Source organism: Lepisma saccharinum, assembly GCF_977018435.1.
Source record: "Lepisma saccharinum chromosome 12 unlocalized genomic scaffold, izLepSacc3.1 SUPER_12_unloc_1, whole genome shotgun sequence".
In the NCBI taxonomy this organism is placed as follows: Eukaryota; Metazoa; Arthropoda; class Insecta; order Zygentoma; family Lepismatidae; genus Lepisma; species Lepisma saccharinum.
Window position 1 is genome coordinate 15,952,868 of NW_028142891.1, and position 206,673 is coordinate 16,159,540.

General features: G+C 38.4%; 2 protein-coding genes across 3 annotated transcripts; both read left to right on the plus strand.

The window, feature by feature from the left end:
* The first annotated feature begins 43,145 nt into the window (after positions 1-43,145).
* On the plus strand, positions 43,146-201,374 carry Rab6 (RAS oncogene family member Rab6). Of its 2 annotated transcripts, none has more exons than XM_083115782.1 (7): positions 43,146-43,358; positions 55,798-55,856; positions 121,645-121,698; positions 133,465-133,570; positions 142,732-142,937; positions 150,129-150,195; positions 180,886-201,374. In XM_083115782.1, exons 1-7 carry the CDS (start codon positions 43,289-43,291, stop codon positions 180,954-180,956), a joined length of 633 nt encoding a protein of 210 aa, XP_082971908.1. In that variant the 5' UTR covers positions 43,146-43,288; the 3' UTR covers positions 180,957-201,374. The 2 variants fall into 2 exon arrangements, with proteins under 2 accessions (XP_082971908.1, XP_082971909.1); XM_083115783.1 differs by lacking the exon at positions 180,886-201,374 and adding an exon at positions 155,600-157,254.
* A 517-nt stretch (positions 201,375-201,891) lies between these two features.
* Positions 201,892-202,443, plus strand: LOC145982190 (histone-lysine N-methyltransferase SETMAR-like). Its single transcript, XM_083115756.1, has one exon. The coding sequence runs from the start codon at positions 201,892-201,894 to the stop codon at positions 202,441-202,443; it is 552 nt and encodes a 183-aa protein (XP_082971882.1).
* The last annotated feature ends 4,230 nt before the right edge of the window (positions 202,444-206,673 follow it).

The following is a 206,673-nucleotide window of genomic DNA, read 5'->3' on the forward strand; positions in this document are numbered from 1 at the left end:
CTGCCCGAGGTAGATTCAGAGATTGATACCAAGGTTGTTTTGTACCGATATTCGCATTCCACTTGTAGGTTGTTGTGGTTTGGATTTCATGGGTACACCATTCATCTTATTCATGTTGTATTTTCATTTTTACTCGGGGGAGCAAGTCTGTATAAGGTAATCGTAAGGGAGTTGCGTGTACAAGTGACCGAGCTTGTTTTGCGTAGGTATCTACTAAATCTTGGGATTTGTTTTGATTGGTATGGGCCTTAATGTAGGTGAAGGTCACTTTCTGTCCCCGTTTTCGAAGTCGTAACGCTGCACTTTGAATAAGATAAGGAAAGATAGTAAGTTTGTGGGCTGCGTTGCCAGCTCTGGACAACGTTTGGAGCACGCTCAGGGCGTCTGTCAGGATAAGAGACTGTGGAATGCCCGATGTTAGGATATGAAGTAATGCTCTATAAATTGCGTAGCATTCCGCCGAAAAAATTGACGCGTCGGGAGGTAGTTTAAATTGTCTAATGATATTCGTGGACGGAATATAAAATGCAGAACCGACATCGGTATCGTCTTTTGATCCGTCCGTATATATTAGTGTAGCCTCCGGCCATCTTTCTTGATAATTTCCATGTGCCCCGCGGTCGACGTAGTAGAGATCTAGGTTTGGCTCTATGGGGATTTTTAGTTGATATATAAGTGGGTGATCATGGGTAAAGGACAGCTGGTATGCCTCGGTATCTATAAAATAACAGTATAAGAAAAAATATCGGGGGTTGGAATGATCGATGCTCTTTTCGATCTCCCATTGTCGTTGGATGGCGAATTCTATTGCTCTCGAGATATACACTCACATTAGGACTTGAAGGCATTAATCCGAGACAAGTCTGTCTTTGCAATATATCCAACGAATTCAGAAGTTTTATATTCGCCCCGCCATGTACTGGGGCTGCGTAATCGTATAGGGAACGAAAGCAATTTTTATAAAATAGTAACATGATGTATGGATGACTCCCCCACTTAGTGGTGGCTATACTTCGTAATATGTTAATAATTTTTTGTCCCTTTGCTTTGAGGTATGCTAGGTGAGGTCTCCACGTTAATTTTCTGTCAAAAACAACTCCGAGATATTTATAGGATTCTACAAGAGGTATGTTTTGTATACGTGAGATATTGTTGGGATAGGAAAAGGGTTGTCGAGAATTGAAAATTATTATGTTAGATTTGGGGGGTGAAAAAGTTAGTCCTATACTCCAGAGATTGTCCCGAAGTACTGTGATAGCTCGGTTTAGAGCCAGTATGCCTTGGGTGGCGTCCGATGTTTGTTTATAACAGCATAAATCATCTGCATATTGTAATATTTTAAAATCAGCGAGATCTAAGTGGTGTGATGTGTTGAGTATCCCTGTGGGATTCCGGTTCGAACTTTGCGGGTCCCGTCTACTCGATCGTCGAACCAAAAGACAAGATTTCGTTCATTATATAAGTTCCATATGATATTAACCACCGAAGGGTGGATCTGTAATTGTTCTAAGACATTGCAGAGTATTGGTATATGAACAGAATCGTATGCTTTCTCTATATCTGTGAACAGGCTAAAACAATAATCTTTAGGTATCTGACTATTTTGAATTGCTACAGTTAGTGTGGATACGGCATCCTGACTGCCATAATTGATCCGGAATCCCATTTGGGTTGGGGGGAAAAACTGTTGTTTTTCGAGGGCCCAGTTTATTCGATATTGTAAGGTTTTTTCAAAAAGTTTAGTTATTACCGGAATTAAGACAATGGGGCGATACGAGTGTGCGTTGTTGCGGGGTTTGGATGGTTTGAGGATAGGAATTACGATATGGTTGTTCCAAGTTGATGGGATAATACCTGTATGGTATATTTCATTATATATTCTGACAATGGTTTGAAGACCTTCTTCCGGCAAGTGGCGAAGGACGTCATATGTGATGCCGTCATATCCCGGTGCGGTATTTTTGAGTGAGTCCAGAGTATTGATGAGTTCTAATGCGGTTACCGCAGGAAAGTCATCTGTGAATGAGGCATGTAATCTTTCGTCGTGTTTGTAACCAAAGCTAACCGAAGAGGGTGTTAAGAGAGAAATGAAGTCATTTTCCCAGGTTCGGTCAATCGTTTTTACCTTACTTTGGGTTGGTTTACGAAGGGTATTAAATTTGTGCCAGATGGAGCTTAGACTGTCACTGCGATCTAATGTGTTGCAAAAATGTTGCCATGCTGCTCTCTTCGCCTGGAGATATATTTTTTTGGCTTTCGCTTGCAAGCGTTTTAGTTCAAGCAAATTAGCACGAGTGCGGTATCGTTCATATGTGCGAAGTTGATATCTTTTCCTGATTTTGATGGTTTCGCATTCTCGCGTCCACCAACTGATGGATGGATATCTGGGCGAGGGACGAAAGCGGGTGCGTGTTGCACTGTAATCCATGGCGACCGTGATCGTGTCGATGAGATTATCGTAAGCTACATGGATATTTCGGAATGATAAGATTGGTATATATATCCTTGTGAACGTGTCTTTGAACGCCTCCCAGTTAATGGAAGCCTTAGTCCATCTCCTCACTGGGGGAGTCTGCCTGTTTGTCAAGTTTGAGTGTCGGGACGGAGAATGACGTCTGATTAATAAAATGGGTGCGTGATCGCTGCCCCGTAAGTCTTCTTCTTTATCCCACGAGAACTGGGTGAATATTTCCGGGGACGTTATCGTCAGATCTATGCAAGAGGGGTGATTCCCGTTTAGAGGGAAGTGGGTGGGGGTTCCATCATTACTGATGATGAGATTGTTCTCGGTAATCCATGTGTCTAGTACTTTACCGAGTCTGTCATCATGTGGGTTTCCCCACGTTGAATGATGCCCGTTAAAGTCACCTAGTAAGGCAATAGGTCCCGGAACGTGTTCTCTCAGTTCTTGGAGGTCCCTTGAGCTTATGCGTTGGGAGTTGGGATGGGAGGGAACGTATATCGATATTACCGTGAAAGTTCGGAGGAATATGGAAGCGCGAATGGCTACAATTTCTGCTTGAAAATCTTGTACTAGTCTTATGTCATTCGGAATCGGTACCTCTGTATGTTGTATTTGTTCATGTACAAATATGACAGTTCCCCTATTGGTGGTTGGGGTACCGTATAAATTATAATGCGCAAGGCGATATTTTTCATGTTTGGTACCCTTAACTTCCTGTAAACAGAGAATTTGGGGTTGATATTCGGCAATTAAGTCTATCAGTTCCAATTTTCTTGCAGAGAAACTATTGACATTCCATTGAACGATTATTTCCATTTCCGGTATCTGTTGGAAACCTGGTTCCGTCAAGGTGTGGCTTCTAGTATCGCCAGAAGGTTGGATGTTAAGGCTTGGATTTGATGTATTAATTGAATTCGACGGTGGTTATTTGTTGTGTCCCGCACTGCGTCCCACAGATTGGGAATTATTGCTAATATCGAGTTGTAAATTTGAGTTTGATCCCTTGTTATTTGTGCAGAGGTTGAGGGTTGTGAGGACCCTTTTGTGGTTAACCGAACCGGGGTGGTTCGATGTTGTATCGGCAATGGTGGGGGGGCATTGGGAAACGCCCGTTTCCCCACCGGCAAGGATGCACAAATATCTGCCTCTGTGGCTGAGCTACTAGATGAATAGTTGCGAGTTTGTTTGCGCATAGGATTATGCGGTTTCTTGTTCCGGGGTTTGTGGTGCGAGTCATATTCTGGTTGTACGAAGGTAGTTAGGGGTTCAGGCGTATGGGCTGGAGGGGCGAGGATAGCTTGTCGGAAGGACTGGCGTCTCGCGTTTATGGGTAAGGCAGGTTTCGTAGGGGTGTTAGGGGTCGGCGTTTTTAGTAACGGGTATGCCTGGGGGTCGTGTAACGAGTGCAGCACTTCTGCTTTAGTTATTGGCGCAATGTATGTTCCTTGAATTCTGTGCTTAGCCTCAAAAAATGATATGTTGTCGATTGCCATACGGTTTTGGATGTCAGTTGCCTCTTGCCATTTGGTACAGGTTTTGTCATTGGCTGAATGGGCCTGTTTGCAGTTAATGCATTTGGGACCTGTGAGACATGGTCCTTCATGTCGGTCCGACCCACAATGTCCACAAATTGCTCGAGATCTGCATTGGCTCGCTGTGTGATTATAACGCAGGCAATTTTTGCATTGTAAAACAGGGCGAATTCGGGGTTTCACCTCTTTGATTTCGCGATTCAAGATAACAAATTCTGGGAGTCGAGTGCCGCTGAAGGTGACACAGATAACTCGGGCATCTTCGAGATGGAAGGATCCATCGTCCTCCCAAATCTTCTTTTTTTGTCGTGTCACACTCAGTATCCGAATTGGACCCGAGTCCAAGCCTTCGATGATGTCGTCTTCTGTGATATCCAATGCAACACCAAAAATTAGCCCTTCTCTTTGAATAAGTGAGAGGGGTACGAGAGCAGTAACCGCCAACTTCGCGAGAGTGGTTGTATTCTCAACAAAGTGATTGGCATCCTGGCCCGAGGAAAAGGTGACACGTACGCGGTTTTTCCCGCACTGTTCGACAAGTTCCACCGGGATGTCGTTTTTCCTAAAAAAATTTCCTAGACTGCCGCCATTCAAATGGCTAATGTGCTGGGCATGTGGAGTGCCTTCTAGGAGGACCACGTACGGTCCTGGGTGGTCAGTGGGGTAAGTATGTTGTGTCGCAATCATATCAGCAGTTTTGCGGGATTTGACGTTAGCTACACTCTCGCGTTCAACAGAACTTGAGTCGCAAAGTCTTTTCCCATTGCCCTTATCATGACAGTCTGGAATATGGATGTCATCGCAAAAGGAAGCACCAGGGTTATCCCCGAGCTGAGCATTGGGCTCTAAGTCCATGAAATGGTTTGATTCGGTCATGTTAGATGGGGTATTAATACACTAATACACGGTTTAGAAAGTCTGCGAGGGTGGGAGAGAGTAGTTTTCGCCCTCGAGGGGCGTTGTCTATTTCTCCGAATCTGCGGTATGGTATAGCTGTCCTTAGAAAGTCTACTCAGAAATAATAACACTTACAATAAAGTCCGGGTCCACTTATTCGGCAGATCGTACTCACTATTCACGAGGTATGAGGATAGACTTCCAGCAGCTATCGTGGTTCGCGAGCGACCGGTAAACCTCACTACGCCAAGCAAACGAGTGTACAAAACCAGAGCACGCAGCACACGAGCGGTGCACACTTGCGATCTGTGCTTGCTTTTCATTTGTTAAAAAAATGGACGTCGGAAGTCGATCAGCTGGCAGTTGTGGTTCTTCCATTGTGTGGAAATGTAAGTAAACAAGTTTTTAAAATAGTATGTAATTTTATTTATTGGTTTTATTCATATGTGCGTGGTTTCTTTCTTCTATAGTGAGAAGTGTTTAAAAGTGAGAAAACAATTTCTTTTTCCGCGATCGTAAACCATGTTGCGGAATGTGTGAAAATTAATTTGAAAGAGCAAATTTCTTTCATATTTCTATAATTAATAACGTGCTGTGTTATATAAACTGCACACCGAGTCATGTGTGTGTTGTTCACGGAAAACAAGAGTGGCACATACAGTCGATGTTTGATAATTTTAGTTTCAAAGCAACTTTTGTTGCATTCCTCACTTGTGCTGGCGCTGCAGTCGAAGTGCAGTTCGAAAGCTTTCCGCTTCCAGGCTTCAAGAGCGCACTGCGAGTATGCTCTCGAAGTATGCTCGCTTCAAGTATGGTCTTGCAGCTTTCGGACTCCCCATTCCCCATCTGTGGATTGCTGTTGATCAACAGAAAATGAGAACTCTAGTGCATTTTAGTTGCATATAGAACCACTTATACATGTCAAACCATGTTATTTAATGTAACATTTAAAGTGCATTCAGGTGGTAGAGCAGCCTAAGGCTGAACCTCGCCCGCTAAATAAAGGAATTATTATTATTATTATTAAAAGAATTAGAAAAGCGTGGTCCAAAAAGCAGTGGCGAGCCCAAGGGATAGTTTGTGGGTTTCATAACGCCCCATTTGGCCCAGTATTAAAAAAAAAAGACAAAGGCAGGAAAATATGGCAAAATGAGGGCTGACTACTATAATAATATACATAACCCTGGCCATTTTTTGTTCTGTAATTCCAAGTAAAAACTTCCAGCGACAAAGTTGTGGAGAAAATAATGAAATTATTTTTTATAACCACTCAAAGGTTCCCAGAAATATTGATATTACTTCCATGCATTTGGAGTTTCTTTTTAACCCGAACCGCGCGCGAAGTAAGGAGACGTTGTCTGGCCATCTTGAGCCGACTCACCGCAGCATTCCGGCTATCACCACCAAGTTTTCGAGTTGTAATTTTATTTCCATTCAGTAAAAATATGAACTTCATGCAGTTTGTTATAATAGAATTGAAATTACTTAAATTTAATAATTGACAATTATTTCCAATGCTGCTGTTGTGAGCAACATTAGTGCTGTCGCAAATACACGTTGTTTTCGTTTACATTACTGTCGACATTAATACTGAAATGAAGATCACCTTTCAGTTTCCAACGTACACATAAATTCATAGACACCATATTAACCTTTGAAAGGCTTTCCAACACGTGACAAAATATGGGGCTTCAAGATAGAAATATGACATGCCTTGCTTGAGTCATTCACGTCTTATCAGTTCACGTGGGCCATAACTCATTTGTTTGTTTGGGTTGCAAGTTGAATTTAACCCATGTGCCAGGTTCCCCTTACTTGAGTGAGAGATCTACTTTGGTCTGTTTAGACTTTTTCCCTCTCCCGAAAAAGTGTTTTCAGTTGTGTGAGCTCTCAGTGATTTTTACTTTTTTAAGTGATTTCTGAAGTGTCATATTCGTGCATTACACTCGCGTGTGTAGTGATCGCAATGGATCATAGTAAAAAGGGTAACTGTAACGTTCACAGTATAATATTAATATTAATAATTACATATAATTATCATTATATATACAAAATATGTAACACCTTCATTGTGAAGGAAGGTCATCATTTCCCGGCGACATGAGCTAGCGCTGTATTGGCAACACTGTGCGGTTTCTCCATAAGCGCCGTTGTGTCTTCTGAACGTGAAAACGACTCCAGCATAGAATAGTTGCTACTAGTGTGCAGCGCATGATGAATATTATGCTAACACTATGTATTGCATGTTTTGTTTTCTGGTAGGCAGTTCTTGATTTTTCATTATAGCCCCCCCCCCCCCCCGTTTTAAAACCTAATTCTTTCTTTTTACTTGTGATACAATATAAAATTTGTTTCTCGTGATCTAATCCCGTGTCTCTCAACTACCGGGCCCTGGCGTCAATTATGCCGGGCCGCGAGAGGTTCTCCTAAAGTTTGCGACTTGCAGCCCGAGTTGGCAAACACCTGGAAAGATTAACTTTCGTTGGGGGTCACCAGCGATAAGAGGAAATCCAGAGCTGCCGAGAAATTGAAACCAGTGAGAGGGAACTGTCACCCGTGCAGCTTCCAAATTAGAATTTTAGAAGTTGCGTTTTTCTGTAAATTGAGCCGGAAGGTTGCAGCCCGAGCTGGCAATCACCTGGAAAGATTACCTTTACCTAGAGTTTGAGTTCGACTGCGATAAGACGAAATCCTTTCGTGACAATGGCGGTGAGCGACCAAACAATATAACGTTGCTTCCTGCCTCCAAATTTGTAGGTTGACGGACAGGCACCAGGGCCGGATTAACCTATGGGCAACTGAGGCAATTGCCCCGGGGGCCCCACCAAAAGGAAGCTATGAAGGGCCTCCACCAAAAAATATTTTAACCAGCTGGCCATGTTTGTGAAAAATTACATAAGAAGTTGTATTTTCAAAATAAAAAAATAATAAAAACTTCAATATTGTCGTATGTCTACACTCTTCCGGATCCAATTGTAGCACAGCTCTCAGTCGATCTGTTTGTAGATATCTGAAGCTCAGTATACTTTATACCATGGATTGATTTGGCTGTGGTGTGGAAATAAGGCACAGTTATTCAAACAATCAATTCTCAGATACGATTAAGATAATAAATAATCCTACGAAGTACATAACTTTTTTTTTAATAACATCAAAAATGAAAATTAGTGAAAAAACAGGCTTCGTGCTGCCATGGGACAGGATCGCTTATCCAATCTTTGTTTATTAAGCATTGAACATGAACTACTTCGTGAATTCGACTTTGATGTTATAGTAGATGGATTTTCGACGAAAAAGGCAAGAAAAGTGTGTCTACTAAGTGTTAAGCCTTTGGGAATTTTCTTGAAGAAAGTGTAGTTACTACAATTTCCACAATAAACTTGTTGGTAATTGTCCAGTAGATGGAGCGTGCATATGTCGTGACATATTTACTCTTAATTGTAAATAATATCATGTCTAATAAATTATGTACGTAAGTACAGTCTACTGCTCAGTTCTCTGTTTCCGTCTGAACCCCCTTAGTATTTACTATATATTGTAGTTACGGTGTTAACTCTACATATTATACTGTAGACATTTAGACGCAGAATTTTACTGCTGTAACTTTATTTTACTGCGCTATTCTCCCTGCAAACCTATCTGCGATATGTTCGATTGTGATTGACTACTGATTCTAAAATCAGGTCTACCATTTCAACTGCTGAAAATTGGTGGTTAACATATTGAGCTAATAAAGCTCCTAGTAAAAAATAATAAAAAAATAGGGGCACCCACAAAACATTTTGCCCAGGGGCCTCCACAAACCTTAATACGGCCCTGACAGGCACCACGGTTTGTAACGGTCGGGTTGACTATTACTGGTTTTGGTAATATGTTAATTAATTGCTGGCCAACTACAATGTGTAGGGTTAAGTAATATGTTTCCATGAGCGTACTTTTATGTTATTATTGCATGCAAGTGTATGTGCTTATTGGATTGTGCTTTGCTAGATGTTAGATTCCCCTGTTTTTTACCTCCCCGGTTGGGGGAGCTAGCAGTCTTTCAAAAGACCGTTGTAGTGGAATTTTCCAACGCTACGGGGTCCACATCCACGGACGTTTACCCCTACTATAAAAAAGGGCCAGTGGACTTTAGAAAAAAAAAAAGTGTTTCCCCATTGATCGACGAAAGAGGAACGTCTCCTCAAGTTTAGTCCACTTATGGTGGCTAAACTGGGTATAATAATGTAGCATCTGGTTATGCCAAGTCCCCTTTTAGAAAAGGCTTTGAATATGTGGATATTTCCGTATTGAATAATTGATGCCCAAAAGAAGGAGTGAAGTCGTAAGGAAATGCATTTGTAATGAACGGAATATCATTTAAGCTGAGGGTAGGCCCGCAGAGATAGTTATGCTAACTCTGCGGTAAAGGAAGTGCCGATGGTTATGCCATAGGTGCGCAATTATATTGATTTAGAGATTTGGTAATTTGGTCTATGCAGACACACATGGAAACGCTATGTAAAATATGTATATATATACATAACTACGTATAATCAACCAATATATCCTACTAGAATGTTATGATTCAGAGAACTACGGTACTATCCATTTTACAAGTTGTATATTCACTTTCTGTACATGTGTAAACGAACCAGGGACATAAAATATAAATTGTTATGTGAAACCCCCCCTTTTGTAATTCCGGCGCAAATATAATCTGCTCGCTTGGCAACCAGGGGGAGGTGAAAGGAGAGATTGAGGGATTAGAGTAGGAAGAAATCCAGAGGGCCGGATAGAAGAGAGGGATAGGGTGGGGGCGAACTTTCACAGCTTAAACATTATCATTCGTTCTATCTGTGTGTATTTATGTATTTCTTAGTAAAGTATGAAGTTAAAGGTAAATATAAAGTTTCCTGTGCATATAGCACCGTGCTATGAAAGGACATTTAGGGATGTGGGGGTATGGCCCCCACGCATTCTCGATCTCGGCCATTTTGGAGATGATGTAATTAGCACCATGCAAAGGCCGCCTTTACACCCAAGGTTTCCCCCAGGAACTCATTGATTTGAGGCTCGGTTAGCCCCAGAGCCGCTCTATGCTGGTACGTACAAGGCTGGAAAATTCCATCCTTATATAACCCACCCGGGGAATCGAACCAGGCCCTCCCGCGTGGCAGACATTCCGACTATTTTTTTTTACATATAAATTAAAATTATTATGATTTGCTTTTATTTTACTTCGCTTCTTGTGCCACTCTTGGCTAATTTGCGAAGATGGGGATGAGTGATGATGATGAAATTGATGAATGGACACTCACAAACATTCATGCCCAGGCCGGGATTCGAACCCGGGACCCCTGGCGTTGTAGCGCGATGTGCTAACCACTCCGCCACGGGGGGCCTTTTTACATATAAAAGGAAGACCACTAAGCAGCATCCTTTCCCACGCATCATACTCTTATAATTAATTTCAAATCTCTTTTTCATTCATTGAGGTCTTCCCCGATGATGCTGTGTTAGCAAGGACGCCTTATAATCAAGGGGTCCCGGGTTCGATTCCCGGTGGGGGCACATAGAGGTTCTGATCCCACTTTAAACTGTTGGTCCAGTCCCGATCAGGCTTACTGTGCATAAAGTGGACTTAAAACACCAACTCAATCAATCTTTTTCGTTCAGGACAGACGAACACGAACATCCATGTCCGAACCGGGGTTCCAATCCGGAACCCCTGTTCCAACTAGACCGCCGCGAGTCATTTGAACTTAAAACGAATTGTTTATCTTCGTTTTCGCAATAAAGCCCCTCACACGGAACTGGATTTCTAGTAGGAATGCCCGAGTTAGCGCTGAACTAACTTTCTAGGTAGCAATCATGGCCGCCTGCTTGACTGGTTTGGAGGAATAGGACATGTTCTAATTGCTACTTGCTTTCCTCGACTGGATTCTGTGGAACAGCCAATCAGAGCAAAGTTTCGCCATGTGAAGATAATCTGTGAGTGTGCAAAGGAGCGTTTTTGTCTGTGGTTTCCGAGTGTTACTCCAGCAATGTATAACGTATACAGCATGAAAGGCGCGTTGAGTTACACCATCTATGCTGAGTGCACGGTGTTTACATTTGAAACAACTAAAATATTCTTCCATACGTGTACAGTAAGCGTTGTAAAGTATGTATTTATGCAGCGCCATTGTTTTGTACCTAATAACGTTTTATACGAGACGTTATTCCTCTCGGTTGAATAGTTATCGGCTTTTAAAAATGTGAAGTGATACATTGTTTACATCTCACGCGGCCGCCATTACAACTTCCCTCGTATGGGAACAAAAGTCTATCGACAAGTACGCTGATAAGTATCGTGTGAGGCCAAAACTAGCAATTGGTAGCCAGTCCAGCGCCAACTAGGGCAAACCTACTGGAAATCCAGTTCCGCGTGATGCGGGCTTAAGAATTCTCCCTTCTGGAAATCATCAGGGGGAGAATTTCTTAGTGCAAGGATGTTGGAAGGATGGCCTTTCGTTCGTGGTTCACCAGCGATAAGAGGAAATCCAGTGTTGGTGAGCAATGAAAGCGGGGGCAGTCGCTCCATCTGCCTCCAAATTAGAATTTTTACGGTTCGGCTTTTATCGAGTTACAACCGGAAGGGTGAAGTGACTTGCAGCCCGAGCTGGCAACAACCTGTAAAGGCAGCCATTTATTCGGTCGGGTTTCTTCTGCGAGATAACACGAAATGCTTTCGTGACATTGTTGGTGAGCGATTGTTGCTTCCCGCCTCCAAATTTGGAGGTTGACTAACGGCCACCACCATCAATTTAGTTTGCGCAGGAAATTTCATTAACAAAATATTGAAGTGGAAATATCCTGATTAACTGGAATTTTTCGCTGTCCGAAATGGAACATAAAAATCAGCACTTATCAAATTAATTTGAACATATTGACCAGAGGAAACTAAAAGATTAAATTAGATGCAGCCGTTCTCAACCAATAATTCAAATTTAATATTGGTCAACAAGGATAGACAATACCCACTATCATTATTCAATAACTTATTTATTTATTAAATTCCAGGGGTACATATTTATTAACGTACAAAGTTTAAATTAATTATAAATCTAGTTACGAATAAAATTATTGGAATCGTGGCATCGACTTTTTAAAAACGAATTTACCAGGCCGCGCGTTCACGATGCTTCCAACAGGCTCAAAAGGGCTCTGCGTAGGGTAACTTTAATTCTGACCACCCGGTTATGGTTAGCAGATTCTAATTCTAATTTCCCTGTTCAATATGTCCTCAGCAACATAGGCGGATTTAGAAAGTTTTCCTGGGAGGGTGTGACGATTTTTCTACGCGAACTTGGTTTTTAAGTATAATGTTAAATTCCGCGTCAAAACTCCTCACAGTCTCCTCATACTTCCGGTACGCTTCGCGTCTGTGTTTTCAATCCTACTTAATTGTTTGACCGATAGAGGTCACTAGTGGCTTTCCCTGCTTCACGAACTCGATCGACGAAAACGGCAGTCCCGTTTCAGCTCGTGAGTCGCGATGAATTCGTTGGTGTGACGTCATTTTGGTTTCGAGAGAAGTAGCGCCTCCTGGAACTCAGTGCTTCTCTCTATCGACGATCACAATTTGCAGCACGACGCAAAATTAAGTTCTTCGAACATTACGAGGAAATGTTGCGTTGTTCACGTATAGTGCTGGTTACGACTGAGAAGTGTTGGAATTCTTCGAAAGGAAACGTCAAAATAAAAGGATGGTAATTGGGAATTCTGAGGATGATTGACCATTTTGACCGAACGTAACTTTCATTGGTTCGTCTAACGCAGCCCGAAGTATGGAAAATGGATGGATCAGTTGCTGAGAAGGAAGGACACGAGGGAAAAGAGGACAATACCGTTCAAGGTGCTTGAAAACGACCAATTGGATGACGTTCCCCTGTTTCTATAGATGCCGAGGATTTGCCCAAGTTAACTGATGTGAACAGTTACCCAACGAACTGAGGTATGTACTCTACGTCTCCCTTTTTATAAGTGAACTGTGAATGCGTGTTGTTTTGGACGAGAACGTCAATCTCCCCAGTTTTTCTTCTCTTTTGCGGGCGCGTAATAATTGATTCAAGAAAGTAACGTACGACGCTCGCGAGAAAGAATTGTACGTAAAAAAATTACGGATTCAGTTTTTGTATGATTGGGCGTTGTAACGGAGAAAGAAAGGAACGCTTGGACACCCCCCCCCCCTTTGTATAAAAGAGAAAAAAGAGACAAGCCGCTCAATTAGAATCACGTAATCGCAAGCTGGTAAATGCGGTTAATTTGACTGCAGACTAAATCACGAGCTGAGATAACTTTGGCGAAAGCGTATCGGATGGGCCTAATTAGAGCACCAAATAAATTAATGTGTCAAATGAACGTTTTTTTGGATGTTTGGAATTGATGAATGAGTTGTGTTAAAAAAAAAATGCAATTGTAGATTGACTTTAAAGTATTTTAATTAATTGCATATATTACGTCATTTGTAGTTACCGGATGTGTTGTAGTTTTATTATCTTGTTATTTGCCGGTAACACAGAATTGTTGACCCACCTTCAAGTCACTTATTGTTATATGTTGAATGGAATAATTTGTTACGAATGATATTATGTATATGATGTTCTTGAAAACGCCGGCCATTCTCCGTTGCGAGGTTCGAGCGTAATAAATTTTGACTAAAGTCGTAAATTGAACTAAGTGTACGTAATTATCCCTTGTAACGTCAAACTAGAGTCTTAGTTCTATTTTTGTAAAAAACGAGACGGGAAATCATACTCACACGGACGAGCGGTTGCATTCATTGAGTGAGGAAAGAATTAAATTCGATTTCAGCTTTCTTTTTTTTTTACGTGTATCGTTCCGACCACGTTTTCTTTTGTCAAGTTGGTTCTCAGTAGAGACTGAGGTGACAGTCCAAAATACTTGTCATTAGCCTCAACAAAACCCCTGACTATTGTAACTGATTGGTTTGGTTTTTTTTGTTATCGTGCGTGTAATTGAATTTCCACGGACCTTTACGCATTCCTCCCAAATATCTTGACTACTTTGTTACGCACGCAACCATCAGGGTACAAAGTTTTTGGTAGCAGATCTGGTTTTGTATACTTACCTTTTCTGCTTTACGTGTTAAACGTAAAAAAAAACATTGGATTCACCCCCTTTTTTTAACAAATTTTTTCCCCCCCACCCCCCCTTCTAGAAACTTTTTGTTCCCTTTTCGTGGACTTCTGGTCGTGTAACATTTGGGAGAGCTAGTTCGTTTCACAAAAGTCTGCAGTCGATTATATATATATATATATATATATATATATATATATATATATTTTCATATCTATATTTCCTTATGTTGCAGTTCAGTATTGTTACCACGTATGTGTTAGGACCAGTTACCCTTTTGTTTTGGTTGTTTACCCTTTTGAATTGGGGAAAAATTTCCCGAGTAGTTTCCACCATGTCAGCTCCTCTACATGGCCATTTGTATGGATCGTCGACCTTCCCATTTCCGCCTGTAAATATACAACCTTCCCCCTTTCAGCAGACCCCGCACTTTCATACACCCAGAGAACTTTTCTTACCCCCCGACTATTCACATGTTACGAACCATATTAGATATTCCGCAGCAATAGAACTTCTACAAGCTTTACCGCATACTGATGGTTCAGACCCTGACCAATTGTTTCATTTTTTGCTAACCATATATAAAACCTTTAAACTTAATCTTTTGGATTTAGAATCCTTATTGTTAATGGCGTTTTCATCCACTATGGGACTACTTCGGGAAGTTTGGTACAATTCTCTTATTGAGAAATTTCCATGGCCAACGTTCACACGAGTTATTTGGTATCGTTTGGTTCCCTTTTCCAAATTGCAGATCTTGCTGAACAAATATCTACTACGTCCTCAGAGAACTGATGAATTTCTTTCTAGCTATTTGCATGAAATTTTTGACACTTTTCACATATTACCCATTGATTGGACCGAATCAAGTCTTTTGGAATCGGTCCTGCTGAATTTACAGGATGCCACCCGTCTACTTTTAATGGGTTTTACTCGGCCCACTTCTATAGTCAATTTTATAAGTTTATCTAGAGAAATATGGCCTATGGAACTACGTCGTGTAGAGCAACAAGCGGAGGAATACACCTCACACTCGGGTGCCTCACCGCCAACCCCGTTGCTTGCCTCTGTAGAACATCCACTACCAACTAGACCTGCATTCCCTTCTCCTACCCCCCTTTCAGAAACCTTTGATACGTCGGACGATTTTCCTTCTTACGCGGTTCCACGGACTAGTGTTACTTTACCGAATCCTTTGTTTTCACATTTGGGCACTCAACAAGTTTCGGTACCAGCGGCTACCACCTTAACGCATATTGAACACCCTTTGACTATTATTGAAACAGCTGTGCCGATTATCAATGCCACCTTGAATTTTACACCGAGTCGCATTCTTCTCGATTCGGGAAGTTCCGTGTCCTTGATTGCGAGGGGATTTTTGGCCAGCTTACGCCCCAGACCCCCCGTTTGTAAATACACTACTCGTACGTTACAAACGGTCAATAGTCAGGCCATACGCCTTGACACAAGTGTGGTATTGACCTTGAAGCTACAGGGTTTGTCCTGGAAATGGAATTTTTGGATTTCAGAAAATTTACCCTTTCCTGTTATCCTTGGGTCAGATTTTTTTTCCTATTCCAAGGGCACTATTTCCTTTGAACATTTACTCGTTTCTTTTCCCAATTCCCCTGATCCCATTTCTTTCGCCTCGTCCGTACCTCCCACCACGCCACACCAGGCACGGTCTCCCGAAGATGATGACCCTCCTCATTTGGTTGAGGTTCCCTCTAACATAACAAGTTTATTACATGAATATGATGATGTGGTCACAGAACGTGTTGGCAGTTGTACACTGGAACCAGTGTCTATTCCTTTAATCACTAATGTTCCCTTCCGTTCTAAGCCCTTTCAGTTAAACCCTACACAAACGGCCATTTTACGTCAACAAATTCAAGAGTTGATGCATCAGAATATCATAGAGGCATGCGCCTCTTCTTACGCATCCCCTTGTTTCCTTGTTGATAAGAAGGATGGTGGACATCGCCTGGTATGTAGTTATAAGCACTTAAATAGACTCATCGCCTATGACAACTTTCCACAAAGCCGTATTGATTTGATATTTCAACATTTACAATCGGCTCGGGTATTTTCTTGCTTGGATCTCTGTCAAAGTTTCCATCAGATAAGGTTAGATGAGCCCAGTAAAGACTTAACGGCGTTTGTCACCTCTTTCGGTCAATACCGGTATACCAGGGTTCCCTTTGGTATCAATCTGGGTACTCAACTTTTGACACGTGCCTTAGATAAAATTTTGGGTCCATTTAAATTTAAATTCCTGGTTACATATGCCGATGACGTCTTGATCTTTAGTCCGGATGAGGAAACTCACCTCCAACATCTTCAATTGGTCCTTCAGGCATTTCGAGAAGCGGGGTTAACTGTCAATCCCATTAAGTCCAAATGGATGCAAAGGGAAGTCAAATACTTAGGATACATTTTACGTGAGGGACAACTTGTCTTAGACCCCGACCGTATATCCGCGATTCAGGACATACCCCCCCCCCTAAGAACCTTAAAGCTGTCCAGCGTATTCTTGGATTATTGGGGTACTATTCCCGCTTCATTCCATCATATTCGGAGTTGACTTCTTTTCTTACAGATAAAAAGAAAAAGGGCATAGCCTTCGTATGGTCAGAGAGTGACCAACAACAATTTGATCACCTTAAGCAGGTTTTTCTTGAACATACGGTTTTAGCTTTACCGGACTTTTCTAAGGAATTTGTCCTCCAATGTGACGCTTCGGGATTGGCATTAGTGGCTACTCTTAATCAACGCATGCCTGATGGGTCTTTACGCCCTATTGCTTTTGCTTCCCGTAAGCGGACCGATATAGAACGTCGACAATCCATATACGAGGCCGAATGTTGCGCGATCGTTTATGGATTCAAAAAGTTCGAGACTTATTTAACAGAAAAGCATTTTACTCTTCAGACCGATAATCAGGCTCTTTCCTGGCTTCTACGACACCCTGAGCAATATGGCAAATTTGGGCGATGGTTGCTGTACCTGTCGCGATTTTCGTATTCTGTCGAGCATATCGCCTCTCGACTTAATCCTGTTGCCGATTGTCTGTCACGAATGTACTCACCTGAGGAATTCCAGGTTTCTCCCTTACCTGTTACCTCTATTGCTTGCGCGGCACCTAAATTCCAAATTATCCCCTTTAGTAAATCCGATATTCTTGATCTTCAACAAAAAGATTCTAATTTACAACCAATAGTTGAACAATTACGTGCAGGACAAAAATATAAACATTATGCTCTGTATCATGACTTACTTGTTTGGCAACCCCCACGCTCTACAGCTTCCTTAGTTGTTGTACCCCACACTCTTCAACATCTGATTTGCCGCTATTATCACGATATGCCTATGGGAGGTTCACATTTGGGTATTCAAAAGTGTACTAAGAAAATAATGTCAGTCTTTTGGTGGCCATCCTGTGTTCAAGATATTAAAGCATATGTCAAGTCTTGTGATACTTGTCAAAAGGCTAAATTGGCCATACGAAAGCCACCGGGGTTCTTGTCATCCGAGATTATAAAACATCCTTGGCGACGCCTATATATTGATCTTGTTGGTCCTCTTGTGCGTTCGTCAAAGGGTCACTCTTATATTCTAGTAGTGGTGGATGCCTTTTCAAAATGGGTTTCTCTTTATCCTCTTCGGGGACCCACATCAAATCAGATAGTGGAAAAGCTTCGCTCTTTATTTCTTGTGTTTGGGGCTCCTTGCGAACTGGTGTCGGATAATGCTTCTTATTTTCGATCCCGTCACTTTAATTCCTTTTTGTTTGAATCTCGGGTGAAACATATTTATACCAGCTCCTATTACCCTAATCCTTCATTGGCGGAAAGATTCATTCGCAATCTCAAGGCCTCCTTGATAGCGTATCATTCGGATGACCACACCAAATGGGACGTCCATTTACATGCTATTTCCTTTGCGTTTAATACCGCAGTACAGGAGAGCATTCAAACTACACCTTCACAAATAATGTTCGGACGAGACATTGATGGCCCTATGATTTTTTTTTGGGAATTCACATCTGATTCCGACTTGGCCGGTCCTCCTTCGGCCGACCGCGCAAAATGCTGGGCTCAAGCTTTTCATCACCTACAAAAGTCTTGGGCTACTCGGCGGGATCGATATGACCCTAAAAGGCAGCCTTCTTCAGTTAAAGTAGGATATATGGTTCTCTATAAAACCTACCCTCAGAGTAAGGCCTTCCAGAACATCACCGCCAAACTCCAACAACGATGGGCTGGTCCTGCCAAAGTGTTTAAGCTTTTAGGTCCAGTAACGGTTCTCTTGGTCGATCCCGAAACTGAGGTTTTTCTTCGCAAGGTTCACATATCACATCTTAAACCTTATTATATTCGGGACGATCCTCCACCTGATATTGACTTGTCCGATACACAACTAGCTTCTGTCTTGCATCCTATGGAAGGAAGGAATTTAAATCGCCCCCTGCGTCAACCTCAGTCTCTATACTGCAATTTTTGCCACAGAAGTGGACATTCCACGTCTCACTGCCGCCGTCGTCCCTCTCAGCATGATTACAATTCTCGTAATCCGACTGTTCCAAGGTAACTGATGCATTCACATTCACATGTATGGTATGGTATCAAAGTGTTTATATGTACTAGAACGTTAAGGTTTTCTAATGCAAGTGTACTATTTATATCTTTGTTTATTACTATGTGTTCATTCACTGTTTTGTATTCTTACTTGGGGTATGTTATAACATTTATTCATTGATCCTTATCAAGTAAAGCCAACTATGATTCATTACTCCAGTTACAATTTAACTTTATTGAATAATTTTGAATTCTTATCTCTATACCTGTTTGACAGTATATGTACATTTTGGGGTTGTTTGTTTCAAATGCATTGTAATTGGTGCTCTTATTCCTCGCTGTATTCCTTTCCTCCTTTTGGTTTCCTCTCCTCTTTCCTATCCTTTTGTTTTTTCTTCTATTTTTCTCTTCTAATGTATTCCTTTTTTTTCTTTTCATGGTTTTTGAGGAAATCCACAATTATATACCATCTTGGAATAAGTGGAATTGAGGCATCATAGGATGATTACTTATCCCCGTACAACAACATGTACATATATCCGTCTACTTCGCAAATATCTTCGACCTGTTAGTGCATATCCGATCGTTTTTTTCCTCAGTGTCAGCCCCCCCTCAAAATTAAGTGCTACGTATCGCATATCCTTATTCTTATTTTGCAGCATGCAAATTTGTGCGCCTAATTATAGACTTATTAGCGCCTATTGTTATTATGTGTTGTAAAAATTTTGATATTATGTATTTTCTCATTCTTAAAGTGTTAAATGTTTTATACGATTTGTTCGCTCCCATTTTTTAGATTGCAATCGATCATTCACTTCCATTTCTTACATCATTGTTATGGTATTTATTACGGTATTTATCTAATGTATTTCAATTATTGCAATTATTAATCTCTATGTTGTCGACTGCCTTTTTCAGAGATTAACTAGTCTCTCAGGTAATAATTCCTCTAGGCAGTCAGGTGTTGGTGCCAAAATTGAGTGTGTTTTGACTTATTTATTGTCAGCTTTACATGTTTTTTCAACAAGGTCAATATAGGTTATTTCATATTTATATATATATAAATGTTTTAATGCCTAGGGGTTGTTTCTAATTGGTGCTCTTGCGATACTAGAGGTTAGGTTTTGTGACCATTCTGAGCCCTATTGGTGTTCTCATTTTTTGCCAGGCAGGGGAGTTTGTGACGATTTTTCTACGCGAACTTGGTTTTTAAGTATAATGTTAAATTCCGCGTCAAAACTCCTCAGTCTCCTCATACTTCCGGTACGCTTCGCGTCTGTGTTTTCAATCCTACTTAATTGTTTGACCGATAGAGGTCACTAGTGGCTTTCCCTGCTTCACGAACTCGATCGACGAAAACGGCAGTCCCGTTTCAGCTCGTGAGTCGCGATGAATTCGTTGGTGTGACGTCATTTTGGTTTCGAGAGAAGTAGCGGCTCCTGGAACTCAGTGCTTCTCTCTATCGACGATCACAATTTGCAGCACGACGCAAAATTAAGTTCTTCGAACATTACGAGGAAATGTTGCGTTGTTCACGTATAGTGCTGGTTACGACTGAGAAGTGTTGGAATTCTTCGAAAGGAAACGTCAAAATACAAGGATGGTAATTGGGAATTCTGAGGATGATTGACCATTTTGACCGAACGTAACTTTCATTGGTTCGTCTAACGCAGCCCGAAGTATGGAAAATGGATGGATCAGTTGCTGAGAAGGAAGGACACGAGGGAAAAGAGGACAATACCGTTCAAGGTGCTTGAAAACGACCAATTGGATGACGTTCCCCTGTTTCTATAGATGCCGAGGATTTGCCCAAGTTAACTGATGTGAACAGTTACCCAACGAACTGAGGTATGTACTCTACGTCTCCCTTTTTATAAGTGAACTGTGAATGCGTGTTGTTTTGGACGAGAACGTCAATCTCCCCAGTTTTTCTTCTCTTTTGCGGGCGCGTAATAATTGATTCAAGAAAGTAACGTACGACGCTCGCGAGAAAGAATTGTACGTAAAAAAATTACGGATTCAGTTTTTGTATGATTGGGCGTTGTAACGGAGAAAGAAAGGAACGCTTGGACACCCCCCCCCCTTTGTATAAAAGAGAAAAAAGAGACAAGCCGCTCAATTAGAATCACGTAATCGCAAGCTGGTAAATGCGGTTAATTTGACTGCAGACTAAATCACGAGCTGAGATAACTTTGGCGAAAGCGTATCGGATGGGCCTAATTAGAGCACCAAATAAATTAATGTGTCAAATGAACGTTTTTTTGGATGTTTGGAATTGATGAATGAGTTGTGTTAAAAAAAAATGCAATTGTAGATTGGCTTTAAAGTATTTTAATTAATTGCATATATTACGTCATTTGTAGTTACCGGATGTGTTGTAGTTTTATTATCTTGTTATTTGCCGGTAACACAGAATTGTTGACCCACCTTCAAGTCACTTATTGTTATATGTTGAATGGAATAATTTGTTACGAATGATATTATGTATATGATGTTCTTGAAAACGCCGGCCATTCTCCGTTGCGAGGTTCGAGCGTAATAAATTTTGACTAAAGTCGTAAATTGAACTAAGTGTACGTAATTATCCCTTGTAACGTCAAACTAGAGTCTTAGTTCTATTTTTGTAAAAAACGAGACGGGAAATCATACTCACACGGACGAGCGGTTGCATTCATTGAGTGAGGAAAGAATTAAATTCGATTTCAGCTTTCTTTTTTTTTTACGTGTATCGTTCCGACCACGTTTTCTTTTGTCAAGTTGGTTCTCAGTAGAGACTGAGGTGACAGTCCAAAATACTTGTCATTAGCCTCAACAAAACCCCTGACTATTGTAACTGATTGGTTTGGTTTTTTTTGTTATCGTGCGTGTAATTGAATTTCCACGGACCTTTACGCATTCCTCCCAAATATCTTGACTACTTTGTTACGCACGCAACCATCAGGTTACAAGGGGCACATCATATACTGTAAGGATATAAGACAACTTTGGGAATATGATGTGCAGATTTTCTAGACATTAAATAATAAAAAAAATACAGGGTGTATCATAAGTAATAGCGCAAACTGACACAGTTGAAAGTACAAGATAATAGAAGCAACGAAGTCTCAGTAATCATGGGTCCGCAAACGAGCCGTTTTCGAGATGATTGCGAATGTATGGTTACAAGCCGCCACTGACTTCATTGTTTGTAAACGTCGTCCTAGTTGGTAAAATGCTAATAATGCAGTAAGAAAAGTCATTACAGATCTCATTGCTTTTATTGAACATTGTACTTACTTTAATAAACGTTAATATGTTACAATTACTGTACACTCGTACCTGTTAAAGGAGGTGTTCAAAGTGTCGTCCTTGCATCTGGATGCAATACTCTACGCGATTCCTCATTGAGTTTCGAATTATTTCGAGCACCCCCGCTTCATTTCGGAATTGGTCACAAGCATGTACAATTCTCTGTATTGATTGTATCCATCCTGTTTGATTACAACGCCACCTATAGGAAATGTTATGTTTTGTAAACAAAGAGCAAACCTCGGAACGCGCAAGGAGTAAAGCACTCGCTGTTTACAAAATGCAATCAGTGACGGCTTCCAACCACACATTCGCACACATTATTAGCATTTTTCAAACTAGGACGACGTTTACAAACAATGAAGTCAGTGGCGGCTTGTAACCACACATTCGCGATTATCTCGAAAACGGCTCCTTTGCAGATCCGTGTTTACTGAGACTTTTTTGCTTCTATTATCTTGTACTTTCATCTGTGTCAGTTTGCGCTATTACTTATGATACACCCTGTATAATATTCACAAGACAATTAGGAGAGTTAGATTTATGTCCAGTTTGTGGTCAGATAAACTAATCGAGTCTGGATCTTCAAAATGGAATCTGAACCACTGCGCAATGTAATGCCACCAGAATTCCCCTTGATCACAAGCTGAGATTATAAGTAGTTTTTTGTGAAATGGAAGTAGTTCTACGTTCAATTATAGTAACAATGGTTATACGAGTAGAAAGAGAGACGAGTGTGAGATTTCATTTTATGAGGATGGATTGATTGATTTGTTTTATTTTTACTTGGCTTTCATACCACTTTGGCTAATTGCAAAGATGAGGATGAGTCTTGATATGATGAAGTTCATGAAGGGACACACATGAATATTCTCGCCCAGACCGGGATTCGAATCCTGAACCCGTGGCGTCGTAGTGCGCTGTGCTAACCAATCCAGCACGGTGGGCGGGTCATTTTTTTCAGGAGAAACTGTCACAAACTTTGGAAATATTTGACCCAGGATACTTTATTTTTGTGGCATCAGTTAATCAGTTACCTTTATTGCCTTGTAGTTAACAAGTCCCGTGTTTCATTTCCAGTGCATGTGCACTTATATACATATACACTTTCTATAATACTTAGTCATTCCTTTTGGATAGGGGACCGGTCACCGCCCCTATACTAAATCCGCCAATCCGATGTATGTAGGTCTACACCACACAAGCACACGCGCACAGAGGTAAATACTACTGTACAGGGGGGGGGGGGATTTATAAAATTTTGTTCCTATGCTATGATCTGTTTTGGGCCCTGCCGATATTATTATTATTATTATCGTCATCCGTTTTGATATCATGGTACCTCACTTCCGCTTTCTTATTAATAACACTTGTGAACTTTAAAATATAGGCACAGCTGATTAAAAATTGTTCATTTAACTTCTATGAAACAATACACTTAGATTTAACAAGGGAACACTAGCCTAAAACTGTTTCCTTCTGGCTTTCATGACAGCAAACTGATGAATGAGAGACTCAAAGTAAATTCCTTGCAGGACATCAGCATTCGCTTTGAAGGATGCCAAAGTAGAGTGCGCGTCAAATCTCCTGCATATAGCGATAGCCAATAACAGCGTACTGCAGCGGTGCCATGTCGAAATCTCACACGGAAAAGAGACAGCGTGGTTGAGCGAAACGCCTTGTCACGGAGAGCACGGCAACGCCGCACGTCTGTGATTCGCTGGTGCTGTTCAGCCGTTCAAGGCCATATGCAGGAGATTTGACGCGCACTATAGAAAGTCTGCTCCCCGACTCTGAGTCTCTGACGGCAGGTTTAGATTCTCTTTAGAACAACGAGCGACCGTTCTCCTAGGCATTTTATGGTATAATACAAACGTTCTCAGAGCAATGTCCAGGTTTGGGAAAAACACTGTTAAATGTTTTTCCCAAACAAGATTTAGATAGCCACCCGCCGAATTCACTTCATATTTTGAACCCTCCCCTCCCCAGGACTTGCTGCCCCTTGGCTAACATACCTAATGAGTAATGACAAATCCCTCCAGGGAAATACAGAGGCCAGGCAAACACAGAGCAAGAGCAACGAAGAAGTGGCAGAGATACAGAATAGAAAGAGAAAGAAAAATAAATGGGAAAAAGAGGAAGAAATATAGAAGCAAGAGAGATAGATAGAGGAGGAGCGAGAGAAAGAAAGGTGTAGAGAAGCGAGAAAGGGAGAGAAGGGAAAGAAATAGCAAAGCGCGCGAGAGAGATAACGGGGAAAAGAGCGAATCGAGCGAGATATAGAGAGAGAGAAGGAGAGAGGGGGACAGAAGGTAAAGAGATAATCGAGCTACAAGGAGAGAGAGAGAGAATGAGGGAGAGGAAGGGTGAGAGGAAGGTGAAAGAGACAACGGGAAAAGGAGAATCGAGCTAAAAGGAGAGAGAGAGAGACAGAGAGAAATAAAGGGAAAAAAAGAATTGAGCGAAAGAGTGTGGTAGATAGAGAGAGGAGAAATGGCAAAGCGAAAGGAATAGAGAGAGAGAGAAACGAAAAATAGCAATGCGAAAGGGAGAGAGAGGAGAAATAGTAAACCAAAAGGGAGAGAAAGAGATTCAAAGAGATGAGAAATAGCAAAGTGTGAGAGAGAGAGAAAGAGAGAGAATAAATAGTAAAGCGAAAGGGAGAGAGAGAGAGAGGGGGGGGAGAAATATCAAAGCGAAAGGGAGAGAGAGAGAGAGAGAGAGAGAGGTTAAATAGTAAAGCGAATGGGAAAGAGAGGAGATATAGTAAAGCGAAAGAGAGAGAGAGGAGAAACAGCAAAGCAAAGGAGAGATGGACAGAGAGAGGAGAAATATCAAAGCGAAAGGCAGAGAGAGAGAGAGGAGAAATAGGAAAGAGGAAGGGATAGAGAGGGAGAGAAAGAAAGAGAGGACAAAAAGCAAAGCGAGAAAGAGAGAGAGAGAGAGAAAGCGAAATCGAGAGAGAGAGAAAGAGAGTTGAAATAGTAAAGCGAAAGGGAGAAAGGGTGGGAGAGACAGAGAGATAGAGACAAGAAATAGCAAAGCGAAAGGGAGAGAAAAGGAAAATAAGAGGATGAAGCTAGAAGGACAAAGAGAGATAGAGTAAGAAATAGCAAAGCAAGTGAGAGAGGGGGAGAGAGAGAGAGAGAGAGAGAGAGAGAGAGAGAGAAAGGGAAGAAAGAGAATCGAGCTTGAAAGAAAGTAATCTAAGAGAGGAGAGAGAAATAGATAAAGAAACGATAGATAGAAAGAGAGATATATATAGAAGAAAGAGAGGCTTGCAGAGACAAAGAAATGGAGTTAGCAGAATCCGATAAGAGTGAAAGAATATAGATGAAACAGACAGAAACACGAAAGTGAGAAAAGAAAGGAACACTAGAAAGAAGATAGAAGAAAGTAATAGACAAAAGAGTTACAAAAAAAGGGAGGGAGAAAGAAGTAGCAATTTTTCCCTATTCCAAGGGTAGTTATGTAATGATGTGAAGGGACGCCCACAACAGTAGCAAAAAGACGTTGCTTTTAGTTTTGTTATTAATAACTGAATTACGGTACAGTGGGATCCATGAGTATTGCCGTGCAAATTGTCCATGACTATTTTCATTATTTTTTCTCTTACATCCTAGATGTTTTTAACCGATGGATTTTTATGTATGCTGATGCAGAAGTTGTCAACAGCTTGTTTTGAGTTTTCTTTTAATTCTTGAAGCTCTTATTGGGTCAAATAAAGTGCACGAACATGGTGATGGATCCCACTGTACATACAGATCATTGTATTTTTTTCTCAGTAAAATGTATTTTCTTGTTATTTAGCTTTCGTGTATTTCTAACTCTGGCTGCAGGCAAGTATCCAGAAATTCTTCTGGGGGGGGGTTTAAACAACATCCTTTTGAGGGGTAGAGATAGAACCTCACAAACGGGCTTTAGGCAACGAAAGTTTACATTCTCCTTGTAGACAAGGCTTAGAATTAAGAGGCCATGGGGAACAACTGTCCCCTGATTCCTCGCCACTGTTTAAGGCTGCCATTTTTATCAGAACGTGAATTCGGGACTTTTTTCTCTCTCGACTCCTCTGGTATTAATGCACTAACATTGTATGTACCGAAGCCATCTCAGTACGTGAATGTTTGTCGTCGTCAGTATACCCCGAATTTTTATGTAATATCAAACTACAAAATATGTACATAAATATGTAAAAATAATTGATAAAATATGTACTTAAATATTTATTATCAAAAGGATATGTAGCTAAATATGTAGTATCAAAGACTATGTAATAAATATTAATGATAATCGAGTATCCAAGCAATTTCAAAAATTCTGCTAGATATATATTTTATTTGAACATATTCAACATATTTTTATGGACAAAAGTTGTTTAAATTAAAACTTATATAAAATTTATAAACTTCAAAAAGAATAGCAAAGTGTACATATTTAAGAAACTAATTTTGTCAACTATTAATAACTTTTGACATAGGAAATTATTGTATAATATGTAAATATGTAAGAGAAGCATCTACAGAAAGAACAATCGAATGATAATACATAGCTACATTTGTACAAGGGAACATATTACGAGTAACTTGCTACGTGCAGAATAGTTTCTTGTCTAAACATAAACCTAACCTAAACCTAAAATCGAAAGGAAAATATGTAACCAGAAAAAAATGGGGAAAAGAAACTCCAGCATCTTTCGATAAATAACACTTCAAGCATTGCTTTTTTTTTTTTTTTTTTTTGTCTTCAGCCTGTCTTACGACTAGCCAGTGAATATTAGGTGAACTATGCATCTCATTGATTAGAAAATATGACATCACATGGGCTACAAATTTTCTTCATATTTCAGAGATCGAAAATATAGGAACTGGAAAAAAAATACCGAAATGTATTGTTTTATATAAAGTAAATTAACAAATATGTAACATAAAATTTATGCAAAATCATGTCAGTTATGTAATTCGTTGACATATAACGGTCAAATCTTGAGTAAAAGTTAATTGATCTAATTGCCCGTTATTAAGAATTAATTACAATAGGTAATATTAAAATCCGTCGCGAATAAAGATGTCTACCAAATACTTTATCTAAAGCGAGCTTGCTCAATCACAGTTTTTCGCCCGAATCCTGATTTTACATGCATTGATATGGAAAATAACAGGAAAAGAGGAACTTCTAAACTACTGGACCGAATTGGATGAGATTTTAACCAGCGGAAGACCACATTATGAAAGTACAGATTCCAGAATTTCAGCATAATCAGAACCGAACTACGGGAGTAATAAATTATTAAAGATCCAACACTGTATACAATGCAATAGGGCATCCCGTAGAGAGAGCCCTCGCTGGACGTGCGAGCCACAATAGCGGAGGAGTTAGCTTAATCTCTGCACGAAGGGCTGCTAGCAGAGGTCAAGGAACGGCATTAGCACAGACCAGGATGGGAGGACAACGGTCAAAGTACCAAAAACAATAAATAGACACCTAAACACAGAGGCTAGAGCGTCACCACGTTCAAATCTAGCATAAAAGAAATGTCGGGGATAGCCAGAACACAGTTTTGCCAAGACTCGACACCGGAGTGTGAGCTACGCGCGACCTAGCTCCGATTCGCGACCAGACCCGTGATCTGAACTTGTCTTTTTTAAAACGAGTGATTGTTTAAAGCCATGGAGTAGAGCAAAGTAGACCCAGGAGGTCGTTTCCCCTCGCCGTCAACGCATCCGTGTACATATGTATGGTTATGTGAGAATAACACCAGACACGTCCACCTGTGTCAATCGTCCGGAACAACGTCCTAAGTTAGTAGAAGTTAATAATAATTGATAGCAAAGTTAATACCGAAGTGCATAACAGCCAATACCAAAGTTAATAACATTTAATATCCATGTGAAACCGCGAATGGCTCATTACGTATGTTCGTCTCAACGCCTAAACCATGTATCTCTACGTACGAGTGACAGCGAAGGACTGACCTACAACTGCGCTAGCTTTCGTATGGAGTCGACAGTGTACGAGTACCGTCATGGACGTGCCAACGAAGTGAACGTGTGATGCCGATGATGCCATATGGAACTGCCGTGTGATCCACTTTCGCCGACCAGGATAACCGCGAAGTACACCTTCTAAAACTGTAGGACCACTTTCATCGTACCCAGATCAGAGGGAATGCAGCGAAGGTAAGAACAACCATGCGTGTGTGTGAGAGATGACACCAACCTACCGTGAATCTGCGTAAATCATTGCATAACTTAACTCAGTGCTATGACATAACTAAACCTCGCGACAGGTTAACCTTGCAGCAACTTTTCGCATATATAGACCCAAAAGTGCGCGCAGAAAATAGTTCCGCTTCAATACTGAGGATTTTCTCACTGTCTGTGATATGAACAGCTTGGCGGTTAAGGAGAGACTGGCACGGGGATGCTGAGTGCAGTTTTAGAGTGGATTGATACATAAAACCTGCTGCAAACTTAACCTGTCGCGGGGTATAGACATCCTTATTCCGGCGGACAAGATCAACGTTATAGAACAAAGTATAAGTTAACAGCCAAACAATAGTTAATTGAAATATATTTGTACCTCCAGAAAAGGGTTCGCACAAAGAACAATTAATCGCATTACACTTAAAAACCCAAAACAGTAACTTGTAAAAGGCAATGTAGCCAAGAAATCACATGAGTATCGTCAAAGTATTAATTAATTTAACATTTGTAATTGTAAACTGGTCTGAGACCTCCACGCTATAACAGGTGACGGCGGAACAGTGTGGGAGGGAGACCAGCAGTCGGTAGGTAAGCCAAGGCCCGCCAAGGTGCTGTAGAGCTGTGGGGTTATGTTATGTTAATTGTAATATTGTCCCAATATGCCATGGAATGTGTGTATGAATGAACGAGAGAGTGAGAGAGGGCAAGATGTACTGTTTATTTATCTGTGTTTTGATATATGTTGTCACGTGCCAGTTTCACACGACACAATGAAAGTTGCAAGTAAGAAGTTTCTCGAGAGCGACGACAGATGGCAGCACGCCATATAAAGAGGATCAGAGCTCATTGTGAAAACTTGGAGCGGAGAAGAGGGATTATATATATTATAGTAAATTGAGAAATATATAAAAGAAGAGTTCAAATACTATAATAGAAGTAAATAGAATGATGTATATAGTAATTTAAAAGAATTAAGAATATAGCCGCATATGAAATTTATTAAGCGAGCAAATTAATTCAGAAATGTATCTCAATTTCTTTTTGATTCTCTGACGAGGAGAACATCGTCAGCTTTTGCATTTGTCCGTTCCCCGGTGGCGCTGTGGTCAATTAGACGCCCTGAAGCACTTTACGGTTGCGCTTCTTTTTTTTTAGTCGCACTGGGCCATTGGCAGCGCTTGTTATTAGCGATCCTGGTTATTCCCCTTTGGTCGTTACATAGGAGGTGGCGCTAGTGTCAGTTTAGTCGACCCTACTCCTTTATATAAGTATAGCTTGTATCGTTTGCCAAAGAAACGGGGAAAGGGAAAAGAAAACATATATAGGGCATAAAGAAAAGGAAACGAGACGACGCAACTAGATTTCTTATATATAGAAGAAATAATAAAAGAAGTCTTTTCCATAATCAAAGAAGAAGAAGCTTATCTCTATAATCAAAAGAAGAAGAAGCCTATTCGATAATCAAAAGGAAAAGAAGAAGAAGCCTTTTCCATAATCAAAGAAGAAAAGAAGAAGAAGCTTTTTCCATAATTAAAGAAGAAGAAGAAGCTTATTTCCATAATCAAAAGAAGAAGAAGCATTTTCCATAATCAAAGAAGAAGAAGCCTATTCTATAATCAAGAGAGAAAAGAAGAAGAAGCCTTTCCATAATTACGAAGAGAAAGAAGAAGATTTCTTTTCAAGAAGAATGTAACCGATGTAAATTTTCGATATATTTCAATGTCGCTATATATTTTTCTCTGTATTTTGTATAGTTCTCAGAATATAGATCCGCATTTAACTATATCCTCTTGGCTATAAAACGCTTTCTTATTTGGAATTCTCAAACAAAGAACCCACCCCCCTGAGATTAAGATATCTGTAGCCGTGGTAAAGAACATTTAAGTACGTACCCACAGAGGGCGTAGCAATGTGTATATTTTGAATCACCGTAGTACTATGTCACGTCATTTCAGGTGCTTGAAAACAAATCCTCCTAGGTTTATTCTTAGTAGCTCCAACTGTAGGCACTTATCCTGACCGTTTTATAATACAGGTGATGGTTTAATTAGAGTGACAGGTGTGTCACGGTAAGCGATTCTGTGTTATTTTGTTGTTTAATTTTGCATTGAAAAGAGTCGTATCACAGACATTTTTGTGTTCAAGGTATGTATCTAGAAAGGAATAGAACATGTAATTACATACATACCAGGGCTCTAATGACCAGGGGTCAAAACAACTATGGGGTCTGTGAGTGGAAGCTGTTATTATGTCAAATAAAGATTAAGGGCCAGTTTTTCAATGTCCTGTTAATCTTTCTGTTAACTAACTGCCAGTTGGAGATAACAGCCAGTCTTAACCAGCACCGGGTTTTTAGTAACTACCAGTTAACTAAACCATGGTTCGTTCTCCGAAACAGTGTGTTGGCAATTCTGAAGCACGGAAATTACAGGAAATCGACCTGCGCGCCATCTGTTACTATAGTTTCAAACCGCGTCGCCCGCCACACAGCCTGGCGTTTAAATGTAGAACTACAAGCATGCCGCGCTCGAAAGCACGTTATTCGCGATTAAAATTAACCGATATGCCATCTGCCGGGATTTTCAGGAAGTACTCTAAGGGCCGGTTTTTCAATGTTCAGTTAAGGTTCATGTTAGCACGTAACTGGAAGTTAGTGAAAATTTCGGTTTTTCAATGTACAGTTAGCTCGTAACTGGAACTCTGGTGGCGATTATCTTTACTGGTGCTTCTTCTTGCAGTTACCAGCCTAACTGGAAGTTGCGAAGCAACATGGATGCCTCGTGCAGCTATCGAAGTTCCACACTCGCAACTTCAATGTCAGATTAAACAAGATATGATTCATAAAACTGTCAAATTGGTACAGAAAAAGACTTGTTTTGTTTGGCAGAGCTTACCAACGTCCATGCAAATATGGAAATTAAGCAGCGTAGTTGCTAGAATTCGCTTGGCAAGGTTGTGTTAGAGAATTTGTGGCCAGGATATCCGGTCTACTAGGCGTAATAATCTCTCATCGGTAATTTGGTGTAGCGGTTAGCGGCACCACCTTTGGGAGCGTGTTGTGTTTTGTAATACGAGTTCGAGTCCTGGTCAAAGGTATTTTTTTTTCTTGTCAATTATTTATTACGTGTGTTCAATTCACGCTTTATTCTTGAATGATCTTCTCGGATAAATATTACAGTAAATTTTAAAATTATTTTTACTCGTACCTTCATATTTTTAGAAGTTTAGAAAGCATGCTTGCTATTAACATGTTGTTTTCTCGCTCAACAACATGCATAGACAGGTACAAAGCATGCAGTCAAATGTACAATATTTACATATTAATAATAATAATAATGTTTATATCAACAAACCGTTATTATTAATGTCTCGACTTTCGAGTTCTTCACGTTTCTTCTACAAGAAAGTATGTGCGCTTGCGCCTCATAACATTGGAATTGGCCTTTATTAGAAGAAAACCAAATTTGTAGTGTTGTTTTTCGTTAATATATTTCGTAAGCATACAAAATGGATGCGCTGCCATTGTTCATATCGTTTCACAATGCAATAACGTGCTTTCGACCACGGCGTGCTTGTAGTTCTACATTTAAACGCCAGGCTGTGCGCCAGTCGACGCGGTTTGAAACTATACTAACAGATGGCGCGCAGATCGATTTCCTGTAATTTCCGTGCTTCAGAATTGCCAACACACTGTTGCGGAGAACGAACCATGGTTTAGTTAATTGGCAGTTACTTTCACATTGAAAAACCCGGTGCTGGTTAAGACTGGCTGTTATCTCCAACTGGCAGTTAGTTAACAGAAAGATTAACAGGACATTGAAAAACTGGCCCTAAGGCTGTGTCCGAAAGCTGCAAGACCATACTTGAAGCGAGCATACTTCGAGAGCATACTCGCAGTGCGGTCTTGAAGCCTGGAAGCGGAAAGCTTTCGAACTGCACTTCGACTGCAGCGCCAACACAAGTGAGGAATGCAACAAAAGTTGCTTCGAAACTAAAATTATCAAACATCGACTGTTGCCACTCTTGTTTTCCGTGAACAACACACACATGACTCGGCGTGCAGTTTATATAACACAGCACGTTATTAATTATAGAAATATGAAAGAAATTTGCTCTTTCAAATTAATTTTCACACATTCCGCAACATGGTTTACGATCGCGGGAAAAGAAATTGTTTTCTCACTTTTAAACACCTTCTCACTATAGAAGAAAGAAACCACGCATATATGAATAAAACCAATAAATAAAATTACATAGTATTTTAAAAACTTGTTTACTTACATTTCCACACAATGGAAGAACTACAACTACCAGCTGATTGACTTCAGACGTCCATTTTTTTAACAAATGAAAAGCAAGCACAGATCGCAATTGTGCACCGCTCGTGTGCTGCGTCCTCTGGTCTTGTACACTCGTTTGCTTGGCGCTTTCGAACTGCACTAGGTGACGTCACTTCCGTCAAGACTGTACTTCAAGTATGTACTTTGTACCTTTTGGACACAGCCTCAGTAGGATACGTTGTGTTGAAGTCGTTTAAAGCATGGTGAATATGCGAGAAAGTAAGGTCTACTGTTCAGTTTTTTTTTATCTAAATAGTTTTTTGGGTCAGAACAAATTAAAAGTTTTCATGTGTTTCCACCCCGTGGAATCAACAAAATGAAATTTGTTAATAAATCAGGGAAAACGTAATTGACAGAAGATTGGTATGGGGGATATAACACTGTAATTCGGCAAGGAAATTACGAAGAATGCACGAGTCTGCTTACTTTATTTATCGAAAGATAAATATATATTTCCATGAAAGTAAAGTTTTAAATTGTACTTTATAAATAAAGCTTTTTTTTCGAAAAATCATGAAGCGTCTTAACCAATGCGTCCATGTATTACCGGTGTTACGTATGTGTGAAATTTGGAGCAGGTGCAAGTCGATTGAGAGGGAAGATGAAAATAGTTTGAGAATGAATTAATGTCAAATGTAACCAGAAAAAAAGTGGACATGCTAATGTTACTGTTTCATTCAGTACGATGTCCTTTTTCAGTGAGTATAGCCTGGTCATGAAATCGTGAATATTATTATTAAACCAGCCTTTCTCTTTCGAGAAAGAACTGCAACTATATGTTCGCAATTTTCTCCTGTCCCAGCTTGTCAAGTACAGGTCAATTTCAATTCCTTTATTTTCAAATAATTTCCGAGAACCCCAGTTACATGACGTGCAGATGATACGGCACTGCTTTGGACAACCAGTGCGTATACATAGTTTGGTCTGCATTTTCCGTGTTATTTTTGCCTATCATAATTAAATGCTTCGTTCTCAGTACAGCTTCACGTTTGTTAGAGTACCTGGAATTCACATCGCATTCGCAATATTTAAAAATAATGCGTAATTTAAACGTTTTCTACCATACCAGTCATGCCATCACGCTGCTCTTTTGTACTACTGCTGAATGTAAACAAAGATCTATCCTACTTAGAGCGGCCATATTGGAAGCGACACTAGCGCTCAGGTGGTAATTTTAATCGCGAATTGCATTTTGAAACGATAGGAACAATGGCTGCGCATCCATTTTGTATGCTTACGAAATAAATTAACGAAAGACAGCACTACAAATTTGGTTTTATTCTAATAAAGGCCAATTCCACGTGTTATGAGGCGCGAACGCAGATACTTTCTTGTAGAAGAAGCGTGAAGAACTCGAAAGTCGAGTCATTAATAATACCTCTTTGTTGATACAAACACTATTATTATTATTAATATGTAAATATTGTACATTTGACTGCATGCTTTGTACCTCCCTATGCATGTTGTTGAGCGAAAAAAACATGATGTTAATAGTAAGCATGCTTTCTAAAAATAATTTTAAAATTTACTCTAATATTTATCCGACAAGATCATTCAACAATAAAGCGTGAATTAAATGCAACACAAGTAATAAATAATTGACAAGAAAAAAATACCCTTGACCAGGACTCGAACTCGTATTACAAATCACAACACGCTCCGAAAGGTGGTGCGCCAACCACTACACCAAATTACGGATTGGAGATTGTCCCGCCTAGTAGACCAGATATCCTGGCCACAAATTCTCTAAGGGCCGTTTTTTCAATGTTCAGTTAAGGTTCATGTTAGCACGTAACTGGAAGTTAGTGAAAATTTCTGTTTTTCAATGTACAGTTAGCTCGTAACTGGAACTCTGGTGGCGATTATCTTTACTGGTGCTTCTTCTTGCAGTTACCAGCCTAACTGCAAGTTACGAGGCAACATGGATGCCTCGTGCAACTATCGAAGTTCCACACTCGCAAATTCACTGTCAGATTAAACAAGATATGATTCATAAAACTTTTAAATTGGTACAGAAAAAGACTCGTTTTGTTTGGCAGAGCTTACCAACATCCATGCAAATATGGAAATTAAGCAGCATAGTTGTTGAATTCGTTTGGTAAGGTTGTGTTAGAGAATTTGTAGTCACGATATCCGGTCTACTAGGCGGGACAATCTTCAGTCGGTAATTTGGTGTAGGGGTTAGCGGTACCACCTTTCGGAGCGTGTTGTGTTTTGTAATTCGAGTTCGAGTCCTGGTCACGGGTATTTTTTTTTCTTGTCAATTATTTATTACGTGTGTTGCATTTTATTCACGCTTTATTGTTGAATGATCTTCTCGGATTAATATTAGAGTAAAGTTTAAAATTATTTTTACTCGTACCTTCATATTTTTGGAAGTTTAGAAAGCATGCTTACTATTAACATCATGTTTTTTCGCTCAACAACATACATACATAGAGAGATACAAAGCATGCGGTCAAATGTACAAGATTTACATATTAATAATAATAATAGTGTTTATATCAACAAACCGTTATTATTAATGTCTCGACTTTCGAGTTCTTCACGCTTCTTCTACAAGAAAGTATCTGTGCTTGCGCCTCATAACATCATTTCCCCCCACGTGGAATTGGCCTTTATTAGAAGAAAACCAAATTTGTAGTGCTGTCTTTCGTTAATTTATTTCGTAAGCATACAAAATGGATGCGCAGCCATTGTTCCTAATATCGTTTCACAATGCAATAGAGTGCTTTCGAGCGCGGCGTGCTTGTAGTTCTATATTTAAACGCCAGGCTTCTAATAAAGGCCAATTCCACGTGGGGGGAAATGATGTTATGAGGCGCAAGCACAGATACTTTCTTGTAGAAGAAGCGTGAAGAACTCGAAAGTCGAGACATTAATAATAACGGTTTGTTGATATAAACACTATTATTATTATTAATATGTAAATATTGTACATTTGACTGCATGCTTTGTACCTCTCTATGCATGTTGTTGAGCGAAAAAACATGATGTTAATAGTAAGCATGCTTTCTAAACTTCTAAAAATATGAAGGTACGAGTAGAAATAATTTTAAAATTTACTCTAATATTTATCCGAGAAAATCATTCAACAATAAAGGGTGAATTAAATGCAACACACGTAATAAATAATTGACAAGAAAAAAAAGTACCCTTGACCAGGACTCGAACTCGTATTACAAAACACAACACGCTCCGAAAGGTGGTGCCGCTAACAACTACACCAAATTACCGATTGGAGATTGTCCCGCCTAGTAGACCAGATATCTTGGCCACAAATTCTCTAACACAACCTTACCAAGCGAATTCTAGCAACTACGCTGCTTAATTTCCACATGTGCATGGACGTTGGTAAGCTCTGCCAAACAAAACAAGTATTTTTCTGTACCAATTTAAAAGTTTTATGAATCATATCTTGTTTAATCTGACAGTGAAGTTGCGAGTGTGGAACTTCGATAGCTGCACGAGGCATCCATGTTGCCTCGTAACTTCCAGTTAGGCTGGTAACTGCAAGAAGAAGTACCAGTAAAGATAATCGCCACCAGAGTTCCAGTTACGAGCTAACTGTTCATTGAAAAACAGAAATTTTCACTAACTTCCAATGGACATTTCCACTTTGACATGAAAAACGTTTTAAATCCATTCATTTTACAGATAATGACACAAACATGAGATGTGCAAAATATCTCGGCGATATTTGTTTCGGTTCTCGAGAAACACGCCTTCAAACACCGCTGAAATTCACCTCCTACGTCACAGATTTGAAAACGTTCTCTCCACAGACAGGAGGTCCTCTGACGTCATCACTTAGAAATGCGTGGAGGCGGGGCTTCTGCTCGTCCCGACAACTTAGCATGAGCCGCGGAAGCGACAGAAAATTCACTTGTTACTGTGTAAAACAAGTATCTTACAACTTCCAGTGCAAAAGTCTGTGCTCCATTTCTTGGAGATGAATTATGCCCTAGCAGTATAGTAGTATTTACTATAATTCAGCCACTCGGTAGAGGGTTTTCCCATTAGGGTGACAAAACAAACCTTGTAACAGTCAATGGCTGAACACGTGAACAGCCTTGTTCATTGCGAATATATAGGTTAGTTCTGACTGGCAAGAACTTAATGTTATAGGAATGCCTTTTCTGGAATTACAATTATTTTCGTCATAATGTTTTCTTCACAAATTTTAAGATAATACTTTTAGAACACACTGGTTTACACGCCAATTTCTGCAATATAAGAGTTGATACCGTATAAAAAGGTACGGTGAGTTTTTAAATTTCATGACAGTTTTCTTCAGTTAATATATATTGCAATTTTTTTTTTAGCCTACTTTTACGTCGCTTTTCCGTTCACTTTGTTTAACCGCAACGATGAGAATGCATGGTTAATTTATTATGTATCATCTCTAACATCACATTTCTTCCCACTTTTGGCTAATCGCTACAATGAAGATGAATAACTACAAGCAGTATTGGAAGTCGGGGTGCAGGAGTACAACCCCCCCCCCACACACACACTACCACCAACTGCACAATCTAAGTATCACCCAAGCTACCATGATAAGAGACGAACTTTTTCTTCTGACCCATCTCATTTCGAAAACATTCACTTGTCCCATCTCCTTTTATGAGACGAGACGGAACATGCCTCGTCTCGTGAGCAACACTAACATTAACAATAGAAGCATCCCCCTAGCTGTCCCCAAAGTCTCGAGCAAACATCCTCCCATGTAACAATTTATAGTTCAATGAAATGTCACTCACAAGGAAACAGTCATGCCCAGGTCGAGAGTCAAACCTGGAACATGCGACTTCCTCAGATAAATCATGAATTTTGTGTATAATAATTACAACGCCAGTTCATTCCTGGTAATTCTGAATCTGCAGTTTGGTTTGCATATATAAGCAGGATAATATATAGTTTTCGAGGGCGGTACCGTCGAAACGAGGAGTCAAAATAAAAATAATAAAAAAAATATTAAGAAAGTTTTTTGTATTTATAATGATAAGCCTTTGTATACGTTGTTAATTCTATATTTTTCTAGACTTAGACGAGAACGAGAATTGCCCTCCCAAACCGAGACGGATGTTTATAAATTGAGACGGGACTGTCAATGAGACATTTACAAATAAACACGAGACAGACATTTACAACTCTCAACGAGAACGAGACCAAGGCTGCCATGTCTCGTCTCGATAAGATCCTTAGTGGTGAAGTTGTGAACCAACCAATTAATGCGTTCGGGGTAACGAGATGAGGCGGCTTTTTTCGCAGTACAAAATTCAAAATAATTATATCGTACCATTTCAGTATGGGATATTGTTATACACATGGACGTATATATAGTTCACCGGGGGGGGGGGATGGATCAACTTTTGGTATGATTAGGGTTGCTTTATTTCGTAAGTGAAAATCCAGGACACTGCTGGCCGGAAGCTTGTTGGGGAGCATGGGGGGAGGGGATGTTGGACCCGACAAAGTTGTGTGTTTGTAGTCACGAAGTCACGCTACTTAGTATTGATACTTTTCTGTTCATCTTGTGTCACTACGTTTTTAAGAACCAAATTTCTTTCATATGATTCGAGGGGGAAAAAATAACTGATTTGACAGTCTCAATGCAGTTTCGTATCGCAGAAATTTCGAAACTATCAGGAAATTGTGCAGATATTGGTCTGCAGTCCCATCTGGTGTGTGGAATTACGAAATTTCCTTCCCATCCGTATCCCGTCCTATACGTCTCTAATTTAAGAGAATGAAACAAGCCCGAAGGAATTTTTTATGAACAAGCGGATAGAACAAGCAAACTGGTAATTTTAGTGAACCAAAAAATGAGGGGGTTGGATCCGTTGAATCCCCCTTAAATACGCCCATGGTTATACACATTATTTCCTTGTAATAATTATACATAAACTAAGTATAGATATGTACTGTGCAACTAATGTAATCTTCTCAGTGTATTTTCTCTTATCTGCACAAAAATATTTGATCATAATTTGCGCAACAGAAATGAAACACAAACTGAAATTGCTTTATGGAAAAGAAAGTTAAATAGGCTTTATAAATAAAGTGAAGAATGTGAAAATTCCTATTTTGCACTACATAGGTTACGGTAAATATCGATAAATATAAGTTTAAAAAATATTTTTGAGTGTCTGGTCAGCAACCAATTTTATAAGCAATATTTTTTCGCATGGCCTGAGAACACACACGCAGCTGAACCCTTTCATTTATCTTGCACGTGAGCAGCACGGATATTTCATAGAAGAATGATCATTACAAAGCATAGCTTTCCTTTCTCCTATCGCTCCTTCTTCCATTATTTAAATCGGTACAGATTTGTAAAACTGCTGCACGTGTTCGCTCACCGTGGGCTACCCATCCGGAACTGGACGCTCGAAGCAGACGACAAACGATCTCTCCCTAAGGAGTGACGTAGTAACATGGCGGCGGCGTGTTTTCAGCGCAACGCCAGGCTCGCAACTTTGGAAGTCTCGTTTCTGCCTTAAACTGGACGCAGAGAAACGCGAGAACTTGCAGGGGTAATTTTTCCAGGGTGTAGTTTTTTAAAATTGTTATAAAAAAAATTGAGTGGAAATGTCCATTACGTGCTAACATGAACCTTAACTGAACATTGAAAAAACGGCCCTAACACAACCTTACCAAGCGAATTCTAGCAACTACGCTGTTTAATTTCCATATTTGCATGGACGTTGGTAAGCTCTGCCAAACAAAACAAGTCTTTTTCTGTACCAATTTAAAAATTTTATGAATCATATCTTGTTTAATCTGACAGTGAAGTTGCGAGTGTGGAACTTCGATAGCTGCACGAGGCTTCCATGTTGCCTCGTAACTTCCAGTTAGGCTGGAAACTGCAAGAAGAAGCACCAGTAAAGATAATCGCCACCAGAGTTCCAGTTACGAGCTAACTGTACATTGAAAAACCGAAATTTTCACTAACTTCCAGTTACGTGCTAACATGAACCTTAACTGAACATTGAAAAAACGGCCCTTAGGCTGCTTGCTTGCTTGGTTTCATTAATGGCCTTCACCTGTTCAGTTAGGCTGGTAACTACAAGAAGAAGTACCAGTAAAGATAATCACCACCAGAGTTCCAGTTACGAGCTAACCGTACATTGAAAAACCGAAATTTTCACTAACTTCCAGTTACGTGCTAACATGAACCTTAACTGGACATTGAAAAACCGGCCCTTAATCACAAAACCATAACGCAACTGCCAAAACACATAATCCGCTGCGATGTACACATAACCAAATTACGAACGAGGACAACATTACATTTCTAACATTCAGTACCAAACCTATATGTAGATCGGTTTTATTTGACGCCAGGAAAGCGCATAGCCGCCATGTTTGCGGACAATGGACATTTCCACTCAATTTTTTTTTACAACAATTTTAAAAATTACACCCTGGAAAAATGACCCCTGCAAGTTCTCGCGTTTCTTTGCGTCGAGTTTAAGGCAGAAACGAGACTTCCAAAGTTGCGAGGCTAGCGTTGCCCTGAAAACACGACGCCGCCATGTTACTACGTCACTCCTTAGGGAGAGCTCGTTTGTCGTCTGCTTCGAGCGTCCATTTCCGGATGGGTAGCCCACGGTGAACGAACACGTGCAGCAGTTTTACAAACCTTTACCGATTTAAATACTGGAAGAAGGAGCTATAGGAGAAAGGAAAGCTATGCTATGTAATGATCATTCTTCTATGAAATATCCGTGCTGCTCACGTGCAAGGTAAATGGAAGGGTTCAGCTGCGTGTGTGTTCTCAGACCATGCGAAAAATATTGCTTATAAAATTGGTTGCTGACCAGACACTCAAAAATATTTTTTAAACTTATATTTATCGATATTTACCGTAACCTATGTAGTGCAAAATAGGAATTTTCACATTCTTCACTTTATTTATAAAGCCTATTTAACTTTCTTTTCCATAAAGCAATTTCAGTTTGTGTTCCATTTCTGTTGCGCAAATTATGATTTTTGTGCAGATAAGAGAAAATACACTGAGAAGATTACATTAGTTGCACAGTACATATCTATACTTAGTTTATGTATAATTATTACAAGGAAATAATGTGTATAACCATGGGCGTATTTAAGAGGGATTCAACGGGTCCAACCCCCCTCTTTTTTTTGGTTCACTAAAATTACCAGTTTCCTTGTTCTATCCGCTTGTTTATAAAAAATTCCTTCGGACTTATTTCATTCTCTTAAATTAGAGACGTATAGGACGGGATACGGATGGGAAGGAAATTTCGTAATTCCACACACCAGATGGGACTGCAGACCAATATCTTCAATTTCCTGATAGTTTCGGAATTTCTGCAATAAAAAACTGCATTGAGACTGTCAAATCAGTTATTTTCCCCCCCTCGAACCCCTCGAATCATATTAAAGAAATTTGGTTCTTAAAAACGTAGTGACACAAGATGAACAGAAAAGTATCAATACTAAGTAGCATGACTTCGTGACTACAAACCCACAACTTTGTCGGGTCCAACATCCCCTCCCCCCATGCTCCCCAACAAGCTTCCGGCCAGCAGTGTCCTGGATTTTCACTTACGAAATAAAGCAACCCTAATCATACCAAAAGTTGATCCACCCCCCCCCCCCGGTGAACTATATATACGTCCATGTGTATAACAATATCCCATACTGAAATGGTACGATATAATTATTTTGAATTTTGTACTGCGAAAAAAGCCGCCTCATCTTCGTTACCCCGAACGCATTAATTGGTTGGTTCACAACTTCACCTCTAAGGATCCTATCGAGACACGGCAGCCTTGGTCTCATTCTCCTTGAGAGTTGTAAATGTCTGTCTCGTGTTTATTTGTAAATGTCTCATTGACAGTCTCGTCTCAATTTATAAACATCCGTCTTGGTTTGGGAGGGCAATTCTCGTTCTCGTCTCAAGTCTAGAAAAATATAGAATTAACAACGTATGCAAAGGCTTATCATTATAAATACAAAAAAAAAACCTTTCTTAATATTTTTTTTTTTTTACTCCTCGTTTCGACGGTACAGCCCTCGAAAACTAAATATTATCCTGCTTGTATATGCAAACCAAACTGCAGATTCAGAATTACCAGGAATGAACTGGCGTTGTAATTATTATACACAAAATTCATGATTTATCTGAGGAAGTAGCATGTTCAAGGTTTGACTCTCGACCTGGGCATGACTGTTTCCTTGTGAGTGACATTTCATTGAACTGGAAATTGTTACATGGGAGGATGTTTGCTCGAGACTTTGGGGACAGCTAGGGGGATGCTTCTATTGTTAATGTTAGTGTTGCTCATGAGACGAGACATTTTCCGTCTCGTCTCATAAAAGGAGATGGGACAAGTGAATGTTTTCGAAATGAGATGGGACAGAAGAAAAATTTCGTCTCTTATCATGGCAGGTTGGGTGATACTTAGATTGTGCTTTTTGGTGGTGGTAGTGTGTGTGTGGGTGAGGGGGTGTCCTCCTGCACCCCGACTTCGAATACTGCTTGTAGTCATTCATCTTCATTGTAGCGATTAGCCAAAAGTGGGAAGAAATGTGATGTTAGAGATGATACATAATAAATCAACCATGCGTTGTCATCGTTGCGGTTAAAGTGAACGGAAAAGCGACGTAAAAGTAGGCTAAATACAACAATTTGCAATATATATATTAACTGAAGAAAACTGTCATTTACTGCATGAAATTTAAAAACTCGCCGTACCTTTTTATACCGTACCACCTCTTATATTGCAGAAATTGGCGTGTAAACCAGTGTGTTCTAAAAGTATTATCTTAAAATTTGTGAAGTAAATATTATGACGATAATAATTGTAATTCCAGAAAAGGCATTCCTATAACATTAAGTTCTTGCCAGTCAGAACTAACCTATGTATTCGCAATGAACAAGGCTGTTCACGTGTTCAGCCATTGACTGTTACAAGGTTTGCTTTGTCACCCTAATGGGAAAACCCTCTACCGAGTGGCTGAATTATAGTAAATACTATACTGCTAGGGCATAATTCATTTCCAAGAAATGGAGCACAGACTTTTGCACTGGAAGTTGTAAGATACTTGTTTTACACAGTAACAAGTTAATATGCTGTCGCTTCAGCGGCTCATGCTAAGTCGACGGAACGAGCAGAAGCCCCGCGTGCTTGCATTTCTAAGTGATGACGTCAGAGGACCTCCTGTCTGTGGAGAGGACGTTTTCAAATGCGTGACGTAGGAGGTGAATTTCAGCGGTGTTTGAAGGCGTGTTTCTCGAGAACCGAAACAAATATCGCCGAGATATTTTGCACATCTCATGTTTGTGTCATTATCTGTAAAATGAATGGATTTAAAACGTCTTTTATGTCAAAGTGGAAATGTCCATTTTATTTGTCTTTTGCAAGAAAATATCAACCAGGCAGCGTTCGTTACATCTGCATCAACTGCACGTTTGCTTTATATCACAAATGTCCGTGTTATTATTTCCCAAAGTTTATTCGAGAAAAGGACGGGAATTTTCTTTTCCTTTTCCATCGCGGTACGTACAAACTTTTCGGGATCCCTCACTCTCCTACTTTACTTTATTTGCGAATTCGATTATTGTTGATTCTGTCAAATGTCGGTAATACTCCTTTATCGCCAAACGTGACTCAGTTCATATTATATTGCCATCTGTCGGCAAGTTACATAACTAACGGGCACTGACGTCACATCCACATCCACTATCGGAATGGGATCGAGATTCATAACGTGGCGGAGCTAATGTCGTAGGAGTGGCAGTGAATGTGGTGTCGATGAAGTTACTGTGACATATTATTTCACGTGAATTATTGTATTGTTTTAATTACATATTCTGTAAAAGAACATCATGTCTTCGTCAGGGGATTTTGGAAATCCATTGCGGAAGTTCAAATTGGTGTTCCTAGGAGAACAGAGTGGTGAGTTCAACACACATTGGAGTGTATTGACACTTATTGTAATTCGGCGAATTGCATTTATTTACTCCCTTAATGATAAAAGTCATTTCCATTCTTTAAGGTACTTCGAATATCATATATATTATTGTGGATGAGTTTGTGGTAACTTGGTACAGTGGTTGTAACGTGAAAAACCGTTACAATGACATGAGAAGACATTATGACCTGGTTCCTCCGAGTCTTGTGGATATATACTTTTCATTTATTTATGTTCTTCCTTGCCCTAGAAGATAAATGGAACATCAGCTAATCATTTTCTTAAACCTTTTTCTCGTTTTGTAGTTTTAAAGTAAAGTAATTTGTACCAATACAACATTTTACTGAGCATGTCCAGTTTTCGTCTGTTTTGAGCTGATCTTAACGTCATTATTGTTGTTAGTGAATTTCGTAAAGTTTTATTTATATGGGGGAAATAAAAAACGTCAAAGTGTTGGAGTGGAACAATTTCATTCCTTTCAGGATTGCTAGTTGTAAGTGCCGGTACCAGCCCTCATCTATAAACGGCACATAAGCACTTTTGATTTTCACAGAAAACCGAGAGTAAATTATCAGGAATATTTTGGTAATGCAAAAGTGGTGGTATTTTAGCATGAATACATAAGAACATTAAAAAAATGTATAAAATGCACATACTATATTAGTTTCATTACAGAAAACAGTATTTTTGCTGCTTAATCCCTTACTGGGGATGAGTATTGACTTTATTGGACTGTTTTTAAGAAGATGTAATAGATCCAACAGTACAGTCAATTGCATACAATTTTTTTATCGTCATTTGATCTTCCAGAGAGATTTAGAGTAGATACACTTCATATTCATCCGTGACTTGTGAACATCAATACTTTGTAATAGGCCTTTTGACATTTACCAGATGGGAAAAGTACTCTTTATGCTTATGTTTTCCGGCAGTTCATAACAACTGCTAGTAAACTCACTAGATATTGGCATAAATCTTTGTAGGTATCATTTTTTTTTGTTTGTTTCTTCACTTGTAGGGTAATCAGGGGTAGATCAAACTAAAAATATGGCAACCCTGAAGAAGCTCAACCGGTAACAACATGAACAACTATGCAATACATTCTAATATATGGTTGACTCAACATTCTGCTGGCAGCAGTGGAAAAGTGTGTAATGTGTTTATTATTCTGATTGATTCACATGATGCTTGAAACACACAAACAAAAACACATACTGTACTCATTAAAGAAAAATAATAATGGTAATGGGAATTTCCTTGAGGCAAGTCTTGTTTGGGCCACATTCCGATTGTTTAACTCTGATTTCATCATGGAACAAAGTTTTTTTCATGGTTCGACTTCTATCTATGACTGTGACACACACTTCGGAGCTTTAGTGATTTACTTACTGCATGTTTGCCAGAGAATGGATTTCCACTTTCATTACTCCTTTGATTCTCTTCTTGCAATCAGCCATTTGTTTACTGTTATCTATGTTTTGGATTGCTGCTGCCATTGGGGCTGGTGACTGATCATACCCCCCTCGAAAATTCCAATTTTTTTCTTTCCAATCTGCACATTTAAATGTTTTAAGGTGCCTGAAAGTGATTTAAACATGCGGAAATCATAAATAAGTGAGATATTTATCCACACCAATGTGACCATGGTACGTTGAATTCTTCGCATCCTGGACCACTTTCGCCACTTATTTGAAGAAATTTTCGTCATACACTCAAGAAATCAACGGCAGATATCGAAGGATAACGCGTAATTACCATCACCAGGAAAAAAAGTAAATTTTCAAAAATAACTTTTGCTACACTTCACACATTTCTTGTCCTTAGCAACGCACGAATGTACACACAGGCTCTATATTGGAGAAATCGTAAATTTGAAATCTTGCAGAGCGATGTAACTACATGTTTGGTAGCACACTTTCCACTTGCGATGTTCACTTCAATGATATTTATGCTAAGAGAAACAAATTAACAGGCCTAACCTAACAACATAGGCATTCCTTGTGTGCATGATGTCATAAATTATACCACATAAAGTCACCAATTACTCGCTTATAGTGCATTTCCGCACACTAAAAACAACAAGAAACGTTCATATGAATAACAATATTTCCAACCCACTAAAATTGTTCAAGTTTTTCACAGGGGTAGGGAGGTCACATCTGTGTGGTGCAAAGATGTTTCATAGTTAAGTTAGGCAAGTCAGGTTTAGGGCACTAAATTATTTTGTGGTTGGGTTAGGAGGGACAGGCTTATGGCTCTTAGCATTACAATAATTTTCCTGAATGCTTTCAACATCTCATGTTCATGCTGGTCTCGGGCACAACACCCCTTCATGTTGGCAGTAGTCTGCAGATAGATTTTTCGGTAACAGTTCGTTATATCGGAGACACATTTCTTCATTTTTACAGAAGAAACTACTTACAGAAATGAGTTTCTCTAAGGTTTCCAACGTTCGTTGAGGTATTTTCTTTCATCGTGGAATGTATTTCACTGGGAAATCATGTATTTTTCAAGAGAAATATCTCACCAACGCACAAGTGCCATTGCTTTTGCTACGTGAAACGGATGCTTTATACGTTTGATGACGTAACCCCCTGTCAGTGTTTCCAACCCCCCCTTTTTTTAACTATGCTTGCCTAGCCAAACCTAACCTAACCTTATCGGAAATGGTTCGTGGGGCTACCCGTGCATAATGTATAATTTGCACACGTGACGAACATGATAGTAGGTTTTTTTTGTTGATGAAGGGTGGAAACACTGCATACCTACAACACTAGTCAACCTCTGCCCGCCATATTGTGTGTTACGGAAGCGAAAAGAGAAATAACAAAAACTACTCTCTATGTGAAAAATTGTGTAAAAAGCATAATAGCATCTTGAACTATATTCCGCAATACACAATTGGTAAGTAAGAACCTAAACACAAAATTTCCAATTTTAATGTATCTCCGATATAACAAACTGTTACCGAATTTTCATCCCGTAGAGAAAGAGAGAGAGAGGTGGAATGGAAGAGTGCCTTGTCAATGGGAAGCGGGGATGTTTGCATAAGGTACCTTTTACAACTTATTTTCGCCTGTAAATAGGACTTTTTGGAACTGCAAACAATGCTAACTAATTTCAGCACAATCATTACCATCAATTTTGTGGTATTTTCTCTTTCTTCTATGAATGAAAAATGCGATTCATGGATGCTTGCATAAGGTACTTTTTATGTCATCTTTTCATCAGTAAATTGTACTTTTTGGAACTCCAAACCGATTCTTCTTTCTATCTTTTCCTCTCTATCTCTCTCTTCTCCAAGGTTCAAATTTACAACAACAATAATTTCAATTATGCAGTACTTCTTTCGGTTCTGATATTTTATGATTTCTTTCAAATTCTCCTAGCAGAAAGACTAATTATCGTAGAATTTTGGAAATCATTGTCACATGAAATTTGAATCTTCCTTAAAGTAATGAGAACTGTTTGGATTTTGAAAAAGAGTTATTTATGTTGAAAAAAAAAACAATAACTACTTATAAATTACCTTACGCAAGCATGCACGCTTCCCATGGACAATGTATTTTACATTGACAAGCGACTGTAAGTATCGTAGACTAGTGGGAACCTTAGTAGAATGCATTGAAGGACTTTATTTTAATACTAAGAGAACCAAACCTGGCCTGCCTAACCTAACTACGAAAGCATATATTGAATAAATCTTAAGTAATCGCTAAGGCTCCACAGTATGTGGTAACAGATGTAAGTAAATCAAACCATGTTAAAATTGCATTCGGAGCATGATGAGATCGCAATATAACAAAAGGTACTTCGGCCTTTCTTTCTCACGAAACTTTGGAGAACAAAAAAAAACATTAAACATTCGGAACAGTTACTCAATCATGATTATTAATACTGTTTTCTGATCAACCCATTTCTATAGACTGTTTATAGAATGCTTAGTTGCATATCAAAAGAAGTGCTTGTGACTGCCTGCATAGGTTCATAGAAGTTAGGGAATTTTCGTGATCTAAAGTGCTGTGTCAAAAGGTTCAACAGTCTTGTTATTGAAGAGTTTTCTCTGGCAATCAGCCACGTGATTTCCGGATAGGCTGAAGTGGGAGGGGTCCAGTGTAGGTAGAGTGCAATCAGGTGACGTTTCTTTGACCTCTGCACTCCCAGTCGACTATCCTGTTGTCTGTTGAGGTTTTCCTTTTCCCCGTGAATGGCTATTGCTTCTTTGATGAGACGGTCGAAGTAATTTGGTGATTTATTGATAATAAAAGCTCGGAAATTGATAATAAAAGCTCGGAAATCTGGAAATCACCTGGCTGATTGCCTGAGAAAACCTCTCCAATATTCGCCACCAGGAAAGCTCCAAGAATTATTTCAGTTTTGTAATTGCCCTTCGATTTAAGGCATGTATTGTTTATCCCATATATTGGGGGATTTCCCAGTTATGCTTTATTTCATCGTGATTGCATCTGTGCACCTCTGACCCTGCAAGCATTCTCCTAATATGATCATCTGTCATTTCCAGTATGAAGGAAACAACTAGTAAATGTTCAATAATGTCCGGGAGAAAATGATAGTGTGTGGTTGTAATTTCCTTATACTCAAACTGCAGTGGCAAGGGATATTGAAAAAATGTTACCAGGTGTCATATTTATTTAGAGTTTAATTATAATGACACTTTTTACAGCAAGGTTGATTTAAATCACTGATTAAAAAAAAATCACTTGATTTAAATTGCTTTAAAGAAATAATTTATAGAATAATGTACATAAGGATTTTGTAGATATCAGACTCACTTTTGGTAAATGTACATTAATCTGGTAATCATTTAATAGAGTTTATTTGCCTCTAAGAGAGGAAACAAAATATATGTACTAATGGGGTGAAGCTCATATGAAAGGAAATGTAATATGTAGAGGCATGCATATTTGGTTTTTGACGAAAACACGAAATGTGGAATATCACATTGTAATGCAAATTTTCATGTTTCCTACTCTGTTTTGTCACAAAATCATGACGTTTAGAGTTTATTTACCGACACTTTCTGAAGTAAGAATTATTCTGTGAGTAATGAAATTCATGGAAATTTGATTAATTCTGCTGTAAATATTTGAGAAGCAAAAATGGACCCCTTTATACAGGAATAAACTTAATATTCTGGTAATGACATAAATGTGCTATTAGAAATAAACCTTGCACAATCCGAGTGGTAAGCACATCGCGCTGGGACACCAAGGGTGCCGGGTTCGAATCCCGTTCGGGCTTGGTTGTTTGTGAATGTCCATTCATCAATTTCATCACTCATCCCCATCTTCGCAATTAGCCAAGAGGCACAAAACGCGAAGTAAAGTAAACTAAACCAATCAATAAATCCGTGCACAAGAGCTTTCAAGTACTGGTGGACCACAAATTTGGTGAACTGAACTGTGAATTTCACGGGCTCTTTCTTTCATATGCTAGGCCAAACATCCAGAATTTAGTGAAAAATTCAAGAAGGTTCTGTTACATTCTGGAGGGTTCCAGATTGTTGCAGAACATTTCCATGGTTCCAAATTTGTTCAAAAAATGGATTTAAAAAAACATTCAAGAAGCAAAATGCCGTGCTCCCCTTTTCAGGATATGTAGTACCCTAAGATATACAACTCCTGTAATATTTTTAGATAAACAATTTTTTTTAAAAAAATGTTTATTTTTTAATTGCTGTTCCAATGTTAGTTTTGGAGATATTATTTGTTTATTTGGGACCCTAACCAATCAATTTGTATAGCCTCCCCGATGGCACAGTGGTAGCGTTCTTGCCTTGTAATCAAGGGGTCCTGGGTTCGATACCTGGTGGAGGCACATGGCATAGTGGTTCGGATCCCACTTTAAACTGTAGGTCCAGTCCCGATTAGCCTTACTGTGCATAAAGTGGACTTAACACAATAATTCAATCAATCACTTTGTACCATGTTGTATATTTCTGTGTACCATTTATGTTCTGTATTTTTAACATAATCTTGTAGACAACTACAGGTTTTTCATGTGAATTCCCCCATTTCTCTGATTGATGTTTTCCCTATCCATTCAGATGACCTCCGTGGCAGAGTGGTTAGCACACTGTATTACCATCCCAGGGGTCCTGGATTCTAATCCTGTCCTGGGTGTGCTTGAGTGTCCCTTCATCAATTTTCAGCTCATCGACAATCATCCTCATCTTTGCAATTAGCCTTAAGTGCCAGATAAGCGAAATAATATAAACCAAATTAATCAATCAACCAACCCTGTCCATCCTTTCTTTTAACCCCATATGTGGGTAATTTTAAATATTAACACTTCTTGACTCTTCAACTTCTATACTCAAAGAAGATAAATTACTCCTTTTTGCTGCTTACAGCCATTGTGGAAAATGCAAGAAGACAGGTTTGAATCCCGGTCTGGGATTGGGTGCTCTTTTTTGAGTGTGTTAATCTATCATCAATAGGGAGTGGATTTTTACGTGCTAAATATATCTAAAATGTAATATTTTTTTTATGTTCTAAAAACAGTGGAAATGTGTGGCTAGAAGTCAGATATTTTCATTCAAATTTATATCTTACAAATAGATGGATGCTTACCAGTGACAGCAGGACATTAGTTGCATTCGGTTGATTACGAAGGTCACTGAATGTTTTGAGAATCGACAACAATAAGCCAACACAACACCCTGCTGGTGTTTCTATATTTAGGTTGGCATTTCAATAGCAAACTCTGCAAGTTTCAACTTGCTCCAACAATGGGCTGAGTCAGCATGATAGTTTACACAGCAGCAGTTGAGGTTTCATTTTGAGCAAGGATGGATCTGAAACGAGAGCATTTCCACGCTATGGTTTTTTATGATTTCAAAGTTGGTTTAGGTAAGAGTGAGTGTCGTGAAACTGTGCAGAATTTAAGAGAGGAAGGGACTCCCTTGAAGATGAAGATCGTTCAGGGTGGCTTGCAACACCCACGACAGATGAAAATGTGGCAAAAGTTGAACAAATGTTGAAAGAAGATCAACGATGTACATATTTGCAGATTCATACAAACTTAAATATGGGATCGGCAGCAGTTAGACAGATCCTAGATAAAAAAATTAACGTCGGGAACATTGCAGTCACTGGATGCCCCACAACCTCAGAAATGAGCAGGAAAGGACACGAGTGGATTGGTGCCAGGAAATGTTGTACAAATACAGTGGAGGAATATAAACTAATATTTTAACATCATAACAGGTAAGGAAAGCGGGATATACCAAATATGATCCTGAAACGAAGCAGCAGTCATCAGTCTGGGTCTTCTCAGGGGAGGATCCTCCAACAAGAGTGGAGAGATCAAGAAGTGTTGACAAAAGATGATCTCTGCTAGGGGGCACATTGTGACAGTTCCACTTGAAGAACAAAAAGCAGTCACTGCAAGATGGTACACAAAATGTCTGCCCAAAGTGTTCGATGCGTTTAGGAGGAACAGTCCAAAGACAGGCCTGTGTGGAATCATGCTGCAACATGACAATGCCTCTGCTCACACCGCAAGAGAGACAACAGATTTTCTAAAAGTAAAAAAAATTACACCATCCCCCTTACAGCCCAGATCTGGCCCCATGTGATTTTTTTTTCTTTTTCCTAAAAAGAAAGAAAACATTTGTGGTCGTCGATTTGACTCACCTGAAGCTGCGGTTTCTGCTTATGAACAGTGACTTCGTAGCATGCCGAATGTCGTTCAGCATTCAAAAAGTGGTTTGAATGGGTGACACATTGTACCTAGGTATAGTGTGGTGGAGAGTACTTTGAGAAGATGTAATGGAAATATTTTTATTTTCATTTTAAGGCTTCCATTCTCAAAACTTTTCAGAGTGACCCTCGTACAATGAGCAACGAAGTACATTTTCATATTGATCAATGACCTGTATTGTAAAATGACTTTTCCACATAACACGTTGCCAGACATGCATATGAAGTGGGGGAAGTGCACATGCATTTGAAGTGCAGGAAGCCATGCACACGTACACCGAAACCGAATGGAGGCACATGGTGGTGTGTATCCTACATACTTTAAACTGTAGGTCAGTAGTTCAGCAGCTCCATTGTAGGTGCAGCCTCCTCAATGGCTCAGTGTAGCGTCGTCGCCTTGTAATCAAGGGATCCCGGGTTCGATACCCAGTGGAAGCACAGTGGTTCGGATTCTACTTTAAGCTGTAGGTTCAGTCCCGATTAGCCTGACTGTGCAGAAAGTGGACTTAAAACATCAACTCAAACCTTTCTAAGTGCTGTAGTAGTGACAAGTGTGTTCTAGAGTCTCGAATAGGATAGTAATTTACTGCTTATTTTGCCTATTTTATGTATTATCTCTGAAATATGCATTTACATAAAGTAATCAGAAACTTTATTATGTCTGGGCTGCCTAAAAATATGAAGCTTCATTTTATGGAATTTCCCTAGAAATATGTGTTTTATGTGCTAAAGGTAAAATTATGCATTTTTATGTGAAATAAGACTTCGCAGATTACATTGCAACGATGTGGCTGGCTCCTAGCGAGTATGGTCGACTTCTGAAGTGAGAAAAATGTCCATTTTTACCTAAAAATCCACTCCCTAATCATAACTTATTAGCCAAAATGTGATTAATGGTTATTATATAGAGGGCAGTGGTAATTCATTGTTGAGTCATCTGCTCACATACCACGTGAACAGTGTTCGTGTATCAAAATAGCCATTCTTCAATGGAGAAATGTCAGAGAATGCCACAGGGAGCTGGGGACACCGTGGGAAAGTGCCCTACTGTAGTATGCGCCTTTTTTCTTGTAATGGTAAAATACACTGTAACGTATACACACACTGGCATAATGCTGTCTTTAAGGATATTTTGCTCCCTTCCCTATCCTACATATGATACACATTGTTCATACATTCCACAGTACCATACACTGTCTTCCATTTGTATATTTCGGATTTTAGTGCTCGTCCCATCTCATGAAAGAAAATAGTTGCCATAACTTATGCCCCGGTCCTCATAGCTAGCTAGCAGTGTGCCAATGTGGAAGCAGTGTCTCCATCTCATGGTGATAATGACACATTAAATACTTTGGATATTCGGAGGAGTGACATCTCATGGAAGAAAAATGAAAGAAGCATATCTGTAGCTTGTGATATGCAGCATGTCCCAAAATGATTATCGGTGTTTCATAGTCATTTAATTTACAAGGACAAAGCTTATATGGGAGTAAACAACTCAACAAGTTTACATATTGTACCTTAAAAATGTTCAGTGTGAGGAGAGAGCACCTTTCGTGACACGGCACACACACATCCAGTAATCCGATGCTTTCGTTTGACACACTTGCACGTCCAGAACTCTTTGCTTTGCAGACACATTCAGTTGTTTGAAACTTATTAAACAATCGACGAATGTTATCGGACGGAGGATCACTTCCAAATTGCTAAACTGAAACAGGAGAACCACACCTTGCAAATTCAGTGGCACAAAAGAGCCTCTGCACGGGAGTCTCCATCTTGTAATGTACCTCCACCGCTGTGACTGATGGGAAATTAATGAAGGGTAGCAAACTTCCACAGTTGTTCTTGTTGTTCATGTATAATATAAGCATTCACCTTTGTTTGTTGCACTATTCCAACCACTTGAAACCCTGATAATAATTTTGGGACATGCTGTATTAACCATAGAATGTCTAGGATTGATGTAGATACGAGGTGTGGCTAGAAAAAAAACGGATTGATGTTGCTGTCGAGAAACGACAAGCAAGTCAAGGTCAAGCGGTGCATGAGTGTATAACGTGATATCCTGCCTATCGACTGTGTAATTTCCCAGGGTGCGCGGTGCTCAGTTCCGCTGTAGCTTGTGGACGAAGTGAACCGTACAACTGTGCTCCGTCGGAAAAATGTTAAGTGTGAAAGTGGAACAGTGTATCAATGTGAAGTTTCTTATGAAACTATGAAAAAATCTGCCACAAAAACTTATGTTTTGTTGAAGGAAGTGTACGGAGATGAGTGTTTATCACGCTCTCAATTGTTTGAGTGGTTTCAAAGGTTTAGAGAGGGACGAGAAGTGATCGCGGACGACTCGCATCCTGGACGGCCTTGCACGTCAAAAACAGTATCAAACATTGCAAATGTCGGTGAATTGATTCGAATTGGGTACCCGAAGGTCAAACTGTCAACCAACATTATTTCATTACTGTGCTGATGACCCTTCGTGAGCGAGTAAGAAGATGACGACCTGATTTGTGGAAAAGCAAGTCATGGATTCTTCATCAGGACAATGCTCCTGTTCACACGGCATTGTCAGTCAAGGCTTTTTTGGCCATGTATGGAATCCGAATGTTAGAGCATCCATCCTATTGGCCGGATCTTGCTCCGTGCGACTTTTCTTATTCCCAAAGGTCAAATCAGCACTGAAAGGAAACAGATTTACGACCGTAGAATCTGTGAAAACAAAAGCGACAGAGGTCATGAACATGGTTTCAGAAAATGATTTCCAGCAATGGAAGATTCGTATGGAGCGGTGTATCGATAGTGCAGGGGAGTACTTTGAAGGGGGTAATGTTCGTATTGTACAAAATAACCAATAAAAGATTTTGTAGCAACAGTCCGGTTTTTTTCTAGCCACACCTCGTAAGTTGTCATGATGGATATATCCATACCTACTTAAAGGGTTGAAAGGGTAATGTTTTGTGTATAGATCTAGCTAGAAATGTAGTTATTCATGGTTTTGATTTGTTTTGAATGACTTTATTCAATTTCTATGTGTAGGATTTTAGTAGTAACATCTTTCGAATATTTCTTTGCTTGTATTGCATAATAGTTTTTGGGTCCATAAATACCATTTTATATATGTACTGTACACAAAATGTGCCAAGTTTTTGTACCTAAATCGTGATATTTTTTTCACTCTACTAATGCCAAGTCAATAATTAATTCTTTGTACAGGTATGTATTGAAATTGGATTTTGCTTCAACATAAGTATGTGAAATATTCAAGTTATGTAATAATTTATCAAGATAACAGTTATTTGAGTGATAAGCTGAGGAATTAAACTAGACAACGTTCCATATTTTTTATCATCTTTTGCAAGTTATATTTCTTTTCGTATCTTGACAGTGGTGTTCTAAAAAATGTTCCAACTGGCTAAATTAGGGTTAGACAAATACAGGGTGCCCAGTCACCATGTCACCTGCAAATCTTTTACCTGGTGCCTCAATTCTCAAATTTGTGTTGTAAAAAATTTATATATTAAAATATTTCCAGTTTGCTTATGAAAATTTGTTACTTTTTTTTTAAAAAAAGAAAAGAGTACAGTACATGTTTTTTTAAAATATTTTTTTGTGTTTCCTTTATCATTAAATCAGGATAATAAACATACCATTATAAATTTTTGCACTGTTTTAAAATCTGCAGCAATATGATAGTGTCTGTCGGTCATATATTAGAATGTATGCTTGTGCTGTCAGCAGTTGAGCCTTCTTTAGGAAGGCCTCTCCAGTGCAAGAATTAATTAGTTTTGATCCGATTTTGTATTAATAAATTAAATGTTTCAAGGTCAAGTTTCAAAATATGTGGCTTTATCTAAATTGGATTTATGGCTTTTCTTAGCCCATATTTGCAATAATAATAATAATAATAATCTAGCTTCTGAGGAAAAGGGGCTGCCACTTAGGTGATTTATTTCTATTTTTTTCCTAGCCCTGGTCTAAACTGATTTTTATCACTCTGTACAAGAACCTACACTCTGTCCTGGGACTCTGTGGAGTAACTCCAAAGGGCTCAACCAATGAGTTCACAAGAGGGGAACTGGGTGCTTTGAGGGATAAATGTGGCTCCAGCAACACGCACTGCTTTTCTCCACCCTTGCGTTCTCCCATTCTCTACTGTAATCAAGGGGTCCCGGTTGAGGCACATTGTGGTTCGGATCTCACTTTAAACTGTAGGTCCAGTCCCTATTAGCCTTACGTGCATAAAGTGGACTTAAAACACCAAATCAATCAATCAGTCTACTGTTACACATGGGCTTCTTCGCAGATTCTCGAGACAAGTGTAAGCTATCATGCTAATAAGATGCAAGTCAGTGTTTGATCTAATTCTGATATCTGTCATTGAGTTGTTGATATAGCAATGGTTTGGGAGAAGAAAACATATTTTTATACCTAATTATTTAATAATGTTGGTGCAATGACATTAATCTTTTTCATGTATGTTTTGTGATGAGAAAAAAATTGGGCTCCCGGTTCAAAATTAACTTGTGCATTAATTTTGTATGCACTTCATCCGCTAGATATATGCATTAAAACGTAGATCTATGTTAGGAAAAAGATTAACTCAAATGTGTCAAAGTAATAAACATACATTTATTAAATACAAAACACTTCCTAAAGTTTTCTAGTAATTCATTCATTGATCAAATTTCTTTCTTTTCAGTTGGCAAAACCTCCTTGATAACAAGGTTTATGTACGACAGTTTTGACAACACATACCAAGTAAGTACTTATATTTAAGAAGAATATATGTACAAGCTGTATTTAAAAAAAGGGCCAATCGATTGTATCATACAAGAAACATGCCGCAACACTGTATTAGTGGTTACATACACGTACATATCCACTTCATTTTTCAATAGTAACCATTATTTTCTAAGCACTTGTGGTACTGTGGTATAAGCTTTTTTATACCCTCTGCATTGAAGTTCACTGCCTGGGAGTTCAGCCCTTCCAACACTGCCGTTTTCAGCAGCTTAGTTTTCTTCAAATCATTGAGACGCATGCCACTTTTTGATTTGCAGGAAGATGTAATGGTCACTAGGTGCAAGGTCCGGACTGTAAGGAAGTGATCAAAAAGTTTCCATCTGAACCTCTAAATTGTCTGGAGGATCAAGGCAGCAATGTAATGTTGTCGTGGATCAGAACAGTTCTTGAGCACATCATTCCACATCGTCAGTTTTATATGGCACATCTTAGTTTCGATAATGTTTCACAGTATGCTCGTGATGTGATTGTTTTCCCTGGCTCCATGAAATTCACCAAAAGAATACCTTGTAGGTCCCAGAAAGCAGTCGCCATAAAGTTTTGTGCAGATGGAGTTTGAACTTTTTCGCCTTTGGTGGGTGTGAACGCAAGACACCATTTTTCAACTTTTGCTTTACATTATGCTCGGAGCATACACTTCACACAATTCTCAGTAAATTTTGTCAGCATTTTGAACTTGGCATTGAGAAATCGAATCACATTGTTATTATCAACTGGCGGGATTGTGTAGTTGCACAGCTATTTTAACATGATCTAAACTCTCAGGAAAATCAATAGCAGAGTGGCGTAAATATGATTGCTGGATCTCCAATGGAATAGTTGATGTTACTGGGCAGACACGATCCGATCACTGTTGCAAGTCATCACTTTTTATGAATAATCATCTTTTTTTTTTTTTTTTAAAAAAAAAGCACCTTGTAGTCTTGATTATTATTAATTTTGCATTAAGTTATGGACACTCAAAGTGGTTCAAGTGACCCTTCAGTAAAGTAAGTGTGGACTACTTTCAAAGGAGATATATTTTTGTTTGTGTACAACAACAGATGTACATTTTCCTTGAAACAGTGTTCAAAATTAGCAGTCTATGAAATGCCAGTGTAACCTATTTTTGGTGAAAATACAGTTCTGGTCCTTATACACAGAACTGTATTTTGATGCCCTAGGCAGGATTATATGTCCCCCATATTGTGTGTCTACAATCTTTTCCCATTGACTTTGTTTTAACCTATGACATTTTCAAGTTCATTTTTTTATTTGTTATTTTACACATAAAGTTGAAATTGAATTTAAAATACCGGGTTGTTTTTTATAAGCATTAATTTATCAGAGTTTGCTTCAAATATTCAAGAATTGCATTAGAATATTAAAATGCTTGTCATGCATTCATCAAATACAGTTTTCTGGCACAATATGGGTGTAAAATATATGGAAATTTAGATTTTTGCAAACCCAGTGAATATCAAAACGTGGGAAAAGTATGTGCCGGTATCGGTAAATAAAATCCTACTGGTACATCGATATCAGTCAGCCCTATGAAAATGTTATGTTACACCCTTTTAGCCTGCTTGCAAAATATATCATAATGTAATTACTAATATCAACTATTGCAGAAATGGAACGCATTTCTATCAATGGCAACCTATCTTTTAGCCATTTTGGGCTCTCTTTATTCTTTATATTGGCAATGTACATCCCACTAATAAAGCTCTCCCTGTCAGTGACTTTGACATTTATACAGTGCATTCAATTTAAAAGCGGTACGTAAGGTATATTTTAGTCTTGTTTTTGTTGTTGTCGTCCGTTATGTTATGTTGCTGTCCGTGAGACAGGGTCTGTATGTAACGTGAAACACCGACGTAGGAGGACTGTACTAACACAAGAGGCAGTGACTAATGTTAATGAAATAATGACAAGATCTCCCCACAAACCTTTACGACACCTAAGCCAGGAGATGCAAATGTCTGTAGGATCAGCCCATACAGCAGTGAGGAAAATGTCGAAATTATATCCATATCGAATTCAAGTTTTTCAAGAATTAAAACAAATTGACTACCCTAATCTTGTACACTACTGTCAATGGTTGGACTTCATTGGGAATGACATCACTGTGTTGGACTACGTGTTCTTTTCCGATGAAGCATGGTTTCACCTGAATGGTTACTTGTCTTTACAAAATTACCGAACATGGAGCTCTGAAAATCCCCATCTTTTCGTGGACTCCCCCCTCCACCCTCAGAAAGTTGGTGTCTGATGTACCATATCCAGGCAGTGAGTGGTAGGGCCCATTTTTTTTTAAAAACACAATAGTGAAATTTACCAAAACATTATAATGCAGTTTGTTGCAATGTTGGAACCAGAGGAACGTCAGAGCTGGTTTGAGCAGGACGTTGCAACTTCACATACTTCCAATGAGACTATGGCTATGTTAAGAGATTTCTTTGGACTCAGGATTATTTCAAAGGGACTATGGCCGGCCAGATCCTCAGATCTTTCCAGTCCGGACTACTTCTTGCGGGGGGGTTTTGAAGCAAAAAGTATACAGGCAGAATCCACGCACCTTAGAGGATCTGAGGCACCACATCACTGAGGAAATTAGGAGTATAACTGTAGATGTCCTCCATAATGTTGCAAGAAATATGGAAAAACGTGTTAACATGTGTATTCAAGAACAAGGTCATCATTTTCAACATTTGCTTTAAGAATCTTACTTGTATATTTTGTATATTGTATATTTGTGCTCCATACCACTTTTAAATTGAACGCACTCTAGAAGAATCCCTTTTCAGCCTTTCAGGCCTGGTTGCTATTCAGTTCTAAAATAAATTTTTCTTTAACATTTCGAGTTTGCTTATGGAAATTTTCCATTACCTGTTTTTTTCTAATATAACGACTACAGTGTGTGTTTTTTAATGTTTTTGTGTCTTCTGTATGACATGTATCATTAAATCAGAATAATAAACATTACATTATAAATTATATCTGACTGCCACACGGGAGACCCGGGGTGGGTGATCGTAGGTCAGAATTTTTCCAGCCTTGTCCATGCATAAAGTGGCTCTGGGGTTCAATCAGCCTCAAATCAATGCGTATCTGGAGACAACCGTGCGGTGTAAAGGCTGCCGGAGCATGATGCTGATCACATCACCTCCAAAATGGCCTAGATTGATAAAGTGTTTTGCCCTACCACACATATACGTATGTGCCTTATTGGCACGGTGAACATTACCTTACATTTTACCTATTATAATTTTTTCACTGACTGTTGCTATCCGAATTTTAAAATCTGCGGCCATATGGTAGAGTCTGCCATATATTATAATTAGAGGCCAGCATAGTCTGCATTTTACCTACCCACTGCCCGCTTGCCCGTGAGGACAGGTATACCTGCTAGCCTGCCCACGGCAACGAGTCGACTTGCGTCTTTACCCGGGTTCTTCGTCTTCCAGGCGCTCTGCGCTTACAAGGTAACTGGGCATTCAACAAGACCTGCTGGAAGGAAACAGCCCTCCGGCAGCGTGTCGCTCCAGGTGTTTCATCACCACGTGGACAGCTTCAGCCAGTGTTGCCTACTTACGTAGCTCGTAAATCCTACGAGGTCCTAGGAGGAGCTCTCTCCTCCAAGGAGAATTTATATACTTAGCGATTTCAGTTCAGCGTAAGCAGTTTTATTGCCAGGAAATGCACGCAGTATTACAGCTTCATTTATTTAAATGAATGATCGAGCAAACAAAAATCTCCTCACTGAAAACTAATTGCTTTTCATTGCATGGTGCAACCAGAGGGGGTAGGGTGCATTGCTCACAACCTTGGACGGAAATTAAGTCTAGCGGAGGGGCAAGGGTGGGGGTCAAACATTAAAGTACAAGAAAAAACAGACTAGCAGAATTTAAGAGTAGCAGGGCTAAAGGGTACTCAAGATGGAATTAATTTTCATATTTTTCTTGCATTTTCCTTCCAGACGGCCAAGGGCACCTGCAGAGGGGGAATGGAGGGGTAATTGCAACCCCTTGATTTCAAATTTTATGAAAGTAGAAATATATTATAAAATATTATCCAGTCTCATCAAGTTCAATGCCGTAGCAAAGGGGTTGCGGGAGTCGGCCCTGAGCGCCGAACGATCTAAGTGAGAAAAGTTTTAAAACAGAGAATGCTATGGCGGCCCGTGATATTATTTGCTATTAATGTTGGTTTGTTACGAGTTGGATGAATTGATTATGTAATACGTCGCTCCATGTGAAAAGAAAATATTGTAGATGGAAATTTTACATGCCATATGTCTGTACATTCGGCATGCATTTATCATGCACTTTCTTTCTTTCAAAAACAGTTTGTGTGCTTGTTTTCCATTATTAGCTAATGTGAAATTGACGTGTTGAAAAAAAAAATATTTCTAATCCTCTGTTTCAACACAAATGCACGTGAGAACCGACTTCTATCCCCTTTTTGCGTGATTAATGAGGATTATAATGCCTTTCATGCTACTTTATTACTATTATTGTGATTGTTGTTGTTGGCACGTTTATCCAAGTACTTGCCCTCCCCCCCAAACGAGGGTAACGGCAATGCCCCTGGCTGGCTACGGCCCTGGTGTTCGCAGTAGAACAGTGTGTTGTTCGACTCGCGACCTCAGCGTTGAACGTGACATGTTTCAGTCCTGTCCTATATCACTATATATACGTATATTGGTTGTTTACGACATATACTTATGGATCCTGTGCCACGGAAAACCTATTTGAATGTGTGTGTGTGGGGGGGGGGGTAGCAACATTCGTAAATCTCATTTCATTGGTGATGTGGCTTACGAAGCTTCGAGTTCCCTTTTTTAAGTAGTGCAAATCTGTTGCAGTTGGCAACACTGCAGAACGGTGTGGGCCCGGTGCAGTTTCTACTCGAAGCAACTACGTCATGTAGAGGGAGGGGTCTGCAGTTGATGGAAAGAACGAACTGAGACCTACTAGGTATCGTAAGACTGCGGGTACCCGCCGGGTCTACAATGCCTGCCAGGAACGATCTGTGCAGGTGGGCATACAAGCTGCTCAAGCGAGGGTGTTGCGCAGGTTGCATGGCATTTCAGGAGCGATGTCTCGCGAACGGGTCTGCTCCAGGTCTTGTGCAGGCCTTTAATTATAATGTATTTCTTTAGGAAGGCCACTCCACTCCGAATTATTTAATCCAATTTTGTATTAATTAATGAATTAGTATTTTTAAGTCAAAAAGTTTCGAAATTTGTAGCTCTATCTAAGGTGGATTCATGGCTTTCCTAGCCCTTATTTGAAAGGAAGGAGAGAGAGAGAGAGCGAGAGCGCGCGCGCTGGCAAATGAAACCCAGATATGCTCACTTTATGTAGAGAAGTTTGACATATTTAATGTTTTGTGATGCACATTGCATTCTTATATACACTGCAAGTACTGTCAATACTTCGTGTGACCACCTTTGGCTCTTTTCGAGCCCATTTTAATCACTGCTTGTGTACAATTGCTTTAGCACACTGTATTTCTAAACTTAAAACCACGTGGTGTATGACATTACATGTTGCTCCGTAGATACAAATAAAGAACACCCTTACAACATTCAGAATATATATTATTTCCTTTGTTATAACCAAACAAATAGCATAAATAACATGGTAAACATTGTGCGTATTGTTCCTGGCATTTTTGTGAATGTGCGAAGAATCGTGTTGCCACCTATTCTTGGGGGACAGTAAAAGAAAGGATTGTGGGAAACAAGATTATATAATAATAATATCATCTTTATTAGAACTGGCGTGTTTCGCCCTCTAGCGCCATTCTTACAATCTTACAACATGCCCTTGTCTGGGAGATTAATACAATAATAAATAAAGAATAAAGGGTATATTATATCGAAGCAGATAAACAGTTTAATCATATAAAAAGTTATTACAATCGTCAAATATATTTACTTAGAACACTTTCAAAACAAAGAAATGTTCTTAATTTTTACAATGAGTCCAATAATTTGGTCAAGACTGTATAATTAGATGACAAAACTTCATAAGGCACCTGAACTCAATATGGCCTACGTAAGTTTTGCAATTGTTTCTAATGGTGTACAAAGTCAGGAAGGTAAAACTAATCACAAGATTCAAAACTGGGAACATTTCTGGACGTTTAGTGAAAATTGGAGTCAGTTCCAAATAATAACATGGGGCAGGAAAGATTTTCTTAAAAGTAACGTTTAGGCCATATTGGGTACATGTGTACCCAGTATGGCCTAGTAATATATTTTGTTCTTTCACATCAAGAAATGCAACATAAGTTGTAAAGGAAGTACCACAATGTTACTTTTGTAGATAGATAAGTATACTGATACACTTACATTTTTATATAACAGATATTTACATAACCAGATAATGAGATTACACAAAGAAATAACATCGTTTACAGACAAATATGCTTCCGTTTCCCCGTTTGTTTAATAGCAGGACAAACATTTTTTTTCTTTTTGTGCAATGACTGAATCAAAATAAATGTCAATATTGAGTTTGAAAGTGCAGTGCATAGACTTGTAACTTGCATGATTTTTTTTTCTGTTACGAGCCTCCCCGATGGCGCAGTGGTAGCGTCGTCGACTTGTAATCAAGGGGTTCCGGGTTCGATACCCGGTGGAGGCACATAGTGGTTCGGATCCCACTTTAAACTGTAGGTCCAGTCCCAATTAGCCTTTCTGAGCATAAAGTGGACTTTAAACACCAACTCAATCAATTTTTTCTGTTATGCATTTTCGTAATTGATATTATGTGACGCTCAAAATGTAGGACATTTATGATATTTTTCAAATTCCTCCCTGACGCCGGACATAAAGCTAAAATGTAGGACATGTCCGGGAAAAACCGGACGTCTGGTAACCCTAGACTGTTGAGTGTTGTTTCATTATTTCATCTTATCACTATTCATCCTTATCTTTGCAATTGGCCAATAGTGGCTGGAAAGCGAAGTAAAAGAAACCAATCGATCAATCAAAAATTCGTCCTCCATTTGTCGGTGTGAAGATTGATTGTCGTTTTTTACTACTTAATTGCGCATTACACGGAATTTTTAAGTTAACATAAGAGCAAAAACATTGTAATGCACGTTTTATGTTTTTGTAATACACAGCATTCGCTACGATACTCGGCGGCAAGCGGCCCGGCATCAGAGCTTGTCTTTTCCGGTGAACGGGGTCCGCGACAGACGCTAGGGTCGGCTATTAAAATTACAGTTTTCATATTGTGTACTAACCTTGACTACAGAAGGTGTTGAAAATGATGTCCCTCTGCTGCAACACATTCCTGGCACCTCCGAAGGAAATTGGCATTTACACGTGCAAGTGCGTCTACTGTAATTCTTCCGATTTCTCGTACAACACTCTTTTAACTCACGGATAGTGTGCGAATCGAACTTTTTAAAGAGGTTTAATATAGTGGTCCTATGTGGAACGGGAACACCAGGAAATTTCGTTGCAAAACGTCGTCGCACTTCTCCACAATTAGTCTTTCCGAAGTAACACTCGACATGATAAATCCTTTGTTGTAATGTCAACTTTTGTGGTGCCATATTAAGCCACAATATTCAACACACGGACACGACACAACACAACTTCCGAGGGAGGATTATACTGGTGCCAGTCTGCAACATCAACAGAAAGGGAAAGAGAGCGAAAAGAACAGACTGTAGCGTGCGACTGTCGCGGACCCCGTTCACCGGGAAAGACAAGCCCTGACGCCGGGCCGCTTGCCTCCGAGTCTCGTAGCGAATGTCAGGGATATTATTCTCTACACGGTGCAGATAGCCAACCACCGTGGCGGAGTGGTTAGCGCTAGGTACAGCCACATAATCCTGATAACGGATTTTTTATTATCCGATATTCGGATGCAACGGATAGTCCTTATATTCCGGATAGTAGATATTTGATGAAGAATTTGTAGAAATTCCGTAGTGAAGTACCAATAAAAGAATATGTGGATAGCCCATGAAACGGATAAAGGATAAAACTCCGGACAATGCACACATTCGGATATCAGGACATTTAGGATAATCCGAATATGCGGGTAAAGGCTCGCATCCGAACAGAAAATTATCCGATGTCTGGATAATTTATCCGAATTTGGCCATCCCTAGGTTACACAGCCTAAAATGCCAGGGGTCCCGGGTTCTAATCGGCCTGGACATGGACGCCCGGAAGATTTTATCGAATGGGGTGGGGTTGGGGGAGACCCATACACAAACGCAATCGCGAACACACACACCATGGTGCACGCATGCACGTAATACTTCACATGCAACTAAACTATTATTTCCCCACATTACATAAATAGATATAAATGAACGGATGATAATATTAGATATGTGGGGGAAATATTATTTATTACAAAATCAAATAATACGACAGATGTAAACATAAATGAAAATCTGCGAGGATTATTTGCTGCTGCCAACAATTGTTTCGAAGGCAACATATTGTTGACATCATATTTGCGACACCAGGGCTGACTTCATAAGGAATTAGTGTGCTAAGAGCATAGCAGAGTTCGCAGTTGTTGCTTACTTGGATCTGCGTAAAAAACACACCAGCAAAAGTAAAGAATACAAGAGATGCAGGTAGCCGTGGCGGAGTGGTTAGCACATCTCTCTACGACGCTGGGGGTCCCGGGTTCGAATCCCGGCCTGGGCAGGAGTGTTCTTTGTGAGTGCTAGAATTGCATATCGTCACTCATCCTCATCTACCCGATTAAGCAAATTAAAATAAACCAATCAGCAGTGCTCGAAAAATTTTCTTCAAAGCTAGGCGCCAGTTCTGAAAATCAGGCACCATGAAACTACCTACTAGCAATTGTGAATACTACAGAGTGTTTCAAAAGTCGCACAACCCAAACTTTGAAAATGTATATCATGAAAACCGTAAGAGGTATTTACACCAGGTTTTCTCCACTAAACTAATCATGTACGCTATCACTGGGTTAATAAATTCATGATAGGATGTATCCAAATAAAAGCAATTGCATTATTTTTTAAAAAATATTGTTAATTTGCTGAAAACATCTGAGAATTGATTTTCAACAATATATACAAACGTAGAAATTTTCAGCGAAAAATGCAGGACTCGAAGACGGGTCTCTGATATACCGTGACATTGCGTGCGTGCGAGAAATGCATTAACATCTCTACGCGGGGAGGAACCAATGTCGAAGTCTGCTGTGTTTCAAAGGCAACAGATCCCGTTGCGGTAGCACTGTCAGAGAAGATTCCACGCAGGTAAACCAGCGATTGCGAAAGATCAGGCGAGGCCAGGCCTGCTCAGTAGCTCAATGGTTAGAGAAATCGTACGGTATACAAGAGACCCAGGTTCGAGTCCTGGTCGAGCCTGCATTTTTCGCTGAAAATTTCTACGCAGTACATCTTCTGTGTGTGCCTAATCGTCAATAATAATAATAACAACTCTTAACAATTTGTGGGATCATTTGTTGGTGTTTGACTAGTCGTAAAACAGTTGCTTTGTGAGGTACAGCAGAAGCAGGGGAATTTTCTTGGAAAAACCTCTTGTATGCGAGTGTAAGAATGAGTAATAAAATACTCTTCAGCAATGCACACGCGCTGCTCCAAAGAATACGCCATGCTGAATCAATTAAAAGAACAGGCATAGTAGCGTCGAAAGAAGCGAAGAGAATTCAGTGTAACCAGTGGCAGACTAGGATCCTCTCAAGAGTCCAATTTCGGCCCAAAATTGATTTTTCACGTAAATGTATAGCCAATACTGAGGCACATGTGGCGTGCGTCTGTTGACAATATTTCGACCTGCTAGCATTGCCATATATGTCCTAAAAATGACACTTTTTCACTCAACCCATAAAATCGCCAATAAAAAAAACATCAAATGTTGCACATGACGAATATTTAATATTTTGATTAAAAAAAATCATTTGCTAACTTACGCTGTACTGCAATTTGAACTTAGAATCATCAAAATTTCGTACGTATTACAGGAAAAGATCACAGTCGCCATGGCAACCTGGCGACCGGGATTTTTCGAGCCCTGCCAATCAGTGAATTGATATGAATCAACAAAATCAGTGAATCAATCGTATATCAATGAGAGGATTTTACTTTACAAGTAATCAGTGTTAAGTGTCAGTATTGCGTGAAAAATAAGGAAATGTTGACTTTTAAAAATGTACTTTCGCTAGCGTTACAGCCATAAAAAGTCAAGGTGTGGGGGGTAGGGGGCAACTGCCCCTCTTGCCGTGCCCTGTGGGCGTCCAGTTTCATCATATCATCACTCATCCTCATCTTCTCGATTAGTCAAAAGTGGCAGAAAAGCGAAGTAAAATATAACAAATCAATCAATGAATGTACACGGTGCTCTTCTTAGAAATTTACAATTCAAGCTGGCAACAGGTGTGTGTCTGTGCTAGATATTGCCAACGGTGTTATTACTTTTTCCTCTTTCCTCCTGCCCCCTTGTTTTCAAAACAGTCGTATGTTGTCGCGAAGACCAGAGATATGAAGCACTGTGCAGCACAGTTGACGCAAAATATATCAGCGTCTTATCACTTGGAAAGCGTTCTCGTTCCACTTGCAGGTTTTTTTTTTTAATTTTAACGATCAGCGTACATACAATATACAAGGGTTGTTCGAAATGTAATGGCCGTAATTTTTTATGTTGAGAACTGTTTATTCAAAATTAAATTCACTCAGCAAAGTTACATGTTTCAGCTACATGTTATTTTTTTTTTTACAAATTGTCCGTTCAGTTCTACGGCCTTGCACCATTTTAGAACGAGGACATGTAGCAGCTGTCCCTATACCAGGTCCTCTCTCATTCCCTTAGTCCCCCCCCCCCTGGGCCTAACCTGTTTCTGTTATGACCAATTGTACCCAGCATAACTCCTTTATATTTTATAGCGGGTGTTAGGACTTTTGACTCATCCTGTACATAGAAAACCACCTTTATGAGTATGATGTTAAGTTCTTGACTAGCAAATACCTCACAACAAGGCGTCAAACAAAGAAAAGAACCTCATGAATTGGCACGCACACGAGATGTACTATGTAAAAATTAAAGCGAAAAATGCAGGCTCGACCAGGACTTGAACCCGGATCTCTAGTTTACCGCGCCATTGCTCTACCACTGAGCTACCGAGCCGGCCTGGCTTTGTCTGATTTTTCGCTGTTTTATGTGTGTGGAGTTGTCTCTGACTTGCTAATAATACGCTTGCCTCTCCTAACCTAACAAAATATGCATTATTAGTCTAAAAAATATTCGTTTGTCTCCTCTAGAAAATATCCGTGCATCCCGTCTCGTCTCGAAGACAAAACGAGATATCACGTCTCAAAAGTAATTCAGGATGTCATGCCAACCAAGTTAAAAGTCTGAGACATCACAAATTGTTATTCCAGAAAATGGGTTAAACCGTAAAACATTTGTTAATCAGAAGGACTTTCATATTTAAAATACAATTCGTTGATGACTGATGGCTAGGCAGTTTTATGAAATCTGCCCTGTTGTTTTTCTGGCTTCCAACCACTGTTTGCCACCATCCGTGCCAGAGTGGTTATCGCAGCGCGTTACGACGTCACGGGTCCCGGGTTCAAATCCATGTGGACTAGGGTATTATTTGTGAGGATCCCCTTATCAATTTGTGAGCTGACTTCCATGCAGGAGACGCGGGTTGGGTGATCTAAAATCGGATTTTTTTCCAGCTCACCCAACCTCGAATCAATGTGTACCTGGAAAAGGGGGGGGGGTTTGTAGGCGGCCAGAGCGTGGTGCTGATCACATTACATCCAAATTGTACGAGATTCCTTTACATGTCTCTCATACCTTCAGCATATCATCACTCATTCTCATGTTCGCAATTAAGCGCAGTTGCCTTGTAATCAAGGGGTCCCGGGTTCGATTCCCGGTGGAGGTCATAGTGGTTCGGATCCCACTTTAAACTGTAGGTCCAGTCCCGATTAGCCTTACTGTGCATGAAGTGGACTCAAAACACGAAGTCAACCAATCATGTTCGCAATTAGCCGAAAGTGGCAGAAAAGCGAAGTAAAATAAATTAATCAATCAAACGAACCATTCTTTATCCATCGTACACTTAGGGAGCTTTCAGACCAAAACTTCAGGCAACAAGACACATGGGGGTTTGCACCGAAGTGCGATGGCTTGTAATCAAGGGGTCCCGGGCTCGATACCCGATGGAAGCACTTCGTGGTTCAGATCCCACTTTAAACTATAGGCCCAGTCCCGATTTGCCATACTGTGCATAAAGTGGATTTAAAACGTCAACGCACCAAAGTGCAAGTAAACTTGCAAACACTCATCGCGTTTGCGCGATCAAGAATCCGAGACAACAGAGACTCGATATTCAGAAAACGGTACAATTCGAGCGAGAAGCGACACGTGCAGCTTGTTGTGTCGCTTCGGTTCAAAAGTTATCATGTAAGTAAAGGAAATTTCACACCGAAGCGACATGCAACACGTTGACTTCACACCGAAGCGACAAGCGATACGAGCACCTTCAGTTTATGCAAAGCATTAACCGCGCATGCACATACCACGGATCGAGGCGACACGTAGCACGGTATTGAGAAAACGACACGTGTCGCTTCGGTGTCATTTCTCCGTACAAGAGATTTCAGACGAGCGACACGCCAAAAGTCGTTTGGGAACAAGCCAACAAACAGCAACAATCCACACCGCTAATTCATGACAAGCCGCACAAGCCTGCGTTCGATTGATGAAATCCTTAAGCGACTCATGCTCTTGTTTCTTCAGTGTGAAATCTCCCTAATGGAGCTCTCAGACCGAAGCAACGCGCGACAAGATGATTTTGCACCGAAGTGACAAGCGGCACAAGACTTTATTCTACAGGTAAGCATTCACCGCGCATGCACTATCAACAGACCAAGGCGACACTGAGGAAACAGCCCAGTCTGAGCGACAAGCGACACGTGCAGCTTCTTACGGTTAAAATATTTTCATAAGTTCGCATTCAAAGAACTTATCGTGGACAGATCTCTGTCACAATATTTTTACACAAACATAGATACCTGAATACTATCACAACATAAAATTATTAATCTTGAATAAATTGAAAAATGAGTTTCCAATGAAAATCGTGATTAATTTAGTCTCGTCTCGAATTGTAAAAACCCTGTACTGTCTCGTTTTTGAGAAGAGGCGGGGAGTGTCTCGTTTTGTGAGCAACACTAAAACTTAGTGACGGGAACTCGACCAGTTTTGCGGTACAGGAAGGATCCTGGGCTCCCGAAAGGGGGGCGGGCACGGGGACATTTCCCCCCCCCCCTGAGATATCTCCGCAAAGACAATGTTATATGATAGGTCATGTTTTATTATAAATAATACTGCTTTCTGTGAATTACAGGCTGTAAGTTACGGCAATTACTGCCATGTCTAACAAAGTCAGGAAAGAACGTTTTCTTCACATTAGAGCCACCTTGACTGTCGTGAATAGAATTGTGTATGTTGTGTAAAGTTATTCACTTTGACCCACGTACTTGAGCAAAGCGCATTTTTCTTTGTCAAGCCATAACACTGAGTTATGGGAAATTGTTATTTTTTTATGTGTACAAGAGTTAAAATAATAACCCGTGCCTAAACAGCTCGCGTTGGCCAGGGCCTACGTCCAGTTTGCCGGCCTCACTCCCACCTGCGAGATCATCCAACCAGTTACAGGATGAAGTGTGGTCAGCACGACGAACCCCCAGTCTTTGTTGTAGGTCTCCGTGACCGGGTTACGCTACTCACTCGTAGCTCCCCAATGTCCTCACGGTAGTGGGTGGACACCAGTCCCATACACAGGCCGAAATCTCAGGAGAAAGAAGTTGTTGTCGTTAACCCCCCCCCCCCCCCAGGAGACTCGAACAAGCGCGCGTCCCGAAGCCAGAGCTCAAAGTTTACGCCTAAAGGCGGACATACATTAACGTAAAATACGTCGAGGTCATTACATTTTGCACGCAACATAGGAATCCGACAGTATTTGTGGACCTCCGGATGGTACGCAAAGTAATTTTCGTTACGCACCCCCGTAATTTTCCTACGGTTCAAAAGTTAAGGAGGTGTTAACTTTCTGCGTCCTTTGTAGAAAGCAGGTAGTACGGGACTACGTGAGCTTGCGTTTGGAAGAATTGGTCTCCGAGGGAAGGGTGTATGGATGAAAATGTACGTTGCAGTGTATTTCTCGGCAACCTGGCATAACCTACTTGCGTAAATACGCAGCGGATTTACGTCGCGTTATTTACGCAGGTGTATGGCCCGCTTTAGAACTAATAGGAGTGTGCGGGATTCCGAAAAGTCGCTATGACATTGTTTTCCGTTAGCTTATTCGCTTTGCCCGAGCCTCCCTTACCAATACGCTTGTGCCTTGGATGTTGCCACCATGGCACAGCGAATGATCTATCAATGATTCGAGGTGATTTATTTCATCCGATTTAATGAAGTGTGAGTAACCGAAAGAAGCAAACTGTGGATACGCGTACGTGAGAGTTGTGTTGTTCAGGTAGAAGTGCCTGTGAAAGTATGAAAGAGTGACTTCGCAGTAAATAACTTCTGCAAGATGACAGGTGTAAGATTGAAGCGAAGCAATCGACATACTTAAACGTGTTACCTCGTCTTTTCTTGGAAATAACCCAAGTAGCGTAAGCGGCATATGCTTAATCAACATAAAGATGAGTAATACGGTTGTTACATGCTTGACGGAATTTGCTCATATCAACGGGTTAATCAGCACACGTCCATAGGACTACTATACAGTGTGCTTTAAAAGTCGTACAGGATTCTAAAAAGCTGTAACTTGAAATAGGTTTATCCCGGGTTCGATACCCGATGGAGGCACTTAGTGGTTCGGATCCCACTTTTAAACTGTAGGTCCAGTCCCAATTAGCCTTACTGTGCATAAAGTGGACTTAAAACACCAACTCAATCAATCAATTTAAATAGGTTTATTACAAGAAAATAGGTTTTTTTACACACAGGGAAATCTAAAATTTTGTTCTGCCCACACTGCGGAATGACGTGTGTGTTGCCGCGCTTTCCAGAGACTGGTGCACCAAAAATGACATCAAATTCTGTGAAATCCCGAAAGCTTCATAATGAAACAAATGAACGCTAAATTCGGAATGCGCACGCATATTCGCGTTTAATAGGAAAAGGTCACTGATGGTGATTAAATCACAATAGATATTTCATGAATATTTTATATTATTTTGAAAAAATATCGAATATTACGAATGGAGGCTTTCCTGTGTGTTGCAGCAGAAGACGGACGCATGTTTTGATGCATCAGCATACTTTATTTCACTTTGCATGCAAGTGAAGCAGCAGCACTATTTAAAATGTGGACAGTTTGTCTGCATCCAGTTTATTCGCCCTCAGTGCAACAAAATCCCCGTGACATTCCGTACTGTCAGGTTTGGAAAATTTGTTTTTTTATAAAACAAATATTTTTTTTTGTTTTAAACAAATAAAACGTTTAAAACATAATCCAAGAAAACTTATTTTCTAAGAATTATGATTAATATGGAATCTCTTAATCATCCAAGGCCGGACTATTGTCCTATTATATAGTAAATGCTTGAATAACTTCCTAAAATACATATTTATGTTAGTCTTGAATCTCGCATGTAGGCTGTTCGAGAAGCTTCAACTAATCCACAGTTGCCAGGCCCCACTTAGTCGGTAGCTACTACCATACACAAACTACTGGTATAACTTGACAAGTTTAAAAACAAGATGCTGCAATCTATTGTTTGCGCACCTCGCATCACATTTCCCCACTCCATTGTCTGCGGCGACTTTGGTTCGCAGTGTTGCAAACTGGAGGGAGCGGAATCGTCTGAGAATTTTCAGCGAAATTTGAATGTGAAAGGCATGAATTAGTATCCCCTCACCTACGCTACCTATTGATTACGCTAAATTCTAAATACATTTTGATATTTTCCCTTTAAGCCTTAAATGAATTAAGTTATATTAGGGATATTTCTTACCAGCATAAGAAATGTATGAAATAAAACGATAGAAAAATGAAAAATATATAAACGATAGAACTGAGCTCACCTTCTAAATGTTTTCCAGTTTTCCTTCTTCAGCTTCACTCTCCCACTCATCCGAGTCTGTGTCTAACAATGAATCTGTGTCCCGTGTCTGAATCGGCTTCAGCAAGTGTGTTGCCCACGGGACGAGACGGAACAGGCTTTTAAAAATTCGAGACGAGACGAGATTGATCATGTGTCCCGAGACTAACGAATATTTTCGAGACGAGACAGCATTTCACAGTCTCGTCTCGTGGGCAACACTAATCTACACGCTCGTCCATAAGTCCATCTCTTTCAAAGTAACAATCTTGCAGCCAAGAGTAAAGAGCATGAACATTTCAATGCTTTAGAAAAGAGCACAGGCAAACGTGTTATCAGATTGCCTTCTCGTGGTGATTGTTGTACGATAAACAAAGGAACCACCACCCCACTCGGGTTTTTTTTTTTAAAAAAAACAAAAAAAAACTGGCCACTGCTCGATGTCGCATTCAGAAAATGAAGTCACTCGCCCTGTAGTTTTTCTTCGTTATAAACCTTAACGCACGTGCGTAATACTACAGTTTACGATCGGCACACCGCACGCATTTTCAAAGGCCGGATTAAATCAAATGAACCACTGATATAATAGGAGCCTGCATGCACCGTCACGCTAAACAGTGAAAATTGTTTGTCATATTTATTTTAGCTTAATTTTGCTGAGTTGGCACCACTGGTACTCTCAACGCCAGACCAGTGAGTAGAAGAGTGGTGGGGAGGATGACGTAATAGGAAGTGCTCCGCAGCGATCTGCGCATATCGGGACTTGTCAGGCTATAGCTACTCTATTTTTTAAAATATATTATTACTTTATCGTGAATGCAACTAAATATTGACTTTAACAACTATGTGTAGTATCTTAAGAGAGGAACAAAACTGTTTCTTCCACATAGTATTCAATTTTAAAAATGTTATAATCGCTTGTAAAGAAACAACATAGGCAGGTGTTTTAAACACAGCCCACGGCGGGTATTCATCACGATATATTTCTTTGTTGATTGATGTAAATTTTCAGTCACTGAACAGATGTCTATGCATAATGAACAGAATGACACGCATTGAATTAAAAGGCAAAGTTACAAAACATCAAATAACCAGAAACTATCAAACATCAAGTATCAAAATGTGCTGTAAACAAGTCTGAAAAAACATGTTTAAAACACTTTGTTTTAATTTTTTTAAACATTTGTTAAAAAAACAAAGCCGTGTGTTTTAAACGTTTAAAACACTTTTGTTTTAAACATGCCAACCCAGCTACTGTAGCCTACAGAACGGATATCATGCATCAGAATAAGTTTCCAAGCAGCCGGCGCAATTTTGATTCACCAGCCGCACCAGCTCTTGAGGCCGGTGTAAAATGATGACGTCATAGTTTAACCTGATGAAAGCTTTGGTGCGCCCTGGTGAAATATGAAACTCCGAAGCCTGCGATGAAATCTGAAAAGCGCCCTAAGTGATTCCAAGATGGCGTGGATGGAGGAAAAAGAGTATCCAAACCTTGGCCCGCAAAGTCACCAGACCTTGCAATTACTGGCTGTGGGGACATGTCAAGACCCAGATCTTGACGACCTGAAGATCAAGACACGTGATGTGATTCCCAACATTCCGGACGAGAACCGTCAGAATGCAATTCTCAGATTCAAACGAAGATTGAAAGAGTATTTGGACGTGAATGGTGCCCAGCTGGAGATGTGGCGATGAACCAAGCCACATCAAACATTAATTTTAAAGTTTCCTCTGTGTAACTAACAATATTTCGTTCTGATAAACCTATTGCTTTAAAACTTATAGGTTTTGACAATCCTGCAGGACTGTTTTCGTCCAAGATTTTCCGGGGCAATCCCGGAATGGTTTCATTTGTTCCGGTGTAGTGTTGCCCAGTAGACTAGACATTTCCCTTCTCGTGTCAAAACGAGACGAGATAGATCTTTTCAAATTTGAGACGATAATAAATGTTCGTGAAAAGTCCCGTCTTGTCTCGAAAGTCTGGAAAAGATACAAACAAAATATTTTATCAGTTGCAAATGCTTGTTTCCTTGGAAACCAAGACCAGGGCTTACTACGTCTAAAGAAGGGCATCCTACAAAGAGTAGTGAATGAATGCCTAACTTAATGCTCTTTCAAAACACACCGGCATTTCCAATTTGTCAGTTTATTGAAGGTTAATAATTTTATGTTGGGATAGTACTTCAGAAACAAGTGCAATACCGATTGAGATATCGGTATAGGTGTAGTATGTCTCCACACTGGAAGAAGAAGAAAGACAATAAGTGTAGTATGTCTCCACATTTGCATAGGTAGGAAGTTCTTCATTTCTGTATGTTTTGTTTATTTTACTTTCACGTAGGTTAGGTTAGGAGTGTTCAGTGAACACTGCAAATCAGAAAACTGACTGAATCAGGACTTTTAGAAGAATGATGAAAATGTTTCCAAAGAACATGACTAAGAGGAGACTTCCAAAACATGACTTAGAAAAGTTATCACCAGTGAACACTCATAACCTAACCTTACATACGTGAAAGTAAAATAAAGAAAACATACAATGATTAAATGTGGAGACATACTACACCTATACCTCAGATATCTATATTTGTGAAGAATATTGTGATAGAGATATCTATATTTGTGAAAAGATTGTGATAGAGAACGGTCCTCGACAAGTTCTTTGAATGGGCAGTTTAAAGCCGGAATCACACGGAACTGGATTTCCAGTAGGAATGCCCTAGTTGGCGCTGGACTGGCTACCCATTTGCTAGTTTTCTCCTCACATGATACTTGTTGCCGTACTTGTCGATAGACTTTTGTTTTCATAAGACATTCCACAGAGCAGACAATCTGTAAAGATGGACGAGCAATTTGAAGAATGTTGTAGGAGAATTACTGCATTTATTAAAAATTAAAAAGGAAAAGTATGGACTGGAAATAGGTTCGAAAAAAATATGGTAATCAATGCGTACCGAACAATCTTTTTTATGAACTCGGGTATGCTTATTCATACATGAGAATCTCAGGTTTCATTCACACACACATACAAAGTTAATTCACTTGTAATAATAAGGATATTCATGTTCAGCTAATCGTATTTCACATCTCATCGCTTTGCATAAATACCTAAATATTAATGAACTGAACACGAATGCACTACACGTCATCTCTTTAATTTTTTTTTAATCGAGAAACTGAGTGACTAAACCACAGACAAACTCACAGATTATCTTCACATGACCAAACTTTGCTCTGATTAGCTGTTCCACAGAATCCAGTCGAGGAAAGCAAGTAGTCAAGCAGGCGGCCATGATTGCTACCTAGAATGTTAGTTCAGCGCCAACTCGGGCATTCCTACTTGAAATCCAGTTCCGTGTCCTATTCCTCCAAACCAGTCAAGCAGCCAGCCAGGCAGCCATCACATCCGAGCAGGTAGCCAGTTCAGCGCCAACTAACTGGATATCCAGTTCCGTGTGATTCGGCCTTAATACATATTGTAAACTATACGAAGAAAACGGGCTTTGCTTTGAATTTTTTTTTATTGGTTTATCCTTTTGAAAGTAGATATGTAACACCCTTGGAAACACTTTATGGAGCTTTTTATGGAAAGAGATGTTTAACAATGGTAAGATCAAGAAATCCTTTCCTTTGTTCGAATTTAAAGAAAACAATCCATTTTCAAAGCGTCGAAGTTGGTTGTACAGAAAGAAATTTAGTTCAAGGGGGAAAACATTTGAAAACTTCAGAGAATTGAAGACTAAAATTGGTAAACGCTGTAAGTGCCACAATAATTCAAACACAGTTTTCCACTTTAAACTGTGAAATGTGCCATGCTTTATAATGTGGTAAACGTGAAAAGTGGCTGGTAGCCCTCTAAGTAGTTCAAAGGGCGTGTAAAGAGGTCACTAGTGTGAACGTTCTTACGGGCTGATGTGCGGAACGATGCGATTTCCCAACACTTTCGCTTTTGGCACTTACAACGTTTACCACTTTTAGTCCCCAATTATGCTAAAAAAGAGCATGCACCTAAAGAACTTTCAGATCGAAGCTACATGAGACACGTGTCTCTTGGAGACAAATCTTCAGTGACGCAACATTTCAGACCGAAGTGACACGGCAAGCTGCACGTGTCGCTCGGTCGGTTGTTCGCGCATGCGCGGTGAATGCTTTTTTTATGAGTATAGGAGTCAGTGTCGCGTGACGCTTCGGTCCGAAAGGAAGCTTTCAGACCGAAGTGGCAATCAACAGGCGACAAGAGGCACTGGGGCTGCAGCCCTACGCACTGTAAAAGAAGAGTATTTACCATCGTTTAAAGGCGCATATTTTTTGGTGTCTGTGTGTTTATAAATGTAACTTAATTGTATGAGAAACAGTTTAGATCCCATCACTTATGCAATACGGAGCATAGTTTAAGAATACGCATCAATCTTGCTTTATCATCAGGTTGGCAACGTAGGCCTGCTGTTCCTTTCTTGAAGTGTTTACAGTCAACTGGTGATGCAATTTAAGACGAGGTTAGATGTAGATTATTGTGAAGGTCAGATGCAGAAAAAAAGTTACAAGTCCAAATATTTGGCACCAAGAAAGAATTGTAGGTAGCCTATGCCCCGTTGTTATGCATATAAAGGTAAAAAAAAGGTAAAGTGTTCCCCTGTGCATAGCACCACGCCATGAAGGCGTATAGGGGGTGTGGGGGTAACGCCCCACACTTGTTATGCATATTCATGCATGAATCATATACAGCGTGTATCGTAATAGAGTAAACAATTTTTCGTGTGTTATTAAAAAATATCCGAAACACAACAATACAATTTGGTGCATAACAATGAGAAACTCCAAGTTTTATTTTCATGCACAAGACTTTTAAACACGGTCATTCTGGCGCTGTTAAAGAAAATTGCGACTTTCGCAGGTCCCCAGACCTAGACTTCTGCATTTGGGGCTTTGTGAAGGACAAAGCCTATGTGCCACCTATGCCGCAGAATGTACAACAGCTAGAGGAGAGAATAAGACGAGGAGTTTTTGGGAAAAGTGTGGCAAGAACTCGAAATTCGATGGGAGCCGCATTGAACATTTGTAGACATTCATAGAAACTTGAAGTGTTTTTGATTGGTACATAACAAATATCATTGTTGTATTCCATATAGTTTAGTCGAAATAAATTCTTAGTTGTTTACTCTATTGTGATACACCCTGTACATAAACTACTTCCAAATTTTATATCCAACAACCACTACTAAAATAGTATTTTACGTCTATGCGCATGGGCGTCGGGAGGGGGGAGGGTCGAACGGGTCGGTGACATCGTTCATTTAAAGATACAACAAAGCCGAAAGTTTGTTACCCTTATTGTTAAGAACAGAAGTAAAGTTAATTTAGTTAGTATTCGAACAGAAAAATCAAAGTAAAAATGCATTGCATCGAAAACATCGAGTGAAAAATATAGGAACATGATTATATTCTACCATTTCATCCAAAGAACAAATGGTTCCACAGTTTTCAAAATTCTAATAACACTAGGGAACATGATTTTTGCCCCCGTGAAAGTAATGACTGTTTCTAATGTGTTTTGTAGTGTAGTAAGCGAAACTAATCCTCAAATTTCTCCTACACGTAAAAATTTTTCATAATGTCAATTTTTAATAAAATAAAATTTAAGGTATAAGGTATATGAACATTGGAAAATAAGGCTAGATGTTTACCTCGAAAAGAAAGGGAAAGAATTACTTCATTCGAAAAGTTATGTAAATTTATATATGTATAAGAGACCGGTACACCACAGCGAGGAACTACCAGTTCCAAAACCCCCCACGCACATAGATTGTGCAAGCACCAGATGAAGATATGCAGACGAGCCGTCAACATCAATCGACGTAGAATACCATTGTGACGAACAATGCAGGATGAGCTAAGTGATCTAATACGCGATTTAAATTTGGGAAAAAAAGAACCAGAGATCCTTGGTTCAAGGCTTCAGCAGTGGAAACTCCTTGCGAAAGACACAAAAATTTTAATTTTATCGAAACCGTCACGAACAGTTTTCCAAGTATTTCACAATGAAAGAAAATATGTGCTTCTGTGTAGATATAGTTTCCTTAATGAATGAGTTCGGTGTTCGACATTCAGTACCCGATTGGAGACTGTTCAAAGACTACACAAAATTAAGTATGAAAGCTGTATTGCTGCATAATGACAATGTTTTACCATCAATTTCTTTATTCCATGCTCTAAATACGAAGGAAACATACGAAACAATGTCTGCTTTGTTAGCAGCTGTAAGTTATAATAAATATGAATGGGAAATCTGTGCTGATCTCAAGGTTATTGCCTTGCTCACAGGATTACAGGGAGGTTTTACGAAACATTGCTGCTTTTTGTGCCTATGGGACAGTCGCGACACAAGTCGTCATTTTGTAGTTAAAGATTGGGGAATCAGGGATGAATACCAAATTGGAGAAAAAATGTGGAATATGTGTTGATCCAAAGAAGATTCTCCTCCCACCACTATCTATTGTATTTTATATTATATTATGCCTATAATTTTATAGATGTATTCTAAATGTACATGTACAATGTGACAATTCCAAACTTTTGTAAAGTTGAATGGATGCTAATAAATAAATCAATCAATCAATCACTACATATTAAATTAGGATTGATGAAGAACTTCGTGAAAGCCTTGAATAAATATGGCAGTGGATTTCTTTACCTCCAAGACCTTTTCTAGAACTAGACAACAAGCAAAATTCAAGGAAAGTATTTTTGTGGGGCCACAAATTACAAAACTCCTGAAAGACAATTTTTTTTTAATCAAAGCTCCAAGACGTCGAGCTGGCAGCGTGGCGTTTCTTCAAAGCTGTGGTGAATGGATTCCTGGGAAACAAAATAGAAGAGAACTATGAATTTCTAGTTTCAGAGCTACTGAGGTGTTACCAAGAAATGGGTTGCCGAATGCCTTTAAAAATTCATCTTCTACATTCTCATCTTGAATATCTTGAATATTTTCCACAGAATTTAGGTGATGTAAGTGATAAACAGGGGGAAAGGTTCCATCAGGACATTTCTGACATGGAACGTTGTTACAAAGGATGATGGGACCCAGCCATGTTAGGGGATTACTGTTGGAATACGAAACGAGAAAGTAACACTGAATATAAGAGACGTTCATTGAAAGGTAGACATTTTTTATCTATTCTCAAGTAAACGTATGCTTTTGTATTGTTCAAATTTCCTTATCTGTAGCAAGCTAATTACTTTTGACTAGTGGCTGATTACTAATTTCCTTATAAAATGATACTTTATATTATTTACATGTACTTACATGATGTGCAATTCATGGCTCTGTACATTTGTTACGCATATTTCCATGTATACTGAAATCTACCTGTAAAAATAAAATCTTGCGTGTTAGAGCACTTTTTTTGTTATTTTTGAATTCAGCACACTTGTTTCCATAAGAGGCAACTTATTTCGCTCTGGAGGCAAAAAAAAAAATATTTCATTTGTTCCCTAGTGTAATTACAGTTGTAGGTGAGATGCCACACAACAAATTTTATATAAAAAAAAATCCCCCTAACATTTAAAGCCTTTCCTTGAACGCTACGTGCTAAAAGCTAAAGTTAATATCAAAATGCATTTCAGATACTAACTGCATAAAATGCAAAATAAATAATAGAAAATAGTTGTACTGATATTGACTCGTTTGGTGAATCGAGTCTCCCCATTTATATAATAATAATAAATTATTTCGAATAAAATTAATTTTCGTTAGTTTACAATATTTATTATTGTATAATAACATTTATAACCGTGGTAATGATATTTATTATTTTTCTAGTATTCAACATTTATCATTTGCCCGACCCCCCCTGCAAAAATTTCTGGCGACGCCCATGTCTATGCGTTGGGCCTATTGTCTTCTTAATGAAGGAACTTCTTGTTTCCTTCCGTCACTTATTCTCCCGTTTCTTTTACAACAGGGAAGTAATACTACTTTCGTCGTCCTCACAGGAACACTCAACAACTTCTCTTTTTGAGAGAGAAACGACAACTAGCTATGCAATGGAAGATCTTGAACTTGGCGTGTGGAATACTTTTCTCTTAAAATATTATCCAGTTGTACCTTGTAAAGTAGAGCGAGTTTTTTCCGAGATGAAAATATTCTTGCCGAAAACCTGCTTCAAGGTTGAAAATCATGTTGGAATCAAGTGCAATCATGATCTCTAAGGAATGCAATTTTTCTTCCAGTTATGAAACAGCAGTGTATAAAGTAAACATGCTAAATCGTATGAACAAAAAGCTGTTTAGGCCTGCCCGATAGTGTAGTGGTAACGTCGTCGCCTTGTAATGAAGGGATCCCGGGTTCGATACCCGGTGGAGGCACGTAGTGGTTCGGATCCCACTTTAAACTGTAGATCCAGTCCGTATTAGCCTACCTGTGCATAAAGTGGAATTAAGACGACAATCAATCAAGCAAGCAAATAGCTGTTTACATGAGTTTTTACGGTAACTGAAAGAAAACATTTAATAAAAGTAAATTGTTTTTCTAAAGTGCATATTTGGGGTGTAAGGGGTGACCTTCCACGTAGTACACCCAAATGTCAACCTCACTTCCACGTCAGTACACCCTGGACTGAAGACTAACGAGGCTCTGGCGACTGGCCCCATGGCCAGTATAATTTTGTTTGTATTGTCCTGTTGTTTTATCCTTATTTGTGCTGAGTGGAACCTTTACAGCCTCAGGTTTTAACGAAAGTCAGAACATTTTAATATTTTATGATTTTAGTTTTGCAACGATAGAGTTGTTATATGTAACGATAAGGGGCTGGACCCCATATAATGTGACGGGTGCAAAATAGCCTTAGTGTTGACGCACCCACAATTTTAAATTCAAATCAAATCTAAAGTGCATATTTAATTTCATATTTTCCACTTTTTAGTGCATATTTTAAGTTCATAACATTCAGGGATCACATTTATTTCAAACACAATTGCACGTAATTTCCTGATTATGTCCGAAACTACTTTGAGGGTGCTAAAAAATTTTGTTTCGTACAGGCGGGGGAGAGGTTATAATTTCCTTTTTAAGAAAATAGTCATATTTTCTTGTATATTTTCTTGTAGTTATTTTTTAAATAAACGATACTTGGCTTAAAAGGGGGGCTTCTACAAACTTCATCAAACAGATATTATACGATAATCGTTGCAGCTTTGCACAATGGCTAGATGCTGACTAGCTCCAAAACACATGGCGATACAGACTCTTCACCCTAAGAAGATAATGGTGACTGTTTGGTGGTGTCTGCAGGTATTCTTCACTATTCGTTCTTGAAAACTGGTGAAACAATGAATATTGAGAATTTCTGCACCCAGCTGGAGGAAATGCATGAAAAATAACGAGTTAAGGAGCCTAGATTGATCAACAGAAATTAAGTTTTATTGCTTCACGACAACGCGAGGCCCCATGTGGGAAGGACAACAGTGCAAAAACTATCTCCTATCTCCGGTATCTCTGGAGCAGGCGAACGAAAACAAGTATCTGCGCAAGTAGTGACGCGAGACGGCTCCATGAGTGAACACGTGAGAGGGAACGGAATTGCGTGGAGGGGGAAAGCGACTGCAGTTAGCAACCTTCCAAGTAGCGTGTACTGCTTCGCTCTGCCCACTCGATTTCCTCCCATGCTCTGACGTTATACTCAGCTTGCACTGTGAGAGACTTCCGCATCCACCATACTCACCAGATCTCTCGCCAAACGACTACGACTTTCTAAAGCATTTGGAGCATTAATTGGCGGAGGAGCAGCTGTCAAAATCGCCTTTGAGGAGTTTCTTCAGTCCAGAACATCGAACTTTTGCGAAACTGGCATTAATGATCGTTGGGAGAAGTGTATAGCATCGAACGGTGCCTATTTTCATTAAGAAAAGTTCCTTTCAACCAAAGAGCCTCCCATATGGCGCAGTGGTAGCGTTGTAATCAAGGGGTCCCGGGTTCGATTCCAGGTGGAGGCACATAGTGGTGCTGATCCCACTTTAAACTGTAGGTTCAGTTCCGATTAGCCTTACTGTGCATAAAGTAGACTTAAAACACTAAATCAATCAATCAATCCTTTCAACCAAGTTACTGTTTAAAGTTTCACTACCAAATCCAACATTTCATGTGCAACCACCTGATATTAGGGCTAAGCCTATACCACTTTGAACAGATATTCTCACCGATTCCCGCCGATACCGATATTTGATAATTGCAATTATTAAAATTTGTTCAAGATATTGATTAATATTAGTGAGTGAATATTTCACTCCCATTATAAACATCAATTACCAATTTAAAAAATAGACCAGAATATAAAAATACCTATTATGCAATTATACAAACAGTACAGAATCAATGTAAACTTCAAAATTGGCATAACTTCCAGAATAAGACTCCGCGATAGTGTTGCGTGGTATTTTTTCGAACAATCAAAATACCGGAAAGTATCGGCCGCTATCGGTAAATAAGATCCAACCAATACTCTCCAATACCGATACATTATCTCGGCCCTAGGAAATACACTATGTGGAAGAAAGTCCTTGGACACCCCGGTTTCAACTCTGAAACGAACTCCTCATGGAAGAGAGAATACAGACGGGTATATATTAGGGATGGCCAGATCCGGATCCGGTTGGTTCGGGATCCTAAATTTTTTCGGATCCGGATCCGCGGATCCGGTACTTTCGGATCCGGATCAAGAACTTTCGGATCCGGATCCAAAAGTTTTGGATCCGGATACGGAAATTTCGGATCCGAATCCGTCTTGCCATCCCACATGCGCTTCTTTGGAAAGTAAGAATGTGCTTATAACATATTGTTACCTGCTAATATACATATATATATATAATATACATACACACACACACACACACACACACACACACACACACACACACACACACACACACACACACACATATCTATATATATATATATATAATATATATACATAGTGTGTGTGCGCGCGTGCGCGATTTGTAATTAATTAATATACTTACAAGGGAGGTCTAAGTCTCCCCCTCCGATTTCCATGAAACTTGGCAGGTGTATAGAGCCCCCCCCCCCTCAAGTGTCAAGATGAGGAGGAATTGAAGTGGTGATCTGACCCCGAAATCACGTAAATATGGCATAGGAAGAAACAGGGGGCATAGGGCCTCTCTATACACCTATCAAATTTCATGGGAATCTGAGGGGGACACAGGGGTTAGATGATCCCCACGTCAATTTGTCCTCATCTTGACATTTGAGGCGGGTTTTGCCCCCTAAAACAGTTTTTTAGCCGAAACAAAAAAACACGTATTTCTTCCTTTTGGCCCCTCTATACACCTGCGAAGTTTCATGAAAATCGAAGAGGGACACAGGGGTCAGATCCTCACTTCAATTTGTCCTCATCTTGACATTTGAGGGGGTTTTGCCCCCTAAAACCGTTTTTTAGCTGAAACAAAAAACCACTTATTTCTTCCATTGGGCCCCACTATACGCCTGCCAAGTTTCATGGAAATCGGAGGGGGACACTTAGATAACCTCCCTTGTTAGTCTTACACTTTGTAATTATATAACACTGCATATATTATAATGTTTTATTTTAATTTGTAAAACTGTAAGTAGAACAACTGTATAATTTTTGTATAACATTTCTATCTTGTTATATGTGTTAAAGGTTTCATCCTGGAATGGAATGTCTCACATTTATGTGTGTTTTCATTTCAAATACATTCGAATAAATACATATTCGTTTCAATGGCATTTACAAAATCACCTCTGACATTTTATGTTAAACAAGTAAGATTATTTTTGTGCACGAGTGTGTTAGCCGATGCGTAGCAAAGTATTTTAGTAACAACACTTGAAAAAAAATTATTGTAGGACTAACTAATGAAAAATTTGTTTGTAATCGAAGATCATAATACCTTTTAAGGTGTGGTAATATTATAATGGGATTGAGATACGAAACTCTCGGATCCGGATCCGGAATTTTCGGATCCGGATCCGAAATTTTCGGACCCGGATCCAGATCCGAAATTTTCGAATCCGGATCCAGATCCGGAACTTTCGGATCCGGATCCGTTTGGCCATTCCTAGTATATATACGGCAGCAAGAGGCTTCTCAGATCAATCGCTGATGAATTGACGGACAGGAAAGAGCTCACCATGTTTGAAAGAGGGATCATAGTAGGCTGCTCCATAGGAGGTATGAGTATACGCGACAGGTCCCTAAATCAACTGTAGATTTTGTCATCAAGACACTGCAGCAATGCACCACGAAATTGGACGACCGGGACAAGCGAGTGCTGAAGAGTTTATATATATATTGATGACAAAATCTACAGTTGATTTAGGGACCTGTGTATATATATATATACCGTTTCGACCAAGACACTTCTGAAGGAGGCCCATGCGCTCGGTTACCATGGTTGAGCCGCTGCCCACAAACCCCTGATAACAAAAACAATGAACGGCAGAGACTACGCTGGTGTAAAGAGCGGAGAAATTGGATGGTGGAGCAATGGCGGAAGGTCCTATGGAGCGATGAATCACGCTTCACACTGTTTGGAAGAGATGGGAGATTACCCGGAGAACGTTGTTACCCGAGTGTGTAGTGCCCACAGTGAAATATGGTGGTGGCGGCATCACGTTCTGGGGTTGTTTCAGCTGGCATGGCGTGGGTCCACTGGTACCGGTGTATGGCCACATGACGTCTGCGTCCTACCGAGATATTCTCGACAACCCCATGCTCCCCACGTTGTGGCGTTTCTATGGAAACAAAGAATGTGTGTTCCAGGACGATAATGCGACTTGTCATGTTTCAAGTAGGGATGGCCAAACGGATCCGGATCCGAAAATTTCGGATCTGGATCCGGATCCGATGGCTTCGTATCTCAATCCCATTATAATATTACCACACCTTAAAAGGTATTATGATCTTCGATTACAAACAAATTTTTCATTAGTTAGTCCTACAAGAATTTTTTCAAGTGTTGTTCCTAAAATACTTTGCTACGCATCGGCTAACACACTCGTGCACAAAAATAATCTTACTTGTATAACATAAAATGTCAGAGGTGATTTTGTAAATGCCATTGAAACGAATATGTATTCATTCGAATGTATTGGAAATGGAAACACACATAAATGTGAGACATTCCATTCCAGGATGAACCCTTTAACACATTTAACAAGATAGAAATATTATACAAAAATTATACAATTGTTCTACAGTCACAGTTTTACAAATTAAAATAAAACATTATAATATATGCAGTGTTATATAATTACAAAGTGTAAGACTAACAAGGGAGGTTATCGAAGTGTCCCCCTCCGATTTCCATGAAACTTGGCAGGCGTATAGTGGGGCCCAAAGGAAGAAATACGTGTTTTTTTTTGTTTTGTTTCAGCTAAAAAACTGTTTTAGGGTGCAAAACCCACTCAATTGTCAAGATGAGGACAAATTGAAGTGGGGATCTGACCCCTGTCTCCCACTCCGATTTCCATGAAACTTGGCAGGTGTGTGTATAAACGGGCCCAAATGAAGAAGTACGTGTTTTTTGTTTCGGCTAAAAATATGTTCTAGGGGCAACCTCCCCTCAAATGTCAAAATGAGGACAAATTGACGTGGGGATCTGACCCCTGTGTTCCCCTCCGATTTCCATGAAACGTGCCAGGTGTATAGAGGGGCCCAAAGGAAGAAATACGTGTTTTTTTTGTTCGGCTAAAAAACTGTTTTAGGGGGCAAAACCCGCCTCAAATGTCAAGATGAGGACAAATTGACGTGGGGATCATCTGACCCCTGTGTCCCCCTCCGATTCCCATGAAATTTGACAGGTGTATAGAGAGGCCCTATGCCCCCTGTTTCTTCCTATGCCATATTTACGTGGTTTCGGGGTCAGATCCACACTTCAATTTCTCCTCATCTTGACATTTGAGGGGGCGGGGGCTCTATACACCTGCCAAGTTTCATGGAAATCGGAGGGGGAGACTTAGACCTCCCTTGTAAGTGTATTAATTAATTACAAATCGCGCACGCGCGCACACACACTATATATATGTGTGTATGTATGTATATTATATATATATATATATATATATATATATATATATATATATATATATATATATATATATATATATATAAGGTAGATGTGCGCAATTTCGCCACGTTAAGCTTTGAACGACCGTTACAAATTCCTGATAAGTATGATGATAACGTCTGTACTGGAAATTGATAGATTATATGTTACGGTATGTGTGGAAAAAAATCACGTTCATGCGCTATTAATCAGGTACTTCAAAAGACAAAAGAAAAAAACCTTGCAACTGGCGAAATTGCATACACCCTGTACACAATTTTGCCACCCACTGTAAACAGAGGGGACAGGACAAACCGCGCTACAAAACAAACATATTTTCACCCCATGAATATAATGAAAAAAGTATAGATAGTAATGACATACATAATATACAGGGTGGGCCAAAAGTCCCTTATCACCCCTTGTAAAAATCGTTTTATTGGAAATTGATGAATAACAACCATGTGTGACCACATTAGGCCTAGGGGGAAGTCATAAGGGGGGGTGCCATTGACGGCGGCCATCTTGGATACAAGTCCAGTTTTGTAAATAGGAAGGTAGGCATGCGATACATGGCGAAATTGCAAGCACTTCCAATGACTACACAAATGGGGTGAAAATATGACTCTCAATGTATACGACACAACACTACACATATCATTGTAGGCAGAAAGCGTTCGTCTTCACAATGCAATACTTGCTACATAGCTTCGAACCCTCCTTCCTGGACAAAAGGACCGCACTTTGTTGCTCTCGATCTTATAACAACGCTACGTCTCGCACACACAATGGCTTTTCCGTCTAGCTCCTCCCCATCAAAATGAGACAAAACACGATCAGCGTGCGCTACCTACCTATATACTAGCACCATCTGCCGACTTAGGCCGACGTGTTGGGAAATACAGGTATCTGGCAGAATTGAAAACATGGCGAAATTGCGCACACCCACCTTATATATATACATATTAGCAGGTAACAATATGTTATAAGCACATTCTTACTTTCCAAAGAAGCGCATGTGGGATGGCAAAACGGATCCGAAAAATTTTAGGATCCGGAACCGCCAGGATCCGGATCTGGCCATCCCTAGTTTCCAGGGCTACCATGGAGTGATATGTAGAAAATAATGTCACCCGACAGGATTGGCCTGCTCAGAGCCCTGACCTCAACCCTATGGAACATCTGTGGGACGAACTGGAGCGCCGATTGAGGTCGCGATCGCCTCGCCTTTCTACACTTCCAGAGTTGGTGACTGTACAGCAGGAGGGATGGCGGAATATCCCACTCAGAGTACTACACGACCTTATGGCCAGTTTACCACGATGAGTGGCTGCTGTTATCGCTGCCAAAGGCGGACCGACCTCCTATTGATTGCAAGAAAACTGATGGTATCCGCTGACTTGTGGCGTCCAATAACTTTCTTCCACATAGTGTATTAGGGATAGGCTGGACTTTCCCCTAAATTTCGATGGTTTTTTACTGCAATTCGGTGTTATTTTCGCCGTTTAGCGCAAAATTCGGTGTTATTAATTTAAAATCTGTGTTATTTTTACTGTTTCTTCTATGCTTAAGATTGTTACATTAGACATAATTCAGTTTTAATGACAAAAAAGTTATGGCTTACGATTCTGAGAAATGACAAAATTTCTTCCATTTGAAGAACTATTTCATTTCATCAGACACTAAATATGAAATGTTTATAAAATGATAACACCCAAATCTTTAAACACAATCATACAGATCACATTTCCCTAACAATGCCCAAAAATCCCTCTGCGACCTCAAAATACCGTGTTGTGTACGCACACGTACACCTCTTCTCCCCGAAACACAACAGGTGCATCTCCCTCAATTTTTCCCGTTCCCACAAAATTTCCCTTCTGGGAATATTCCCCGACAGAATTCTATTTCAGGACAACGTTAAACACTGTCAGCCATGTCCGCGCCAAACTGCAATAAATGAGGCGTGACCTTCGCTTTTGAATCGAACTGTCACCAGCTAGACTACACATAACAGATCTAATAGCGCTTCAGGTAGTTGTTTTTTTTTTTAAATAGAAGTAGTGTTATTCCCAGTTCATAGTCCACATTTTGCGGTTTTTTTTTCACGTTAAAGTGCAAAATTCGGTGTTATTCTGAAAAAAAAAAAAGGCATATTTCGCGGTTCCTAAATACCGAAAACATGCCTCCTTTACCTACCCAAATGCATTTTAGCCTTTACTCGTACTTTGGCGGATTCTTGGACCATCGAAAATAAGGTGCTACCCGTAATTTGGCTCAAAAGTCGACCATGCAGCTGATTACAGAATTCCTGTTTTTTATTATCTTGATACTTTTCTGTTGTCTGAAACACTTACAGTGGGTTAAACGAAGCTTTGGCACGTCATGTAAATGCACCCCCTCCCCTCCGACTCCAAAGTTACGTATGAAAGTTGGCGCGAATTTTAAATTCGTACTTATTTGACAAAAAATGATGTTATAACTCGTAGACTATTTGACCAATTTACTTCGGGTAACTTTTGTTTTGCAGCTAAAAATCAGGGCATGCAACCGTGCAGAAATCAAAACGCCAAAACCAATAAGAGGGGTTGGGTGGGCCGCAGCCCCCAACTTTCAATGAAAATATCATATAAATGGGGAGTTTGCCCCCCTCTTCCCCCGCTATTTTTGGAAGGGGACGCAAACTTTAGCCTTATCAAAGAATGGTCCTTTCTAAACCGAATTAAAGTCATTTCATATTCTTGGGTGCATTACATTATCGAATATGTGAAACACACTCCCCATTTTTATGATTTTTTCATTGAAAGTTGGGGGCCGCGGCCCACCCAACACCTCTTATTGGCTTTAGCATTTTGATTTCTGCACGGTTGCATGCCCTGATGTTTTAGCTGCAAAACAAAAGTTACCCGAAGGAAATTGGTCAAATAGTCTGAGAGTTATAACATTTTTTGTGAAGTAAGTGTACGAATTTAAAATTCGCGCCAAAGGCCTGGGCGAAACCGGGGCTACTTTCTGACGACCCCCTCGGCAGAGTAAAGGTTAAACACTTTATTTTGGTTTCCTCAACTTTTCGGTGTTATCGTTAAAACGAGAACTTCACATCCCTAGGGATAGCCTCAATATCTGGATAACGGATACCCGGATTTCAAGTTATTCGATATGCGTTTCTGATGCAATCGATAACATGAATATGCGATTGGTATTACCAATATCCAGATATCCGAATATTCAGATAATCTATGTTTGCAGATTGCTATTTACTTTTCTAAGTTCACTAAGTTATTCTGGTAAGAATGGTGTCTGAAATTAAAGAAATAATACCAAATAAAGGTTCGAGATTTACCACATTGAAAAATAAGCAAACGTTATAAATACTGAACTTAGTAATGCAGAGATCTTTTTTTTCATAAAAAAGGTAAGTATTTAAGGAATATGCCGAGAATCCGTAAACTGATAAACGAACAGTTTGGATGAACGGTTGGTTGAGAATCAGTATGGAAGATAAATAATATGAATAAAAGAATGTGCTGAGAGGCCGTAAAACAGACAAACGTTGAAACTGTCCAGATAATTGACACATTTGGATATTTAGAATAATCCAAATATCCGGTTCATTTGGTTACTAGAATATCCGATATCTAGAATCAGGCCGGACTTGGTATTGCCTTGTAAACAGGCTTTCGCCCCGCGTTCTTGAGGCTTGTACAAAAAGAATAAGAAAGAAAATAAAAAATATGGATGAGTTGAGTTGGTGTTTTAAGTCCACTTTATGTACAGTAAGGCTAATCGGGACTGGACCTACAGTTTAAAGTATGATCCGAATCACTTGTGCCTTCACGGGGTATCGAACCCGTGACCCCTTGATTACAAGGCGACGACGCTACCACTGCGCCATCGGGGAGGCCCCAAAATATGGATGAAAGAGGCTACTTCCGCAGGCAATAAAACTACAACATTCGTCTGATTTTAGAATATACGCCCTGTTAAATAAGCTATGAGTAAAATAATTTCTTGTTGTATCGAATCTATGATTGCTGTTGGTGTTACGAGTTTTAATAAAACTCTGAAGTGAGTGTTGATGCTTGCACTAGGCAACAATGAACAGTGAACGTAGAAGAATGGAAGAAGCTTTTCCAGGTTAAGACGATAAAAATGTACCTCCGAACCACCATGTCACAAAAACGATTATCGAGACTGGCTTTATTATCCATTGAGGTCCCGGGTTCGAATCCCGACCTAGGCATGGGTGTTTGTGAGTGTCCTTTCAACATATCACCCATTCCCATCTTCGCGATTATGCCCTATTCCGGGAATCTCTGGAGCAAGGCCACGCATAAAGGTAGAGAAGGGGAGAAAGTGAGTGGGAGGAGCGGAGCAGTACACGCCGCTGCAAATGACTGGTAGCTGCAGTCGCTTTTCCCCCTCTATGCAATCCCGTTCCCTCGCATCTGTTCATAGGTCGATCCTTGTAGAATCACTGGTTGCGCAGAGACTTGCTACCGTTCGTTCGCTCCACCGATTCGTGGGGCAGAGAAGGGAAAAGAATCCAATCAATATTATCTACAGAGAACACTGGTTCAGCTTTGGACTATTCAAAAGTCGTGAGCGAATTCGGCTCCAGGAAAAGTAGACAAAGGCATTTTTTTGGGCGATTGAAAGTCGAAGTCCTGATTCGAACGTAGTTCAACATATTTGACACAGCTCTTGAGGACGCCGACAGGACATGTATCTGGTATGGAGCCAGCGCCTCTTTTTCTGAAGAGCGCTGTTTGTCACTTTTACTTGCAGTGTTCAGACCTCCATTCATTTACTGCGACGTTATACTCCATAGGTCTCTACATTGTATAAGAAAATAGCACAACCTAGATAACCGGAACCCCACGTTATGAAATCTCTAAACATCTCATTTACTTCACGTGGACTTGACGAGAGCTGTCAGTTCCTAAAACGGACGATGTTGGTAGGAAAGATTTGAGGGGAGGATGTACTGGGCTCCAGGTGGACTTACTTAAGGCGAGGAGGGACAATTTCCCCTAGGTCTTTCTCGCTCGGGCAGCTGCCGATGACTGTTGCCAACTTTGCTCTTTTGGAGCCAGATCTGGCTCTTTCATGCACTCGTTTGGCTGTGAACTGTGGCACCCGCCCTCTGCCCCACTTGATGCCACCACTGGCTCCGGCCCATAAAGACCAACTTTTGCCATGAGTGTACATTTTGCACGTGACGTGATATTCTTATATAGGCTGCGTCACCCACACCCTCTTACGTCCCCAGCTACTTTTATAAAGCGCCGTGGTGGCTAAGATGAAAATGAGAATATTGTTATACGGAAATCCTTTATTTTCTATTTCATATGAGCATCAATGATTTATTGATATGGGTGATGCCGTCAAATCTAGGCGGTGAAAACTAAAAATAAATGGCCATCACTTAAAGCTAACGGTAATAGCAACGCCCCTACCCCTCTGACACCTAAAACTACCCTAGGAGGCACTTTATGCAACCTTCGTTAATATAGCTCGTTGAAAGTCATCTTTAGCTCTATTAATGGTGAAATGTATCTCTTTTATGCACATCAGGTTTGGCAACACTGCCAGGATGAGGCAAGGAGAAAAGCATTAGGTTTATGCGACCATTATTTTATTCGTTCTCATGAGAATATCAAACATCCAATGACGTACATGGACGGAAATGGACACGTTGAACTATGTCATAGTAGAAGGAAAAGTCGAAACTCCCATTTGATTAGCCGTAACTTAAAGTTGAAGTTGATTCCCCATAAGGAATACATGGGATTCTGTAAATACTTATTAATCATATTTTTCAAAGATCGTGTCGAGCTTACTAATCAACTTGAAAAAGTTTCCACTGGCAACATGGAAAGAAATTCATACTCTCCCGCATACTAAATTTTTTTTTAAATAGCAGTGCCCAATCCGACGATATTGAAATAAATGCACAACTAGTGCGTAATTGTCCCTCCTCGCCTTAACGTATGGTTGTCAAAGGGAAACTGATGGTTCAAGTAAACTTTCTTTCAAGTAAAATGGCGTTTGAATCAGGACTTCAACTTTTCAAATGTGAAGAATGGATGGGGGTCGACATTTTAATCTCTCCCAGGGCTTCGCGATATGTTGGGAAGTGCTAGTAGTGCCTTGAACGATGCACCCTGTACTCGAATTGCAGATTTTCTTTTGAGATAGTGCAAGCTTTTATCACCGTGGACGTTGCATTCGTGCGCTGTAAGAAGTTTCCGGGTGCGCTCCATTTGTCAGTTCTTTGTGCCGCTCGATTCCTTTGTATCTGCCAGTTCCCAGGACAGGCTTGTTAACCGCTATCATTTCTATCCCGCGGGGGCAACGAACAAGCTAATTGTTACGGGATGCACAAACCGTGACAATGTACATGGCGTAGAACGGCTTTTATGGAAAAGTCAAGTCTGGGGATGGCGATCGCCCCTCTGAGATGTGTGTGTGTGTTAGGGTGACCAGACGTCCTGATTTTCGCAGAAGAGTCCTTTTTTATAGGGTCATGTCCTGCGGAGTGCCATGCTACTCCAAAAAAAAACAATATGTCCTATTTTTCAACAGCGTCCTGCGAAATGTCCTGCAAAACATCCAGACGAATTGCTTACCTCTGTGAAACTATTAGTGCCTTTTAAATGTATACTATTGTTAGTTTGCTATGCAATTAAAGTTACCCAATTCAGAACCCTCTGTAGTCTGTTTGGAGGCATCGTAGAACTCTGAAATTTGGTGACTTCACTATGCAGACCAGGGAAAAGAGGATGGCGATAAAAAAATAAAAAAATAATTCATTTTTCCGCCACCAGGTTGAAATGTGGCGCTGTACTTCCATGATGGGTTGTTGTAATGACGTAACGGCTCCAATTGGTTATGGATTTGCTTTTACCTTGCAGTCTTGCAATAAAGGAGAGATTATTTTCTGTCAACTTCCAGCCACTAACAAATATCTTTCTAAAAAACAACTCACCTAAATCACTTAACGTGAGTGCTGAACAAAAGTTCGGAAGTGAATAAGAAAGAACGTGCATTGCTGGTGAAGTTGTTTTATCAGAACGGTAGCAATAGTGCAGGTGCACATGCGAAATGACTTCGAAAGGGGCCCATGACAACGCAAGGGTTAAGAAAGATGATGAAGAAATTTGTACATTATTACAGCGCCACATTTCAACCTGGTGGCGGAAAATTGAACTATTTGTTATCACCATCTTCCCCATGGTCTGCATAGTGGATTCAAATTTCAGAGTTCTACAATGCCTCAAACAGGACAGAGCTCGTGAGTTGGGTAACTTTAATTCTGGCCACCCGATATTTCGCAATGTATGATAAGAAAGTAAGGAAACACACACACAAAAAAAAACCAGTAAGAACGAAAGAGATAGGAAGGTAATCTGTAAAATTAAGAAGATAAGCAAAAGAGGAACAAAAGAGAGAGAAATGAAAAAGGAAATGTACGAGAAGGGAAAACCTCCGTGGCGAAGGGGTTGAATGTCGGAGGTCCTGGGGTCGAATCCCAGCCTGGGCATGGGTGTTCTTTGTGAGTCTCCATTCACGAATTTAATCATATCATCACTCATCCTCATTGTCGCAATTAGCCAAAAGTGACAGAAGAGAGACGTTAAACAACAATCAAATCAAATTCAGAAGAAAACAGATTAAATTGTGTAATATGTCAGAGGACCAGGGGTGCCCACAGACGGGATTCATGACGCACCTGCGTCATGGGAATTTTTGGGGAGGATAAGATGTTATACCAATTCTGTATACCTTCACACAAAAATGGGGGGATCGTTTCGTTTCATTGACTTCTTATTGAGTAGTTTTTCTACCTACCTGTGGGTGATCGCGGCGAGGGGGTTGATGCCTTTAGAATCGGTTTGGAAAGGCGGGGAGGATGCTATTCGCATTAATACAAGGTTAGCCAAGCAGACAAACTTTTAAGAATAAGGTTCAGTACACTAACAATGGCAGTGAGCGTTTCATGTGAACAAACATGAAAGCCCAAAGGACCTAAACTAAACATATATTGCTTAAATATGTCTTATATTGTTCCGCAAATTTTGTCTCACCAAAATAATTTGAGTAATTCAACATAAAGGGGAGGGCAAGGAGAATGTTCTACTTTTCGGGGGGGAGTGCGTCTTGAGGGGGCACCCCTGCAGGGGACATGCAGGCAGCATGACTTTTCCTTCGCCAAAGAGAGGAGGGCGCGCTTGATGTGCTCTTTTACTTATAGCTGCAACCCTCCTCCCCGTACACATCCATGAATATTCTACTTTTCGTTTCAGAAAATCTTGTCACCCTAGTGTGTGTGTGTGTGTGTATAATGAAAATTGTATTCGTAAATGGTTGTTATCGATATTTTGTAAATGGAGCATTCGACGAAAAGTGGTCTTCTTCCTGTTGCAGGTCTGTCCTGCGACTACAAAAAAATGTCATTCCATCGACGATATGGTCTTCCTAAATTTCTTTTTCCTTTTGGCTTGTAATTTAATAATTTTCGAGGACATTTTGATTCCACTTAACTGAAATTTTTGAATATCTTCCACCATTGCTTCGACATCCAATTTATTTCAGATTTCTTCACTTAAGCACTACAAAAATCTAATTTGTGAACAATTTTTTCTAGTTTTATCATGTTGGCAAGGAGTCCCAACATTCGCTACCATGTGGAAGAGTCGGTTTTGAAATTGTGTTATGCTATCGAATTTCTAATTTTAATTTCTTTCCAAATTTGTTTTCCGAAATTTCTTTTCGAAATTCTATTTAATCTATTATATTGTATTAAATTTTTCTCAACATCATTTTCGTGTTCGAATTCTTAAATATGGCTTCCCGAATTTTCAAAGTCTATTACCTGTTTAATTATCCCCCATGGCGCAGTGGTAGCGTCGTCGCCTTGTAATGAAGGGGTCCCTGGTTCGATTACCTGTAGAGGCACATAGTGGTTCGGATCCCACTTTGGTCCCGATTAGCCTTTTGTGCATAAAGTGGACTTAAAACACAAAATCAATCAATCAATGAATCTTTTTTTACCATTTATTGAAATTGACTTTTTATCCTCTGAAATTTTCATGTTATAATTTGTAAGAATTGATTGAAGATTGAAAACAGACCTTCGTAGATTATATTCATTGGCGCCGTCAATATGTGGTCGTCTGCAAATATTACTGTTTGTTGTATTTCCACCAATATATCGGGTGATCCGTTTGAGATATCGGAAAAGTAAACCGTTGTGTACAATAGGTTAATGTACGTATCTCTGAGCAGTTTGTTGTAATATATGCAGAAAGGATGTGGCGATAGCGTTCATGGTATATAAAGATAGTGGTCACGGCACAACAGCACACAATGTATCGTATGGGATGTGAAATTTTCGAGTGTTATATGCACACCAGTACAGCCACATGGCTGAAGTCTGTAAACCTGCATTCACTCAAAACTTACATCCTTTCTGCATATATTACAACAAACTGCTCAGAGATACGTACATTAACCTATTGTACACAACGGTTATTTTTCCGACATCTCAAACGGATCACCCGATATATTCCTGAGGGCTTTAATAAAAAAAATATAATGATACTAAATCTCTTGATTCCGGGAGATAACAAAGTTTAACCTGGATAATGAGTTCGATTCCGGGAAGATTGGTAAGCAAGGGCCCCCGTAGAGTTTTTTTTTTCAGGAGAGGGGGGAGAGTAAGCTTTAACATATTTTACAGTTTGGTGTTATTATTATTATTATTATTACAAATGATAACATTGAAATTAAAATAATTTGGTGTTTTTCAGACTTGAGTTGACTATAATAGAAACTGGATTCGCCTTGCTTCCTTTCCATAAGCGCCTGTAAATTGTTTATGAACAATTCTTTGTCTTTTTCACGATGCACAGATATCAAGAGACCGTTTACTCTTCTCCCCTGTACAAGCAGAGGGGTTCTGTAAGAGAGAAAACTAATTGAACATTACGGCGCGTGAATTGCCATGGTCAGATCCCGACGGTCGAGAAATCACAAAGGATTGTATTCTTTGTATTTTCTATGGGCCTTCCCGATGGCGCAGTGGTAGCGTCGTCGCCTTGTAATGAAGGGGTCCCGGGTTCGATACCCGGTGGAGGAACATAGTGGTTCGGATTCCACTTTAAACTGTAGGTCCAGTCCTGATTAGCCTTACAGTGCATAAAGTGGACTTAAAACACCAAATCAATCAATCATTTTTTGTATTTTCTGCATTATAAGTGTCCGATATTTTTTGAAATTAACAGTTTTCATTGCAGAAGTGCAAAAACAATGACTTGAGGAGGAAATAGTGTGTAGAATTCGAGATTTTTACCGCGTCTGGAGTATTCGAACCTTTCCGTTCCGAAAATTTTTCGACTTAGTCAGGATATGGCGAATTTTTCTTGTCCCGCACACAGCTACATGTTATACTGTAGTTACGGCAGTCAACATGATTCTAATGTCTCTTGCGAAAACTTTCTCTCGTTGGGTACGGCTTATGAATCACAGAAAACAATCCTATTTTTATTGAATACCTCTATAATTTCACCATTCGAATTAACATTATCTTTTCGTAGAAATCTCAGGGGGTGGGGGGGGGGCAATGTCTCCTCTGCCCCTTCCTTGCGGGCGCACTTGTTGGCAAGCCTAGTCGTAACGTGGAGAATGCACCACTGCGCGTGAGGAAGAGGGACGAGTAGCAAGTGAATTTGCAATCGTCGCGACAATGAGGTGTCCAGTATCGACGGAGTAGGGCAAGAGTTGGGCGGCGGGCAGTCTGTCTACGGCAGGAGAGGGTTTATCGACTCGCTCCTTCAAAGCCCCTTTCGCAGTCGATAAGATACCTGTTCGGCCACTTGTGGCACCTCCTGCAACTTTACGTCGCAACGATGCAAGCAGCGGTGGCAAAAATGACGACAGCGGACGCACAACAATTCTAAATACATTTTGTTAAAATTTTAACTTTTTTTTCCAGTATCGGGAATAGTCGATCAATAAAGATGACACGCGGCATCGGGAGCCGAATAAACGCAGACGAGTTGTCTTCGGCGCGTGTTCAAGTGTGGCGCAACTTGGCGGGGGCTAGCGGGCACTTGCCCCCTCCAAATTTATTTATAATAGAAAATTCCACAGCACAGATGGCTATTTTCACTGAAATTGTCAACAATTAAAGAAAGAATACAAAAACGAATAACAAAAAATAATTAAAGATGGCACTATTTGATTTTATTTACCAGCAACCCTTCTCATGGTGGTCCTCCGTGGCCGCCATACGATCTAAGGCAGGGGTTTCCAACTGGCGGCCCACAATGCAATTTTTTGCGGCCCGCGAAGCTAGTTTGCAAAATACACTAATTTTATGTATTTTTTATTAAAATACGTTCTATTTTTACTGAAGTAACAGTTTCAGAGTATGGACTTCCTCAAACAGCTGGCGTTTCTAACAGATATCACAGGTCATCTGAACGAACTGAACTTGAATCTGCAGGGAAGAAACCAGCCGGTGTCAGATTTAATGGGAAACATAAATGGGTTTCCTAATAAACTGAAGATTTTCAACGTTGCTTTGGAGGGGAATAACCTGGTCCATTTTCCAAGCTGTCGGCGGCTAGCAGAAGATGAAGAAACACTGGACTTTTTTTTTTTAATTCAGTGCAGATATTTAAGAAATAATGGATGACTGACTCCAGATTGAAGATTTTGAAGAACTTAAAAGCAGCATCAAGCTATTAAGCAATCCTCTTAGCGTTAACATCGAAGAACAAGAAGCTTCTCTCCAACTTGAATTGTGTGATTTGCAAGGCGATGTGTTCCTTCAAACTAGGCAAGAAAAGGGGCCAGAGTTTTTCAAATACCTTTCAAAGGAACGCTTTCCAACCCTTCGTAGTTTTGGGCAAAGAATGACATCGATGTTCGGCAGCACATACACGTGTGAAAGGTTTTTTTCTTCAATGAAGTTCATCAAGAACCGCTTCAGAAGCCGACTGGCAGATTCTTCACCTTCTGAGACTTTCAAATACAGAAATTGAAGTGGACATTCCAACTTTAATAAAAGAAGCAGATCGGCCTCAATTTTCACACTGAACACTTACTATGAAGGATTCTTATTTGTATGGTGTGTTTTTCATTTTTTTCAATTCATCCATAAGTATTGGGTTTTTGTGAAATAAATTGTAATTATACAATTTTGATTTGTGATTCCATTGTTTTTAATGCATGATTTTAGAAATTTAGGTCATGCGGAAGTACTACATTTTCAGTTCAGTACTTATGATTTTTGTAATTTTTAATCCCCCCCCCAAAAAAAAATGCGGCCCGCCAATCAACTGCTGGATATGATTTTGGCCCTCGGACCTTTTGAAGTTGGAAACCACTGATCTAGGGCGCTGTGCTTTGGGCTCCGACTGCGGGACGGCATGGGTTCGAGTCTGCCTGGGTTCAGTCTCTGGGTTCTCGGCCTGTGTATAGGACCGACGGCACGGATTATTATATTATTTCTTCTGATGGAAGACCGAAAGGCATGCTCTTAGGATTTGTTTGAATTATTGATTTGGTTATTTTACTTCGCTTCTGTCACTTTTGGCTAGTCGCGAAGGTGAGGATGAGTGATGATGAAATTATGAAGGGACAATCACAAAGAGCATCCTTGCCCAGGTCTGGATTCGAAACTGGGACCTTTGACGTCGTAGCACGCTGTGGTAACAACTCCGCCACAGAAGTCGCCACTGAGGAGAATATATCAACACTTCACAGGAGGTCATTATAAGGGGTGGGAAGTCTGCAAACGAGAGGGTTTTTTTCCTTCGAATTTCTAGTCTAGGCTTTTCTATGTAAAATAAGTTTGTGTTATGTGTAGTGGGCAAAGACAACTCGAAAGTGGAAGTAGTGTGTTGTAGCGTGTTGTAGCGGATTTTGCCATTGGCAATTTTCTATTCAGCAAACGGCGCTGATATGAACTTATGCAATTGCATATTGAGGGAAACTTGTAACGAACTACGTTCATTACAATTTACAAATGAACCATTTGCTAACCTCCTGGGGCCTTAGTAGGAAAATGACGAGTAAATTTTATTATTTTCCAGATATAACAATTATTTATCAAATAATCTTGGACGCTATTTTTATGGGATGGAAGAGTTTTTGATTGTGCCCCCAAAAGTTAAGTCCCAAGTTCGATTCTGTTCCCCCCTTTGGAAGTTAGGCCCCAATATATACCAATGCAACCGTTAGAAAGTGTTTACATTCGTATGGAGAGGGGGGGGGGGGATCTTGTACACTTCACCTTAGTGATGTAGCCTAGTGCTTAAGACTCCATTCTCATCAAAAGTTGGGCCTCCCCGATGGCGTAGTGATGACGTCGCCGCCGTCCCGGTTCGATACTCGGGGGAGGCTGAAGTGGTTCGGATCCCACTTTAAACTGTATGTCCAGTCCCGACTAGCCTTCCTGTGCATAAAGTGGACTTAAAACCGAAACTCAAACTCGTCAAAGTTGTTTAAAACTCATTATATGCTCAGGTAGACTAACCTGCACCAGGCGTACCTTTTGAAGTAGCATCCAAATCAATGTGCGATGTTCTTCCATCGGGAATCGAACCCGGGACCTCTTGATTACAAGGCGACGGCCGAGTGCGTGACTTCGGGTGGGCTGACTGAAAAAGTTACCCCGGACCTCCGTGGCGAAGTGGTTAGAACAACAGTACGCTACGACGCCAAGGGTTCCAGGTTCGAATCCTAGGCTGGGCAAGGGTGCTCTTTGCGAGTGTCCATTCATCAGTTTCATAATATCACCACTCATCTTCCCGATTATCCAGAAATGGCCGAAAAGCGAAGCACACTCTTCTTCTTATAAAGTGACACACTTTATACACTGTGAAAACGACTTAGTCAAAAACGAGTAAAATTTAGTCACTTTTGACTAAATCCAGTACTGAAACTAGCACCGACTCAATTTGCGTCAAAAGTGAATACTAGCATTTAGTCAATTGATTTGACTGTATTTCTTAGTCAAAACTTGAAGAACATTTAGTCATTTTTCGAGAAGAACTACTACTCAAGTTCAAAGATAATTTACTCATGTTTTGAATAACATTTAGTCAAAATTGAAGAAGTACTACTTCTCAAGTTCAAAGATAATTTACTCGTGTTTTGAATAACATTTAGTCAAAATTGAAGAAGCACTACTTCTCAAGTTCAAAGATAATTTACTCAAGTGAGAAATCAAGTTATTCATTTTTTGACTAAAATTTAGTCAAAATGGAATAATTACTGCTTCTCAAGGCTGAAGTGGATTTATTCATTTTTTGACTAAAATTTAGTCAACATGGAATAATTACTGCTTCTCAAGGCTGAGGTCAGTTTATTCATTTTTTATTTAAATTTGGTCAAAATTGAATAAGTATTGCTTCTCTAGCTTGAGGTAGAACTTAGTCAAAATTAAAGAGAAACTACTTTCAAAGATAAAAATAAATTTGTCATTTATCAAGTTACCTGTATTTGGGAACATTTGCTTGAAAAAAGACAAGTTTATTTCAAGATTGAGACTAAACAATGGAACATGAAAAAAGTATGGATCCCTGAGCATGACACTAAAATTCTGAAGTAATAATATTTGTTCACGCTGAAAAAAAGGGTTCCTGGACAACTTTGCAGTAATTGAAAAAAATTATCTTACCTCAGATAGATAGATATACATCTAGAAGAAGCATGTGCAGAGAATATATAGTAGTTTCCTCAATTTAGCACAGAATTAACAAAAACTCAATATGCTGACCAAGGCAGTAATTTATTTTATTATAAAACATAAACTAAACGTAACGTTTCAACCTTCTAGCAAGGTTTCCTTCAGACTCTGCACCAAGTACAAATGTTGTTAGAATTAACAAGAATTACAGCATCAATTGGAAATATATGCATTTGTAAAAAAAAAAAAAAAAAAAAAAAAAGTCAAGTGTCTCAATTTCCTTATACGAACTACATTCTATGACAGTAAAAATTCTGCATAAATATTCTGAAAATTTAATTCAGAAAAGAAGATAGGTTGGCTTCAAATTGGCTATCTGGTCAGTGATATGTGCCAAAAGAGCTATGAGGTCTCAAGTTTATTTGGACCCTGTATAAGACATGGATGCATGGTGCATGCCTCATACATCAATCCGACATTCATTCTCATCCAGCTTAACCCAAGAGGCATTTGTTAGGTAGGTTAGGTAGGTTAGGTAGAACAAATACATGTTCTTGAAGCACATACCTTAGAAAAATGACCAAAATTATTCTCAATAAGGGAAATAAATTATCCACCACACACACAAAGAAGAGAATCACTGCTTATGACTTAAAAATAACAAACTAGGTGTATTTTGGAATTATTCTTGGAATTAAAAATTATATTAAAATCATTACGTAAATAACTGAAGAATTGGAAGAAAAAACTGTGAATCAAAACAAATGGACAATTCATTTTGAAATTTATTTATTGGAACTCTCACATAACAAACTGCTCAATAAGTAACCACAAATTCTCAATTCAAACATGAGACTGACCAAAAAATATATGTTATTGTTAATATGCTCTATACCCAGCCACAATATGTTTCATTTTATAGTTGCAAAATGGTTCAAACATTAAAAACGACACTGTGACATGAAGGAAGTTGAAAATGACCTTATGGATAAAAAGTATGTTTTCTTACTAATACATAGGCTACATTTAAATAACTCAAGAAGTTGCTTGTGTTAAAATGTCTATGTAGGCTAAAGTATAAAGATAAATAAAAATAAAACCAAATCATTAAAATGGAAAAACCACACTAAAATAGCATTGTAAAAGTAGGTCAAGAAAATCAATATTTTTTTATACTATGAAAGAAAATGGAAAAAATATTGGCCTGCAACTAGTTCAAACAAGCAAATATTTTGAATATATTATTTTATGAAAATGTTAACATTTTTTTTGTGACTCACTGGTCCTGCTGTAGTGCTGACCTGGACTTATAAGCCTACTCCCTGCTGTGAACATCATTATGATGCTTCCTTATACTCAATTTGATTTGTACCCTTTAGCAGGTCAGTTTATATCAGGTGTTTACTGTATTTAGATTTTTTAAAATTCTTATCAGATTTTCTTTCCCTACACCCCTTCCTTCCTTCTTCTTTGATTGGCACACACCGCCTATGAGCGATTTCTTGCCAGGGGTCCTATTTGGTTTGTTATGAGAAAGTTTGTTTACATTCCAAGTATCTGTTTGTTTATGTTACAATGTTGTGTTTGCGTGCAAAGCTGTACAGTATCCACATGACATCAGACCGTGGTTCGTAGAGTAGAGTCGAAAGGGACATCGGAAATGGAATACCCACATGTTGTAACTGGTTGTATAGAGTATTGCGATGTTGTTGTCGAATTGGGCATTGTAAAAACAAATGTGTGGTTGATTGTATAGGTTCTCCACACTGACAGGAAGTTGCAGGTACGGTATATGAACTGGGATGTATAACAACGTGACCTGTCCGCATTCGCATGGTAAACACTAAAACTGCACGGGGTAGGTTAATGTGTTGAAACCAAGGACGTTTATTGCCGACTTGTGCATGCCATCTATATGTATTGGTATTCAGGAGTTGCTGGGTGCACCAATCGTCCCATTGTTGTTCTACTTTGATTTTTACCCGTGGGAGGAGGTCAGTGTACGGCAGGCGCATCGGGGTAACAGTTTCTTTCGTTCTTGCTTGTTTAGCCATTACATCAACGTGATCTTGATATTTATTGAGGTCACTGTGGGCGCGAATATATGTGAAGGTCGCTGACAGACCCTGCCGTTGAATGTCTAGCATGATTCGGAGAATAAGATAGGGAAATACCCCAGCAGTAGACTCAGAGGCATACACTTTTCTTAGCTCTAAACTCCAAGCCATTATATTATTGAATCACTGAGTTCATTGTTGTTTACATAGATGCTGTTATACTATAACAATTAAAGAATTACTATCATTAATAAAAAAAACAAGAACCAATCATTTAATGAGTGTACACATATTTTATCATTCACTAAACTTCAAAAAATCATATTAATGTCTATATAGTAACTATAATAATTACAAAAATTACCAACCACTTGTACACTGTCACTGCCATGTGCAAGAGGGTGGGGGCATTCACAGGTCCACCTGTTGAATTTTTCCTCCAATACGAGTTACTTTATGACATTATGAACAAAAATAATACATAAACATTGGGAACACCCTAGGGAACAGTATGATTTATTTTCAACTTTTACTAAAAATACTCGCATTATAAAAATAGAAAAACAAGAAATGGTGGGTCTAGGCACGCACCCACAGGGAGAGGGATTGGGGCATTCACCCCTCCCAATTGCCAGTTCTTGTATATTATTATTCCTAATATTTTTTGAAGACCAAAATGTTCTGTGCTTCATCACAAAGTTTAAACCTACTGTATGCTCATGACAGACTAATCGAAACTGGATCCGCAGTTTAAATTTGGATCCAAACCATTGTGGAATGTGCCTTAAAAGGTGACCCCTTGAGAAAATAAGTTTTTGTTTTCAATGGTTATTCACATTACTTCTCATGTCTGATCATTCAGTTTACAATGGCAATGGAAAGAATTATAAAAGGGTCCTAGGTTCGATACCTGGTGGAGGAATATTTTGATTTGGATTCTACAATAGTTTCAACTTCAACTCCAGTCCCTATAAGCATATTTGTGCATAAAGTGGACTTAAAGCAAATAGCAATCTCAATAATAATTTTTCCCCGCCCTGGACTCTTATTTTTGCAAAACAATATGCTAATCACTAGACCATGGAAGTCTGCTTGGTTCCTGTCCACAGTAGTCTATATTATTTATGTAAAACAGTGCAAGTGTTGTTAGAACTTATTCTCGGTCAGATGAGGTACTCGACTGAAATTTGCCCCTCGAACTGTAACTTCTCCGCCACTGGGTGGGCCTGGCAGACTTCCCCCCACCCTCAGATAAGCTAGATGCAAGCTGTGTGGAAGGAATTTTACGACTATGAATAACCATTTATTCATGCTACACACTGGTTTCTATAACAAAATGAATGCCTATCCAAAGTATATTATTACCTTACCATGCTACATTTTTCAGAGGTTAAAAACTGAAGTAAATACATGTAAGGTGGTGATCCACATACACTAACACACCCTAATAAATGTTCCATAGCAAAAGAAAATCTAAGCCACACCTGTAATCACTTGTTCAAAGATTCACCTCCACAAAAGATGCAGCAAAGCCTAGCCACTTACGTCATGTCAATATTTCAAACAAAAAAGCAGCTGGCAATCACCTTAAGTTCATTCTTATTATTCATTCAGTTTCATCCCAACACATGTCCTCTTCAGGTGACTGGATAAGGCAATTTTATCCTGAAAAAAGAAAAACATACCACATGAAGAAACATTTAGTGAATATTAAAATGGAAAAACATGTCTATACAAATATATTGCTGTAAATGAGGCATTTTCTCAACTTTGCTGCTATTTACCACAAAGAGCAAAACATGATCTACAGTGTACCACATGAAACTGATTTCTATTGCTTATAAAAATAATACTTTCATTAACATCTAACATGTATAATAATTGACACAAAACAAAAATGTGTTTATCCCTAATTTTGAAGAATACAGTACCCTAAATAAGAAACCCACAATTCTTGAATATAAGACAGTGTACAATTTTTTTTTATATAATCCCCGGTTATACACTGCAGTAGATATACTGTATATGGTACTTCAATTCAGCAAAACAAGTTTTTCAAACCCTTTTTACTCACAATATATAAATATAATGATTTTTGACACTGTCAGTTTTAAAAGGTGCAAGACTGTTTGGCAGACTTTTGAAAACCATGAAACACATTCGTATTTGAACTATTCTTCACTAGTAAAGTGAAACGTTTCAACATGCTTCCGATGCAATTCAATTTGCAACACAATAATCAACATAACTTGCATTGCTGTCTCATTTTGAAGGACATAAATACTCAGTTTTATTTGACCCTATAAAAGCATAATTCACAACTAAATGATTCACAAATCAATCATATTGAGTATTATTCAATTCACCTATTGTAACTCCCCCATGGAGCCACATAATTGTTCTGATTCCCGTTATCTCTGGATTTGATTCCCAGCAGGACACAGTGCTGTAAATTGAATTGTAATTTAAACGGCTTGACCAGTCCCAATTAGCCTATCTCTGCATAAGGTGTGCTTAAAATCATTGTTGATTGAACGTTTGTCAACATAGAAAAAGACAAAAATAATGGCATTTGTAGTTTAATACTGAAAGTAAAAATGTTATTGCACACATCTGATCCATCTGATAAAGAAGAAAAAGAAACATAAATTAACAGAAAACGAAGAAATACAAAACTAAATAATCTTAGAGATTCACAAACATGCACGACATGGTATGTCGGAGCTATGAAAGAGCCTGTCAGTGGACTTCCATTGCGCGACATGTAGTGTGCACGTATATTTCCAGTGACATTGTTATGTAGCTTCCAATTGGATTCAGCTATTTCTTTTCACAATGCTGGCACTCACAAACTATCTGGGGGGGCTCTAATGGAAATTGAACTTCTGTTTGTATAAAATCATTTATGAGCCATAACGATTTGGCTATGCAGGAACCCAAACTGAACCATTACTTGGATGATAACAAAAAAAATCCTAATTACATGTATTTCTTATTCAAAACTCATGTAGAATTAAAAAATTGTCAATATTCCATCCCACTAGTTATATTCCAAAGAGTGTCTTCCCAATGGTGCAGTGGTAGCGTCGTCACCTTGTAATCAAGGGGCCCAGAGTCCTATACCTGGTGGAGGCACATAGTGGTTCAGATCCCACTTTAAATTGTAGGTCCAGTCCGATTAGCCTTACTGTGCATAAAGTGGACTTAAAACACCAAATCAAATCAAAATGTTCCAAAGAGATTGTGTTAAAATGTAGGAACCAAACTGAAGGTATAAATTGAATGTTTCTTCATCAAACAATTAAATAATTTTCGTAAGAATATTTGTTGCATCTCTTTCTTCATCAATCCATTCAGGGTCATTCCAAAGTGACTAAGGTAGTGAACTAAGGTACCCGACCAGTATATTATGGCATATGCACAGCATGGATATGAAAAGTACAGACACCTAGATAGCTCATAGTAAGTATTGGACATAGTGCTTGGTGTGAGATGTTTAAGTAAAATATAATGCTCACTCCTTTTGTAAATGTAACATATTTGCCACACATAGTGAAACAAAGAAACGTCAATGTGAGAAAAACAATGGTGCCTATTTTATAAATCTAATAAATATTTTTTTTGCTGTGCACTGAACAACTGAAGACTGAAATGACAAAATATCAGATTCTACAAATTCAGCAAATTATTGTAGTTAATTTACACACACACACACACACACACACACCCACACACACACAAATTATGTGACTTTTGTAACATGGAAACACATAGTACAAATCTGAATAAGCAAACTTGCACCACACGTCAACTGTTTAAATATCTTCATTCAATGTAAAATGTCCTGTGCTATTGACCATTACACAAGATAAGCCTCCCAACCCCCCCCCCACCAAAAAAAAATCTGGTCCTTTGGCAGAGGCCACTGAAAGTATAAGCCAGCTCTATTCATAATGGAGACTTCTATTTTATTCTGGACTATATCAAAGGTCACCAGCCCTGGATAGCTCTTATAATCATGACAAAACATACCAGTCACTGGGATTTAAAATATGCATCATATTCCTGGCAACAAGACACTTACTACTAGCAATGCAAACTTCAAATTGTTCTGTGGCAAGTGATATGATCCCACTGATTGGTAGGTATTTGGCCCCCTCTGTTTCGATACGAGGATACCTTCATGCCATTACACAGTCTGCATGTTGAATGGTGCTGAGAGGTAGGATATTTTCAAAAGATATCATGTAAAGGCATACAAATGTTACAACTGTGAGTTACATCGTTAGTGTTGAGTTTACTATGTATTTATGACAGCAGTTAGCTCACTTTTTTAAACATAGTGCCAGCAAATATATCCAACATAACTATGTTGTGGGGCCTATCTAGAAATTATGCAAAATTAGAAGTTTCTCTTTAGTTTTCAGCAGCTTTGTGTGAAAAACTTAATTTTTTTTATGACATAAACATCTAAAATCAATATTCTAATATAATTTTTGTGTATTTTAAGGCAAATATATTTATCAATTGATGTATATAATTAGAATACTTATACACTATTGTTAATGAAATTTCTAAGTAATTTTTAATTATTACAATTTTCAAGTATCGGTGGGAATCGGTGAGAGTATCGGCATCGGTTCAAAGTGGTATCGGCTCAGCCTTAGTTAAGATGCATACTTTTTTATACTTACCATAAACCTACTTTGTTCCCAGTTGAGTTCTATTGTGAGTTAAAAGTGTAAATATATATTATTTACATTATACATAACTACCATTACATGAGTGTTTGTGATAATGATTTTACTTCTGAGCTTGTTATAGTACAGGAAAGAAGAAAATTATACCTGATTATATCTGTGAAATTAGCCTGTTTGTGGGAGTGGTTAGCATAATGTGGTGGGAAGCCATGAATCCCAGGTTTGAACACTGGTTAAGACATATATGTACCAACTTTCCATAGCATTTTGAACATTCAAAATTTTTAAAGAACATGATTCTGATTCTAAGTATATCTGTTACAAAGTTTCCATCAGTGCAGTTTTTCCCCTGAGTGTCTTGCTATGCAAGTGGAAGAAGGGAGATATTATATTCTAAACATGAGCAACATTCCTTTTAAATTAAATTTAAAGTCAACTTCATGCATCAAAGCATGAAATAAAATGAAGGGAAAAATGTAGAACATTTTCTTCACAAATAGACAAACTATCCATACAGATCAACACCTTGTTTAGAACTAACAATATGTTGTGAAATAAAGAATGTATGAATTGTACAGTACATGAAAAAAAATTGCCCCTTGTTGAGAAAAATTAAAATTGTGAAACATAATATTTCTTGTACTGTGAACAAAGTGCTCTCTCTTTATTGCAATGGTGTCAAATTTCAAAACTAAATCATTAAAACTGAAGTAAACCCATATTTCAGTATGTAGATTCAAATGCAGTTGTGTCAACCAGCGTTGTTTAAATTTGTACTGTGCGGATGGCATATAACATACAGACATGTAGTCCCTCATTTACTAAACATGTATATTCCAGGTTAGGCAACAATTCTCATAATAAGCAACACATTAAGACTATACACTCTCATACTCCCCAGCCAATATACCCTTTAAAAGGAAGAGCTCCAATACTACTCCAAATGGTTATAAATGGTTATTATTTGCAGGCAGATCAACACCTTGATTAGCAGTAACAACATGCAGTAAAATAAAACAATCAATGTATGAAAAATATTTGCTGCTTGCTAAGAAAAATTAACGTTGTGAATGTGTCTTCTTCTCATTATTGTAATGACCTCAAATTTTAAGAAAAAATAAAAACTTAGATGTAAACACATTTTTATGATGTAGATATCAAAACACAGTTCTGTCAGCTAGTGTTATATAAATTTGTGTAGTGTGGATGTCACATAACATACATGCATGCATGCAGCTCCTCATACTATAAACATGCATATTCCAGGTTAGATATATCTCCCTCCTTTTGCATAGCAAAACATTCAGTGGAAAAACTATACTGATGGAAGCTCTTTGTAATAGGTATAGCATGAAAAGTTGGTATATACATGTCTAACACAGTGTTCGAACCTGGGATTCTAGCTTCATAGAATGTTATGCTAAACATGCATATTCTCCATACACCCTCATACTTCTCAACCCATAATCCTGTTAAAATGGAGAGCTCCAATAATGTTCCAAGTGGTAATAAAATCAGTATTTTACAGAGAAAATTGTTCAAAATACATAGAAAAATGTGTATGATACATGACCATCAAAGTGATCAGGTTAAAGTCTCTGTGTTAAATATTTTTTTACAAGTTTGTGCTGGTTTGCTACACGATTACAAGGAATCAAATGCTTTTGGTGACACTTTTCTCACTAAAACACATTTTATGAATAATGTTATGTAGTATCTGTGTGGGAAAATTATGTAGTGCTTAAAGGTAGTGAAATGTTATGAATACACAAACAGTTCACACACAAAACATTCTTAACACTTTTACCACTACACACACACACAAATTATATAGAATGTATACCGGTAGTACCTGTGTGGAAACATTATGTAGTGCTTAAATGTAGTGAAAAATTATTAATACACAAACATTCGTAAAATACTTTGTTCTAGGATATCATTACTTTACAGCTGAACTTATTGAAAACAAAATATATATATGCAATCTGCTTAAACACGGCAATCTTCGTGATAAAAACTAGAGGTAAGTCGGAGAATATTTTCGAACATGACGGTAATGCTCCTTGTTGCTATGTTTGAACAAGTTCATTTTTCTTCTGCAGCAAACCAGCAAAAAATGTACAAATGTACTTTCTAAAAAAAATGGAGTTTGATTTCTCTTGAGTTTTACAAGGCAGTGATTAAAATACGCTTCACTGGCCGAGAAATGTGGTCGCCATATTCGAGTACACAACAAACCAAGATTTCAAAATCGAAAAGTACTTACGTTCTAAATTCAGAGACGATCCTGAAAAAATTTCCACAGAAGGCAATCTCATCTTCAATGGAATTTCTCTCGAAGTTCCTTGTATACGGTTTGGTTGTAAAATTGTAAGACAGGCACGACGTGACAAACATTTTCCGTCAACTTTAGCATGCACCAAGGAAGCCTGCACAACATCACGTCCATGGTGGTAGTATCCTTTCGCGCAATGAAGGGCGCACAGAAACAAAGCTACAGCGAGAGAAAAAATAGTTCTCTCTTTCTATTGACAGTACGCACAAAAAATATCTGCTTCAACTGAAGAATGGATGAAAACATTTTCTCTGGGTGATTTCGAATTCAATCAGATTGCAAAACCTAAAATAAAATATTCTACACAAATGACTAAATCGACGTGATAATGACTGAGTATGCTATATTACTCACTTCAGAAAACGGCATCTTCAATTTTGACTAAAATCCCCGCGAATATATCGATTTAGTCACTATTGACTAAACCATTTTTAACAGTGTAGGGTTAGAATGTGCTACTTTATCTAAACAGGAGTTGACAATAAACCAAATAAATTAATTGAAAAGTTTTCCATCTTGTAAAAATAGCGTCGAGGATTATTTGCTAAATAATTGACATTAACGAAATCACATAAATGTGACTTAAATAAATTTCTCCTTCATATTCAACTTGTATTTATTTATTTTTTTGCGGGTAGGCTGCACCCGCGAAGTTATTAGCCCAGTCAATGAAGGACAACCAATGTCGGGAACAATTCCGTAAAAGCTGAATTTTGGTCAGTTGTTAGAACACTACTAGTAGTGCAAAATCGCAAAAGTCCCCGCCCCCCCTCGCGGCGCTTCCCCCCCCAGCCTTCCCCGAACATCAATTTCGCAGACTCTCAGTTATTGACCTATATCTCCGTAACCAATGGGCGTAGGCAGGTAATCTCTTTTTAGTCTTGATCCTCATTAGATGGGCTACAAAAAAGATTCTGTTTAATTTTGCGATAATATCTGTGGTTTTCCCGTAATTTAAAAAATAATCTTCAAAAAGTGATTTTTTTCAAGTACTTTCTGAAATTTTTGCCTTTTAACTTTTGAACAAATTAAATGACAAAATTTTAATTAAAGATGCGCCATCAATTGTTATACCACGTAAGACATGTTCAGTCGAGTAGGCAATCGCCATCTGCATGCAGATGGCCGCCATCTTGAAAACAGTCCGCTATATTGGATATTTTTGATTTGATATATGTCGGAACCTATGGCACTTTTCAACTTCAGGATTTTACAGAAATGCTCCAAATAGTGTAAACTTTCATAATATATCAATAAATCTATTTTTGAAAAATAAAAATAGTGGTCTTGTAGAAAAACTCACTATAATACTTTATGCGAATAACTCAGTTAAATATCTTAATAATTCTGGAACCATACAATAGTATTGTATATTTGGTAACTTTACGAAATGTTTGTTAGAAGACTTTAGATGAACTGAACCATTAAAATACTATTTTTTGTATTTATAAATTTACCTAAAATAACATTTTTAAGAGAAACACAATTTGATTTCTGAAAATATGGATGAAATAAAAACACATTTTCATTGTAACTGATGATATGAAAATAGTGAAAATTGTTTAGAAAATATTTTGCTATGAATTTTTCATACGTTTGTTTCCCTTCTTTGATCAGATCTCAAAATCGTATTCTTCACATTCACATAATGTAGTGGAAGCAAGATTTTCCATTGAACACTTAGAACATCCAATTCACTGTTAACTTTGCGTGTACTTTATGATTTCTCTCTAGTTATCACCAGCAAATACTTACATACATTGTCAGCCATTGACGTATCCAAGGACCTCTGTCGCTGTGCACTCCTCCATCAGAAATCAGCTGGGTTGACAATAAGGGCACTTACAAAGATACCAACCATATGGCTATAAGTGGTAGAGGTTCTTGCTTGACACAGAAATTTCATTATTCTAACATCCTCATGTTGACAAAAGTGGATCACAATATCCCAGTCTAGCCATGTCAAAACAAGTCAAAACGATTGGGATATTTTCCAGTAACTACATATTTCTGGATGGCCTAATGCTCAAAACACATTTCTCTTCATAAACTTTTATCATCTCACATATCATCTATGAAACAAAGTTAAAATTAACAAAGAAAACAAAAAAAACAAAACATTAATTTGCCATGAAGAGTATTTGAACATAAAATCATTAGAAAAATATTTGGATCTAAAAGGGATGAGGAGACAGGTTAGTGGATCTTCTGGAAACACTACAGTTCAAACTTTTGCATATTGATATTGAATATATGTACCGTACATATAGATGTATTCAAAATATCGAACTGAGTTCAGTGCTTCCCGGCTAGCCACAACTGTATGGAGACGATAAGAGAGTCATCATCTTGGGAGGCTCCACCTGGAAATGACTGCCTTAAAATGCATGACGGTGGTGTTACTGGAGGAGCCTAGGTATAAACTCTGGAGCTAACCAAAATTCCTTCTTATTTGGTACAAGGGATTCATTTCGTAAAGCTTGACATGTGAGGAAAACTGCACGTGCCCATCAGACTACAACGTGTGTACTCTACTAATTGCATAAGGATGTATACCTTGTCAATTGTAACACAGAACCTGACTCAAGATATCTCAATTTGGAAGACTAGTGCATGCAAGGAACTAAAAAAGCTCAAAACTCTTTGAGTGTAACAACTTAAATTGAGACAGAACTTCACATTGTTCACCTGGGAAAGAGCCTTCGTGAAATAAACTTCTTTTTATACATCAAAACTTTGTGCAATCTGCAGTGAGTTTTTCCCGCTCAAGACCATTACAACCAAGCACAGAGTACTATACTATGTCCCGGGAATCTATGGAGCAAACGAACGAAAGTAAGTCTGTCCAAGAGGGGCTCGAACAATGACATTTTGCGAGGAAACGGGATTGCGTGGATGGGCACAAGGGACTGCAGTTACCAGCTGCTTGCATCAGAGTGTACTGCTTTGCTCGCTTTCTCCCCTTCTCTTCCGTTATGCACGGCATTGCTCCAGAGATTACCAGGAGAGAGTATAGGTGTTTGGTGTTGAATGGGAAATCTTGCCTGTATTCTATTATCCAAATGTGAAGGATTTGAATTTAAAACCTGATCAAAAAGGGAACCGATGTAATGAAGAATTTATTACAAAATATTTTGTAAAACAAATAGTATATTCATATCATCAATTACAACGAATGCTTTTTTCTTTAAAAAAATAAAACAATTTAATAGAATTTCAATTACTTCTACTTTCAGAAATCAAATTGGGTTGTTCATAAATTGAATTTCTCTTAATAATGTTATTTAAGGTAAATTTATAAATACAAAATAGGGTTCAGTTCATCTAAAGTCTTCTAACGAACATTTCGTAACATTACCAAATATACAATACTATTGTATGGTTTGAGAATTACACCATGTAACAAAAAAATGTTGTTTTTTTGTTTAAGTGAATTTTTGTTTTGTTTATGATAAATTAGGTCAAAACTGATATGTATGTGGTATTGCTACCTTCATGTAATTATTTTTCTGGCAATGCTGGTCAATTATATGAAATGTATTGGTTAACATGAATTAAGCATAGGAAAATTCATGATAAGGTAAAACTGCAACCTAGTATTCTAAAATCTGTTTTGTTTTTGTTTTGGAGGGTCTCAGTATGTAAGGATGGCATCTTCCCATCGTTGTAAGCATGATACAAACAGTTTTTGCTATGTGTGTGGCGTCTTCCTTAGTTCAAAGGCACATAGGATAAAGGAGGGCAACAACTTCTGCTCAGCGTTCAAATCTTATTTCGGTATGTCTGTGGGAGACCAAGACAAAAAATAGGCACCTCATGTTGTGTGCGGGTACTGTAGATCCACTCTCAAAGCCTGGTATAGAGGAGAAAACAGGAAAATGAAATTTGGCGTACCTAGAATTTGGCGAGTACCTACGGATCACCTATCCAACTACTATTTCTGTGTTGTAGACTAGGGGGTATCGAAAAAAGCAAATTTTTTATGATGCTTTTGCGGTAGAGCGGAAAAGTTGCCTCTATACATAAGTAACTTCTGTTCAAAATTTCACCACCCTAGGATAATGTCTTCTGTTCTGGCAAGGGACGTGAAATTTCAAAAATTTAGTAAAATCTGCAATTTTTTTTTATTTTTGAATTTTTTTTCAAATTTTACAGCACTTTGCGGTAGTGTGCAAAAGTTGCACCTATGTATGGTTAATTACAGTGCAAAATTTGGCGCCCCACGGACAATATGTTCTGTTCTGGCAAGGGGCCTGAAATTACCCAAAAATTGACAAATACACTGTTTTTTCATTATTTAACTAACATTTATTAAACATAAACCAGAATTGTCATACACTCGCATACTATTAGATATAAGAATTAAGAAATAAGTATTCAAAATTAAAAGTACGAAAATGTGTGTTTTGTAGGTAATAATAATGTAAAATATGTGTCTTTAGGTTTTGTACTGTCTCTTGCACCTAAATTCAGGCATGGCCTTTCTCGATTTCAGAGTGCAGCGAATAAATCCATCCCGTTTTTTATGACCACACACTTTCTTTGAGGCCTCCGTAACCAATTTTACTGTTCTTTCCACAGCTTGTGTGTGGCATGGGAACTTTGTAAAAGTCCAGTCAATTGGTATTGGTTCTTTCAGCATACTTTTCAAATCTTCTGTAGTCACATCATCGAGTATTGGTGGTGGAGTTACTTCGCTGGACGACCAGTCAATTAGTTCGATGTAGTCGTTTGCTTCGAAGTTTATTTTTGGAATATCGAACTTTCTAATCCCAACGGGACCAACCGTCTCACATGATTCTCGTGCTTTTATGACTCTTCGAATGCCAAGGGCTCTGATATGTGTTCTCTTATCAGTCAGCATCGCGAACAGAATGTTTTCTGGAGATGCGAAGTAAGCATTCCGAGAAATCACTGGGTCGATGACGTTGCGGTTAACTTGATCCAAGTATCTGGATGACTGAATGAAATGGTAAAGATGCCGAGCTCCATCCTTAATTGAATGATGGATTTTGATGCGGAACCAAGATGGCACATACACCCTGATAACGAACTTTACTATGGTACGTAAGTTGTCTGATGGTTCCGTGGTGGAAACATACAGTCTTAATATCCTGTTGGCTGTTGTCAACCACGGGACATGTTTAGGGGACCTGGATCGCACTTAGCAAGACCTGGAGGACACATGCCTGAGCTAACGGCGAGAGCAATATCCCTCAGATACTTCTGGTCCTTACTCAAAGTGGATATATCATCTGATGGCAAGGTGCAGTTAACTGGCTCAAATGTTACCACTGGAAGCAGCTCACACGCCTTCAAAGATTTTCCAATGCAACCAGTGTAGGAATTGTGTCCGGAGGTGGGACCATCGAGGGACTCGAACAAGTGGCGGAGAGGCAATTCGTTGAAATGGAGTTGACAAACAGCCCATTGCACAGCTATCCCGATCTTCAGTTCAAGACGACGCAGTACCCCATTGTGAACTCCAGTATTTACGACCGTTCCATCACACCCTAGAACAAGAATATGGTTTAAACCTCCGGGCACTTCTGCTGTGATATAGTCGTAAATACTTTCAGCAATGGCCAGACTTGATCCTGAAGCTGGTGTAACATGACCAACGTAGCTAGATCCTGGTTGTTTCACCAAGGAATAGTGTTCCTCTACAATTGTTCTTTGGTAGTATTTATCATCCTCCTTTTCTGTTAACAATGTTTTGTCACGTCGGCCATCGAAGTAAAGACCTGTTAAATGATCATTGTCAATGTCCGAACTCTCACTCTGAAATCGAGAAAGGCCATGCCTGAATTTAGGTGCAAGAGACAGTACAAAACCTAAAGACACATATTTTACATTATTATTACCTACAAAACACACATTTTCGTACTTTTAATTTTGAATACTTATTTCTTAATTCTTATATCTAATAGTATGCGAGTGTATGACAATTCTGGTTTATGTTTAATAAATGTTAGTTAAATAATGAAAAAACAGTGTATTTGTCGATTTTTGGGTAATTTCAGGCTCCTTGCCAGAACAGAACATATTGTCCGTGGGGCGCCAAATTTTGCACTGTAATTAACCATACATAGGTGCAACTTTTGCACACTACCGCAAAGTGCTGTGAAATTTGAAAAAAAATTCAAAAAAAAATAAAAAAAATGCCGATTTTACTAATTTTTTGAAATTTCACGTCCCTTGCCAGAACAGAAGACATTATCCTAGGGTGGTGAAATTTTGAACAGAAGTTACTTATGTATAGAGGCAACTTTTCCGCTCTACCCCAAAAGCATCATAAAAAATTTGCTTTTTTCGATCCCCCCTATTGTAGACTTGTCCAATCACTTGAGGGGTACAAAAATCTGTTTTTTTGAATCCTAACCTGCCATCATCTCCGTCCCATTCCACACAGTGAGGAGCTTCCTGTTCCTCCTCATCCCCCAGTATGAGATGAACGTGTAGATACCAGTATTGAATCGGATACAGACATCTACTACGAATAAGGCCTCTCAGGGGATGCAAATGATACACCTCACTTCCCCACGCAAACTGAGTTAAATGACTTAATCAGGGATCTAGGACTAACGAAATCCAATGCAGAAATTGTAACATTGCTATTAAAGCTGTGGAACCTATTGGATAAAACCTGCAAGATGTCCCTTCAGAGGAAGCATCATGAAACTTTCTCACAATACTTCCCTCTCACAGAGACAATATGCTAATGCCACTGTGTGGATGGCCTTTTCAAAGAAATAGGGTTTAAATATAACCCAAGGGACTGGCGGATCTTCATAGCTGTCCTCCTTCACAATGGAAATGAGTGATCATCAATTCCAATCGCTCATTTGACTCATCTAAAGGAAGATTACTCCCGTGTTCAACATCTTCTGCAGGTTGTAAGCTATGCTGAACATCACTGGGAGATAATCGGTGACTTTAAAATGATTGCATTTTTGATAGGGAGTGGCCATTAAGGACGGAGTTAGAGATTGGACAGAAAACCATGAAGTGGGAACGCCTTCTCAAACAGGAAAAGATCCCAATGCCTCCCCTGCATATTAAGCTTGGTCTCATCAAGCAATTTGTGAAAAGATTATTACATACAAATGTGGAAGCTTTCAAGTACCTCCAGACTGTTTCCCCCAAACTATCCGAGGCTAAGCTAAAGGGTGGAATTTTTGTGAGCCCTCAAGTGAAGAAACTTCTTAACGCTGACGGCTTCATCAGAAAGCTTCGACCTGTTGAAAGAAATGCCTGGAATAGCTTCAGGGACATAGTGAATAGTTTCCTGGGTAATCACACGGTGGAAAATTACAGAGATGTAGTACAGGGTCTTCTGAATAACTACAAAGCAATGGGATGCAGAATGTCTCTAAAGGTGCATGTACTCTACTCGCATCTAGATGTCTTCAAATCCCATATGGATGCATACTCAGAGGAACAGGGCGAAAGGTTTCATCAGGACTTACGATTGTTTGAAAAAAAGGAACCAGGGACAGTATAATGAGCGGATGCTAGGCGATTACATCTGGGAACTGATCAGAGAAGCTGATGGACATCTCAATAGGAAAAGTAGGAAAACAACACATTTTTAGAGACCTTATTATCTTTACATGGAATGTACAGGTCTTTATGTACTGTAGCCCTTTCTTTATATTTCTCCCCTCCATTTTGACATGTGTTCAAACTTGTTTATCAATGTAAACCAGCTCTCATTGTCCCAAATACATGCATTTACTAAAAAATCAGAAAATCGTTGTCATTTCATTAAAAACAATTTCCCACATGTAAAATTGTGTTTTTCTAGTGTTTTGTAGTAAACTGCATTGAAAACAAAGTGGCAAAGTGCAGTTGGCGATTATGGCGATTGCCTACTCGACTGAACATGTCTTAAGTGGTTGCATCTTTAATTAAATATTGATGGTGCATCTTTAATTAAAATATATTAAAACTGATATAGTTTTAAAGCTTATAAATTAGGCTACAACTTTTATTCGAAACAATTTTTTGTCATTTAATCTTTTCAAAAGTTACAAGGCAAAAACTTCAGAAAGTACTTGAAAAAAGAAAATCAGTTTTTGAAGATTATTTTTTAAATTAAGGCAAAACCACCGACATTATCGAAAAATTAAACAGAATCTGTTGTGTAGCCCATGTAATGAGGATTAAGACTAATAAAAGATTACCTGCCTACGACCATTGGTTACGGAGATATAGGTCAATAACTAAGAGTCTGCGAAATTGATGTTGGGGGGGGGGGGATGCGCCACGAGAAGGGTTGGGGACTTTTGGGAATTTGCACTACTAGTAGTGTTCTATTTGGTCTAGGAATTAATTCATGCACCTGGACAAGAGATGGCGTAACGAGCGTATCGTCCCACAGTTCTGTGTATCCACACATGCGTTGAAAACTCCTGTCAGCATGCATCGTTCGTAGTATAGGGCAGTTGATTGACGCGTCAACAACAGCATTTTGTAGTCAACTGAACATGGCGCAGTTCGTGCCAGATAAAGTGTTTTTGCGGGGTGTTCTGCTTCATTACTTTAAAATGCAGAAAAGTGCTACCGAAAGTCATCGTATTTTGGTGGAAGTGTGTGGTGACCATGCACTAGCTGAGCGAACATGTCAGAAGTGGTTTGCATGGTTTAGAAGTGGTGATTTTGGCCTGGAAGACCAAGATCGACCTGGACAGCCAAAAGAATTTGAAGACGAAGAATTGAGAGCATTGCTCGATCAGGATTCGTGTCAAACGCAGGAAGAACTTGCAGAAGCATTAGGCATTGATCAAACAACAGTTTCCAAATGCCTCAAAGCCATGGGAATGATTCAAAAGATGTCACATTGGGTTCCACATGAATTGAAAGACAGAGACGTTGAAAGACTAAAAACCATTTGCGAATTGCTGCTTCAAAGACAGAAAAGAAAGGGGTTTTTGCATCGCATTGTTACTGGCGATGAGAAGTGGATCCATTACGAGAACCCGAAATGAAAAATGGCCTGGGTGAAGCCAGGTGAACCAGGTCCATCACAACCGAAACGAGATATTCACTGTGCAAAGGTTATGCTGTGCATATGGTGGGATATGAAAGGTGTGGTGTACTATGAGCTGCTGCAACTGGGTGAAACTATTAATGGAGAACGTTATCGACGACAATTAATGCGTTTGAATCAAGCTCTGGCCAGGAAACGACCAGAATGGGAGAACAGACATGATAAACTTATTTTTCAACATGATAACGCTTGCCCACATGTCGCAAAACCGGTCAAAACCTATTTAGAAAATGTCGGATGGGAAGTTTTACCCCACCCGCCCTATTCACCAGACGTTGCTCCTTCGGACTACTACTTGTTCAATTGCATGAATAACGATTTGATTGGACAGCGGTTCACTTCTTCAGAAGATATCGAAAAATCGGTCTCTGACTGCATCGCTTCAAAGGATGAGGACTTCTTTCGCCACGGAATCCGTAACTTGCCTGACAGATGGGCGAAAGTGGTGGCTCGCGATGGGCAATAGTTTTCTTAAGGTATTTATGTATATTGTGTTTGAACTACAGCTTCAATGTGTGCGTAACAACCGCACGAATTAATTCCTAGACCAAATAACAACTGACCAAAATTCAGCCTTTACGGAATTATTCCCGACATGAAACCTATTGACTGGGCTATATGCCGATGGCTTCGCCACTACTCATCGGGGTTGCCCCTATCCTCGTCACCGCGACTTACTTGAAAGGTAGAAAAGAGAAGAATAAATACAACAGGTGCTATAAAGTGCATTTTTAACATCGTTTTTTATGATCAAAACACATGTAGTATTTTATTTAATTGGTTATTCGAGTTTTTCTAGAGTAAATACTGTGTTTCAAACGCACTGATATGCTTAGTTTGGTATGGAGTTCTTTGTGTATTTCTATTTAAATGAAGCATGTGTAGATTTAGAAAATTTTAAATAAAACCATTATTAAATACTAGTTGATTGCCTTGTTTTGTGTGGGTATTTATTTATCCCAATCTTCTATTAGACAGGAAAATAATGAATTCTAACTATAGTGTAAAATGAACTTGGAGTTGAACGGCCTTGGGTGTGTCACTATTCCTCTTAGCGGCCCCGAAAACTATGGATTCCATACTAATATTGGCCGTTTTACATGTCACCCCCTTCCCACCCCCACACCTAGGGGTGCCAGGGGTGTCTTGGAGTTGAACGGCATTGGAAGTGTCACTATTCATCTTAGCGACCCCGAAAATTATGGATTCCACACATACATCCATGTTTATATATATGGATGAGCTGTGTCTTCTGTGTGACTGGGCCTCTTCAGGTGTTACGTGGCCACCGAAAGCTCCTGGTTCGAATCCTGACTTGGAGATTTGGTTTTGAGTTTGCTGTCAACCATCCATTCTCATCGCCGCGATTTACCAAGACAGAAAAGTGATGGATGTAGAAATGCGAATGTGTCATGCCCATTGAGCAGCAAATCGATTCAGATTAATCGAGCTAACCAGACTTTAGTTTTATAGACAGGTAAAAAAATCCCCGATCCCGACTTGGGGAAATTCCAATGATCATGTTTAATAGTGGTTAATTCTCGATGGTTCAACACTCTTAAGTATCGGAAATGTCTTTATATTAGCAGTTTTAATTACAGAAATTCAAAAACAATCAGCTGAAATTTGAATATTTCCTGACTAAATGTGGAAATAGAGATTTTTTTTTTCCATCTCGAAGGCTGTGATTTTAAAAATCTCATGTGCTCATCCTGTCCCAACTAAAGCTTTCCCGTGCTGCATTCCAACCAGAGCTATGCACTTACAGATGGTTTCTGTGTCGTGGGCATGTACCATGTAACAGGCAACAATGCACAAGTTCATTTCTATGTGGTCATGGGCGTTGCTGGAAAATGGAGGGAGTCAAGCAATTAGATAAAACTTGAATAATAGAAATAATAATGATTATTATTACAAAATAATAAACTAAAAATTAACTGATTTTATTCTAAATTATCATCATCATCATTATATCGGGGGGGAGATTTTTCTACTCAATCTAGCAGATCCAGCACAACTGTCTTTTATTATTTTACATTCCACACAGTTAGTGTACTGAAATGCATAGTTATTATATTTTTATTTTTTCCACAACTTGTTCAAAAAAAAGCTTCAGAAGTTACGGGAAAATTTTAGCCATAGTGTTTATGGTGTGTGCTCTCTCACACAAGTTTTGAAATTTTGAAAACTGTGAAACCATTTATTCTTCAGTTAAAAATAGTAGAATCTGTATTTTACATTTAATTTGTTTGATCTAATGCATTTTAATGCTTGAATAGTAACTACTGAAATAATTTTTTCTTATTAACAATAAAAATTTTAAAGTATTTTTTTTTTTTGTAAATATTGAAATATGCCAACTTCCAGGGTGTGTGGATGGACCTGCTCAACTCCCCCCCCCCCTCCCTTTCCGACACCCATGTATGTGGTGAAGTTGGCACTTCCTTCACCTGAATAGCTGCCACTGATAGAGAAATACAAAATCAACATCCAAAAAAACTAAACTTGAATTCTTTTAACACAGAAGTGTAACATGCATACAAGGAATAATTGTCACATTGAAAATCAGAATTCAAGTGAAACAAGCTGTAAAAAAAGCAACAAATTTATATTTGGTACGACATGAAAAATATTTTGAAGGGTTTTCTCTATTTCGGTTACATTTAGAATACATTTCTATTGTCTATGTGTGGAGAAAATAATAATACTCAACTTCTATCTTTTCAGGCAACCATAGGAATAGATTTTCTGTCAAAAACGATGTACCTAGAAGACAGGACGGTATGTATACTATATTCTCCTTTGCACTAAGATTTATGTGTAAAAACAGTATTGCAAGTTGTTGAAAACATCGAGTCTACCAGTGTGTTGAAACTTGGGAAACCTATATGGCATTCGTCATACAGACATAAGTGATACATAGAATCTAATAATATTAAGTTCCATTGAGTAACAACCCTGCAAGGGCCAGGACCTGCCAGATTGGCTTTTTATTGGGTGATGCATGCTCAGCACATTGAGTCCCATCACCGCTGTTTTCTGGGTTTTCGAGACCGGAGCCTCCTACTTCTTTTCAAGTAGCTTCCCAATTGTGCTCACGATGCTGGGTCAACTCCAGGAATCACACCCAGGGCCACTCGTATAAAAAGGCGAGAGCGCTAACCATTTGGCTATGCGGGAGCCCAACACATAGAATGTAGGGAGTGGAAATTGTATTAAATCCAACTCATTGGTTAAGATCCATTCTATTGTCACAGGTGGGATGCACAGACTGCATTTTTAACATTAAAGAAACTATTCTGCTAAGAGTTAAGTAACATTTTATTCTGACAGTTAGTGTGCATTGAATTATGAAACTAAATGCACGACCGTGAAAATAGGCAACTGGACAGAACTAGGCCAGTGGCACATATGGGAAAAGTAAAGCAAAAGCAAAACAAAAGTCACTAAGCTAAGCGTCAGGTCAACCTTGCAGCAGGTTTTAGCATATGTAGATCCAAACGTGCGCGCAAGAATATAGTTCCACTGAGACGGATTCTATTCCGACACAACTGCATACTTGCAAGAAAACAGTTATTTAATTTGTAATATACAGACAAAATAATACATTGATTAGCAGGTATGGACTTAATTGGTTGCAATCACTGTGCAGACGAACTTAGAACCGCAGATTCGCCAACTCGAATCTGTATTGCGTTGAAGAGACATTGAAACTTTAGAGCGAGTCGAGCGAGACTGAATGCATTGCAGAGCGCGTGAAATCGCTGATACCAGTGTTGCACATCCCACTATTTTAACCCTATGTTTATTGTAGAGCGGCGAGAATGGCTGAATCTCCTGTTCAGCGCGCGGTTTTACCCGAATGTTATTTTGGGCTTCATCCGAAAGGAAATGTTCTTCAAAGTCAAGCAAGTTGTTTTAAATGCATAATCCTCCTTGCGGCAACAAGATCAAAGTAAAACAGGGCGTGAGGTGATTTGCCGTCAATGTGCACACGAATTGTATCACGGGTGTTGAATGATTTGCGGTTTGAGTTTAGCAAGAGGAAACGATTGTTTGTTGTTTGACGACAAAAGAATCTCCGCGGTATTAAAATATATCGCAGTGAGAAGAAACATGTTTATTATTTGGACGAGACGTCCTTCAACTCGGTGAGTGGGGGAAGGGGGAATAAACCATGGAAGGATACCACCATGCAAAACCACCGCCAGGGCTGAAGAAACCGACGATGAGGGGAAGGGGGAGGCATATTGTTTCACCCACTGGCGGCAATGAAAGCTTTGTTGAAGGCGCATATTTACTTTTCAGCGCAAAGAAAGGGAAGGGTGATTATCAGCAACAAATAGACAGACCAAGATTTGAATCCTGGTTTAGTGAAGTGATTCATAAATTGAAACCAGAGTAATAGCGACAGACAATGCACCTGATTGTATATATCACCAATAACAAATCATGCTTTTTTGGTGGTACAACTTGAAGTGCGTGTGTCTTACAGTAACGGATGTATTGCGAACGAAGCAACCAAGTTTTTCATAAATCTATTTCTTTCTAAACCAAAAACAATAATTTGTCATTAAATTCAAGAGGGGCCTATCGTTGTTTACTTTTATCTTTGTTTATTTTTATTTTTGCGTGCTCGAAATATACACACATGCTCTCATGTTTAGAAGTTGTTTCGCTCTTATATTAATGACACATTTATTAAATAATATATGCGCAGAAAGTACTTTTAAAATGTTATGTTTCAGGAGACAAAGAGAAGCAAAAATACAATCCACTTGACATGCATGCGGGTTTTGATGTGTTGTGCGGTTGGCAATACTGTAGATTTTCTCAGTGTCTCCGATGTAAGCAGCTCGGCGGTTGAGGAAAGACTGGCACGGAAGATTCTGAGCTCAGTTCTCGCGCGGATTGATACATAAAACCTGCTGCAAGGTTAACCTGACGCTTGGCTTAGTTCCCACACACTGTATGGCAATATAACCGGGCTGCGTTACCTAGTTCGAGCATCAGACTGACACCTCTCCAGGGCACTTTTGTTTCATCCCTAACCTTTCGGTTTGTATCCCATGGATTATAAGACCAACTCTACGAGATCTTTCATTCTCTTAAACCTCCGAACACACGGGGTTGTGCTTCGACATGGCAAAAGTGTGAACTTCTTCCACCTGCCTAATTGCATGGGCATGCATTTAAACACTGATGATCAAACATAACTACCCTTAAAATACTTTCCCAGATTTATAGATACAAATGAACAATTTTGTGACACGAGTTACATAAAATACTGCCGCTTTACTTAATAAAATAAATTATTTTAATTTCTGTCAATATTCAAATGATGCAAAATAAATTTGATGTTTGGTGTCACAGGCAGGACACAATACAAAACGGAAGTAAATAAAAAAGTTAAAATATACAATATGTAAAAATACCTTCCATGCTCAACTAAATTAGTCCCACACCATTTCCTTGCAGTCTAAGGTGTCAGGTTTTGGGCCCTGGCCACTGGTTTGAATCTCCTAGTGGAAAAACATAACAATTTTTTTCCCGAGATTTTGGCCAATGTATGGAACCGGTGGCCACCCGCCATCGTGAGGAAATTTGGGAGCTGCGATTGAGTAGTGCAACTTGGCCACGGCATCCTATAGTGGAACCACAAGCAAAGAAGCCTGCACAGACCGGCAACTTCTGTGCACCTCACTCATGCGTGGAGGGGAGGGGCAAAGTGGAGTTCCTTATGGCCAGAGTTGAAGGGAAGAAAGGGAAGTTGTGCAGAGACTTTTCGCCGAAGGTTCTTTTCCTTGTGGTCGCTCTATACAACAATGACGGAGGGGTTCGTCGTGCTGACCACACGTCACCCCATAACTGGTTTGATGATCGCCCACCTCTGCCAAGGCATGTGGGTGTGAGGCTAGCAGTCAGCAGGTATGCTTTGGCCCACAAGGGCTTGCAGGTTATGTTATGATGTAAATTATGTATTATGCAAAAACAATTTTAGATTGTTAACTCACAAGATAGAATAAAATTACACCATTGCATTTAATTTTAAGAATAGAGATTCAGGGGCACTTTGCCCCTTTAGTAGATTTTTTACCAAGTATAAACAATACTAAAAATAGTATAAAATTAATTTTAAAAACTACTTACGTAAGTGAGTATGCAATTGTTGAAGAACGACGTTTCAGGGTACAACTCCCCCCTTCATCAGGTTCACAATCCTTTCTAAGCACTAAAACATAATGTTGCATTGTAAAGTGTAAAATGAGGATTAGGTAGAGGGTTGGGTTAAAAACACTTTACAACACAGCATTATGTTGATACAAAACAAACAATTTTTAAGTGTTTTTAACCCAACCCTCTACCTAATCCTCATATTACACTTTACAATGCAACATTATGTTTTAGTGCTTAGAAAGAACTGTGAACCTGATGAAGGGGGCAGTTGTACCCTGAAATGTCGTTCTTCAACTATTGCATACTCACTTACATAAGTAGTTTTTTTAAACTAATTTTATACTATTTTTAGTATTGTTTATATTATATAGTGAGTAATACGCACCCAGCCACAATTTTTTTACCAAGTAATTTAAATTCCTGTAGGCACCAAGAGAGGCAAATTGTATGTATGTTTAAATTCAGATTGTTCCAAACTAAAAACTAAATTTAACAATGCAGGAGCTAGAGTGACTACTAAATGGATTTTTGTTTGTTGATATGTGTGACTTCTCATAACTTCCAAATTGTCTTCACAGTGCTGTCAGTTTTTTTTTTGTGGTCCCCACCAGTGTTGCCACATAAAGGGAAGTTTTTTTAAAAAAAAAATAATTTTGAGGTCATTCTATTGTGCACACAATAAATTGTGTTAGGTCTTTAGGTATACCTGTAAGCATGTCTCAGTGTCGGTCCAACTGAAGGTGATGTGGTCATCACCACTCTCCAGCCTCCTTTATCTCCCTTGTCGCGCTTGAGCTGTCTGAAATTCCCCTTTTTTGCAGGGAATTTGGACCGAATTTTATGTGAAAATGGAAAAGAGGAATTTTTTACTATGAAAAAATAAATTTACCAAAACAAATTATTAAATATTTCCCTTCAGTTAGAACCAGAAAACACTGCTTTTAGTTTTCATTTTTAGGCATTTTCTGCCCATTTTAATAATTTTTCGGTATTTTTTTTCTGTTTTGTTTCATTTAAAAAAAATAAGTTTTCATTTTTTAATCAGTCTGCAACTTTACAAAAAGAGTTTTAGCACACGTGATCTTCTTCGGATCCCCTGAATAGGTACTTTATTGAAATTTTTAGGTCATCAACTTCCCAAGTCCTAATTATAATAATATGATTTCTTCAGATGAAGGGAAAATTGGGCCAAAAAGATAAATTTTGCCCTTTCAAAGGGAAAATTCTGACAGATTGTGACAACACTGGTTCCCACCAGAAAATGTTTGATTGTCCTGAATGTGGTCTATAATCCTGTAGAACCCACTCTGAAATGAGGTGAATGAATTATACAGAAAAACCTTGCAGTGTATTTTATGCAACCTTGAAGTAAGAATTAGAAAACTACACTAGTATTTAATTGCTTGCATGATACAGAAGTTGGTCAGCATCTGAAAATACAGTTGTGTTTCATGTACAGCAGATTATAAATTTTTTATGTTCGGACTAATTTTACTGTTACCCTTTATATCCTGATTTTTTGTTATGGAACAAAAATGGCAGTTTGATTTATTTATATGTATGGGTAAGAATTCCTTTGGCAGGACTGACAACAAAAAATAATCTGATATTGTAATAATACTAATTACAATTAATGGACCTAATAATACTAATTACAATTAATGGGACCTGAAAGTCCTGACAGGCCATTAGCATGTTATGTGTAAACAGAGAAATGATAAATCAGATGGTGCTTAGTTATAAAATATATACTCCCTCCAACACTTATACGAAATATCTACACACTACCTGTTACATGCTTTGGAAGACAAATACGAGAGTCATTCGGAAAGTAACCACCGTTTGGCTTTTTTTTTTTAAAAAAACCTGCATAGATACAACAAATTTTTACTTTACATCTCAAAGGTACAGCTGTCCTCTATTTTTCAACATAGTTGCCATGTAAATTCAAGCATTTGTCATAGCGTTTCACCAACTTACAAATCCCTTCTGCATAAACTCGGCCGCCTGGGAATTCAACCAACCTGTCACAGCATTTTGAAGATCCTCATCGTCAGTGAAGTGCTGTGCCCAAGCCGCTTCTTCATGTGAGTGAACAGATAAAAGTCAGGAGGAGCAAAGTCCAGGGTGTACGGGGGATGATCAAAAACGTCTAATTTGAATTGGCTCAAAAGGTCTTGTGTTCACCGAGCAGTGTGAGGATGAGCGTTGCCACGCACGAACACAAACCCAGATGTTGGAAGACCGCGACGTTTGTTCTGGATGACTCTTCTCCGTTTCTGCAAAGTGTTACAGTAAACTTCAGAAGTGATTGTCGTACACGTTCCATGAATTTTTGCCCAATGAAAAATTATCACTCCTCGTACCTCACATTTGGCGGGATTTTCGATGGCAGCACACATTTTGTGACGTTATAACGAGCACACACGCGGCACTATGATGCTCTCACTAGCACAGCTGGAAGCTTACTGAATCACAGATTGCACAAGGAGTGTTGGCGGGGGTCATAACCCTCCTCCCCTGCACCTAGTATTTTTAAGAAACACTGTTGTGCTCTGCCCACTACTACTAGCGCCACGCCACAATGGTGGTTACTTTCTGAATGACCCTCATATATAAATTAAAAGACAAATGAGCCACTCTTGACCTGAAATCAGTGACATACCTTGGATTTTGGTAAGGGGGATAGTTACATAAACTTTTTTTTAGTAGCCAGCCAATCGATCCCACCATTTTGATGGTGTTTCTTAAAAATACTAGGTGCAGGGGAGGAGGGTTATGACCCCCGCCAACACTCCTTGTGCACTCGTCTACCTTACTTTCATCACTATTATCCTCAAATGGTGTGTCTTCATCCAAGAGAATTTCTGCCAGTCACCTATTATAACTGCCGCAAAATTAGTTTGGTATTGAGGGCTGAAGGAACATGCGTCACGGTGTTGCCATATCATGCGGTACGGTATGCAGTGCAGCCGTCTGACGCTGTGTCGAGGAAAACATGTTATGAAAAAGAACAACAATGCTGAACTGTGTATTTGTTTTTCGAGGAAAACGGGATAACAACGATGACAACAACAATGATGAAATGTGTTATTGTTTTCTCTCTTCATTTCCATTTCCCTTACAACATGAACGAATTAACGAAACGAACATTGTTTACAGGTTAGCTTTTCAATCCATTCTGAAAATATTGAATATATACACTTTCAATAATCATTTCTTTCCAAAGTTGCTGTTAAAGTCTTCTCATCTTTCAATTATACCACAACTGAATTGCACAAAGTCCAGTTGGTGGTGTGTCTGACTTTCACGCGTGAGACCCACGGTGGTTTGTGGAACTTTTTCAAATATCCCGAGCGGCTCCAGGGTCGACTCAGCCCAATTGAGTACCTGGGGTAAAGGTGTTTGGTGAACCACATTACCTCCATAATATGGCCTAGGTCGAGGTCGAGAATGTGTGGAGCCCTACCTCCACATCCCCATATGCCTTCATACTTTAATTTATTTTGTGTCCATTAATTTTTTCCCAGAGATTTTATGACTGTCCTTAAAGATGTTTCCCCACTTTGAGGAAGTCCCGAATCTTTCAACGAAACTCGCAGTTTCCCAACAGTGGGATGATCTTTCCTCCTATAATAAGAGTAAATTTGGCGACGAGTAGCATCTTCCTGAAAGGTATCTAATTTTATCGCACATTTACTGATATTCCTCTTATTTCCTGGGGTTTCGAGTTTTGAAGCCTCGCATTTATTTATTTATTTGTACCACATTATATTTTTCTTTCCCTATGCAACAATAGTGTTCTTAGACACGCCGACAGCAGCAGCAGTCCTGTCCAGAACTTTATTTACAGAAATGATTGAACCCCCATTGTTTTTCTCTTGCTCAAATTATTTGCGGTCAGAACAAACCATCTCCCGCGTTTGGCCTTTGAGAAGAATTCCTTTTTCTTTTAGTGCATGGCCTCTTTGGTACATTGTCATCTCGAGTATTGCCTCCTGTGCTTGACATTCTTCACACAAGCACATGACACACTCAAGCAGAACACAGAAAATTATGTACAAAAAATAACACACTAAAACAACACGCTATATACAACAAAGAATACTCTAAATTCAGTAAACACTAAACAAACGGACCAGTTAAAATATCACAGCAACGTAACACAACAAACAATCAGCAGGTCCTCTCCCAACAACATGAAAACTGAATGCAGGAAGAATGGCCCGATAAGCGGCAACAACGAGATAAATGTTTTCTGTTGCTAGGTAACCAGGGCTTGGGTGAAGCAGTGGGAAGATTTTGATTGGCTCGCATGCCAGCAACCCACCCTACCGCAGTGACGTAGACCCGATTTCTCCATGTGCTTCACAAGCGTCAATACCAAACTAATTTTGCGGCAGGTATAATATCCTCATTGATATCGATCTTTGTGCCATAGCCCTACAACATCAAAAAGAGCTGCCTAGAGTATTGGGGTGTGCAAGGAGTGGGGGAGGGTCATAGTCCCCATTTAGCCCAGTTTTCATAAAGAAGAACGTCAAAATTAGGAAAAATGGCAAAATGAGGGCTGATTGCTAAGAAAATAGTATATACATTGGTTTCAAAAATCCTGGGCAAGCCACTAATTTCAAAGTGAGGAAAATATATTTTCGGGCAAAGTAGACACCAGAAGCCTGTCGAGACTACAAAGTCACAGGTGATGTTTTGCTGATAAAATATCTTTCCGATCATATTTGGCCAAAATTATTTTATAACCATATTTATATGAGCTAAGAATAATATATATAAAATTCTGGGGTACTTACAGTTATTCTAATATTTAATTTTCATAAATCTAAGACCACTCCACTTTTATGCGGTCAATATGGCTGCATCACTGACACTTAGGTCTGAGAAATTGCTTACTGCTCACTTGCATATACTTCCAGCAGCATCTGCCGTTTGTTGTGAGTAGTAAACACTACACATAGCAGGGATGCACAAGTCTCGCCGAGTCAGAAACCATGTGTGTCATGTAGCATGTTTGTAGGATGTGGGACTTTAAAGTCCTGTCAGTTGATAAAGGGTTAACACAACAGATTAAACCAGTAATAGTGACCAGCAAGGGGACCTCCACTCATTCCCATCTTCACGATGAACCTAAAGGGGCAGAAAAGCATTATAAAATAACATATGTACAGTACTTTTTATACAATGGTCCTGTTATTTTATGCCCGGGATTGCTTTTACATTAGGGCGAACATGGGGTGTGTAACAGTCCATCCTCAGCCTCTTTCCATACAATAAGATGTTTTTCCTTCTTGCTTGTACAGTCGTGGGTACTTCTGGGTTGTGAAGATTCCATTGAAACTAGAGAGATTATTACAACCCATAGGTATCTGTGACTGTACCCATGCTGAACATTAAAGCAGTTTCATCTGTTTTAATAAAATACTTCAACTCTTTTTAGTTCAGTATTAGGTTTTCTTGTACCACATTATATTTAGATCATATGTTATGTGTAGACCTTGGATTTTCATGCTTTAAAATGTGTGATTTTAGGTTCATAAAATAGGTTCTAAAAATCCTAAAATAGATTCTAGAAGTGTTAAATTAGGCTCAACATATCCTGAACTAGGTTCTAAAAAGCTTAAATGGTTGAAAATCCCTGAAAATGCTGATTAGGTACGATTGTTAAAAAATAAATTTGAAAAGAAGCATAAGAAATTTTAATGTGTATCAAATATAAATTATCTACCCATATTTTTATTTGTATACGTCAGTTTCAGAATTATCTACTAATTATTGTGCTGTTAGCAAAAGCTATTTGTTTTTTGTTGATATGGAAAACGAATTACGTAGATATAAAATTATTGCACATTACATTACAATCTTTTCCATGTTATCCATACTACCTCCCCTATGGCATAGTGGTAGCATCGTCATCTTGTAACCAAGGGGTCCTCCTGGGTTCGATACCCTGTGGAGGTACATTGTGCAGTGGATTGGATCTCACTTTAAACTGTAGGCCCAGTCCCTATTAGCTTTTCTGTGCATTAAGTGGACTTAAAACACTAATTCAATCATGTTATTCACAGTCAAACTTCACCTTTTGTCTGCGAGGATCATCTTATATCCTGAAAATGATCGTTCAACAGAAACACTAGTCAGTGGTGTAAATTTCAATGCTGAAATGTTACTTCTCTAGGCATAAATGCCATTAAGCACTAAACTGATGCTAAAGTGAGTAAGAAACTTTGCACTTTGGGCTGTGCCCAGGAGAGTCGTGCAAACATTTTGCTTTGTTTGGAGCTTTGAGAAAAACTTTATGGAGTTGGAGGGAGGAAAATCAACGGAGAGTATGTTTCAAGCCATTAATTTTTTCATCACCAAGCAGGGCAAATACCTCTGTGTGATTACAAATCCTGTAAAATCTTAAAAATATTATAAAGACTTCGATTTAGGTGCATAAGTCTACAATAGGTCATAACAAATAAAATAGTTTAATTTAGGCACTAAAAAACAGTGGTATATTCACCCATGTTGCCTGGTTTTCTGCTGGTAAGCTAACTTTTTTCATTTACATAGAAATTGCCGGAAAATTTGAAGTTGTCGGACTTTTGTTTTTCCTTTACTTGCATGCCTGCATTGGTGTTTTATTTATTGTATATATAAATAATATATACGAGGAACAGTCAAATGCAAACCTTAATTTGTTTTCGTATTTTATCTAGTTGATTTCTGCATGTAGAGTTGCACAAGTTTGCTGCCTTTTAGTATACATCCATTGCTGATCCACATTTTCAAGTCTTGAGTTAGTGCCTGTATATCTCAGGAAGAAGAATCTTTGGGATGCACGCGGTCACTTATGACCCATTTCAAAGGCCTTGCCACCCATCTGCCTGTGAACTGAAGCCATTGTTGTTGTTCTCCCTCCATTTGTAAACTTGCTGGCATGGTAATAATGCATAGAGGTATTGAACTTTCATTTGGCAGAGAATTCCTATAAGTTTTAGGCTTTCAGACGGCAAGAAAGTACTGCTCTTCACTTGTTGAAGTGTGTGAAGGAGGCGTCATCTTAAAAATGACTAAAATGGTGCCGTGAAGTTCACTTGATCAGTGTTGCACCTTGAGGTTGTTTTGTAAATAACAATTGATATCTGATGTAAATTTGACGTGTATACAGTCTGTCGCATAATTTTAATCTGACTTTTAAGGTTTTCATTTGACTCTCCCTCGTATAATAAATATATACAATAAATAAGAATTGTTGCAGTAAACCAGATCAAATTTTTAGAATAAAAATATACAAGGGTAAGTCAATATTTGTGTTACCAAATGGAATAGAAAGAAAAGTTGAAATAGTTACCTGATGAAATGTGGTTTATTTTTTAATGTAATCTCCATGAACATTTAGGCACTTATCCCAGCGTTTCACCAGTCCCTCAAAGCCAGCAGGGAAGAAGGTTTGTGGTTGGTGTCGTAGCCAGCTGGTAACCTCCCGATGGACATTATCCATATCATGGAAACTGTGACCACCCAGGTAATTCTTCAGTCAGCCAAAGAGACGAAAGTCGAATGGTGCCAAATCCAGAATCTAGGCTGGATGTTCCAGTCGTTCCCAACCTAGGGACCGTATGTGAGCTACTGTGGTGTTGGCGCTGTGTGGATGAGTATTGTCATCCAACAGAAGGACTCCATCTCTCAAAGCACCTGGACGTTTCCTGCGAATGGCTGACCGTACCTTCGTCAGGGTTCTGCGATACGTGGCTGCAGAGACGTGCTGACTGGGTACCTTAAACTTCTTACACACCTGCCATCTTACCCACTTGGCATTTGAATGACTCACCTCCGCACGAGAACGTGACTACTACCACCGTATATGATACACAGTGGTGCTGCCACCTACACCGAAAGGATCAGTGCAACGACTGATATTCATAATACATTTCACATTGCAGCAATTCAAAGATATTTCATTTTGCAACTCGTAAAACTTCATCAGTTGTTATGTTTTTTTAATGACACACTGCTATAACTTGTTATTTATTATTTACCTGTAATGGAAAAAAAAAAGCTTTTAACCTAAAATCCAAGGCTTAGTTTTGTAGTATTATTTTGTGGAGCATCTTTAACTTTTTGGCTTAAATAAAAATGTGACCCTGAAATACTCTTTTCCCTGCAACACGTAATGCGTGTTGTCTAACTGTGGCACAAAGTGGATTTCAATAGCAAATTTTCAACAGCAACGCACTGCCATGGAGTTAGCTTCAGGATCTAGAGGTGTCCCATTTTTATTGCTGGTGACTGTACATAATGGTGTAGAAACATGTATAATTTGTGCTACAAAAGCTTCAATAAACTAATTTTATTTTTTCCTGAAAACAGGTAAGACTACAGTTATGGGACACAGCAGGGCAGGAACGCTTTCGAAGTCTGATTCCATCTTATATACGAGATTCTACGGTAGCAGTTGTTGTATATGACATTACAAGTAAGTCAGTTGCTGCTTAATTTTTGTTTAAAAAATCCTGAGTGTGTGTGTGTTTCACATATTGTATTGAAGTTCTTGAACCTTACATTGTGTTAAGCAAGTGAAGGAACATATAGATGGAAAATTTGCCTACTAAAGTCTTTGTCACCAACTGTACAACATAAATCAAATTACACACTATTTGACTCTTACTGAAGGGCAAGAAAACTTATTTCATTATATTCAAAGTTCTGAATAAAGCAGTTTTGTTGGGCACACAAAGCATGTCAAATTATAATGTTGAACCTCTTTGTAGTATGGTAGGAATTATTGAAAAGAAAGTTCTTGCAATAGAGCAAAGAACTACAATACTTGGCACAGCCTAAACTTGAAGAGCTGGTTGTTCAGTTCTTGTTGATAGAAATATGGGTTAGCATAATAGCAACACAAAAAAATATTCTGAGCAGTGGTCAAACATGAGAGCAGTCAACCTTGGAATAGAAAGAAAGGGAGGGAGGGATTGCACAAGCAGTACAGACCAAGTGATATACATATGAAGCATGTACAAGGGCTGGATAGAAAGTAGTGTCTGTGAGCTGTGGGGTTGCCGTTGCTGATAACGGGGTGGTAGATGAGCAAGTGTGGTGAGTGGGAATGGCTGTGTGTTTTTCAGTCAAACACTGCAGTGCCGTGAAGTGGAGGAGGAGACTGCAAATGCCCTAACAATATGTTCACAAAACTGGAACAACGTGCATGATCAAATTTGAAGTGGCACATGGTCAAAGTGCACAAGACTGTTGTCAGGGACTGTGTGAGGCATGTGGTGATGCAATGTGCCCGTATCATACAGTGGAATGATGGGCGAAAATGTTTCATGAAGGCAAGGAGGATGTTCATGACTGTCCCCATTCAGGACAACTCCAAACTGACAACAATGCAATTCAGCTTCTTGCTTCCCTGCCGGAGGTGGATCACATATGGAGTCCCCACGAGAGCTGCAGTGATAGGCATATGCCAAAGAACCGTCCTCTACATTCTGCATGACATTCTAAGGTTCTGCAAAATTGCATCGTCTTGGATACCCCATCAAATCATCAACGTGCAAAAATGGCATCACTATGCACTTGTGCAGGACTTGATGAACCACTACCAGAGGGAAGGTGAAAACTTCCTTGCAAGGAACATCACAATGGATGAAGCCTGAACTCACTCACGGGCTAATCTCAAATCGCTCAGTCCATGTCACCCACTGACGTGAATTTCAACCAAATTTTGTATATTTGTAGCTTTGATCTAGATAAGAAACCATATCAATGTTTCTTCTCTGGCCCTTATACTTTTACAGTTACAGGAGGTCAGAGTTTTCAGGATATGCTTACCTAGTCCTGCCATAAATACTGTTACAAACTTTTGGCTTGCACTATATCCAGTAGTCAGGCTCATGAAGCATGCTTGTGCTGAAGTTCACTCCTGATCATTGTGTGTTCAAGGTTGAAAGAGTTAGCTTGTATCTTCTTGTGCTTAGCATGGAGAGGGGCGAATATGAAAACAGAGTAGCCGTAATTGCTCTGCATATGGTTGGAAAGTCACCCATTGAGATTTTACAGCCCCTAAAAGCTCTTCAAGATCACCAAAGGTTTGTGTGTTGGACAATCTAGAGATTCACCGAGACTGGTAGCGTGAAAGATCAGCCAAGAGTTTATCGACTTCACACTGTATGAACAGCGGCGGCTGTTGAAGCAGTGGTGGCTCGCATCCACCGAAATCCCGCCAGGAAACAAGTGATAAATGGCAGGGGAGCTGAACATTCCACAACAATCAATGTCCAGGGTACTTAATGAAAACCTTGGACTTGGAGCTTGCAGGTCGAGTACTGAATTTTCTGACATCTGACATCTGAAGAAGCCAGGGGAACTGACCTTGAGAAGGTTTCTGCAGTGGTATATGGTGCCAATGGTCATTGTAGGATTCTCTTCACTGATGGGAAAGGGTACACCACTGAAGAAAGTTTCAACCGCCAAAATGAAAGGGTGTATGCTTCAAGCTCTGGAGAAGTTTGTAAGACAGTTCCCAAAGTTCAGAGATGCCACCAGCCCTTCTCAGTCATGGTTTCGTGGGGACTGAACTTGATTTCATCTCCACTGTTGATTGGCCATCTGATAGCCTGATCTCATTACCCTGGACTACAAACTGTGGCCAGTGCTAGAGGGGACTGTCTTCATGAAGAGGAACCCTAATATTGAAAGTTTAAAGCACTCCTTGATAGCAGCAGTAGCGGATTTTTCCATCAAGACCATCTGTGCTGCAATAGATGTCTGGTCAGAGAGACTTCGACCACGTGTGAGGGAAAAAGGTGGACATTTTGAAAACTGATTGGTGCTATTTGTGTGTAATATATGTAAGGATAACATACTAATAGAAAATTTTAAAATCTGAAACCATATTCACAAAATAGTGTGTAACAGTACTTATGGCTGGACTAGGCATATACATATATGTTGCTCCTGACTCTTTCATTTCAGGGGTGTAGTGCATTAATTAAATACTGCAAGAAAATATCAAATTACATAAATTAGTATTTTAACCAAAGATGGTCCTTTAAACTTATCTGTATTTATGTTTCACTAATCCTCTAAGTATGTTCTAACATCATATAGAGAAAAGTTGTGGGGTTTTGATGGCTTATGTACAAGATAAAATTTATCCTAATTTATGAAACACGCTGTTGGAGACATGGCCACCTTCCTATTTTCTTCAATGGAAAGGTGATCTATAACATATCAAAATGGGCTAGATTTGACTAGAAACATGATGGTGAGCTCAATTTTATCGCAACTTCAGTCATTCTCGCGCAGTTAGTCATTTTGTGTCCTGGGCCAAAAATTTGGAACCACCCCTATAAAAGACAAGACAGACTGATATAAACCAATCCAATGCCGCAAGCATGACATGGGTGATTGTTTAAACCACCTACACCACAGCCGCCATCTTGAAAGTTGCCAACTTGGAGTCAGTGTCATTTTATAAAGTGGTGGAAAGTTGTCATGTGGCACATCAAAGTGAACCAGAATTTCATGGGAAACCTGTGTGTATTCAGTTTGTAGCTGTACAAGTATACAAAATTTGATTCAAGTCCATGTCAGTGGGTAACTAACTAACTCTCTAGCCTTCTTAAACCCAAAGGTTCTTGGCTGCAGCAACACAGGCCTTCCATCTGTCCCTATCTTGAGCAAGATCTATATTTTTTTTCCCATCTTAGGTCCATCTCAACATTATCCCTCCATCTTCGTCTTGGTCTTCCTACTGGTCTCTTACCATCAGATTTTCCAACAAGAATCTTGTAAACTCTTCTTTCCTCTCCCATTTGTGCCACCTAAGTCGTCTTGATTTAATCATTCTAGTAATATCTGGACATGAATACAAATTATGTACTTCTAAATTATGTAACCTTCTCCACTCACCTGTCTCCTCATCCCTTTTAGGTCCAAAGATTTTCCTAAAGATCTTATTTTCAAATACTCTGTATTTATGTTCCTCTTTCAATGTAAGGGACCAAGTTTCTCATCCAATTTGACATGGAATGACCCTCATATGAACCATGCTTGAAGTACATTCCAGTGAATGGAAGCATATGATCTCCTCCTCCAAAGATAATCTGTCCTGCACAAGGTGGTGGTGTGAAGGTGGTGTTCATTGTTGCATGTGTCATCCATGGGGGTCATACTACATCATTCTGTACCTCACAGGCAGACTGTCGATGCAGTCTGCTACTGCATTTTCTTGGAATATCACAATTTCTTGTCACAATGTTAATGTGACACATCTGTGTAAGTGGCTATGTGAGGTACTGGGACACCCACCGTATTCACCCGATATGAGTCTGTGTGATTACAATCTCTTCGCAGGAACCATTATGACGAGAAGTCATCATCCATGCCATAGGATGGTATCTGCAGAGGTGAATGTGCTGACAGTATACAACGCCTTCCACAAGTGTGGCAGAAGGTGGTTGGCATACGTTGAAGCAATGTATGGTGTTTCCACTCCCAATAAAACCTGTTGCCATTACTTTTAATCCAACCTATGTATAATGTCTGTTGCAGTGATTGACTCATTGAACTACTGAATTTCAGTTGATGTAACAGAAGATATGCAGTTATGAAAAGATACAACAGTCGTGGAAAGGGTACAGCTGAAAAGCCCTTTTTTTTCTGTCGCAGTTTTACCTGTGTGAAATTGTCAGTGCTACCACAATGGGATCTGTTTGCCTTTGAAATACTTATGACATCTACGATGCCTGGTTCCTCCTAGCATGGAGTTGTGAGTACAATCCGATTTGGCACTCACTGCAGATGCAGTATGTAGAAATTTTAGCGAAAAATGCAGACTCGACCAGAACTCAAACCCTTGTCTCTCGTATATCATGTCATTGCTCAGTGTTTCAAAGGCAACATTTTCCGTTGTGGTAAAATTGGCAAAGACAATTCCACAGGTAAAACAGCAACAGCGAAAAATGAGATGAAGCCAGTTCTATGGTTCTCCCAGTTTTACAAATTTACACTTTGATTTTCACTTTTTGTCCAGTTTTTTTGTAGTGGTTGGTGATATTTTTTAGATTATTCCCCGTATTAAATGATGAAATCATGTCAAACTCTGTGCCACCATTTCTGTTTTCTCAGATGCTTCTTTATATATGTATATATAATGTGAGAATGAAACACATCTAATTTATTTTTACTGCTTTTGTCTGAAATTCTTTGTTACTTCCCCCTTAAGCTTTCATTCTGCATTTCTTCATAATTATGTTCCACATTTTATCTTTTCTTATCATAATGCTTGGAATTAAATGTTTCCTTTTCAAGGTCAGTTTCAGATAAGCAGTGTTTTATGGCTCTTTCATGGAAAGCTTGCCAAGCACTCATTTTGTTGTGGCTATGTTGGTTTTCTAAGTCTTTTATTGGTAATATTTCTGTTGTCAATATTTATGCCAAGGCCCAAATAGTTTATTCTACAATTGTGAGGATTTATCAAACTTGGCAAGGAAGAAAAATGTAGCTCAAGAATTGCTTTTCATAGAGAGATGTTGTTTTTTTAAAAAAAAGAATAACTGTGCTTTTAGCCAACCTGAAATTTATACATTGAGCCTCACAATAGTGAGTCTTCAGAAGAAGAAGAAGATCGAAATTAAAAAAATATTCTCATCCCTGTGGCCACCACATTAGACCAAAGTGAACAGGAAAAATGTAGCAGTGCTACATTCCTACCATGCGCGTGCACTCCGGTACAGCTAGGCCAGCAGTGGTGGCACACAGCATAACTGTTAGAAATTAATTCTTTAACTTTTGGTTTTTCATTATTTCTTCCGGGTTGCCTCAACAGAATATCAACCTGCAAGCCTCCAAGGTTGGTCCTTTTCTGATATGGGGCCATCAACACCCTCTTGTGGTGTGTGGACAAAACACCACCCTGGCCATCCTGTAGCCTGCAATGCCACCATGGGCCCGAGAAATCCCCAGGCGACCTTGAAGGATCCAATGGGAGAGTAGGTTGCGTAGGTTTGTCAGTAGATGGGTCACCAAATTTCAAAGGAAATGCATGTTGCTCAGTGATTTAGGACCGTGTTGCATGGAATTCTAACACTCAAAGCAATTTCTCTACAGGTGAAGCAGCCAGTTTCACAAATGCAATAAAGTAGCTTTGCATATACGGCGTGCTGGTTTTGTTTCTTTATATTCAGTAATCTTTCTGTAATAAATTTTCCTAACCCCCGAAGAACATGATTATCATTAACCTGAGAAGGCATTCATTTGGGGTAGGAAAAATAATTTAGAAGCCCATTTGCCATTTTATTTAATAATTTCTCATCATTACATCATCATTATTCTGTGCCTATTCTTGAAACACTTTACCTCCCCGATGATGCAGTGGTAGTGTCATTGCCTTGTAATCAAGGGGTCCTGGGTTTGATACCCAGTGGAGGCGCATAGTGGTTCGGATTCCACTTTAAACTGTAGGTCCAGTCCCAGTTAGCCTTTCTGTGGACTTAAAAACTACAAGTCAAAATTCTTGAAACACTTTTCTGTGCTATTGAATAATACAGTGAGTTTTTCTGTTCCTTGTGTGTCTGACGGCAGCCTGCTTGGTGGCTGGCCAGACGGCAACTCTTGGCATATTGCGTGTGATATCTCCACGAGGGAAACCGCTAGCTTCAAAATTTCTTCAAGTTCCTGAGAACTTCAGTTACAATTGCATTCAAAATGAACACGTTAACTGTCACGGGGCATGTTGAAATGTTTCCACACACTTCTGGCATGTTTTAAGGAAATTTTTCGGCTGATCCCGGAGATTTGTTTTAAGTTTTATGCACTATAGGCTTAAGATTTGCCCTAAAAAAGGCCCTTTTTAATTTTTCCTTGGTAGATAATGTGGACGTTTTCTTTTAAAAACCATCTTGTGCTATTACTGTGTGGAATTCATGTTTTTATAGTGTTCTTTTGTGCCTGTTGTAGTCACATGTGCTTCTTTCAAAGATAGCTGCTTTTTCAGTGCTTAATCCATGAAAATGATGAAAAATGTTCATCACGTTTAGTGCTTATTTTGTATTTTGTGCTTATTTTCCTCCCTATTTTGAGAGTTTTTAGTGCCTATCAATCTTCATCCTGTTTATCCTGCCCGACTTTTCTAATAACGATGTGACCACGGATGGTGTAAATAATATAGGACACTGACAAGTATCATAAACAAAGTATTAAATAATTTTAAAAGAGTCAGTAATTAAGTTTGTGAGAAATCTTTCGGTGTTTTCTTCATCGCAGAGACCTTGTTTCTAAAATAAAATATAACAGGCAAATTATTGGGTAGGCTCAAGCCCCATAAGCTCATTTTAAGTTGGCACCACTAGCAGTGTCTGCTATTTTTGCTCCGCTAAACTACAACCGTTTCTTTACGCTGAGTGTATTTCTGGCTTCATGGCAACACTGACGCTGAAAGTGTAGGGACAGGAGGGCACAGCCCTTAATAATTGAGAAAAATGATTTTGGAAGGTGACAGATCGTACTCTCAGAGATGCCAATTTTTACTGTAAATGGCCTACTATGTTATGATAATTATTGCAAATTCATTCCTGAAACAAATACAAAAACGTGGCTATGGTAGCTCAGTCATTAGGGCACCTGACTACCATGCGAGAGACCTGGGTTCGATCCCCTGCAGGAGAGAACCGGTTTTTTTCCCCCACCTTTTCAAGCGGACTCTGGGGGGGTAAAGGCAACCAGGGACGTGATGCTGATCACATCATCCCCACCTTTGGCCATGATCAAGAAAGTGTGGGGCCCTAACCCCACACCGCTCTACACCTTCATGGCGTGGTGCATAGCACAGGGGAGCACTTTACCTTGAAACAAATACAGTTACAATCATTAAGGGTGTCAATTACAATTACAATGAAAATTAGCACATACCTTGTTACAAGAGATGCTGGTAATGGTTGCCTCCTGCATCCACACATTCCTGACATCTTTCAGGAAATTTCCATTTTCATGCATCAGTTCAGCTTCTGAAATTGCTTCAGTTTCTCTCCTGATATTCTCCTTCAGTTGTTCTAATGTGTAGGGGTTTGTAGCATATACTTTATTTTTCAATTTCACCCATAGATAAAAATTGCATACAGTGAGATCAGGGGACCATGGGGGCCAAAATCCTTTGCTAACGACCCTGTCTTCAAAAATTTCCTGAATGAAATCCAACAACTCTTCATCTGTTTTTGAGATGGCAGTCTTGTTGGAAAAACCCTGACTAGCATTCAATGTCAGTTAGTTGTTTGAAGATTGGTGTGAGTATGCCATCTAGCCATCTATGTATCTGTGCATTTATGGTATTTCCATAAAACATGGGCTCTATAAGTATGTGTGCATTTACTGCACACCAAACACTAATTTTCTGGACATGCAAAGGAGTTTCATGTATAAAATCTGTTTTTTTCTGAGCTCCAATACCTGTTTGTCTGTGATGCAACATGACCCCGTAAATGGAACCATGCTTCATCAGGGAAGACTATTAAACGCGATTCAATTACCTCACCATTAACATTCCCCAAAATCCAGTTACAGAAATTTACCCAACTCTTGTTGTCGCATGTTAGCAGTTTCTGGACAACAGTGACCTTGTACAGTTTCAGTTTTAAAAATTTGGGAGCTTGTCATGCTGTTGTTATGGAAATTTCCGATTCCTGTGCATGTCTTCGGAGTGATTTTTGAGGAGTATGATGTAATCTTTCTCATACTTCATCCAATTTCTCCTCTGTAAGTACATGCAGTTTTACCATTCACTTCTTATTGAGAATAGATCCTGTTTCCCTGAATTTGTTCACAAAGTTTCGCATGGTGTTTTTGTGTGGAACAGGAACATCTGGGAATTCTGTTCAAAATTGTCTACAAACATCCCTGCAAGAATTTGTAATCACATACGAATCGTTCATAAAAACTTTTTGTTGAAATGTGTACTTATGTGACATTATTAAAACTATAGCAAAATGCAAATAACACTTGAACACTAAACACTTAAAAAATACAACTGAACTGAAATTACAAAGTTACTGAAATGGAACGAGGTTAAGAAAGAAATTCACAAGTTATGTGCAAAGCCATGTGTTTCAGTTGCTGCTCTGGTGCCGCGAGCTGTTAGGAAACTAAAGTGCTCCGGGAAATTTCCTAAAAACATGCCAGGAATGTGTGGATGCACGAGGATAACATTTCCAACATCCCCCGTAACAATTAATGTACTTATTTTAATTGTAATTGTAACTGTAATTCTGAGAACTTGAAGTCGTTTTGAAGCTAGCGGTTTCCATAGCAGAGATATCACATGCGATATGCCAGGAGTTGTCATCTGGCCAGCCCCCAAGCAATCTGCAATCAGGCACACAAGGGACGGAAAAACGTACTGTATTACAGAATTTGTGTTCAATAATCATTAGATCACTATTAAATAAGCAGCATTCTGTTCAAAATTGAATTGACATTGCATGCAGTTGCTGTACAAGAAACACATGGGAACATCTGGGTACCACAGTGTAATTGCATTTCTCTTGGTTTCATACTTTTGTGTCTTATCAAGTTTTAGTCCTGAGCTGCTCAAATGTAACCTTCTCGGAACTAACAAAGTCCATTTTTTGTTCTTTCTAGATGCAAATTCTTTTCATCAAACTTCCAAGTGGATTGATGACGTACGAACAGAAAGAGGAAGTGATGTTATAATCATGTTAGTTGGAAATAAAACAGACTTATCAGATAAAAGACAAGTGTCGACAGAGGAAGGGGAGAGGAAAGCCAAGGAACTCAACGTCATGTTTATCGAAACTAGTGCGAAAGCTGGTTACAATGTGAAACAGGTAATTATTATATTTGCATGCATTCTGTAAAGGCTGACATGGGAAACCCAAGAGACATCTTGGAACTTGAGTGCCCAGGAAAACACCATTTTTTCTCTTTGTATGAGATCGTGTGTCTCCACCACCACTAGAGTCCTGCAGGTATAGGATTTCCCTCAAACGTCTAATAATTCAAATGGATCACGCTGGACAGTGTACTGAATTGAGAGATTCTTCATTCAAACAGTCAAAACAAGTGGTATACACTCAAAGCCCAGTTGAACATGGGTAGCTGTAATTTCTCTGGTAGTAGACCCTCATATATTAATTAATGAATGACAATTAATGAACTATATGAAATTAAACAGAAATTAGTGACAAACCACGTAGTACACAAACTGTATTGCACATGTAAACGGCACTACAGACATTCGGATTTAGGTTATGACATGTTCGATATGTCTGCCATCTCTGGCGATGACGTGGCGTAGACGAACAGCAAAATTCTGCATGACCCGCATGCTCGCATAATAGGCCTTCACAAGTGATATACGCTCCTGCACGCTGTACCGTGACATTTTCACTTGCAAATGGCCGACATCAACACGTTGCGTGTGCATGCGCATATGTTCCCATCATGCCCTGTGGCCAGCCACGCAGTTTGAACGTCATCACACGAACTGTTCAGAAATTATGATGGTTTTATTTCATATAGTTCATTAATTGTCACCCTGTATATATCGTGAAGTGAAAACGCAGTGAAATTGAAACTTCAGTACCAATACACAGTGATATATGAAAATGAAATTTTACACATACGTGTGCGTACCCAAAAGAAACCATAATTAAAAAAAAAAATGCCGGAATATGCCAAAAAAGATGAGTTTTATTAACTTTGAGTTACAAATACCTTAGTCTCCTTCAAAGTATTGTCCATTTGACGTGATGCACTTATCCAAACGGCGTTCCCATTGCTTGAAACATTTTTGTAAGTCCTCAACTGGGATATTGTTCAATGCCTGGAGCACATGTTCCTGAACTTCAGCCACATTGGCAAAGCGTTTGCCTTTGAGCTCGTTCTTCATGTGGGGGAATAATAAAAAAAAAAATCACAAGGTGCAAGGTCCAGTGAATATGGAGAGTGAGGAAAAACAGGCATTTGGTTTTTCACCAAAGACTGTTGGACACGCACAGCAGTGTGGGCTGGGGCATTGTCTTGGTGGAGCAACCAGTTGCCACGCTTCCACATTTCTCGACGTTTACGCTGCACATTTTCATGCAATCGCCTCAACACACCCATGTAGAAATCCTGATTAACAGCTTGACCTTTGACAACAATCTTCGTAAACAGCATTTCACACTTTTATATGTTTTCGTCATTTCTTGCTGTGGCAGGTCGTCCAGATCGTGGTTGGTCTTCCACTGACATTTCCCCCTTTTTGAAACGTGCAAACCACTCTCTCATTGAAACGTGCAAACCACTCTCTCACTTGCGTGCCTTTTTTAAATGCTTCTTTAGGCATCACTACAGTCTCAGCTGCAGTTTTCCCTAATAGGAAACAAAATTTAACACACACACTCTCTGTTCCTTCTGATTCACAGCAAACGTTTGTCAACACAAAGATCGTCCGGCACAGCACAGCTCCACGTCTACACAGGGCAACGGTGCTCAGCACACTGGCACGTCATAGTGTCTCCTGATTACATCTAGCGGCAGAAGTCGGAAGTACGTCGGGCTTTCCTGCCAGATATGGTTTCCGGTTTCTTTTGGGTACACCCTCGTATGTGTCTATGGTTATTCTCACATTAAAATGACAGTCCATTGTATATGTTCGAGGGTAGGAGACTTGAATGACTATGAGCAAGAGAAAGTAGTCCCATGCAGTACTGCAATCGCCACCATCAATTACATTAGATTTTATTGATTTCTTGCAGTGGTCTAATTGGTAGGCTCTCTGACTGCCATGCAGTAGACCCGGGTGACTTATCTAGGGTCGGAATTTTTCCGACCTTGTCCCTGCATAAAGTAGCTCTGGAACTCACCCAGCCTAGAATCAATGGGTACCTGGGGGCAACCCTGCAGGGTAAAGTCAACCGGAGTATGCTGCTGATCACATCACATCCAAATAGTAGAGATCGAGAATGTGTGGGGCCCAAACCCCACATCACCTAAATGTGCCTTCATGGCATGGTGCTATATGCACGAGGAACTTTACCTCCTGTATTTATTTATTTATTTCTCTCTCTCTCTCTCTCTCTCTCTCTCTCTCTCTCCCTCCCTCCCTCCCTCCCTCCCCCCTCTCCCTCCAGGGTTGCTAAAGGTCCAGGAGTTGCAAATAAATTCAATTCAGTCCCATTTATTCCGGACCACTTTAAGTGCGATCTAAGTTTGGTATTGAAATGAAATAATACATGCAAGAAAAAAATGTTCCAGACCTGTTACACAAACTAATAGAATGCTTTATTTTTTGTGGGTTCCTGTACATTTAACAACCCTGATTTTGACTAAATGAAGATCGAAATGTTATATTTTTTTTTTCTTGATACTAGATGTGTAATATTTTGATGCTATATAGGCAGAACTGAATTTTCACTAATATCTTCTTATTTAATTTCATGCTACATGCTAATGGCATTTTGTCCATGCTAATGACTAGACCTCGGATTTTAAGTTGTAAAAAGTGCTATTATGCTCCTAAAATATGCTCTGAAAATCTTAAAATTGGTTCTAAAAATCTTAAATTAGGCTAAAAAGAATCATGAAGTAGGTTCCAAAAAAATTAAAATGGTTTAAAATTTCTGAAGAATACTGATTAAGTACAATAGTAAAAACAAAATTTCAAAAGAACCAAAACAAATTTTAATAAGTATATATAACAACCAAATTTTCATTTGTATTCAAATAATTATAATACTATGCTTGTTCTGTTAGTACTTGTTGATATGAAGAATGAATTGTGTATAATAATTTGCTGCACAATAGTCTTTTTCATATTGTCCACAGTCAAACACCACGTTTTGTCTGTGACGATCGTTTTATGTGCTGAAAATGATCAAACATAGTCAGTGGTACATATTTGAATGTTGAAATATTACTTCGCAAGATGTGAATGCCACAAAGCACCCAAAGTGAGCAAGACCACACAAATTCAAAAGTTTGCACTTTGAACTGTACAGGTAACAGTGGCACCAGACATTTTGCTTTGTTTAGAGCTTTGAAAAATCACCATGGACTTGGAGGAAGGGAAATCGACAGAGAGTACATTCCAAACACATTCCTCATTGAATATTTTCGTGACCAAACAAAGCAAATGCCTCTCTGTGAAATAAAAATCCTGTAAAACCTTTTAAAATATATAAGTCATTGAATTTGTTCGTCACCGAACAGAGCAAATACCTCTGTGTCATATAAAAATCATGTAAAACTATATAAAACCCATTTATTTAGGTGCATAAACCTACAATAGGTTCCAACAAGCAAAATATGTTATTTTAGGCACTACAAAACTTCATCAGTTGTAACATTTTTTAACGACACACTGATGTATCTTAGTTCTATTTACCTGCAAAGGAAAAAAAATATTAAAAACGTAAAATCCAAGGTCAAGTCATGTCCATGCTGATGACAAACCATTCATTAATTCTTTTGACCCTGTCAAACAAAAGGCTGTCGACTTTGGCCAACCTTCCTACTTCTTTTAGGAAATCAGCTTTCATTTCCCGTGTAAAGCAATGAATTCATGAGAGATATGACACTATTTTGGAGGTAAAGCATGGTTCTTGCACTTAAAATGATGACAAACCAGCCATCTTTGATTTTTCTCTTTAGGATGTTGGGGTTGAATTACCTCCAGCTTTGGAATCTTTCAACAAGTTAAGTCTAAATTCATTATTAGTCTCTTGAATTTTACTTAGTCCATGCTAATGAGAAGTTAATAAACTGACCTTCCAAAAAACATTTGTTGATGATAAGACAAATTGGATCTGTAGGATGTGCATATTTTTTTATTGTTTCAGAAGAATTTAGTTGCTAAGATGCCAATGTTTCTTGTGAAAATGGTATAGAATTTTCATAGATATTCAAGTGATATTTCATCTCCATCATATGTTCATTTCAATCTGTTCCATGTTTTGGGTAGTGAAAGATGCAGCAGCAAAATGAAGTGCTTCATATTTGCAAAACTGATTTTTGTAATGTTCAATTAACTACAGTCATTGTCATCATTCACTTGAGAACAGGTACTGTTTCTAGACTGTTACATATTGGTTTTCGGATACACAGGTGACAATTTCCCTGACATTTCCAAGATTACCAGGCTTCCCAGACTGGTAGACACTACCGCTGGACAATGTCGGAAATTTGATATCACAATATATAGACAAGAAAATATCATCACAGACGATACAATACAATATTTTTTCGATATTGTGATATCGGCAATATATCGTATCCTTGATATACATCGTTAAATATTGTGATGATATATTGCCGACATGTTATAGATTGCCAAAATATCATGACAATATATTGCAGACATGATATATATATATATATATATATATATAATGGATAAAAGCAAGGAGGGCCAAAAGGGCTAAGTAAAAATCAAATAAGGTAAAAGGAAACACTCACCGGACAGTAGGAAAATTCAAAATTTTCGCTAATTTATAGCATCATCGGTGTGAGAAGAAACAGAAGACGGAACCGTATATATATATACCGTGCATCCATTTCGATCTGCAGCCGAGAGATCGGGAGAAGCGTGGCGGGCGGCGCTGGCGGAGATGCTGACATTTGCGGCCTGAAATGCTCGCTTATTTTTATGGACATATGCAGACATTTATATAAATATTGCAAAACGAGCACTAACCTGTGTTATAAGAGTATGGTTTTAATTTTAGTAGCTTAGTGGCTGTATTTGCTGATGATTTTGACACTCCCATCTCCTGTGAAACACGGCGTAGAGGTTTGTTTGGATAACTTTCTAACGCTGCCCCAATTTCATCGAGTTCATCGAGGAAGCTCACAAAAACCATTGACTTTTAATGGTTTCGTCGGCAGCGTAATCTTGATACAGTGTTGCACATTCGAAACCTCCAAACGATCCCCATCGACACAAAACTCTTTCAAGGATATAAACTTAAGCAGGATGTTGCTGGTCAAAACTATGATTAAAATGTTTTATTATCTGTGACTCTTATCGTCACTTCTAAAGCGTATTTTTTTGTGTATATAATTGCAGAACTTGGATGAATTACAGATAACCCAGGTTAGTGCTCGTTTTGCAATATTTATATAAATGTCTGGATATGTCTGTAAAAATAAGCGAGCATTACAGGCCGCAAATGTCGGCATCTCCGCCAGCGCCGCCCGCCACGCTTCTCCCGATCTCTCGGCTGCAGATCGAAATGGACGCACGGTATATATATATATATATATCATCGCCAAATATCATGACGATATATCACCAGAACAATATGTTTCGCCAAAATATCATGACGATATATCGCCCAACACTAGTAGACTCCCTGAAATCTTTCCTCTACTACATCAGCTGGTACCCAGGACCTCCCCGATGGTATAGTGGTAATGTCATCACCTTCTAATCAAGGTTTGATACCTGGTAGAGGCACACGACACAGTGGTTGAGATCCCACTTTAAACTGTATGTCCATTCCTGATTGGCCTATCTGTGTGCGCAAAGTGGACTTAAAACCGTAATTCGTTCATTCATACACTGTGGTAAAGAATTTGTTGTGTCTTTGTCTGATGGTGAGGTCTCAAGGAGTTCGTTCTATTGTGAATTTGAGTCTGGAAAGGAACTGGAAAACCAGACCAAAATCATCAACAACCAGGAAAGTGGTTGAGAGCTTACCAGAAGACTGAAGAATGCTATTGCCAAACCGTCTGTATCAGGAAGTTACGAATTTGATCAACTGGCACATTCTGTGTATGTCAAAATCAGGATGAAAGGACCAGCCAGTGTATCACAACACAAGTGGCAACAAGACCTCTGCAGTCTTTCCCCTTCCTCAATATAAACAAAGGCAAAGAATTATAGTGGGATTTTTTGTGGCCTTGAGTGGAACCATTTTGTTAACACTGCAGTGGTTGCACGTATCACAATAGTGATCCATTCATATATTTCCACGTGCTGCTGCAGGTTGACAACACTCTTGACCTTGGCTCCCAGTCTACCATCCTGGACAGTCCAGGAGTATGTTTGTTCAGCCATTATTTGAAATATATCCATTGTTGACTTGTTACTAGAGTTCGTATTTCAGTGGAGCACAATAATGGTCCCTGCGACCATTGCGGATATGTAGTATTTCTTAGTATATAATAATGTGTTTCTAAAATCTGTTATAAATATGAACGCCTAAGAAAATAACAAAAGTTAGTCTCACTATCTATATAGACACCATATGATTTAGTAGATTACACACTACCCTGAAGACTGAGACAGATTAAGCCTCCGAAACATTGGTATTTTAAAATTAACAACGGTATCCAGAAACCACCCAATCTGAGTGACATGTGCAGCTTGGTTCAAAAGGTTGCATTGATTACTGTGGATTTGCTTCCAAGCAACACCTGTCATTCGTCACTTCACCCTGAAAGTAATCAGCACACCCTGTTTTTTCAGTCCAGAATATTGTTTATAACCTTTCATTGCGTAATCATTGCATTAGTGTATCAGATAACAAAACCAATGATAGAAGCGAAGAATCTTCGGACAGAGCCGATTAAATTTTGTAAGTCCGTCTCAATACTGTAGTGAATTTTGTCAAGTACAATATTTCAACTATGGTGCTCAAATCATTAACAACTATTGTTAACTTTTTTCAGACCGGAAAAATGTTCGCTGAACTGTGATGAAGAAATGACATGCGTCAATTTAAACTATTCAATTTTAACATATGTTCATGAGTATTCTGTGCATCCTGATATTGCACCAACAGCAGTTTGCTTATTGATAAATAATTTTTAAGTACCGGTAATACTGACACAATTTATTTAAATATGCTTGACATAATGGCTGCAATGATTATGTGATGAAATACGGTAGCTTTTATGCAAATGAAAATAATTGTTGTTATGTTTGTAAATTGAAAGAAAAGTAATTAAGTTTAATTTGTGCATGTTTTTCAGTGTAATGCAATTCATACTTCAAGAAATGTGTAAGAAAATATATTTGAATCTGTTTTCAGCTGTTTAGGCGTGTGGCAGCAGCCTTACCTGGTATGGACTCAACTGAAAATAAACCACCGGAGGACAGTATCCTTTTTCTATATACATATAAATATGTAGATGTGTTATTGCTAAAGATCGAATAAGATATTGTTCCGAGTCTACTGAAACTGTTTGCAGCCAAATCCACACTGTGAGAGAGGAGTAGTTGAGTAACTGAACGCAATGGGATTAGTGATGTAGTGTAATTGCTTAATTAGTGGCATGATAACTGACAAAAGTTGCAGAAAGGTAAATGCAGATTGACAAGAGTGAAGGTTAAAGAGAATGGAAACATTTTGAATTTCTTTATCATTTTTAGGAGCATTGGAAGGCCATCTGGCTGCCATGTGGGAGACCAGGGTTCGATCTCCAGGGTGGATGATCAAAGGTCAGAATTTTTCCAGCCTTGTCCCTGCATAAAGTAGTTCTGGAGATCACCTAGCCTCAAATAAATGTGTACCTGGGGACAACCCTGGTGGGTAAGGGTGGCCAGAGCCTGGTGCTGATCACATCACCTCTAAAATAGCTGATATCGACAATGTGTGGGGCCCTACTTCAACAGGGAACGTTGTATTTGCTTACAGTCAACACAACAATGTGTAGTGGCAGTGTTGTCACCTTGTAATCAAGAGGTTCGATACCCAGTGGAGGCACATAGTGGTTCGGATTCCAGTTTAGACTGTATGTCCAGTCCTGATTAGCCTTACTGAGTATAAAGTGGACTTAAAACACCAATTCAATCAATCAACAATATAATATGGCTATTATTGCGATTAGAAATCAATGTATTAATTGAAAGGGTCTCCCGATAGAATAGTGACAACGTCATTTTATTGTAAGGAGGGGTCCTGTATTCAATACCTGATGAAGGAACATACTGGTTTGGATCTCAGTTTAAATTATAGGCCCAGTCCCGACTAGCCATTCTGTGCATAAAGTATTTAAAATCAAACTCAAATGTGTTAATCCCTACATTGCTTTTATGAGTGTATCTACTTTTCTGTTGTTTAATCTTTCATAAACAAATGTTCCTAATACATGAAGGAATAATTGTTCTTACTTTCTTACGATGTATTGAATATCTAAGTACAGTATAACTTATGTTGAGATTATTTTTGTATATTAGTCTACAAATTCCAATGTAAAGTCAGATGCTTTTCGGTAATGGTAATACCATGCTTAAAGTGTATTGCAATTTTTACATGTTTTAAACTTTCTGGTTAATTTAAATATAACTAACCATTGTTTATTTTCTCCCAAAAAGCTTCAGTGAAAGGTACGTAATACATTGTTATTCCTTGCGTGTAACTTGTCTAAGCACTATTTAGTATTAATATTTTTTTTTCTTTTGTACATAAAATTGTCTTTAAATATCAGTGATGTGTGTTCCACTTAACTGCTGTGGCTCTTAATCATGCCATAGATGACTGTGGAGCCACCTTGTTGTGATCACTGATCACTTCACAAATATTACTCTTTGCTAGACCAGCACTTGATCTTGGATCTCTAGCATACTCTGCAATTGCTCTACCAACTGAGCTACCAACTCAGCCCTGACTTTGCTTGATTTTTCACTGTCACTGTTTAACCTGTGTGGAATTATCTCCGTCAGTAATACCGTAATGGAATCCATTGCCTTTGAAAAACTAATGACATTGGCGTAGAGTTGTGTAAATTACATTGCAAATTTGCAGAAACTAGAGATATACTATGTAGAAAATTTAGTGAAAAATACAGGCTCGTCCAATGGCACGGCATTTCAGAGACCCGGGTTCAAACCTGCATTTCTTGTTAAAATTTTGTACATAGTACCTCTTGTGTGTGCCAAATCGAAAGTGTAATCCTTGTACATGGATTTTTCGCATGTGTATCAGCCCTCTTTGTGATTGCAGAGAATGCAGTGGATCAAGGTTTTAAATATGGCAAAAATCTGTTTCTGAAATAGCCTTCAAAATAGTACGCACCCATTTCTGTGTAGTAGTCTGTTAAGTTAAAGAGCTGAAAACAGATTCAAATGTATTTAAAACAGAAAATAAACTTGCAAACTATCTCCCCACTACTTATCAGGTGGCAAACAGCCTGTATTACATTTTTATATAATCCCACAAATACTATGGGAGAAATATATAAAGTAATATCAGAGCGTGCATCAGGACTTCTTTACCTGTGGCAGTTAATTTGATGTATTCTCTCTGCTCTACAGAGGTATTGCACAATAGTATCATCCTTCATGATTATTACCCCTACCTATTTTTATATATCAAGAAATTTCATATCGCCAAAAGCTGTGCATATGATGTAGGTGAGATAAAGGAGGTCTGTTATTCATACGGGAAAGGGAGGCAGAGAACAGGGGTGGTGATTATATGCCTAAAATATTTATAAATCATATGTGTTATATGTGCTCCATATATTAAGTTTTTTTTACTGCCAGTGAATTACTTTTACGTCAGTAAAATGGGCGACCTCATCCATTTGATTTGGTAAGGTGTTTTAAACTTTCAGAAGAGCATTGCATGTTTGATTCTTTTTGTGTGTGTTTTGGGGGTCATTTGCACTGTATCTGTGCAATACATACAATTAAGATCATTTTCTCGGAAACGATTGTGGTTTAAGTATTACGTACATGGAGTTTTTGAAGTCAGTGACCCTTCAAAATTATGGGGGAAAAAACAAAACAACTATCCAATTGTGCAATGTGGGAACTGGAAACTTCACGTATGCAAGAGTCGATTTGCATGAAGATGTCGGTTGAGTCCTAGAATTTTTCCTTACGTTTTATTTTACCATGTAGAACATCAAGTATGGAATAGTGACAACTGGCAAGAGATGAGAACTGTTGTTTTCATTGCAACTCTTGCATTTGAACTTTGCGAGCATTGTACGGGAACAAAGTCTGAGCGAATTACCAAAAAAGCACGAATAGCAGGTATATCACAATCTGAAATAATCCAAGTTGATGAGAAGGTGTAGTCAATAGCAGGTAAATTGAATAACTTACGATTCTGCCATTAGAATGTTGTAAATGTTTAAAAATACATAACACAGCAAATGTCTGCAAAATTCATGCACAGTAGTGTCACAGCATATTTTGTAAATAAAATTTACCGACTAGAGAACCGGGTTTAATGGTTTTCACATCTCACATTCAGATAATGAGCTTTGTTTCATTTGCTGTCTTTAATACTACTATTGTATTAAAAATTATAGATACTTGAGTTTGGACTCCAATTAAAAATTAAGCTGTAGACCTACATAATTCTGCATTAATCTATGCTAGCCAATTTTTTTTTCGAGTATGTCTTCCATTTTTTATCATCGTGAGAATTTTGCAACCTGTTGCTATGTTTGAAATTCTGTAAATCAAAAACGGGTTGTCCAGTCATTATGACATTATAGTAGGGTGCAGGCAGAAAGGCTTTAAACACAATTATTAATTTTCAAGTTTTCAAAATTGATCAACTTTTTCTTTGTATTGGTTAGTTCTACAAATACAATATTAGTCTTGTTTCAGAGCTCTTTGCATCTGGTTTTAAAATGCATTATCATTGTAAATTCACATTGCGGGAGCAATTTTATAGATTTTTATTCAGCAGAGTAAAGCTGTTTGTGGAATGTGGCAACACCACATGCATTGAATCGCAGTACCCACAGTTTCCGCTATTCAACGGACATCGCTGTGTGCCCTGTTGCCACAAGGTTTTTTGAGAAATTTTGAAAACCTGAAAATTAAGAACTGTGTTTAAAACCTCTTTTCATAACGATCGGACAATCCGTTTTTAATTTACAGAATTTCAAAGATAGTGATCGTTTGCAAAATTTTAAAAAAAGGCCCTTTTTTTGTTCTCACGACGATAAAAAATAGAAAACATACTTGAAAAAAAATTGGCTAGCATAGATTAATGCAGAATTGAATAAGCTATATTTTGATGTAACTTGTTCTTATGAAGGTCTACAGCTTAATTTTTAATTGGAGTCCAAACTCGGAGTATATTAATTTTTTATCCGATAGTAGTATACTAGTAAGTTTAAGACATTCAGTTCGAAACAAAAGCCACTCACAATTGGAATGTATGTAACTGATTTTCAAACAGTGTTCAGTATCTTGCCAATAACTTGGACCAATTTCTTTATTTATAATCAAGCATTTTTTTCCCCAGTAAGCCTTGTGAATGGGAATGGCTATTGCAGATACAAGAAAGTAAGTTTCCCCCACTGCATGAATAGTAATGCACGTATGTACAATGTGATTCTCCTTCAATAAGTGTGTTGATTGTAATCTAGGTTCTTTGACACCTGCAATTCCACTTTTGTTGCAGGAACAAGGGACAGATGACAGTTCTAGTATCTGGCTTTATATTTGGTTTTTGTAGTATGGTTGGCTTTGCACCATCTTTAGTTAGATTATGTTTTAATGGATCATATTAGTGGTGATGTCACCAACAGACAACTGAGCAAGATTGAGTCCAAACAGGCTGGTCACCTAGTGTGGAAAATCCATCACAGTTGCAAGTTTTTAAACTTGTGTCAGCAGACGTTAAGCAAAATTGTCATGTGTATCGTACATCCATGTAATTTTGTAGAATACGGCTATGCACATACCATAGAGGATAAGGTGAAGAATAATGGAGTAAGGAAATCATTAATTTTTTAAAGAAAATCCAGACATTCTGATTCTGATGCTCAACTGCTGTGATGACTGATGGGAGTCCATCGACCTCACATGACTGCTGTAGTTTCCGATCGGATGCCACTTCACTTTATTAATTTTAATAATAATAATAATCTGTGGCCCAACAGCCCATGAGTGCCAATGCCTACTTACCGACTGCTTGCCTCACTCCCATCTACCGAGGTGAGAGATCATTCAACCAGTTACAGGGTGACGTCTGGTCAGCACGATGAAGCCCCAGTCGTTGTCTTACGTTTACGCTACTCATTTGTAGCTCCCGAATTTCCTCACAATGGTGTGTGGCCACCGGTCCCATACACAGGCTGAAATCTTAGGAGAAAAGTTGCTACGCTTCCCTCGGACTCTAATTTGAGTGCATTCCGTAGCCAGAGGCCAAAGCATGACACCTTAGTCCACACGGCAACGATACAGGACTCCTTCAACTTCTTACTTGTTATTCTTTACCTTATCCGCTGTAAGGTATGTATAATATGTGGACGTATTCTCTGAAATCTCAACTTTATATTGATGTATGATACCCATCACGATTTTGTTTCGTAACTGCTGTGACAATCCTTAAACTAACCCCATTGTGATGGAAAATGCAATGCTATCGGATGGCAAAACACCATGTGACAAGTTTATTTGGACGCGATATTGCTGAGAGACATCACACTAATATGATAGATTGCTCTTTTTATGTGCGTGCCTGGGTGTATGCGTGTGCGTGTTTTTTTTTTTAAGTTCTGGTTCTTTAGTTTCCTTAATGTTCTTTAGTGCAAGAAGTGGTTCTGAAGGATACACCAAACGAAGTCAAAAACCAGGAAGGTGGTTGTGCATGCTGAGCGGCTTTTTAAAGATCACAGTGTAATTGCAAGCACCAATCAAGTTCTGCATGGTATAAATGTCACTTGCAGAGGAAGGGGTTGTAGTTTGGTTCCAACACTGATAATTCATTGGAACTTATTTTTGCTTAAAAAATAGATACATAAATCTGTAAATAACTTTGCATATGTCAGGTGGCCGTATTTAAAGGTCCCTTACTCAGAGCCTTCTGGGGCCCATTCGAAGCATCATATTGTGGTGAAACTCGGTACGGAGGTTATGGAGACCACAGGGAAGCGAATGCTGATGTAAAGCAAAATAGTTCAAATTTACACCACCAGGTGAATAATGAAATTGGACATGCAGAACTTTATTTTTAGTTTGTCAGTACAGAAGTGCAATGTGTGCTCCATTAATGTCGATGCCCCTATGCAAATGCAAGACAGCATGATCAATGATTCAACTGCAGAATGTTCACAGTGCACCAGGTAACAGTGCCACATTCCCACCTGGTGGTGAAAATTTGAACTATTTATTTTTTTCATCAGCATTCACTCCCCATGTTCTCCATAACCTCTGTACCACGTTTCACCGCAATCCAATGCTTCGAATGGGCTCTAAGTAGGGGAACCTTGTGGTCACCTGGCAGCATTTTGACTTAAATACATGTGGATAAAGCTAATTGTTACAAAAGAAATCTGCCAATGTTTGAATAGGTAGTTTCTTTGCATGTGCCTTATTGTGGGGTGTTCTCCTGTGGGGACAGAACTGGAAAGCCTCGTTTAAAATTTCACAACAACTTTACAAGGAAATTATGATTTCAAAGCAGCTTTTGTACTGTGGGACCACGTCAAGTAGTGAATGTATGTACATGTAAGATAGTGTTTTATTCTGTATTTTGTCGAAACCATGCATGCAATAAAGTGACCTCATTTTGTCATAAAAAAAATGCTATCACATGGGATATTTAACATCCTTTTTAACATGTTTTATTGTAATGATTGCTGATACATTCTGTGGTTATTTGTCAGTTTTTGTGTTATTTATCTTTTTCCTTTCAATATTTTTTTGTTCTGCTATCATAGATTCAAATTTCTTTATTTTTGTAGCTAATGTACAGAGTAATTTATGTTGTTCATGTATTATCACACCATGTTTAATTTAAATGATAATGAGTTCTATTTAATATACAGTTCTTCAGCTTACAACAACCTAACTGCCATTAAGGAAAATGTAGAACAATCATTATTTACGTTAAAATTACTATGGGTACGGAAGTTGGCAGTTTTGCCAGTACATTTTTAAGGAGAGATACATATGTTAGAATTGTTAAACCCAGTGCTAGTTTCCTTCTTACAAAACTATCTGTTCTATATACTTCTCTCCGGAACTTATCTTAAACATTCTTTACTCACTGTTGTGTAAATGCACATAGATACTTTTGTGCATTTGTATGCATATGGAAGAAAATAGAATGCAAGTGCATAACCATTGTTTCTTTCATATTTACTTGGTGATAGTTTGTATGTAATGTTTGTAAATTTAATGTTTTTTTTTCCTTTGCATTACATGTAATGTACATTCTCAAGTAAATGAAGTCAATTACATACGTAATTAGTAATTTATCTACAAATATAAATAGATAATATTGAAGTCTCCATTTATTCAGGGAACTGAAATATGTGCAATAAATTTATGGAACAATAGGCACATGCTGATTGCTTCTTTCTGCACTGTTCATTGTGATGATGTTGCATGAGGATTAAGAAACAATTGTTTTAAGATATAAAAGGGGCGTTTCATAATAATTTACACTTTTGAATGCCTTGGATCCCATGGTTGACCATGGCAGTCACAGGTAGCTAGTACCTTGGTCTGTTATCTGATATCAGCACTGGGCTGATGTGTCCCATTCACTTGAGCGTGGCTCATTTCCTGCACATCTGTAAGTGTGTGTGTGCAGACAACATTGAATGCCATCAGCAAGGACAGGCTGGATGGTTCTTGTGGAAATAGAGAGCGAGTTTCACAATGATTCACAGATGATAGTGATGGGACACACCAAGGTACAAGTTACCTGTGACTGCCATGGTCAACCTTGGATCCAAGACATTCAAAAGTGTAAATCATTATGATATGCCCCTCGTAAATCTTAACAGATAAACAGTTTGTATATATATATATCTTACTGTGGTATTAACCCTTAGGTGCCTCAGGTGTTTGCACAAATGCCCAGCATGTTTTCAGCAGGAAATGTAAAATTCTGCAATATTTTAAATAAACTTTAATAATTTGGAAACTATGAACAGTTGTGTTTCAAATCGTACCTAGTTTCGTTCATATGCATTGGGCTATAAGCCCGTGGGGGGGAGGGGGAGGACTTTATGAAGTAGAAAAAGAAGAGGAGGGAAAGTTTAAAAAAATACTTTAAGCGAAATTTCGAATTCGGTCAACCACTCACAGATGCATCGCTACAATGTGATAGTTATAAATGGTACCAACATATTGATATATGTGTGTTTCACTCACGCTGCAAAAAACATTGGTAATTTTGGAGGGAAAAAGTTTCCAAAGTAACAGAACATGCCTTTTATACAACCAAAAGTAAGTATTTCCTCTCCCCCATTTGCCCAGTGCTCATGTAACAATCCACACATGTATCTCTGAACATTATTTTAGACACATACTCTGTTGTGATGGTGACCAGCTGGGCGTTAGCGAAAATATCCAGTGGTGCATATTTGTACCAGCTGGCCGTTTAAGGTGATTCAGTACAGTTTTTTCATAAGATGTACATTTATTTTGTCAAAATGCATGCGATTATTGAAGTTCTTGAGTTGTAGGTTATGCATTTTCCTTCACGATGCAATTGTAAGTTGATCTTCAAGTTCGGAAGAATTCATTATAAATAATATTATAAGCCTCGCGCAACAACTTGAGCTTTGGGGAAAGAAATCCGAGGGGCCATATGGGTTTTATCAAGAAAAAGGCAGGCTGGTGCAGCAAAATTCCAATGTTGCTATCTACAGATGTAAACAATTAACTCAGTTTAGATGTAGATTTGCATAATTCGGTGAAAGGGGGTTCTGCATTGCAAAGCCAGGCAAGAAATGTGGGAGAACCACAGGCCTCGTTTCCAAAGATACTCACCGATATCTGTGGTGTAGTGATTAGCACAGCGTGCTATGATGCGAGAAGCGAAGGGGTTTGAATTCTGGCCTTTAGATGGTAGTGTTTTTGTGAGTGTTCCTTCATCAATGTCATCATATCGTCACTCATAGTCACCTTTACTATTAGCTAAAAGTGGCAGGAAAGCGAATTTAAATTAACCAAATCAATGAATCCAATTTGGATAAAGGGGTTATCAATTCATTGATTGATTTTATTTATTTTACTTTGCTGTACTGTTTTTCTGGAAAAAAATCATTTTTTGTAACACTGCACTAAAAGTAGGTTTTTGAACAAAGAAATATTTCACAAGCAAGAAATTTTAAATTGTTGTGGAGAAGCTAGATTTTGGTTTGATATACTGAGTATTTATTACCTGTAGTGACAGTAAAGATCGTATGTTAAATCCTACATACGAAAGTGGGTCATGTTTTGAAGTATTTTCGTGTAGGAGATGTGCTAAAGGGTGATCCATAAAGAATGCCGGATTTGAAGTTGCTATAAATTAAATTTATTTTTGAAAAAAAAAAGCACAAAATACATACCATTTTCTTCAGGAGATATTACGGTTTAAACATGGAAAACAATATCGGGCATATGACCTTCCCTACTAGCCCTACACACAATCACTCGGTCCATGAAATTCACCATGACCCGATCACACATATCCCCATCAAGTGTGTTGAGGACATGTAGAGTTTCTTGCTTAAGTTCAAACAAATTTCGGGGTTTGTTCTGGTAAACTTGTGACTTGATGTACCCCCACAAGAAAAAAATCACATGGTCTCAAGTCACAAGATCGAGATGGGAAGGTTTGGTCTTCTCGCAATGAGATTATTCTGTCTGGGAACTTCACACGCAGCAGATTGATTGTTTCTCCTGAAGTGTGGCAAGTTGCGCCACTCCATCTTGTTGGAACCATACATTTTCGATGTTCATTTGATCCAAACGAGGCCAAAGAATATCAGCATTGCACGGTAACGAATTCCATTCACTGTCGGAACATTTCCTTCTTTGTCTTCAAAATAGTAAGGACTGATCAAACCCCCACACCAAACCGTAACTCTCTGAGGATGCATTTCCTTTTCCTGAATCACTCATAGGTTCTCAGATCCCCATATTTGATGCATAAGTTCGTAGCATTTATTTCCCCCTTGGCAAAAGTATTTTTATTTGATACTAATTTGAGATGAACAAAAGACATAAATTAATCAGTAATATATTTTCCTTCATTCTATGACTGTCTACCAACGCTGGGGCAGTTTTTCAATTCAACGCCTGAAGAAATCAGCTCATTCGGGTTAAAAGCGTCGTCAAGCCAAGTTGGACGAGCATTTTTGTCTCCTTTGGTGATTGAAGATTGATGGATTCAGAGCTGAAAAGGTAGTAAGATCGGGGGGAGTACAGAGGATGTGGAATAACTACCCAGCCAAGCTCCTGGATAGCAGCTATTGTCATGTTAGCGGAGTGTGGGTGTGCATTATCGTGTTTCAGCACTTTATGCTGTCCTCCTGGCCTACACGCTGATTTGGTTGTTTTCATTTTTATAGCGTGCGTTATCCTGAACCTTACCCATGAAATGCAAATGTCGCAAGATGGTTGAATGGTCACCGTAAATCACACTTTCTAAATCTCGAGTTGACTGATGTGGATCCTCGTGGATTAAAGCGTTTAAACTATCTTCATTAAAGCCCGATGGTCTTCCTGAACATGGAGAAATGCTTAAGTCATAAATGCCCTCTTTGTAATGAGAAAACAATTTTCTTGCTCTGCTTTCCCCGTTGGCATTCTCCCCGTACAAGGGACAAATGTTTCAAGCTGCCTCCGCTGCCTTTGCCCCTATGTTAAATTCCAACAGAAGAATATGTCGGAAATGTTGTTCTTTTTCCGCACTAGACACTTATTGTTCTTTAGCCCATAAATAACACTGCCTTTCTTCAAATCTGTAAAATTCAATGTGTGTTCACAAGCACAACAATGCCACTCCAATCGATGAAAATTAAACGATAAACGAACTCCTAACACCGCAGTGTTGCCATACCAAACACAAACGCTACAAACTTATGCATGAAACCATTAGAGAACATAACAATCCTGAACATGGCTAGAACATCCTTGTAACCAGGAGAATGTTATTTGTAGCCCATCCATCAATATTTGGTGAGGACAGTAAATGTGTTGTAGTGGGAATCTTTCCATGAGTTGTTGAAAATTTGAATGGATGAGATGATAAAACATTGACAGACCCTGTGCTTCTTCCTTGTACAGGTCTGGCTAACCAAAGCCATGTTCTGCAACTACAAAAAATCATCATTCCATCACCATTATAGTCTTCCCAAAATTTATTTTTCCTTTTGACCTGTGATTTAATAACTTTTGAGGCAAACTGCTATCTGGCATCCTCAGAACATGTTCATTTTCCTTTAAGGGCATGCGGGACAGTCTCCCTCCGGCTTTTCCCTCAGTCAGTTTTGCGAACTTAACTCTCTTGGAGCCAGATCTAGCTCTTTCGTGCACTCTTTTAGCTGTGAACTGGGGCGCCTGCCCCGTGCCCCACTACGATACCATCACTGGTTCCGGCCCACGTAGACCAACTTTTGCCATGATTATACATTTTGCAGGTGGCTGCATCACCCCACACCCTCATATATCCCCAGCTACTTTTTTTGATAGCGCCGTGTTGACATGAAATTGGCATAATATTGTTATCAGGGAATCCTTTATTTTCGATTTCATACAACCATGAGATGGGTGATGCCGCCAGATCTAGATGGTGAAAACTAAGAATAAATTGTCATCAATTTAGAGTTAATGGTAATAGCAGCGCCCCTCCCCTTTGACAACTAACATTACTCTAGGAAGCACTTCGTAAATCTAGGTCCTTGAGAGTCAGTTTTAACTCCATTTAAGGTGAAATTTAGCTCTTTTATGCACACCAGGTTTGGCAACACTGCCAGTAGGCAAGGAGAAATGCATTGTGTGTATGAGAGTATTATTTGATTTGTTATATTGGGCATATCAAACTTCCGATGGAATAGAAAATGATATCAACGGGAAGAGGGCACTTTGAAGAAGTGATTGCCAAGCAGAAAAGTTGAAACTTCCATTTGATTAGCTGTAACTTGATGTTGAAGTTGATTCCGCATAAGGAATACATGGGATTCCGAAAATTCTTATTCTTCATATTTTTCAAATATCGTGTCCAGCTTAATCAACATAGAAAAATGCTTCCACTTGCAAAATGGAAAGAAATTCATACTCTTGGTACACCCAGTTTTTTTTTAGTAGCATTGCCCATTCAGGCAATATTGAAATAAATGCACAATTGGTGCATAACTGTAACTCCTCCCCTTAACTGATATTTTTGAATGTCTTGGACCTTCCATTTATTTCGGATTTCTTCACTTCTAATTTTGTATCGTAACGTTACTCCACTTAAAGATCGTAACAATCTCATTTTGTGAGCAATTTATTCTAGTTTTATCATGTTGATAAAAAGTCCAATGTTCGCTACCATATAGAAATTATTTAATGGTTTCTAATTCAATTTCAATTAGTTTAAAAAAATCTACTTCATAAGCAGGGAACGGATTTATATGTAAATACATATTTATGTATGAAACTGAAATCAGTTATATTTTTTATTTTCTTTGCACATCATGGCATGTAGACTAAAAAAAATTCAGTTTTTATTTTCCATATTTGTACATATATTAGGTTTTGGCTCATATTTTGCATATTTTATCCATATTTCAGAACATTTCTCAACATATACTCCATATTTGAAAGAATTGGGTGCATTTTTGGTGAATAACTGACACATTTGAAATACACTCCCATTGCTTCTTGCAACTTTGAACACATTTATAGACAATATAAATCCATTTTAAGAGACAGCAGAAGGATATTCACTTTCAAACACTTAAAAACAAAATTTTGTTATTCATTGTTTTGGAAACAGAAAATGAAAACACATTTTGTGTTTTACAATTAATGTTAATGTAAGCATACTGTATTTTATGTAGCTTGTGTAGTGTCTTATATTATTAAAAAGGTAAATTTGTACAATTTTAAGTCCATATCTAACTCCATATTTTGGTGAAAATAACTAAATATGTATTTACATATTTAGCACATTTTTACTACATGTAAATCCGTTCCTTGTTCATAAGTAAGACAGGTCAGAATTATATAATTGATTGTTCTTTTGAAGTGATTACAACTACATTCTACAGACCATCCAGAAATCAAAGTTTTGCATGGAGAAAGCAGATGAAACCAGGGCCTGATTAAGGTGGGTGCTATTGATGCTGCAGCATTAGGCCCATTCCAGAAATAGGCCCAGATGAAAACAGATGAGAATTTTCCGAAAGCTGAACAGTTTTCTTTTGCTATATTAACGTGAAAATAAATCTTATAATAAAATTTGGAGCCCCAATTTTGGATGCCTAGACACAGCATTACTTATTATACAGTTACTATTATTCTGATCTGCGTATATTTTCAACTTCGAGTTCGTGCCTATATACCTTAAGAAGAATATAAGTCTTTTGTGGTGCATGTGCAGTCGCTTATGAGCCACTGCGAAGGCCTTTCCACCCATCTGCCTGCAAACTGAGGCCATTGTTAAACTTTCTCCTCCATTGGTAAATTTGATGGTGTGGCAAGCATGCACAGACACATTGATTTTTCATTTGCCGAGATATATCTAAGTTTTAGGCTGACAAGAGGGCAAGAATCCACTCCACTCCTCTTCACTGGTGCAAGTGTGTATAGGACGCATCTTTAAAATAAGAAAAATGGCATTTTGAAGCTCACTGGATAATGATATGTTGTTTTATAATTTGAATATGTCATACCTTTATGCGTATACAAATGGACAAAAAAAATGTTTAAGTATGTGTAGTTTTTAGAAATTGCATGGTAATTGCTGCCATGAGGTGCTGCTATGTTTGGGTACCATCTGTTCTGAAAAGGTTAACATTGTGTGAAAACAAACGAAAGGAGCCTCAACCACAAACCAGCAGCCATTGCTGAAAAAATTATGTTTTGGGACAGCGAAGGCATTTTTCTCATGCATTGTTTTTCTGAGAGTACCACAATGACTGGTACAAGCTATGAAGCTTTTTTTGAGGACCAAGTTGCTTCCAGTATTGCGAGAGAAATGGCCGGAAAAGGCTGCAGCTGTGTTCTTTCATCAGGACAACACAACTCCTCATTGGGTGGCTATTGTTGATACGTTCTTCACAAAACAAATTTTAAGTGATTCCACATAATCCATCCATACTCACCTGACCTTGCACCAAGCAATTTTTGGCTCTGTCCAATGCTCAAGCACAGTTTCTGTGGTCGCACATTTTCAAATTGTTTTGCTCTTGCTTCAGCAATTTTTCAGTATTCAAAACAGACCTCTAAAGATGCGTTTGCGGAGGTAATGCTACCATGGCATCAGCGTTGTGAAAAATGTGTATATCTAGAGGGGATTATGTTGTGAAGTGATGGAAGTTTCATCTTTCTGAGGTGAGAACATATCTTAAAATAAATTAGGAGACCTTATAACTTGAATGCACCTCGTATATCACGGAAACTGCTGCTAGCTTTTTGCAATTTTTGCTTTTTACAATTCATTCAGTAAACTTGCACAGTAAGTGGCATAAGAAATAGTTTTAATGCAGCGATTCTTAGTGTGCTCCACGGAGCGCTGCGGCTCTTCTACACTTTCCGTCAAAAATAGACCACAGATGGAACATCTGTGCTGGATCATCTCATCCATTCACCAGACGTAGCCCCCTGTGACTTCTACAGGGTGGCGACAGACCTGAAAAACCGGGAAAAGTCAGGGAATTTGAGGTGTTAAAAAAAGTCTGGGAAATGTGAGGGAATTTAGTCTTCATTGACTTTTTTTTAAAAAAAATATTTATTTAAAGATATCATGGAACTCTGCACGGGAACAGGAAATCTCGTTCGTATGTTTCGGCCTCAACTTTTAGGCCCCTTTTATGCGCAACACAACCACGGCGCCAGAAACCAGTGATGGCAGGAGGAGAGAGAGAGAAATTTCTCTCGCCCGGGCTTCTGGGCGGGAATTTTAAATTCGAACACTCTCTGGAGGAAAATTGTTATAACTCGGGCACTATGGAAGCAATCTACTTTGGATAACTTTTGTTTTGCAGCTAGAACATCAGAGCATGCAACCATGTACAATTCAGAACGCCAGACTGAGGAAGGGGCTTAGGGCATGACCCCCAAATCAATGAAAAAACAAAAATTTATAGTTTGCCCCTTCTTCCCCCGCTATTTTGGGGAGAGGGCACGATCTTTAGTATTCTTTTCAAAGAATGGACATTTCTCAAGAGAACATAACATGTTTCATGTTCTTGGGTGTCATACAAGTTGAATAATGAGCCAAAATGTGAAACACTGTTTGGAAATGTGGCATGGATATGTTGCGGAGAGGGGGGAGAGGTTGGTCATCAATATGAATTTCCCAGGTTTGCTCCAGACCTGTGGCAGAGTCTCCACCCAAACATAAGAGTATGAAGGTCCAAAAAGCACATTCATTTCATAATCAGCACCATGATACCATATGGTATCATCGGGCCAGTACGACCTTACTCTGATGATACCATATGGTATCATCGGGGGAGTAAAGGTTAAGCTTCTAAATATTATGTGGAAAATGCATTGAATTGTCATTTTTTCCTTGTCCGTATGGGAGTAGTAATTGGACTTGTCAACAGATGGAGGGGATAAGAGCGGGTGGCGCTGTCCGATAGTTGTCGGATGTCGTAGTAAGGCATTTTGTTGGGCAAACTGAAGGAACATGGAAAAAAATAGGCTCCATTGATGCATACGATTTTTGTCTAATATCGCCACCCGAGAAAGTATCTCACTACAACATGCGACAGAAATTGCATGGACTGCAACATCCAACAAAAATCGCATGCATAAACAAGAAGAGCTTTAGACTGCAAATATGCTGCTGGAATTTTATTACTCTTCTGGCTCACTTCACCTTATTTAATGTAGCAGTGCTTAGGAAGGTTTTCTTTCATCATCCTGACGTATTACTGGTTTCGCACAAGTTAACATACGTTTACAATGACATTGCACTATTCTTAGATATCAAGAAGAATCCAACCAAACGGGATATATATTGAATACTATCAGGAAAAAGTGAAACATAAATCTGTATTGGTGAACGTTATAAAAATTGGCAAGTGCATGCTCCCAACCTCGAATTTACTGCAACAGTAGTATTGCAATGAAATTATTGCCACTCTCTGTCCTGTCTGTTTAAACTCATGAGAGATGATCATTAATCTCTCACTGAGTAAGGTTATTGTCCAATATTATGAAATAATATACTAATAATAAATACGTAAATATTTTAATATCATATTTACTCGAATCATTCAATCATAAAAGCAAATTACTTTCTTCAAGAATTGACTTTTCTCTGCCAGCCCTGCTAAATTCTCACTTTCCATCTACTGATGTATACGAGGGGTGGCCAGAAAGTAATTTCCAATTAGTAGGGACATTGATTTTTTGCAAACGCCAAATGGTAATTGCTGCGAAGTTATGTTTAGGAATGTGCAGTGATGTCTGGACACATTTTTCGCCCGTTCGAAATATCGAAATAATGCAAATTTGGCAACAAAAAAAAATGCGAATTGTAGGCATTTTTAGCGATTTTTTTTAAAAGAAATATCCTAAAACAACGAAAAATTCCATGAAATCCAACATTCTTGTCTTTTCTAGGCCATGTTTGTGTACATAGAACATGCAAGTTTTCCAACATTTTACTCAAGAGTAAACTATAGAGTTATACGTACATGGAATAATTCCGACAGCCACATTAAATTATGTATTTCCCACGATTTTTTCAACTTCTATCAAAACCATTTGCATCACAGAGCAAAGTGGCAGGGTATTAACAGGAGATCGGGTGCGTATCTACCGTCACACGGGAGCCACATCTTCGTATTTGTCGCTCGAGATATGTTTTGAATTACTAAGCTAAGTGCGCACCATCGGCATTTGTCGAGCGATTAATAATGGAGCTCAGTTGTTAGGGTGTCTGACTACCATGTGAGAGACCCGGGGTCGATCCCCTGCGGGGGAGAACCGGGATGTTTTCCACCTATTCAAACTGCTCCGGCACCCACCCATCATCATATGAAACTGGTACCTTGAGGAAACTTTGAGGGATAAAGGTAGCCAGGAATGTGGTGCTGATCACATCACCCCCACCTTCAGCCATGATCAAGAAAGTGTGGGGCCCTAACTCCTCACCCCTATACACCTTCATGGCAAAGTGCAGGGGAGCACTTTACTTTAACTTCCTCAAAAATCTGTTCCAATATATCAAACTGTCACGAGAATATGTAGACCATTTGACCTACAATTTAAAATAATAGTTTAAAAGCACAATGGAGTATTAAGTTTCGGTATATTTGGCAGATAAACGCGAATTTTGGGAAATGTAACACTAACAAGTCAAAAGAAGGTAATGCCAATTTTTGGTGCCGTAATATATTGGTATCTGTCATGTGAGATTGATTGATTTTAATTTTTTGGGTTCATTGCCATTTATTGTCATTATGCACCCTTCAGTATATACGGGGAAAATTCCATTATCTAAAATCCTTACCTTAAAATTTAAAAAAAGGGCTATGAAAAATAATTTTCCCAAAATAACTCAAGATATCAAACCCTCACGAAGAGGCGTAAGCCATGTGACTTTCAATTTAAAACAGTAGTTTAAAATCAGCATGAAGGTATAATTTCAGATATTTGCCAGAAAATGCGCTAAAATGAAAATGTGAATTTTGGGAAAAATAACACCGTATAGTAAAAAATAAAAAATAAGAAAATACACCAATTGAAAAAAAAAAAATATCAAGGTCCCTACCGATTAGGCATAAATAAAACAAGAATATCAGTTGTAATTTATTGCATTAGTAACAGTGAGTCCTAACCTAATTTTCGGTATAACCACAACTGTTGTTCTGGCATTTGTCGTAGCATGGCACTAAATTTTGTATGCCCATGGTATATGTGTCCGACAGCAAAGACTGGAACTATCTCTACCGCAGTGTAGCTGTCAAATCCTTGCCCTGCCAGAAACCTCTTCAGTTAAAGAAAGAGATGAAAGTCGGTACATTCAAGGCCAGGGCTGTACAGGGAGTGGTCCAAGATCTCTCACCTGAAGTGATGCAAAGGGCCCGTGTGTACTCAGCTGTATGGGGTTGTGCACATTCGATTGGCCTTCCGTGAATTGTCTGCACCATCGTCTGACCACACTATCACTCACGACGTCCGGTCTGCACACCTCATACGATTGCTGGTGGCCCTGTGCCAAATTCTGAGCGTGCAATGTAGGCTACATCGCAGTCAGTGGGAGACTGTATGAGAGCTGTAATCTTTAACCTAGAACTGTCCTAAAACGGCTGCATTGCAACTGTACCAGATTACAGCTACATGCCACTTCTTCCTGCCTGCCTGCATGTGTGTGTGTCGCTCTCCGACCACTAGTGCTGCGTATAGGCACCATTGGAGCTTTTTTCAGGATGCCCCTCGTATATGAACTTTCAGAAGCTTTTATTATTAGTGTGTTCCTGCTTTAATGTGTGGTTAGCTAAATCAGGTACCTATACAATGCAATTCTATAAATTCCTTGCGTTCAATTTCTATTACCTACATAGCCTCTTCGACAGCATTAATGGTATAACTGCATGTTGTCAGTTTCACAGTACTTCGCTTGGATATACTGCACTGAAGCAGAAATCCCATTGATAATGTAAGGAAATATGACCCTTTATTTTGTTCGATTCAATTGTTTCACTTATATACAAGAGTTAAGTTGTTTGCTTTACAGAGAAGAGAGCTTTATGCATTGGAAAATGAGTCCGCACTCATGGTTCTTGCAAGCAGAGGGTTCCAAACCTCAGTGGAAATATCAACATATAATCCCGAGAATGTATAAGGAGACTGATAAATTACAAATTGTATTTCTTAATCAATCATTCTTCACTGTATTTTATTTTAAACTTACTGCGTATGACAAAATTCCGTAATCCTTCCCTAGCTTGTGAATTGTAATAATTTTCCAAATTCACTATTTTGCAGTTTGAATTCAAATCATAGAGAATAGAGAAATTAAGTCAATTTCATAGAAGATAATATTGGTACTTAACAAAACCATACGTGGATCTGTATGAGTTTAGTATTTCCATTTGCAAAAACATCGATTTAGTTTAGTTTGTAATTGTCAGGGAAAAATGTAAATTTTGTCCTGGAAAACCTGGAAAAGTCAGGGAATTTCATTTCTGCTTGTTTGTAGCCACCCTGTTCTACCTTTTTCACCACATGAAAACCCATCTAAAGGAGCATTGTTTCACGTCAGAAACATGAGATGGAAGTTGCATCACAGGAGGCAGGAGGTTCCAAAACATGGCTTTCAGCAGTGCTGGAAAAAGTGTATTGTTAGCCAAAGGGATTACTTTGAAGGTGATTATGCATGAACCATGTCCCCAAACTTTTAGATTATACCACTTATATACACAAATCTGTAGTATCGGGTTCATATCCTGTGTGAAGTGTTGTTTCTTGTGATTTTGTGTTTCACCAGGTCAGCACCCATCAACAGTGATATGCATTCTTACAAAATGTCTTATCTACTGGCAACACTTGATTTTTACACTGCATCATACAGTTTGAACATGGGAGATTGACAATGTTGTTTCCTGGTCACAATGTGTGTGGTATCTAAAATGGTCCATTTATGTGGCTTATAGAAGTTCAGTTGTCATTTTAAAACAGTTATTGGTAGACAGATTAAAGATTACCCTAATCGTAAGATTGGAACTGTTGCATCAGCAGCATTTCGTCGCCACCTCTGGTATTTTTCTGAACATTTAGTTGTACTTTATTTTTTTGATTTGTGGCTTAGTGATGAAAAGGGAAATGGTGAAAAATCTTCAGCGACCATCAAAAGTAAAAGCTTTGACCAGACTAGACAGAAAAACTTTCAATCATCAGCATCCAGTCCAGCTCAACTGTTCTTTTCGATTTGTTACTCAATGATGGACGGGAAATGGCAGCATCATTTTTAGTAAAGGATCCTACAGAGTGGCCTAGATGCCGTTTATATTGAAATGCAAGAACAGGTTTGTCAACTGAAGGTTTGAAGGTTGTTGACGATTGTGCAGAGCGTGGAATTGCTCTCATTCAAAAATTCAACTTGTGTTACAAAGGATAAGAAACAAAAACAATTTCTTCTCCAGCTGATTGATGTACATAGAAAACAATTTCCTGTTGCTTCGAAATATAATGTGATGACAATGACTTTGGGAGATGGAAACCCACTGAATAATGCAGAATATAGACAATTTCAGTTTTACTCTCTTTCATACAGTTCTTTTCTTACTTTTCACCTTACTCCGAAAAGTGATCAATCCTAGCGACCCTTAAATATTCTTCAATTTGGTAGAAATTTTACAAAGGGAGTAACTTATGTGATCTCAAACAGGGGCAACCTTGTGGAGTACCAAAATTCCAAACTTAAAAGAAATGGACCACCCTACCCCTAAAAAGGTAAAGTGCTCCCCTGTGCATAACACCACGCCATGAAGGCGTATAGGGGGTGTGGGGGTAATGCACCCTACCCCTAGCCAAGCATATTATGTGACATACATGTTGCATACCCTGGGCAAGATATCGCAGCACAGCACTGATTAGTAACAACAATTGTGTATTAGGTAATGAAAGTTCTGGTTTTTCTGCACATCACACTATAAGCATTCTGCAAACAGTCAAATGCTATTCATCTGGTTTTGTTTGATTGATTTTGTATTTTAAGTCCACTTTATGCACAGTAAGGCTAATCGGGACTGGGCCTACAGTTTTAAAGTGAGATCCGAACCACTATGAGCCTCCACCGGGTATCGAACCTGGGACCCCTTGATTACAAGGCAATGACGCTACCACTGCACCATCGCGGAGGCCCGCTACTCATCTGGAAAACCTGGAAAGCAGGAAAATGTCAGGGGATTTGCAAATCATCTGGAGTTTTTTCCACATTTTGGAGTCTGCAAGGGAACAAGTTGGAAAGTGAACGAGTGGTTCATTTCCACTTCCGGTTTCATTTCTTATGATTCCACTCCCCAAAAAGATTCAGTTCAGAAACTTGTTGCTGTCGTCCTTATGATTCTTAGTCTTGTACAAAATTATGTCTCCTATGAATTTCAGTTCTGCATAAACTCATAGGAAATACATTTAATTTTAATTTTTCTATAATAGGTTTTAGAATGAATATCAAAGTAAAAGTTGCAGTCAAGCTGTATTGATGGATAACTAAGTAAATTGAGGGCATGGTCATAATTATCGGAAAGGTTGGTGTCTTGTTATTTTATAGATCTTGGTCTTGTTTGCATTTACATTTCGAAAATATATTTTGTTTGCAAGTTTATAATACTAGTAGAATTTTACACACTGCACGCTAGCCTGACTGTTATCTGTTGATTCTGTGTAGTAGTAAGTATGTGAATAGTGCAAAAAGTGAATATAGTGTCATAGAAAGTGCTGCTCTTTTGTTTACATTTATAAGCGCACAGCATCTGGAGAAATATTTGTTGCACAAGAATTCTATATCAAATCTGCTAGAAAGTGAAAACTTTTGTATAATTTATGAAGATTACATTGTTTATGAAAGTTTTATATTGCTTTTAGGTTGCAGAGATGTATTATGGTGAAAAATGTGCCTCTGTTACCTTAGCCTCAATAGATGCAAGTGATTATAGCATCTGACCCTCTTGATGCCAATTGTGATTTTATGTTATAATTCTTCGAATTTTCATGTGTTTTTGTGCCTGTGGAATGAAATTTTCTGTAAAGAAAGTGGTTAAAATGAATATTCGTAATAATTAACTGACCTGTATATTTCATTGAAGAACACAAGGTTGAAAAGCAAAAATCGTAATGATAAACATGTCTGGAAAAATTTAATTTTTATGCTGGGAAGCCTGGAAATGTAAGGGAATTTCATAATCAAAAAATCATAGCAACCCTGATATGTGACGATAGCTGCCGTTAGGAGCCTACATATGCAACTGATAGGTTTTGTTCCTGCAAGTCAAGAGAAGTGCAGTCAAACATGAACAACCGAATTACATTACCCATTACTGTATAAGAGAGTTTAAACAAAGGAATAACACCATTGCAAAGATGGTACTGATGATGTGAGTAAATGGACAGCTCAAAGTTGGTACAGGAAAGAAATTAGCTTGAGGATGCACCATGGCAGTGAGGCTCAGCTAAGTGACTGTTGAGGCAGATGACAGCCAAACATACGAGAAAGTGTCGCAGAAACTATATGCATACATTCCTTCATTTGAGGGAAAGAAACGTGTACGAGGGTATTGATTACAATTTTGAATCTACAGCAAACCATGGTCCACCATTTGGATGCTCATGGCAGTCACTGGTACGCTAGTAAAGTAGTCACTCCCTGATAGCAGAATTGAACAGAGGTGTGTAATCTGTGTACAACACACAGCACTTTTCTTGTGCCTCTGTCAGTGGACAAGTAGACTACATGGAGGCAACACTGGACAGTGTGTTTTCTGTGGAAAGTGGGTATATTCACTTCCTTCCTTGTGGACATGTGAAGGAATTCAACCTTTGGTGGATGAATGGGAGATCTTTGTACTGCACAAGTATTTCCATTGAGGACAGATGGGTGATATATCCGAGCACCACGTGGCAGCAGTTAATGTAACATTTCTTGAAAACTACATACGATATTTCAGTTCTGTCTTTTTTGTTCAGTAGTATACATGTAAAGGTATGACATACTCGATTTACAAAACAATAATCCATTGTTAGTATCGAAATTCCAGAAATTGTTTCCTTAAGCTGGCAACACTGCTGTTCTTATGGATTATTATTTTTTTTCCCCAACAAGTATCAGCCTAGTTTCAACAAAACTTTGCATAGTTGTAGGAATGTACCACTGATACATACACTTTTTTCATTCACCTTGGTAAGTTGTGGGGACTGCAGGGCTGTGCTGTATGCCATTAAAAAAAAAAGAAAGAAAGAAAAAAATATTCTTCCTTTAACAGTCATTATGTATAAATTTTATACTGTAAAAGCCCTGTCTTTAAGAGAGAAAGCAAAACCAATTTCATCTCTCTACGATGATTGCCTCTTGAGTTTTGTAGTTCGTGACAAATTTGAAAAGTGGGTGCTTGAAAATGTTCTGTCTGCAGAGGCTATCCAGATACACAGGGTTCCATATGCTAAAGATTAAAGTCTCTTGGGATATCTTATAGTTTATATTTTTTGTATTTTATGTTATTTTCTGCCTCTAGGATGAGATAAGGAGGATGAATGATTATTATGAAATTCACGATATACCCACGAAAAAAAATACCCATTCCCCACCAGAATTCAAACCCAGAACCTTCAATTGTGATATCACAAGTCAGCTCTGCTTGTCACTCACTATATTGAAAGAAGTTGATGTTTCCAGTGCAAAATGTACTATTCTCCATAGGTTACAAGTACATCTCGGTTTTATTTCATGTGCAAATTTTTCTTTCTTTGTGAAGATGTGAAGTTGAATTTCACAAAGTATTTTAGCAGAAAACTTTGGATAGCTGTACCGGAGGTATGTATTGATAAGCTGAGCTAGTTGGACATAGACGACTTGTTTCACACAGAAGTACATTGGGACCTGTCTCATGCAGTCAGCACCACTACACATTGCAAAAGCACTAAAAAAGTAAAAACTACAGCTGCATGGATTTCAAATTTCACCTCACTTTCAAGTCAGAAAAGTTACATGGATATTTTTGTGACATTTGAAGCTGTGTAATATATAGAAATAAAGAAAGGTTGTGTAATAATCATCAGTCAGGCAAAACGGTAATTAAAAATATCATTTATGATTACTTATAACATCATGTTTTAAAAACTACACGAAAGACATTCAACAAAGACAAAGCACAATCTATCTCCACATAGCAATATCCACAGTGTGTTTACATATTCTTTATCATCTTCTCAACCTCTGTCAGGTTGTATTGCTGCTGATTCTAATTATTGTTCTGTCAGTTGATGGAAAGAGTTAACTCATTTCCTCATATCAGTAATAACAATGTATTATGCTTTTTACATTGTATTTTTATTACATTATTATTATTATTATTAAGTTGTTATTATTAGTTGTAGTACCAAAATTTTATGTTTTGTTGGTTTACTTACTTCCAAAATATCAAAGGTTAGAAATACAGTACTGGCTGTTCTGAAACTATTGATCGATTTTGTAAGATTATATTTTCACCGATACTGAACAGGAATACATGATATTAGCACCATTTGAAAGAGGAATCTTTGAAGTTTCACACAGGCTTTAAATGCATTCAATATGTGTCGCTTCATCACCAAAAATAAAACATCCATAGTGGCAGCGTGACCAACTTGAGATCGGGTGAGCTTCGGGCCTGCTTCGGCTGTGCTCGGAACTGGAATGCCTAGATTTTGTATAAAAATGCATGATTTTCTTCCTCTGGTTATTCTCTGCCTTATTCTCATCTTTACATTGATGTACAATAAACATCACAATTTTGTTTCATAACTGCTGTCATAATAATTAAAGCTACCTCTTCAGATGGAGAATTCAATGGATTTGACTAGGTGAAAAACATGCTTCCACTTTTTTTATACTCATGATGCCCAAATTGCCGTCTGAATGCTCTTTGAACTGCCACAGCACTGTTACTTTGTCCATATGCCAACTACGTTCGGTTGGCAAGGCAGCCATTTTCTCTGACACTGATGTATGCTTTTTCCAGCAAGGTTTCAGAATAACTAGGGCTATTCCAAATGTACATTCACAGCGTGTAATCAGATTTCATGATCCTTGGGACATTGCCAATTCAGATTATGGTGTCGCAAAATCAGACAATAATTTATGAACATTGTGCGTATTGAATTTTGAACTTGCAATTCTTTGATTGCCATAGACAAATGCACACTAAGAAATCCTTGCCATATTAGACAAGTATTAGATAGAAGCAGTTTTTTTGTTTCCATAGTTTTTGAGAAATCCACATCTATCAAGTGATTTTGATTGTTGATGGTAGGGCAAGTCGAGGATATAAATATTGCTTCAGCCACTTGCAGGTACGTGAATAGACATATGGGTAGCCCAATTAAAATAATTTATGTTGTGTTAAACTAACGTTTGCGGGATATCAACGGGTCTTTTATATTACCTGTGTTTGGTTATTTAATTCCCTGTTATAACATATTCGCCTTGTAATCGAGGGATCCCAAGTTTGATACTCGCTTGAGGCACATAGTGGTTCGGATCCCACTTTAAACTGTATGTCCAGTCCCAATTAGCCTTACTGTGCACAAAGTAGACTTAAAACACCAAATCAATCAATCGAGGGATCCCAGGTTTGATACCCGGTGGAGGCACATAGTAGTTCGGTTCCCACTTTAAACTGTATATCCAGTTCTGATTAGCCTTTCTGTCCATAATAAAGTCAACTTGAAAACAAACAACAACAGAGAAAAATCACCTTGATTGTATTGGTGAGCTGGTGGTATACTTTGCTGGTCTTATGCAGTGGCTTTGGTGGTGACTATCAGCATATGCATCATAGAACACAAAGATTGGATAGCAGTACAGTTTGCTGTGGTACTCATTACTAATGAGTAGACCTCGGACATGTCCTTTGGAGGTAAATAAATAAATAAGTTCAATTAAAAAACATAACTGATGCCTAAAATTACCTATTTTGCTTGCTAGAACCTATTGTAGGTTTATGCACCTAAATCAAATCTGTTTTTAGGTCTATATTTTTTTAAAGCTCTTACATGACTTTTATATCACACAGAGGCACTTGCTCAATTTGGTGACTAACATGCTTCAAACATACACTGTCAATTTCCCTCCCTCCAAGTCCATGATGTTTTTTCAGAGCTCTAAATAAAGCAAAATGTTTGGTGCCGTTGTGACCTGCACAGTCCAAAATGCAAACTTCTGATGGTGTTGTTTTGCTCAATTTCACTTTAGTTGTGCTTTGTGGAATTCATGCCTTTCAAAGTAATGTTTCAGCATTCAAAGTTACACCACTGACTATGTTGCTGTTGAAGGATCATTTTCAGCCCATAAGATGATCCTCACAGACAAAAGACAGAGTTTGACTGTGGATAACATGAAAAATATTGTTATGTATTGTGCAGCAAATTATACATACATAATTCATTTTCCATATCAACAAGTTGCTTTCGTTAACAACACAAGTATAGTATTAAAATGATTTGTGGACAACTTTGAAAATTATGTATACAAACGAAAATTTGTTTAGAAAATTAATATTTGGTTGTTATATATTATTATACAATTTTAATAACTTCGGATTATTTAACGATTGTAGCTAAGCAGCAGGGAATGGATTTATATGTAAATACATATTTGTTTGAAGCTGAAATCAGTTATATTTTGTATTATCTTTGCACCCCATGGCATGTAGTCTCGAAAAATTCAATTTTTATTTTCCATATTTGTACATAATCAGGTTTTGTCTCCTATTTTACATATTTTCATTATTTTTAAATATTATTTCCATATTTCAGAATATTTCTTAATATATACTCCATACTAGAGCACTAACTACATGTTCCCATATGACTGAAATAGTTGGGTGAATATTTTGCGAATTACTGACAAAGTCTGAAGCGACGTTAAACAAACGAAAGTTTACAACCTTTCTTATACCCTCCAATTGCGTTAATTACAAGCTTTCTCTCATTCGAACAATAATGGTTTTTTTTTCACCTCCCAACTGTTTGTTTTAGCTATTGTAAAACTTTATTTTGGAAGAGAGTCCCATGTTGAGTCCCAGCCCATTGTTAACCCCACCCACGCTACTAGTTGTGTGTGCGACAGCAGCACCAGAAGCAACGATTTTGTGGCACATGTACGGGATTCACTTCTGGTTTCTCTTCAAGACAGAGTCAGTAATAATTACAATGCCAAGAGAAGCTCTATCAACTGTTTTAAAGCTCAAGAGTTACGTACGTAGCATCTTACATTATTTAAAAGATAAATTTTTACAATTTTTAGTCTGTATTTTGTTGAAAGTAACTAAATATGTATTTTAATCATAGATTTTTCAGTGGAAAATGCAGGTTCAACCAGGACTCAAACTCGGGTCTCTGGCATACCATTCCATTGCTCTAACCACTGAGCTACCGAGCTGGCCTAACTTCACCTGGTTTTTCACTGCCGTTGTTTTACCTGTGTGGAATCATCTTTGTAGTGCTATTGCAACAGGATCTGTTGTCTTTGAAACACTAGACTTTGACTTTTCCTGGTTCCACCCAGACATGTATGGATTTAATATTTAGCGCATTTTTACTACATACGAGGCTCATTCGGAAAGTAACCGCCGTTTGGGAATAAATAAAAAAAAAAACGCATAGATACAACAATTTTTTACTTTACATCTGAAAGGTACAGCTGTCCTCTATTTTTCAACATAGTCGCCATGTAAAGTCAAGCACTTGTCATAGCATTTCACTAACTTACAAATCCCTTCTGCATAAAACTCTGCCACCTGGGAATTCAACCAACAGCATTTTGAAGCTCCTCATCGTCTGCGAAGTGCTGTGCCCCAAGCCACTTCTTCATGTCAGTGAACAGATGAAATCAGGAGGAGCCAAGTCCAGGCTGTACGGGGGATGATCATAAACGTCCCATTTGAATTGGTACAAAAGGTCTTGTGTTTGCCAAGCAGTGTGAGGCCGAGCATTGTCATGCACGAACACAACCCCAGATGTCAGCTACCACGAGGTTTCTTCTGAATGACTCTTCTCAGTTTCTGCAAAGTGTTACAGTAAACTTCAGAAGTGATTGTCGTAACACATTCCATGAATTTTTACCCAAAGAAATCTTATCACTCTGCGTATCTCACATTTGGCGGGATTTTTTCGATGGCAGCACACATTTTGTGACGTTATAACCAGCACACGCACGGCACTACGATCCTCTCACTAGCACAGCTGGAAGCTTACTAAATCACAAATTGCTTGACATAACAACGGTTGTACTCTGCCCACTACTACTAGCGCCATGCCACGACAGTTACTTTCCGAATGACCCTCGTATAAATTCTTTCCCTGGTAATCAGTAATTTTTAACAATTTTAAGTTTTTGTACTTCGAGGCTAAATTAAGATTTTTAGAGCCTAATTTAGGATTTTAGAGCCTATTTTAGGAACCTAAAAGCACACTTTTTAGAACCTAAAAATTCGAGGTCTACTGATGAGACTAGATTTAGAGTAAAAATTGTGGAAATCAGTTAATCTGACATGGTGAAATTATCACTGAAGGGTATAGATATGAATGTCACAATTCCTCATGCAAGGGAGCATTATGACATGGATTTATTAAGGAGGGACAGAAACAGATGTGTGCCTCTTTTAATGTTGTCTGTTCTGAAGACCGATTCCAGCTTACATATGTACTGCTACATCATTGTTCTTTGACCGCTCCAAATGTAATCAATATTCTTAAAATATGATGTGTACAAGTTGTTGTTAAGCACTACAGTTCAACACCTGGTTTGTCCTTAATTATACGTAAATGTAAAATTTAGCACAGTAGTACATACACTGGCGTGCAAAAGTCTTTGCCCAAAGGTAATAACTGTCAAAAATGAACCAAATATATCAAAAAATGAGATAAACTTTATTTGAAATGTTACATTATACCAGAATTGAACAAAATAGAAACGTAGAGGTTCATTAGTTAACATAAACAACGTAAATAAACTTATCTTTGGCTTTCATCGATATGACCCCCTTTAGCACGTATCGCAGCTTGACATAACTTCGGCATTCGAGACACTAAATTTTGCAGTGTTTTGTATCCATTATTTTTCCAGGCATCTTCTAAACACTGCCACAAACTTTGAAGATTCGTTGGAGCCATCAGACGAACCTTTCTGTCCAACTCGTCACACAGCTTCTCAGTCAGGTTGAGATCGGGTGATTGTGGAGGTCACTTTGAGAATATTTTACCTCTCCTTTGTTTTTAAATAGTTTGTACACAGTTTGGACGTGTGTTTTGGGTCATTGTCCTGTTGAAATATAAATCCCTTTCCAATAGTCTTCGTTCCAGATGGCACTGCATGACGTACTAAGATATTATGGTACATGTTTTTGTCCATAGTTGACTTTATTTGCACCAAATCTCCAACTTTTCCTCCTTCAAAACTACCCCAGACCGTGACATTACCTCCTCCATGTTTAGTAGTGTGACTCAAAGAACTGTCAAGCATTCGTTCTCCGACCTTTCTTCGAACGTATAATGGTCTTTTTGTTCCAAACAAGTCAAACTTCGATTCATCAGTCCATAACACTTTGTTCCACTGTCTTAATGTCCATCTTTGATGTGTCTTAGCCCACTTCAGACGTTTCACTTTATTTTGAGGCCGCAAGAAAGGTTTTCGACAGGATATTCGACCATTTAAACCTACGCTACGCAGTCGCCTCTTAACTGCATCACCCGAAATCGGAGTTTTTCTAATTCTGTTTATGTCTTCTACAATTGCAGTTGCTGGAAGTCTTCGATTTCGCTTGCTCATCACGATAATATGTTTATCTTCCATTCTTGTTGTGCTTTTGGGCCGTCCAGATCGTTTCTTCGTCATATTTGTCCCTGTTGCTTTCAGACGAGCCAACGCATACGGAACACTTCTCCTTGGAATATTCAAACGTTTTGCAATTTTCGCATGAGTATAACCTTCTTCTGATAAAATTTGTATTTTACCACGCAATTCAGTTGTATATTCGTGTCTTTTCTTCATTTCGTGACTATTATATTATTTCACGTGCAATAAGAAAGATATAATTGCAAATGATCTATTATAATTACAAAATGTACATTAAATGTAAATTAATGTTAAGTATATATTTAAAAAAATAATAATATAACATATTCGTCAATATACACACCGAAATTTGATATGAAACAAGGAACAAGTGCAACATTCAGTATACACATAAAGGTTCAACTCGTCGTCGTCACGACGTCTGTCTATGTTTTCATATAAAATACGATTGTGTATGCTCCGAATTAAAATGTAGGCTGTTCTAACTTCATGATATACATCAAAGACATTCCAGAATAGAATCAAAACTGATATTTACTTGAGTTTCATAACATAAATCACAGATAATGACTTTGGGCAAAGACTTTTGCACGCTAGTGTATGTTGGCTAGCTGGACTGGACAGGATACCCAACAAGAATTAAAATGAAATCCAAAAATTTTAATCTCTTGAGGTAATGATGTCTGGCTCTCTAGGACTTTTTGTAAGAGTTACCATATTTCACTGCATAATCATTTCAGATTGTGTGCAATAACATAGTTAACTTTTATTGTCTATTGTGACTATTTTTTCATCGCCATTTGCCTCCCCTTGGTCTCCATAGTCTCCATACCAAGTTTCACTGGAATCTGTTTGCTTGAACAGGTTCCAGAGTGCTCTTAGGGAAAATTTAATTCTAAGTGCATATTTCCACCTGGTGATGAAAACTTGAACAATTTTTTTTCATCTGCATTCACTTCCCCATAGTCTCAATGGCTTCTATACCATGTTTCACCACAATTCAATACTTTGAAAGGGCTCAAGAGTGCTCTTAGTATGAGAAATTTAATTCTAAGTGCCACATTTCCACCTGGTGATGAAAACTTGAACTAGTCTTTTTCGTCATCATTCACTTCTATAGCCTGCATACCAAGATTCGCTGCAATCCATTGCTTCAAACAGGCTCCAGTTGGCTCTGAGTAAGGGAACTTTAATACTGACCAGCCAGTACAAATATATTTTAAGAATCTTCCATTATACTTTTTTCAGAGGTCAAAACTGAGGAAATGTAAAATGTGAATGTACAAATGAGGATTCCAATCAGTTTGTGTTGCATGATTTTCATTGTATAATATTGTATCGATATGAAATTTTCCTTAACGCATTGTTACAGCTGTTGACTTACAAACGCAACCCCCGCAGCAAAATGAGCAACAGGACCAAGAGGGTGGTTGTATGTGCTAGGCTAGCCTCTGTGATTGGTTGGCATCTCCAATGTCACCCGTAACAGTCTGCACACTCACACCTGCAACTTGAACAAACTGTGATTGTTAGCAAAGGAAAAAATAAATATGCTTTCTTAGCTAAAGGCCTCAAGGTTGAAGGTTTATAAAGGTTATGCTTTATGGAAGAAGTGGAAGGGAAAGGCTGAGTTGACAGAGAAAGACTTCCTGTGCTTGTAGACCTATTTGAACAATTCTTCTAGAGCTCACTTATACTGCAAGAATGAAAGGTCTTTTGTTTCGCTAAAGTGCACGGTAATGGAATAACGTTTTTGCCATTTTAGGTGCTATCGGTTAATTTTGGAGAATGTTCTCGTTACTTGTTGTTTATATTGTATTAAAACTCATTTTAATTCAGTGGCGTATTCTGACCTGGTTTACTGCTACAATTCTTATTTATTGTATATATTAATTAGATGTAATAAAAATTTAAGACCAATGCAGGCATGCATGTAAAACAAAATCAGAAGTCTGACAATTTTTTTTGGCAGTTTCTATATGTTTCATAAAATTTCCCTTTTTACTTAAATTGGATCTAGATTTTCCTACATTAAGGGAAATTTTTCTTCATGTAGCAACACTGACTGCCTCTGTCAAGCAGGGCACAGAAAGTAAGAAGGAACAAGCAGTTTTCTCCTGCCGATGCTGTTTGCAATGGTGGAACTGACCCTGCAGGTTGCGTTCTTTTAAGCTTGATGTCCACTGTGACGCGGCGAAACACGGAAATATCCGGCAACAGAACTTCTTTTGTCTGCTTCTATAGGGAAGCTCGTGGAACTGAAGCACGGAATTTATGGCTAGAAGTCTGCAGGTTATTTTAAGAGTTATTGTGCGCTGAAATGCCAGAAGTGACACTGTTCCGTTCTGCTGCCATGCTTTTGACATCTCGGCACGCGTCAAGCTTTAAATACCCACTCGCTTCTGCTCCCCGTGTACAATCGGGGAGGAAATCCTGTCATCAGAAGGGTGCGATGGAGAACGATCAGTGGTGTACGTGAACTAGTCTTCAAGTTATTTAAATAATTTACTTAAATTATGGGTTAGAATTTTGTTTTAATAGTTTGCATAATATATGATTAGAAATTACCTATATATTAAAGCTAAATGTGTAAATATATATGAAAAATGTTTGTTTATGGTGGTAAACTCGGTATCGTGGAGAATACGCCACTGTTTGAATTATTTAAGAGGAGAAAGGTAGACTCTACATTTTGTTTGTTGCAAGACAAAATTCAAAATAGCATCACCATTACGGCTACCGTGATGCCCAGCACTGATGAATCAAGAATTGGAATGTTGTGATGCACTTTTAGCATGAACTGAAAGTTTTGCTCAGCTCAATTGGCATTAGAAATATTTTTAAAGTTTTCTAAACTGAGTCAATCTTTACTTAAAAAATGACGAAGTTGCAATTATGGATTTTAAAAGTCGAAGAGTAATAATAAAAGAAACCAATGATGGTCACATATCTGAAGAATTCTTCAAATAATTCCTTGTGTTTGTATTATAAGATGGACACTAGGTGAGATACATTCCAGTCAGTGTTATAGTAGCCTCCATAAAACTGCCAGTGTTAAATAGCTTGTTTACACATGGTACAGTGTTAATGATGTTGATTGCTTTACCATTGCACCGATCTGCATTGTGTGGATATCCAAGAATGTGACTTTTAGTGAGCAGGCACATTTTCTTGCCTAAGAACCTGTCAAGCCATTTCAGTGCAAAATCCAACCAATTATTACGAACATTTCATGTAACAAAATTCTTATCGAGAAGCATTGCTTGATCTTTTTTTTTCTGCAGTTATTTATGAGGTTTAAAAATCTTATGTTAATTGTATGTGGATTGAAAAATACATATGTATAGACAAAAATACTATTTTTTGTGCTGATAAAATACAGTTTTTGAAACAAATCTTTATACAAATAATAACATGATAAATATTGAATTATGCAAGATATATGAAGTGATAGTGTATTGTTAGGAACTATAGATGAATATGGTTTCATGTAATATATATCACTTGTGAAAAAATGTAATACTATAATATGGTGTGTAATGATGGTTCATTTGGTCAATATGTTATGGCTTCTTGGATTTTTTTGTGCATAAAGTTTTGTTTATGAAATAATTTAAGTTTCTAAAGCAAGCATTTCCTAAATACAGTCAAATTTATCCAATACTTTTTTTTTATTTGTATTCCACTGCTATTCGTAACAATATACTTGAGAGTGTCAGGGGGAGGATAATAAACTATCGAACTTGTTCATAGAATATAATTGCTACATAATAATCTGGATAAGTCTGCTGTCATAGACACAAATTTTACACTGCATGATATGACATTGGATTATACTCAATCACATGTGAGTAATCTTCCACGATAGTACCAATATATAATTGAATATTTGCAACAAATGAAAACTGTGATTCTCCATTGTTGATATTCATTATACCATAAGATATGTTCTTTGTACATGCTGCATCTTAAAGGCCATTTTCAACAAAGTTTCATAATGTTAATTGGCTATGTTATCATCTAGTTTAAACACACACACACACTCTTTATATTACCCTTTCAGGATAGTTCCAATAGAAAGATTTGCTGAAACTTTGAGCCAGTATCAATTTTATTTTTTGGAAGAATGCTTGTCAATTTTTCAACACTGGTGTAATATATACACTACAGATGTGTTTTACAGTGATATTCAAACTTTGTAAGTAGGTAAAAATGCATGAACATTAAAATCCATTTTGTTCTGCTGCTAGATTTCCTTGTGAGAATATTTTATTTATTCCCATTATTATTGTAATTTACATTTACATTGAATAAAAAGTTTTTAATTGACCAGCATGTGTGGAAAGTACCATATTTTTCCCTTCTTAGTTTCACTGAATATACACTCTTAGCTTCCCAGTACTCATTGTTTCCACTGAATGGTTTTCAGTTTTTACCTTGTGACCTTTGGGCCACTGATGTATAAAGAGGCAGGAGGATTCATTTTGGTTTCATGGTGAAATTTCTAGAATTCTCACATACATTACATCTTGTTTAACACGTTAGTTTCCCCTCGTCCCCATAATGAACATAAAAATGTAACAAAAAAGATGCAATAATGTTATACACACCAGTTTATTTGTAACAGATTTATCTTATTCATTATTTTTCTGATGTATATGTCCTAACAAGGAAAAGCATTGTGTAATAAGCAGTTGTAATGTTTCCTCATGGAGTTTACTGTAGAAAATTAACAGTGTTGCATTAATACTATTGATCATGCTTATTTAGTTTGCAGTGTCATGTTAGTGCACAAAAACATTACACAGGGTTGGGTAAAGTGCACAATAACATGAGACAGCATGACAGAAGTAATGGCAGACTATGTTGAATAATACTGATAGTGCATAAAGAAAATGCATATTCAATCATACATATCAAATACCATTTCTTGTGTAAAATACCAGATGGCTGTCTACAGTCACCTGCAATGCATTTCTATACACCAGCCATGCTATCTCCCAGCCCCCATTCACAGTGTAGAAAGGCTGTTTTCACGAAATCCTGTTTCCCTGCTGGCCACTTCAGGCAGGAGAGATTCCAATGTTGCTGCTTGTTGCCCAAAATGGGGGGCAACAATAGTCTAATTGGCTGTTTGGTAAGGTAAAGATAAAAAAAGGTAAATGTACCCCTGTGCATGTGCACACATGCCATGAAGGTATATAGGGTGATGTGGAAGAGCTCCACGTATTCTTGATCTCGGCTATAGTTTGGATGATATGATCAGCATCACGGCCAGCCACCTTTACCCCCAAGGTACCCATTGATACGAGGCTGGCTGGGCCTCAGAGTCATGCAGAAACAGGGAAATGACGAACAATTCCTGGTCCAAATCACCTGCCCTGGGATTCGAACTTGGATCTTCCACATCGTAGCCAGATGCTCTACCAACTGAGCTACCACAGCTCATAATTGGCTGTTTGACTGCAAGTTTCTTCGTAGTAAACACAGCAACAATGGGCAACTGCCATAAAGGCAGTCCCCATGCCCGTTCTTAGCTTGGCCAGACTTTAGGGTTGCTATATTTCATAAAAATTCAGAACTCCACTGACCGGCAGGAGGGGGCTGGACTATTCTTTACACTTCGTAATAAACAGAAATTTACTTCAAAGCATATCCTGAATATTTTTGGTGCCATAATGAACTAAGCTGCTATCTCACAATGTGGACACACTATTTGAAAACTTCAGACTGAACAGACATGCACCCGAGCACTGACTGCTTGCAATAAGCAGCTTACTACCCAATGCAGGAGAGTCTTAACTGAAATTCAGCACTGGAAACAGAAGGAAATAAAGTAGCATTATTGCTAATTGTTGCAGTTAGGTGCATTGAGAAGCGCTATCTTGAATTTCAAAGACCTCTCCAACACATTCGTGGAACTTGATAACTCTTGCATTGTTGAGAGTGAACGGTTCAATGTACAATTAGATTATTTTGTAAAATGAGCATTTTGAAATTACGTTCACACATTTAAATAGATATATAGTGTTAATCAGTTGGCGGCTGATGGTGTGGTTCTTGGGTTGTGCATCTTAGCCTTGTGTCCACCCAATTATTCCCACCCGTTTCTGCTATTGGCAATCCAAGTTATGATACATCTTTCACTGATAATGAGACAATAGCGGTTATATTTCAAGAAAATTTATAAAAAGAAGGTTTATTACAAATTCAAAATACCTAATCGATCACGAGAAAAGATATGTTGTTTGGTCTCTTTCGTGACCTGTAGATAATTGAGCATTCGAGGACATGACAAATCACTCTCAACACTAAACTGATAAATTCCTATGGTTTGTAAGAAATAATAATATTGTCAGTATTTTGTATAATTGCCGTGTTCCAGTGGCATGGCATGAGATTTTTAAAAGTGTTACCAGTTATCAGTCGGACATTTAAGGAAGGAGCCGTAAGACTTGGGTGCCTCCCCACCTGGTACGGTATAATATTATTCTGGTACGACTGCAATTCAATACTAGATTTTGGTAAAGTTATTAATCAGGAAAAAAATGTTGGCATAAGCACTGAAGTAAAATTGCAAACATTGCCTGTTGACACAATAAACATTAGCCTAATAAAGAAATATGTAATTTGATACTTACAGAAACATTGAAGTAATTAACACCGCTTGTTAATTAATTGACAATGCCCGAAAACAACACAAAGACGAAAGACACCACTCACAAAACTCGCACTGCACAGTCCCCTCCCGCCAACCATTGTTTACTTTTGTAACATGTGAAGCACCCTCCTTGCCCCCTCCCCCCTCAGCGCTTCCCCAATATTTCCTTCGGAACCTTACACTGCAAGAAGTCCAGTTCTACTACTGTTGCCATCTTAGTTCTTTTGAAACCAGATTTGCCCAAATCGCGAAACTTTTCGTTTCAAATAAGACGTATGTAGAGTAGATGTAGTCTTGATCTGTTTCCTAACTACTCCCACTCCCATGTTTCGCTTAATCCACAGAAATCTCATTTCTGACACCACTACTATTTTGTATATTTTACGTTCCTTGCTACCTTTAAGGCTTTCGCTTTAAAGGGATAATCGTAATCGTGACTACATAATGAGGATGCATGGTGAATTATTGAAATAAAATTATTATTTTGTGTATGTAATTATTACTTTTTATAATTATGTAAGTAAAAGAATAACAACAAACATTGAAATAACCATTTCTTGCTGAGGATTCGAACCTGCAACACCTGACACTTCAGAGCGTGCTAAGATAACAATCGGGAAATTATGCTTGTAAGTAATGTTTTCACCCAAAAACAGTTCTGCTACCTCAAAAACATTGCTTCAATCCGAAATTGTCGCATTCCTGCGACAACGTATGTCAATCTCAATCGGCCCTTTCAACAATTATCACAAATTCCTGTAACTGAAATAATACAGGGTGTTCGGAATGGGACTGACAGTTTTTAAAAGTGTGTTATAGTAGCTAGAATCAAAAACATACATTTTGAAGGCAAACTCAAAAAGTTATATTGGAAGCAGTTACAGTTCAGTATAGCTCGACATGAGCTCAGTTTGTTGTGTGGAGAATGTATAGCCTGTATTCAATCTCCCTCCATGTGTTCTTTAGCATCTGAGGGGTTACAGAGGCAAGAGTTTTCCGAATACTGTTCTACAGTTCTTGTAGGTCATTTATCTTTTGGCCAGAATACACCCATGTACCCCCAAAGTAAGAAGTCTAGAGAGGTAACTTAAATCTTTTGCATTATGTCAATGGAAAATTAATGTTCTTTCGGCTTGACATCTGGCTTAATTTCGTACAACAAATGCACCTAGGATGCATACAAATGCAATGTTTTGTGCACGACTTCATGAACAGTGGGCCTTGGAATTCCAAGCTGCCTAGTTCCTCCTGTATTGAATTCCATAGGCTATGCCTGATTTTTCCTTCACCAACACAACTTTTGTTTGAGCAACAGAACACGTGAAGGGAGATTGAATACAGGCTAGACATTCTCCATGAAACAAACTGAGCTCATGGGGAGTTGTAACTGCTTCCAATAAAACTTTTTGAGTTTGCCTTCAAAATGTATGTTTTTTGTTTCTAGCTACTCCTCACCATATTAAAATAACACACTTTTGAAAACTCACAGTCCCATTCTGAACACCCTGTATTATATGTGTGAAATATAGAATTTTAGGTTGACATTTTTAGAAGTACAACGGACCCCTTGACCATCCCATCCCTCTCCTCTCCTTCTCACCCATGATGTCGAAGAAGGACAAAGAGGACTTTCGTAATCGCTGATATTTAGTGTAAATACAAAACAGCACTTGGTAGTTTGCTTTTCTCCAGTGTGAGTGGACACCTTCACAGTAAGATAGACCCGATTAGGCAACTTAGCTCTTTTCTGTCAATTGAATGTGGCAACACTGATCTGTATCCGGTAAGGATCACCGGCAACTGTGGTGGCTAAACAGGCATGGCAATAACTCGTATCCTCCTCCCACCGTACGTGAGCTCAGGGCTCTTTCCTCATGTTGCTTCAGGAGGGTACCGGAACAGTCCTCCTCTTCGCTTTTGCCGGTGTCAGAAAAATGTCAGTCTGCAATATTTACTTTACGACAATATTACCAGTTTATGTATGTAATAATATTTTAAGACGGGTTCTTCAATTCTAAAACAGCGGTTACATGCCGTGTTCTAATAATATATATTATATTTCTTCAATATAAATATGTTCCATCAGAAAACCAAGTTCAATGCCACACCAACATTTCAGTGCACACTTCAGTTAATTACAATTTTTAATGTACTTATTCAATTTAGTCATTGTCATGAGGATCCTCAAAACCCTAATCAAATGCATCTAGTTGTTTGCAAAACTTACCTCAAGTCAGTGACAAATAGTATAAGTTACAGATTCTCATATGTACTGAATAACGAATTGGATTGACTGTTCAAGATTAAACTCTAATTATTTAAATTTTCATTGAACTTGCAAATACAAGTCAGAGCATCTAAATTGCACCAATGGCTATGACATTATGAATGGCTTTAATTCAAACCGCTGACATTTTTAAGCACTTATATCAATGTATTCCACTCATCATATCTGGCTTTGCATTGTTCAATACGCTCGTCACTACATGCCACAAATGAATGCATATCAAAGCTCTACGCTATTTGCAACCTGTTGATCCCACTTTCAAAAAACAGACTGAAATAATAATCACCGTTGACTGCAAAACCTCAAACTTCTGTTTCTTGAGCAGAGTTTTCTTTGTTTTTGTTTTCCATTCTTCCTCTCTCAAAGGTCCAACCGAAACTTGTCAGCAAATACATTCTTTCTTTATACTAAGCAAAGGCAGCTCATTGTTCCAATGCAACATTTCGTTTACAAGTCCGGTTTTGCTGTCAGCTGTTTCCCCATCCCCTTCCTTTCCCACCCTTTCCTCCATCAAGGCAAGGCACCAAATGCTTGCAGATTTCTATGCCATGCTCAAAATAGTGTGAGGTGAGAGATATCAAAATTTCCCTTTCTAAAATAAAAATCCTCGATTTGCAATGATGTATGGGTTGCTCTTGATGCTGTCACGTGAGAAGGAATGGAATGGGATTGCAACACTACATGACAAAGAGGGAAGTCTGCACATGCCTGTAGGTACTATATCTCAATTTTTTGTGCAAAGGAAGTCCAAAAGCCCAATGATCCAAGCCATAAGAGCCTTTCTGCTTTCTCTACTTGTCGCTGAAAACAATGTCGGGAGGTTGTTCACTTTGAAAGTTTGCTCATGGGAACCTTATTCGAACGCTGAATTAAGGAAGTAAATGGAAGGTGATGTTGCCCGGAAACACACATTGTTTTGAAGAAATGGCATTTGGTATTGCTGCTACAATCATTTTTGTCCTCTTCTTCTTCTAAGAGAACCAAACCCAACAAGCCTAACCTAACCACCACAGATTATTTACTGCCCCAAAACAGCCAATGAGAATGCTTGAAACAGTTGTAGCACCAATCACTACCTAAATATAACAATAATTAATTGCATTACATGTTTATTTGGGTGTGCACGTGTGAATAGGCAGCAGCTGATCTTAATCATTTCTGCTTACCCACTTTATTCTGAGACATTCGTGTATCCTGAAGAAACTTTTTGGGACAGTAGGATAAATGATGCCATTTCGAGACTGTCCTGGAAAATCTAGGACACCCAGCAATCCTATGCATTCCTTTAAACTTCAGATCACAAGATCCAACCTGTCCAAGGGAATGTTTGTATGGCATATGATGTGATGTAATTTGTAGCTAACATTCCCAGTTCTAAGTCATGCCAGATGACCACTTACTGAGTACTTTCGAGTGACACATTCCCTTGTCCTGAGGTTGAAATAATGATTAAAATATTCTTTGCATAGTATTGGGTAACTTTATTTCACCATGATGTCATGAATTACTAATGACTAGGTCACATATTTTTTGCTGAATTAAATATCAAGGTTTCAGTACAAGAACTAGGTGCATTATGGAATCAAAAACAGTTTATATATAAAATTGTTTTTTTGGTGGTAAAATAGTGAATATAATCCTAAAATTGATTTTAAAACCAAACGTTTTACACAAAATTATCCTGTGAGTGATGTAATTCATGGAAAATTGATTAATTCTGCTGAAAATATTTGAGAAGCAAAAATGGACTCCTTTGCACTTAATACTCGATCAACTACCTAAATGTGCTATTAGAAGGTAAATGTTTACTTTCTGCAATAAGTTTAGTTTCTAAAATCAAATATAGGGTTTTATTCATCATTTTAACACCAAAAAAGCACTTTATATACTGCTTTTGATTCTGAAATGTGCTCAGTTTTTGTACCAAAACCCTGATCTTTTATTCACCACAAATATGTGGATCTAGCAATACTGGTCAATGTCACCATATTTTAAGGTAGAACCAATATGTAATATTACGCTGATCCGATAAAGTGCTAATATAAAATTTACCAATACGAACAACCAATCTTCTTCTGATCCGATATAAACTTCCAAATAATCCTTGAAGAAACTGAATTGTTCATTGACCTTAATAAACGTATCTTACCAGCTGACTGCAATGCAAAAGAAGCCGCAGATTTAGAAATTTACTTAAACAAATAGAAAGTAGGGAATGGATTCATTGGTTGATTGAATTGTTGTTTTAAGTCCACTTTATGCACAGTAAGGCTAATCTGGACTGGACCTACAGTTTAAAGTGTGCCTCCACCGGGTAACAAACCCAGGAACCTTTGTTTACAAGGCAATGACGTCACCGTATGCCATCGGGGAGGCCCTAGTAGGGAATGGAGATTGTATGTTTATATCCATAAAAATTATAACAACATGGCAGAATAATGCACTAAATTATTAAATAAATACCAAATACTGTGTTTTAAACTGGTGTTTATATCATTAAATAAGTAACAATTGAAGAAGTATTCTGTAAACAATTATTGATATTTATTGCATTATAGCATGCACAATGTTTTACAACATGAAGCAATGGTAGAATCATAGTTTTTCTTTGCTTTTTCATATCAAAAGACACACACTAACATGTTTCATTACTTGAATTGTAATCTCCTTATTGAGTTTTTAACCACAAATAATTTTAATATTATATTTGTCTTTGCAATGTTATGTCGTTAGCATTTACAGTGATGCTTTATTTGCAGTAATATTTCTCAAATCTGTTGTCAATAGTGAATATAAAACTTTGGTCAAGGTGAGATGATCTTGCTACATGAACGACTTGGGAACTAATACATTATTAGCACTTTCGTTGGTCAATGTTTAATCTGAAGTATTTTCCAAATTAATCCCATATTTCTTATTTAGAGGTAAATATGCATGATCAGGCCAATTTGATACTTTATATTAAGTAATTAGAATTACTAAATATTGAAGATGATTATAGGATAATTTCTTTTCTGTTGTGTATTTTTCCTTTCGAAAGGTGTACAAACTAACATCACATGAAACTGAAGTTTTTTGTAGTATATGATGCTGTGAAACTTTTAAAACATTTGCATGTAATTTTATAAAAATGTAACACCAGTAGTTAATGGCCAAATTATTGTATTAAAACATATATAGTGTTACAATCAAAAATTTTTTATATGTATGTACGTAGAGATATGTAATTCTGATGTGACAAAGCACTTACTTTACAAGTGCTAATGAATATAACTAATATTTGATAGAAATGGCATTAGAAAGTTACATATTATAATAATGACAGTTTCCTGATGTACATTTTTCTTGAATATATTATTAAACTTTTAATTAAAACCTAAAACACAGATCAAAGTTTTATTACCGTAAGGCAGTTATATTGAATATACAAGATCAACAACAAATCATGAAATCTTAAATAGTGTTGATTCTAAAAAGATTTTCAACAGTTTAGCTATACATTACCTTTATTGTGATTTGTTATAAATCTTCGTAGTTCTTTCTCTATATATATATTATGGCCCATGATCCAAAGATAATGTTTATAACATTCTTTAGCCCTCTCAGAGAAAATTTATAACAACTTTGCAAAAAAATTTCAGGCTGTTTGTTTTTAGATGTTCTCTTTTGAAAGATATTTTATGTTGAGATATTAACAGATAGATGCCTTACATTGCGAAAGATTTGGTATTTAATGACTAAATAAATTAACACCAGTGAAACAAATTATTTTATCTCTACATAATCATTTCTTTGGTGCAGTTTTTCCAAAAGGATACTATGTGTGCATCAGGGGCATGCCAAGAGAAAAATTTTGTGAGAGATTTTGACAGAATTATAACGTTAATAAATTATCTATGTATGTATGTATATATAATTGATTTTATTATTATTTCAGCACTGAAAATTTCTAACATACCCGTATCTGTATAGAAATTTGAAGTTCTGCACAGTTCTTCTTCCTCAAGTGACAATCTTCACATTTCTGGAAAATTTTCAAACCTTGAGCCATTACATATATATATATATATTTATATATATATAAATCTTCCTGGAATATATTCAAGAATATGTTCTTCCCAATCCCCTAGTGATTTAAGAAGAACTGAAATAATGAGAGATATATTCTAATCATTGAATTGGTTTAAAATTTTATAAGAAATGTTTTGTTACAACATAGTACAATCAGGCATTTGTGAGTAATAGAATGAGAGTTTTGCAATTTACATAAATTTTGCAAATATGGCTAGTACCTATTTTATTTTTAATACTACTGTCTCACAGATATTTTGAGGAGGGATTGAACCTCCAATCTTCTTCCCCTCTCACCATGCCCTTGGTGTACATTGTGTTAGTAGTTTTGAAATATTTTTGATTTAGGTCGATGATTTTTATTTAAGCTAATTTTAGTTTCCTACTTAATAAACATTTCAGGAAAATGTTGATTGAGTGGTTTTTTGAAGAAGAAAAAATCCCTAACTTACTAAAAGCTATCTTTTGCCTTTCTTGTGACTAAATCCCACACTTAACCCATTCTCTGTTTACTTATTTTCCACTATTCTTTAATTTCATGATAATCTGTGTTTCTTCTTTTGCTCAACATGTTAAACATAACTCGAGTGTCTCATTGTAGATAGGTTGTCAGATGAATGTATGATTTCATGGGAAAACTCATATATGTGGTAACAGAAAATAATTTGATTGTGTCGATGTAGGAAATATTAATCAGAACACGCACAGACAAGCTCATCTTTTGGAAGGAAGAAAGTAGGAACTTTAGTAGGGATTGTCATTCTTGTCCCAACACCATGTGCCAATGTTTTGTGGAAACGTATTAATTATTCCAATTTTAGTGTGTGTGCTTGCAATTAGTCAACCTCAGGCTCAGTTTTTGCATTCTACAGGGTGTCTGAGAAGTCCCGGTACCCCTGGATTATATTACATACTACATATTACCATTAGATACATTACATTACAGTAGATCGTTTGTCCCATGCATTGTTGTTCGTGTACTCACACACATGTCACTAGCCGTTCCTCAGCACTGTAACCATGTCCGCTCACATCAGCCATGGTGCAACAACTGCCAAGCAACTGAATACCGCCCAATATTCCAACATGGTCGCAACAGGATGCATGCAAGTAGGGGTACGGAGACTTCTTGGACATACTGTGTACAATTTTGCTTCAGTGCCATTAGAATGTAATGAAAAATACATTTTGCAGAAACAAATGAATACGAATTTATAAAAAAAATTGCACATTTAGCGAGTGCAATATGTAGGCTTCCTTGTAGCAATAATTAAAATAACATATTAATATATGAGACAAAATGTTATTGAAAGATTTTACTCAAATTATGATATACTGAAAAAGTGTCGGTGAGGAAATTTTATTTTGATTTCACAACTATTCCTGTGCAAATGCATTCATAAAATAATTATATGTGTGTGTGTGAATAGAACTTTGAAGATAAATATTGGATAAGACAAATCAGTGGTTTTATATTACAGCCATGTCATATATGAGCATTTTCTATACCACAGTTTTGGAATTTGATGTGATATGGTGACTGATTTTTATCTATTCATTCTCTAAGTCTATATAGAATGCACAATCAAATTGATCAGTCAGTTCTTTTATGAAGGAGATAATCGATGGTATCTAATGTTATAATTAGATATTTTCTTTTAGAAATGGAAGAATGCATGAAATATTTGAAATGAAAATTTTAAAAGGACAGCAATGAATAATTATACGTACTGTACTCATAACTTGTGAAACAAAACTGAAATTTTTGCCTGTTGAGTTGTGAATGTTGCATTTTACATTCTAATACAAGCTGTTTTTGGTTATTTATTTTAAGTGTGTGTTGTATCTAACCTGCTAGCAATGTTATGTATTATCAATACCGTTAATTTATTTTTTATTTTCTCTACTTGCACAAACAAATTTGAGATGGTGAAACTGCATAACTGTTTGGCTTGTAATGCATACTAACTATGAGTAACCGTGGGCATGTAGGTGCAGTTTTTGCTTTATCTTATTAACTTCTTATTATAACCTTCCTTGCTGGTATATTGCCCAATGTGAAAAATTTATGATGCTTAGATAGTGTTACAGCTGTGTTATAATTACCATTTAAAGATCACATTTCAAAGAGCAGTTTGTGAATGCAGTTATTTGAAGTGGTTTGTACAGTCTCAAGCACTGGACCTTGCTGACCTCAGGGCAACTGTTTTCGAAGTTTTCACTCCTTTCAAGAAACTACTATGAGAGAAGATCTGAAAAATATACATGCTTAGAATTTCTTATGTGAATCTTCATGTGATTTTCTTTCGCTGTTGTCTAGATATTATTAATAGTTCAATAGGCTTACACAGCCACAAAATTATTGAGAATACGATATGCAGATATAGCAGTGAAAGTAAATCACATGAAGATTTACGTGAATATTCTAGAAAGGAATTTTAAGCATATGTAATGTTTCATATTTAGTAATATCATAGCGGTTTTTCAAAAGGAGTGGAAATTGTGAAAACATCTGCCCTGGGGTCAGCCAATGGCATCATTACAACATAAAAGTGTGTGAGACTCTACTGTACACATTAACATACCACAGTGGAAATGAGATGAAACAGAATGCAAATACCAATTGATATGTTTGGTTCAATAATAGAATCTTTTGTATATTTGGGGGCACCTTATGGAACTAGATGTTTTCACTTGGTGTATGTATATGTGTCAGTTGCCATTAGATGTACTGTTGTTGTTGTCATCGTTAAATGAATTCACTGTTAATTGTGAATGCTTCAGTTGTTGAAGAAGAGGTATCCATATTGGGTGGGACTATCCTTTGCCAATATTCAGCTCAGGGCATGTTCATCTTTATTCTGGTATTAAGTACAGACAGTGGGGGGATTCATCCTAACAGTTCTTAAAATTTTCATAAAGTGCCAAAGGTTCTAGGTTCAGTCCCCGTTCGATTTCCCCTACTTTTTTTTTATTAACTCGAGCAACTGTTTCTTACATTTTATTTATTGTGAAAATTTGTCTTTTATTCACTGTGCAAATTGTCGAGAAATATTTTCTTTTTCATGCTTTTATGATAATTACCACTCTGGACCATGTACAGAAACATTTAAGTAAAAGTATTGATCGTGAATAGTATTCTCGTGTTATGTATACTTTACTCTATGCACAACATTTTGTCAAATATAACATGTGGATAATTTAGTATGCAAATGTTTGTAAAATGATGAGAAAATTAAAAAGATATTGTTAAAAATCATTGTCCTATATAAATTGAAAATACATTAAGATGAAGTATTCCCCCCAAAAGAATATAAATAAAATTTTATTTCATCTTTATTTCAGTAAATTATTAAATAAAATGTAATAAATAGATGCTCGAGTTAATAAATAAATGTAGGAGCAATCGAACCCATGACCTATAGGGTACCCTCCCACTACATGAAGTCCCATCCCAAACTCAATTTCCCAAACCGTAGCCTCTACTTGTGAGTCATGTTTTCTATCCATTAATTTGATGAGAAAGGCAGTTTTTATTTGGTAATCATTTACAGAATATGGGTTGGCTACCTTAGAAATGGTTTTAAAATATTAATCATTAATGAAGGACCCATTGGTGCAGCATTGGCTGTTACAGGAGACCCAGGTTTGACTCCCAGGGTGGGTGATGTTGGGTGGAAATTTTTCTGACCATGCCTATCTAGAGCAGTGTTTTTCAACTGCCGGGCTATGGCTCAGTACAAGTTCGGGCTGCAAGAGGTTTCCTTGAAGTTTACGACTTGCAGCCCAAGCTGACAACCACCTGGAAAGATGGCCTTTTGTTCAGGTTTCTCCTGCGATAAGAAATCCTATGGCGACAGTGACGGAGAGCAATTAAATGATGTAAAGGAGGCTGGGTGTTGCTTCTAAAAAATGAATTTACTGGGTCGCAGACTCATGAAGGTTGAAACCGCAGGTCTAGAGGACTCATCCAGTCTCTGACCGATGAGTACCTGGGAGGGGGTGTAAAAGCAGCTGGGGCATGGAGCTGGTCACATCACCTTTACAACTAAGATGAAGAATGTGGGGCCACACTTCCACTTCCTGATAGGATGGCTTTACTTTTTGTTATTTCCTTATCTTTGTTCTAAGCTCATGTGTATTGTCGTGTTGCACTTCTAAGTCACATAATATGATAAAGTTAAATGTCACTCGCATGCAGGGGTGGGGGGCTATATCAAGAAAAATATCCAAGTGAGAAAGACAGAGCGCACAGCAGATTCAGATGCTATACGGAAGTGGGTTAGTGAGGAAGGGGAGGATGCGTAGGGGTGTGTTAGTGACGAAAGTGAACCACAAAGTGACCACGTGATTGAAGTTAACATGGTACTACTTTGTTGTTACATATTTAGGAACGTGAGTGATAACTGTCCCCAAGCATGTAACTGACACATTAACTTTATAACATTACATTTAGGAAGTGCAGCAGGAAATTGCAGCTGATCTTAGAAGAAATACAGAGAACTTTCTGAACACATGCGCAGTATAATTCACAGTGTATTTTGTACCTTCATGATAGTTAAAGAGGTTGGTCATTCCATAGAGTGACTAATTTTTGGCCATGAATTTAAGGAAGATTTCCAACTTTCTGCATTGAATTTAAGGGAGATTTAGTTGCAACAAATTTTGTGCATTTTTAGTGGCTTGGCATCACTCCAGCAAATGGATATAATTAATCAAAATAATGAATTTACATTTTATATCATATACAGATGGCAATACAGAATGAAAGTTTATAAATTTACATGTTTCTTAGTTCTAACCTGTATGTATTTGTCCACTGATGCTGCGGAAGCATTAATCAACTACTGCAAGACATGATATCACTTTGCCCACCAAAAACTAAATGTACGAGATCTTGCAGGAGCCTTGAAGTTTTGTATGTTTCACTGAACTCGTATTAAATCGGAATGAATTTAAATTTCAGAATCTTGATTGTTAATGAAATGTACTGGAGAAATAGAATGTCAATATGGGAGCTGGGAAGATTCCAAAATATTACCTCAAATATGTGAGTTCCTGGGAAATAGGGAGAGTTGGTCACCATAATCCCGCATGCCTAGCTACTGGCAAATGTGCTTATAAAGCAATTATCCAATTAATCACTACCTATCTGCCATTGCACATTAGACATGAAATCAACAGAAACAGTAGACACCTCCTGTGCAACTGGTGTAGATGATTTCATTGACAACAGCAACAGCAGCATATCTAGTTGTAACAGAACGAACCTAATACCCAAGTATGCAACTCAAAATATAGCATTCAGTTCCTTAAGTATTGAGACAGTTGTCACAGAATGTATGAAATAAAATCTAAAATTTAGTGTAGTAAGCACTGTTATGTTTATAATAACGTTACTGCATTGCAGCATTTGCAAGTTTAACATAAAAGGTCTTAAAAGAAATAATTAGTTAATTTTTAAATCGAATATTGATATTATTAAGGTACTCACGTTTTTCGCGAAGCTGTTTTACATTATTTTCTATTAATTTCGGTAGTAGGATGGTGGCAGTGGCTACCGAAATTAATAGAAAATAATGTAAAATAGCTTCGCGGAAAACTAGAGTACCTTAATTATCTATTACCACCTCTCATTCCCATAGTATGAATTGACATTATGTTGGTTTTATAATCAATATCTAGAAAATCTGTCTTCGTAATTTGCATATTATTATTGAAGGTATTGGTAACGTAATTTTTTGGTACTGGATTGCAAATGACCACAAATTGTTTGCCAACAGCACTAGAGCTTCAATTCAATTCATTAAAATAAGATGGGGAAATAGCTACTGGTGTTTGATTAGTATATTTCTGTGATTTAATTTCACAATGGTTCTTTCAGCATCATATTTGATATTTTAAGGGAGAATATTTATATCAACATTACTCTTTATGTTTATACCTGTAAACTATTTAAAATAAAATGGGAGCTACTGCATTATATCTATTCTCAACGTGGATTATTGATTAAAGATTGGAAATGAAGTCTGACTCAGATATCAGTCCACTATTAAGTCAATTTTGATTTCAATGAAGCTAGGTAATAACGTCAGAATATTTGTTTTAATTTGTTTAAAAAATAATGGTCTGATGAAGTGGTGTACATTTTCCTTATGATTACTTGCCAAGAAAAGAACTATTGAAATAATAGACATATCACATGATCAGACATTGCTGGGAATTTAAGACACTGTTGCCAGGCACTCAGGAATTTAGAATTTGCCTGTAATATCAAACAAGTCAACTAATGTATGTACATGTATTACCTTTTCATTTTGATGGTTTCTGTACAAAAAGTTACTCAATATATACATGTCTCGTTATTGGGGATTTATGTTTCAATACAATTTTTTAAAGTAATGTTTGGATGTGTGTGATTTATTCAATGGCTAGAAGAAAAGTAGGAAACATAGTATCCTTATGGTTGTAAATATTTGAGTTAAATTGAAAACAAATGTTTGTCAAATCATTCATTTCATCATGATACATCATGCATCACTCTCGTTGATTTAATAATTTCTATTATTGCTTACAATGACATTCTGGGCAGAAATATCTATTCCAGAGTACTTCAAATGGAAAAAAATAGTAATTTACAAATAGTTTGCATGCACCTAATCAAATATGCATGTTTTTTCATCTTTGTGCTAACTTTGTAAGCTGTTCTTTTCATGTTATAAATTTCTGTGCTTTTCCAATATGACCGAATGATAGGACAGCTATTGTAATTGATAGCACACAGAAAGTGGAGTCCACATGGTAGTAACCTGTTAAAATAATACAAATATGTAATTACCTACCATTGTCCAATTGCAGATTCAATTAAGACACTTTTGTGTCTAACTCTTGTCACTAATTACGAAGCTTGAGGTGGATTAGAGATTGAAACTACTTCACAAACATATATAATTTACCACATCTTTTGAAGACTGATATCTTGGTGTTTTTTTGACCAGAATTAGTTAAAAGAGTACACGTCTCAACATAAGTATCACCACTAAGCCACTTTTCTTGTATTAGTGCCACTTCAATATTTTCCTGGTTGGTGTTTGTAGGATGAACATGCAGCTCATGTGCTGTGCTAAACTTTGTAACTTTATATATCACCGTTACTTAGTATAAAGATGTTCCTTATTTGTAGTAATGCAGTTTATATGAGAGTCATTGGGAAAGTAAAGAATGTTTTACCACACAAAGACAATTATTGTAAATCCTACATAAAGAGAATATACACATTTTACGCCTGCTTCTCCACATAGTTGATGTACTTTTTGGTCCTCGACACCAGTTTAACTATTTCCTTCTCGTACCATGTGTCCACCTGGTGATTCAATCAGTCCACGACAACATCCTATAGTTCCTCATCATGGGCAAAGCGTTACCCAGCAAGGTGCTCCTTCATCTTCCTAAACAAGGTAAAAGTCCAATGCCGTGTTGATTCTTTTGAATGAGGTGGCCATATTTTGTTTCTGTACATCCGTGATGACAGAGGTTCACTCCGTGTTGTCCATTCTCCAATGTATTTCACCATTTCTGGTCATTTGCTACATACATAACACTATTGTCATAGATTACAACAAGTCTCTGATGCATGTCACTGGGTCTAATGTTTTCTGCGAGCAACAAACAAATCACGCACCACACGTCACAGCCAGCAGGATTTTAAATTGTTACAGCCCCTTACACACACCACATGAACACGACGGTGGCACCAACTGCACCAAACTGAACGCAGCAAACAAATGATGGGCTGCAACGGAACATCATGGGCTGTTGTCTTAAATGTTCTTTACTTTCCAAACGACTTACATAATTCTGCTAAATAGTAACAAATTTGTGTATTATGCACTGAATTTATGTAAGAGAAGAGTAAATAGCGTGTCTCTATGTGTTGCAAGCTTAAGCTGCTTGAAGTGCCTATTAAGATATTTGCACTTACTTTATCTTTAGTAATAAACACTTGTTCAGTGCTGTAATACAATTATCATCTGAGGCAGTGTATTGCAAGTATGCAAGAGAATGTTTTGTGGTTGAAAGAAATAGCAAGAATCTCCCACGAAGGTTGCTATAATAATTACATTGGTAACGATTAAGAATGAAACTAAATGTAAGTGAATTCGAATTTCCTTCCCATTGGTGCAACATCCTTTGAACAACGGGGTCTCGCTTATCGCACACACTTCTCAAACACCTTTTTTAGTCAAGCCCCACCCTTCGTCTTCTGATGTAAGTGTTGATTGCTTTTGTCATTAGGTTAGGCATGTTAGGGACAGGCTGTTAGCATAAATACATTGCAATTTTTCGGCACTTGACAAAAATGTAATATTTATGCTAAGAGAACTAAACCTAAGATGCCTAACCTAATGATGAAAAAAACATTTAGTCTGATGTCAGAAGACGAAGGGAGGGGCTTGACCCAAAAGGTGTTTGAGAATTGTGCGATAAGTGAGACCCTTGAAGAACATTGTTTGCTAGATGGCATTGAAGCCTATCAAGTTGTTATCAGTGTTACCAAATACTGTGATAATTAATAATAAACTTCACCCAGTGGGCGACTACTGGCATGTGAATTTAATACGTTTGTATCAGTATGTACTGTATACATGTAGCTTTTTCTATGTGCTGTTAATGTAAGCTTTTGAAAATACACACCAAGTATTTGTGTGACAGCTTTGAATAACCTTGCGTAAAGAGCTTATGATTGACACATTTGTAAAAAGAAGAAACTCTATGTGACCTTTGTCTGTTATAGTAAAATTACATGTCTGTTGTCAACAAAAGTCAATAATAAACTTTAGTCTCTGTCAGATATGTGCTTTTTTATCACTTATGATTTTTACCCAATTCTATGAGTGTTGTGCATGCACTACTGGCATGTCCAGGATTTTTAAAAGGGCATAGAGGTTTACATATACTTTTTTTTAGTAGTCAGCCAACATTTTGCCATCTTTTCCTGACTTTGACATGTTTTTTTTAGAATACTGAGCCAAAGGGGTTGGTTATGACCCCTATAACCCTCCTCCCCAACCTTGGACATGCCGCTGGCATGCACCTTTCTTTCCTAACCAGAATCACCCTGAAGTGATTTGTCGGAGGGGCATATATAGCTAGATTGAACATTTCCATGCAAATACCAGGTATCCAAAAAAGTTCGTGCTGCTGGAACGAAAAGTGAAAGTCAAACGGCATGTGTCGTCAACCCTGTCTGGATGACGTCAAAAGTTTATATTCCCGGCAAACGTCAGTCAGTGCAGAGTTGGGAGGCGTGTCGGTCGCATAGACAGCAGGTCTGTAGGAACTACAATCCTGAAGGGAACATGTCAGTGTCAAAGGACGTTTTACGGCCATGTTTGCTGTATGAGTTCAAATTGGTCAGCAATACTGCAGCCGCTGCTCGAAAGATATGCTCTGCGTTTGGAGAGGCATCAGTGAGTGAGCGCACAGCGCGAAAGTGGTTCAGTCGCTTTGCATCGGGCGATGAGAGCCTCCAGGACAAGCCTCGAGCTGGATGCCCCGCCACTATCGACGAAGCACTGCTGAAGGAGACCATCGAGCGCGATCCACAGCAAACGTGCAAAGAACTTGCACAAGGGTTTGGAGTGTGGGAGGAAACCATTCGATTGCATCTGCACAACCTCGGGAAGACTTGGAAGCTCAGTAAGTGGGTTCCTCACGTTTTGTCTGAGGAAAACAAACGCCAGCGGCTCACCATTTGCGCATCATTGCTGTCACGCCACAAGAAAGCCCCATTTCTGGACCAGATATCTGCATTTAGAACCACAGTAAAGAGCTTGGTAATGAAACATTTGTTTTATTCTACAGAAGATTATTTAGGTCATATTTTCCTTTATTGGCAGTGCTTGAAGTGAAGCCACATAGTAACAAAATGTTCAGAAAGCATAACCCCAGCTTTCTCATTATCACCTTGTTAAATCTTAGGAGTACCCTCCAGCTAAAATTTTTTGACTTCAAGCACGGATTAATGAACATTAACTTTAAAACTTTTTAATGGTATTACATTACATTACTTTGTAACTTTCCTTAAATATTATTGCTTTTACATGTCTCTACATTATTGTTTTTACTATTTTAGTAGTAAAAGTATGGGCTAATTCCTTTGTATTCAAAATTAGACATTAATGTAATTAATTTATGCAATTGACCTATTCCATGTCATGGTGCAATTTGTACTTGTATGGCCAAGTGGATGAAAATCAAACAACCAGCTTTTCTAGAAATTTCAGCAAATATTGCAGGCTCGACCAAGATCCAATTCAGATGACATTACTCTACCAAAGAAGCTACATAACCAGTTCTGCTGTTTTATCTGTGCATAATTGTCTTGTTGATGCTATCACAACTGGACCTGTTGTCTTTGAAACACATGGTGTGACTTGTAGAGACTTCCCGCTTTGCTTTCTAATGGAAAGGGTGGTAGTGGAGAGCTTTTACAAGTGCTGCCCTTGGGAGTAGCCTTTTGTGAGTGCGTGACCTGCGTGTACTTTGTGCAATGTGTTTTGGGTCTCGTGAATTGTGTTCAAACCTGCAATGGTGTGTGTCTTTTGCTTCACTGTGTCTTCAACCTTGGCTTAGTGCAAAGTTTGGCTGTAATCAGGTATTACAAGGGTTGGATAAAAAGTAATGGCAACACTGCTGTCCCATGAAAGGGGTGAGTCACAGCGCCACAAGCCTTTCGTGGCTGATAAAGGAATGTCAGACGAGGAAGTATAGTGAGTGGGAGCGATTGTATGTTATTCAGTCAAAAACAGCAGTGCTCTGAAGCAGAGGACGAGAGTGCAAGCGCCCTAACAATATGTTTAGGCAAGAAGAACAACGTCTCTCAGGCAGACGGTCAACGCAGCCTACTTCTGCACCTTCTTGCAACACCACCTTCATCTCGCATGAAGAAGGAAGCGACGGCACGGTGTCCCATCATCCTGCTTGACAATGCAAGGTGTCACACTGCGAACAATGTGACGGCGCTCCTGCATAACTGGTAGTGGGAGGTACTGGAACATCCACCGTATTCACCGGTATGAGACCATGTGATTACGATCGTTTTGTCAAAATGAAGGAAAGAATGGGCGGGAAGCACTACGACACGTGCGAAGCCATCATACGTGCTATAGGGCGGTCACTGCGGGACATCGACAGAGAAGGACGCGCTGACGGTGTACGACGCCTTCCATACGTGTGACAGAAGGTCGTAGAGATGAGGGGCGATTACTTTGAAGGAATGTAACACGTGCTCCTCGGCCAATACAGTCAAGTACCAATTATACCAGTGTTGCCATTACTTTTTATCCAACCCTTGTATTTTAAGGTGACCAGATGTCCCATATTACCCGGGACCCTTTCGCCTAGCATTCCTTAAAAAAAAGAACACCAAAGGCAGGAAAAGATGGCAAGATGAGGACTGACCACCAAGAAAAATATACATAACACCCACCTTTCGAAAATCCTGGGCACGCTCTGGACAGGACAGTCCCTTTTTTTGAGTCTATGTCCCGATTCTTTCTTTAATGTAAAACAGGATGCCAAAATATTCCTTTTTTGTGATAATGACTTATCGGCATAGAATTACTGCAACAATACACCTTCTCTGCTGTTGTTATGGCATAGAAACGCCAGAAATAGTGGAAAAATTGAAGCTGAAAAAACATCATTATTACACATTTCCATGTCAACAGTGTGCCATTTCACTTTGAGAGGTACTATGTTGATTAATAAGGTGAACTTCAATCTCACGTATGTAAACTTTTACAAAATGTTATTCGAAATGAAGGATCTATTCATCAGCCAAATATCAATGAATGACTTCTAATTCTAAAGAACTACTTGGTTGGAATGTAGTGCATATTTTGTAAGTTACTAATTTATTTCTAATTAGTTCTCAAACATAAGTATTTATGACAAAACAGTTTTTGTATTAAAATGTGTACATTTTGCCAAGAAAATACAAAACATCTCACTTTGTTGTTTTAAAAATCTGGTCACCTTACATTATTTACTACTTCAAACTTCTGTTTTGCTACATGTGTGGTACCTACATACTACAAAACTAGAGAAATGTTACAGACTTTTACAAAAAGTCTTATTGTTCTTACTTAAGTATAAAACTTTGTGATTAAAATTAACGGCCCCACTCCCCCCTTATTTATATTCTTCTTGAACTGAAAATATAAGGCAGCAGTTTATGGCAAACTAATGCCGGATCTACAAACTTTGGGCCCTCCTGCAAAATATTACTAAAAGTCCCTTCAATGTAAAATAAACGTACTTGTGAGAGGAAATGGCAAAGCTTTTGCTGTTAATCAGTTTCTTCAATGTAAGATTTGTTTTGTTTTTTGGTAACGTTGCTTTTCTGCTACTTTTGGCTAACTGCTATGATGAGGATGACTAATGATAGGATGAAATTGATGAACACTCACATAGAACGACCAGGACCAGATTTGAACCCCGTACCAACATAGCATGCTGGTCGGCATACCTCTGGAGAAGTATGTAAATTGTATTGTACTTTTCAAATAGAAGTTTTGCAAAATCATGTACAGATGTAACTTTTGGTAAGACTTTCCAGAGCTGTTTAAAGAGACAACAATTCAGATGGTAATAATGGACCAATATCTGTTTCATAATATTTCTGTAATTGCTCTGCTTTTGCTATCGTTTCATCATGCATTGGGTTTGGTATGCAGTAGTGGTTAGGTAAGTAAATCAGATGAGAAGGCCCACAAAGTAAATAGTAATTTTGTTCTATCCATTGGTTTTCATCCCTTGCTCTGCCATGTTGGACTTCTAGTCTAGTAAGACCAGTCTCACCTCTTAACTCATATGTAGGGACAGTAAAATGTCAACTCCTAGTTCCGCACCACAGAACTAGGAGGGAAACAAACATTTTACAATGGTGCATTTTACTCACTATCAATATAGATAAAAATATATAAATGACTTACGTGAGTGAGTAGAAATGGTTCAAAACAACGTTTCGGATATCTGTACTACTTCCTTCATCAGGTAAATAAAATAAAAAAACTTTAGGTACCGTGTTGTCAAATCGTAAGTTGAGGATTCAGATTGAGGATAAAAAAGGTAAAAAACTTACTGTGACGGCATAAAAACTCCGATGAAAACCTTCACTGGTTAAAAAAAGTTAAAAACAAAAGCCACACAACTAAAACAAATAAAAATCGACGACCAATTATAGCCCCCTAGTGACTCCCGTCAGTGTTGGGTAGAACAGATCGGAGTTTTTATGCCGTCACAGTAAGTTTTTTTTTTACCTTTTTTATCCTCAACCTGAATCCTCAACTTACGATTTGACAACGTGGTACCATGTTTGGCACCTAAAGTTTCTTATTTTATTTACCTGATAAAGGAAGTACGACTTCCGAAACATTGTTTTGAACCATTTCTACTCACTCACGTAAGTCATTTATATATTTTTATCTGTAAGGAGAGAAACACTTGCGGTTAGAAAGAAATTAATATTTAGTTTGTGGTACGTACGTACCATTAAATAGAAGTTAATAATTGAAAAAAACAACACTATGGTGCTGCACAAGTTGCTACGATTATTGTTTTACATACACATATTTAAGTATGTAAAGGACATGGCAAGGGCCCCCTAAAGTCTTGCTAATCCCCCCCCGCCTCCCCTGCAGTGCAGGGTTTTGTGGTTCATAGATCTGGCAATGCGGCAAATTCGTTGGTGTTCAGTATCCCAATGGTATGGCATGAACCATAGGCATCACCAGAAATTTTTGTAGGGGGTAGTAGGAAAAAGTCATAATTATTATTACCGTGGGAATATATTTATTATTTTACAAGAATAAATATTATAGGTACCTGGGGGAAACCCTGGGGGGTAAAGGCGGTCAGGGGCGTGATGCTGATCACATCACCCCCACTCACGACCGGATCAAGAAAGTGTGGGGCGTTACCCCTACACCCCCTATACGCCTTCATGGCGTGGTGCTATGCACAGGGGAACACTTTACCTTTTTTTTTTTATTAAAAATGAACAAATTTTGTTCCAAATTTATTGTTGTTATTATTATTATTATTATGAATATGTAAATGGGGAGACTTTGCTACGC

Excerpts from the sequence above, each read along its gene's own strand:
- Rab6 (XM_083115782.1), top strand. The coding sequence starts at position 43,289 with ATGTCTTCGTCAGGGGATTTTGGAAATCCATTGCGGAAGTTCAAATTG. Across the intron at positions 55,857-121,644 it reads GTTTTGACAACACATACCAA|GCAACCATAGGAATAGATTT; the intron begins GTAAGTACTTAT and ends CTATCTTTTCAG. Across the intron at positions 142,938-150,128 it reads CTGGTTACAATGTGAAACAG|CTGTTTAGGCGTGTGGCAGC; the intron begins GTAATTATTATA and ends ATCTGTTTTCAG.
- LOC145982190 (XM_083115756.1), top strand. The coding sequence starts at position 201,892 with ATGTCAGTGTCAAAGGACGTTTTACGGCCATGTTTGCTGTATGAGTTC.